This window comes from Panthera onca, chromosome A3, assembly GCF_046562875.1.
Source record: "Panthera onca isolate mPanOnc1 chromosome A3, mPanOnc1 haplotype 2, whole genome shotgun sequence".
Taxonomy (NCBI): Eukaryota; Metazoa; Chordata; class Mammalia; order Carnivora; family Felidae; genus Panthera; species Panthera onca.
The window spans coordinates 20468996-20721838 of record NC_138341.1 but is presented as its reverse complement, the minus strand read 5'-3'; the positions used below and the strand labels follow the sequence as shown (position 1 = coordinate 20721838).

At 41.6% G+C, this 252843-nt stretch overlaps 3 protein-coding genes, 1 long non-coding RNA gene, 1 other non-coding gene and 1 pseudogene across 9 annotated transcripts; 3 read left to right on the top strand and 3 right to left on the bottom strand.

Annotated features, from left to right (window-relative positions):
• Positions 1 to 6430: 6430 nt before the first annotated feature.
• On the bottom strand, positions 6431 to 19159 carry LOC132687172 (uncharacterized). The gene is made up of 3 exons (XR_009613978.3): positions 18941 to 19159; positions 18676 to 18787; positions 6431 to 6566 (listed from the first exon to the last, which is right to left on the bottom strand). It is a non-coding gene; the product is annotated as an uncharacterized LOC132687172 (long non-coding RNA).
• A 15151-nt stretch (positions 19160 to 34310) lies between these two features.
• On the top strand, positions 34311 to 59312 carry KIF3C (kinesin family member 3C). Its single transcript, XM_060644973.3, has 5 exons — positions 34311 to 36693; positions 56029 to 56130; positions 56775 to 56897; positions 58037 to 58155; positions 58649 to 59312. Exons 1-5 carry the CDS (start codon positions 35152 to 35154, stop codon positions 58767 to 58769), a joined length of 2007 nt encoding a protein of 668 aa, XP_060500956.2. The 5' UTR covers positions 34311 to 35151; the 3' UTR covers positions 58770 to 59312.
• Positions 50753 to 50826, bottom strand: TRNAR-CCU (transfer RNA arginine (anticodon CCU)). Its single transcript has one exon. It is a non-coding gene; the product is annotated as a tRNA-Arg (tRNA).
• Positions 59313 to 67141: 7829 nt separating the features above from the next.
• LOC132687144 (kinesin-like protein KIF3C) lies at positions 67142 to 69849 on the top strand. Its single transcript, XM_060645043.3, has 3 exons — positions 67142 to 67939; positions 68117 to 68289; positions 68547 to 69849. The coding sequence occupies exons 1-3, from the start codon at positions 67844 to 67846 to the stop codon at positions 68638 to 68640; spliced, it is 363 nt and encodes a 120-aa protein (XP_060501026.1). The 5' UTR covers positions 67142 to 67843; the 3' UTR covers positions 68641 to 69849.
• Positions 69850 to 114665: 44816 nt separating this feature from the next.
• Positions 114666 to 251891, top strand: ASXL2 (ASXL transcriptional regulator 2). 5 transcript variants are annotated; one of them, XM_060644943.3, is made up of 13 exons: positions 114667 to 115113; positions 115475 to 115702; positions 167226 to 167308; positions 194048 to 194156; positions 197903 to 198053; positions 214672 to 214787; positions 219802 to 219931; positions 220719 to 220862; positions 227702 to 227865; positions 232895 to 232991; positions 235553 to 235658; positions 237551 to 238268; positions 241061 to 251891. In XM_060644943.3, exons 3-13 carry the CDS (start codon positions 167253 to 167255, stop codon positions 243533 to 243535), a joined length of 4266 nt encoding a protein of 1421 aa, XP_060500926.3. In that variant the 5' UTR covers positions 114667 to 115113; positions 115475 to 115702; positions 167226 to 167252; the 3' UTR covers positions 243536 to 251891. The 5 variants fall into 5 exon arrangements, with proteins under 5 accessions (XP_060500921.3, XP_060500926.3, XP_060500925.3 ...); XM_060644938.3 differs by lacking the exon at positions 115475 to 115702 and having other exon boundaries at positions 114666 to 115113; XM_060644942.3 differs by lacking the exon at positions 114667 to 115113 and having other exon boundaries at positions 115120 to 115702.
• LOC132674413 (U6 spliceosomal RNA) lies at positions 137650 to 137737 on the bottom strand (annotated as a pseudogene).
• Positions 251892 to 252843: the final 952 nt, after the last annotated feature.

The following is a 252843-nucleotide window of genomic DNA, read 5'->3' as shown; positions in this document are numbered from 1 at the left end:
ATTTCAGCTCAGGACATGAGCCCAGAGCGTGGGATTCAGCCCCGCATCGGACTCCATGCTGAGCGTGGAGCCTGCTTGAGACTCTCTCTTCTTCTGCTCCTCTCCCTCCTCAAGCTCTCTCTCCCTTTTCCTAAAATAAAAAAATAAAAGAGTTTGGGGGAGCCTGGCCGGCCGAGTCAGAAGACCATGCGACTCTTGATCTTGGGATTGGGAATTTAAGCCCCAGGTTGGGTGTAGAGGTTAGTTACATGAATAAAGCGTTAAAAGTTTTTGTTTTAAGTTTGAAGAAGTTGAGAGGGATGGAATGGATGATGCCTGGGATCTCCTGCAAACTAACTAGAGGGGTGGGAGATGAATCAAGATTGACCACAGGCTGGTAATTGCTCAAGCTGCATAATAGATATGCGGAAATTCATTGTACTGTTATGTCTAATACGGATACATTTGAAATTTCCCACAATTAAAATTATGTTTTACTTTCTTTTAAGCTAAGAAACTTGAATAAAGCTATACAGATAATAAGTGATAAGGTTGGGTTTTGATTCCAGATCCGACAGACCTCAACACCTGCTCTCTTAACCTCTATCCTGGATTCTTGACAAGGAACCTGAAAAGATCTAAGAGGAAAATCTTAATGATCTTCAGAGGATTCAAAAGGAATCCACAAGAGTCTGGGTGGCTCAGTTGGTTGAGCATCTGACTCTTGATTTTTGGCTTAGGTCATGAGCCCGGGGTCATGGGATTGAACCCCAAGTCGGGCTCTGTGCTGAGCGTGGCACCTGCTTAAGGTTCTCTCTCTCTCTCTCTCTCTCTCTCTCTCTCTCTCTCTCTCCCCCCCCCCCCCTTTGCCCCTTTCCTCCACTGGTTCTCTCTGTCTCTCAAACAAACAAAACAAAACAAAACAACAAAACAAACAAACAAAAAAGGGGGGGGGCATTAAGAGACCTCTTGGCTAATTTCGGCTCCTGTTTTCCAGGTATAATTTTGGCAAGGATCAACAGAGTATAGCCAGATATTAATTCTCCATGCCTAGAGCTTATTATGAAGAAGATGCCCTCATTTTCTCTGCCTCTTTCTGAGGAGGTACAGAAGCAGCCCAAGAGAGAGTCTTTGGCAGCCAAAGTTTTCTAAAAACACCCAGGCAACAGCTGTCCTTGGGCTGTCACCTGACTTGCCAGGCCCTGAGTCAGCGCCACTCCCCCGGCCCAGCCCCCACTGCTGAGCCAGATATGACTTGTCCTTTCCTGGCTGGTCTAAACCGGTTGGGCCAGCCCAGCCCAGCCCTGCCCCATCCCAGCTTCCTCCTCAGTGGATGGCTTCTTGTTCCCTCACTCTTACCTGGGGTTCCCACCTTGGCACCTCCCTTGTCATCCAAAGCAGCAACCTCCTGCCTGAAACTTGAACCCTGAAGGGAGTCAAAAGACCACCTCCCAGCTGTTGGAGACGTGGACAGGACCCTGGACTCTTCCCGGGACAGAAAAAAAATGAGCTGGACACCAGCATCTCCTACTATCTGCAAAGGAAGTCTTCCTTCTCTAGGAGATTCTAGGATTTACTTCCGGTGAAAAGCAGAAAAAATATAAAGACGCTGCTCCTCTCCTGGAGAGGAGGATTCCATCCCTAGGCTCAAGCCCAGAAGAGCCCGCGTCTGGGGAAATATGGAGACCAATTTGGTCTCCAATGGAAATATGGAGACTTAGGGATATGTGACCTTGGGCTAGTCACTAATGTCTCTGAGCCTGAGTTTTGTCATCAGTAAAATAGAAATCGAAATCCCTACCTTGCAGGTTTGTTGTGAAGGCCCAACAAAGTAGTGCATGTAAAGCACTTAGTAAGTGCACAGCACACATCGGTTTCCTTCCCCTAGCCTTGACATTGCCTTCACCTTGCCTTTCCTGCTCACATTGGGCTGATAGCAAAGGTTTCAGGCCTGCGACCAAGCCCTGCTCTTGTGTCTTGATTCTGGACATTCGCACCTAGTTGCTACTGATCATTGAAATCAAAACTCCAAGCATTATTTTTTTTAATTAGGAGTTTTGATCCATCTGTCCATGTGGATTAATGTTGGTTCCAAGTACCCATGTTTCTTTTCCAAAACACCCAAAGGTCATTTATTTTAAGTGACCTAATTTTGAAATGTATAGCATCAAACTATAACTCACTATAGTTTGTCCCCTACCATAAAGCTGGGCCAGTCACACTCCAAGGGCACCCACATGACCCAGGCCATGACAGTCAAAATCTAATCCCGAGTTGTTGTTGAAAGGCAAAGCTTGCTAACTTGGAAGGTTGTAATCCTGTAGACATCGGTGGCCATCTTGCCACCACTTGTAAGGAGTCTGCCTGAGAAAGAAACCAACATAGAAGATAGAGAGCAGAGCTGAGAGATGGAAAGAAAGGATTCTTGGATGACATCATTGGAGCCACTAAACCTAGCTTTGCCTAAAGCCAACAAACAACCCCTGTAATTTTTGGCTACATGAGCCAATACATTGTATTCTTTTTATAAACCAGTTGAAGCTGGATTTCTGTCACTTGCAAAAGCACTGACTAATACAGTGTGTTTTGGGTTGAGCAATGGAATGCATAATCTAAAATGTTGTGTTTCACGTAGAATTTTTGTATAATCATACTGTGTATGCTGCACTATTTTTATAACAACATTATTATTTTCTAATGTTTATTTACTTTGAGTGGCGCAGGGGCAGAGAGAGAGAGAGAGAGAGAGAGAGAATCTCAAGCAGGCTTCACACTCAGCATGGAGCCCAGCTCGGGACTCGGTCCCACTACCATGAAATCATGATCTGAGCTGAAATCAAGAGTCAGACACAACCGACTGAGTCACCGAGGCACCCTATAAAACTTTATTGAGATCTAATCTACATACCATAATGTATATTAAAGTATACAATCCAATGATTTTGGGTATAGTCACAGAGTTGTGCAACTGTTACTACAATCATATTTTAGAACATTTCATCACCCCCAAAAGGAACTGTATCTATTAGCAGTGACTCCCCAACACCCACCTCCCAAACTTCCTTTAACCCCTACCAACCACTAATCTACTTTCTGTCTTTATTAATTTGCCTATTCTGGACATTTGGTATAAATGAAATCATACAGGGGCGCCTGGGTGGCTCAGTCAGTTGAGTGTCTGACTTCGGCTCAGGTCATGATCTCACAGTTGACAAGTTCGAGCACCACGTCGGGCTTTGTGCTGACAGCTGAGAGCCTGGAGTCTGCTTCAGATTCTGTGTCTCCTCCTCTCTCTGCCCCTCCCACGTTCATGCTCTGTCTCTCAATAATAAATAAACATTAAAAATTTTTTTAAATGAAATCATACAATATATGGCTTTTTATGACTTACTTCTTTCACTTAGCATAATGTTTTCAAGGCTCACGCATGTTGTAGCATGAATCGGTATTTCATTCTCTCTTTTTTTTAAGTTTATGTATTTATTTTGAGAGAGAGAGCACAAGCAAGGAAGATACAGAGGGGGAGGGAGAGAGAATCCCAGGTAAGCTCCACACTGTCAGTGCACAGCCCAATGTGGGGCTCGAACTCACGAACCATGATATCATGACCTGAGCTAAAATCAAGAGTCAGACACTTAACCGACTGGGCCACCCAGCTGCCCCAGTACTTTATTCTTTTATGGGTAAATAATATTTCATTTTATGGATACATCACATTTTGTGTGTACATTTGTCATTGATGTATATTTGCATTGTTTCTACTTTTCGGTTATTATGGATTATGCTGCTATGAACATTTATGTACTTATGTTTTTGTGTGAATATATGTTTCAGTTCTCTTGGGTACATACTTAGGAATGGAATTGCTGAGCCATGTGATAGCTTCATGTTTAACTTTTTGAGGAATCGCCAAACTATTTTTTCAAAGTAGCTGAATGAACAATATTAAATTCCTACTAGCAATGTCTAAGGCTTCTAGTTTCTCTACATCCTCAGCAGCACATGTTATTGTCTGTCTTTTTAATTTTAGCTATCCCAGTAGGAGGTGAAATGGTATCTCATTGTAGTTTTGATTTGCATTTCCCTAATGATTAATGATGTTGAGCATTTTTCCATGTTCTTATTGCCCATTTGTATAGCTTCTCTGGCAAAATGTATATTCAAATTCTTTGCCCAGTTTTCAACTGGGTTGTCTTCTTTATTTTATTTTATTTTATTTTATTTTATTTTATTTTATGTAAGCTCTACACCTAACATAGGGCTTGAACTCACAACCTTGAGATCAATCAAGAGTCACATGCTCTACTGCCTCAGCCTATCAGATGCCCCTGAGTTGTCTTTTTAATTTGTAGAAGTTACTTATATGTTCTGGATACAAATCTCTTATCAAATATATGATCTGTAAATATTTTCTCCCATTCTGTGGAGTTTCTGTTCATTTTCTTGATGGTGTGTGCACTAAAGCCCAAAAGTTTAAAATTTTGACAGTCTAATTTATCTTTCATTTTTTTCTCTCACTCCTGCTTTTGGTATCATGTCTTAAAAACCATTGCCTCAGACAAGGTCAAGAAGATTTACTTGTGTATTGCTTTTTAAGAATTTTATAGTTTTACCTCCTACATTTAGGTCTATGATCCATTTTGAGTTTTTTTTTTTTTTCTCTCTTTTCTTTTAATATGATGTGAGGTAGGGGAGCCTGGATGGCCCATATATATATGGTGTGAGGTAGGGGCCCAATTTCATTTTTTTGCATATGGATATCCTGTTGTCCCAGCACCATTTGTTGTATTCTTTTTCCCATTGATATATTATTTTTATAAGCATGTTTCACTCAGAATAATATTGATGTGAATTTACGTTCTCTGAACACACCCCATTTGCTTCTGTCAGCAATATTGCATGCTAAGGACTGGGAGAAGAGTGATCATGTGTGGGCAATTAAACATTGACCACAGAATGTGATAAGTATTTGTACAATGATGCCCAAAGTTTGGTGTGCATCATAATCATTTAGGGAAATTTTTTTAATGGGAATCTCCAAGCCTCACCCTAACCCACTGCATCATAACTTTCTGGAGGCAGGGTGGGGAGATAGGTGAAATAGATGAAGGGGATTAAGAGGTACATACTTCCTGAGGTACCTGGCTGGCTCAATCAGAGAGCATGCAACTCTTGAACTCAGGGTCCTCTATTCAAGCCCCACATTGGGCATAGAGCTTACATTTAAAAAAAGGGGGGGGGGGAATGCACTTCCAGTTATAAAATAAATAAGTCATGGGGATAGAGAGTACAGGATAGGGAAGATAGTCAATAATATTGTAATAACTTTGTGCGGTGACAGGTGGTAACTACACTTAGCATGGTAAGCACGTCCTAATGTATATAATTGTCAAATCACTATATTTACACCCGAAACTATACGTTTATATGTCAACTATACTATAATTACATTTTTTAATCTATAAAAAGAAGTTAACAAAAAAGATAGGTAATAAAGCCTAAAAAGATTCTACAGTTCAGAAACAAACAAAAAAAGGAATTTCCTGGTAACATCCTGTTTATACCATATATAGAATCACACAATATTAGAACTGTAAGACCCCATAAGACTACACAATTTACCTCTTCATTTTTTAATTATATAACCAGAAGATGATTGGCTTTTACTTGTACTGCCTGTACACACCATATACATCAAGGCCAGACTGGGCACTTGTTTGTCTCCTCCTAATACATTCAAATTCAAGAGTATTTATGACTGGGGGCGCCTGGGTGGCTCAGTCAGTTAAGTGGCCAACTCTTGATTTTGGCTCAGGTCATGATCTCACAGTTTGTGAGTTTGAATTCTGAGTCAGGCCGTGCACTGACAGCATGGAGCCTGCTGGGGATTCTCTCCCCCCCCCCCCTCTCAAAAATAAACTTTAAAAAAACTATTTATGACTAATGACATTATACTGAAGGTTTCATGGGAAGATGGAGAAGAGGATTGCATCGCATAGCAAAGCTTAACTAGATCCCTTCTTTTGTCTTGCTAGACCTGTTCTTTTTCAAAGTTTTCTCCATTGCGGAGTCTCTTCTCTCCATCCCTCCTACTACCCAACTTCTGAAATTCCCTTCTTTTTTCAAACCATTCAGCTGTGTTATCAAGTTTTTTCTTTTTTTAATTTTATTTATTTATTTTTTTTAGTAATCTCTACACCCAATGTGGGGCTCAAACTCACAACCCTGAGATCACGAGTTGCATGCTCTAACAACTGAGCCAGCCAGGTGCCCCTGGTCTCAAGTTTATATAACACAGTCAACAGAGTAAAAGCCCACTAGTTACTTAAAAAAGCAACCGACTATCTTTCCTCAGGCTGCTTGGGAAAGTAGGGAGGTGTCTCAGGTCACTCTATGGCGATAGAACCATATGAGGATTTCCCACTTATTAAGAACAAGACAATGGGCTAAGTATCAGATAAAATGACTTATTTAATGTCCGGTAGCTCATCAGTGGCAAATCAGGTACGGAACTTTAATTAAAAGGATCGAAGCACAACTTCTGAGCCACCCATATTTATCGTCTTCAATTTCTTTTGCTTAATAGCCTGGAAACACATGGAAAAGGTGTTATTTCATTTTCTAAAGATAAATTGAGATAGAGTGACAACGAGTAACTTTTGCAACCAGAATAGTAGAAGGTTTCAGTCTGGGATCCAGAATTGTTCATCTTTAGCAAGATATGTGAATTATAGCCAAAAATCTCACTGGGAAGCCACAGTGGAAAATGTAACCAGCAAGGGACACTCTGTAATCCTGGGCACAGTAATGTGAAGGAAAGCCTTAAAAAAAAAAAAGAAAAGAAAAGAAACATTAGGACTGATAAGGCTTGCTGAGAAAGGGGAATGGGGCAGACTGTGTTTCTCCCACAGTGACAGGAAAAGATGGCAGCATTGGGCAAGGCAGGATCCTGTTTGGCAAGGAACGTCTGTCCTCATGTAGGAAAGCATGACTCATCAGGGTGCCCCAGCTCAATGACACAGTCTCTTAAGATCTTCCAAGTCCCCTTAGTCCAACTCTGTATTTACCAAGCAACTCTCAGATCCACTTTTGGCTTCCGCAGCACGCCTTCCCACAGAGTAAAGAATGTGCTGACTGGGGTTTCTTCAGATCTATTGTCAATTATATTTTACAGGATGAATGAATAAAGCTGCATCTGAGCTCTTTCTCGTGGGCTTGGTGGAGAGCGAGTTTGTTCATTCAACATTAATTCAACAAATATTTATTGAGTGTCATCTATGTGCCAGGCATTGGTCCGAGCCCTGGTGATACAAGTCAGATAAGGTCCTATCCTCATAGAGTGCTCTCATTAACAAGAGGTGACATGTAACAAAACAAACAAATCAATAGATAATTTCAAATTGTGATACTCCCCACCTAGGGTTACTGAACTCCTTCCAACAGGCTCAGCTGTACTCCGGGTTCTGCAACCCTCCCCCTCTCATCTTTCCCAGGTCAAGAAAGCTTTAGCCCAAGGCCAGAGGCCTCAGCATGAAATTTCCTCCTTGATCTGTCCTGGACCCTGAGAATTGAGTTTCAATAACTAAAGACCCACAGCCTCCTTTACCACCACAGCGCTCTAGACCATGGACCTCCATCTTGTTTCCTACCCACAACTTGATAACCTCATCCATTTGTTCATCCAACAGACACTTTCTGAGTTCTTACTGAACACGAAGCATTTTGTTTGGAGCCGGGGATTCAGAAATGACTAAGACATGGTCCCCGCCCTCCAGTTCGCAGTCCAAGGAAGAAGATCCACATGTATGGTTCCCCTGCTGCTTCTATGGGCTAGGAGTGACAAAAATGCAGGGTGACTGTGTGGATAGAAGAGGATCCCTAAGTCATACTGGAGAGAGGTATGATCAGGGAAAATTTCCCTCAGGAGAGGATCTTTAAATTGAGGTTTTAGGGGCGCCTGGGTGGCGCAGTCGGTTAAGCCTCCGACTTCAGCCAGGTCACGATCTCGCGGTCCGTGAGTTCGAGCCCCGCGTCAGGCTCTGGGCTGATGGCTCGGAGCCTGAAGCCTGTTTCCGATTCTGTGTCTCCCTCTCTCTCTGCCCCTCCCCCGTTCATGCTCTGTCTCTCTCTGTCCCAAAAAAAATAAAAATAAATAAATAAATAAATAAATTGAGGTTTTAGAGAGTTTTTTTCCTACGTAACTTCGATTGTATTTTCTTTCCAAAAATAACAAATGTTGCAACTTTAGAAAATACAGAAAACGAAGGGCATTGAAAGCCACCATTGATAACAATTTGGTGGTATGTACCTTCCAATCTCTTCACTATTTGAGCTTGGTTTTGAAGTGAAAAACTTTGAAGGCAGGGAGGAGAAAGTATTTGGTAGAGGCAATTGTCCTTAGGTTGCCTTTAAAATCCAGATGTAGGGGGGGTGCCTGGGTGGCTCAGTCGGTTGAGGTTCAACTTCGGCTCAGGTCATGATCTCGCGGTCTGTGAGTTCCGGCCCCGCGTTGGGCTCTGGGCTGACGGCTAGGAGCCTGGAGCCTGCTTCATATTCTGGGTCTCCCTCTCTCTCTCTCTCTGCCCTCTCCCTCTCATGCTGTCTCTCCTGTCTCTCAAAAATAAATAAACACTAAAAAAAAAAAAAAAAGAAAAGAAAAAAAAAAAGAAAATCCAGATGTAGGGCACCTGGGTGGCTCAGTCGGTTAAGTGTCCAACTTGGGCTCAGGTCATGATCTCACGGTTGTGAGTTCGGGCCCCACGTCGGGCTTTGTGCTGACAGCTGGGAGCCTACAGCCTGCTTTGGATTCTGCGTCTCCCTCTCTCTCTCTGCCCCTCCCCCACTCATGCTCTGTCTCTCTCTGTCTCAAAAATAAATAAGCATTGGGGCGCCTGGGTGGCTCAGTAGGTTGAGCCTCCGACTGTGGCTCAGGTCATGATCTCACGGTCCGTGAGTTCGAGCCCCGCATCGGGCTCTGTGCTGACCGCTCAGAGCCTGGAGCCTGTTTCAGATTCTGTGTCTCCCTCTCTCTCTGACCCTCCCCCATTCATGCTCTGTCCCTCTCTGTCTCAAAAATAAATAAACGTTAAATAAATAAATAAATAAGCATTAAAAAATAATAATAAAATAAAAAATAAAATCCAGATGTCATTTTAAAAATAAAATAAAATAAATAAATAAAAATAAAAACAAGACTTAATAGGTAAAAACACAAATATATATCTAGGTTTTGTTCACTGAAATCCTGTTGGCACCTGGCCACAACATGAAAGATAGTAGTTACTCAACATGTACTGGTGAGTTAAAAAAAAAAACAAAAAAAGGAATAAGATGTAAATGGAAAGATGAACCTTTGAAAATTAAAGCATAAGAATGTGATTCCTTCTCTGAGGCCCAACATCTGCAAAATTGAAAAGAGAGGATCCTGGAAAAGGGCCATGCCGGGCTGAGGTCTCTTGTCATTTGTTAGCAAATTTTTATTTTATAATTTGTGATTTTGTTATCACGCTCTTTGCCTAAGCAAATGTCACAAAATGTTCCCGTTATATGTTCTAGAAGATTAACAGTTTTAGGTCTGTGATCCATTTTGAGTTTAGCATGAGGTATGTGTCAAGGTTCATTTCTTTCCATACAGATATCCTTTCGCTAGAGTACTGTATGTTTAAAATACTATGCTTCCAGGGGCACCTGGGTGGCTCAGTTAAGCGTCCAACTTCAACTCAGGTCACGATCTCATGGTCCGTGAGTTCCAGTTCCGCATCGGGCTCTGTGCTGGCAGCTCAGAGCCTGGAGCCTGCTTCAGATTCTGTGTCTCCCTCTCTCTCTGCCCCTCCCGCACTTGTGCTCTGTCTCTCTCTGTCTCTCAAAAACAAATAAATGTTAAAAAAAAAAAAATACTATCCTTTCAATGCAATTGGATTACCCTGGAACTTTTGTAAAGAATTCAGCTGATCTGATGAGTGAGAGTTTATTTCTGGACTCTGTTATGTTCCTCTGATCTATATCAGGGGTCAACAAATCCTGCCTACTCTGGCTTTTTACATAAAGTGTTATTATAATACAGCCACACTCATCCATTTCTGTATTCTGCCTGGCTGCTTTCAAGCTACAGTATAGTTGAGTAGTTGTTACAGAGACCATGTGAACTGCAAACCTAAAATATTTACTATCTGGCCCTTTAAAGAAAAAGTTTGCTGACCCCTGGTCTATATTTACCCTTATGGGGAAACCACACTCTCTTGACCACTGAAGCTTTACAGTAATTTTTTTTTTTTTTTTTTGGTGAGCTCTACACCTAATATGGGGCTTGAACTCATGACTCCAAGATCAAGAGTTGCATGCTCTACCAACTGAGCCAGCCAAGCACCCTCTTCTAGTAAGTCTTTATTTTTTTTAATTTTTTTTTAACTTTTATTTATTTTTGAGACAGAGAGAGACAGAGCATGAACAGGGGAGGGGCAGAGAGAGAGGGAGACACAGAATCTGAAACAGGCTGCAGGTTCTGAGCGGTGAGCACAGAGCCCGACGCGGGGCTCAAACTCATGGACCGTGAGATCATGACCTGAGCCGAAGTCGGACGCCCAACCAACCAAGCCACCCAGGCGCCCCTCTTCTAGTAAGTCTTGATCAGACAGTGTAAGTCCTCCGGCTTTGGTTTTCTTTTTCAAAATATTTTAGCTATTCTAAGTCCTTCAACTTTCCATATAAATTTTACAATAGCCTGTCAGGGCACCTGTGTGGCTCAGTCAGCTAAGCGTCCGACTCTTGATTTCAGGCCAGGTTACGATCTCATGATTCATGGGATTGAGCCCCACATCGGGCTCTGTGCTGACAGTGCAGAGCCTGCTTGGGATTCTCGGTCTCTCTCTCTCTCTCTCTCTCTCTCTCTCAAAATAAATAAATAAACTTGAAAAATAAACACATAAATAAAAATGGTTTGTCAATTCCTCAAAAGAGACTGTTCAGATTTTGACTGGGACCACATAAATCTAAAGAACAAACCGGGAGGATTGCCGTCTTAACAATATTGAGCCTTCCAAACTATAACACTATCTTCTCTATTTAGTTCTTCAACTTCCCTTTGCAATATTTTATTGTTTCCAGTCTATAAGTCTTTCTCCAAATGTATTCCTATGTGAGCTTTTTTAATGTTATTATGAATGGAGTTGACTTTTAAATTTTTATTTTCTAGTTACTTGTTGCTGGTATATAGAAATACCATCGATTTTTATATATTGACTATGTACTATGTCCAACTGGCAAGTTTTATTTACTGTAGTAAGTTCTTTTTGGTAGATTCTTAAGGGTTTGTTTTTTTTTTCATTCACAAACAGTGCCATCTACAAATAAAGACAGTTTCACCAAATACAGAATTACTCAAGCTTTCAATTTCTTTAATTTAGTTATTTTATTAGTTGCCAGAAAGGGAGAGTTTAAACTTCCAACTCTGGTTATGGAATTGTACGTTTCTCCCTTTAATTCTGTCAATTTGCTTCAATTTTGATTTTTCTCTTGAGAATATGTTTTATTTTCTTGGTCTTTTATTTGCAAGCAATTTTGGATTGCTATTTATATGAATGTTATGAATGTGAATTTGTGGAGACACTCAGACTGTTATTGTGATGGTCACTTTTGTGTGCATGCTTGACTGGGTCACTGGGCTTAGATATTTGCCTAAACATAATTCTGGATGTTTCTGTGAAGGTGTTTTTTGGATGAGATTAACATTTAAATGGATGGACTTTAAGCAGATTATCCTCCATAATGTGGGTGGGCCTTATGCAATCAGTTGAAGGTCTTAATAGAACAAAGACTGACTTCCCCTGATGTAAAAGGAATTTTGCCAGCAGAGCTACTTCTCTATAATCAATCAATTTCTCTCTCTCACTCCCTCCTCCTCTCTCCCTCTCTTTCACCCCCCGTCCACACACAGACACACATACACATACATACTTTGTTCTGTTTCCCTGGAGAACCCTGACTAATTAATACAGATGTTTTTCACCAATGAGTATTATTTCCTTTGTTTTAGCAGGTGATTTTCTTGGCTAGGCTGGAATGGCAAATCCCACATCTTGTGCAGTATCTTCATTCTTGTTTCATGCAAAGTGTGGTTCAAGCATCACTCAGAGATACGACCGTTTGGAGAGCTCTCTGGTTCTGTTCTTTTTTCTTTCTTTTTTTTTCAGTTTATTCACTTGTTTGTTTGTTTGTTTGTTTGTTTAGTAATCTCTATACCCAATGTGGGGCTCGAACTCACCACCCGAGATCAAGAGTCATATGCTTTTCCGAATGAGCCAGCCAGGAGCCCTTGGGTCTTTTTTTCCCCGGGGTTCCACTCCGGTCAGTTTTCGCTATTTTCCTGGCTTCTTCTTTTCTGGTTTCTCACATCATAAAACCTGTTTTTTCTTGTGAACCTGGCTGCCTTCTGTGTACAACATAGGATGCGTTTCACCCTGGGCTAAACGTCTCGAAGGTGAGAGCTTCTTTGTACACCTGCACCTGTCTCCTTCTGCTCTCCCGCCACCACCTGCAAGATGCCAGCTTCAGCCTCTGTCCAGTGTGCCTTTGGGTGGGCTGCGTGCGTGAGTCAGTGAGGTGGGTCAGAGAGGCGGGGGGTGGGGGGGTCCATCTGATTCTGTTCTCGCTCCGCTATTTTCACGTAGTTCCTTTTTGTATTAAGCTCAGGGTTGATCACTGTTTTCTGCAGTGAAGAGTCACATGGTAAAATCTTTATCACACTTGGAAGTAGAGTCTCCGCCTTGGTATTTCTGAAAAAGTTTATCTCACCTTCATTACTGAAAGATATTTTTGGGGGCGCCTGGGTGGCTCGGCCGGTTAAGGGTCTGACTCGATTTCGGCTCAGGTCAGGATCTCACCGGTGGTTCGTGAGATGTAGCCCTGCTTTAGGCGATGGGCTGACAGCACAGAGCCTGCTTGGGATTCTCTCTCTCTCTCTCTCTCTCTCTCTCTCTCCCCCTACCCCATGAGCACGTGCTGTCTCTCAAAAAAATTCTTTTTAATATTTAATGTTTATTTATTTTTGAGAGAGAGAGAGAGAGAGAGAGCTAGCATGTGCGCGGGCATGTGGAGGAGGGGCACAGAGAGACAGGGGACAGAGGGGCCAAAGCGGACTCTGCACTGACAACAGCAAGTCCAATGCAAGGCTTGAACTCGCGAAGCACGAGATCATGGCCTGAGCTGAAGTCGGGCGCTCAACCGACCGAGCTCCTCACGCACCCTAACATGGTTTAAAAAATAATTTTAAAAGGGGGAAAAAAAGAAAGATATTTTTGTTCTTGGTTGGCAGTTTTTCTTTCAGTGGCTTGGAGGTGTCTCTCTATTATCCTCTGGTTTGCATGTGGCCAAGAAGATGTCTGCTACAGTCCTTATCTTTGTTCCTCAGCACAGAGTGTATTTTCCCCTCTGGCTGCTTCTAGCATTTTCTCTTTATCATTGTGTTTTAGCGATTTGACTACAATGCGCCTTGATGTGGTTTTTCTTCATTTTTTTCTCTGAGTGGGGTTGTTGAGTTTCTCTGATTTTTGGTGGGTTTATAGTTCTTGCCAAATTTAAGTAATTTTCAGCCATTATGTCTTCAAACACGTTTTCTGTCCTCTTCTCACCTCATCCCCTCTTTCCGGGACTCCAGGTACACGCACGTGAGGCCCTGAATGCTGCCGCCACTCACTGATGTTCTGCTTATTTTTTTATTTTTTATTTTATTTATTTATTTTTTTAATTTTTTTTTAACGTTTATTTATTTTTGAGACAAAGAGAGACAGAGCATGAACGGGGGAGGGGCAGAGAGAGAGGGAGACACAGAATCGGAAGCAGGCTCCAGGCTCTGAGCTGTCAGCCCAGAGCCCGACGCGGGGCTCGAACTCACGGACCGCGAGATCGTGACCTGAGCTGAAGTCGGTCGCTCAACCGACTGAGCCACCAAGGCGCCCCTTTATTTTTTATTTTAGAGAGAAAGAGGGAGTGAGAGCAGGGGAGAAGGGCAGAGAGAGAGAGGGAGAAAGAATCTTAAGCAGGTTCCACACTCAGCACAGAGCCTGACACAGGGCTCAATGCCACAACCCTGGGATCATGACCTGAGCCAAAATCAAGAGTCAGACACTCAACTGACTGAGCCACCAAGGCGCCCCAATATTCTCATTTTATTTTTAAAAACATTTTTTAATGTTTATTTATTTTTGAGAGAGAGAGAGAGAGAAGCAGAACATGAGTGAGGAAGGGGCAGAGAGAGAGGGAGACACAGATGCAAAGCAGGCTCCAGGCTCCGAAGTGTCAGCACAGAGCCTGACATGGGGCTCGAACCTACACACTGTGAGATCATGACCTGAACTGAAGTCAGATGCTCGACTGACTGAGCCACCCAGGGGCCCCAATATTCTTATTTTAGAGATGAATCTTTTTTCCTATCTGTGTTGTATTTTGGATTTTTCTGTTGCTATGTTTTCATAGCCAAGAATGCTTTCTTATTTAATGTCTGATCTGCTATGCTATTAATTCCATTCACTATACTTTTCATCTCTAGAATTTTGATTTGGGCGTCTTGTAGATTTTCTATTTCACTCTTCCTGATGCTCATGCTGTCCTGTACCTTCTGGAATATATGGGATATATTTATAGTAGCTGTTTCAATGCCCTTGTCTCCTATTAGCTGTATCATTTCTGTTTCTGTTTCTACTGATTGATTTTTTTTCCTGCTTATTTGAGTGACAGGTAATTTTTTATTAGACACCAAATATTTTTGGGGGGTTTTTCCAGTTTTATTGCTGTAATTGACGTGCAATATTGTGTACGTTTAAGGTGTGAGACATAATGGTTTAATACACATGTATATTGTGAAATGATCACCACAAGAAGTTTAGGTAACATCCAAGAAACACTGCTTTTTTAACAGGCTAGTGATTGGACAAGTGTAGGTTATGCTGTGGTCCCCGCAAGCAGCTGCCATCTGTCACCACACAGCCCTATTACAATCCCACCGACTATATTCCCCATGCTGTACCTTTTATCCCTGTAACCTATTCCTTCCATACCTGAAAGCCTGTATCTCCCATGCCCCCTTTTCCAGTTTGCCCACTCCCCCCCCCCTTCCCCTATGGCAACCACCAGTGTATTCTCTGTATTTATGGGGCTGTTTCTGGGTTTGGCTTTGTTTGTTCATTTGTTTTGTTATTTTATATTCCATATAAGTGAAACCATATGAGATACCAGATATTTTGAAGTTTATATTGTTGGGTACCAGAATTCTTTTATTTGAGAGAGAGAGAGAGAGAGAAAGAGCACGGGAACAGGGGACAGGGGCAGAGAGGGAGAGAGAGAATCCTAAGCAGGCTCCACACTGTTAGTGCATGTTAGCTCCACATGGGGCTTGATCCCATGAACTGTGAAATCATGACCTGAGCCAAGATCAAGAGTCAGACACTTGGAGGGGCATCTGGGTGGCTTCGTTGGTTAAGTGTGCGACTTCGGCTCAGGTCATGAGCTCTCAGTTCGTGAGTTTGAGCCTCGGGTTGGGCTCTGAGCTGACCGCTCAGTCTGGAGCCTGTTTCAGATTCTGTGTCTCCCTCTTTCTCTGTCCCTTCCCTGCTCATGCTCTGTCTCTTTCTCTCTCAAAAATAAAAAAAAAAAACCAGGGGTGCCTGGGTGGCTCAGTCGGTCAAGCGTCTGACTTTGGCTCAGGTCATGATCTCGCAGTTCGTGAGTTTGAGCCCCAAGTCAGGCTCTATGCGGAAAGCTCGGAGCCTGAAGCCTGCTTCACGTTCTGTGTCTTTCTCTCTCCCTCCCCCTCCCCCACTCACACTCTGTCCCTCTCTCTTGGCTCAGGTCATGATCTCACAGTTTGTGGGTTTGAGCCCCACGTCGGGCTCTGTGCTGACAGCTCAGAGCCTGGAGCCTGCTTCAGAATTTGTGCCTCCCTCTCTCTCTCTCTGCCCCTCCCTTGCTCGTGCTCTGTCTCTCAAAAATAAATAAACGTTAAAATAATTTTTAACAAAAGATCCAGACACTTAACTGAGCCTCCCAGGCATCGTGGTACCAGATTTTTTTTTTTTTAATTCTTTTAAATATCTGGTGGCTTCAGTATAGGCTGCGGTTAAATTACTTGGAAATCATCTGACCTTCACAAGGCTTGCTTTCCAGCTTTGTTAGGTGAGTCCAGAACAACTCCCGGACTGGGACTCATTTGGCATGACCCCTGAGGCCATCCTCCTCTGAGGGCTCCAAGCCCCGTGTGTGGGGAGCGCTTTCTGCTCTGGCTGGTGGGCACACCCACTCTTCCCAGCCTCGCACACGCTCTGGGGGCTCGTCCATCTCCTCGCCTCTACGGGGCTTCTTTTCCCAGTGCTGGGCATGTCCACAATCACACGTACCGATCGGTGCCCAGGCAAAACTTTCGAGGACATTCCTCTGCACATCTCCAAGAGTTCTGCCTCTCTCTCTGTGCGGTAGCCTGGAAGCTCTCTCTCCAGGCAGTGAGCCGGGACCCCCAGAAGACTCATCTCATCTGCTTCCCGTCTCTCGGGGATCCCTGTCCGGAGACACCTGCCATCCAATGTCTTCAAACCATTGCTTCCTATATTTTGTTCCGTTTTATAACTGATGAAGGCAGAGGATAAATCTAGATTCTGCTACTACATCATTGCCCAAAGTCGGCGTTGCTTTTATTCTTTTAAGCAATCTTTTTTTTTTATCGAGGCGTAGCATACACACATAAACATGTACGAATCTAAGTGTGCAGCTCGATAAACTTTCACAAAATAAACACACATCTGTGTGACTATCCCCCATGTTAATACATAGAACATTGCCAGCACCGCAGAAGCTTCGTGTTCTTTTCCAGTCGCTACCTGCCCTCCCACGGTAACCATCATTCTCATTTCTGGCACCACAGTGCTCGTTTTACATAAATGGAGTCACGCAATGTATGTATTCTTTTAGGTCTGGGTTTCTTTCACGTGACGTTATATTTGTCAGGTTCATTCACGTTGTTATGCAAAAGCAATGATTAATTCACTTTCATTGCCATGTAATATTCTATTTGATGAATATACCACATCTTTCCTCGAGTGTCTTGTTTGTGGACATCGAAGTTATTTCTAGTTTGGGCCTATTACGAATCGTGCCTTTATGATCATGTTTGCACGTGTTTTGTGTGTGTACATATGCATTTCTGCCAGAACCGCTAAATCGTAGGCTAGGAATCTCTTCCACTTTAGAAGATACCACCAAGTAGTTTTCCAAAGCAGTTATCCCAATTTACACTCTTACTAGCATTGTATGAGCATTCTAGTTGCCCCATATCCTCACCAACACTCGTTATTATATCTTTTTAATTTGACTCATTCTGATGGATTTTAGTTACATTGCCTTTCAGAACACCCCATGGGCATAATCAAACTACCAGGCAGATTGAGCTAACAGTGTGCCAGCTTGAGACTCCTAAATTTTTTTTATGTTTTTCTTTATTTTTGAGACAGAGAGAGACAGAGCATGAGCAGACGAGGGGCAGAGAGAGAGGGAGACACAGAATCTGAAACAGGCTCTAGGCTCTGAGCTATCAGCACAGAACCCGACGCGGGGCCTGAACCCAAGAACTGTGAGATCATGACCTGAGCCCAAGTTGGATACTTAACCGACTGAGCCACCCAGGTGCCCAGAGACTCCTATATATACGGTGTTTCTTCCCAATGTCTGTGTGAGCATTTCCCAATGCATTCAGTTGTTACATTTGTGTTCATCAACGTCATTTGAGCCGAGTTTGAAAGCTAAGTGTAAGATGATTTACCAGGTGACTATATGGTGAGAGGACAAGCAAACAAGGGCATTCTTGGTGGAGGAAGAAATATATGGGAAAGAAGTCATAAAAGGACTGTCTCAGGGCTGCCCGGTAAAATTTTGCATGATTTTTTCCTTTGTGTATGGAAATGGCACCTCTAAGAATTGTTCAGGGCACAACCCACGAAGCTGTACACAGCAGCCATGCTTGTCATGGTCAGGAATGATAAGAAATTTGTTATGAGCGGAGGGCAGAGTGGGTAGGTTAGAGAAGCAAGAGAAGTCAGATCCAGAGTTGGGGCCCCATAACCCACTGGGATCTTGCCAGAGGTTTACTTTAAAAGTTCACCCCTGGGGCGCCTGGGTGGCTCAGTCAGTTGAGCGGCCGACTTCGGCTCAGGTCATGATCTCGCGGTCCGTGAGTTCGAGCCCCACGTCGGGCTCTGTGCTGACAGCTCGGAGCCTAGAGCCTGTTTCAGATTCTGTGTCTCCTTCTCTCTCTGACCCTCCCCCATTCATGCTCTGTCTCTCTCTGTCCCAAAAATAAATAAAACTTAAAAAAAAAAAAAAAAAGTAAAAAAAAAAAAGTTCACCCCACCCCCACCCCCACCCCACTACATGAAGGATTGTACAAGCTTCTTCCTCTTGGATCCTTCAGCCCTCTGAGCCAACAGGGCTGCCACTGAACTGGGGCTAAGGTGAAACCCAAGTCAGGAAGGAGAAATGCTGAGCACACTCAAGTTTGTCTTGCTACACAACTCTGGTCTCAACAAGTTGAGGAACCAACACCCTGTCCTTCCTCTCTTTGGGGCTTCCTCTCTTGCTTACAGCCTCAGCGCACTCCTCTGTCTGGTAAAACTGGGTAAACCTGGATGGGAAGCTGTGCCCCACCTACCTGGCCCTTACCTTCATGTTTCTGAGTCACCAGGGGGTGGTTTCTGAGAGCACAAGAAAGTGAAAGGAAAATCCCAGGGTCCCCACGTATCTTCCCGACAGCCTGCCAGCATGAAGAATACCCCTGCAAAAGAAAAAGATTTCTTTGAGTTGACATTCTTTGTCCCTAAGCCCTCATGGCGCTTTATATGTCTGTCTTGTATGCTTGTTCGGGGCATTAAATGATTGAAGTAGGCCCTCCTGTTGGGCTGGAAGGAAGGGATTATCCACTGTGTACCAGAGAAGGCAGGGTCCCTTCTGGAAAGTGAAGTTCACGCTCAGGCTCTGCCTTCCTTCCAGTTACTTGGACAAAGTATGTTCCTTAAAGTAGAAACTGGGACTGATGGAGGCGTTCCAAGAAGTGTGGGAAGGAGCATCTCTGTTGGCTCTGGCTACAAAGGGAGTAGTTCTGGAGAAGTAAGTGGTAAGAAGGTAACTCCCTAAGGAGGAGGGAGGTTCCAGAACATGGAACCCAGGAAAGGGGCCCACAGTTACACCAGGATTCTGAGACTAGAGTAAATATCACGGGGCCATATGTCAGTGGGAGATTTGCAGGCCCCAGGGACTACGTGAACCAGGCTATGAGTAGAAACCCTTCCAACCGAGCTTTTTTGGCTTGTTTTTCTGCTTCTTTAACAAGATTGACTTTGAAATCACCCAACAGGGATATCAACCAGCACATATAAAATATGTTCACCAGCGCTTGGTCTTATGAGAGGTAGAGAACAGGAGACACCGTTCCTGGCCTGGAGGAGGCTACTAAGGAACTAGAGAGAGAACAAGGCCCGTGAAGCCCCTAAGGAACAGCTCAACTGATAGGATTCTTTGTTTCCATTTTCGGCCAAAATTAAAATTATCATGAACTCCCCGAGCAGACACCAGCTGGGCAACAGTAGGAGTGTTAAACATCCCAGGAGAGGGGGAGGTATCCTGAGACCCAAAATTGTTCCCAGTTCATCTGTAAGTGTTGATGAGCTACGTGTGAACTTAACGGTAATATTCCTCAAAAACAAATAAACAAGACAGTAAAAGACCATAGCTGATTCAATACTAAACTATGCAGGTTGAGGGGGTCCACGGGCACCCAAGAGGCTCTAGGTGCTGAAAAAGTTCCACTGTCACTGGACTGGGGGCTGAAGGGAGGACAGGCCTTGGACAAACAGGGGACCAGTATGGGGGAAGAGCCAAAGAAATCATCACCTTCAAAAATCACTCCCAGGGGCACCTGGGTGGCTCAGTTGGTTAGGCATCTGACTTCGGCTCAGGTCAATGATCTCACGGTCCGTGAGTTCAAGCCCCGCGTCGGGCTCTGTGCTGACAGCTTAGAGCCTGGAGCCTGCTTCTGATTCTGTGTCTCCCTCTCTCTGACCCTCCCCCGTTCATGCTCTGTCTCTCTCTGTCTCAAAAATAAATAAACATTAAAAACAACAACAAAAATCACTCCCATTTCTCTTGAATTTTAAAGTTTTCATAGAGGAGCGCCTGAGCGGCTCAGTCGGTCGAGCGTCCGACTCTTGATTTCGGCTCAGGTCCCTGCCTCGGCCTCTGCACTGAGCACGGAGTCTGCTTGAGATTCTCTCTCTCTCTCAAATTAAACACACACATACACACACGAGAAAAGAGAGACCGCTGCTATGGATGCGGGTGCAAGAGGGCCTGTGGCCGGTGACATTCTCAACAGGACTCTTGCTTTCTGTTCAAACAGTCTTTCCCATCCCCACGCCACCCCCACCCCTCCTGTGCCCTGCGGCCTCCTCCAGACCCCTTACAGGCTTCCCACACTGCCTTGCTGACTCCTTTACCATCACCACCAGCCTGCCCTGCTGGGACTCCTTAGAAACGTGCTAGCGAGGTCTCCAAGGCCTCTCTGGTTGCTATATCCAGGCCACGATCCTCACCAGTTCATTCATTGTTCATTCATTCATTTATTCAGAGAATATTTGTTAGGTGCCAACCATTTGCGTGGTGCTGGCGATATGATACTGAGCAAGATGAATGAGGCAGAGGTTCTCTGTAGAGACAGCGTGAACCCCTTCCTCCCGAGATGTCACACACTCGTCACGCATGCACACGCATGCATGCACACGTGCATGGGCAGATGTGCTTGCCTTTTCTGTTTAGATCCTCCCCAAACTCTCTGACTGGGGACCCAGCTGCTGGGCATGTGATCTATGTAGGAGACACCAACTGGAGAGGAAGTTAGGCCTGTAATCTAAGGGAACTGGGGAGGAAGACGTCCTGGGGCGGGGGGCACCCCAGGTTACACATCGGCCACTTGGCCATTTGCTAGTGGCCTGGGGAGTGTGAACTCTTGAGTGGCAGACACCCAGTGGAGAAGAGCACACGGCCAGGATCTCAGGTTCTGGGCTATTTCAGGCAGTCCTTGAGGCAAGGCTCTTTCCAGAAGGCCAGGGAGGACCAGGGGCCTGGTTCCAGCCGTACATGCCTGCTACATCCTACTCCTTCGCTGAATCCTGGCGTTGCTCCTGGAGCATGAAGCTTCTAGAACGCCCCCCCCTTCCCCCGCCCCAGAGAGCGGAGTCTCTGGGCGGGACCCTGGTGTCCTATAAATGCAAGGAGCCAGCCAGTTAGGACTTCAGCTTGATGAACATGCAAGGGTTTTGGTGATGGAAAGTCCCAGAATTTTCCTTTCTTTCTCTTTGTGGGGAATTATACAAAGTAAATGAAGAACAAAGAGGAGGAGGAAGAAGAGGGAAGAAGGAAAAAAAAGGAGCAGATAAGGAAGAGGTGGAGAAGGAAAGCATTTTTTAACAAAACGCAGATCTGATCACAGTATTTTCCTGCTTTTAGTAACTTCCCATTGCTAATGAGATAACCGCAGCCTTCTTTACTCTCTCCCCACCCTCCCCACCCCTTCCAGTCACAGGGGGGGCTCTGGGGCCTGCTAGGATGTGCTCACACGTCTTGTGGGAAATTGCCCCATGGGGTTGCAGTAACTGAAACAGAGAACACCATAATGGGCCCACCATAAGGAGCATAGAGAGCTATCACAAGGGGGTTTTGGTCCTGGCTCTGTGACGGTAGGACCATGGGAAAATGGCCCTCCTTTTCTTTACCTGCTCAGTGGTCAGGGAAAATAATCCCTGCCCTGCCTTGCTAGGTTGTTGTGAGGCTCAGGTGAGATAAAGAACCCAGAAACCCTTTGTGAATTATCAAGCACTGAACAAATAAAGGATTGTTCCTACTACTGAGTAAAGTGCCTTGAGAAATCAGCGGCCTACCCCTTTCATCTGTCCGCGCTTTTCTGTCTAATGACCCTCATGTCAGTACAACGCTCTATTGCGAAGTAATTTTATACACATTGTGTCACTTGTTCTGACTCCATCCCTGTGCAGTGGCTGTGCAGGACTGCCCCTTGCTGGGCATATCAGGGCACAGGCTCAGAGGGGTGAAGTCACCAGGAGGCCGGGGCACACTGTGGCCGAGCCAGGCCCGAGCTCAGGTTTCCTGACTCGGGCTCAGAGCGTGCTCCCAGCCCTGGGGCCACTCTGCTCCCAGCTCAGAACAGCTGTCGTTCCCTTTAGCTTCTAAACCCGCAGAGGGTACAGGCAGGATCTTCCGAGGGGATTGACGTCCCCACGGCAGTTAGCACGGCCTGTGGGTGGAGCTATTGCCGAGAACGCTTGAGCCTTTGCCGGGAGCGTCGGACTTGGGTTTTGAAAGTCTGCTTGCCGTGGCCTGTGAGAGTTTGTCCCAGCTCCTTTTTTGTCACTCCTCTGTGACCGCGCTCAGCCAGCAGGGAGGCCAGAGGTGCGCATTTTGGACCACTTTGGAATCCTTCCTCCAAACACCGTCTGGTGGCTCACCCTCACAGCTGGTGAGTATCGTTCCTTGTCCAGCCACGGGGTTGGGGAGGGGCCGAGAAGTGTACGCATGCTTGCTCCCTGACCTGCGGGTGCTCACAGCTGGAGAGACAGCATCGCGTGAGAAACAGCTAGAAGGATGGTGTGAGTGCCCTCTCAAGGCGGGGGAGGGCGGGGCCCATGACCCTCCACTATGAGAGACACAACCAGCTCAGAGAGGCAGAGATCCCTGGGGACGGGGAGGCTCTTAGGAAGCTTCCTGGCTGAGGACACCCGCATCCCCCTCCCCTTAGTTTGTCTCTGTGTCCGGCTGAAACATTGTTGCAGTTTGTGAATCACATTCCGGGATGTGAAAGCCAGGACCTTGGCCTCGCTGCTGATTGGTGGTGGTGGACCAGGGGAAAGGGCACCAGGCAGGCAGTCTGGTGATGCAGGATTCTGTGCCCTGACCTACACACACCGGTCGGATGAGGCAGAGTCGGGTGCTTTTCCAGTCAAGGTCAATGCCAAAGCGGCCAGAGTCAGGTCTCCTGACTTTCCACCGCAGGTACCTCCCGCGTTTGGTGACGATGGTGAGCTTGGCTGACGGGCGTTGGGAGAAATATCTAGAATTCAGGAGAGAGAGTAAGGCTAGACTGTTAGTGGGCAATACCTCCCACCACTTCCTTTCCCCAAGTGCCAGAGGGCTTGGAGGAGGCTGTTCCCACAACGTTTAAAATAGTGTTTGGGGGTGCCTGGGTAGCTCAGTTGGTTAAATGTCTGACTCTTGATTTTGGCTCAGGACATGATCCCAGGGTTCTGGTACTGAGCCCCACATCAGCCTCTGCACTGAGTGTGGAGCCCGCTTGGGATTCTCTCTCTCTTTGCCTTTGCTCCTCTTCCCCATTCGCGCTCTCTCTCTCTCTAAAATAAAAATAAATAAATAAATAAAATAAAAATTTAAAAGAGGTATTTGCAAAAAGAAAAACAAAAAGGTCACCCTAAATGTGCAACAATAGAGAGAATGATCTGAAATGAATTATGATCTGAAAACAGTTATAAAGTTAAGTCATCATTTAAAACAAGGCTTTTAGGGGTTCCTGGCTGGCTCAGTCAGTAGAGCACGCTTGATCTCAGGATTGTGAGCTCAAGTCCCACGTTGGGCATGGACACTACTTTAGAAAGAAAGAAATAGGGGCGCCTGGGTGGCTCAGTCGGTTGAGCGTCCAACTTCAGCTCAGGTCATGATCTCGCAGTCCGTGAGTTTGAGTCCTGTGTCAAGCTTTGTGCTGACAGCTCAGAGCCTGGAACCTACATCAAATTCTGTGTCTCCCTCTTCTGCTCACGCTCTCTCTCTCTCTCTCTCAAAAATAAATAAACATTAAAAAGTTTTTTATTTTATTTTATTTTATTTTACCTTTATTTATTTTTGAGAGACAGAGACAGACAGAGCATGAGCGGGGGAGGGGCAGAGAGAGAGGGAGGCACAAATTCTGAAGCAGGCTCCAGGCTCTGAGCTGTCAGCACAGAGCCCAATGCAGGGCTCAAACCCATGAACTGTGAGATCATGACCTGAGCCCAAGTCGGATGCCTAACCGAATGAACCACTCAGGGACCCCCTAAAAAAAATTTTTTTTAAATAAATAAATAAATAAAACAGTAACGCTTTGAGAGTGTAGGTGACGGTTGAGATTTCACTGTCAAGCTGGGAACCGGAGAGATGCCCCAGTCTGACCCCAAGACGGTGCAGGATCTCACCCAGGTGGTACCGACCCTCCTGCAGCAAAGTGACGACATGGGTAGTCCCAGTGACGATCTGGAGAAAACATTGCAGACCTCGAGGCACAGCCTGGGGTGGAAGAACCGGAAGGTGAAAACCACATCTCAGCCACACCGAAGAGTCGAAGGTCGCTAATTTACACTGAAATATGGAACACCATTTTTACAAGCCAAGAGAAGACCAAATGGCTTTTTGAAAAAAATGTTTTAATGTTTATTTACTTTTGAGAGAGAGACACACAGCATGAGCTGGGAAGGGGCAGAGAGAGAGGGAGACACAGAATCGGAAGCAGGCTCCAGGCTCCGAGCTGTCAGCACAGAGTCCGACGCGGGGCTCGAACTCACAAACCGTGAGATCATGACCTGAGCCGGAGCTGGATGCCTAACCGACTGAGCCACCCAGGTGTCCCCCAACTACTATGAAGCAACTACTATGTGTAGACAGGTTTTCTATGATAAAGTGAGTATTCTTCTTATCACATACTGTATAGTGAGTTGATAGAGTGATTCTCCCCAGTTTCTTGAACATGATAACTTTATATCTTGGATTCAGTCTATTGTGCTGTTAAATATTAAACTTTAGTGGTTCTTGCATAAAATTGTCAAACATTTTAGTGTAAAAAAATTTCTTTAAGTAACACTTTTAGAAAATAATATAGGAGAATATCTTTGTGACCTTGGGTAGGGGAAGAGTTTTAAAGCAGAACACAAAAAATGCTTATCTGAGAAAGAAAACTGGAGACGTGTGTGTGCATTAAATTTCAGAAATACTGGCTATAAAAAGGTGCCATGTAAAGAATGAAATGTCAAGCTACAGAGAAAATGCTTGCAACACATATAAGCCACAGAAGGTTCAAAGCCAAAATATAAAAGAAATCTTATAAAGCAACAAGAACGAGACAGGCAACTCAGTAGAAAAATGAACAAGAGATAGAAAGAGCAATTCACAAAAGAAGATATGAAATGTCAGCCAGCCTATGAAAAGATGTTTAGCTTTATTTGTCATCGGGGAAATCCAAATTAAAACCATAACGAGTTGCCAAGTATCTAAAACTAAGAACGCCAATATTAAGTGTTGCTTCTGACGTGAGGCAGCCGGAACTCTCACAGGCTGCTTGTAAGTGCAACCTGTTACACCCAGTTTGGCAAACAGTTTGACATCATCAACTGAAGTTGAAGACTGCATTCTCTATCATTCAGCACAGGATCATAGAAAATATATGCAACGCTCCTAGGAATATACGCAACAGAAATGGGTCCGGGGTACATGGGTGGCTCAGTCGCTTAGGTATCTGGCTCTTGATTTCGGCTGTCACGATCTCATGATTCATGAGATTGAACCCTGTGTCGGGCTCCCCACTGGCAGCGTGGAACCTGGTTGGGATTCTCTCTCTCCTTCTCTCTCTCTCTCTGTCTCTCTCTCTCTCTCCCTCCCTCTCTGCCCCTCCCCTGCTCATGCATGCACTCTCACCCTCTCTCATTCTCCCTCAAAATAAATAAAGTTTAAAAAAAAGAAATGGGTTCAAGGTGCACGAGAAACATAAACAAGAATGCTCATAGCAGCATAATGTGTAATAACCTCAAACTGGAAACAACTCAGATGTCCATCAAGAGCAGATGCGAGGTGGTACAGCCATACAGTGAAACGGTATATGGTAATAACCCTCCACACAACAGACCAACAGCATGGATGAGTCTATCAAATAAACGAAAAAAGAAAAAAGCCGGATACAAAAGAATACATACTGCACGAGTTCCATAAAACCCCAACATGGGCAAAACTGGGGCGCCTGGCTGGCTCAGTCAGTAGAGGACATGACTCTTGGTCTCGGGGTCATGTGTTCAAGCCCCATATTGGGCATAGAGTTTACTTTAAAAAATGGGCAAAACAAACCTGTTTTCTTTGGTTTTTTTTTTTTTAATTCACTTATTTATTTTGACAGAGAGAGCATGCATGATGGGGAGGAGCAGAGAGAGAGAGAAGGTTCATGCTACTCTGTCACAGGAACTGTGAGATCATGACCTGAGCCGAAATCAAGAGTTGGACGCCCAACCAACCGAGCCACCCAGGCGCCCCAAAACCATACTCTTTAGATGGTAAAAGGACAAAGAGAAACAAGTAAGTGACTATCATAAAAATCAGGAGTGGTTACCTTAGAGAGGAGGGAGAGAAATGTGGTTGCAAATGGTCCTGCAGGGGACTTCTGGGATGCCGGCAATGTCCTGGGTTTAGCCTGGATGTTTGGTACAGGGATGTTGGTTTATAATAATTCTTCAAGTGGTGTATTCATGTAATGCAACTTTCTCAGTGTGTTTTATTCGACTAAACTATGTGAAATTGCCAATATCAACCATTTTTAATCTACAAAACGGCAGTTTCATAGGGTTCAACCTAATATTTCACAGTAAAGACCAGTTTACATTAAGCTAAGCAGCCGTTCAAAATGATGATTTTAAGGCTATTAATAACTGCGTTCACTCATTTATTTATTAAGCAAATGTTTCCCAGGGGCTTTGATGAACCAGGCATACTTGTAGGCACAGGGATGGGGAATCAAAATCTGTCGGGGTCAGGGGGGCTGGGTGGCTCAGTCAGTCGAGCTTCCAACTTCAGCTCAGGTCATGAGCTCATGGCTCCTGAGTTCAAGCCTTGCGTCGGGCTCTGTGCTGATGGCTCAGAGCCTGGAGCCTGCTTCGGATTCTGTGTCTCCCTCTCTCTGCCCCTCCCCTGCTCATACTCTGTCTCTGCCTCTCTGTCTCTCTCTCAACTAAATAAACATTAAAAAAAAATTTAAAACAGACAAATTCTGTCACAGTGCTCACATTCCCATGAAGTGGAGGAGAGAGGCTGTGCGCAGCCATGGGAGCACCAGTCCGCAGGCCGTGAAAAGAACAAGTGCACAGGCCCTAAGTCTGGAATGTGCTTGGCGGGACTGCAGAACAAGGAGGCCAGCGTTATCCAGTCAGAGTGCAACAAGGGGAGAGGATGAGCACACGAGACGAGAGGTAACCAAGGACCGACCACGGAAGTCCCACATGCCCAGGCGAGGGACTTTGGATTTTATTCCGAGAGTGACAAGAGGCCACTGGAAGCCTGAGAGCAGGAAGTGCTATGATTCGATTTATAGTTTGGAAGGAAGAGACCGACTGTTCTATGGAGAAGGGAAGTAGGGAAGCCGAAGCAGGGATTCCTGTTACTGTGGTGTCTGGGCACAAGATAAAGGTGGCATGGACCAGGGCGGGGGTGACGGGGGCATGCAGGGTGTCAGAGTCAGAGCTGGTAGATTTTATAGGGAGAACCCAGACCGGATTTGTGGATGGATTTGTGGATGGACTGCATGGAGAGTAAGCAGAAAAGGTCAATAATGTGTATGATATATATTTTTTTAATTAGGATACACAATTCTATAGACGGTATGGTCAAAACTCTTCAAAATGTGTTCTTGGGGCACCTGGCTGGCTCCGTTGGTGGGGCATGCGACACTTGATCTCTGGGTTGTGAATTCTGGCCCCATGTTGGGTGTAGAGAGTCCTTAAAAATAAAATCTTTAGGGGCGCCTGAGTGGTTCAGCCGGCCAAGTGTCCGACTCTAGGTTTTAGCTCAGGTGATGATCTCACGGTTTGTGGGTTTGAGCCCTGCCTTGGGCTCTGTGCTGATGGCACAGAGCGTGCTTGGGATTCTGTCCCTCCATCTCTGCCTCTCCCCTGCTCATGCGCACTCTCATTCTCAAAATAAATAAATAAACATTAAAAAAATTAAAATAAAATAAGATCTTAAAAAAAACCATATGTGTTCTTAAAAGTATTTCTGTAATGAGAAATTCAAATATAGAGAAGTAGAAGAAATCCAGTTGGGGAGACAGAATATTTCCATTGATGGATGGGGGACACCATTTAAAAAGTTGATGCTAATTGCACATAGTGCAAATGGCCACAGGAGATAAGAAAAGAAAGAGACACCGAGGCCTGGAGAAGGCAGGAAAGTGTTTCCTGGGGAGGCAGGAGTTGACATGGGAGTTGAAAGAGGGGGCATGTTAAGAGCTGAGACTCCAGGCCCAGGACGGGTTGATAGAGTTGGGGACATTTGACATAAGTCCCAGGACTGCCAGGTACCACCTGGATTAATGTGAAAGTTAGATAAAACGTCTGTAATCCACCTATCAGGTGCTCAATAAACAGTAGCTACTAAGGACAGTGCTTTTTCAATATTCAGATTTTTTTTTAATGTTTGTTTATTTTTGAGAGACAGACAGAGTTTGAGTGGGGGAGGGGCAGAGAGAGAGAGGGAGACACAGAATCTGACACAGGATCCAGGCTCTGAGCTGTCAGCACGGATCCCCTTGCGGGGCTGCAACTCGGGAACCACGAGATCATGACCCGAGCCAAAGTCCGACGCTTAACCGACTAAGCCACCCAGGCGCCCCTCGATGTTAGGATTTTTAATATTTCAGATTTTTCTGTATTTTGGGGGGAAGGGGTGGAGAGTGGACTCAACTCCCATCTACCAGAAAATACAGCAGAGAAAGGAGAAAATAAACTATTGGGAAAAGAAGAGCTGCGAGTAAGCTGGACATGGACACAGCATCGGCCGGGCGGGGGGGGGGGGGGAGGGGGGGGGTTGGAGGGGTGGGACTCTTGAGTTAGATAATCTCACAGTGATGGAGAGCCCAGAGGTTTGGAGCTCAGCCAGTGATTCTGTCACATGGTCATGTCTCCCTCTGCTGGCAGAATTTGGTTTTGCAGGGTAATCCCAAGTCTTGAAGAACAAGGGAAAATGTGTAGGCCTCAGGATTGCTAAAGACCTAACTCTATCTTCTTGATATAACCTCACCCTGACTGTTACTGGGACCACATTAGAAGAAGATGCCTGTATGGGCATCCCCTGGGAAAGAAGAACTGTCACTGTCACAGAAAATGCAGTGAGGGGAATTTCTTCCTCCCACCAAGCCAACGATGAATCTGGACGTCTATGGAACTGTCATTCAAACCAGGACTGAGAAACAACCATTCTGCCATATCCACAACAAGCTCTTCTTGTGGCATAGGAGAAAGACCACCAGAGTTGAAGGTTTGGAGTCTGAAAACTGACTGTGCCACTTGATGGTAGGATGTCCTTCCCTGGTCAATTAGCCTGAAACATGGGAGTCCTTTTTTTTTTTTTTTTTTCTTTTTTTGAGTCTATTTATTTATTTTGAGAGACACAGAGAGAGAGAGAGGAAGAGACAGTGCAGAGCCTGATGCAGGGCTTAATCTCACAAACTGTGAGATCATGACCTGAGCCGAAATCAAGAGTTGGACACCTAGCAGACTAAACCACCAGGCGCCCTGGAGTCCTCCTTTTTATGGGGATATTAATATCTGCCCCTTTTCTGGGGTTGATGTGACGATTAAGTGAGAAATGCATGTGATAATGCCTTATTAACCGTAAATCATTCTACAAATATAAAATTTTTTTTTACCACCGCTTCTTGGTCTTGCCTCCCCATTTCCTTGCCCTGAAGGTCTCGGAACATTCTTCATTCATTTGCTTAACAACCGATTTTGATTACCTAACGTGTATACAGTATCATGCTAGGTATGGGGAAAGGAGACACAGAAGCAAAGAGCATAGCTCCTGTCCTCAGGGGGCACACATTATGGGGAGGGAGACAGACTCAGTTAACCATAACCCATACAAGGGAACCAGTGATGAGTTCTCTAAGGCTAGTTAAACAATGAGCTATGGAATTATGAGGAAAGGAGCGATTAATTAGAATAGATAGAATTAGGAGAGTCAAAGAAGTCTTCCCAGAAAAGGTGATGTTCATACGGGACTTTCACTTTTTCTGTTTATTTATAAAAATATTTATTGAAGCACCTGGGTGGCTCAGGCAGTTAAGCATCCGACTCTTGATTTCAGCTCAGTTCATGATCTCATGGTTCGTGGGTTCCACCCGCACACGGGGCTCTGTGCTGACAGTGCAGAGCCTGCTTGGGATTCTCTCTCTCCCTCTCTGCTCCTCCCCACTTGTTCTTTCTCTCTCTATCTCAAAATTAATAAATTAACCTTAAATTTTTTTTTTAAATATTTATTGAGCACATGCTATGTGCCAGGAATTGGACTAGTCATTGTGGATACAAGAGTGAACAAAACAGGCACCTGGCTGACTCAGTCAGTAGAACAAGCAACTCTCAATCTTGGGGGCGTGAGTTCAAACCCCACATTAGGTGTAGAGTTGACTTTTTAAAAAATGGGCCAAACAGAGATGTTATATCTTCACAGAACAACAAAGGAGGGCAAATATTTATTTAATTACAATTATGCTAAGTTTTATGAAAAAAAAATACAGGGAACAGTGAGAACATATTACAAAGGGGTATAAACTAGGTGGGAAAGTCAAGAAATACACCCATTGGAATCGACATTCAAGCTGAGAGCTGAAAAATGAAGAGCAGGTATCTAGGTAAAAATGATTAGGATAAATGTTTTAGGTTGCAGAAACAGGCCCTATGCAAAGGCCCTGTGGTCTTTACAGGAAGCAAGGTGAAGAGTGGCATGAGATGTGACAGGAGATATGGCAGGTAGCAGACTGCATAGGTCTTTGGAGGCTACATTCATGATTTGGACTTCAATTCAAGAGCAATGAAGAACATCGAAACATTTTAAGCATGGGGAGACATGATCGGACATGTCTTTTTAATTACTTGTAGGATTACTTGTACAGAATGGACGGGTAGAGGCAAGAGAAGACCTAAGGAGACCAGACTGGAGGCAACTGTGGGGCACCAGGCCAGAGAAGATGGTGGCTTGGGTCATGAGATTGACTGTAGAAGGGGAGAAGAAGTCCGTAGATCTGACAAATGTTAAGGAAGTTGAGTTGACAGGATTTAGTGTTTGGAAGGATACATTGTGGGTGGGGGAAGAGCCATTTACAGAGCTAGAGACCATTCTTGGAGGACAAAGTTTGGAAGGGAGAATGATGAGTTCAGTGTGAACAAGTAGAATTTCAGGCACATGGGAGCCATCCAAGTGGCTATGTCCATTAGAGAATTGGATACATGGATTTGGAGCTCAGAGAAGGCAGAACTGGAATACCAATTTAGGAATCACTTAGACATGAACTGAAGCAAGGAACTACGGTGATCATTATAGGGTGACATTGAAAGTAAAAGGGGGCTTAGGATCAAACCTTAGTGAACACCATTTAATGTTGGAGTTGAATGAGGTCAACCAGTCAGGGAGACTGAACTGAGCCACCAAAAACTCATGAGAGCTGTAGGAGGAAAACCAGAAAAGTGTAGGGTCATGAAAACCACAGGAAGTGAGTGAGAGTTTGCTAAAGGAGGATGAGGTGGGTTATGCCAAATTTTCCTATTGAAAGGGGTCCACTAGAATTGGCACCTTGGGGCTCCTGATATCCTTGGTAAGAGAAATCTCTATGGAACAGTGGTAGTAGAAGCCATATTGAGTTGCGGAACGAATAGAAAGTGAGGTGGTGTAGACAGGGACAGTTAGGAGAACATTTCAGGCAGAGATGCAGCATGAGCAAAGTCCTGGGGGCCTGAAAATTTACAGTGTGTTTGGAAAACTTCAAGAAAACCCAAATGACTAGAGACTTGAGTGTGGAACAGGGAGAGGGAAGGAAGAACGGCTGGAGAAGATGCTGAAAAGGGAAACACAGGATGTGAACAATGTTGCCTACAAAGGACAAAAGGAAGGAAAACTACTATTTTTTTTTTTTAATGCCTTCTACATCCAGGGAGTTTTCACATCATCTCTCTCAAAACTCATGTAAACCCTGTGAGTAATGGAAACATTCTTATCTTCACTTTTCCCGCTTGGAAAATAGCTGTTCGGAGAAGCTGAATGATTTACTCAGGATCACACATCTTGTAGGCGTTGGGATTCCAGGCCCCCTCCCATACCCGAGGATCTGAGCAAGTGCCTGGCCAGGTGGCAAGTGTCACATGGGAAGAACAGGGCCAGAATCCCTCTTATCCAGCAGAGATGTAGTGTCAGGTGAGTTAGCCAAAGCAGAGAAAGAGTAGTCCAAAAACCAAAGCCAAGTGCAACAAGAAAGAGTAATCCAAAAACCAAAGCCAAGAGCAAATGGTTGCTCCATCCAGAAGTCAGGTTGCCAGAGCCAAGAGAGGTTAGTCTACAAAGCCAAAACCCCACCCAGTAATTGGTCCAAAAGCCAAGTTAATCATAAGCAGTAGAGCTTGATCAAAGAGAGGGTCGAGGAAAGCCAGGAGACTTCACAAGTAGGTGATCTAACAGCTAAGCCTCAAGCTTCCCGTTGAGCTGACATCAAGGTCCCGGGGATTTGAAGATGGGGAGGAGGTGAAGAACTAAATAATTAGGTCCTCCCGAGAATAGCATCATTGGAAATGTTTTGTGCAAAGATTCTGCTGGTGCCTCTGTGAAGAAGGGCCATGAAGGTCCAGATAACACTACCTCCTCAATCTGGATCTCAGAGAGAAAGGACAACTTGGGCTCAGTCCACAGATTCAACTGCCACTAGCTTGGTCCTTGGACTTGAGAAATTATACTGATTTGTATCCTAGAGGAAAAATACGAAGACCCCTAAAGAGGAACACTAAACACAGACCTAGTCTATCCAGGGTACTCAAGACAGCAAGAGCTGTAGGGCAACCAAGCTAGGCCACAAGCATCTATTAAGGGCTTGCCTAAAAGTAAGTCTTCTCAGGGACATGTGGCTGGCTCAGTGGGCGGAGCATGACTCTTGATCTCAGGATTGTGAGTTCAAGCCCCATGCTGGGTGTAAGGATTACTTAAAAATAAACTCTTAAAAAAAAAAAAAGTCTTCTCACTGGCACAATAGTTTTTCACTGTTTCATTTGAGCCTTGCAACTACTCCATAGAGTATTATTCACCCCTGCCCCTGGCTCGCCACTCCAATTGTTTAAACAGATGAGGAAGCTGAAGCTAGAGCAAGGTAAGTGACTGCCCAAAGTCACACAGTTGGATGGAGACCAGAAGTGCAAGTTGAGGGGTTCCTGGGGGGGCTCAGTCAGTTGAGGTCCAGTTCTTGATTTCGGCTCAGGTCATGATCTCCTGGTTTGTGGGACTGAGCCCTGCATCAGGCTCTGTGCTGACAGCATGGAGCCTGCTTGGGATTCTCTCTCTCCCTCTCTCTCTGCCCCTCCCCTGCTTGCTCTCTCTCTCTTTCAAAGCAAAGAAATAAACTTAAAAAAAAAAGGTGCAATTTGAGTTCAAGCTTTGTTTTATGCAAATTCTGTCTCTTTCTGCTTCGGAAAAGAAACTGATCAAGGAAGCCTTCCCAGAGGAGGAGGTGCCTGAACTGCCCAAATGGCAGTCCCAAATGTGAAAGGGTGACAGCACCCTCTGGGCAAAGGCACAAAGATGCAACACAGCACATCCAGTTAAGAACACAAAACGTGGTTCTTAGAATGTGAGCTCCTTGAGGACAAGAAGGTGCAGCTCCTAGAATGGGGCCTGGGGCTCAGCAGGCAGTGTTTGAAGGAATGAATGTCTGGAACACAGTGTACCTGGAGGGAGGCTCGGAAGGTGGACCTGTATCAGAAGATGGTGGGGCTTGTAGACAATAGGGAAGGCTAGTGGAAGAGGCGAGAAGGGGACCTGGGCGCATGTGCAGAGAACACGTGAGGAGAGAATCGGCTGCAAGGTGGTTCCAGGAGACAAGAGGAAGGCCAGAAGTAAATCAGGCTAGGGTAAAGGAACGACAGAGTCAGGAAACGTTTAGGAGTCAGGGTGCCTGGCACCACTCTGAAGGGGAGGGGTGATCTATACGCGTCTGCAGGCAGAAAGGCAGGAGCAGTGGAATGATGGAGGATGGTACCTGTGGAGGGAACAAGTGTGGGTGGTGGATACCCCCCGCCCCGTCCCCGCCAGGTAGGCTGCAACCTCAGCAGTCACTCCGTAGGTTGCAAGCCAGAGAGGGAGGGGCCTCCCGGACGCGAGAAGGCATCAGCAACCTGCCAGAACCCGGTTAACAAAGGCAGGACTACAATTCCCAGCATGCTCGGGCCCAGTGGGGTGACGGCGGGCGGTGCCTGCGCCGCACCCGCCTGGTGGGCGCGGGACCTGGGTCGGCACCCGAGCCTGTCATTCCGGAGGGGTCCGCGGGGGTGCGGGCGGGCGATGCACCCCTGTCCCCCGCGCTCCGGCCGCGCCGGGCTCGCGCCTCCCGCCCCGCGGCCCCGCCCCTTGCCCCACCCCAGCCGGGCGGCTTAGCTGGGGCCGCAGCGCGGCGGCAACATCACTCTCGCCGCGGCTGCTCCGCCCCATCCCCTTCTGTTTTTCTCTCTCATTCTCCGGTGGCAGCGGCGGGGAAGGTGGAGGCAGGGGCAGCGGCAGCCGCGCTGGCTGCAATGAATGATCCCCCAGCGCGGGGGGAGGACCCCAGGTGAGCCTCTGCCCTCGGGAGGGCCGGGACCCCCGGCCGCCCAGGACCAGCAGCCCCCGCCATGGATCCCTAGAAGAGGAGGAGGAGGAGAAGACAGCTTCGCCGCCCACCCCCATCCCATTTTCCTCTTCCTTTATCTCATTGTTGCCGTAGCTGTTTACGGCAGCGCTCCCTCTGCCCCAGCATGGGGCGGGTTCCGGGCACTGCCATTCGGCCGGTGCGGCTCCCGCGGCTGCCCGAGGATTCTGCCTAATTCTCCCTGCCCGGCCGGTGCAGCGAGGACCGGAGAGCGGTGGAGGCCCGGACTGCAGCAGCGGCGGGGCCACCTCCCAGCATCCCCACCCTAGGAGGCTGCATGCGGATTGAAGAGCGGCGCCTGGGGGCTGGGCCGGCCCCGCTGATCCGGACCTAGAGAGGACAGCAGGACCGCCCAGGCTGCGGAGGGGCCCTGGGGGCAGGAAGGACAGAGCGGCAAGATGGCCAGTAAAACCAAGGCCAGCGAGGCCCTAAAGGTGGTGGCCCGGTGCCGCCCCCTCAGCCGGAAGGAGGAGGCTGCTGGTCACGAGCAGATCCTGACCATGGACGTGAAACTGGGCCAGGTGACCCTGCGGAACCCCCGCGCTGCCCCAGGGGAGCTGCCCAAGTCCTTCACCTTTGATGCCGTGTACGATGCCAGCTCCAAGCAGGCGGACTTGTATGATGAAACCGTGAGGCCCCTGGTAGACTCGGTGCTTCAGGGTTTCAATGGCACGGTGTTTGCCTACGGCCAGACGGGCACTGGCAAGACCTACACCATGCAGGGGACCTGGGTGGAGCCCGAGCTGCGCGGGGTCATCCCCAATGCCTTTGAGCATATCTTCACCCACATCTCTCGCTCCCAGAACCAGCAGTACCTGGTCCGGGCCTCCTACCTGGAGATCTACCAGGAGGAGATTCGAGACCTGCTCTCCAAGGAGCCTGGCAAGAGGCTAGAACTGAAGGAGAACCCGGAGACCGGCGTCTACATCAAGGACCTCTCCTCCTTCGTCACCAAGAATGTCAAGGAGATTGAGCACGTGATGAACCTGGGGAACCAGACCCGGGCAGTGGGCAGCACTCACATGAATGAGGTCAGCTCCCGCTCCCATGCCATCTTCGTCATCACGGTGGAGTGCAGTGAGCGTGGCTCAGATGGTCAGGACCACATCCGTGTGGGCAAGCTCAACCTGGTGGACCTGGCTGGCAGTGAGAGGCAGAACAAGGCAGGCCCCAACACAGCCGGAGGGATGGTCACGCAGTCCACGGGGAGTGGCGGTGGCGGTGGTGGTGGTGGTGGTGGTGGTGGAGAGAGGCCTAAGGAAGCCTCCAAAATCAACCTCTCACTGTCTGCCCTGGGCAACGTGATCGCTGCTCTGGCGGGGAACAGGAGCACTCACATCCCTTACCGGGACTCCAAGCTGACCCGGCTGCTCCAGGACTCTCTGGGGGGGAACGCCAAGACCATCATGGTGGCCACCCTGGGGCCAGCTTCGCACAGCTACGACGAGAGCCTCTCCACCCTGCGCTTTGCCAACAGGGCCAAGAACATCAAGAACAAGCCCCGGGTGAACGAGGACCCCAAGGACACTCTGCTGCGGGAATTTCAGGAGGAGATCGCCCGCCTGAAGGCCCAGCTGGAGAAGAAGGGGATGCTGGGAAAGCGGCTCCGGAGGAAGAGCAGCCGCAGGAAGAAGGCTGTGTCAGCCCCAGCCGGGTACCCTGAGGGGCCAGTGATAGAGGCCTGGGTGGCCGAAGAGGAGGATGGCAACAACAACAACCACTGCCCGCCCCAGCCTACCCTGGAGTCAGCCTTGGATAAGAACATGGAGAATTACCTGCAGGAACAGAAGGAGCGTCTGGAGGAAGAGAAGGCGGCCATCCAGGATGACCGCAGCCTCGTGAGCGAGGAGAAGCAGAAGCTGCTGGAGGAAAAGGAGAAGATGCTGGAAGACCTAAGGCGGGAGCAGCAGGCCACAGAGCTGCTCGCAGCCAAGTACAAGGTAAGGGCCCCAGAGAGCAGGGGTACTCCAGAGGTCCCCAGAGGGATCTGGGTGACAGGCTTTTCTTTGAGGGTCTGTGCCCTGACCTGAGTGAAGCAAGGTGTCCTCCCTCAGCGCCACATACTGCCCTCTTGCCAGATGCTCCCCTGGAGCAGCCAGGCAAATTCCTGCGATTCCGGGCTGCCAGGCAGAACCTTCCAGGAGCGCCTAGGAGGACAGACAAACTCACACGCATACACACACGAAGCAAAGCAGGCAGGTGATCTTTCAAGCCAGTGAACCTGAGCTGGTCTCACCTACTGCCTGTCCATCTCTGCTGGTGCCGTCTGTGTCAGTCGGGTCCACGGGACGACCAGGTCAGCCTCGTTTGGGTGTGGATTGTCTTGCACAGCCTCCTCCCCTGGGACCTCCTCCCTCTGCAGCACCTTCACACCTCACACCATTTTAACCATATCTGACATTCGGACAGCACTTCCCGGTTGACCAAATGCCCCACAAACGCGGTCTCATTTGAGCCTTACAGGAGCCATCCAGGGTCCTGGTTCTTAAGTCCCCACCGTACAGGCAAGGAACTAAGTAAGTGTCAGAGAGGTGACGTGACCAAGGTTCCATCCTACAAAATGGCAGAGCTGAGCTGGAATGCCTAGACCTCGGGCTCTTTCGGTACTTGGATGGCAAGGTAGGACTAGGGATGGATCCAGCTTCCCATGAAAGCAGTCCACGGGAGCCATGCAGTGCAGAGCCTGGTCCTTGGTAGCGTCAGGAGGGAGATTCAGGGATCACAGAGAGGGGAGGAGAGAGCACTGGGCTCTACCCTGGAGCCCTGCAGTCTAGGCCTAGCTATTCTATAGCTCATTAAGTGACCTTGTATAAGTTGCTTCCTCCTTTTCTCAAACTTCAGTTTCCCTTTTTGTAAAACCGAGGTGGTCTCAGTGGTCTCTGAAGCTCTTCCAACCTGAGAAGCAAACCGGCCCCCACACCCAGGCCTTGTCCTGGTCCCAGTAAGAGCTAGTTCCCCATTGCCCTGAGAGCTATCTGGGCCTTCCTGAGCCGTCCCCTTCCCGATGGGGGCCTCCAGGCCCTAGGTGGGGCTAAGCTACAGAGGTCCCTGCCAGGCCAGCCACAGACCTGTTAAATTTCACTGCTGCTGATGCCACAACTCAATGTTCCAGGTATTTCCGGGTCCCTGGATTCCTCAGCACTAGGGGTTGGAGGAAGGACACAGGGAACCATGCACTTGCTGGTTCACTTGCTCGAGAGAAAAAAAACATTGCTATTTTTTATGCCCTCTCAAGAGTGTGGGCTGGGGATCAGGGAACCCAGCCCGCGGAAGGAGAGCGGCAGCTGCTGCAAGACGGGCAGATGAGCTGTATGCCATTGTCTGTGTTTATGGGAATGTGTTGCTGCACCCGCGGCTCTGGCCTTGCATATTTAATATTTAATTCACCTCCGTGAGCTCAGCAAGGGTTATGCTGAGGTGCTTCCTCAAAGAAGGGATCAGGGGCCCGGCACCTTTGGGGCCATCCTGGGAGAAGCAAGATGTTAACGGCAGAATAGTTACACTCAGCTCTCCCTAGGAGGAAGGGAATCCAGGCAGTCTGGTACTTTCCACTGGGGAAGCTTACACGGGCAGGAGTCTGTCATTGGTTTCATTACCAAGAGTGCCCCCTTATCCCTTACTTTCCCTTCTCCATCCTCATGTCCCTTAAGGCTGGGAGGCTGTGGAGGCTGAGACGGTGCAAAAGCACACATCGGCCCTGACGAAATGGGTAGAGGGGTTGGAATGAAGGATCCAGTGGATTCTTCCCTCTGGGAACAATGGGATCTCCCATTGTTGGCAACTGACTGGCTCCCTCAGTAAGATTCTTGGATCTCAGGCAGTGTGGGCACAGATAATAGGATGGTCAGGAGATCAGGGCAGCCAGCGCCAGAATTCTTGCTCTAAAGGCATGGTCCACAGAACCCTCCTTCTTAATGCTGGCAGGGGCTTTGGGAAACTGAGGCCTGGACTTGCCCAGGGCCACACAGGTAAGTTAAGGAAATCCTAGACTCTTTATGCTTGATCTGGCCTCTCCATGACAGCAGCATCCTGATGTTACCTGTGCTACTTGATAATCAGAAAAATTCATTTTTCTGTAACTCTTTGACATCTTCACCTCAGGCAACCCCAAGAGATGGGAACTACTTGTTCCCATTTGACAGTTAGGAAAACCAAGGCTGGGGAAGTTGAGTGACTCTCTCTGTGCCCTCAGCTGATAAGCAGTGGAGCCAGGACTGGGACCCAGGTCTCCTAATGCCCCCAGACCTGTGCTCTTCTCAAGTCATCACGGTCCCTCCATGTTTGCTCACTGTGTGATTCAGGGCAAAGACCTTTGCCTCTCTAGGCCTTAGGTTTCCGTTCGCCTAATGAGAAGTCCCGCATATCTGACACATCTCCCTGGGGACTGGGAGAAACGGTCATTATGTGCCAGGCTTTCAGACATTAGTGGAGGGGGAGGGGTGGCTGGGAAATTCCAGGAGGGGAATGAGTCCATGTCCTGTGACTTCTTATCACACCCAGCCCAGGACAAACAGCAACAAGCAACTCAAAGTGGAGCCTGGACAGAGGACCCCAAGCTCCTCGTACCTCTAAGGCGCTGGCTGGTTCAATGTTGGATGTTTCTGGGATGGAGGAAACCATTTGAGGACTCTTGAGGGGTCACCGGGGCAAAGAGGGGAGGAGCGAGGTAGAGATAATCCCGGGCCTGCCTATTCCACGGGCTTGTGCCAAAGATTAAATGAGATCATTAGTGGGTGGGCATTTGAAATGCGTTGAAAGAGCCAAATAAATGGAGGGGCATTAGCAGCCACAGGGTGGCTTCTGTCTACCAAGCAGGGGTCCAGTGATCTCCGGGATTGACATCTTTGTTGTTAGCTTGACTCTTTCCTTGCCGAGCCGTCCCCCGAGGCCTTGCCATAACCCTGCAGCTCCGGAAGCAGAGCCGGGCAAGAAAGACGTGGGAGAGCTCAGAAGGATGGGAGCTCAGGTCCCTCCTGGAAATTAACTGAGCTTCTGCTCCCCATCAGCCACACTCTCCTCTGGTTCCCACTTCTGGGTTATGGCATCAACTCCCCTTCTCGCCTCCCCCCATCCCCTTCTTCCCCGCTCACACCACCCTCTGGGGGCAACTAAGCGGTAGCTGATGCGACCTAGTGCCCTCGTTCACTCTCTGACTCATCTTACAGTCTGTCTCGCCCGCTTTCTCTTCCACCTCCAGGCTCCCTGCTTCCTTTGTTCTGTCCTGTGTACAAACACAGTGCCTGTCTCCTTGGAGTCTCCTTTCATCTCTCCTTCTGTGTTCACCGTGGGCCTCAGGGGGTGTTAGGTGTGCAAATGTGTGCTTGCTTGTGATTGCGATTGTGACCAGCGCCTGCTTTCTCATGAATCATTAGCAACCCTTATATAGTACCTCCAGGGGGCTTGATGGCTTCCAGGGCCTATGGGGAAGGGGGCGCAGGGCAAGTCACAGACCCACAACTGAGGCTGTGGCTTTGCCGACATGTGTCTGGGCACAGTGCACGGACTGCGGCGAGCACTGGTGAAAGCATATGGATTGGTTGGGAGAAGGCCCACTTTATTCACGTTTAATTGTGCAAGGCGTTTTTGTTTTTTTTTTTTAATTTTTTTTTTAATGTTTATTTCTGAGACAGAGACAGAGCATGAGTGGGGGAGGGAAGAGAGAGGGAGACACAGGATCAGAAGCAGGCTCCAGGCTCTGAGCTGTCAGCACAGAGCCCGGCGCGGGGCTCGAACTCACAAACCGTGAGATCATGACCTCCACCAAAGTTGGTCACTCAACCAACTGAGCCACTCAGGCGCGCCCCGCAAGACGTTTTTTAAATGACTACTTTAATTTCGCACTGAGTTGTTTGAGGGATTGGACCAGGTAATCTCTAAAACTTCGATCCTGGATACTTAAGAGAGAAAACAGAAGTGTGTCTCGGGGAGGTCAGGGCTGCAGATGACACAAAATGAGGGTTCCAGTTAAAGAGAGGAGGGGAAGAGGCATGCCTGTTGGTCCCCACATAACTAGGTCTGGAGGGAGAAGAGCAGGCAGGTCTTGGCCGGAGCCCAGCTCTGTCTGTGGTGGGTGTAGAAAAGAGACCCTGCAGCAGCCGCTCCCAAAGCCAAAGGGATGAGGTCATTGCAGAGAATACAAACTGCATTGAATTTTTATTGTCCACTTTGTAGGTCCCTCTTCTCCCCCCCCCCCCCCAACTCATGAGCACTGGGATAACCACGAGAAGCTATGCAAAAAGGGAGTTTCAAGCTCCAGAAATAGCAGTGATCACAGTAATAATGCCGTTTACTTAACACTTGCTATGTGCCAAGCACTATACTACATATTGTATTATAAATTATGCAACTTAATCCACACAAGCACCTTCCAAGAAAGGTGGTGTCACTCTTCCCATTTTATAGCTGTTAAACCGAGGCCCGTGGAGGTTAAGTAACTTGCCCAAGGCCTCATATTTTGCATGTGGCAAATCCAGTCGAGCCCGGGTTGGTTTAACACAAAATTTGATCCTCTTTTATGCTTAAAGAATTAGGAAGATCAGCAACCTGGTTGCTAGGAAGGTGGTGGAAAATGGCAGGAGGTTGTGTGGCTGCATTGAACTTGAGGTGACAAAATCCAATGGGCAGCTAGAGATGGATCGGTGGAGTTTAAGAGGAGGCACAAGACCAGAAATGGAGATTGGGGGCCCGTCTTTAGAAGAGATCTTAAATGGGACCCTCACCCTCTGTTCTTGACACTCTCTCCCTCTATGTAAATGACTCCCAGACTGGGGTCTCCCGTCCTGGTCTCTCTGCTGACCTTGTTCTGTAGCGTGCTGTATTCAGAACAGGTGCATCAGACACAGACCTGAGTTTAGTGACTTACTAGCTCTGAGACCTCAGTTACCTCATCTATAAAGTGAAACAATAACAGTACCAATAATTAACAGGATTAAATGAGATAATCAGTGTTAAAGCACTTTGCACAGTTCCTGGCACGTAAGTGTTCGGTAAATAACAACTTTATTACTGCCTCATGGACAGTGTCTCTTGGCTTCACCTTCCTGATAAGTCAGACACACCACGTTTTAGTCTGGCATTCAGGGCCTGCCAGTGGCTGGCTGCCATATATCTCCTCAATCTTGCCCACCCAAGCCAGCTACTCCAGTGGGAGAACCTCACAGCCAGCTGGGCTACCCCCATCTTTTGAACCCAATAGGCACCTCACTTTCTGATGATTGCACCGTTTTTTATTTTTTTTTAATGTTTATTTATTTTTAAGTCAGAGAGAGCCAGTATGTGCAGGGGAGGGGCAGAGAGAGAGGAGACCCAGAATCCACAGCAGGCTCCAGGCTCTGAGCTGTCAGCACAGAGCCCAATGTGGGGCTCGAACTCACAAACCGTGTGATCGTGACCTGAGCCGAAGTCGGACGCTTAACTGACTGAGCCACCAGGCGCCCTGATTGTCCTGTTTTTATATCCTAGATTGTCCTGGTAGCCAGAGGATGGGAATTACAGAAGCAGATTAAAGTCAATATAAAAAACTTCCTAACACTTAGAAATGGGCTGCTTCTAGAGGTAGTGGGCTTCAATCCCTGGGAGGGCTCAAGGAGAAACTGAATGTCAGAGGCGCTCAAAAGGGATTTATGTATCAGCAAAGCCATTGAACTCGATGGTCTTTAAAGCCCCTCCTCCTCCTAAAAGTCCTTAATTGTTGGAAATACTATTTTTTAGAGCAAAATATAAAATACTCAGTTCATCTTTTTGAAAATTCAGATTAGGGGTGTCTGGCTGGCTCAGTCAGAAGAGCATACAATTCTTGACCATGAGTTTGAACCCCATGTTGGGGGTAGAGGTGACTTAAATAAATAAAACTTTATATTATTATTACTATTTTTTCTAAGTAGGCTCCATGCCCAACGTGGAGCCCAATATGGAGCCCAACGTGGAGCTTGAACTCACAACCCTGAGATCAAGACCTGAGCTGAGATCAAGAGTCAGATGCTTAACTGACTGAGCCATCCAGGTGCCCCAATAAATAAAACCTAAAAAAGAAAAAATTAAGACCAGAGGGTTTAAGTTTTAATGTATGCATTCAATCAATAATAAAAAATAATTTTCAGTTCTCTATCGTGGCCAGTTAGAAAAAGACAATGAAATGAAGAAAAGAGAGAAGAGAACGGGGAGAAAGACAGGAAAGAAATAGAAGGGGACGGTGAAGAGGGGAAAGAGAAGTGGGGTCATAAAGGCAGGGAGAAAGAAGGAGAAAGTGGGTAAAGGGGCGAATAGCAGGACTTCTGGGGAGAAGGAGCCCCAGGAGGAGAAAAAGTGCTGTGGAGGGGGGAGTTAAATACCCAGTATCGTTCCGCTCTCTGGTCTTCATGTTGGTCTCTGAATAGGGCGGTTACCAGTCTCTGGAGAGACTCCCCAGTAATCTAGGAAGTGTCTACTTCCCCAAAGCTGGTCTGGTTCCTTCCACGTCCCCCAGGACACCAGTCCCATGCCAGACACTCGGATTTACGGGGCTGGGTCATCAGGGACTACACAACACACCCCCATCTCAGCTAAGTCCTCCACCATCCTTGACAGAAGCCTCCTGATAAAAAGTGATGGGTGCCCCGAGCTGCGTCTGACATCTAGGTCAGAGTCCATGGCCTCTTGGCATTGATGGGATCCGTGTCTTCTCTTCCTTCCCATCCCTGGCAGCAGTGTGATCATTTAACAGAACTACCATGAGCTGGGGCGTTTTATAATATAAAGATTTGCCTGGCAAGAAGCATTTAAGACTCATACATTTCCATCAGATGTTTTGGGCTTCAAGTTATGTCGAGGCTCAGCAGTCCTTTTGGTCCAGTGTTGGGTTTCTCCCTATGTGTGTTGACTAGAGGACTGTATTATTGCCCTTAGTCATTTCCAGCCCCCAGATAGCACAAGATTGGATCAAGTGGCTATGATAATGTTCTCATTGTGCTCTGAGGACTAGAGGCAAGGCCTGGAATGCAGCTAGAGAAGGGCACCCTTCTCCTGCCGTGCCCTGCCAGCCTGTTGCACCTGGCCAGTCTAGGGCGCTTCTGGAGCCTTCTTGGCCTGAGAGCTGTTGAACCAGGTAGCCTGAGGAGATAAGACAATCGTCCCTCTTCCCACAAAGCTAGCCATTCTGCCATGCAGCTGTGCAAGGCAGATCCCTGTTCCCAGAGTTCAGAGGGCACCTGTTCTTGTGGTTTGGTATATCTAGAATTTGTAATATGCTGAGAAATTCCTGGGCAGTAACTCCTGGTCATATTAGAGTTATTTCTCAGTTGTCTCCCTTTCCTGCCAGATGTACTTGACAGAGGAGTACCAGGTCCTGGGCTGATCTGTTTCTATAGCACTAGGTGATGGACCTGCAGGCTTTCTCCTTTCTTGAGGTGAGCCAGCAGAATAATAATGACAATAGTAATGATGATGATAGCTACCGTTTCTTTAGTGCAGGTTTCGTACAGCCAAACACGCTGCCTGTGTTCTTTATGTGCATTGTTTTTCTTTAATCCGCACATTAGCCCCATGAAGTAGAGTACTGTTTTAATCTCCATGTGACCGTAGGCTACCGAGACTCCTTAAGGAACAACCCAGGGTCACGTGCCTAGGAAGCGTTAGGGCCAGAACAGGAGCCTCTGTCTGCCTGTCTCCAGAGCCCACGATCTTTACCTCCACACTGTAACACCAACTCAGATACGAAAGATTCATGCCAGATCCCGGGCTAATAGGCCCCAGTGGGAGCTCTTATCTGGCGAGATGCTTAACTCAACCCATCTCTGGCCTTCCGTATGATGCAAACCCCCAGCCCCTAACTCACCTGGCTCCTTTCATTCATATCATCAACAAATCTTTTTGAGTACCCATGACCAGGAGCATGTATCAGTAGGTATAGTTGAGTAAGTCTTTAAATTATTTAAATTTCTGGAAGGAATGATGAGAATTCACTAATAGTGGTTATTTCTAAGAATTTTAATGGGGAGGGAGGCTTTCATTTTTCAATTTATACTTTTTTTACCTTTATCTTTTTATTTTTACTGCAAGCATATAGTACTTTGTTAAATAAAAACTAATCTAAAAATTTTAAGGGAGGAAAAATATATAAAAGAAATGTGTTAACACCTGGTTGGAAGATTGGCTTAAAAACAATGAATAATTGGGGCGCCTGGGTGGCTCAGTCGGTTAAGCGTCCGACTTCGGCTCAGGTCATGAGCTCACTGTTCGTGAGTTCAAGCCCCGCTTCGGGCTCTGTGCTGACAGCTCGGAGCCTGGAGCCTGTTTCAGATTCTGTGTCTCCCTCCCTCTCTCTCTCTCTCTGGCCCTCCCCCGTTCATGCTCTGTCTCTCTCTGTCTCAAAAATAAGCGTTAAAAAAAATTATTAAAAAAAAATGAATAATTGAGGGAGATCCAGGGTTGATAATCATTCTCAGTGATATTCAGTTATTGGAAATCCTGTGACCGTGGACAAGTCACTTCCCCTCCCAGGGACTGCAAGACATGATCAGTAGATGATTCCTTGCTTTCTGTACTATTTGCTGATTCACCTCAGAAGCAGCAGGTCAGGAGCCCAGGGTTAGAGGTCAGCCTGAATTATGGGCAGTGGGGACTGGAGAGGAATGACCAAGCATTGCCTGGGGGCTGGAGGCTGTATGACCCCAGTGACCCACCTAAGCCCTTGGCCCTGTGCCCAGGCTGTCAAATGCTGAGTCTGCCCTTTATGCCTCCTTAGGTCTCATCCAGTTCTGACATTATAGCGTTCTGTTGTTCACTTGCATCCCTGGTGCTGGAGAGACACCCTCTAGAACACTACATCTAAACAAGGGAAGTAGGGGAGAAGGAGGAAGGTAGGGATCAGACGTGAGGTGTTTGTGGTTTTCTGACTGAAGTGAACGGGCTGTTTTTTTTCTTTCCGCTTTTCTCCGAGGGTCATCCATCCCCTGTCCAATACAAAGCTGGGAGCGGAGTCCAGCTCAGTTCACTCCCCAGCCAATACACTTCCCGATCGCTAATTTTTTTCTTCTTGATGGGAGAATTCCTAGCATTTGAGAGACCAATCCTTTCTGTTGTGTTTTGAGCCATCCAAGGAGACTCAAGGCAGGAAACAGACTGAGTCTCCTGATTTCTGTCCCCCGGGGCAGAAAATCACTGCAAATAGCACGGTTCTTCCCTTTACTGTTGTCTCTTTGGTTTCTTTTTCTTTTTTCTTTCTTTCTTTCTTTTTTTTTTTTTCTCTTACTGCTGTCTTCTCAAGATCTGTAACGAGGGAGCCACAGAAGGAGAAATAGGCCTGTGACAGTAGGAGTGGTGGTAACAAGAGATTTGAGCAACGACTGTTCCACTGATTGTTTTGTGTTGCTCTTTGTGATGAGTAGACACTGATTGACAAGGAACTGCTGACATTTGATTGTACTTTATCACTTACCAAGTACTTTCACATGTTATCCAACTCACCATTCTTACCCAAAGCCTGCAAGGTTGGTGGTATTCTCTTCTGTTTTACGGATAAGGAAACTGAAGTCCAGGGTCTGATGCCCTAGATTTCATAGCAAATAGATTGTAATAGATTACATAGCAAATGTACCAGCATTCAGGCTCTCTGACATGCCCAGTGCTGTTTATATCATTCCTCTGTGGGACTCGGGAGGTGGCCTTTCCCATGAACATTCCAGGGGTTAGCATCTCTCCGGGATGCTAGTGATACTGACAGCCTCCCCCCAGGCATGTGGTTAAGACTCTAACCCACTCATCTCAGAGGCCCCCAGAAGATGCCTCAGGCAAAAGCATCTTCAGCAGAGATCTGCCGGTTTCGGCTCAGAGAGAAAGAAATGGCGCCCTGAGCTTTCCTGATGGTTCCCGAATTGGCAAAGGTGCAAATACCAAATGCTGCTTCTCTCCTAGGCTCCTTCCTTCCTGAACCCGGGAGAAAGCTGTGGAATGGGGAAAAGGACGCCAGTGGAGTTAGGAAGCTGCTGTTCAAATATCACCTCTGCCATTTACTGGCTCCATGACCTTGAGCGAGTCTGTTTACCAGTCTGAATCTCAGTTTCCTTTTATGTCAAATGGCAATCATTCTTGTTATCTCAAATGGGATGATTAATCTTAAAAGGACCTAGCCTGGCCACAGGCACATGGCAAGTTGCATCTGTGATTACTGTTGCCCTCAGAATGTCATAGATTAGCTGGCGCTGGCAGGGCAGAGCCTGTCTGGCTTCTGTGAAATCATACCTGATGGTATCTTCTCAGAAGAGTGGCTCTCTGGGCCTGGCTGTCTCCTGTCTTTCCAGATCGGCGCTTAATGAGTACTGAGGCCTCCTTCCTCTTCCTTCTGGTCTTGCACTGGACCCTGCACAGGAAGGGGTGAACCTCTGCATATCCCAAGCTGGGCCTGAAGGCTGACATGGTCCCTGTGATGAAATGGGCCATCAGTTGTCACAGCAGCCGCCTCTAATGCCTGGAATCAAGACCCTGGTCAAATTGGGAAATTATCTGGAAAGAACATAGTCAATGTAGGAGCAGATTACACTTCTTTATTTTATTTATTTTTTAATGTTCATTTCTGAGACAGAGAGAGACAGAGCACGAGTGGGGGAGGGGCAGAGAGAGAGGGAGACACAGAATCCAAAGCAGCGTCCAGGCTCTGAGCTGTCAGCACAGAGCCCGACAACGGGGCTTAAACTCACAAACCGTGAGATCATGACCTGAGCCGAAGCCGGTCGCTCAACCAACTGAGCCACCCAGGCACCCCCAGATTACACTTAAAATTTCCTGAATTATGAGTCTCCAGGCTTAGACTACTCCATCTCTGTTGACACATTTTAGTGTCCCATCTGTAAAGCAAAGGGGGTGGGGTCCATGATTTGCTGAGGCTGCCTTACTTATGCCGTGATTTGTATCAGTCTCTCAAGAGTCAGACCATGGCCCTGGAGCGCCCAGCCCTGCCTCTTCCACCCCCGCAGCCTCTGCTGGCCTTTTAGTTACACTGGACTTATTTAGAACCAGTAGGACCAAACCCAGTCCTGTCCACAGGCCCCACCCACCTGTCTTTTGCCTTGAGAGATCACAAAGGCAGCATTAACTAGGGCAGCTAAGAGCTCCAGGGAACTGTTCCTGGGGACTAGGAACCCTGTATTCCCAGCCCCTCTGTTTAGTAAATCCCAGCCTGAAGTGGGCCTACAGATTTGAGGCATCCCTGTCCCTCCCTGTCCTCCATAGGTGATAGTGAGGACAGAGATCTAAAGAAAAGGAGGAGATGGCAACCGGTATCCTCAGAAAAATGGGGGGGGGGGACATAAAAGCAAAAGCAAAAGCAAAAAAAAAAAAAAAAAAAAATCCCACCCATGTTTCCAAGCAAAGAATTGAAGTCATGCATGACATATTTCAGAGCGTGGGGGCAAAGCAGACAGCATGGGTTGAGAATGGGGAGAAGGTGGGGGCTGAGACCTTGCACCTGCCCACAGATGTTGTGCCAGGACCAGCCCCCCACCCCCACCCCCCCCCCTTCTAGCATAAGACAGGCTCTGTCAGCCAGGCTTGGCTGACAGCGTGGGCTGGACAAGTGGGCAAGACTTGGTGAGTCACCAGAAAGGCAAATTCAGTTGTCATTCAGACCACGTCTGTGCTGGGTTTCGGCGGGGCTGGCGGAGAAGCACAGGGGCTGTGGACAAATGGGAGTGGGGTGATAACAGACAGTCAGACATCATCCAGAATTCTCTTCATAGAGCCCAGGGCCCAGCCAGAAGGAGAGATCCTGAAGCAGAGTTCTAGATCCAAGGAGGAGATCTAACATGAAGGCCAATTAGCAAGAACTGACAGAGAAATCAGTCCTGAGAGTCCTATTGTACAGGTAGGGGAGGCTCAGAACCTGGGGGCCCTGGTAATCTTGGCTGGTACAGCAGATTCCAGGCCTGATCGGCAGCTCAAAGTCTGCCTGACTGTCTAAATGGGTATCTTGAATCCATTTGGACATTGTCAGGCAGAATTTTTTTTTTTAATGTTTATTCATTTTTGAGAGAGAGAGGGAGAGAGAGGGAGGGGCAGAGAGAGAGGGGGACAGAGGATCTGAAGCGGGCTCTGCTCTGACAGAGAGTCCTATGTGGGGCTTGAAGTCACAAACTGCGAGATCATGACCTGAGCCAAAGTCGGACACTTAACCAGCCGAGCCACCCAGGCACCCCTGTCAGGCTAAATTTTGAATGAAGAGAGCAAAGGACTAGGTGTGGGTAGCTGGAGAAAGTGGAGGCTGAACAAAGAATTGTTTTGAATCAGAGGTCTGTCTCCTTACTTAAAGATCACCAAGAAAAAAAAATAACTTGAAAAAAGCGTAAAAGGATATGTTGTGAAAGGAGAGCTCAGACCTCCACAAGTCCACCTGAAAGGTATAGAGAATATAAAATAAATGGGAAGGCTCAATTTTATATCTACTATTAGAACAATTTTTAAAAATAATGATAATACTTCGTGCCTATGACATTGTAATAAAAGCAGCTCCATTATTTATTGCTGGCAGTAAAGTGGTATAAACTGTTAGAACTTGGCAGTATGTTCTAAGATAGACAAAATGTTTATAATCTTTTGTCCACTCCTGAAATTTCCTTCTAAGAAAGTCATCTAAAAAAACCAAAAAATTATATGTACAAGGATGTTTGTCATAAACATTGTACACAACCAAAATATCTTTTTTTTTTAATTTTTTTAAATGTTTATTTTTATTTTTGAGACCGAGAGAGACAGAGCATGAACGGGGGAGGGTCAGAGAGAGGGAGACACAAAATCTGAAACAGGCTCCAGGCTCTGAGCTGTCAGCGCAGAGCCCGACGCGGGGCTCGAACTCACGGACCGTGAGATCATGACCCGAGCCGAATCGGACGCTTAACCGACTGAGCCACCCAGGTGCCCCAACACAACCAAAATATCTTCTAATGCAGGTTAATGAAATATATTTAAATTAGCTGCTGTATTATGCAATCATCAAATTTATAGTCATAAACCGTAGTGAAGTAACAGGAAATTCTGGAGAGATTTGATAAAATGGAAATAGCAGGACATGAGTGTATATTTATACCTTGCCTGTTGATGTGAAAAAATGATGTGTGCATATGGAGAAATCTGGAAAAACAGGGAAAATAAAAGAAGCTGAGTATGTGAGGAATATGTATTTTCCTAATTTTGTTTTATTTCTGTGGTTATTCGGATATTAGTGCATTTTTTTTCCCTGAAGGGAGAGAAAGACAATAAAAGGTTAAATATGTGTCCTCAGGAGGGCACCTGGGGGAGTAGAGCAACTCTTGATCTCGGGGTCCTGCGTTCAAGCCCCACATTGGGCATAGAGCTTACTTTAAAAAAAATGTGTCTTTAGAATCCCTTAATAAACTGTTAGATATTTAATATAGTCCTCCTGAGATAACCAGTTCCATAAATTTATCACCTTTTGTGAACAGAACTTCCCTTTATTTGTCAAAAAAACCCAAAGTATAAGCTCTTCCTCTATGTGCCAGGACTGATTGGAAAAGCCTGGATCTTTCCTTTTCACACCTATTTTAATTTAATTTTATCTTTTAAAGGGAACATTTTTTTTAATGTTTATTCATTTGAGAGAGAGAGAGAGAGAGTATGAGCAGGGGAGGGGCAGAGAGAGAGGGAGACAGAATCCAAAGCGGTCTCCGTCACACTGTCAGCACAGGGCTCCCTCCACCTGATGAACCACGAGATCACGACCTGAGCCGAGGTCAGATGCTTAACTGACTGAGCCACCCAGGTGCCCCTATTTTATTATTTTTTTTAATGTTTATCATTTTAAGAGAACGTGTGCCTGAGCGGGAGAGGGGCAGAAAGAAAGATAGAGAATCCCAAGCAGGCTCTGCACGTAGCACAGAGCCTGATGCAGGGCTCAATCTCATGACCAAGAGATCATAACCTGAGCCAAAATCATGAGTCAGACACTTAACCGACTGAGCCACTAAGGTGCCCCATATTTTATTTTATTTTATTTTTTTAATTAAGCAAGCTCTATGCCCCAGCCTGGGGCTCGAACTCACGACCCTGAGATCAGGAGTCGCATGCTCTACCGACTGAGCCAGCCAGGCACCCCCACACCTATTTTGATCGTATAGTTTCCAGGTCTATCCTCGTAACCTTTCTTTGTCTTTGCAGACTAAAGAGTCCTAATTTTTAATAGCCCTTGGATGGTTTTAGCCGCCCTTCTCTAGATCACTCTCCTCCGTGTCCCCAGAGACGCAGTGAGGGAACTACACACAGTGCTCCAGATTGAGCTGCGTCACCATTTTATATTAGGGTAGAATGATTTTTGTTTTGTTTCCAAAAAAGCCTTCATGATGGTGCCTGGCCAGATGCTAGTGGCTTTTTTAGCTGTGGAAGCATATTAAGCCAATGTCTTCTGGGAACAATAGAGAATTACTCCCCCCTCCCCCACTTTTTTTTTTTTTTTAACTCATAACTGATTGCTCACAGCTATCATTTAATGAGTAGAGCTAGGATTACTTTTTCCCAGAATGTAAAACTGTAATTGAAGCTCATCTGACATTTTTTTTGTCAGCTCACGCGGCCTAGAAATTCTCTTGGACGTTACCACTTACGAAGATCTGGGGGCATCTGTGGAGCTGGGTATCTGGCCAGTGCTCTCTTTCTTGTGTGATTTCTAGTGGAGATCAGTCCTGTCTTTTAACATCTGAACAGTTTTCCACCCAGAGAGATGCCTGTTTCTGTTTCATTTTCCTAATCCACCCCCCTATTACGAGAATATACTTCCCTTCTCTGTCTCCTTACCGCACCCCCCCCCCCCACCGGCCCCAGCCCCCCCCCCCCCCCCCCCCGTCTAACTTAACCAAGGCAGGGGTATTTTAACCTCTAACGTTCTGGCCACTGGCTTCCCCATGTACCGGAATAACCATGGGGATGAGTCAGACACGATTTTCTCCTGATGGAAACGTATTGCTCTTCTCTTAGCAGGTTCTGCTTCCTAAAACATTGAACAGAATGTCTGGAGTAGAAAGAGCATGGGCTTTGGAGCCAGGCCGACCTGGGCCTGGATTTTCCATTTAAATTTAATGGCCGTGATGTGACTGACGGTGGATGGATTACTTAACCTGTTGGAGCTTTCGTAAGGAAAATGATGGTGCTAACAGCATGCCCCTTAAAGCATGTCACACGGGCCACCTGGGGATCTCCTTACAAAGCAGATTCTGATTCACTAGGTCTGTGTAGGGCCTAAGATCCTGCATTTGTAACAAGTCCCCCAGTAATATTGATTCTGGGGGGAATCTCAAAAAGCAGTGATTCTGGGGCACCTGGGTGACTCAGTCAGCTAAGTGTCCTAATCTTGATTCTGGCTCGGGTCATGATTTCACGGTTCCTGAGTTCAAGCCCTGCATCTGGCTCTGCACTGACAGTGTGGAGCCCACTTGGGATTCTCTCTCTCTCCATCTCTCTCTGTCCCTCCCCTGCTTGTGCTCTCTCTCTCTCTCTCAAAATAAATTTAGGGGCCCCTGGGTGGCTCAGTCGGTTAAGCATCCAACTTCGGCTCAGGTAATGATCTCACATTTCATGGGTTCTAGTCCCGCATCGGGCTCTGTGCTGACAGCTCAGAGCCTGGAGCCTGCTTGGGATTCTGTGTCTCCCCCTCTCTCTCTGCCCCTCCCCCACTTGTGCTCTGTCTCTTTCTCTCAAAGATAAATAAACATTAAAAAAAATAAAAATTAATTAATTAAAAAAAAAAAAAAGCAGTGATTCTTAAATATGAACCTTTAAAAAACACCAATGCCCAGACCTCATCACTGGCTCTCCTGCCCCTTTCCAATTTGATTGACAGTGGGGTGTAGCCTGGGCCTAGTAAAAGCTCCCCAGGTGACTCTAATAGACATCAAAGTTTAAGACCCAATTCTTAAAGGTTTAGTAGGAGAAGTAAATATGGAACAGCTGACCAGCAAGAAAATAATGGTTTTCTTCCTCCTGGTTCCCTGTCCTGTTCTCTCTCAACCCGGGTCCCCGTCCTTAACTCCATCAGGAAAACCGGGGCATCAGCAGTTGCCCCGAGCCTTCCTTACCAGACTCTTCCACGGAGCACCTGGCTTGGGAGTTCTCACGGCCCGTCATGAGCCGAAGGGCCCAAGATTATAATGCGATGTGGCCCCGCAGTGGGAATTTGAAAGGCTCCCCAGTGACTCTAATATAGCAACCAAGTTTGAGAAGTCGTGTCTTTATGAGGTGGCAAAGAGTGAAGAACACTAGAGTCACGTAGAGTACCACGGGAAGTGCAAGGACTCAGGGCTGGAGTGTTCCAGAACGGGAAGCCAGGCCACACACCAAGTCCCCCAACATCTCATTACCCAATATTTGGAGGGATCAGTTATCCATGGCCCCGGCAGGAGGGGGTTTCCTCCGCATATGACAGAACTGCTGCCTTGTCTCCTTCCTGCCTCTTCACACCCGTCCCATCCCTCCTGCCAGGCTTCCCAGATTCTCAGACCCCACTGCTCTGCCCTTTCACCCTGCACCAGTGAGTGTGGGCCAGTCAGTTGAAGGAGGAGAAGGTGCCAGAAAGGGCCGCCGGTTCTATTCTGGATGAGCGGGCCCAGGAAAAGGACCTAGAACCCCCCTCTGGGACCACCTCAGGGATTCCTTTCAGTTCAGCACACATTTATTGAGCACTTACTATGTGCCGAGCACTAAGACACGATTCCTACCCTGAAGGAGCTCACAGGGGAGACAGGATATCAGCAGTAATGGTCCATTCTGGGAAAATGGTAGGGACGTGTCCTAGTTAGGCCCAAAGGAAGAAATGTGCAGATTTGAGGGAATCAGAGAAAACATCCCAAGGTGCTCAAGGTGGGTCTTGCAGGATAAGGAGCGATTTTCCAGGTGGACGTGGAGTGGGAAGAGGAGCCCAGTGTCGTGGAAAGGCACAGCACATTCCAGGAGCTGGAATTCTTCCTTTTTTTTTTTTAATCAAAAATAAATTTATTCTTTTTTTTCCAGGAATAAATTTAGTGATTCATCGCTTACATATAACACCCAGTGCTCATCCTAACCGGTGTCCTCCTCGATGCCCCTCACCCCTTCGGCCCTTCCCCCCACCCAACACGCCGCCAGCAGCCCTCAGTTTGTTCTCTGTATTTAAGAACCTCTTGTGGTTTGTCTCCCTCTCTGTTTTTATATTATTTTTGCTTCCCTTCCCTTATGGTCATCGGTTTTGTATCTTAAATGCCACATCTGAGTGAAATCATATGATATTTGTCTTTGACTTAGTTCCCTGCAGGAGCTGGGATTCTTTGGGTGGAACTGGAGCACAGGGCATACCTGGGGAGTAGGCAGCCAGGGAGGCTGGGGGGTTGGGCCAGCCCGCGGGGCAGGGAGCTGCTGCCGACCTTGGGTTTTATCCTGTGAGGAATGGAGGCCTGTTAAATACTTCTCAGCAGAGGAGGGGCAGGCTCACACTTGTGTTTTTGGTGACTGCCCCTGGGTGTCATGCGGGGGATGGATGGAAGGGGAAACTGAGGCAGCAGGGAGTCCATGGCAACAACCCAGGTTAGTCATGGAGACCGCAGTGAAGTCAGCAGGTGTCGGTCGTGAGGATGAAAAGGTGGGAATGGCGCGAACCCTAACAAGCCAGACTTGAAGGGGTCTGATGACTGGCCTGGTGTAGGGGAGGTGGGGGGTTGCACGCAGGGCAGGGCCTGGGGTGAGGAAGCTAAGGTGCCTGGGGCACAAGATTTAAGGAGTCACTCACTGAAAGGATAGCCCCCTTGGGTGAGAAGGAAGAATCTAGGCTGAGTTTGTGCTTGTGGTGGGGGGCGGGGGGGCTGGGTGGTGAGATAATAACTCACAGCAAGGCCTGGAGGGGAGGGGCAGTAGCCCAGCAGGTGGCGGTGGTGTGGCCGTGAGGACAGGCAGCTATCGGGGCCCCTTGCTCTGCGGCAGCCCTGCCCTTGGCTTCGGAGGCTGTGTGGGGCCGCTCTGACTGGCCCGGTTTTGCTCAGCGTCCAATGGCGTCCTCACACAGCTCAACCTCTGACCCCCAAAAGCAACCCTTAACCCCTGTCCCGCTTTCTCCACGGTGATGGGGCTCTACAGGTGGCAAAGGGTCTCCTTTCTCCCACATTGTGACAGCACCGTCTGCTTTGAGAGCCCTCAAGCAGGTCAGCCGGTTCCACTGGGAAAATTTCCAGTGGGGAGGCAGCCAATATCTTCTGGTGGCTCAAGGTGATTTCAACCTTCCGGGAAGCCTGGGATGAAATCAGAGGACAGCTGGAGTGCCCTGGGGCAGCACCCTCTGATTAGCAAGAATGAAAGTGCATTTTATGTAGTCACAGGTTACCCAGTTTATACAAATCCATGATCAGTTAAGCTTCAGAGTCAACCAGCACCCCTGGCAGGCGTGTGCCTAGCACTGGGCTGGGGGCTTTCACCCAGCACAGGGGCTCACGGACTGAGGGTGGCGGGTTCAAATCTTCCCTCTTTGTTAACTAGCTGCATGACCTCAGGCTGGTTACTCTCCGTTTCTTCATTTGCTCAGTGGGGAAAGCAATAGCACCTTTCTCTTAGGGTGAGGATGGAGATCAGAGATGGTGTTTGTTAGGGGCTTAGTTCAGCCCCTCGCACATAGTACCCAGCAAATATTTGTCGGCCTCCCTGGAACAGAGCAGTTCCCATGTTACGGATGTGAGAGCCGAAGGGGGTAACTTGGCCAGGGCCTTGCATTTGGTGGGCAGAACCCGAGTCTTTCTGGAGCTCTCCAGGGCTCATGCCGCTTCTGGAACCTCATATTGCCCCTTAGTGCTGCAGAGTCTTCCTTTTCTTTTGCTTTCCGTGTCAGCTGAAGATTACACCTGTGTTGAGTGAGAGCCCTCTTCCTGAGTCAGGAGCCAGTTAGCTAAGGAGCTGGGCTGCCTGTTGACTGGAGCCTCTGCTCCCCACTCTTGAACACCGGCTCCAGCCGAAAGCCAGGATTAGGATGCCTTCTGCACGCCCCTCCTAGGCATGGTGAACCAACCTTCCATCTGTATCCAAAGCAAACAGATCAGGTGTCTATATTCCCCGAGGGATGCCCTCTCTTTGCCTCACCTGACAGTCTTCTTGACAATGGGAGCCTTGGGCTGGAGCCCAGGAGGCTGGAGGGGAAACTCTGTTCTCAGTGAGGACCACAGGCCCTGTCTGGGATACATCTTTTGTCCACCCCTGGAAGGACCACGGAGCAGGGAAGCCAAACCTCTCAAGCTGGTGATGCCGTGACCATTTGAAAAGCCCCTCACCTAATCCCTCTGTGTCCCCAGGCCATGGAGAGCAAGCTGCTCATCGGGGGCAGGAACATCATGGATCACACCAATGAGCAGCAGAAGATGTTGGAGCTGAAGAGGCAGGAGATTGCGGAGCAGGTAGGGCTGGGGGCTTCAGGTCTCATGGGGGTGCATGGCCTTGAGGTCTTGTCTGGAGGGCATGGGGCAGTGAGCCATCATGGACTCAAGATCCCTGGAATACAGTGCTAAGAAGCTAAGACCCGATGCCCTGGATCCCATGGGTCCACCAGCCCAGGAGCCTGCCTGTGTCCAGGGCACTGCCCGCCGACGGCTGAGAGGAAGTGGCGGTTCTCCATGACATCAGCCTCTACGGGGCATCTGGTGTTAATTCCTGCCACAAGGGCGAATGTTCTTTTCCATCTGTATGACCACATCTGAAGTCTTCAAGAACCACAATTTGTTGGTCCTACCAGTCATCGGTGACACCGCAAGGGGAGAGGGTGAGGAAGCTGGGAAGCCAGTATGGTGGGAATCTATAGCTGCTGGACACCCCTAGAATGTGCCAGCTATATGAGCCAAGAAGAAGGTTCAAAGAGGCTCCACTGAGGTTGGGGTAGAAGCAGGGGCCACGGGCCATGGGCCACTGTCTTCTCCCCCCTGGCATCTGTGGTCACCATGGAGGCAGACCCCATGCAAGGCAGGATGCACCTGTCCCCTGAACTCCCTTGGCCCTCCCCGGTACACGCTGTCCCACTGAGCCCCTGTTCCCTGCCTTGGCCTAGAAACGCCGTGAACGGGAAATGCAGCAGGAGATGATGCTCCGAGATGAAGAGACCATGGAGCTCCGGGGCACCTACACGTCCCTGCAGCAGGAGGTGGAGGTCAAAACCAAGAAACTCAAGAAGGTGAGATGCCACAGGCGAAGGGGTCAAAGTGTGTGAGGGCCCGGCAGCCTCTCCCCAAGACGGTCACTCTCCCGAGGGGTATGTGTCGTAGGGCCCCTTCCCCACTTGGCTTGAACTGCTGAAGCCCCGAGTTACTTTGCCGGGGCTGCCGGGGTGAGGGGTGAGGAAGGCAGGGGTCTGGGGCTGGAGTGGAACAGAGCCTTTGCTCCTGGGCCAGGCGGGGCCTGACAGGCTCGGAAGGCCTTCACTTCCAGTCTCCAGTTGCCATCCTCATGGCGGTGGGTAACTTTCCTCTGTACAGTGTCATCAGTGAGTCACAATTTGGGTAGCCAGGCCTGGGACAGGGCCCTGAGTGTCGAGGAGACCTGAGGAGACACAGCCTGGGGGAGCTCAGGAAGGGAGCCAGAGGCGCCTGTGGACACGGGAAGGGCTGAGACTGTCTGCTCTCCGGGACTCTGCCAAGTCCTTGGCCAGGGAAGGGCATGTATAGGGACAGCAAACTCCGGCCCCGATTCTGGGAAGAGCCTGGAGAACCCTGAGGGTTGTCGACGTGGCTGCCCCAGTGCCGGCCAGGCTGCCCAGCCACAGTGGCAGTTTCCCGGGACATACCTGCCTCTTGGTGGGTTAGGAGTGGGACAGCAGGCTCTGTGCTGCCCTCCACACCCCCATTCGTGAGAGCCCCTGGAGAGGCAGAAGTGGGATGGGTCACCTTGCAAACTGGCTTAGTCCCCCTTCCCCTCCCTGGACCCTGCACCAGCTGTTGTGTACTTGGGTCCCGATTCTGACTCTTCTCTTAACTAGTTGTGTTGCCTTGAGCGTCTCTGTGCCTGAGTTACCTCTTCTATAAAAAAGAGGGTGTTGGATTAAAAGGTCTGGCGGGTCCCTTTCAGTTTGAACATTCCACAATGCTGCCAGCAGCTGAGAGGGAGCAGGTAATGGGCCTTAGTGTTGGGAGGGACAGGACAGCCCTTTGAATAACTTGCCCTGATTTGTGACGGGGCAAGAGGGAGATTCAGACTCGGACCTCACCCCGAACTCAGCTGGTAGACCCTGAGCCTGCGTCGGTGGGGCCCAGGCTGGGTCACAGGGGCCTCGCTGCCACACTGCACGGCCTCTGAGCTGCGCCTGTCTCCACGCAGCTCTACGCCAAGCTGCAGGCGGTGAAGGCAGAGATCCAGGACCAGCATGATGAATACATCCGCGTGCGGCAGGACCTGGAGGAGGCGCAGAATGAGCAGACCCGGGAGCTCAAGCTCAAGTAGGGCCCCCTCCCCTTCCCGGCCCTGGTCCTCACGGCCGTGCCTCACTCCCTGGCCTCTCCCTGATGGGCTTAATTCCTTCCTGAAGGCCTCATTCCAGCCGTCTGCTCACCCAGGAGTCCACGTCCCTTAGGAAGAGAATGTGTCGAGGGATGGGGACGAGGCCTAAGTTCTAGAGTTGCTTATCAACCTCCTCTCCTTGTTTCCTTCTCTTTCCTCTGCTCTGCCTGTATACGATCAGTCCCCCAAAGTGCATGCTGGGTGCTGGCCACGGGTCACCCCTCAGGCCCTGAGCTTACAGTCCTTGCATTGGAAGCAGTGATTTCAAGCTCTGTGACTTCTGTAGGGACCCTCTTCCTCCAATTCTCTGCTTTCTCCTCTGTTCCCTCTGCCTCTTTGCTTCTCGCTTCTAATCCTTCAACCTTCACATGCGCTGTGTGGTCTCTTACCACCCCCCCCAGTTCCCCATCTCTACCTCATTCCTGCTCCCAGGTACCTAATCATCGAGAACTTCATCCCCCCTGAGGAGAAGAACAAGATCATGAATCGGCTTTTCCTGGACTGCGAGGAGGAGCAGTGGAAGTTCCAGCCCCTCGTGCCAGCTGGAGTGTGAGTCTGTCTCCCCCTGGTCTGGGCCTAGGCACTTGCCGGCCCACCCCAGGTTGGGGGTGGCCAGGAGTCTGCGGGAGACAGAGGCTTCTGTGCGTTTGGAGAAGGGTGGGGGAAGTTCCGATGGAGTATGGATTTCTCGAGACCTAACACAGAGGTCTTCACGAAGGAAGGGTGTTTTGCCAAAAACAAAGTGTTTTTCTCGGGTGCCCCATGAGGGACCTACGGAGAGGAAGAGCGTCTCAGCCTTTTGGCACTCCCAGTGAATGATAACATTCTGTCAGTTTGGTGAATGTTCGTTTTTCGGGTGCCAAAAACAGCGACGATAGTTAATATTTGCCTTACTGTATTTTAGACTCTCCAGACAGAAGGTAAATCCGACACAGAGCTCACAGTCCAGTCTGTATTTTCTGAATGCAGAGAAGTAATCAGATCAGGAAATGATAGAGGCGTGATCCAATCTTTATAGTTTCACTCAGCTCAGCGTGGTGATTCAGCATTTCCACCTGTTTCCTTGTAGTCCAGCTCTTGGGTACAGTTTGCGTCCCCTGGCTGTGTGTGTGTGTGTGTGTGTGTGTGTGTGTGTGGCTCCCTCTGCTGGTGGCCGTGAAGATGATCTTCAAACCCGGCAGAGGGACTGCCTCACTCACCTGGACCACTGTCCCTTGATTGAAAATCTGTAGACAGCGGTGTTTAGGAGGCTGGATACCAAAGCACTTCCCTGGAGGTTCTTTGCTCTCTTTATCTTAGGAATATTAATGCCAAGATAGGGCAGCATTCTCCCCAAAGCTCAGTGGGAAGCTAGCCATAGAGGTCTGTGGCTTCTCACTGGGGCATCTGATGCCCACTTAATCTACTTCCTAAAAGGCCGATCCTACCCAAGCTGACACTGTGCAACTTTGTAAGAGGCAAGTTCGTGAGTAGAGGTCTTTTTTTTTTTTTTACTACTTTTTTTTTAAGGTTTATTTACTTATTTTGAGAGAGAGAGAGAGAGAGAGAGAAGGAGGAGCAGAGAGAGAGGGAGAGAGAGAATCCCCAGAAGGCCCCACACTGTCAGCTTAGAGCCTGACATGGAGCCTGAACTCTTGAACCATGAGATCATGACCTAAGCCAAAGCTGTTGCTTAACTGACTGAGCCACCCAGGCGCCCCTTATGGGTAGAGGACTTTTCAGTGGTGTCACTTTGGACTTAAAATGCACCTTTCCACTCTAGGTAGGGATCCATAGTAGTACATCATCTAGCACAGAGGTTCTCACCTGTGATTTGGGTTCCAGAGAGTCTGATTTAAAAGGTCTTGGGTGATAGATAGATAGATAGATAGATAGATAGTCTGTCTTGGGTGGATCCCAAGGACTTAAAATTTTTTTCGAAGCTTCCAGGTGATTCTGCAAGGAAGCCCCACTTGAAAGCCACGACTCCAGTGCCCTCTGCTGGAGGCAGATGCTGGTGAGGCTTCTGGTCTGTAGGGTGACTGATTTTGTGCTTGGACAGGTTCCTGAATTGAAAGTTTGCAGGCGGGGGAATTTCTTTACATTAAATAGAGATGGGATGAGAGGCTCTGAGAAGTCGTGTGTTTATTACCTTTTTATTTTGAAAAATAAGCATTGCAAGAACGGTGCAAAGAATTCCCTTAATACCTTTCATCGAAATTACCAAATGTTAATATTTTGCCACCTCTTGCTTTATTCCCCATCCCCTAACCATTTGAGATTAAGTTGCAGACATCTTGACCCCTTAGCTGTATTCTCTAAGAACGAGCACATTCTTACATAACCACAATACAGTGATCAAATCCAGGAAATCTTATACTGACACGATACTATTATGTAGGCAATATTCAGTCTTAGCCACTTATCCCAATAGTGTCCTTGAGAGCAATTTTCTGCCTCCCTACCTGAGCTGGGACATGGCATTTAAAGGCAGTGCCTCATTGGTCTCCTTTAATTTAGACCTGAGAAAGGATCTGGATTGGAATTTTGTAGTTTCATGCTTCAGAGGAGTTTATTCATTTCTCAGAATAGTTTGTATACACTGAAAAATCATTCATAGATTTTTTTTTAATTAAAACAGCTATCTTAAGGGGCACCCGGGTGGCTTAGTTGGTTAAGCCTTCAGCTCTTGACTTCAGCTCAGGTCATGATCTCACAGTTCACGAGGTCAAGCCCCACATTGGGTTCTGCACTGAGAGCATAGAGCCTGCTTGGGATTCTCTCCCTCTCTCTCTGCTCCTCCCCACTTGCACTCTCTCTCTCTCAAAATAAATTAAAAAAAAATTTTTTTAAGTGCTTTAAATACTTTGTTTTTCTTTAAATACTTTTTAAAAATAGATGCTAGTAATAACTATTAAAAAGAAAGGTGGCTCAGTTGGTAAGCATCTGACTTCAACTCAGGTCATGATCTCACAGTTTGTGGGTTCGAGCCCCGTGTCGGGCTTTGTGCTGACAGCTCATAGCCTGGAACCTGCTTCGGATTCTGTGTCTCCCTCTCTCTCTGCCCCTCCCCCACTTGTGCTCTGTCTCTCTCTGTCTCAAAAATAAATAAACATTAAAAAAAAAGAAATACATTCACAAGCTTTTTCAAAATAATGGTTAAGTATGTTCACACCTTAACCATGTTATTTTATACAGAATGTGTATAACCTGCTCAGAATACATACAAAGTATGTATTTTATATAAAAATACTAAAATATATCTGGGTAAGGATAAAAGGTATTAAGGCAATAATAACATCTTAATAATCTCTACTGTACTTAAAATACAAAGGATATAAACAATTATAGATTTGGCACCTGGGTGGCTCAGTTGGTTAAGCATCTGACTCTTGATTTTGGTCATGATCTCATGGTTCGTGAATTCAAGCCCGGCATCAGGCTCCACACTGTCAGTGCAGTCTGCTTAGGATTCTGTCTCTCTCTCTCTCCCGCTCTCTCTGCCCCTCCGGCTGCTTGTTCTCTCTCTCTTGCAAAATAAATAAACTTAAAAAAATAAACAATTATAGATTTCTCTAAGAAAAAACTCCAATAAATAAATTACTTCAAAAAATTTTATTAGGGGAACTGGGGTGGTTCAGTCAGTTAAGCATCCGGCTCCTGATCTTAGGGTCCTGAGTTCAAGCCCTGCATTGAGTTCCACGCTGGGCATTGAGCCTACTTCAAAAAAAAAAAAAATTGTTAATAAATACCGGGGGGGAACCTGGGTGGCTCAGTCGGTTGAGCGTCAAGCGTCCGGCTTTGGCTCAGGTCATGATCTCACGGTTTGTGAGTTTGAGCCCCGCGTCAGGCTCTGTGCTGACGGCTCAGAGCCTGGAGCCTGTTTCGGATTCTGGGTCTCCCTCTCTCTCTGCTCCTCCCCTGCTCGTGCTCTGTCTCTCTCTCTCTCTCTCTCAAATAAATAAACATTAAAAAAAAATTTTTTTTTTTTTTTTAACGTTTATTTATTTTTGAGACAGAAAGAGACAGAGCATGAACGGGGGAGGGGCAGAGAGAGAGGGAGACACAGAATCAGAAGCAGGCTCCAGGCTCTGAGCCATCAGCCCAGAGCCCGACGCGGGGCTCGAACTCACGGACCGCGAGATCGTGACCTGAGCCGAAGTCGGACGCTTAACCGACTGAGCCACCCAGGCGCCCCCCAAAAAATTTTTTTTTTAAAGAGAAAAGAAGGCTTTGGTTGGAAAAATGGTTTTCCTCCTCCTCCTCCAGCTACAAGCATTTGACCCTACATACCCTTCCCAGTGCCTTTAAAAGGTGTTAGCTCCAGGCAACTCTTGAAACGCGCCCATATCAAGTTCTTTTGGGAAAACTCCCCCTTTTTCTTTTTTCTTCACTATCTTTGTGCCACCACTAGCTGCTACACAGGTGAGGTGCCTTCCACTATCACAATTTTGTATGAAAGTTACTTTGAAAACCCATTTTTGCAACCAGCTCCAGCAGTAACTATTCTACATGTGGGACCTTTTATTTTTAGTTTCTCATAATGGACTTTATTTTTAATTGTATGGATACAAAATTGTCCTCTAAGGGTCTATATTTGACAATGTCTATAACCATTGGTTTATAGTCACACAATTCTATTTGTAACTTTAGTTCTTGGGCCTTTGCAACCCCAGCCACCAGAGAGTCTTTTCATTTCTTTTTTTTTAAACATTTATTCATTTTTGAGAAACAGTGAGACAAAGTGTGAGCCGGGGAGAGAAGGAGACACAGAATCTGAAGCAGGCTCTAGGCTCTGAGCAGGTGGTCAGCACAGAGCCTGATGCGGGGCTCAAACCCACAAACTGTGAGATCATGACCTGAGCCGAAGTCGGACGGTCAAATGACTGAGCCACCCAGGTGCCCCACCAGAGAGTCTTTTGAAAGGCGCCATGGTGCAGCAGAAAGAGACTAGATTTTGGGTTTAGAACATACTGAATTCTAGTCCCTGCTTTGCCACTTGTGGCCTGGAAAAGGTTTTTTTAACCTCTCTGAACTCAAATTTCTTCACCTGTAAAGTCAAGATAGTAAATTGCCCTGCAGGATTGTTGAGGTTGAAATGAGGTAATATGGGGGGAGGGGCTCCAAGCCCCAGAGGAGATGATCAATAAATATGTAATCAATAATCATATATCAATAAGCCAATATTATAATTACAGGGACTCCAGAAAAGCCAGTTTGCCTTCATCCCTTAGAAGGGCCGCAGGAGGGCAGTTTGGTTTGCTGTTTTTGTTTTAAATTTTTTTTTTTTAACATTTATTTATTTTTGAGAGACAGAGCGTGAGTGGGGGAGGGGCAGAGAGCGAGGGAGATACAGAATCTGAAGCAGGCTCCGGGCTGTGAGCTGTCAGCACAGGGCTTGAACTCACGGACAGCGAGATCATGACCTGAGCCAAAGTCAGACGCTCAACTGACTGAGCTACCCACGTGCCCCTTGCTGTTTTTGTTTTAGAATTTGATTTTATATTCGGGCGCTCTCCAAGTTTAGAGAGAGAGCACTCCTTGCTCTAAATAGAATCCGGATAGTTAAACAGGTTTCATTACAGAGGCAAAGTTTACCTCAGTAAGAACATTCTCGGCTCTGGGTTGAGTCCCTAGATTTATTCACAGGTCTGTGACATCGGAGTTGAATCTGAAACAGGGAGAAGTTCCAGCCTCCCCAGGCAGGCTAGGCAGAGTGGAGAGCTGGCCTGTGGGGACAGAGGGACCAGATTGCGGAGACAAGTCTGGTTTGCTGTGGCAGGTGATTGGGAAAGACCCAGAAGGAAAACTCACCCTATGATGTTGGATGCCAGTTTTCAGAACAGAACAGGAAAAGGCGGGTGTGTGTGTGTGTGTGTGTGTGTGTGTGTGTGTATGCTGAGACAGCTGATAAGGAGATTGGGGTCAGTCCCTAAGACAGAGCTGAGCGATGAGATTTTAATATTAAGGGGAAAATACTGTGATGGCAGCCATTGAGAGGGAGGGTCATATGAGAACTCTTAGGATCTGTCCGGCATAGAGTGATTGTGGGTCTCTGTCAGGAGGGGCGGATACATACAGAGCCAGGCCTCCGCTCTGGGCTGTCAGCCACAACCTGCTTACTAGAGAGGGATCAATCATGGAAAGTAGGCCTGGGGCAGAAGAGGGCGTAGATGGGAAGTTTGGTGTCCCAATTACAGACTCCCCTCCCCCAACCCCCTCTTCCCGCATGTCACCCAGAATAGCGCTGGCATCTTTATTGGGTCAGGCTGCCAGCTCACACGATGCACTGCTCCGCTCGCCCAGCCCTGTCCCCCTGTCCCATTCCCAGAGCCTGCAGCCTTCAGGGCGCACTCCGCTCCAGCGTGCTCCGGGTGTTCTCCTAGAAACAGTACAGCATCCTAAAAAGAGAATTTGGCAAGGTCCATTTCGGAGTCTCTTCCTAATTGACCTTAGGCACAAAAGGCATTTTGCTTGTCTTAGCCTCAGGCTCCTTGTCTGCCCTGTCTACACCTCGGGAGATGACTACAGAGTTCAAATGGGATGTGTAGATGCACCTTATAAATGCTAAATGGTTATGTTACTAATTTCCCGCCCTCCCCTTGAGTTGTGGGCGCGGCTGCCCACACGCACGGGCACAGCCTCCCTGCTCCCAGGGTTTATGCAGCAGCTCAGCGAGCTGGGGTTTCCGTGGTTTCATCCTTCCCTGCTTTCCTCCTTAAAGTGGGGTCCCGCACTCCTTTATAGGCTTGCTAAAATGAACCACAGGAATGCCATATCCCCTCACCCTCTGCTGCAGAAGGGCGGGCCTGGTGCTGTCAGCTCCAAGGACAGGATGTCCTATCTGTGAGTTACTCGGCCTGTTTCTTCTCCTCCTCTGTCTTCTGTCTGCCTTTTGGCTTTTTTTTCATGGCTCGTTTGTATCCCTGCTTGAAATTAGCAAGTAGAATTGAGAATAAATCATCATCACAGCTGCCATGAGTTGAGCCCTTGCTGTGAGCTATGCTAAATCCTTATCGCGCTTAATCTCAGCAGTTCTGGGGGACAGGCAAGAGCTGGCTGAGCCGGGGCGCCTGGTGGCTCAGTCGGTTAAGCGTCCGACTTTGGCTCAGGTCCGATATCACAGTTCGCGAGTTTGAGCCCCACATCGGGCTCTGTGCTACCAGCTCAGAGCCTGGAGCCTGCTTCAGACTCTGTGTCTCCCTCTCTCTCTGCCCCTCCCCCACTCCCTCTCTCTCTTCCTCTCAAAAATAAATAAACATTAAAAATTTTTAAAGAAAAAACGAGATAGCTGAGCCTCAGAGGTATTAAGCTACTTCCCAAGGTAACGCAGCTTTAAGGGGCAGAGCCAACATTCAAACTCAGATATGTCTTACTCCAAAATCTGTGTTATTTCATTTTAATGGAAATACTTTTCTTGATTTCTTTCCTATCTTCGTTTCTTTGTTTTGAATAATAAAAGTAATACACCACACTCATCAAACTGCTGAAAGTAAGAAGGCTGACATGCTGTGATTTGGCTAGGATATAGAGCAATGGAAGCTTTCATGTATAACCACTTTGGAAAGCAATACGGCAATATCTAGTAAAGTTGAAAATGCACATACCCTACAACGGAACCATTCCATTCCTTGGTATACCCCAGGGAAGTTTCTGAATATGTACTCGAAGATACCTGTACAGAAATGTTCACAACGGCACTGTGTATAGTAGATTAAAAAAAATCAACCTAGATGTCCATCAAAAGAATATATATTTTATACATAAACACACACACACATATATGATGACATATTGCAACCTTAAAATCGTCAAATAAGTAAACTTTAATAATCTAATCTAGAGGTGCATGGATGAATCTTAAAAAGTTGAGTACACAAAAATGTGGTATGTTCACCACACAGTTCAAATTTTAGAAATAGGCATACAAATACCCATTTAATTGTTTATGAATAGCCACATATAAAAATAACAATAAAAACAGGAATGGCATTGGTGAGCACCAAATTCAAGAGAGTGACTAACTCAAGGGAGAGAGAAATAGGAGTCTTAAAAACTGTCTACATTTTCTTGCCTTTTTTAAGCTTATTTATTTATTTTGAGAGAGAGAGAATCCCAAGCAGACTCTGCACTGACATGGGGCTTGATCTCACAAATCTGGAGATCATGACCTGAGCTGAAATCAAGAGTTGGATGCTTAACTGACTGAACCACCTGGGTGCCCCTGCATTTTATTTCTTAAAAAAAAAGATTTAGTTTAAGTATAACAAAATGTTAAATGATTTGACAAAGCTGGATGGTAAGCATACATATATATTATTTTCTACGCTTTTCTGAATGTCTGAGATATTTAGATATAAAGTTATACATTTTCATTGTAAAGTTCAGATTTTTCAGAAAGGCATAAAGATAATAAAAGTCATCTATGATGACACCATCCCAAGATAGTAACTAGTAGCATTTTGTTGAATACCCAGACTTTTTTCTAAGCATGCAAACACGTTTCTTTAAAAACAAAACAGGGGCGCCTGGGTGGTTAAGCATCAGTCGGTTAAGCATCAGACTTCAGCTCAGGTCATGATCTTGCAGCTCAGTGCTGACAGCTCAGAGCCTGGAACCTGCTTCGGATTCTGTGTCTCCCTCTCTCTCTGCCCACCCCCCCCCCCCCCCCGAGCTCTAGCTCTTTCCCTCTCGCTCTCTCAAAGATAAGTAAACATTAAAAAACAAAAACTTGGGGGTGCGTGGGTGGTTCAGTTGGTACCCTTATAGAAAATCAATTGATTGCAAATATAAGGATTTGTCTCTAGATTCTCAATTCTTTTCCATTGGTCTATATGTCTGTCCTTATGCTAGTACCACACAGCCTTGATTACTGTAGCTTTGTAATAAGTTCTTTTTTTTTTTTTTTTTTTTTTTTGACAGAGAGAGAGAGAAGGTGCAAATGAGCAAGGGACAGAGAAAGAGAATCCCAGGAGGGGCAGAGGGAAGGAGGGAGAGAGAGTGAAGTGAGACTCACCCAAAGCGGGGTTCATGTTTTACCCGAAGCAGGGCTCGAACTCATCCAAAGTGGGCCTTGAACTCATGAACTGGGAGATCATGCCCTGAGCCGAAGTCAGATGCTTAGCAGAGCCATCCCGTAATAGGCACCCTGTAATAAGTTCTAAAACTGGGACGTGTAAGTCTTCCAACTTTGTTCTTTTCCAGGATTGTTTAGGCTATTTTGGGACCCTTGCATTTCAAGCCTGATTTTTTTAATCATTTTTTTGTACAAACTCCTAAGAAGAAAAATGAAAACCAGAACAACTAATCATCAACAGTTTTGCATAATGTGTGAAATCAGCATATGAAGCTGAGAGCTGAAAGAAGACTGGATTTCCTTTCTTCATTCTAGCCCTTAATCAAACCTTCTTTACTGTGGGGGGAAAAAAGAACTGAAAAACACAAGAGTAAAGAAATCCATGCTTTCCTGTGTTTTGATAGTGTTTAGTTGTCCAGCTGTATTAGAACAATGAGAAGAAAATTCCTGTGAACCACGGTCTGCGGAGTTTCCTGCCTACTTGAATGATACTTAATTCTTCATGATGTCATTTTCCCCATGTTCAAAAGAAATCCATTCTAATATAGCCTCTTCCCCACAGCAACAGCCAAATGAAGAAACGGCCAACGTCAGCCGTGGGCTACAAGAGGCCTATCAGCCAGTATGCTCGGGTTGCTATGGCAATGGGGTCCCACCCCAGGTACAGGGTAAGAAGCTGGGAAATAGAAGGGGTGGGAGGAGAGAGCGTCCAAGGGAGGGATGCTCATAACCTCGGCGTGCTCTATCTACCTCATCACCTTCGCTACACCCAATATTTACTGAGTGCCCGAGGGATCCGATCATCAGGGCCGCTGCTCACGTCTGGTCTGATGTTCCCACCACAGGCTGAAAACATAATGTTTCTGGAGCTGGATGTGTCCCCTCCAGCTGTCTTTGAGATGGACTTCTCTCATGACCAAGAACAAGACCCCCGTGCACTACACATGGAGAGGCTTATGCGGTTGGACAGCTTTCTGGAAAGACCTTCCACATCTAAAGTTCGGAAGTCCAGGTCCTGGTCAGTACCGCTATGGTCAGAGTGGGCAGTGGACTTAGGAGGCATGGAAACCACGTGGGCTGGTTGAGGCTGAAGAGGGTTTGGGTTGTACCTGAAGGGCATTAAGGGAGGGTGATAACTGGAGCCGTGGGGGGGTGGGGGGGGGGTGGGGGGAGAGTTCCTACAGCAACAGGATGAGGAAAAGGCAAGTCCTCACTTTTCTGTTTCCTGCCCTTCCCCAACCTCCCCATTCACCTACCTACCCCTACCTTCTGCAGGTGCCAGAGTCCTCAGCGGCCTCCACCCTCTACCACACACGCCTCACTGGCCTCCGCTGCTCTGCACCCCACAACAGTGCTAGACCATGAGTGACAACCTTCAGTCAGGCTGCCCATCCGAGAGCCTCCTGGGCTGGGGAGCCAAGCCTGGATCATCTCACCTGACGCTCAGTGTGCGTGCGTGTGTGTGCATGTGCGTGTGCGTGTGCGTGAGGGGGTGAGCATCTGGCAGACCGCGTCTCTGCCTGCTCATCTTAGCCTCCTTTATTTAATTAATGTTATTTATTTGTGGAGCTCAGCTGTGGGGGGAGATGCCTTCACCTGAGCCTGCCGTGGCCACTGCATAGCCTCCTTTCCTTCTGACTTTAGACCCCCGCCATGTCAGACCTCAAGCTCCTCCCTGTCAGCTGCTCCCAGAAGGGAAGGTAGCCAGTGCCTGAGAAGAGAGTACATTTTCTACCTGTCTCTCTCCATAATCTCCATCTCCTCCTATGCCGACGGTGAGCAGTTCTTAAGCACTTTCTGGGACTAGAAAAATGCTAGATGTCCACAAAGGGCAAGACACGTCCTGACAGTGTCGGGCCGATGCTCCCAGGGAAAAGAGCCCTGCACTCAAGCGTCTGGACCTCAGACAACCTCTGTTGGCCTCTTGGGCTCCTTTTCAAGGACTTATGTGACCTCACCGACACAGCCATGCTCTTTGGCTTTGGCAAGAACTCATGGCTTACCAAACTCTGCTTCCTGGCCACCTTCCCAACCCTTGGATGGGAATTGTGAACCAACCAGTTGCTGCCTGCTCAGGACCTGCAGGAAATGAAACAGTAATGGGACAACATGGACAGTCATCAGAGGAAGTCCCTTCTCTGAGTCCCTTTGTTTCTGTTCCCTCTGAGAAGTAACTGGGGTCAACGAGTGATCAAGCCAACACCCCGTTTTTGAGACGCTGCTCCTTCCTGCTTTGGTCACTTTCCTCCGCAGCTGCCTGGATCCCAGTTCATAGTGGGAGCGATCAATGTCATTCTCCCCCTGGCTAAACAAAGGTATTGGAATCTGTTGCTTCCCCCTTCATTTATCACAGGAGACAGGGACCCAGGCACAATTTATCAACCTTGCCTATTACTCCTGTTTCTGCATCACATTTGTTGAGCACTATTTTGTTGAAAACTGATCCTTTTTCTTTGGCATTGTATAAATTGGTCCCTGGGGAAATACTCCTCGCCTCCCTTTGTGACATACCAAGATGTCTCCAGGTTATCTCAAATAATAAGTAAATTTCTACCAAAAAACAAAAACAAAAAAACAAGAGAGAGAGAGAGAGATTAATTTTCATTGATTTACTTTTTAACTGTGTATTTTGGTGGAGGAGTGAAGAGGCAATCATGAAAGAAACAAGTGGTTTAAGATTTCAAAATGCCCTAATAGGGGGAGTCTCTAGTTCCCAGAATTTGAGGATTTTAGTCATCGGGAGAACAGCATGAAACTGACCGAGCTGCTTGAAATTGGGTGAGGGGAAGGTGGCGGGGGGTGGGGGCTGATTACCTGGTTCTTCTCTTTCCATCAGGAAGTGAACCCTTCTTATACAGTTCGAGTTCTGCTGTAAGGACCAAGCTATGGTTTGGTTTAATTCAATGATGCTGTCATTTCTGCTGTAATTACCGGACTAGCTGGTTTGGCAACTCAATTGCCATTTGCTCCTGTCCTTCAAGGAAATGCCATTTTTCATCAGAGCCCAAGAGATTATTTGAGACTCAGGATTCAGATCAGAGGTTTGGCTGTGTCTGGGATGGGAATTGCGTGTAGAAATGCCCCAGGTGGCCTGGGCACAGGGGGACCTCCATGCCTACATTGAGTAGCCTCTCCCACTGACCTCTTTCTTGTTTGTAGATGAAACAGCACGTGTCACCCCCATTCATCACTTGGACACATCGACTTCGCATTGTCTGGTCACTTGACCCTCACAGTCTTATAGCACAAAATACCCAGTCTCACCAACCCCAGTCTGAGGGCTGGGCCCTAGGTGTGTCGGACAAGGAGCTCCTGCCCGCAGTTTTGTGTACGTGTGTGTGTTTGTGTGTGTGTGTGTGTTTACCTCCACAGGGGACACTCGACACTCAGTGTAAGACATGCTGGGAACAGGGCCACCGGGGTGGTTGGATCTCAGTCTCTCTGTCTCTCTCCTTCCCTTTTGATGTATCAAACATTTGATTGACAAAGTAAGGGCCTTGACTGGGACCAAATTTCCATGTCTGTTGCTATGGTCTTTATTTAGGACAACAGTTAACGCAGTGGCTCATTCTTGTCACTATACATATGGCTATACAGGACATATGTAATATATAAATATATATATAAAACATTACCGTCTGTCTCCTTGGCTTCAGATGAGGCCTGTTGAGCTGAAATGCACCTGCAGCCCAGCCCTGTTCAAATTAACACAGTCGATAATAAAGGAATGAGTATCGTCACCGAGCTGGTTGCCTGCCTTCTCTTTTCTTTGTTCCTACTTTTACTCTCGTTTTCTGCCTTCTCTCTCTTCCTTGTTTTTCCAAGAGCGGTTCAAGGGTATTTGGAGCCCAGCTGCAGTTCCCAGCACCTTGGGGAAGAACCAGCTGCTTAGAAGGGACTGCCCAGTGGGGCTGAGGGGCAGGTCCCAGGCTCTAGTCTGAAGTCCGTGCCAGAACCATGGCAGCAACTGTTTGTGTCCTAGGCGAACGGTCCCCACCCAGTTAATTCTGAGCTATTAGCAGATGTCAGCGCGGCCTAGATTCCAGATTAGCTGTCAATATCATTTGACAGCTCTGCTCCTCCATTGATCAGCCAGGAGAAATGAAAGCGGGCAGTAACGTGTGTAAATCGCACAGAGATGCCTGGCCCGCGGCGGGCGCTGAATTAAAAGAGTTTCAAAGACGAACATCCCGTTAGGCTCTCTTCTCAGGGCTTCTTTCCCTCCCTCTGAGATCGGACTATTGCTTCCCCGTAGCATGGCGGTCTTGCGGGAAAGGAAAAGTAGTTACCTCCAACAAACACAAGGCCCCTGACTCCCAGGGGAGCGCCGTGGTTGGCCTGGTTCACGAAACGCAGCAGTGAGCCAGCTGGTTTGGCACAGGTGCTTCTCCCGGAGGGGCTCCCTGCCTGTGCACCGTGCTCCAGCCCTGAGCGCCGGGGCTGGAGTGGCTCTGCTCTTTGGGACTTGCTGGGTGTTGGGTTGGGTACTTTACACGTGCACACTCATTTAGTCCTCCCACGTGGGAGTTATTGTCACTGGGTTACAGACGAGATTGAAGAAAATTAACTGACTTGGGGCACCTGGGTGGCTCAGTTGGTTGAGCGTCTGGCTTGGGCTCGGGTCATGATCTTGGGGTTCGTGAGTTTGAGCCCCGCATCAGGCTCCCTGCTGTCAGCCTGTCAGCACAGAGCCCGCTTCGCTTCAAATCCTCTGTCCCCCTCTCTCTGCCCCTCCCCAAAATAAATAAATATTAAAAAAGAAAAAGAAAAAATTAACTAACTTAGCCAAAGACATGTGGTCAGTGATGAAGCTGGATTTCCAGACTCTAAAGCCCCTGTTTTTTTTCCTTTCTCTGCCTCCTCTCTAGCCCATCCACACCTCAGGAAAACTGATAGGCACACTGTATGTTTTATAAGTAGTGCAAGCCAGGGACAGAAGGGCAGACCCTTCAGACCCTGAACTTAGAGGTCCTATTTTAAAATCACTCGTTTCTGGGGCGCCTGGGTGGCTCAGTTGGTTGAGCGTCCGACCTCGGCTCAGGTCATGATCTCACAGTTGGTGAGTTCGAGCCCTATGTCGGGCTCTGTGCTGACAGCTCGGAGCCTGGAGCCTGCTTCCGATTCTGTCTCCCTCTCTCTCTGCTCCTTCCCTGCTCGCACGCTGTCTCTCTCTCAAAAATAAATAAAGATTAAACAAAAATTTTTAAATCACTCATTTTTCCTGTTAGTAGTGGGGTCACTTGTGTGGTTGATGTAAGTGGTTTTCTAGAGCTTTACAAAACAGCCGAGGGTAGGAATTCTCCCTTGACCCTGACCCTGGTCTTCTGTCAACCGTTTGTTGATAAAGAGGCTGCTGTGTTTCACTTCCTCCTCCAAAGCTGGGCACCTGATCTCCAGAGGGTGGGGTGTGTGTTAGAACTCTTGGCTGCTACTAAAGATTCATTTAAGCTGGTCTGAGTGAAATAAGGACACAGAGAAGCGTGCTGATTTCCACAGACATGGAAATAAAGACCCCAAGGGAAAGGACAGAACGAGTCCTCAGGTACAGCTTAGGACTGGAGGCTCAAAACACCACAAAGACCCTCCCCATTTCACCAAACTCCTTTCTGTGTGGGGTTCATGCTCTTTCCTCAGCTGGTCCAGTTTGTGATGTAGAAAATACGTCTGCCAGCCGCTCTCTAGTTACACAATCCAGTCATCCGGAGACACTCAGAATCTCAGTCCTGGTGCCAAATTCGTGGGAATGTGATGCCAACTCAGTGGTTTGGGTCACGTGAGTGGAAACGTGGTAGATGGACAAGGCCTCCACAATTTCTGCTACTGTAACCATGTGTATGGGGGAGGGGTGGAAGTAAAGATTTTCTCGAGAAAGAGAGGGGGGGTGGAGTGTGCTCTGTACAGCCAACATAACAGAGGTCCATGACCAGTGCATCCATCACCCATGAGGCCTTAAGAAAGTTTGCTCTGGGGGCACCTGGGTGGCTCAGTCAGTTAAGCGTCTGACTTCAGCTCAGGTCACATCTCACAGTTCCTGGGTTCGAGCCCCACGTTGGGCTCTGGGCTGACAGCTCAGAGCCTGGAGCCCGCTTTGGATTCTGTGTCCCCCACCTCCCCCTCTCTGCCCCTCCCCTGCTTGCGCTGTCTCTCAAAAATGAATAAACATTAAAAAAAATTTTTTTAAACTTTGCTCTGGGGGTGCCTGGGTGGCTCAGTTGGTTAAGGTCTTGGTTGGTGAGTTCGAGCCCCTCGCCGGACTCTGCTGTCAGCATAGAGCCTACTCCATTTCTTCTGCCCCCTCTCTCTGCACCTGCTAGAGCTCGTGCTCTCTCTCTCAAAAATAAATAAATGAACATTAAGAAAAAAAACAACTTTGCTCTGGTATCCCAACTCTTAATTTCGGCTCAGGTCATGATCCCAGGGTTGTAGGATCAAGCCCCAAGTCAGGCTCCACACTCAGTGTGGAGCCTGCTTGGGATTCTCTTTCTTCTTCTGCCCTTCTCCGCAATTCATGCTTGCTTGCTCTCAAAAAAAAAAAAAAAAAATTTGGGTCGCCTGGGTGGCTCAGTCGGTTAAGCGTCCGACTTCGGCTCAGGTCATGATCTCGCCGTCCATGAGTTCGAGCCCCGCGTCGGGCTCTGTGCTGACATCTCAGAGCCTGGAGCCTGTTTCAGATTCTGTGTCTCCCTCTCTGACCCTCCCCTGTTCATGCTCTGTCTCTCCCTGTCTCATAAATAAACATTAAAAAAAAAAATTAAAAAAAAAATGTGTTTTGGGTTCATCTTATTATTCTCTTTATTTTTCTTACAACATGGTCCAAGGCTCACCTGCATCGAAATCAACACCCTCAGAGATTCTATTAGGTCAAGGACACATCAATGTGGTAGACACTATAGGTTGCCTTTCCAATATCCACTCTTCTAATTTAAAAAAAGAAATTTAATGTTTATTTTTGATAAAGAGAGAGAGAGAATGCAAGTGGGAAAGGGGCAGAGAGAGAGAGAGAGAGAAAGCCACAGAATCTGAAGCAGGCTCTAGGCTCCTAGCTGTCAACACAGAGCCCAATGCTGGGCTCGAACTCACAGTCCATGAGATCATGACCTGAGCCTAAGTGAGACGCTCAACAGACTGAGCCACCCAGGTGCCCCTCTTCCCTTCTATTTTACTTACAAAATAAATTTGTTCAAGGAGGGCAGTGTGCCCAACTAAAAATACTCATATTCCCAGACTCTCTTGCAGCAACAGGTGGCCATGGTTTTGGCTAAGGAGATGTAAATTGAAGTGGCTTAGGAATTTCTGGAAATGTTTTTTGCTTTCTGGTTATAGAAATCACCTGTTTTACCTCTCACCCTTTCTTCTTCTTTCCTAGAACTCAGGTGTACCTCCTGGAAGTGCATTCCTTCATTGAGCAACTCTTTATTGAGCACCTGTTGCCCATATATTCATTCCAGGCATGGTTCTAAGTGTTGGGAATACAACAGTGAATAGAATAAACAGAAGTGGTGCTTACGTTCGGTTAAGCCTCTGACTTCAGCTCAGGTCATGATCTCATGGTTCATGGATTCAAGCCCGGTGTTGGGCTCTGTGCCGACCGCTCAGAGCCTGGAGCCTGCTTTGGATTCTGCGTTTCCCTCTCTCTCTCTCTGCCCTCCCCTGCTCGTGCTCTCTCTCTCTCTCAAAAATAAATGAACATTTTTTTAATTATATAAAAAAAGATGGGGTGCCTGGGTGGCTCAGTCGGTTAAGCGTCCGACTTCAGCCCGGGTCACGATCTCGCGGTCCGTGAGTTCGAGCCCCGCGTCAGGCTCTGGGCTGACGGCTCAGAGCCTGGAGCCTGCTTCCGATTCTGTGTCTCCCTCTCTCTCTGTCCCTCCCCCGTTCATGCTCTGTCTCTCTCTGTCTCAAAAATAAATAAACGTTAAAAAAAAAATTTTTTTTTAAAGAAAAAAAAAAGAAAAACACATTGCATGTCATGTCGTGATAAGTGGGGCTGAGAAAAATAAAGCAGAGAAGGGAGATGGGGCGTTCCAGGTACTGGTTGGGGTGGGGTAGGAGGAGTTGCAGTTGTAAAGCCTTTACTAATTCTGAGCAAATTCCTGGTGGTAAGGAAGTGGACTCCAGGAGAGGAAAAGCAAATGCAGACTTCGTAGGTGGGAATGTGTCAGGCTTATTCAAGGAGCAGTGGCCATATTGTAACCCTGAGGCAACAGGCACAGCATGTAAAGGCCAAGGGAGTGGGGAGACGTGGAGAACCAAGGTCCTGATGGAGTTTGGGCTGCTGCACCAGCCTGGATCTGTCCACTTCTGGACTTATAATGGTAGGAGACAGGGGCGTCTGGCTGGCTTAGTCGGTGGAACATGTGATTCTTGATCCTGGGGTTGTAAGTTTGAGCCCCATGTTGAATGTAGAGATTACTTAAAAATAAAATCTTTATAATTTTTTTATTGTTTATTTAATTTTGAGAAAGAGAAAGAGACAGAGCACGAGCGGGGGAGGGACAGAGAGGAGGGAGACACAGAATCTGAAGCAGGCTCCAGGCTCCGAGCTGTCAGCACAGAGCCTGACATGGAGTTTGAACTCACAAACTGTGAGATTGTGACCTGAGCTGAAGTCCAAGGCCTAACTGATTGAGCCACCCAGGCACCCCTAAAAATAAAATCTTAAAAAAAAAAAAAAAAAAGAAGAAGAATGGTGGCAGACAAATCCCTACAGGTTTAAACCAGTATTAGGGGGATTTGCCAGAAATCTCCATTTAAAATGAGCACCTCCAGGTGGTTACAGGGAACATTCACTAAAGTGTGAAAATCTCCCTTTCAGCTATTTGCAATTCCAAGTCCTGGTCACCATGGGGCCTGCCCTTCAACATGTACCAGCACTGGGGCCGTTGCCTGTGTAGACGCCAGGACCACACTCAAGGATGATAGAGGCAGAGGGAGGGCACAAAGCCACTAAGCCACTCCAGGGCCCCTTGGAGCCCCTGGAGACCCTGTACTCAGTCACAAGTGCTACATTCTTTGGACTAGAAAACCAGAGTGATTATTTGTTCACATTCAAAGCTCCCACTTGACAATAAAGAAAAGTAGACCCAGAAAAGGAAAGTGATTTCCCAAAGTCACACAAATGGTTAGCAGGTGACATGGGCCTAGAAGGCATAAGGATTTCGTAGTCTGACACACTGTTTCTGTTTCTGTTGTGTGTTGATTTTATTTTTTTTTTATGTTTATTTATTTTTAAATATTTATTTATTTTTGAGAGAGAGACAGAGACAGAGTGCAAGCAGGACAGGGGGAGAGAGAGAGGGAAACACAGGATCTGAAGCAGACTCCAGGCTCCAAGTTGTCAGCACAGAGCCCGTCATGGGGCTCGAACTCACAGACCTCGAGAACATGACCCAGACGCTTAACTGACTGAGCCATCCAGACACCCAGGCACGATTTTATTTTTATTTTTTAAATTATTTTATACTCACGGAACCGTTGTAAGAATTGTACCAAGAAACCCATCTACTCTTTTTTTTTTTTCTTTTTAAGATTTTATTTTTAAATAATCTCTATACCCAATGTGGGACTTGAACTCACAACTCTGAGATCATGAGTCTCAATGACTGAGCCAGCCGGATGCCCCAAGAACACCCATATACTCCTCATCTAGGCACTGTGTTCAACTTTTGCCAACTGTCCCAAGAATTACTTTTATAGCAACAGAATTCTAACCCAGGACCACGTGTTTCACTTAGTTATCATGTCTCTTTGGTCTACTATCTAGAAGAATTTCTTAGTCTGGTTTTTTAATTAAGCTTTTTTTTTTTTTCTTTTTCTTTTTCTTTTTCTTTTTCTTTTAAGTAACTCTACACCTAACATGGGGCTTGAACTCACGACCCCGAGATCAAGGGGTGCATGCCCCACTGAATGAATCAGCTGGGTGCCACCCTTAGCCTATTCTTGACCTTTGCCCCTTTCACATTCTTCGGTATTACAGGCCCGTTAATTTGTGGACTGTCCCTCTATTAAGGTTTAGTTTCGTCATGATTAGATTCAGGTGATGCACAGAAGTGAGGCGGTGGCCTTCTTACCGTATCCCATCAGGTGGCACTTGATGACAGTGTTTGTTTCGATTACTGGTGACATTAACTTTGATCATTCATTAAGGCAGTGTCTGTCAGGCTTGTAGCTTCTCCTTGTCCCTTTGTAATTAATAAGCATTTGGGGAGGAGATACTGTGAACTATGTAAATATCCCACTTTTCTACGTTTCACCGCTAGTTTTAACGTCCGTTGATGTTTCCTGCTTGAATTAATTACTATCTGGTTGCCAAATGGTGGCATTATTTCTTCTGCAGTTGTTAGTCGACATTAACGTGAGAAACCGTTTTCTCTTCTTATTTGTTTGCTTGTTTATATCAATGTGGACTCTTGGATTCCTGTTTTATTTCATGGGTTATAATCCATTATTGTCATTTTTTTTTTTAAATTTAAATTCAAGTTAGTTAACATATAGTGTAGTATAGGTTTCAGGAGAATTCAGTGACTCATCCCTTACATGTAACACCCAGTGCTCATCCCAACAAGGGTCCTTCACCCATTTAGCCTACCTCCCCGCCCACCTCCCCTCCTGCAACCCTCAGTTTGCTCTCTGTATTTAAGAGTCTCTTATGATTTGCCTCCCTCTGTTTTTATCTTATTTTATTTTTCCTTCCCTTCCCCTATGTTCATCCATTTTGTTTCTTAAATTCCACGAGTGAAATCATGATATTTGTCTTTCTCTGACTTATTTGGCTTAGCATAAGTTCTAGTTCCATCCATGTTGGTGCAAATGGCAAGATATCGTTCTTTTTGATCACAGGGTAACATTCCACTGTATATTTATACTACATCTTTTTTTTAATGTTTATTTAGTTTTGAGAGAGAGAGAGCGTGCAAGCAGGGGCGGCATGGAGAGAGAGAGAGAGACAGAGGATCCAAAGCGGGGCTCTGCGATGAGAGCAGCAAGCCCGACGTGGGGCCCGAACTCATGAACCAGGAGATCATGACCTGAGTCAAAGTTGGTCGCTCAACCAACTGAGCCACGCAGGCGACCTCTGCATCTTCTTTATACATTCATCAGTCAGTGGACACTTGGGCTCTTTCCATAATTTGGCTCTTGTCGATAGCGCTATCAACATTGGGGTGCATGTGCCCTTTCGGATCAGCATTTTTGTATCCTTCTGATAAATACCCAGTGGTGCAGTTGCTGGGTCTTAGTGTAGTTCTACTTTTAATTTTTTGAGGAACTGAATACTGTTTTCCAGAGTGGCTGCACCAGTTTGCGTTGTCACCATAGTTCAAATATTCCCCTTTCTCGAATTCTTGCCAACATCTGTTGTTTCCAGAGTTGTTAGTGTTAGCCATTCTGACAGGTGTGAGGTGGTATCTCATTGTGGTTCTGATTTGTATTTCCCTGATGATGACTGATGTTGAACATCTTTTCATGTGTCGGTTGGCCATGTGGATGTCTTCTTTGGAGAAGTGTCTATTCGTGTCTTCTGCCCATTCTTCGCTGCATTATTTGGCTTTTGGGTGTTGAGTTTGATAAATTCTTTATAGATTTTGGATACTAACGCTTTGGATACGTCATTTGCAAATATATTCTCCCATTCCATCGGTTGCCTTTTAGTTTTGCTGATTGTTTCCCTCACTGATGTAGAAGTTTTTATCTTGATGAGGTCCCAATAGTTCATTTTTGCTTTTGTTTCCCTTGCCTCTGGAGACATGTCTAGTAAGAAGTTGCTGCAGGCAGGGGCACCTGGGTGGTTCAGTTGGTTAAATGCCCGACTTTGGGCATTGGTGGTTCATGGTTGAGGCCACACTTTGGGCTTGGGGCTCTCATTGCAGAACCCCCTTTGGATCCTCTGAATCTCACAGGTTCATGGGTTCAAGGCCTGCATCCACACTGACAGTGTGGAGCCTGCTTAGGATTCTCTCTCTTTCCCTATCTATGCCCCTCCCTCACTTGCACTTTCTCTCTTCCTCAAAAAGAAATAAACTTAAAAAAAGAAAAGGAAGTTGCTGCAGTCTGCAGTCGAAGTCAAAGAGGTTGCTGCCTGTGTTCTCTAGGATTTTGATGGTTTCCTTTGTTGTTGTTGTTGTTGTTTTATAGCAAGCTCTATGCCCCCCACGGGACTCGAACTCACACCCCCAGGATCAAGAGTTGCATGCTCTACCAACTGAGCCAGTCGGGCGCCCCTGTCATTATTTGTTTTGATGCTCAAATTATCCCAGATTTGGTCAGTGGTAGTGCCTTCAAGCTGGCTTCTGTGTTCTTTTGAAATCTTTCCTTTCTTCTATAAGCACTTCCTTACTTTACGGCACAAAAAAATGTTCCAGACTCATCCAAGAAGGCCCAATTCATTTTAGTGACAAATAGTGCCCTCATTGCTAATGGTAGTCTATACTCCCAGGCTCTCTCAGTGGACAGAGCTTGGAAATATACATGTTGTATTCACACACTCGTTCATTCACATACGTTTTACAACTGTATTTACATCTACCTATCTAACCACGAGTGCTCTGAGTGCTCTACTGAATCTTCCAATTTTGACCCAACATCTAAGGGTTTGTTTTGGGGTTCCCATTTTTCATATTTATAACTCCTTTCCCTGACAGTTGAGACCCCTGGCTCCCATTAAACTCAATGTATTTATCTGTTGCCCAATTTCCTTGTATGTGGCCAATTTCTTGACCCCCCACAGGACTGCCACCATTTGTTAGTTGTCAGTTCCCCTCCTCATGTGGGTGCCAGCCTTTGCCAGTCCCTGCTCTGCACAGCCATGCCTGAAGGCTTTTTGACTGAATTTCTTTTTAAAAACTTTCTTTCGTGTTTATTTTATTTTGTTTATTTTTTTTTTAATTTTTTTTTTCAACGTTTTTTTATTTATTTTTGGGACAGAGAGAGACAGAGCATGAAGGGGGGAGGGGCAGAGAGAGAGGGAGACACAGAATCAGAAACAGGCTCCAGGCTCCGAGCCATCAGCCCAGAGCCTGACGCGGGGCTCGAACTCACGGACCGCGAGATCGTGACCTGGCTGAAGTCGGACGCTTAACCGACTGCGCCACCCAGACGCCCCTATTTTATTTTTTGAAAGAGACAGAGCACAAGCAGGGGAGGGACAGAGAGAGAGGGAGACTGAGGCCGACTCCAGCCTCTGAGCTGTCAGCACAGAGCCCTACGCGGGGCTCAAACTCTCGAACTGAAAGATCATGACCTGAGCTGCAGTCAGACTCTTAACTGAGTGAGTCCCCCAGGTGCCCCAGCTTTTTGACTGAGTTTCTAAAGGAAAGGAGGGGGAAAAGATTGAAGAGGGCAGAGACACATTGTATTTGAAGCAGGAATCCTCTATCTTACATCGCTTTCCATGTGCTGCAGCAAATTTAGAAAAGTAGGAGATGAGAAGAGAAGGGATGTGAACTGTCCCTACTCCAGGGGTTTATAGATAGAATAGTCCAGAAGAAATTCTTTGTGAATGTTAAGAGCAAAAAGCCAGCATGCTCATCACCCGTGCTACTCACACATCTGGCTTCCAGCTGCTATCTGTCCCTGTTGGTGAGGTAGCTATATCAGGGACCCTTCCCTGTGTGCTCCCAGGCAAGTCAGTCCACATCCTGGGCCTCAGGCTCCTCGTAGAAAAGGTCAAAGTGATGACCTTTCCTCTCTCACCAGCAGCTACTGATCATAAGAGACACTAGAGAAGTTTATGAAGAATAGAGAACCCTATAAATGTAAAGTGTTATTATGGTTGTATTAGTTACAATATAAGATCAGCTGCCTAATGGCAATCCAAAATAATTGGGGCTTAAACAAATAGAAACTCTCTACGTAGTAATATGGGTATGAATGGACCAGAGCTGGCTCGGGACTGTTCCGTGGGATTAGAGACCTATGCTCCTTGCACATTGTTGTTTCAACCAAGACACTCACGACCACATTTGTATTCCAGTCATCGGAAAGGGAGAAAAGAAGTAGAGGACACTTCCTGTTCCTTTATGGGAACCTGGAAGTTGCATACCCCTGTTGGCCAGAACTTTATCACACCTCCCTTCAAGGTGGAAATCCGTGTCTTTATTCTGAGTGGGTAATTATCAGGGATTTTATTATGGTACTATTTTATGTATTGGTCCTGTTCCTGTTCACAGGATATGTCAGGATTCTTTTTTTTTTTTTTTAAGATTTTATTTTTAAGGGGCGCCTGGGTGGCTCGGTCGGTTAAGCGTCTGACTTCGGCTCAGGTGAGTTCGCGGTCCGTGAGTTTGAGCCCCGCATCGGGCTCTGTGCTGACCGCTCAGAGCCTGGAGCCCATTTCGGATTCTGTGTCTCCCTCTCTCTCTGCCCCTCCCCCGTTCATGCTCTGTCTCTCTCAAAAATAAATAAATGTTAAAAAAAAATTTTTTTTTTTAAATAAAAAAAAAAAGATTTTATTTTTAAGAAATCTCTACACCCAACGTGGAACTTGAACTCAATCCCAAGATCATGGGTCGCACGTTCCACCAACTGAGCCAGCCAGGCATTCCTGCCCTATATTCTTTGGGCTTTTCATGATGGCCTCTGCAAAGTCTAGGTGGGTCCTTGCTGGGAACAGCAGAGTCAAGGTCTGCAGGTATTAGACCTTATACAATCTGGGGGAGGGGGAGAAGAGTCCTTATTAAGAAAAAGAATGAATATTATGAAACAAAATTAGATATCCAAGTCAATATTTGAAGGGCACCTGGTGGCTCATTTGGTTGAGCTTCAGACTCTTGATTTCAGCTCAAGTCATGATCCCAGGGTCATGGGATCAGGTTCATGCTGAGCTCAGAGCTCTCTCTCTCTCCCTCTGTCCCTCTCCCCTGGCTTGCGCTCTGTCTCTCCAAAAAAAAAAAAAAAAAAAAAGTTAATATTTGTTTGGAATGAGAAAATAAATCACAACATAGGACACAATTTAAAAGCTGACAAATACCATATCGTAAAATTCAGAAAAATTATACAATATTTTTATTATTTAAACACCTGACAGACCTCTCTAAAACTTTTTACCCTGTATTTTTTTTTTCTGCTGTGCATTTTTTGAATGCCTCTGCCTTTGACAGCAATTTTGTAATTGTTTTCTAGCCAAAAAACACAAAAATAATTCTGCCTTTCTCTTATTGAGAGTTTAGAACAGTTTCTTTCTGCTTGAACTCATTATCGGTAATGTCATCTGAATTCTTAGAATTATGGTTAAATTTGGGAAAACCTCTATCAAGTTTTTTCCTACGAGAGCTATAAGATTTCAGGGCATTCCAAGTTGTATGTGTGTGCACAGTAACTAACCTCAAATACGGTTTGAAATAATAATGCTTATTAACCAGTTTGTTGACAGTGTTCTAATTGTGATGGCTGAGTACGAATTTTTTGTATACCTTTATATGTCAGTATCTGTAGAGATGTAGAACACGTGCAAAGTATACACAGATGTACTAGCTCTTTTCTTGTGGCTACAAGATTGTAAACACAAGAATCCCGATAATTCTCTTGTGTGCAATTTCCATCAAAAAGGGGAAAGATAAGAAGAGTGCCTGGATGGCTCGGTTCCTTAAGCGTCTGACTCTCTTGAATTTGGCTCAGGTCTTGGGATCCAGCCCCCTGCTGGGTTCCGTGCTGAGCATGGAGCCTCCTTAAGATTCTCTCTCTCTCTCCCGCTCTCTCATTCTCTGCCCCTGCAGCCCCAACCGGCTCGTGTACTGTCTCTCTCTCTCTAAACAAACATGGGGGAATTAATGAATTTTATGCACCTGATTATATAGGCTGTATCATGTACATTCCTGACGGGGGGAGATTCCAATTTGACCAGGCACTGATGAGAACCCAATAGTCCACTTACACTGTTTTACACATCTGATAGAAGAAGTTTCGGCCGACTAGCTTTGGGTTCTGTAAATTTCAGACCTTGTCTCTCCTTCATTCCCACCCACGTCTGGTGCCAGGCACTGCAGAACTCTTCATTACCAACTTGTAATGTCTGGCCTGGCACCCTCACATTTTGCTACCGGGTGTATTGGAACAGTGGATGATAGGCATGTTCCTGGCAGCCATTCTTGCACTCGGTGAGCTAGCAACGATTTATCCATGCACGCAAGTGACTGTGAACCACGTAACTATATCCTACTAAAGCAAACTCAAGGTCTCCAACTCAGTGTCTCCTTAGTTGGATCTCAATGCCTGTAGCCATGCCATGAGACACGGTGTTGTGTTTGTTTTTTTTTTAAACGTGTCAACATTTTCTTCATTTTCTTTTTCCTTTTCAAATTTGTATTTACATTGCGGTTAGTGAACATAGAGTGCAATATTGGTTTCAGGAGTAGAATTCAGTGATTCATCCCTTAACATATAACACCCAGGGCTCATCATCAAGTGCCCTCCTTAATGCCCATCACACATGTAGCCCCGCCCCCCCATCAGTCCTTAGTTTGTTCTCTATCTTTAAAAGAGACAGGGTGCCTTGGAGGTGGCTCCGTAAGTTAAGCGTCTGACTCTTGATTTGGGCTCAGGTCATGATCTCATGATTCTTGAGATGGGGCTCCACGCTGACAGCTCAGAGCCTGCTTCGGATTCTCTCTCTCTTTCCCTTGCTCTCTGCTCCCCCATCGCTCTCTCTCAAAAATAAATAGACTTAAAAAAAAAAGAGAGAGAGAAGAGACAGTGGTCTTAAGTGACTGCAGTTAAAATATCTTTTAGAATTTACATTGTTAGGGCTCCTCACTGGGCCGTGCAAGCAGGAGGGTCCTAGGGTTTAAGCTTCAGTAGCCCCAGAGTAAATTTACATCAGTCCCTGCAGCCATAGCACAGAGCTTTAATGGCAAAGTGATTCACGTTAGGAAGCAACCTTGCATTCCCCTTTGGTACCTTAGCCCTGGTGTTTCTGCCTCCATAGCACTTCACTCCCCAACCTCCATCCCAAAGACTGCTCTCTTCCTGATAAAGAAAATGTAAATAGGCAAGTAAGTATCACCATGGAATTTTTTCTTAATGTGAACTATTTTTTTAAGTTTTTTTTTGAGTTCTATGCATTGTGGGGCTCGAACTCACCACCCCAAGGACAAGAGTCATGTGAACTTCCAATTGAGCCAACCAAATGCCCCAGAAACTATTTTTTTTTAAATTATAAGATCAATACACACCAAGTCAGAAAATTTGAAATAAATAAACATACACATACACATGCACACAGGAAATTAAACAATACCTAGATAAATAATTTTAACATTTTAATCTATGTATTTGGGGGACTTTTTTTAAGTTTTATTTATTGAGAGAGAGAGAGAGAGAGAGAGAGAAGGAGGAACAGAGAGAGAGGGAGAGAGAATCCCAAGCAGTCTCTGCACTGTCAGTACAGAGCCCTATGTGAGACAGGAACTCACAAACTGTGAGATCATGACCTGAGCTGAAATCAAGACCCCGAAGCTTAACTGACTGAACCACCCAGTCGCTCCTGTATTGGAAGGACTGTTGAGGATGGGTGCTAAGAGCTTCCTCTCCCACTTTGGGACTGTGCCCAGTTCATAGGCAGCTTTCACCGAGGCTAAGCTCCAGAGCATTGCTCCTGAGCATGTGGCCGGGGTGGGAGGGTGAGTGTGCACCTGCACTCATGTGCACACACACTCGTGTGCACACACACAGGTACGGGCACACAGCCGTGTGTTTGGTCTCTCTCTCTCCAAAGGAGAGGAGGAACAATTTCTAGAGCCACATATTCACACACATGTTCACTTTTGATGCCCAGTCTGGGTGACCTCCCTTTCCTCAACTAGCGCCAACCCTGGAATGTAGCTGATTAAAGAACATCTTTGTTTAAAAATAGGCATAAAGTCTGATGACACAATTAAACGGCTCCCACAGAAGGAATCTAAATGTATAGAGCTTCCTCCCTCCCTCCCTCCCTCCCTCCTTCCCTCCCTCCCTCCCTCCCTCCCTCCTTTCATTCCGGCCTCCTGCCCTTCCTTCCTTCCCTCCTTCCTCCCTCCTTCCCCACCTATCTGTCTCTCTCCTTCTCTCTCTCTTTTGGGAGCCAGGGGTCCCCAAGGGATAAAATCGTGATTTAAAAACAAAACAGGGAGGGGCACCTGGGTGGCTCAGTCAGTTGAGCTTCCAGCTCTTGGTTTCGGCTCAGGTCATGATCCCAGAGTCATAGGATCAAGCCCTTGTCAGGCTCTGTGCTGAGCACTGAGTGTGGAGCCTGCTTAAGGATTCTCTCTCTCTCCCTCTGCCCCTCTCCCCCATTTGTGCTCATTCTCTCTCTCGCTCTCAAATAAAATTTTTAAAAAATTTAAAAAACTAAAACCAAAACAAAACACATTTAAAAATAAAACTAAAACAGATTTTTTTATTATCTTTGAGAAAGGCTGCTAATATATTTTACTTATCTACATTTTTCATGAGCAACAAAGAACACAGAATGAATAGTTAAATATGTTTTTAAAAAGCCAAAGTTCTGCAATTTGGCTGCTTTTGTATGTGGCTGGTTAAGAGACATTATTAGCCAGACAGAAATGGGTTTGCAGGAAAGGGAAAAAGAAAGGTGTGAGAGAGCCATCTAGAAAGCCCAGTATCCCGGAAGGACCGTGCCCGTCAGCAAGGCCACCCTGGGAGACGAGAGCGCGCTCACCGGGAAGCACTCTGCTCAGCTCCACACTGGCCCTCCAGCGTCCTGCCAGCTTAGAGCTGACCTTTGAATCCTTTTGACTGGTGCAACAGTTTCAATGTCACCTCTGCAAAGAAAAATAGGCTTTCTGCTGTTATTATTTAACTTTTGAAATGTATCACTAAAACAATAGATGCTAAAACAATGGAATCGTTTAAGCAGGGAATTCTAAATTTTTTTTTTTAACGTTTATTTATTTTTGAGACACGGAGAGACAGAGCATGAACAGGGGAGGGTCAGAGAGAGGGAGACACAGAATATGAAGCAGGCTCCAGGCTCTGAGCTGTCAGCACAGAGCCCGGCGCTGGGCTCGAACTCACGGACCGCGAGATCATGACCTGAGCCGAAGTCGGCCGCCTAACCGACTGAGCCACCCAGGCGCCCCTAAGCAGGGAATTCTAAAAGTTGGGCCAGCATTTGAAGGAGTGACTTGTGTTTCAGATACTTCCCTGCGCCCCCCACCCCCCATACCTAAGCTTCCTCTTTGGAGCCCTATGACAGCTCGCTTCAATCTGCAAAAGCCGCTTGACTCATCTTTGTTCTTGCAGAGATCAGGGCTGTCGTTTGCCACAGTACTGACAATTTACAGTTGTTCGTGGCCCTTTCCCCTTGTCAAATTAAATCCATATTTTGATTGCATTTTGTTCTAGCAGGATGAGATGCCGTGGAAACGGTAATAAAAACAGCCGAGTGAAAGTGACTTAGAGGAGTAAATTGATTTTGCCCTGGGTGCAGCAGGGAAGAGTCGTTCGTCACTCCCAGCCTCTCCCGGCAACGGGAGTCCCTGGAGACCGAGCAATGCCTCACACCTCCCAGGGGAATTGCAGAGCTCCCAGGCCGCCCCCACTCAATTTGCTTTACAAAAGGAAAATGATTCCTAGCGAGCTGTTGGATTGCCTCCTACTGGGAAGAAGGGGGGGTGGGGGGAGGGCAACAGTGACATATTTGAAAAGAGAGCTAGAGAGCGAAGGGGCATATGATAACCAAAAAGATTCAACTAGCACTCACACCCACACCCGCATGCACCTCTACAAAACCCCTGTTACCAACTAGGAAATGGAATCTGGTTTGGGGACTGATGATTTACAGAAGTCTTCCTTTCATCAGGGAAGGATTATAGCCGTGTCATTTCAGAAGGGAAGGGAGCTTCCTTCCTTCACCCATTCCTTCAACGACTACCGGCCGATGCCTACCAGGAACAGAGCACTATGAGGTGTTCCTCCTCACCACTCTGTAGCTCACCATTTCCCCTGCTACCCCCACCCCCACCCAGCAAGAGCCTCCTCCGCGGTCCGTCCGCTCTACCATTGCTTTGACCTTCCCTCCCGCCCCTCCCCCACGGGCCTTCTCCACACAAAAGCTAAAGAGGCATTTCATAGCAAACGAGTTCTATTTAAAATGCAAAGTGAGGGGGCGCCTGGGTGGCTCCGTCGGTTAAGGGTCTGACTTGTGCTCAAGTGATGGTCGCACGGTTCGTAGGTTCGAGCCCCGTGACGGGCTCTGTGCTGACCGCTCAGAGCCCGAGCCTGCTTCAGATTCTGTGTCTCCCTCTCTCTCTCTGCCCCTCCCCTGCTCATGCTCTGTCCTCTCGCTCTCAAAAATGGGTAAACATTTAAAAAAAAATTGAAATGCAAAATGAGGTCATACTAGTCCTCTGCTTAAAAGTCTCCAATGGCTTTATGTCGCACTTCAAAAACTGGACTATTTTCAATGGCCTACAAAGTCCTACCTGATCCAATTCCTGTCTGCTTTTATGACAATCTTGTATCCCTCTACCTCCTTGAAAGTACTCTGCAGCTACATTGGCATTTTCAAGGTCCTATTTTGTACTTTAAATATGCTACGTTTGTTCCCGGCTCAGGGCCTTTGCGCTTGCTTTGTCTTTTTCTTAGAATTGCCCTCCCTCCAGATTTTTAGGTGGCTAGCTCCTTTCCATCATCCAGGCCTCAATCAAGTATCCCCTCAGAGAGGCGTTCCCGCCCACCCCGGCTAAAGTGACCACCCATCCAGATCATGTTCTACTCCACTCTCCTTTGCTGCTTTCTTTTTTTTTTTTTCTTTCTTTTTTTTGGTAATGTTTTATTTTTGAGGATTAAATAAATCCGAGCTGTCAGCACAGAGCCCGTCGCGGGGCTCAAACCCACAGACCGTGATGAGATCATGACCTGAGCTGAGGTGGGACGCTTAACCGACTAAGCCGCCCAGGGGCCCCTCTCCTTTGTTATTTTCTTTCTTTCTTCTTATTTTTTTTTTTTTTTATTTTTTTAAACGTTTATTTATTTTTGAGGCAGAGAGAGACAAAGCATGAATGGGGGAGGGGCAGAGAGAGAGAGGGAGACACAGAATCGGAAGCAGCTTCCAGGCTCCGAGCTGTCAGCCCAGAGCCCGCGCGCGGGGGGTGGGCTTGAACTCACGGACCGCGAGATCGTGACCTGAGCTGAAGTCGGATGCTTAACCGACTGAGCCACCCAGGCGCCCCATCCTTTATTTTCTAAAAGCTGAAGATATTTTAGCATTTGATTTTTGACATCGGTTCTCAGAATGTGCCCCACCCCCAACCAGCAGTTTTAGCATCAGCTGGAAACTTGTCAGAACTGCATATTCTAAGGCCCTACTCCGGACCTATGGCATCAGACCTTCTGGGGGTCGGGCCCAGAGATCTGTATTTTAACAAACCCTCAAAAAAAAAAAAAAAAAAAAAAAAACCCTCCAGGGGACTCGGATGAAAAACAAAGTTTGAGAACCACTAGCTTACAGTGATTATTGTTGCTCTCCCTCGTCCCCCCACAGAATGTAGACTCCGAGAAAAGGGGTGTCCAGCACCAAACACGTAGCAGGCACTCAATAAAATAAATTGTTGAATGGTGAGAGACTGGATGAATGACTGATCTGGTGCCTCGAGTTCTGTCTCAGGGGCCCTGTGGGAGAGGCTTAGCAGAAAGTCCAACAGAACCGAGCCTCGGGGATCTGCTGGCCACTTTTCCACGAGAGCTTTTAACTGAATGGCATATTGATCTCACAGGCTAGAAAAACCTGAAGAAGCGGTTCTGAGATTAAAGAAACACTTGAAAACTATGATTCAAAATGTTATGAATTACAGTTTGGAAACTCCAAGTGTGTGCCAAGGTCCTTCTCAGAGAATCAGAAGGTCTGTAGATTTGTAGATGGTATTCAACTAGAGGGCAAGGATAATATCTTTTTTCTTTTCAATTCCGTAGAGCTCTTAGTGCATTATTCCCAGAGCAGGCTGCTGATTGACAAAGTGGCTTTCTCTTCGCTCGGTCTTTCTGCTTTATATCAATCTTGAAATCTTAAAAAAAAAAAAAAGAGGGAGAGGGAGAGGGGAGCTCTAAACCAATTAATCCTGTCTCCAGTGCTTTCTAAAAGCTTTCAGACTGAAAACACCAGGTCAATCCTCCAGTCCAGATCATGGAGGAAAAACACTATCTTTGCAAAAGACATTGAACTTTAGAAAAGGTTAGATCAACACCAAGAACAATGGAAAGGCCCTGGGAGCCTCTCCTTAGAAATAATACACTGGCTTGAAGCAAATACTTTGGGCCAGGCACCATGCTAGATACCGGGTTTACAAAGACCCAGAGAATAAAGTTCATGCCTTCAAGGAGCTCATAGTCTGGAAGAGAGACAGGCATGTAACCAGACGGAGCAGAGCGTCATTGCTGTAGGAGTGACCAACTGCTTAGTTTGGCCAGGGAAAGGTTGCTAGAGGAGATGATATTTGAACAGATTTGGAAGGCTGGGTCTCACTCTGGAGGTGCGAAAGAAGTGCAGTCTAAGCAGAGGAGACAACAAATGTAAAAGCAGAGATGAGAAGGAGCAGGCAGGGTCCAAACAAGGTTAACAGAAATGACTGACTTGGTTAAAATATATATCCACACGTTTGCGGACATTTGAATAGTGATTGGTCAGTTAATGAGATTATGGCATTATCGTTAATTTTTAGGGTATGTAAATGCTGTATCAAAACCTTATCTCTGGCTGAAATGTGATATCTGGAATTTGCTTCAAAATAATATTGGAAAGGGTGGGAGAAGGTAGGAATAAAGATGAAATAAGGTTGCTCTTGAATCTCAGGGTCAAGCCCAAGAGTTCAAGCCCCACGTTGGGCACAGAGCTTACTTTACAAAATAATAATAAAATAGGGGCGACTGGGTGGCTCAGTTGGTTAGGCATTCAGCTCTTGATTTCAGCTCAGGTCATGGCCTCACTGTTCATTGGTCTGGGCCCCTTCTCAGGCTCTGTGCTGGTAGTGGCAGAGCTTGCTTGAGTTCTCTCTCTCTCCCTCTCTCCACCTCTCCCCTGCTCATGTGCTCTGTCTCTCCAATCAGCCAGTTGTCCAAAAACAACTTCCTTAAAACACCACAGAGATGAGAAATATCACTATTGGAAAGTATTTCTTTGATACTAAAATTCACAGGAGAGGACATACACGGTGCACTTCTCAGACTCTTATTTTTTTTAATGTTTATTTATTTTCGAGAGGGGGGAGGGGCAGAGAGAGAAGGGGACAAAGGATCTGAAGCAGGCTGTGTGCTGACATCAGAGAGCCCAGATGCGGGGCTCAAACTCATGAACCACGAGATCATGACTTGAGCTGAAATCAGACGCTTAACCGACTGAGCCACCCAGACACCCCTCAGAATATTATTATTAATAATTTTATTGTAGGGACACTTGGCAGCCTCAGTCAATAGAGCGTGCAACTCTTGATCTTGGGATCATGAGTTTGAGCCCCACACTGGGTGCAGAGATTACTTAAATAAATAATAATAAACATTTATTTTATGCTAGAAGTGTCTTAAATTCACGTAGTATTGTGAAGTTTACAAGACATTTTTATAGTTTTTTTTTTTTTTGTAAGTAATCGCTATACCCAACATGGGGCTAGAATTTATAACCCCAGTATCAAGAGTCAAATGGTCTTCCAACCGATCCAGCCAAGTACCACAAGATATTTTGATTTACTTTATCTCATCCAGTCTTCACGAGGGGCCTCTACATTAACAGGTAGTATTCTTTTCACTTTCTTCCAGATCTTGTAACTACTGGGGCTTGAGTTCAAACTTTTTAACTCCCAGAATAAAGCTCCTTCCTACAGGTTTCAGTTAACTCTCCCTGCGTAACAAACTGCCCCAACACTTGATCAATGCTCATACTTCTGTGGGTTGCCGGAGGACATCTAGTCTTGCGTGGAGTCACTCACGACAGCACCCAGCCAGTGGCTAGGCTGGGGTTGCCTGCTGGGGTACCTTGCTTCCCCCTGGCCTCTCCCTGTGGCCAGTGCAGACTTCCTCACAGTTGCTTTAGGGTTAGCTGGACTTCTTACATAGCAGCAAGATGCCAACAATGAAAGCAGAAGCAATAAGGTCTCTTAAGACCAGATTCGAAGACCAGATTTAAAGAACCTTTCTTTACATTTAATTTTATTCATGTTTATTTATTCATTTTATTGAAGTATAGTGGACACATAATAAAATAAACCCTCTTTAAAAAAATTATTTATTTATTTATTTTATTTTTAATTTATACCCAAGTTCGCATACGGTGCAATAATGTTTTCAGGAGTAGATTCCAGTGACTCATCCCCTATGTATAACACCCAGTGCTCATCCCAACAAGTGTCTTCCTTAATGCCCCTTACCCATTTAGCCCACCCCACTCCCACAGCCCCTCCAGCAACCCCCAGTTTGTTCTCTGTGTTTAAGAGTCTCTTATGTTTTGTTCCCCTCCCTGTTTTTATATTCTTTTTGCTTCCTTTCCCTTATGCTCATCTGTTTTGTATCTTACATTCCTCATATGAGTGAAGGCATATGATATTTGTCTTTCTCTGACTGACTTATTTAGATCCATCCACGTTGTTCCAAAAAAATAAACTCTCTTTTGATGGGAGGAGAGGAAGGCATATTATAGAGGGGTATTGACGGGGGAGGCATCGTTCCTTAGGAAGCATTTTTCTTTCTTGTTTAGAATAACCTTTAGTTTTAGAACAGTTTTAGATTTGTAAAACAATCGTGACGACAGCTCAGAGTTCCCATATAGTCTATACTCAGTTACCTTACTATTGGCACCTTACATTAGTATGATACATTTGTTGTAATTAATGAATGAATATTGTTACATTATTATTGGCTAAAGTCCATATTTTATTCAAATTTCCTTAGAGATTACCTAATGTCCTTCTCTTTCAGGATCCCATCCAGAATACCACATCACATTTAGTTGGCATATCTTCCTAGGCTCCTTTAGGCTGTGACAGTTTCTCTGACTTTCCTTATGCTCTTTTGTTTTGTTTTGTTTGTTTGTTTTTGTTTTTAAGTAAGTTCTATGTGTATCAAGGAGCTTGAACTCATGACCACAAGATCAAGAGTCATATGCTCTACCAACTGAGCCAAACAGATACCTTATAGACTTTTTTTTTTTTTTTTTAATTTTTTTTTTCAACGTTTTTTATTTATTTTGGGACAGAGAGAGACAGAGCATGAACGGGGGAGGGTCAGAGAGAGAGGGAGACACAGAATCGGAAACAGGCTCCAGGCTCCGAGCCATCAGCCCAGAGCCTGACGCGGGGCTCGAACTCACGGACCGCGAGATCGTGACCTGGCTGAAGTCGGACGCTTAACCGACTGCGCCACCCAGGCGCCCCTAGACTTTTTTTTTTTTAATTTATCTATTTATTTAAGTAATCTCTGCCTCCACCGTGGGGCTTGAACTCACGGCTCCGAGATCAAGAGTTGCACACTCCACCAACTGCGCCAGCCAGACACCCCAACTTTCTTTGTTTTTGATGAGCTTGACAGTTGTGAGGAGTACTGGACAGGTATTTCTTAGAATGGTTCTTCTGCGGGGCTTTTCTGATGTTTCCCTCATGATTAGATTATGGGTTTGGGAGGCTGGGGTGACAGGTTTTGAGGAAGAAAACCACAGAGGTAAGGTATCCTTATCATTACGTCATTATCAAGGGTACATTCCATTAACATGACTTACCACTGTTGACCTGACCTTGATTACTTGGCTGATGTAGTGTTTGTCAGGTTTCTCCACGTAAAATCGTTCTTTTTTACCCTCTTTCCATACTGTGCTCCTTGGAGGGAGGTCACTATGAGCATCCCATACTTACTTGGTTGAGGGTTATGCTATCCCTTCCCTGAGGATGGAGTATCATCTTTGGAAATTATTTGGAATTCTTTTTTTAATTTTTCTTTTATTTTTTTACATTTTTAATGTTAAAAATTTTTTTTAACATTTTAATTTATTTTTGAGATAGGGAGAGACAGAGCATGAACAGGGGAGGATCAGAGAGAGGGAGACACAGAATCTGAAACAGGTCCAGGCTCTAAGCTGTCAGCACAGAGCCCGACGTGGGGCTCGAACTCATGGACCGCGAGATCCTGACCTGAGCCAAAGTCGGCTACTTAACTGACTGAGCCACCCAGGTGCCCCTACATTTTTAATGTTTATTTACTTTTGAGAGAGAGAGAAAGAGAGACAGAGTGTGAGTGGGGGAGGGGAAGAGAGAGAGGGAGACACAGAATCTGAAGCAGGCTCCAGGCTCTGAGTTGTCAGCTCAGAGCCCCACGTGGGGCTCAAATTTATGAGCCATGAGATCATGACCTGAGTTGAAGTCGGATGCTCAACCGACTGAGCCACCCAGGTGCCCCCCAATTTTTCTATTTTTTAAATTAAACAAAAAAAACTTTTATTTATTAAGTAATCTCTACCTCCAACATGGGGCTGGAATTTAAAACAAACCCAAGGTCAAGAGTCATATTCTCTACCAACTGAGCCAGCCACATGCACCTGGAATTCTGCATAGGAAATTTGTCTCCTCCCCATTTGTTTATTTTTCAACCATTTATTTATATCACTTTGGACTCATGAAATTTACTTTGTACTTTGGGTTATTTATTGCTCAAATTATGGGAAGCCATTTTTAATCATCTGTCATTACACTGAAGCTGCCAAGCAGAGGGTTGCAGGATGTTTTTAAACTTAAAAAATATATATATTTGGGGCACCTGGGTGGCTCTGTAGGTTAAGCGACCGACTTTGACTCAGGTCATGATCTCGTGGTCTGTGAGTCCGAGCCCTGTATTGGACTCTGTGCTGGCCTGGAGTCTGCTTCGGATTCTGTGTCTCCCTCTCTCTCCGCCCCCTCCCCTGCTGGTGCTCGGTCTCTCTGTCTCTCTCAAAACTAAATAAACGTTAGAAAAAAAAATTTTAAAGTATATATTTAAGGGGCACCTGGGGTGGTTCAGTCAGTTGAGCGTCCGACTTCGGCTCAGGTCATGATTTCATGGTTTATGAGTTCGAGCCCCACATTGGGCTTGCTGCTGTTAGCCCGGAGCCTGCTTTGGATCCTCTGTCCAACCCCCTCCCCCTGGCCCTCCCCACTTACACTCTCTCAAAAAGTAAGCATTAAAAATTAAAAAATATATATACATATATTTAATATATAAACAAAATTGTACAACCTTAAGCCTACTGCCTAATGAATTTTCAGAGACACCCACGTAATCAGCATCTAAATAAAGAAACAAATGATTCTAGGGGCGCCTGGGTGGCTCAGTCGGTTAAGCGTCCAACTTCGGCTCAGGTCACGATCTCGCGGTCCGTGAGTTCGAGCCCCGCGTCGGGCTCTGGGCTGATGGCTTGGAGCCTGGAGCCTGCTTCCGATTCTGTGTCTCCCTCTCTCTCTGACCCTCCCCCGTTCATGCTCTGTCTCTCTCTGTCTCAAAAATAAATAAACTTAAAAAAAAAAAAAACACACAAATGATTCTAGCTGCCCCCAAACCCCCTCATCCAGCCTTCTAGTATTACCCTCCAAAAGTAACTGCTATCTTGACTTCCAATAGCATATGTTCATCCTGCCTGTTGTCGCACTTTATATAAATGGAATAATACAGCATGTACTCTTCTGTGTCTGGCTTCTTTCACTAAACGTTATGTTTGTGTTATGCTTTGTTGTAGATGATGCATTCTCGCTATGTAAATTGCCCACCTTGGCTTCCTCACCCCAAGGTTCTGAAATGTGCCATGTTTCTCAAATTTATTTGGTTGCCTGCCATCTTAGGTTGGGGTCCTCAAAAACAGACTCTGAGACAAGAACATAGTGCAATTCGTCTACTGGGAGTTGATCTCAGGAAGCACCGGTAAGGGAGTGAGGAAGGAAACAGAAGAGAGGAACCCAGGCAGAGGAGTTAATGAGAAATCAGAGCTCAGTCTTGGGGGAGATCCAGGCAACTGTGCAGAATGTGTCTCAGAGCTGTCCCCCAGAAAAGCAAAGAAGCTGGGGTATTTATACACCAGCACCTTTCAGTTATTGGTTGAGAGCTGCCTCTGAGTACATTAACACTCTGGCCACTGCAGTCTGTTCCAAGTCTGGGCCAAATAGGCATCTATAGCCAGAGAAAACTGCCAAGCAGAGGGTTGCAAATACTGGCAGGAAAAAGCCATCAGAGTGAGGAGAGGTGTATGCCAAGGGAATATATGTAGGGCGCCAAGACACCTTCTTCTACTCTGATCTGCTCATATCCCACGTTAAGTTCATTCTGTCACTGACTCTTCAAGGTGGTAGCCAACAATATATAAAATAAAAATTAATTGAGATGAGTTAATAGAATAACCTCAGTCCATGTTATTGCACTGATCCTGCAGCTGTCCTGATATTTATTATCTCCCTCCCCTACCAATCATCCTTGGTCTCCATTCTTGAGGAATCTGAATCTTTGGTTATGGAGCTCTTGCTTGAGAACCAAGTGCTCTAATCCAGTACTTTCCCCAATTGGGAACCACACTGATGTTTTGAGTTACCTGGTGTCAGTGTCAACTCAGAGCTCTTGAATCGTCTGGATATTCTCTTTCTCCATTGTTCAGTTATTCTAGTAAGTGGCCATAAATCCCCCTGTGGAAGGATTAATGGCATCACTGCCGTCTATACTTGTTGCAGCATTGTAGGGTCCTTCTTCAAGGGGACTTGGCATCCCCTTCAGTTCATGGGCTCTAGATCGAGAAACTGGGTGAGGGATTTTCCACCATAATGGCTGACCTCAACTTTCTACCCATTTGTATTAGTTTTATATTGCTGCATAACAAATTACCACAAACTTAGAAGCTTAGACCACACTCTATTTTATTCGCAGTTTCCATGGGTCAGCAATCTAGGCGTGGTTTAGCTAGGTCCACCACCTGAGGTCTCACAAGGCTGTAATCAAAATGTCAGATGGACTATGTTCCTTTCTGGACAGAGCTCCCTTCTGGAGTTTCTAGCATTCTTCCAAGATGAAATCGTTGTTGGAATTCAGGTTTTTGCAATTGTAACATAAAGGGGGTACTCTTAATACATGGCCTTCTCTCTTCCAGGCAAGTTCACCTTTTACAACTTCCTTCTTCAAGGCCAGCAGGAAGATTTCTCAGTGCAGTTGGCCAAGATGGTGCCTTTCATAACATAACCTAATTAAGGAAGTGACTATCCCAATCACCTTTACCATACTCTTTTGGCTAGAAGTGAGGTATAGGTTCTTGAGAAGAAGGAATTATATGAGAATGTGACTAAGGGGGATAAGGGACTCACCCTAGGCAAAATGTGTCTCTTTCACATTCGTGCACGATCTTTTTTCTGTTATACAAGTTAAGCAATACCCCTATTGTCTGCCCATCTTTCTTATTTCTAGGTGCACCATAGTCTATTAGCCATTGTCCCTTAAATCCAGGATGATTTGTGACTTGCTTTGACCAATAAAAATGGCAAAAGTGATAGAGTACCCATGACAGAGCCTAGACCTTGAGGTGCCTGGCAGCTTTTGCCTCTGCCCTCTTGAATGCTGAGACCTCCATGTAAGGAAGCTGGGCCAGTAAAGAAGAAGGGCCATGTGGAGGAATACCAAAGTGTTCCAAGCAAACGGCCAGTGCCAGTTGTGAGACATGTACCTGATGCCAGCTTGGATCTTTCAATTACAGTTGAACACAGCTATGTGAGTGAGCCCAGGCAGAAGCAGAAGAGGAATCGCTTGGCCCACCCACAGAATCATGAGAAATAACAAATTGTTGTGTCAAGCCACTGGTTTTGGAGTGCTTTGTTAAACAGCAATAGGTAAGTGAAATATGTATTTCTTTTTTAAAAAATTTTTTTAATGTTCATTTATTTTTGAGACAGAGACAGAGCGTGAGCAGGGGAGGGGCAGAGAGAGAGGGGGCTGGAACCCACGAACTGTGAGATCATGACCTGAGCCGAGGTCGGACACTTAGCTGACTGAGCCACCCAGGTGCCCCTGAAATATGTATTTCTATATCAGCTCCGTCAATCATTGTTTGATGGTTGCTCTGGGGACATTAAAACCCTGGCTTTTCTGGTCAAGCATGCTCCAGTGATTAGGGAAAACTCTCAGGCAGGAAGTCCTAGATGTTTGCCGGAAGGATCTGTCAGCATACACAGGAACTGACTGTTGGCCGGTTATGACAGAGACCAGTGCATTTGCTATGACATCAGAACCTTTTTGTCTCCAACTTGTAAATATTATGTGGAGTAGGGGTGGGAGGTGGAGGGGAGGAGGTTTCTTCGAGGAACCTTGGACATTGGAGTGGATGATGCCCCCTAGGGGAAAAGTTTCCAGAACATAGAGGTAGGGGCTGTGAAAAACTAAGATCGAGGACCTGACTTGTTCTTTTCAACTTCTCTAAGAGCCAGAGTTCTCACAGCCCGCTCTTAGACTGAATGCCTAGAATCCCAGATTTTGCTAGCTCCTATATTCCTCTCCATTGCACTCTTCCTCCTATTGGGAAGCCCACTTTCTATCCCTGGCTGGACTCATCACTAGCCTCCTACCAACCTGTGGTCATTCTCACCTCTCAGCCACCCCCCAATCTCCCAGCCTCTGTCCTTGAAGTCCCCACCAATTCCATGTCCTGTCCTGTTCAAATCAAGTTCATTCAGGGGTGCCTGGCTGACTCCATTGGTAGAGCATACGACTCTCTGTCTTGGGGATATGAGTTCAAGCCCCACGTTGGGCATAGAGCCTCCGTTTTTTTTTTTAAAGGGATTTGTCAGAAAAGATCTCATTGGTGAGATGAAATTATAGAAAATCTCAGGTGTGATGTTCTCCATTTCTGCCATTGCAGAGGAGATTATATTTAAAGTTGCAATAGATGTGGCATGCCACACTACAGAGTTATTCCCAGGCCTCAAATGTTGTGAATTAATATTTCAAAACACCTTGGAAAGTCACCAGAAGAGATCTTTCTTTTGTCTGAACATGCAGAAAGAGAAAGAGAAGCAAATTTTGTGCATATACTAAAATGAGCTGTGTTCCTGTATTTGGAATATGAGGAAGTGATCCCACAAGAGACTGACAGGAGAAATTTACTTCCAGTTTATTAAGACCACAAGAGCAAAAAATCGCGGCATTTTGTGCTGGGTGTGCAAAAACGTTCAGGTTTAAAACATCCAGATGCTAAAAAACTCCCTTTTCGTGGAAAACTTAGTCTTTTTTTTTTTTTTTTTTTTTTTTTTTCAACGTTTTTTATTTATTTTTGGGACAGAGAGAGACAGAGCATGAACGGGGAGGGGCAGAGAGAGAGGGAGACACAGAATCGGAAACAGGCTCCAGGCTCCGAGCCATCAGCCCAGAGCCTGACGCGGGGCTCGAACTCACAGACCGCGAGATCGTGACCTGGCTGAAGTCGGACGCTTAACCGACTGCGCCACCCAGGCGCCCCTCGTGGAAAACTTAGTCTTAAACCAAAGCTCAGAATACATAGCATATCGTTTACCTCTCTGATAAATTACAGATGGTGGCAAAAATAGATGAGTTGGTTTAGTTTTCTTCATCTTAAGATTTTTCTCCCTTATAATAGCTAGTGAACATTTCTGAGCATCTACCATGTGTCAAAAACTTCCATTCACTTCATCTAATTCTCAGCGCAACATCCACTATGCCAACTAGTTCTAGTTGAAATTCATGACCACGCATCTCAAAAGGAGTCTCAATGCTGCCAAGCAACCCTACTACACTTCTCCAGTATGTTCTCTCCCCCATTCTCCCAAACAAGTATTTCACACATTCCCCGGCTCTTCTCAAAGCTCTTACATCCTCCTCCACTTCCTCAGTCCTGCCTACCTCTCCCACCTCTCCCCAGCCCCTCTCCACCTCACTCCATTGTGTATCTTCTTTATATTCCAAGGACACACCAAGCGCTTTCTTCCGCCTCAGGGCCTTTGAAATTCTCTTTCCCTCTCATTGGAATGCTCCACACCCGAATCTTCACGAGGCGAGTTTCTTCTTGTCTTTTTGTCTTCAGTCTCGGCTCCAATGTCAAATTCTTCCTCCTCCAAAGATGCTGCAACTCCATCACTTCTTGCACATCAACTTGGTGGATTGTCTCCCGAGTATTTATCAACATCCGATACTGTCTTGTCTATTTATTTCTCTTCCGTCTTCACTTGAATGAAGCTACCCTGTGTGGTTTTCTTCTGTATTCCCAACATCCAAATCTGAGCGTGTCACATAATAGGGACTCAAACGTGAATATTTATTGAGTAAATTATCTCGATTTTGGGGCAGATGAGGAAGCTGAAGATTAGAGAATCCTAGTCAATTGCTTAAGTTCACTTAGGTAGTAAATTACAATGATGAGACTTGAACCTAAATCTATTTAGGTCCAGGCTGTATCCCCATCTATGTAAAAAAAAATCTCTTGCTAGGATGAACATTTAAAAATGAATTTGGCCTCTGAGGAGTATTTGTGAATGTGGACAGCATTTAAGATAACTTCAGAATGAATAGTCAGATTCCTCAGGCAGAAAACCAAGGAGATGCTAGGACATCTGGCTGGACAAAGCCCATGGTAACTAAGGAGCAGTGCAGTCTGGCTATTCCCAGCTTGTTCCTGGCTGGCCTCCAGTTCCTCTGCCTTCCTTCCTGCTTCCTGCGTCTCTTTGCCTTTGACCACCTGCAGTACAGCACAGTTTAAGTCAGGCTCTGGTTTTCCCTTCATATGCTTGAAGTGAGCTAGTTCATGCCTGTCAATAGCACTGAGATCGGTGCTTTAGACAACCTGGAATAAGATATCTTCCTCGGGGACCTGTCAACTCTAAATCTATGTTTGTATATCAGCCTTAATTCTTAGGAAGTTGCCTTTTTAGTTCTTTGCAGAAAACAGGAACCTTGTGTTGACACTGCACTGATCCTCAAAATGACTAATAAAAAGTGAAGGAGAGAAAATGAGGACTCTTTTGGTTGTTATTTTAACTAGCATTCAGGGAAATCTTCATAAGCAGTTTACAGTCTCAAGGAATGCTGGATTTAAGGGATCATTCATTGGATTTTCTTCAGAAATCAAGATGATTTGATATTGATATTTATTGAATATTTATCATACACCTGGCATTATTTTAAATTTTCTATGTGTACTTCTTTTATTTCTACAACACCTTATATTTAAAAAAAAATTGTTTTTAATGTTTATTTATTTTTGAGAGAGAGAGAGAGAGAGAGAGAGCAAGCAGGGGAGGGGCAGAGGGAGGGAGACACAGAATCCGAAGCAGGCTCCAGGCTCTGAGCCTGGCTCTGAGGTATCAGCACAGAGCCAAGTGTGGGCCTCGAACTCACGAGCTGTGAGATCATGACCTGAGTGGAAGTCAGATGCTTAGCCGACCGAGCCACCAAGACACCCCCCACTTTATAAAATAGAAAACTATCAGTATTACACACATTTTTCACATGAGGAAACTGAGGCCCAAAAAGATTTTGAAAATTTGCCCAAAGTCACACACTGTTATGGAGTACCTGCGTGGCTCAGTCTGTTAAGCCTCCGACTTGCTTTTTGGCTCAGGTTATGATCTCATGGTTTGTGAGTTTGAGCCCTGCACCAGGCTCTGCCCTGACAGTGCAGAGACTGCTTAGGATTCTCTCTTTCTCTGCCCCTTCCCTGCTTGTGCTCTCCCTCTCTCTCTTTCTGTCTCAAAATAAATAAATAAACTTTAAAAAAATGTAAAAAACTAAAAATAAAAAATAAAGTCACACAGTGTTGTGTGACAGAATCCCAATTCCTATTTTTGTGTTCATTTGTTTTTACTATGGATTTCTTTGGCAGTTTGTGGAAGCCTATAGACCCCTTCTCAGAATCTCTTTGATTTATTTATATTAAAATTTTTCCCATGCTTCTTTATTCATTTTTGAGACACAGAGACACACACAGAGCACGAGTAGGGGAAGGGCAGAGAGAGAGGGAGACACAGAATCTGAAGCAGGCTGCAGGCACCGAGCTGTCAGCACAGAGCTGGCCATGGGACTCAAACTCATGGACAGTCAGATCATGACCTGAGCCAAAGTCAGACGCTTAACCCACTGAACCACCCAGGCACCCCTCAGAATCTCTTTGAATGTGTGAATAAAATCCATGGGATCACAGAGAAAAACATTTCTATTGAAATATAGTGATTAGCTTATTAGAAAAACAAACTTGTGTTATAGCGATACATGTGCTTCATTATTAATGCACCAAATAACAAGATCCGGTGCCAGGTCTAATAATATTGAAGTTGTGAAATTGTGATAAATGTAAAAATATTTCTAGATGTCTTAAGTGTAATGTAACCTGAAAATATCTGTGATTTCCGTTGGCGACCAAAGTCATAACTTTAAGGTTAGTGAAAATAAACGTAATTTTGTCTAAGCTAATGGACTCCTCCCCTGGACTGCAGGTTAGGAAATAATGTCCTGGAAGTGCTGCAAAACCCTCCCAACTGGTCTCCTTGCTTCTCATTTACTCACTCTGCCCTGTCCACTCTTCACTGGTTGCCATTCCTTCTTGGAGCCTTGCTGGATACCCTCCCTTGTGCTAATATCCATAGGGTTCCTATTCCTCTATGCCATTTTAGGATCTTGTATATATGTTTATGATTGCATGTATAACAATGTATGGTATTTGTTCATAGGTCTTTCTTATTTTCAGATGAGCTATTTTGGAGTAAGGACTATGTCTTCTTTATTTATTCATTCATCTACTTATTTAAAAAAAAATTTTTTTTTAGTGTTTTGTTTATTTTTGAGACAGAGAGAGACAGAGCATAAGCAGGGGAGGGGCAGAGAGAGAGCAAGACATAGAATCTGAAGCAGGCTCCAGGCTCCGAGCTGTCAGCACGGAGCCCGACGCGGAGCTCGAACTCACAAACTGTGAGATCATGACCTGAGCCGAAGTCCGACGCCTAACTGACTGAGCCACCCAGGCGCCCCCATTCATCTACTTATTGATTCAACAAAAATGTATGGAGAACTTTCTATCACAAGGTGCTATTCTGGGCACTGCAAATATAATAAACATGACAGGCTCAGTTCCTGTTCTCACTGTTTTGCAGTCTTACACTCATTTCTGGCCCTCAGTATTTGGCTCATGGCTGAAATATACTAAATTGACCTGTTTAATGGAATTGGATTGAGTATTTCAAGATCATATTACTAATTGGCAGAAATTGTCCCTGAAAGAAAAAAGGAAGGGGTGCCTGGGCTCAGTTGGTTAAGCTTCTGGCTCTTGATTTTAGCTAAGGTAATGATCTCATGGTTAGTGAGTTTGAGCCCTGCGTCAGGCTCCATGCTGACAGTGTGGAGCCTGCTTGGGATTCTCTCTCCCTCCCTCTGTCTCTTTTCCCCTCCCCTGGTCTCTCTTTCTCTTTCTCTCAGAATAAATAAACTTGAAGAAGAGGAAGAAGAAGAAGAAGAAGAAGAAGAAGAAGAAGAAGAAGAAGAAGAAAGAAAGAAAGAAAGGAAGAAAGAAAGAAAAGAAAAGAAAAAGAATTGTCCCTAAAAAAATGTTTCTTGACAAGAAACATTTGTATCCTCATATAAATTGCCAGGCATTTAGCAGACATTCAGTAGATTCCTTTCTTCTAGGCTCTTGCTGGCCCTGTCACCAAGTAAACTAAATCTTGCTGCATAATAGAGAAATGGGAACAGCTAGTTATTTTTTAAGTTTTGCAGGGGGGAAGAAGAGTTGAAAAGGTCACTTTTGCCCTTGTGAGAAGTAGGCTCACTGACCCAATCAAAGGAGGGATGCACAGACTCAGAGCACAGGGAAGAGAGGCTTTAATCAACGTTCTTGCAAGAGTGGGTGATGGACAGGCACACTCGGGGCAGTTAACAGCAGACAATTTATCTTCTAGCATGCAAGTCCCTCCCCTGGTTCCTCATTGGCTGAGTGCTACAGAGGTTACAGCCTTACCCAGACACTACCTATGCCCATGTAAGGCAAAAATAGTCTGATTGGAACAAATGCAAATTCCCTGAGGTATGGCAGAGATTTTTCAGTCCCTCCTCCCTTTGTTCTTTGGCGCATGCTCATTGCAAAGCCCTTGAAAATAAGCCCATGAAAATAAGTCCTTGAATCGGACAGGGGGAGAAGAACCAGGAAGTGAAGTGTCTAAAGGTTTGGGACTCCATTTTGTTGGGCGGGGATGGGGGGGTGGGGGGGTGGGGGTCGTTCATATATATTTCCAATAAGTTGTAAACCTGCTGTTAACTAGACAACACAGACTTTATTTGGTAGTTTTGAGAATGAATCATCTCCCTTACTTCTCACAGCCCTCTTTTCTGTCCATATAATATAGTATATATACTATATGCTACTATATATGTATATGTATATACTATATATTACTATATACGTATACTATATACATATAGTATATACACAGAAGTATATAAAATATATATACAGAGTATATATATACAGAAGTATATATACTATAGTATATATACAGAAGTATATATACTATAGTATATATACAGAAGTATATATACTTGTGGTATAATATAGAAGATACAATAGTTAGCATTTATGGATAGTGTCTAATGTACCAGGTACTATTCTAGGTTCTTTACACAGTATCTCCTCATTCAAACCTCACAATAATCCCTGTAGAGGGAACTGAGACTTAAAGAGTTCAAGAGGCTTGCCCAGCTCCTGATAGGTAGAGTGTCCTCACGTGGGGAATTCCAGACCAGGGAGTGTGAGCCCAGCACCTCTTCCCCTGTGCAGCCACTGACTGATGTAGGGTCAGACGTGAGGACTTCCAATGGGCTCCACCTACAGCCTCCCTGCTGCTCATGACCTAACTTAAGGCAAGAATGCTTGAGATGGCAAACTGGTTAAGGCTGAAGTCTGTAGCAAAGGCAGAGCTAATGAGAGCAGAGCTAACAGCACGTGCATTCTTTGGCACATTCATACTATGCTGTTGATTTAATACTGCATTTTTATTACAATTGCTCAATCTTTTCCCCCCGAAACTAATGTTGGTTCTACTATCTGCGAAGTTACAGGAAGAAGTCTCTTATAAAGGAAATCCTCTTTGGACTGCCATTAGACAGAATTGGTTAAATTCTACCAAACTGGGGTACTTAAGTTAATTGTAATGCATTGTGACATAACGATATAAATAATGTATGTGCATTATTTACCTAATTTACCAAACTGAAACACAAAGCAGAAATACAATGAGTACCTGAGTATCTTTTTAACATATGGATAGAAGTAACTTTAAAAAGATTTTTTCCTTCTCCAGTCAAAAGATAGTGGAGTGGCGAAATGGATAAAAAAGCAAAACCCATTATATGCTGCCTAGGAAAGATTCATTTTGGCTTTAGGGCACAAACAGATGGAAAGTGAAGGGATGGAAAGAGACATTGTGTGCAAATGGAAACCAAAAGAAAGCAGAGGTAAGCTATACTTATATTATCCAAAATAGACTTTAAACCAAAGTCGGTAACAAGAGACAAAGAGGGTCATTATATAATGGTAAAGTGATCAATTCATCAAGAGGCTGTAACGTTTGTAAATAGTTGCGTACTCAACATAGAAGGACCTAAATATATAAAGCAAATATTAACAGATCTGAATGGAGAAATAGACAGCAATACAATAGTAGGGAATTTCAATATCCCACTTTCAACAATGGATAGATCATCCAGGCAGAAAATCAATTAAGAAACATTGGACTTAAATGACCTGGTAGACCAGATGGACTTAACAGACATTTACAGAACATTTTACCCAACAGCAGCAGAACACACATTCTTCTCAAGAGCACATGGAACATTCTCCAGGATAGATCATATGTTAGGTCACAAAATGAGTCTTAATAAATTTAAGAAGCTTGAAATCTTATCATCTTTTCTGACCACAATGGTATGAAACTAGAAATCAATTACAAGAAGAAAATTAGAAACTTCACAAGTATGCAGAAATTAAACAGCATGCTCCTGAACAATCAATGGGTTAAAGAAATTAAAAGAGAAACAAAAAAATCTGTGAAACAAATGAAAATGGAAATATAATATATCAAGATTTATAGAATGCAGCAAGAACAGTTCTAGGAGGGAAGTTTATTTTTTTATTAAAAAATTTTAATGTTTATTTTTGGGGGGGGAGGTACAGAGAGAGGGGGACAGAAGATATAAGCAGGCTCTGCACTGACCGCGGAGACCCTGATGGGGAGCTCAAACTCAGGAACTGTGAGATCATGACTTGAGCCAACGGTCAGGATTAACCAACTGAGCCACCCGGGCACCCCAAGAGGGAAGTTTATAGGAATAAACTCCTGTATTAAGAACAAAGGAAAGCTCTCAAACAGAGAACCTAACTTTATACCCCAATTAACTAGGAAAAAAAGAACAAATGAAGCCCAAAGCTAGTAGAAAGAAGGAAATAACAAAGATCAGAGAAGGAATAAATGAAACAAAGACCAAAAAGACAATAGAAAAGATTAATGAAACTAAGAGATGGTTTTTAAGATAAAATAGGGGGTGGGACAGAAAAAAAAAGGATAAACAAATTAGACAAACCTTTAGTAGACTAACCAAGAAAAAGAGACAGGACTCGAATAAATTAAATTACAAATGAAAGACGAGGCATTACCAAAGAAATTCAATACCAGAGAAATTAAAAGGTTCACAGGAGATTATTATGGACAAGTGTATGCCAACAAGTTGGAAAAACTAGAAGAAATGGATAAATTTATAAAAACATACAAACTTCCAAGATTGAATCATGAGGAAATAAAAATCTGAACAGACTGATTACTATCAAGGAGATTGAACCATTAAAAAAAACACCCAACAAAGAAAAGTCCAGGACTAGGTGGTTTCACTGGTGAAGTCTACCAAACATTTAAGAAAGAATTATTATTAATCTTCTCAAGCTTTCAAATAGAAAGGGAGGAAACACTTCCAAACTCATTTTATGAGGCCAATATGACCCTGATACTAAAGCAGACAAAGACACTACAAGAAAAGAAAATTATAGCCAATGTCCCTGGATGCAAAAATCCTCAACAAAAAAATGAGCTAACCATAGAACAGATCAATGAAACCAGGAACTGCTTCTTTGAAAAGATCAACAAAATTGATAACCCTCTAGCCAGACTGATTAAGAGAGAGAGAGGCAGAGAGACAGGGACAGAGAGAGACAGAGAGAGAGAAAAACAGAGGGAGAGAGAGAGAGAGAGAGAGAGGACTCAAAAAATGAGCGAACAGGGGTGCCTATGTGGCTCAGTTGGTTGAGTGTCCGACTTCAGCTCAGGTCATGATCTCATGGTTCCTAAACATTAAATCTTTTTTTCTAAAAATTAACAAACCAAATTCCACAGTACATTAAAAGGGTCATACACCATGGTTAATTGAGATTTATTCCAGGGGTGTTCAATATCTGCAAATTAATGTGATATGCCATATTAAAATGAAAAATAAAAATCATAAGATCATCTCAATAGATGCAGAAAAAGCATTTGACAAAATTCAACATTTTTTCATGATAAAAATTGTCAACAAACTGTGTACAGAGAACATACCTCAACATAATAAAGACTGTATTTGACAAGCCCACAGCTAACATCATAGTCAATGGTGACAAGCCGAAATATTTTCCTCTAAGATCAGGAACAAGTCAAGGCTGCCCAGTATTTAAAAAAAAAAAAAACAACTTAGGGTGCCTGGGTCTCTCAATTGGTTAAGCATCCAACTTCGGCTCAGGTCACGATCTTGTGGATGAACCATTCGAGCCCCATGTCCTGACAGCTCAGAGCCTGGAGCCTGCCTCAGATTCTGTGTCTCCCTCTCTCTCTGCCGCTTCCCACCTTGTGCTCTGTCTCTCTCTCCCTTAAAAATGAGTAACATTAGGGGCGCCTGGGTGGCGCAGTCGGTTAAGCGTCCGACTTCAGCCAGGTCACGATCTCGCGGTCTGTGAGTTCGAGCCCCGCGTCAGGCTCTGGGCTGATGGCTCGGAGCCTGGAGCCTGTTTCCGATTCTGTGTCTCCCTCTCTCTCTGCCCCTCCTCCGTTCATGCTCTGTCTCTCTCTGTCCCAAAAATAAATAAAAAACGTTGAAAAAAAAAAATTAAAAAAAAAAAATGAGTAGCATTATAAAAATTTTAATTTAATTAAATTAATTAATTAATTTTTTTGAGAGAGAGAAAGGGCTCAAGTGAGGGGCAGAGAAAGAGAGGGAGAGAGAGAAAGAAACCCAGAAGGGGCAGAGAGGGCAAGAGAGGGAGGGAGAGAGAGAGAGAAAGAGAGAGAATTGGCACTCATCCGGGGCTGGTGTTTTTACCTGAAGCAGGGCTGGAACTTACCCAAAGTGGGGCTTGTGCTCACCAACTGTGAGGTCATCACCCAAACCGAAGTCAGATGCTTAACAACTGAGCCACCCGGGTACCCCAATTTAATTTACTTTTTAAGTTTTTTTTTTTTTTTTTTTTTTTTAAACGTTTATTTATTTTTGAGACAGAGAGAGACAGAGCATGAACGGGGAGGGTCAGAGAGAGGGAGACACAGAATCTGAAACAGGCTCCAGGCTCTGAGCTGTCAGCACAGAGCCCGACACAGGGCTCGAACTCACGGACCGTGAGATCATGACTTGAGCCGAAGTCGGCCGCTTAACCGACTGAGCCACCCAGGCGCCCCGTAATTTACTTCTTAAAAGTAATCTTTACATCCAACATGGGGCTCAAACTCAAGACCCTGAGATTAAGAATTACATGCTCTACCATCTGAGCCCGCCAGGTACTCCAAGGATGCCCATGCTTCCCGCTTTTACTCAACATAGTACCGGAAGCTCTAGTCAGAGCAATTAGAAAGAAAAAGAAATAACAGGTAACCAAACTGGAAAGGAAGAGGTAAAATTGTCTCTATCTGCAGATGGTATGATATTATATGTGGAAAACCCTAAAGATCCCACCCCAAAACTGTTAGAACTAATAAACAAGTCAGTAAAGTTGTAGGATAGGATAGAAAATCAATATGCAAAAATCAGTTGTATTTCTATACACTATAATGATCTATCAGAAAGAGAAATTAAGAAAACAATAGCATTTATAATAGCATCAAAAAGAATCAAATACTTAGGAATAAATCTAACCAAGGAGGTGAAAGATCTGAACACTGAAAATTACAAGACATTGATGAATGAAATTGAAGAAGCCACAAATAAATGAAGATATTCTGTTCTCATGGATTGGAAAGATTAATATTGTTAAAACCTCCAGACTACCCAAAGCTATCTACAGACTGAATACAATCTCTATCAAAATTCCAATGGCGCTTTTCACAGAAATATGAAAAACAATTCTAAAATTTGTATGAAACCACAAAAGGCCCTAAATGGCCAAAGCAATCTTGACAAAGAAGAATAAAACTGGAGGCATCACACTTCCTGATTTCAAGCTATATTACAAAGCCATAGTAATCAAAACAGTATGGCATTGGCATGAGAAACATAGATCAATGGAACCTCATAGAGAGCCCAGAAAAATACCCACATGTATATGGTCAACTAATTTATGACAAAGGAGCTCAGAATATATGCTGGGGAAAGGATAATTTCTTCAATAAATGGTGCTGGAATAACTGGATAGAAAGTGATCCTGGCATCAGACAGACTTAGCCCTACAATGAACCTGCTACCTGATGAGGAAGTTAAAGATTATGTAAACTATACTGCGTTCAGTGTCTAGGATTCTGCCCAATATATAATAGCATCATTGTCTACCTTGAAGTGACAATCAGATATCCAAGTTGTGTGAGTAGAGAGGTTGGGATAGTAGGATCCATAGGTACAATTGTGAAAACCTGAGGAACTGGTCATGGGAATTGCCAGTCTTGACTTTGTGCTTTAATGGACAATCCTGTGAACAAGGAGGTGAAAACAGAAAGACTCCTCCGTCATCCCATCCTGCTGAATGCCAAAAACTCTAATTTCTTGGCCAATAATGATTTCCTACAGATGTACAGAAACTGGTGGCATCGGGATGCCTGGGTGGCTCCGTTGGTTAAGATTCTGACTTTGGCTCAGGTCATGATCTTGTGGCTCATAGGTATGAGTCCTGTGTTGGGCTCTGTGCTGACAGCTCAGAGCCTGGAGCCTGCTTTGGATTCTGTGTCTCCCTCTCTCTCTCTGCCCCTCCCCCACTCACACTCTGTCTCTCTCAAAAATAAATAAACATTAAAAAATATTAAAAACAACAACAACAACAACAACAAACAACTAGTGCCATCTTTCTTAATAATAAGATTTCCAGGGCACCTGGGTGGCTCATTTGGTTAAGCGTCTGACTCTTGGTTTTGCCTTGGGTCATGATCACGGGTTCATTAGTTCAAGCCTCAAGTCAGACTCCATGCTGTCAGCCCTCTCTCTCTGCCTTGCTCATATGCATCCTCTCTCTCTCTCTCAAAATAAATAAATAAACTTAGAAAAAAAGATTTCCAATAACAACTTCATGAAAAATAATTCTTTACAAAACTGCTTTAGTGATATTTTTGCCAGTGCCTGCCTCATAAAAGATGTTGAAGATATCACTGCTACCCGAAAAGCCTGGCATGTGGCCCATGGCCATCATGATAGAAGCTGTGTTCCAACATGGGTGTCTTGGCAGATTCTGCACATTTAGACTCTAGCATGATCAACAAGGAAATGTACCTACTTATTTTATCTATGTGTCTATTATCTATATCTACTATTTCTTTTTTCTTTCTTTTTTTAGAGAGAGAGAAAGAGCATGAGCAAGGGAGAGAGGTAGAAGGAGAGAGAATATTTTTTTAATGAGAGAGAGTGAGCGCAATTAGGGGATGGGCAGAGAGAGAGAGAGAGAGAGAGAGAATCCCAAGCAGACTCTGTGCCATCAGTGGGGCTTGAGCCCACAAACCATGAGATCATGACCTGAGGTGAAATCAAGAGCCAGACACTCAGCCAACTGAGCCACCCAGGTGCCCTTAGAGATAGAGAATCTTAAGCAGGTCCCGTGCTCAGCACAGAGCCTGATGTGGGGCTCAATCCCAGTCACTTCCTCACTGATGATGTCACTTTTATCATATACTAAGTTCTGTTTATACTAAGGGCTGTTTCTAAATTAACTAATATGTCAGTTTTGGAATCAGTTTCCAAAGTTTTGGTTATTCTTTTTATTCATTCTAAAAGTTTTAATACCTGGTGGGGTAAATCTCCCTCATATTACTCTTAAAAAAAAACAAAAACTGTATTGGGGCATCTGGGTGGCTCAGTCAGTTGAGCGTGGACTCTTGATTTCCTCTTAGGTCATGATCCCAGGGCCATGGAGTCGAGCCCCATGTCCAACTCCATGCTCAATGTGGAGCCGGCTTCTCTCTCTCTCTCCTTCTGCTCTTCCCCCTTCTCCCCCACCAAAAAAAACCTGTTTGTTTTTTTTTTATAAAGAAGATATCCAATTTATTTTTTTAATGTTTATTTTTGAGAGAGAGAGAGAGAGAAAGAGAGAGAGAGCGCACGTGAATGAGGAAGGGCCAGAGAGAGAGGGAGACCTGGGATTAAAAGCACTTAGAATAGTAAGACTTTTTAAGAACGTGGTTTGTATATTTATTTGTTTAGAGTCTTAGTTTTCTCAGAAATTAGCTGTTTACATTATATAGATTATGAACAGTGCAGACATTTCCCCTGGACTTTAGTTCTAATTTTAGGCTTGAGCGTATCAATATATGTGTCTATGTACACACACATATATGTATAAACTTTTGTGTAGCTAATGAGAATAGAACTTTTAAAACTTTCTTATCAGTTTTTTACTGGTATATAAAACACTGGTTAATTTTTTTAAAGGATTTTATTTTTAAGTAATCTCCATATCCAACGTAGGGCTTGAATTTACAATCCTAAAATTAAGAGTTGAATTCTCTACTAACTGAGCCAGCTAGGTGCCCCAACACTGGTTAATTTTTTAAAATAATTGTTTAATTGTGGTAAAATATACATGAAATTTATCATTAAACTTTTTAAGTTTATTTATTTTTGACAGAGAGAGACACACACACACACAGAGCATGAGTGGGGGAGGGGCAGAGAGAGAGGGAGACACAGAATCCGAAGCAGGCTCCAGGCTCCAAGCTGTCAGCATAGAGCCCGATGCAGGGCTCAAACCCATGAACTGCGAGATCATGACCTGAGCCAAAGTCGGACACTTAACTGACTGAGCCACCCAGGAGCCCCTGAAATTTATCATTTTAATCATTTTTTTCATTTTAATCATTTTAAGAGTACAATTCAGTGACATTAAGTACATTAATATTGTTATACAACCATCACCACCAACCATCTCCAGAATTTATTCATTATCCCAAACTGAAACTCTGTAACCCATTAAGCCTGTTAATTTTTATATAAGTATGTTTAATCAGGATTCCTGGGGCACCTGGGTGGTTCAGTCGGTTTGGTGTCTGACTTCAGCTCAGATCATGATCTCACAGCTTGTGAGTTTGAGCCCCACATCAGGAGGCTCTGTGCTGACAGCTCAGAGCCTGGAGCCTGCTTCAGATTTTGTGTCTGCCCCCCACCCCCATTCTCTCTCTCTCTCTCTCTCAAGAATAAATAAACATTAAAAAAATCAGGATTCTTAAATGAACTTTTTTATTGTAATCATAATTTGGATTTCACTGATACTCATGAAGTACATATTGTTTTTTTTTTTAATTTTTAACTTTTTTTAAAATTCATTTTTGAGAGACAGAGAGAGACACAGCATGAGTGGAGAAGGGGCAGAGAGAGGGAGACACAGAATCTGAAGTAGGCTCCAGGCTCTGAACTGTCAGCACAGAGCCAGATGTGGGGCCTGAACTCATGAACTGAGTGATCATGACCTGAGCCAAAGTCGGACACTCAACTGACTGAGCCACCCAGGTGCCCCTGAATATTGTTTTTATACATATATTGCTTAACTGAATTTCCTCTTTTGTGAATTGTCTGCTTATATGTATCTGCTTAACTGTACTTGTCTCCTGCTTCTATCTGAACACAGATTCTTCTCATCCTCAGTTGGTGCCTCTGCTGGTCCAGGTGGTTTACCTGGTGATATGACCCAGAGCCTTATGCCCGAAGGGTCATTAGCCCCTGATACCAATGCCCTTTATAGGCCATGGCTGATGTACTTTTCCATTTACAAAATGGGGTAAGAAAGCACCAAGGGATACTCAAGTGAATTACCTGGGTGCCGAACATCGTCCTTCCATCTTCCATTGTGTAACAGAATTCCAACTTCCTCTTGATGATTGGGATCAATCACCCCTGCCAACATGGTGACTTGTCTGGAGTGCCTGGCTGGCTCAGTTGGTGGAGCATGTGTCTCTTGATCTTGGCGTTATATGTTCTAGCAGCACGTTGGGTGCAGAGATTACTTAAAAATAAAACAAAATTAAAAAAAAGATGGTGCCTTCTTGTCATGTCTGCTGGTCCCTTGATACAAGGCATCTGAAATGCTCAGGCAGCAATTATAGCTTGAAGTTCAATGGGACTCCTGCTGTATCTATTGGTGGAAGCAGTCCCCTTTGGAAACCATGATTTCTGATTGAGTTGATAGGATGCACCAAGCAGGGTCATTCCTACCTTCACCCCTTCATTTCCAGACCCATATATTCTACCTACTGGGCACAAAGCATCATATATTGCTAACTGATTTAGAGTGTATGAATGTGGTCTTCAGGATGGTGCCTTATCCTCACAAGATATTGTTTCAGAGCTGGTGTTTCAGTGTTCCTTCAATGAGCTGTTGCATTGCTTAACATCTAGGGATGGAGACTTCTTGAATGGACTACAAACCTAGGCTTTTTTTTTTTTTTTTTTTTTTTTTTTAAGACTTTAAGTAATCTCTACATTCAACATGGGGCTGGAACACACAACCCGGAGATCAAGAGTCACACACTCTATTGACTGAGCCAGCCAGGTGCCCCTAGACCTAGACTTTAGAGGAAGATGGTACATACCTTGAGTGCTATGGAGAGTGCTGTGAGTTACTAAAAGGATTTGTGAAAATATGCCCAAATCAATTATGCTGTTATGGAGCTGTTTGATCAATGTCTGAAGTTGAAATATAAGGAAGTATCTAGACGGCCTCTCAAACTCCCTATTAAGACTTTTTTTGGGGTGGCATTTGGGCTTCTCAGTCGGTTAAGCGTTTGACTTCGGTTCAGGTCATGATCTTACCGGTTCGTTGGTTTGGGCCCTGCATCAGGCTCTGTGCTGACAGCTCAGAGCCTGGACCCTTTTTCAGATTCTGTGTCTTCCTCTCTCTCTCTGCCCCCTCCCCACTCACACTGTCTTTCAAAAATAAAATAAACACTGAAAAAAAAAAAAACCCCAAACTTTTTTTTTTTTTTTTGGTATAACAGCCCCTTTTGAAAAATTGAGAAAGTCATGAGTTCTTTTCTCAAACATGCACAATTACATTAAAATGCTGTTCATAATTTTAGGGGGTCCATGGGGTTTTGAAGCCTAACCATGGACTCCAAGTTAAGTATTGCTCTCACCTGTCTTTCCTCCCAAGAGGCAGCCCAACTCTCAGTCCTATTTTAGAATATAGTATAGGGCTAAGTTTACTAAACTAGATACAACTTCTGAAAGCAGATGGATTTGAGAGAACAGTAGGCGTTACTGCATATTCTTTTTACCTTGCAAAGTATAAAAACATGCGATGGAAGATGCCACATTCTGGATTTTCCAGGAGGCTGTTTGGACCCTACAGACAATTTTTGACTACAGACAGCTGACTCATTCAGCAAATATTTACTGGGTGCCTGATATTTATAGGCACTGTGCAAGTGACTAAGGTCCCCAAGAAAGAAAAGACACCATTTGGGTCTTTGATGAGACTATTCACTTGAAAAAGTGTGAACGCAGTTACTTGTGGCCTTTAAGAAAGGGCTGAGGGGATCATCTTAAGTTTTAAAGGAATCCTTGGAGATGGAAAAACGGCTCTTGAGCTGGCGCCTTGATTCTTGGTTTCCCCACAGCCTAGAATGGTGAGCTTGGCAGGTCGAACTCAACTTGCCTCATCTATCCAAACGGGTTAAATGAGCAGACAAAAATTGTTGCAAATCGTCACAAAGATAACCTTTGTAAACCTGAACATGCACTAATGAAAAAACACAAGCACGAGGCTTATTGAAAGCGATAGCTAAGAAAGTCGCCGATTGGGGGAAAAGCACGTCTCTTCCAAGCCTCTACAGCCACCAAGGCGCCCGGCACGCGGTCAGAATCCGTTCAATAAGCCTTCCGGGACGGATCAAGTTCCGCTTCCGCAGGCAGATTTTCGCTGTAGGCGTGAGCACTGGACGCTCGACGCACTTTAGCGTCGGACCTCCCTCCCGCGCATGCTCCAAAGGATAGGCAGAGAGCGGAAGGGCGGGGGAGTGACGGGACGCAGCGGACCGTCGGCTCGTTCGTCTTGCAGCCCCGCGCAGGAGGCGGGGGCGCGCGCGCACGTTCGCGCGTCCGGCTGCGTACAGTAGTGACGGCCGCGCGGGAGCGGTCACGTGACCGCAGCGGCTGCCTGTACAGTAAGGACCCAATATGGCAGCGGCGGTAGCAGTGGCAACGGCAGCAGGAGGACCGGCCGCCCCATAGACCCCCGCCCCCCCTCCGCGCACCACCCCCGCCGCTTCCTCTGCTTGGGTGCTCCTCGGACCTGACTTCCCCTTTCTCCCACTTTTCCCGGCACCGCGGGAAAAGCATCGCAGGGCAGAGCAGGCAGGGAGGGCGGCCGGAGCCCGGACACGGGAGCCTCCCAGTCAGTTCAAGACCCGACATGAGGGAAAAGGGCCGTAGGAAGAAGGGCAGGACCTGGGCGGAGGCCGCCAAGACGGTAAGGGGGAGGGAGCGAAGGGGAAGCCCGGGAGAATTTTGTTCCCTCGCCGCCTGCCGGTCGCAGGGGAAGGGAGGTCATTGGCCCAGCGACCCGGCTGAAGGGGGCACAAAACCGCGCGGAGAGGGCGGCGGTTAGTGTCGGGGTTGTGATCCCTGTGGGAATGGAGGCGCCCAGCGGAAGAGGGTCGCCGCGGGGCTGTGGCTTCTCCCTGCGTCTGCGACGAGTCCCCTTAGTGTTTTGAAGCTGCCTCTCGGGGTCACGTCGCTCTCACCTCCACACTGAGGTAGCCCCCGCCCCGGCATGGGGAAGTCTGTTGTGCTTGCACAGTAACCGGTTCTTCTCCCTTGTGCGGCTGAAGAGCCCCCATTGGATGCAGATAGGAGAAGGCTTGTGCGTGCACCCAGCCCCGGAAAGAAGAGAGGAGCGCTGGATCTTGGTAGAATTTACCCGCTATAGCAGACATGCCGCCTGACCCCGGGTCCCCTGCTCGTCTGGGCTCCCGGGTCCAACGTGAGGTCACGAGGCTCTTGTTTTTGTTTGCTGTTGAAGCTGAAAGTGCAGGAGGTGTTTAGAAACGAAGTAACAGGTGGGACTTGTAGAATTTTTTTTTTTTTTTTCTGTTTCCGTAGAGACCTACTCTGAACAAGGCAGCAATGCATGGTGGGACGTGTAGTTTACCCGGCCTTGACTTTTCCGTAGCTAAAGTGATGGTGGCCTCACGAAGTTGTGATTAGTGGGTAAAATTGTCATTTCCCCCCACTTCCCCCCCCCCCCATTTTGTTATAACGAAATTTAGAGGTAGGTTTTAAAAAATGGACAATTTAGGAATGGTGAGACTTTTATTACGTTGTATGAAAAAAACGAAAAGCGTGCATGTATGTAGAAATAAAACGTTGGGAGTTGCAGCAGAAAAGTTAGAGACGTAAAACAGCATTTTAGTGTTGGAAAGTGAGAAAGTGGAGGCATTATCTTTAATGGTGAATCATGTCAATAATACTTGTATAATATGAAGACCCCTTCTAAATGAACCTTTATGTGATGTATGGTTTATTTTTTAAATGAATTTTTTTTTTCTGATTACGAAAGTAATAAATGTTCACTGTGGGAAAATTTGGAAAATTATAGAAACGTATAAAGAAGAAAATAAATCACATATCTCACCCCTCAGTTATATGTTAATGTTTTGTTACATTACCACCCATTCTTTTTTATTTCCCCAAATTTGGATTCTGTTGTTTATTCAATCTTGTGCATTGTTGTAAACCGTGTGTATTTGTTTTGTAAATTTTATGTGATAGGGGATTGATGAGTCTTAAGCTTGTATTTCTGTTTTAGTTGGAAATGTGAAAAAGTTAGTGAATAAATAAAGGCACATTTTATTTATTGAGTGTTTTCACTTAACAGTCTATCTTCATAATTGTGACTGTGCTGATAGTTTCCTTTAAAAGATAAAACTCTAGAAATAATTTTTTTGGTGGTGGGGAAATTGCTTCTTCACAGAAGACTGTTAGACTTTCTTCTACTTGATGAATACCTCAAGACTTTTTCGTTTTATTAAAAGAAGGCTGGCAAATTGTAATTATAGGTAAGCAGACCACAACCCTAATATATTAATTTATTTCAAGTCGCTAGAATCTTAAGAGTATTTTTTGCATTATGATCTCTTTGGATAAAATAGTCTAATCGTTGGGAGATTGTGACAAATAGGAAAAGTTTGCATCTGCTGTTTAGAGTTTCCTATAATAGGTTAATATATTTGCTCATTTATTTTTATTTTTATTTTTTCAATTTTTAATTTAAATTCTAGTTAGTTATATTTGCTCATTTATAATAAACATTTCATGCCGTAGTTAGCTATGTTTAAAAGATGGAAAGGCTAGTTTAATAAGTAGAGTACTGAGTGAGTTCTTGAAGGGATCAGAATATTAGTGGTTTGGTATTTTTATTTGATTCTGACAAATGTAAAGCCTCAATCTAAGTTAAAATTAGAATGAGAGTGGTGACACTAAAACTTTTTTTTTACTAGCAGGCAAAATCTAAAAAGCACCCTGCTCTTTGGTTCATTTTATCATCTGTAAAGTGAGGAATTAAACTAAACCTCTGCATTCAGAAGATTTCCATTTGTAAGAAGGACTAGGTAGAAGTAAATGTAGGGGGAATAGACAAAAGTCAATCTTTAATATTTCAGAATAATGAGATCAGAAAATTAGTGTTTTGACAAACGGAAGTAACTTTGACCTAGATTAAGAAATGTTGCATATATTTGTAAGATCAAAACGACTAGGAGAAGTAAGTCTTAAGAAACTTATTTAAAAAAAAAGAAACATTTCATAGGCATTAGGGTCAAATGTTCTAGGAACAGTTTCAGCAAGGAAAGAATAAAATTACGAAAACGAGCACTATCTGCTTCTTTTTTCATTGTGTTCTTGGTACCTGCATTGTAGGGCTGTCCTGTTTTAGGGAGCACTGTTAAAATGAGGTTGTATTTCTGACCAATAGTATAGCAACAAATAAATAAAATTAATTATATGTGTATGTACATGTTTGATGTGAGGGTATGCATGGAGGTGAGAGCTACATGGATTGATGTAAGGTTGTTACAAACCTGAAAAAGCAAGATAATATTCATAATTACTGTATAATAGTAAAATTATATCAAAAGGCTGATTAAATGTAGAACATACAGACTAGTTCCAATAACTAGGGACAGCGGAGAGAGGGATGATGGAGTTGAGATTCTGTAGAACTTGAATGCTCATTCACTGTACTGGACTGTCTCCCTACTGATTTTCTATTTGCCCTATATAAATACACTAGTTATTAAAAAGCTTTACTTGAGTATTTAAAAAAAAATTTTTTTAAGTTTATTTATTTTGAGAGAGAGAGTGCATGTGCAGAAGGGGGGAGAGAGAGAGAAAGAACTCCAAGCAGGCTCTGTACTGTCAGTGAAAGGAGCTGGATGTGGGGTTCGAACCCATGAATCCATGAGATCATGACCTGAACCGAAATCAAGACTCGGACACTTAACCCACTGAGCGACTTAGGCCCCCCCCATTGTTACTCAAGTATTTTGTTAACAGTCTTGGATGTTTTTAATTTTAAGGGTAGCAGTGATGGTGATGAAATGATTGGGAATTAGATCTATAGTGTTTGGTTCGACTTGAATACAAAGATTTGTAGTAAGCCAGAGATCTTGAGAACCATTGCACTGACTTTAGAACTGTGCTCAAAGTTAAGCTCATGCTTTAAAAAAAAAAAAAAACACACACACCAAAATGAACATTGTATCATCTAAATATTTAATGACATCCCTGAAGAATTTAGCTGTTTTTGCAACAGCAGAGCTTTGGAAATACTACAATCTTGTTGATCCTGTTTTCTCTTTTGACTTTTCCCTTGTTACTCACCACAACCAGGGAAGCGTTAAAAGGGGAAAATGTCCTAAAAGGACAAGGTAGTTGTGATTGTAGGTGGAAAGGACAGGGAGGCAACCTAAGAGATTCTATACTAGAGGTACCTTTGGATATCTTGGGAGCAAAGAGGTCAGGGTACGTGAAGTGAAGTATGGGTGTTAGAGGTGAGCACAGACTGTCTTGTATAGGTCTTTAGCATGTGATTTGTGGGCAGAAGATTTCCCTTAGTGATTAATGTTATTTTGAATGTACATAGGTTTTTATTTTTGACATTTGCCTAAAGTCATTTAACTTTAGGGAATAAGATGGAAGGTAGAAAAAAAAAATCTTTTCTTAATTAATTAATTTTTTTGAGAGAGAGGGAGAGAGTGAGAATCCCAGGCAGGCTCTGTACTATCAGCGTGGAGCCTGATTTGGAGCTCAAATTCATGAATCGTGAGATCATGACCTGAGCAGAAACCTAGAGTTGGACACTTAACTGACTGAGCCACCCAGGCGTCCCTAGGACATTTGTAAAAAAGAAGTAATGCTCAGAGGCTAAAAACTTTTGTGGAGGAAGTATAGAAAATGGAAAATAATTTAAAATATGATAAAAGTATATAATGAATAGAAAGATGTTTTCTAGAAAGATGTTTAGGAAAACTTCTTAACAAAATGTACTTTAGTAAAAATAGAAGTCTTAGAAATTTTCTGTACCCTTAATCTTTACCATGAGTAGTTTTTTTCTTAAAAATTATGAATACAAGTACAGACTTAAAAGCCAAGCCTGGTTATATCCCCTTGGATATATATTGACCAGGCCAGAGTCCTTTTTAGTCTGTATTTGTATTGTATTTGTAGTAGTATTAAAATCTCCAGGAAAGAGTGTGCATCTTGGAAAAAGATATTACATGTATTGTTTATAGACTGTTGGAGGTAAAACTGGGCAAAATCTTGGAATATATAGAAAATAGAATGAGAGAGCATTGTAAGGGGCATGGATTAAAAATTGACAAACTGCTGTGATCCATAATTTTCAAAATACCAAGTGCACATTTATATTTATTATTTCAGCTTTATTGAGTTACAATTGACATAAAATTGTAAGATATTTGATACGTGTATGAAATTGCTATCTGCAAGTCTGTTTGTGCTGGGTGATTTGATGTAACACTCTTGACTGATGTTCCTTCTTGCCATAATATTAAAGTTCCCCTGTGTTTTGCTTCTTGAATTCTGTGTTATTTTCAGTTTGTTTTTCCTTCTGTCTTGTTTTTATGTGCCTGTCTTAAAAGCCCACAAACCTCCTAACAACTGAAAAAAAAAAAACCAAAAAACAACAGACCTCTTTTGAGCACATAAATTAAACATTTCTATGAAAGGTGCTGCTGCTACTGCATCTCCTAGAATTCTGACAGGAGCTGAGAAAATAGCATCACATTTGTAGAATGCCTTGCTATTTCCTCATCTGCAGACTCTTTTTTTCTTAAAAGGCTGTGCAGTTTCGCTGTCGGTGAAAGGGCATTTATGTTTTTACTATAAAAGCTGTTTGGAAGGAGGCCAGTGTGTGGAAGATACAACTGCAGGGAACTCATCAGTAGGGTTCAATACCTGCTATCTTTGTCCTTTTTACCAAAGACCTCTGAATGCCTCTCTAGTACTGTAGTCTTTCTTTCTATATTGCATAGAGACCAGCCTCATAGTTTATAGTAGTGTGCAATTTAGTAATTTTATTTTCATTTATTTTATTTATTTTTCTTTTTAAAGATTTTGTTTTTCAGTAACTTCTACACCACCGTGGGGCTTGAACTCACAACTCTGACATCAAGAATTCCATGTTCCATCCACTGAGCCAGCCAGGCGCCCCTTTAGTATTTTTAATACAGTTTGATTTATCCATCATGTTTTTAATGTTGTTTTAAAAGGTTATTGAATATACTAAATTTTATTATTTTTATTAAAAAAATTTTTTTAAAGGTTATTTATTTTGAGAGAGAAAAAACATGAGTTGGGGAGGGGCAGAGAGAGGGAGAGACAGAATCCCAAGCAGGCTCCAAGCCATCAGTTGAGGGCTCGATGTGGGACTGGAACTCATGAACAATGAGATCGTGACCTGAGCCTGAGCTGAGATCAAGAGTCAGACGCTTAACTGACTGATGACTGAGCCACCCAGGTACCCCTTTAGTATTTTTAGTACAGTTTGATTTGTCATGTTTTTAATGTTGTTTTAAAAGGTTATTGAATACACTAAATTTTAGAATTTATATATGACTTAAAAATACTGGTTTGAGTTACTTTGAGTTTCTATTAAAGCTATATAGGCTCATTTATTTTTTTTAAATGTTTATTTTTGAGAGAGAGTGGAGGGGAGGAGCAGAGAGAGAGGGGGACAGAGGATCTGAAGCAGGCTCTGCTGACAGCAGACAGCCTGATGTGGGGCTCGGGGCTCATGAACCATGAGATCATGACCTAAGCCGAAGTCTGATGCTTACTGACTGAGCTACTGCCTAGGTGCCCCTAGGCTCATTCTTAAAAAAAAAAAAAGAGGAACAGAAAAGTGTAAAGAGTTAATCTTGGATGAGTCATTCTAATAAAAACAAGATTAAATGAAAGTCTGCATCCTGAAATGTTGACGATATTTAGTTACCATACTGAAATTACAGTTGATAGTTCAAATATAGCTTTCTGGACTTCTAACTCTGTATGTAGAGATAATACATAAATATGTATACCTACTTATATTTTATATACAGTTTTGCAACTTGTTTAGTTGTGAATATCATGGATACCTTTAATGTCTGCCTCATTTTAATATCTGCCTCATTCCCTTAAATGTTTTAATATTCCACTGTTTTTATTTATTAAACATTTTTTTATTTTTATTTTTTAGTATTTATTTATTTTTGAGAGAGAGAGAGCAGGGGAGGGCAGAGAGGAGGGAACGGAGTATCTGAAGTGGGCTCCATACTGACAGCACAGAGCCTGATGGGAAGCTCGAATTATGAACTGTGAGATCATAACCTGAGCTGAAGTCAGCCCCTTAACTGAGCCACCCAGGCACCTTGATATTCCATTGTTTTTAAATGTACCATCATTAAAAAAAAAAAAAAAAAAAAAAAAAAAAAAAAAAAAGTTATTTATTTTTTGACTTATAGGCCATTTATTTATTTTATTTTGTTTTTTAAATAGGTTCCATACCCAATGTAAGACTTAAATTCATGATCCTGAGATCAAGAGTCTCATGCCCCACCGACTGAGCCAGCCAGGCGTCCCGATGTATAGGCCATTTATAGCGTTGTTTTTTTTTTTTTTCTGTAACAACTAGTTCAATATATACATGTGGGCATATGCATGTACATTGTTTGTGTGTCTGGATGCATGTGCTTTTGTGTGAATAGAATAGTTAAGAGTTTGTAAACTTGAGTTTGTGCCAATTTATATTCCTCTCGAAAATTTTGAAGGTTACTGCCTTTTTCCTACTTTAATCCAAGGAATATATCAATCTTTATTCTTTGCCACTTTGATATATTAAAAAAACATTTCTTTTGTTAAGTGGAACTTGATGGAAATGTTCTATATCTGTACTGTCCCAACACAGTAGCCACTTGTCATATGTGGCCATTTAGCACTTGAAATGTGGCTAGTGTGACTAAGGAACTGAATTTTGAATTTTATTTAATTTTAAGTTTAAATAGCCTTATTTTTGGGGGTGTCTGGTTGGCCCAGTCAGTAGAGCCTGTGACTCTTGATCTCAGGGTCCTGAGTTGGAGTCTCATGTTAGGTGTGGAGCCTATGTAGAAAACAAAACAAAACAAACCTCAGTAAATAGTCTCATTTGTTTAATGGCTACCATTATTGGACAGTGCAGGTATAAAGTAACTTCCTATACTTATTGACTATCTGTATGTTTTTCAGTAAACTTGGCTGTTTAGATCTTTTGCCTTTTTTTTTTTTCCTGGTCCCTTTTATACTAATTTTTTTTTAAGTTTTATTTATTAAAGTAATCTGTACACCCAGCATGGGGCTCGACCTCATGACCCCGAGAGGAAGAGCCAGCCAGGTGCCCCTGTACTAATTTCTAAGGTTGTTTTGTAGATTAAGGAAATAGTTTTTTGTCATTCATGTTGCAGATCTCTTTCTCATTTTTGTCTTTTGATTTGACTGATTTATCCTTTTTTTTTTTTTTTTTTTTTGCTGCCTGGACATTTTTTATTTTAATGTAAACAGTTTTATCAATCTCTACCTTTTATGCCTTTCTAGGTTTTGAGTCCTGTTAAAGAAGATTATTAAAGATTGTAAATAGAGTATAAATTTTAAAAGATGTTCAGCTTTGGGGCACCTGGGTGGCTCAGTTGATTAAGCGCCTGATGTCGGCTCAGGTCATGATCTCATGACTCATGAGATTGACCCCTGCATCGGGCTCTGTGCTGACTGTTCAGTCTGGAGCCTGCTTCGGATTCTGTGTCTCCCTCTCTGTCTCTGCCCCTTCCCTGCTCACACTCTGTCTCTATCTCCTTCAAAAGGATATAAAAACTTAAAAAAAAAATGTTCAGCTTCAAAGACATATTTTTCCTAAATGTATGTTTCATTGTGGACAAATAAGGGGAAATTCAGTTTATATATCAGTAAGATTGTGCCCCTTGAAGGCAGAAACTTTTATTTTGTTTTTAAAGTTTTTTTTTTTTAAGTTTTTTTATTTTGAGAGAGAGAGAGAGAGGCAGAGGGAGAGAGAGAATCCCAAGCAGGCTCTGCGCTGTCAGTACAGAGCTTGATGTGGGGCTTGAATCCACAAACCATGAGATCATGACCTGAGTCGAAATCAAGAGTAAGCCACTACTGAGCCACCCAGGTGCCTTGAAGGGCAGAGACTTTTAAATGTTTCTGTCTGCAGAGCTTAACTCACTTTTTTGCACATGAGTGCTGAATCTTTTTTTTTTCTTTACCTTTTTTTAAATTGGAGATAAAAATGAAGACACTGTTCTCTTGAGTGAGTGCAATTTATTTTTTAAATTTTTAATTAATGTTTATTTTGAGAGAGAGAGTAGGGAAAGGGCAGAGAGAGAGAGGAAGAGAGAATCCCAAGCAGGCTCTGTGAACTCAGCTTGGATCCCAATCCGAGGCTTGAACTCACGAGCTCTGAGATCATGATCTGAGCAGAGATCAAGGCCCTGACGTTTAACCAACTGAGCCACCCAGGCACCCCATTTTGCTTTATGTTTTTGAATGAGAAAACTATTGTGAAGATGTTCTTTCTTAGCAAATAAGCACAGAGATTTGAGACTATTGTAATGAAAAGCCCTTTAACCTCAGGGACCCCATTTGCCAGTTGTTTCCCAAGGTGAATGTGGAATCACACAAAGACTTCAACTAGCTGTGAACAACTTTAAGAACTCACTGAAAATCCTTTTCCTGCTCCAGGAGATTCTGCACAAAATTCCACTCTTAGACGTTAGGATCTGCCTATATAGAGGGCCATGAGGCAAAGAGTGGCAGAGAGCCTCTAGGAGCTGAGTGACTCCTGGCCAAAAGTCAGCAAGGGAACTAACTGAAAGGGACTTGAAACCTGCCAACAAATAAGCTTGGTAGTAGGCTTGGAAAAGAATCTCAAGCCTCAAATGAGTTCAGTGTCAGTCCCAGCTGACACTTTGATTTCAGCCTAATGAGACCCTGAGCAGAAGGCTCCGTTAATCCATGCTCAGATTCCTGACAACGTAGAAGCTGAGATAAAATTATGTTGTTTTAACCTAAGTTTCATAATTAAACATAATCACAAAATAAATTTGTGTTGTAGAGGCTGTTTAATAGCAAACAAGACTAATACTAAAATTTGGTGGAGAGGGAACATGGCAGGGTTGGTCTCAGAATATTTGGCCTGGGTATTGAGGGATGATTGATAAAACGTTAGGTGAATTCACATAGGTGAATATGGGTAAGGGCATTTTAAGCAGACAGAAGAGCTGAAAAGATGGAACACTGAAAAATGCAGGGGATGTTTGATGCATGGCTAATTCACCTTTGAGTACTGAATGGTGAAAGATCAGGCCAGAAGAGGTAGGTTGGGGCCAAAATGTGGATAGTTTAGAAGTTGGGCTGACAACTATTTTGATTTTAGGAACCGTATGGAGTTTTTATGCAGGAGATAGCATCACACCTGTGTTTGAGCAGTTTTGGTCATTTGAGGGATTTATTGTAAAGAGGTTATGAGGGTTACAGTACGGCTGTCTTGAATTAAAAGGGTGGGAGGGGGTATAAATTTTTTTCCATATCATTCAAATTTTTCTCATTTTATATCTATTCTACCTACATCGATCCCACTTAACAGCTCTCCAGCAGAAGCCTTTAGACCTGCTGGTCTTCTGAAGTTTTCACACATACAGGAGGTTATTGAATGCTGTTTAACACAACAAAACCTTACCATTCTTGAAATGAAAAAAGAAAGCAAAACTCTTTCCCCAGTTATATACTAGCTCATGTTGATTTTTCTTCTCTCTCTGAGTTCCTGTATGACTGTTCTTTCCATACCATTGTCCTCTGCACCACTGGTCTTCAGGTTTGTGCCAGTGGTAGAATCAATCAGGGCCATGTGTTGCACAACTCCAGAAGGAGCCAGTCATACTGTATTAAATGTGACTACTGCTCCTGGGAGTCGAACATCATAGTAGCTCTGGGTTGCTTGTTGCTTCTTGTGAAAACACATTTAATGTTATTTCTCATTAAAAATTAGACACATTTTTGGGACACCTGGGTGGCTCAGTCATTTAGGCGTCCGACTTCAGCTCAGGTCATGATCTCACGGTTCATTGCTTTGAGTCCCCCGTCAGGTTCTGTGCTGTCAGCTTAGAGCCTGGAGCCTGCTTTGGATTCTGTGTCTCCCTCTCTCTCTCTTCCTCCGCCACTCATGCTCTGTCTCCCTCTGACTCTCAAATAAATGTTAAAAAAGCCAAAAAAAATTAGAGACATTTTTGCCAGGGGAAAACCTATTACAAGTTTGTGATACAAAAGTCACACTTTGAGGGCAGATGTTGGAGGGGATAGAAGGACAACTTGCCTATTTTTTTTCATTTAGTCCTGGATTTGCTTCATATTTATTTCCCAAGTTTGTTTTCTAGCTGACAAGAGGTAGCAAATGGTAGAGATTTAATGGAAATGATTGTTAAACTAACTTTCTGTAGACCTCCCACCAGGAATTTGTATATTAATTCAAGGGGTTATAAAAGTTGTCTGTGAAGATATTTATGTTTTATGCTTTTAATCTTAAAAGTTGTGTGAGCATGTTTGTGATTTAAATTGTGCCTTAAAACGCTATAATTTTTAAATGGCTTTAGTCTACTTTGTATCATTTTTAGATACTTTCTCAATCTGTATTTGGTCAACATTTTTGTCTTTTTTCTCATTAATGGTCTAGATGAGGGTTGACATTTTATAAATTTACTTCGATTTATTGTTTGTGAATCTTGGTTCTGAGTTAGGATTACTGTCTTACTTTTCACTTTATTGGGCTTAATTTATTATTGAAGAGTAATTGACATATAATACTGTATTAGTTTCAGTTATACAACACAGTGATTCAGTGTTTACATACATTATGAAATATATATAATTTGTCACCATACAAAGTTTTTATAATATCATTGACTATATCCCCTATAATGTACATTATGTACCTGTGTCTTCTTTACCACTGGAAGATTGTACCTCTTAATCCCCTTCACCTATTTGGTCTATCACCCAGTTCCCTCTCCTCTGGCAACCATCAGTTTGTTGTCTGTATCTATGGGTTTGTTTCTGTTTTGTTGGTTCATTTGTTTTGTTTTTTAGGTTCTACATATCAGGGAAATCATATGGTAATTGTCTTTGTCTATCTGACTTATCTCACTTAGCATAATATTGTCTAGGTCCATCCATGTTGAAATTTAAAATAAATATATTTTAGTTATAGTAATATGTAACATAGGTTTCTTTCATTTTGTAAAAGTTTCATGAATTAGAAAAAAAGATCACTTATTCTGTCTGACACAATATAAACATTTTGGGATATTTCCTTTTAGTCTTTGATACATTTTTTTCTTTTTGGTTGTAATTAGTCTCTCAGTTTCTAATCTGCTTTTTCTTTTTTCTTCACATTTATTTATTTTGAGAGAGCATGAACGGAGTGGGGGTGGTGCAGCGAGAGGTGGGGGGGACAGAGAATCTGAAGCAGGCTCCAGGTTCTGAGCTCTCAGCACACCTGTCACGGGGCTCGAACTCATGGACCTGAGCTGAAGTCGGATACTTAACTGACTGAGCCACCCAGGCCCCCCTCTAATCTGCTTGTTCATGTTCAAAAATACTTTCATTTGTCATTTTCTGGGTTTGCTAATAATAACCCTTTTTTTTATGGCTGAAGGGTATTTCGTGAAGTGGTTATGTCTTAAATGCTCAATACTATTATGAAAATTGGAAACCTAAAATGACCACTTTAATGCTGTAGTGACTGTCTTTTTATTTTCTACTTACACATACACTTGTTAGCTCATCTCAGTATTTTGATTTAGAAGTTTTTATTTAAAAAATTACCATGCAGTAAAAATTGACCTTTTTGTTACACAATTGTGTGAATTTAACACATATAACTACCACCACTGTAGTCAGGTACAAGCCTGAATATCTTATATAGTTACCCTCTACTTGTCCCTGACCCTTGGCAACCACTGACATGTTCTTCATCACTAGTTTTGTCTTTCTGAGAATGTCATATAAATGGTGTCATATGGTGTATAACCTTTTGAGACTGGTTTCTTAAATTCACTTTAATGCCTTTGAGATTCATCTGTGTTGTTTTGTGTATTAATAGTTAAATCCTTTTTATTGCTGAGTGGTATTTCATTGTACTAATGTATAATGGTTTATCCATTCACTGTTGAGGGATGTGTAGGTTGTTTTTATTTTTTTGGCAAATAAGAATGGAGCTGCAGTAAAAATTTGTGGGCAGAATGTTGTTTTCATTTCCCCAGGGCAAATACCCAGAAGTGGGATTGCTGTGTAATGAATAAGTGTATGTTTACCTTTACAAGAAACTGGGAAACTTTTTCAGAGTGGCTGTATCCTTTTGTATTCCCACCAGCAATGTATTTGAAATAGAGTTGCTCTTCATCCTTGCTTGCTTTTAGTACTGTCAGCACTTTTTATTTTAGCCATTCTAATATGTGTGCAGTGGTAGATCATTGTGATTTTGATTTTCCTAATGGCTTATGTTGTTGAGCATCTTTTTTTTTTTTTTTTTTAAATGCTCATTCATTTTTGAGAGCAAGAGAGTATGTTCGTGCACAAGCAGGGGAGGGGCAGAGAGGGGGGACAGAGGATCTGAAGGGGACTTTGCGCTGACAGCAGAGAGCTGGATGTGGGGCTCGAACTCACCAGTCGTGTAAACAACTGAGCCACTCAAGTGCCCCTGAATTAAGTGTCTTTATTGGGGAAAGCCAGTATTACAATGGACTTCAGAGTTGGCACTGGAGCCTTTTTCTTGCCAAAGGTGGGCACAGCATTGACAAAGCACTGGTTATATTGCATCTGCTGCTTGGCTTGGCCTGTCGTGGTCTTCTTTTTCTCCTGTTTGGCCACCTTGGGAGTCTGCTCTCTTATTTTTCTAGCACAGGCCGGGGAACCGTGGACTTTACCTTTAAGCATGGGGCGGGCTACTTCCAGGGTGGTCAGAGCCTTTACTGCACTGACCTAGGGTAGCTTCATTCTCTAAGGGTGTGCCTGCCAGGAGCACTACTTGATCTTCTGGAGTGATGCCCTCCAGCGAGGCTACATGAGTCTTGATCCGGGTCTGCTGTCTCCTGACTGGTCACTTGGAGGGTGTGTAGCTCCTGGGCACCGACAGAGCTGCATGTCAGTGACTGAACTGTGGCCACTGCAGCTGCTACTGAGATGATGGAGTCAAAAAAGAGGAAGGAGTAAGGTCATGGGTGTCCTCACCGCCTGTTGTGTGCCATGTCACCGTGTTGAGCATCTTTTTACATGCTTCCTTTCCAAGCGTATATCCTCTTTGGTGAAGTGTCTGTTCAGGTCTTTTGCCCACTGTGTAACTGGGTTGTTTGTTGTTCTGCTGTTGAGAGTTGAGAATTCTCTATCCATCCTGGGTGTAAGCCCTTTGCTGGATATGTGATTTGCAGATACTTTTTTTCTGATTACAGGAGAAAGTATTTAGTCTTTTATCGTTAAGTGTGTTAGCTGTAGGTTTTTTATAAGTACTTGTCAGGTTGACCAAGCTCCCTTTTATTTATAGTTTACTGAGAGTTTTTGTCACGAATGTATGTTGAATTTAGTTCGATGCTTTTTCTGAGTGAATTCCTGGGGTCATTTGCTTTTAAATTTTAGACTGTTAATATGGTGGATGACATTGATTTTCAAATATTGAATTGACTTTGCATTCCTATGGGGGAAAAAATCTCACTTGGTTGTGGTGTATTATGCTTTTTAAACTTTTTTAGGGGGAGCCGCCTGGGGGGTGGCTCTGTTGGTTGAGCATCCGACTTGGGCTTGGGTCGTGGTCACGGTTTGTGGGTTTGAGCCCCACATCAGGCTTGCTGCAGGTGGCACGGAGCCCGCTTTGGATCCTCCGTCCTCTTTCTCTATGCCTCTCCCTGCTTGTGCTCTGTCTCTCTCAAAAATAAATAAAACATCAAAAAAAAAATAAAAAAAACTTTTTAGGCAGGCTCCACCCTCAATGTGAGGCTTGAGCTCATGACCTTGAAATCAAGAATCAGATGTCCCACTTACTGAGCCACCCAGGTGCCCCTGTGGGGGGTGTGTGTGTGTGTGTGTGTGTGTGTGTGTGTGTGTGTTTTAAGTTTATTTACTGAGGCGCCTGGGTGACTCAGTCACTTAAGCATCCGACTCTTGATTTAAGCTCAGGTCATGATCTCATGGTTTGTGAGATCCTGCCCCACTGTGGGGCTCTGTGCTGATGGCATGGAGCCTGCTTAGGATTCTCTTTCTCTCTCTCTTTTTCCCTTCCCAGCTTGCTCTCTCTCAAAATAAATAAATAAACATTAAAAATATTTTAAAGTTTATTAATTTATTTTGAGAGAGAGGGTGAGCATGCACACATGCATGTGGAGGAGGGGCAGAGAGAGAGAGAGAGAGAGAGAGAGAGAGAGAGAGAGAAAATCCCAAGCAGGCTCAATTGCTGAAGTGTGGAGTCCAATGTGGGGCTCAATCTCACAAACTGAGATCATGATCTGAGCTGAAATCAAGAGTTGCTTGCTTAACCAACTGAGCCACCCAGGCACCCTATGCTTTTTATATATAGCTGGATTTGCTATTATTTTGTTGAGGACATTTACAGTTATGTTCATGAGAGACATTAATCTTTAGTTGTCTTGTATCATCTGTCTCTGGGTTTTGGTATCAGGATAATGCTGGCCTTATAAAAATCAGTTGGAAAGTCTTCCTTCCTTATAGGTTCTGTTGTTGTTGTTGTTGTGGTTCTTCTTCTTCTCCTTCCTCCTCTTCCTCCTTCTTCCTTGTTTATTTGAGAGAGAGAGAGAGAGAGAGAGAGAGAGAGAGAGAGAGAGAGAATCTCTAGCAGGCTCAGCACTGTCAGCACAGAGCCTGACGTGGGGCTTGATCTCTTGAACCATGAGATCACAGCCTGAGCCGAAATCAAGATTTGGATGCTTAATTGACTCAGCCACCCAGGCACATCCCCCCTGCCCCATTCTGTTTCTTAAAGTTTTAAAAAAAAATTTATTTATTATTTTGAGAGAGAATGCGTGTATGTGCAAGCTGGGGAGGGAGAGAGAGAGAGAGGGAGAGAGAGAATCCTGAGTATGCTCTGTGCTCAGTCCCACGAGCAAAACTGTGTTATCATGACCTGAGCTGAACAAGAGTCCAGTGCTTAACTGAGTCCCCCCAGGTGCCCCTAAAGATTTTATTTTTAAGTGATCTCTACACCAAATGTGGGGCTCAAACTCACAATCGGGAGTTCAAGAGTTGCATGGTCCACCAACTGAGCCAGCCAGATGCCCCTCCCTGTTCTTTCATTTTCTTGATTTGTCCTTTGGCATACAAAAATTTAGAGTAAATGGTTTTTATTCAATCACTAGATTATTTGTTTTTCTGTTTTCATGTTTGCTTCCTCTTATTGATTTATTTGATGAGGTGGATAAGGTGGGATTTTTTTTTTTTGTTTGGTTTATTTTTCAGTTCTAAAATTTCCATTTAGTTCTTTTTGTATTAAATTTTTTTTTAATGTTTAGTTTTGAGAGAGACAGAGACAGAGTGCAATTGGGAGAGGGGCAGAGAGAGAGCGAGAGAGGGAGACACAGAATCCAAAGCAGGCTCCAGGCTCTGAGTCAGCACAGAGCCCAACGTGGGGCTCTAACTCACAGACTACGAGATCGTGACCTGAGCCGAAATCTGAGCAGATGTTGGGATGTTGGACGCTTAACCAACTGAGCCACCCAGGCGCCCCTCCATTTGGTTCTTTATATTCTACTTTATATCTTTCTCTTCCTTCAAGACTGTTTACCTTTACGGGTGCCTGGATGTCTGACTTCAGCTCAGGTCATGATCTTGCAGTCCATGAGTTTGAGCCCCTCGTTGGGCCCTGTGCTGCCAGCTCAGAGCCTGGAGCCTGGAGCCTGCTTCAGATTCTGTGTCTCCCTCTCTCTCTGCCCCTCCCCCACTGACGCTCTGTCTCTCTCTCTCAAAAATGAATAAATGTTAAAAAAAAAAATGTTTACCTTTACTTGGAGCATTTTTATAATAGTTGTTTTTAAGTCTTTACGAAATATTTCCCATACCAGTGTTATCTTGTTGTTTCTGTGTTTTGATTTTCTTTCCCAAGCAAACTGAGGTTTTCCTGGGTTTTGGTATACCATGTAAATTTAAATTGTAATTGACACTCTGTGTCTTGTTTAAATTACATGGAGAATGTTAATAGTTTTATTTTAGCAAACAGTTAGCTGAATTGTGTTTAGGCTTCAGGTTTTGACCAGCCTTCTGTGGGTTGTTGTTTCAATGTCAGTTAGGACTTCAAAGCCTTTTTAGTGCTATTTGGACTTTTCCTTTGTGTGAACCATCATACTATGTGGGATTTGGGGGGTGGTCTTCCCTTTGGGTTATGAAACTCTGGCCTGTGGGCCAGATCTAGTTCACTGCCTATTTTTATAAGTAAGATTTTATTGGAACCCAGCCATGCCCATTTGTGTATATTTTTTGTGGCTGCTTTCATACTTTGGTGGTCACAGTTGAGCAGTTGCAACAGAGACTGGCCCACAAAACGTAAAATATTTACTGTTTGGTTCTTTATAGATAAGTTTGGCTGACCCCGATTTATCCCACAGTTCAATTCTCAAAGTCTGTCTATACTGTTTTAGTGTCCAGTCATGTATGCATAGCTCAGGTGTTAGCTGAGGAGTTCATACACAATTTTAAGGGTCGCTTTCCTGAGTTCTTTTGTTGGCAGTCTTCCCAGTACTTTCTGATTTGGGGGGATTCCCATTTTTCATCTTTGGCCAGAAATGTCTTTATTTTACTCTGCATTTCCTACGACTGTATCTCCCTTGGGCTGAGCAGCCGGAGACGAGAGGGGAAAGAGCAATGGGGTTTTGCTTCATTCTTTTGGGACCGTAAACTCCTCTGATATGGAGGGGAAGGTTTTCCTCCTTTCAGAGTTTTAAGAAATAAAATGGAGAAATTCCTTCTTTGTTGCTGAGTATTAGGAGACTCCTACTCTAATGGAACTCTGTGTACACTAATGCCCATATCCAGGTTTTGGGCTCTGTTGAATTCAGATTGAGAGGTACTGGAGGGGGAAATTTGCTAAACTCTGCCATTTGGTGGTATTTTGAATTCTGATCTTCCCCAATCTGTGTGCTACCATTCACTTTGTTGGATTTGATTTGCTAATGTTTCGTTGAGGATTTTTGCACTTATGTTAATGAAAGATATTGATCTGTACTGTTTTGTTTTCTGTTTTTGTTTTTGTTTTCTTTTGGTGTCTTTGTCTGGTTTTGATATTAGGGTATTGCAAGCCTCAGAATGAGGAAGTATTTCTTCTGCTCCTGTCTTCTGGAAAAGATTGTACAGAATTGGTATAGTTTCTGCATTCAGTGTTCAGTAGAATTTGCCAGTGAACCTACGTTGGTCTGGTGCTTCCTGCTTTGGAAGGTTATTAGTTATGTATTCTATTTCTTTAAAAGATATAGGCCTAGGGGCACCTGGTGGCTCAGTCAGTTGAGCGTCAGACTCTTGGTGTGGGCTCAGGTCATAATCTCACTATTCATGGAATTGAGCACAGCATCGGGCTCTGCGCTGACAGCATGGAGCCTGCTTGGAATTTCTCTCTCTCTCTCTCTCTCTCTCTCTCTCTCTCTCTCTCTCTCTCTCTCTGCCTGCCTCCTGCTTGTGTGCTCACTCTCTCAAAAATAAATAAGTAAACATTAAAAAAAAATATACAGGCCTATTCAGATTGTCTGTTTCTTCTTGTTGAGTTTTGACAGATTGTATCTTTCAAGGAATTGATACGTTTCATCTAGGTTATCAAATTTATGGACATAGAGTTATTCATAATGTTTGTTTATTTTTAAGATTTTATCTTATTTATTTTTTAAATTTGAGGGTTTTTTTTTTTTTAAGTTTATTTTGAGAGAGACAGAGAGTGAGTAGGGGAGGGGCAGAGACAGAGACAGAATCCCAAGCAGGCTCTGTGCCTTCAGCACGGAGTCGGATGTGGGACTCTAACTCACAAACTGAGATCATGATCTGAGCAGAGAACAAGAGTCAGACTCTTAACCATCTGAGCCACCCAGGTACCCCAAGGGTTTATTTTATTTTATTTTTATTTTTTTAATATTTATTTTTGAGAGAGAGAGAGAGAGAGAGAGAGAGAGAGAGAGAGAGAGAGAGAACAATGGGGGAGGGGCAGAGAGAGAGGGAGACAACAGAATCTGAAGCAGGCCCCAGGCTCTGAGCTGCCAGTACAGAGCCTGACACAGGGCTTGAACCCACGAACCACGAGATCGTGACCTGAGCTGAAGTCAGATGCTCAACTGACTGAGCCACCCAGGCGCCCCTCCCAAGATTTTATTTTTAAGTAATCTCTACACCCATCATGGAGCTCGAACAACCCCAAGAGCAAGAGTTGCAGGCCCTCACCAACTGAGCCAGCCAGGTGCCCCCATAATACTCTTTTATTCTTTTATTGTCCATGGGATATGTAGTGATGCTCTCTCTTTCACTTATGATACTAGAAATTTGTGTCTTTTTTCTTAGTCTTAGGTTTATTCATTTATTGATTTTTCAGAGAACCACCTTTTAGTTGTATTGATTTTTCTCTATGATTTCCAGTTTTCAGTTTCACAGATTATTGCTCTCATTTTTATTATCTCTTCTGTTTAGTTTGAATTTAATTTGCTCTTTTTCTAGTTTCCTAAGGTAGAATCTTGGATTATTAATTTTATATTTTTTTCCTAATGTATGCATGTATGTGTTCAGTGCCATGAATTTCTAAGCACTGCTTTTCCTGCATCATGAAATTTTGTTAACTTGTATTTTCATTTTCATTTAGTTCATAATATATTAAAATTTCTTTTGAGATTTTTTTTCTTTAGCCAATGTATTATTTCATTTTAAAATGTTTATTTATTTGGTAGGGGTGAAGGGCAGGGAGAGTGGGAGAATACCAAGCAGGCTCTGTGCTGACAGCACAGAGCCTGACGTTGGGCTGGAACTCATGAACCATGAGATCATGAACTGAGGTCAATAGCTGGATGCTTAACTGACTGAGCCACCCGGGTGCCCCATAGTCTGTGTATTATTTAAAAGTGTGTTGTTTAATGTCCATGTATTTTGAGACTTTCTAGCTGTCTGTCTGTCTTTCTTTCTTTCTTTCTTTCTTTCTTTCTTTCCTTCCTTCCATAGTAAACAAAATACAATGAAAACTATGAAGTATTTAGAAATAAGTTGGATAAGAAATGTGCAGGATCTAGGTGAAGAAAACTGTAAAATCCCTGAAAAGGATGAGGGAAACACTTGAAAAATGGAAGAGAGCCAATTTGTTTTATGTGGATGGGAAGAATCAATATGATAAAATTTCAGTTCTTGTCAAGTACAGTTCTACTTTGGAAAACAAATCAAAAGTTCAACTGGGTTAGACTAACAGTATTTTAAAAAATGTTTTATTTATTATGAGAGAGAGACAGAGGGAGAGAATCCCAAGCAGGCTCCATGCTGTTAGTTCAGAGCCAGATGGAAGGCTTGATCTCATGAAGCATGAGATCATGACCTGAGCTAAATCAGGAGTTGGACACTTAACCAACTGAGCCACCCAGGCATCCCTAAGAATATTTTTAAAAAGAGAAATGTAACCTTAAAAAAGAGGCATAACATAACTTTTTTTTAATTTTTAAAAATTTATTTGTTATTTAAAAAAATTTTTTTTTGGTTTAGTTTTGAGAGAGAGAGACAGAGACAGAGAGACAGAGTGCCATCAGGGAAAGGGCAGAGAGAGAGGGAGACACAGAATCCGAAGCAGGCTCCAGGCTCTGAGCTGTCATCATAGAGCTTCACACAGGGCTCGAACTCCTGAACTGTGAGATCATGACCTGAGACAAAATCAGATGCTTAACTCACTGAGCCATCCAGGTGCCGATAGGCATAGCATATTTCTAGATGTTAAAATGTATTGCAGAGATACAGTGATTAATGCAACATGGCACTGATTTGGGACTAGACAAGATTGGTAAATAGTACAGATGTGAAAATCCAGAGACAGTGACATATATTTAAGAATTCAGTATACAGGTAGTGTTGAGAAACCTAATAATCTTGGGAAAAAAAATATATGTATCTCTGCTTCATATCACATACCAAAACAAATTATAGAAGGGTTGACATTTTTAATGTAAAAAGTGAAGCCATGAAACTAGATGTTAGAGAATTAATATTTGCTTTATAATGGGGAGGATGATGGGTATAGGCCTGGATAAATGTATATGTTTACAATACAAATAATAGATGCTCATGACAAAAATCCCAAATCTTTAAGGGTATAATAGACTTTTACATCTCCAACTCTTTTTCCAGAGGTAAACAGTGATAATGGCTTCTAAGGTGTAAGGCCAGAAAATTTCTTTCCATATATGTAATCCTGCCCCATTCCCACCCCTTTAAAGGGTAAGAAGTTAAACTATACTATATACAGTTCTGCAAGTGTCTGTACATCTGCTCATAGAGTGCTGCATTGTTCTTTTTCCCCCATAATATTTTATTATGAATAATTATAAATACAGCAAAGTTGAAAGTTTTACAGAAAATAACCACATATCTACCACCTAGAATCTGTCATTAACATTTCCTATCTTTCCATCTATCCACATTGCTCTTTTTAAAAAGTGGTGGTAAAATAATGTATAACACAAGGTTTACTTAGAATATGCAGTTCAATAGTGTTAAATATATGCACATTGTTATGTGACGTATTTCTAAAACTTTCTCATCTTAGAAAACTGATATTCTGTACTCAGTAAACAATTCCCCATTTTTCCTCCCCACACAGTACCTGGCAGCTACCATTCTGTTTTACATTTCTATGAGTTTGACTATTCTAGATACCTTGTATAAGTGAAATCATACAATGTTTGTCATTTCATGATTTGCTTTTTTTAACTTGGTATATTGTACTCAAGCTTCCATCATCTTGTAGCATGTGCCAGAGTTTCCTTTTTAAGGCCAAATGGTATTCCATTGTATGTGTACATCATATTTTGTTTACTCATCTGTCAGTGGGCACTTCTGCCTTTTGGCTATTTGATAATACCGCTATGAACATGGTGTACACGTATCTCTTTGAGAGACCTTGGTTTTGATTCTTTTGGATATGTAACCAGGAGTGATATTGCTGCATTCATATTATGATTCTATTTGTAATTTTTTGAGGAACCGCTATACTATTTTTTGTCAACAGTGTACAGGTTCCATTTTTTCTACGTCCTTATCAACACTTGTCATTTTCTGTTTTTCTTGTTTGTTTTGTTTTGAAAGCAGCCATCCTAGTGGATATGATTGATATTGCATTGTAGTTTTGGTTTGCATTTTCCTAATGATTAGTGCTATTGAACATCTTTTCATATGCTTTTTTGGCCATTTGTATATCTCCTTTGGAGAAATTTCTGTTCAGTCCTCTGCCCGTTTTTGAGTTTTTTTTTGTTTTTGTTTTTTTGTTTTTTGTTTTTGTTCTTGAGTTGTAGTTCTGTATATATTCTGAATATTAATGCGTGTGTGTGTGTGTGTGTACATACTTTCAAGTTTTTATTTAAATTACAGCTAGTTAACATAAGCTGTGTTAATTTCAGGGGTAGAATTTAGTGACTTATAACTTACATGTAACACCCAGTGCTCCTCACAAGTGCCCTCCTTAATGCCCATCACCCATTCAACCCATCCCTCTGTCCACCTCCTCTCCAGCAACCCTCAGTTTGTTCTCTATAGTAAAGAGTGTTTTTTATGCTTTGCCTCTCTTTTTTTCCCCCTTTCCCATATGTTCATCTGTTTTTCTTAAATTCCACCTGAGTGAAATCATACAGTGTTTGTCTTTCTCTGACTGACTTATTTCCCTTAGCATGGCTTAGCATGATACACTGTAGCTCCATCCATCTTGTTGCAAATGGCAACATTTCATTCTTTTTTATGGCTGAGTAATATTCCATTGTATGTATATACCAAAGCTTCTTTATGCATTCATCAGTCGATGGACACTTAAGGCTATTTCCATAATTTGTCTATTGTTGATAATTGTTGATAATGCTGCTATAAACATGTATCCCTTCAAATTAGTATTTTCGTATCCTTTGTATAAATACCTAAATAGGGCAGTTGCTGGATCCTAGAGTAGTTCTATATTTAGCTTTTTGAGGAACCTCCATACTGTTTTCCAGAGTGGGTGTACCAGTTTACATTCCCATCAACAGTGTAAGAGGGTTCCCCTTTCTCCATCCTTGCCAACATCTATTTTTTCTTGTGTTGTTAATTTTAGCCATTCTGACAGATGTGAGGTGGTATCTCATTGTGATTTTGATTTGTATTTACCTGATGATGAGTGATGTTGAATATATTTTCATGTGTCTGTTAGCCATCTGGATGTCTTTGATTTAAAAAAAAAAAATGCTTCACAAATATGTATGTCGTAGGGGCCATGCTAATTTTCACTGTATTGTTCCAATTTTATTTTTTTAATTTTACTTTATTTTTTTTTACATAAAAAGTTCATTTTTTTTGAGAGAGAGAGCATGAGTGGGGGAAGGAGAGAGAGAAAGGGAGAAAGAATCCCAAGCAGGCTCTGTGTCATCAGTGCAGAGCCTGATGTGGAGGTAGAACTCCTGAACCATAAGATCGTGATCTGAGCCGAACTCAAGATGCTTAACTGACTGAGCCACCCAGATGCCCCTTGCTTGTATCATTCCAATTTTAGTACAGGTGCTGCTGAAGCAAACACTATTCTGAATATTAACTCTTTAACATATATGATTTGCAAATATTTTCTCCAGTTCTGTAGGTCAGCTTTGCACTGTTGTGACTGTGTCCCTTGATGCATAGATTTTAAATTTTAATGTAGTTCATTTTGTCTCTTTTTACTTTTGTTGTCTCTTATTTTAGTGTCCACATTGCTCTCTTTGATGGCGTATTCTTCTATTATTTGGTTGATTAGAAATCTATTTTCCTAATAACTACTGGAATTTAGGCCATTCCAGTTTTACCATGATGTTATAAACATAGTTTAAGTAAATGTTGTACATATTATTTGTGTTCTTGTAAGAATATAGCAGTACAATTAATTTTTATATTATAATTGGTGGGTCAGAGATGTACCCAATCAGGGCTGGAGAGTACCAAATTGTGCTTCAAAAGGGTTGTGCCATTTTACGGTAATGGATGACAATACCTGTTTCTCATACGCTGACAAATAATGGGCTTTTCATACCTTTTCATTTTTGCAAACTCAGTAGATGAAAAAAATCTGGTTTGATTTCAATTTCTGTATTTATGGTTGCATGACTGTGGTTGAACATCTTCTGATGTTTACTGACCACTTGTATTTGTTTCTCTAAACTACCTTTTTATATCCTTTGCCAGTTTTCTCTTTCTCTTTCTTTCTTTCTTTCGATTGTTGGTTTTTTTTCTCATTTATTTAAAAAAATTTAAGTTTATTTTGAGAGAGAGAGAGAGTGTGCACAAGCTGGGTAGGGGCAGAGAGAAGGAGAGACAGAATCCCAAACAGGCTCCGCACCATCAGTGCAGAGCCCGATATGGGGCTTGAACTCACGAACCATTAGAACGTGACCTGAGCTGGAGGCTTAACCTACTGCACCACCCAGGTACCCCTTTCTCATTTATTTATAACAACTTTTTCTGTGTGTGATATATTTTCCTGGTTTTTATTTAGACTTTGTTTATGGGTTTGTGTGTGTACATGTGCATACACACGGTACCAAGTTTTTCATTTTTATGTAGTCACATTTGGTAATATTTCTCCTCCTGTTTCTCTGGTTTTGTGTCATTCTATGGAAAGCATACTTAACAAAAGCAGAATCCATAAAGGCGAAGATTTGACTGCATAATAATGAAAAAAAACCCAAACCCTTTTGTGGGTAAAAATAATACTTGCACATGATAGAAAGTGTGGGGAGGGTTAAAAGGAAAAAAATCACCCACTGTCCTCACTACCCAGTGGCAACCACCATTAGTATTTCAGCCTAATTGATTTGCACTTTTCCCCCCCTCCTAACTTAGTCTTCTTTTGATTTGTGGAGAATCATTGGTATGTAACATGGTCACTGACCTTGAGGTAACACTGGACTTATTGTGGAGGAATGATGACTCTTATTTCTTTCATGAACTCTAGTGGTTCACTAGACCTCCTGTCAGCTCCTAAGGGGTTAGAAGGGTGGAAGCAAGAGCAGGGAGTGTATTAGAAGGTCATCATGGTGAGATTCAAAAATCTGCTCATGTGAAAGTGACTGCAAATTGTGTTGTCTTTTCCTTCCTTACGTTGTGCAACTTTTCCCTTAATATTTAATAAAGCTCTCTTTTTACAGTGCCTCCAGTTGCTTTTTTTTTCTTTTTTAAACTTTGCAAAGGCAGAAAAAAAGGTATTTTGACTCACTTTTTTCATGGAGCTTTAAATAGAAATTGTACCTCTGGGGGTGCCTGGGGGTGGCTTAATTGTTAGGCTTTGAGCTCTTGATTTATGCTCAGGTCATGATTTCACGGTTCACGGGAATGAGCTCCACGAGCTCCGTGTGCTGACAGCACAGAGCCCACCCACTTTGAATTCTCTCTCTCCCTCTCTGCCCCTCCCCCATGCTTGTACATCTCTCAAAATAAATAATAAAATAAAACTAAAAAAAAAAAATAAAGGAAATTGCACTTCTGTGGGGCTGTTGTGGTGGTGGTGATATTAATCACAGAGGAAAACTCTTGAGTTTCCTTCTGAAAGAAAGGTGAAATTCAGTAAATCTAAGTTGGAATTTCTTGCTCATCTGTCCTGTTTAGATTTTTTTCTAGTTCTCTTTTGATTAAAACCTTGACTATTTTGTCTCAGTGAATAAGTGCATTTCACTGTGTGGAGACAAGAGTTAGAGACTAAAATAAGCAGGAATGATAAAAATATGTATACAATTAAATGGCAAAATTGTCCATTTTGAGTACCTAAAGTTGAGAAGGAAGGGTGTCATTGAGGATGTGAGTGACTTCATGAGTGAGGTGAGACTTTAACTTGGTTCTTTTGAACAAGGATATGGAAGTCCGGGTTGTGTTTGACATCTATAAAATTCTTCAGTCTTAAGACAATTGCCTTGTCTTTTTTTTTTTTTTTTTTTTTAATTTTATTTTATTTTTTTTTTTAATATATGAAATTTACTGTCAAATTGGTTTCCATACAACACCCAGTGCTCATCCCAAAAGGTGCCCTCCTCAATACCCATCACCCACCCTGCCCTCCCTCCCACCCTGCCCTCCCTCCCACCCCCCATCAACCCTCAGTTTGTTCTCAGTTTTTAACAGTCTCTAATGCTTTGGCTCTCTCCCACTCTAACCTCTTTTTTTTTTTTTTTTTTTTTTTTTTTTTTTTTTTTCCTTCCCCTCCCCCATGGGTTTCTGTTACGTTTCTCAGGATCCACATAAGAGTGAAACCATATGGTATCTGTCTTTCTCTGTATGGCTTATTTCACTTAGCATCACACTCTCCAGTTCCATCCATGTTGCTACAAAAGGCCATATTTCATTTTTTCTCATTGCCACGTAGTATTCCATTGTGTATATAAACCACAATTTCTTTTTTTTTTTTTTTTTTTTTTTTCCAACGTTTTTTATTTATTTTGGGACAGAGAGAGACAGAGCATGAACGGGGGAGGGTCAGAGAGAGAGGGAGACACAGAATCGGAAACAGGCTCCAGGCTCCGAGCCATCAGCCCAGATCCTGACGCGGGGCTCGAACTCACGGACCGCGAGATCGTGACCTGGCTGAAGTCGGACGCTTAACCGACTGCGCCACCCAGGCGCCCCAAACCACAATTTCTTTATCCATTCATCAGTTGATGGACATTTAGGCTCTTTCCATAATTTGGCTATTGTTGAGAGTGCCGCTATAAACATTGGGGTACAGGTGCCCCTATGCATCAGTACTCCTGTATCCCTTGGATAAATTCCTAGCAGTGCTATTGCTGGGTCATAGGGTAGGTCTATTTTTAATTTTCTGAGGAACCTCCACACTGCTTTCCAGAGCGGCTGCACCAATTTGCATTCCCACCAACAGTGCAAGAGGGTTCCCGTTTCTCCACATCCTCTCCAGCATCTATAGTCTCCTGATTTCTTCATTTTGGCCACTCTGACTGGCGTGAGGTGGTATCTTAGTGTGGTTTTGATTTGTATTTCCCTGATAAGGAGCGACGTTGAACATCTTTTCATGTGCCTGTTGGCCATCCGGATGTCTTCTTTAGAGAAGTGTCTATTCATGTTTTCTGCCCATTTCTTCACTGGGTTATTTGTTTTTCGGGTGTGGAGTTTGATGAGCTCTTTATAGATTTTGGATACTAGCCCTTTGTCCGATGTGTCATTTGCAAATATCTTTTCCCATTCCGTTGGTTGCCTTTTAGTTTTGTTGGTTGTTTCCTTTGCTGTGCAGAAGCTTTTTATCTTCATAAGGTCCCAGTAATTCACTTTTGCTTTTAATTCCCTTGCCTTTGGGGATGTGCCGAGTAAGAGATTGCTACGGCTGAGGTCAGAGAGGTCTTTTCCTGCTTTCTCCTCTAAGGTTTTGATGGTTTCCTGTCTCACATTCAGGTCCTTTATCCATTTTGAGTTTATTTTTGTGAATGGTGTGAGAAAGTGGTCTAGTTTCAACCTTCTGCATGTTGCTGTCCAGTTCTCCCAGCACCATTTGTTAAAGAGACTGTCTTTTTTCCATTGGATGTTCTTTCCTGCTTTGTCAAAGATGAGTTGGCCATACGTTTGTGGGTCTAGTTCTGGGGTTTCTATTCTATTCCATTGGTCTATGTGTCTGTTTTTATGCCAATACCATGCTGTCTTGATGATGACAGCTTTGTAGTAGAGGCTAAAGTCTGGGATTGTGATGCCTCCTGCTTTGGTCTTCTTCTTCAAAATTACTTTGGCTATTCGGGGCCTTTTGTGGTTCCATATGAATTTTAGGATTGCTTGTTCTAGTTTCGAGAAGAATGCTGGTGCAATTTTGATTGGGATTGCATTGAATGTGTAGATAGCTTTGGGTAGTATTGACATTTTGACAATATTTATTCTTCCAATCCATGAGCAGGGAATGTCTTTCCATTTCTTTATATCTTCTTCAATTACCTGCATAAGCTTTCTATAGTTTTCAGCATACAGATCTATTACATCTTTGGTTAGATTTATTCCTAGGTATTTTATGCTTCTTGGTGCAATTGTGAATGGGATCAGTTTCTTCATTTGTCTTTCTGTTGCTTCATTGTTAGTGTATAAGAATGCAAATGATTTCTGCACATTGATTTTGTATCCTGCAACTTTGCTGAATTCATGTATCAGTTCTAGCAGACTTTTGGTGGAGTCTATCGGATTTTCCATGTATAATATCATGTCATCTGCAAAAAGCGAAAGCTTGACTTCATCTTTGCCAATTTTGATGCCTTTGATTTCCTTTTGTTGTCTGATTGCTGATGCTAGAACTTCCAGCACTATATTAAACAGCAGCGGTGACAGTGGGCATCCCTGTCGTGTTCCTGGTCTCAGGGAAAAAGCTCTCAGTTTTTCCCCGTTGAGGATGATGTTAGCTGTGGGCTTTTCATAAATGGCCTTTATGATCTTTAAGTATGTTCCTTCTATCCCAACTTTCTCAAGGGTTTTTATTAAGAAAGGGTGCTGGAGGGGCGCCTGGGTGGCGCAGTCGGTTAAGCGTCCGACTTCAGCCAGGTCACGATCTCGCGGTCCGTGAGTTCGAGCCCCGCGTCAGGCTCTGGGCTGATGGCTCGGAGCCTGGAGCCTGTTTCCGATTCTGTGTCTCCCTCTCTCTCAGCCCCTCCCCCGTTCATGCTCTGTCTCTCTCTGTCCCAAAAATAAATAAAAAAATGTTGAAAAAAAAAAAAAAAAAAAAAAAGAAAGGGTGCTGGATTTTGTCAAAGGCCTTTTCTGCATCGATTGACAGGATCATATGGTTCTTCTCTTTTTTTTTGTTAATGTGATGTATCACGTTGATCGATTTGCGAATGTTGAACCAGCCCTGCATCCCAGGAATGAATCCCACTTGATCATGGTGAATAATTCTTTTTATATGCTGTTGAATTCGATTTGCTAGTATCTTATTAAGAATTTTTGCATCCATATTCATCAGGGATATTGGCCTGTAGTTCTCTTTTTTTACTGGGTCTCTGTCTGGTTTAGGAATCAAAGTAATACTGGCTTCATAGAATGAGTCTGGAAGTTTTCCTTCCCTTTCTATTTCTTAGAATAGCTTGAGAAGGATAGGTATTATCTCTGCTTTAAATGTCTGGTAGAACTCCCCTGGGAAGCCATCTGGTCCTGGACTCTTATTTGTTGGGAGATTTTTGATAACCGATTCAATTTCTTCGCTGGTTATGGGTCTGTTCAAGCTTTCTATTTCCTCCTGATTGAGTTTTGGAAGAGTGTGGGTGTTTAGAAATTTGTCCATTTCTTCCAGGTTGTCCAATTTGCTGGCATATAATTTTTCATAGTATTCCCTGATAATTGTTTGTATCTCTGAGGGATTGGTTGTAATCATTCCATTTTCATTCATGATTTTATCTATTTGGGTCATCTCCCTTTTCTTTTTGAGAAGCCTGGCTAGAGGTTTGTCAATTTTGTTTATTTTTTCAAAAAACCAACTCTTGGTTTCGTTGATCTGCTCTACAGTTTTTTTAGATTCTATATTGTTTATTTCTGCTCTGATCTTTATTATTTCTCTTCTTCTGCTGGGTTTAGGCTGCCTTTGCTGTTCTGCTTCTATTTCCTTTAGGTGTGCTGTTAGATTTTGTATTTGGGATTTTTCTTGTTTCTTGAGATAGGCCTGGATTGCAATGTATTTTCCTCTCAGGACTGCCTTCGCTGCATCCCAGAGCGTTTGGATTGTTGTATTTTCATTTTCGTTTGTTTCCATATATGTTTTAATTTCTTCTCTAATTGCCTGGTTGACCCACTCATTCGTTAGTAGGGTGTTCTTTAACCTCCATGCTTTTGGAGGTTTTCCAGACTTTTTCCTGTGGTTGATTTCAAGCTTCATAGCATTGTGGTCTGAAAGTATGCATGGTATAATTTCAATTCTTGTAAACTTATGAAGGGCTGTTTTGTGACCCAGTATATGATCTATCTTGGAGAATGTTCCATGTGCACTCGAGAAGAAAGTATATTCTGTTGCTTTGGGATGCAGAGTTCTAAATATATCTGTCAAGTCCATCTGATCCAATGTATCATTCAGGGCCCTTGTTTCTTTATTGACTGTGTGTCTAGATGATCTATCCATTTCTGTAAGTGGGGTGTTAAAGTCCCCTGCAATGACCACATTCTTATCAATGAGGTTGCTTATGTTTATGAGTAATTGTTTTATATATCTGGGGGCTCGGGTATTTGGCGCATAGACATTTATAATAGTTAGCTCTTCCTGGTGGATAGACCCTGTGATTATTATATAATGCCCTTCTTCATCTCTTGTTACAGCCTTTAATTTAAAGTCTAGTTTGTCTGATATAAGTATGGCTACTCCAGCTTTCTTTTGGCTTCCAGGAGCATGATAAATAGTTCTCCATCCCCTCACTCTCAATCTAAAGGTGTCCTCAGATCTAAAATGAGTCTCTTGTAGACAATTGCCTTGTCTTAAGGCGTTTGCTTTCACTGACTTTGGGAATATTTCATCATATAGTTCAGTAACTTACAGAACTTTAAAAATATATAATTTTTTTTCTCCTATACTAGGTTAAAAGCTTTTTGTGACTAGTAGGCTCTAATTATTGCCAGTGTATTTGCCATAATTAGCTTTACTGTTATGAACCCATGTGTATGGATTCAGAATAGATTTACCTATTTTAGGAGTTCTTAATCTTGATCTAGGGATGGGCTCTATGTCAGGATTGTTTTTGAAAATGGTAGAGGGCATTAAGGAAGACACTTGTTGGGATGAGCACTGGATGTTGTATGTGAGCAATGAACCACGGGCATCTACCCCCAAAACCAAGAGCACACTTTACACACTATATGTTAGCCAATTTGACAATAAATTATATTTTTAAAAAAGGGGGGGGCATTGTGAAGATATTCTTTCTCTCTCTCTCTCTCTTTCCCTCCCTTCCTTCCTCCCTCCCTTCCTCACTACCTCCCTATCTCTTTTGTTGGTCTTTTGGATGTTTGAAAGCTGTTAGCTTCAGTGTCCCATCATTCAAGTTTAAGTCAGTAGTTCCTGTTATTCTGCTCCTGCAGCCTTAGTTTGAGTCTTCTGTCCATTTCTAAGTGAATTACTATGGCCAAGAGGTTGGAAAGTGCTTTTTTTCTTGCTTTATTGCTAGTGTTGGTTCCCACCATATGGATTGAGAATGGAGGAAGGAGGTGGGTCTCCAAAGGTGAATCAGGGCCTTTTAACCAGAGAAATGTTGAATGGTACATAAATGGTTAAAATCACAAATGTACCTTAAACTTCATGGGATCTGGTGACCGACAGAAACTAACCATAAACTTTTTTTTTTCCTCCTTAGAAGAGTTTTCATAGCTATCATCAGACTTTCAAAGGGATATGAACCCCTAAAGAAAGTTAAATTTTCATATGGGTCTGGGAAGAAAAGGCCATTTTAAATGAGGAAAGATTCATTACCAAAGGTGTACGTGAGAATGATTTTTGAGACAGTGGAATTAGATTAACTTAATCCAGTGAAGATAGTATATTGAGGATGGTAGAGTATAAATTTGGATATTTTAGATGCCTTGTTATGTGATCGAACTATAGTTGACTCTTGAATAACATGGGTTAGGGGTGCTGATTCCCCGTGCAGTTGAAAATCTGAGTATTACTTTGGACTCCCCCAAAACTTAACTACTTAATAGCCTACTACTGATGGAAGCCTTACCAATAAACCAACAGTTGATTAACACATATTTTGTATGTTACATGCATTACATACTGTGTTCTTATAATAATGTAAGCCAGAGAAAAGAAAACGTTAAGATCATGAGAGAAAATACATCTACAGTACTCTGCCGTATGTATCCAAAAAAAGTCTGTGTGTAAGTGGAGTTGTGTAGTTCGAACCCATGTTGTTCAAGCGTATGCTGTATAGAAGGTGCTTAGATATTGTTGAAATCAATATGGTAAAAAAAAAAAAAAAATTCAAGTAGTTTAAGAGAATAAGAGAAGTACTTTTAAAAATAATAAATTGCTTCCTTCTTTTCCATAATTATACCTTTCACTTACTTCTTTTCTCTAGATATTATAGTTGTGATTTCCCTGTTGGTCCAAGACTTTTTTTGGGTTGAGATAAAAAACAGTTTTAAGGACTTATTTTTTATAATTTATGATTTTATTGCATTATAATCACAACAAAAAGAACATTTTATGGTTTTTGTAATTATTGAAGCTTCCTAATAGGCAATTTTTCTAACCATTTTACTAGTGATTGGGAGATAAAGTAGAAGTTTTTGGAGTTTGAAATTTGGTATATCTTTGAAATCAACCTTACTCATTTTATTATTCATATACTCTTATCTCTGTCTTGCAGTCATACATGAGAATTGTAGAGGAAAGATTGAGAGAGAGGGGCACCTTAACTCTAATTAGGATAGTGGTTGCTATACTAGCTTCATTTTTTTTTTAGTGTATGGCTTAGCTCACTTCATTTTTTTAAACTTATTTTTTCTCCCTTTTTTATTTGAGAGAGAGAGAGAGAGTACAATCAGGGGAGAGGAGCAGAGGGAGAGAGAGAGAAAATCCTAAGCAGGCTTCACCCTCAGTGTGGAGCCTGATGTGGGGCTCGATCCCACAACCCTGGGATCACGATCAGAGCTGAAGTCAAGAGTTGGACATTCAACTGACCGAGCCACCCAGGAACACCTAGCTTACTTCATTTTGTTGGAAATTTTTATCAGGGATGGTGACAACCCTGATAGAATTTAGAACCTACTTTTTATCTTAGACATAGAATCCTTTTACATAAATTCTTTTTTGATAGTAACACATTTGTACAGTGGTACTACCAGCATCCTATTCTGTTCCTTTTCCTTTGTTAGCTGGCTCATCTCTTTGAGGGACTCAGAGTAGGACTTTGTTGATGACAAGTTTTGGACACTTAGCAGGAACAGTAGTTAAGGTTTATCAGTTTTCATGAGAGGAAGCCTCTATGCTGTTGGGCTTATAAATAACCTTCATCCCTGCCACTATGACTTCCTCATTTGTGGGTCTGTTGCATATGTATGGAGTGGTTTAAGACAGTCTGGAGCATTTGTTCACCCTGGCAGTTGGTTTAGGATTTCTGGTAAGGTTGCTAACTTCCCTGGACTTGTGAGCTGCCTTGCTGCTATTTGGGCTTTCGTGGCTTTGGAGAAAGCCCTGAGGCAGAAAAGTGGAGAGACTCATGGACCCTTGGGATAGGCTACTCTCAGCATGAGGTGGGACACTGTCATTGTAAGTGGAAACTGTCCACAGCATATGTGGCTGAATTCCCCTTGGGCTGAGGGGATGTGATACAGGGCACCACCTGTTTCTGCTGTATACTATGCAAAAGATGGGAAACAGTTCCCAAATCTATCATTAGGAGATGGTTAAGTAAATAGTAGTATAATTATACAATGGAATATTATGCAACTATAAAAAGGAATAGTTGCTTTCTATATACACATAGGGTTCTTCAAGATACACTAACTAAGAAGGTCATGTATTGAGTATTGTGTGTGACTTACTGCCTTTTGTGTGTAAAAGTGAAAGAAGATAAATATATTTGTGTTTGTTCATGATTGCTTTAATGTTAGGAGGCTACATAAGAAACTGAGTGTCTGAGTAAGAGATGGGGGGGTACATGAAGGGGTTGAAGGTGAGGCGGGGAAAGGAATGAAACTTTTCGCTGTATATTTTTTGTTTTCTTTAAATGTGGTATCTGTTCTTTTTTTTTCTTTTTTAAGTAAAACCACCCTGATGAAATATTGAGTTTGAATATTATTTTGAGAGACAGAGAGATCATGCATGGGAGGGGCAGAGAGAGAGGGAGCATCCCAAGCAGGCTCCACACCATCAGTACAGAGCCTAACATGGGGCTCAAACCCATGAAACTTGAGATCATGACCTGAGCTGAAATCAAGAGTCAGACGCATAACCGACTGAGCCACCCATGCACTCCTGAATTTTATTTTCCATGTGGCTAAATAAACTAAAACTTATCATGGCTTTTCATGGCTCTTGTTTTGCCCTCAAATATTCCCATGCCTGGCAACTTGTCACTCAGTTCTCAGCTTAAATGTTGGGTTGTTGGGTAGTCACTGAGGCCTGATTACTCAGTGGATTTCTCTCTTTTCCCATTCACTGTCAACCTTATTATCCTGTTTTATTTTGTGTATTGCACTTACCACTATGTGAAGAAAAAAATTTTTTTCTTACATATTTGTTGTCTGTTTCTACCATTAGAATGCTAACTTGCCTAACAGCCAGGGCCTGTTATGTATTGTCTACCATCTCTTGGCATTCTTTTTTTATTTTTGTTTGATGGCTACAGTTGATGCAGTATCTTTTTTCCTCCTAAGGATAATCCTCCCCCCCCCAGCTAAACAGAGAACTTTATCCTTTCTGTTTCTCACCCCTCTTTCCCTAACTTTTTCTGTTGGATATCCTTTCACTGCTTCTGTTATTTTGGTCATTTCAGGTGTTAAGACAGTATCTCAGATGTGAATAAGTGCAGTTTAATACAAACCGTAATTTCCACCCTAACCCATTTTCAAATTTGTTTTTTTCCTTAATTTGTGCTTACTCTTGAATTTCAGGGAGTGTGGCATATTTTTCCAGTATTCCTTCATTTTGGCTTAATTCCTTTAAAAATCAATTTATTGAGGTATATGCCAGCTTTTTTGAGGTGTAATATTTATGTACTACAATGCATACATCTTAAAAGTATAGCTGAATTCATTTTGACAAATGTATGCAACCATGTGACCACCACCCTAGTCAAAGTATAGAACATTTCTATCTTTTCAAAAAGCTCCTTTGGGGTGCCTGGGTGGTTCAATCAGTTGAGTGTCTGACTCTTGATTTTGGCTCAAGTCATGAACCTAGGGTCGTGGGATTGAGCCCCATGTTGGGCTCCTTGCTGAGCCCGGAGCCTGCTTGAGATTCTCTCTCTGCTCCCCCCCCCACTCTTGTGCACATACATGCTCTCGCTTTAAAAAAAAAAAAAAGTTCCTTCATTTTCCTTTGCAGATTTGACAAAGTTTCCTAGTCAGTGCATAAGTGTTCTTTTATTTTGTAGTTTCCTCTGTATTTGAAATACTGCATAATTTTTATAGGAAGAATTAAATGTTCTTTACTTTTGCTTCCATATGTATTTTTTTATGATGTTTATTTATTTTTGAGAGCGAGAAAGAGAGAGAGAGAGAGGGAGTGCAAGTGGGGTAGGAACAGAGAGAGAGGGAGACACAGAATCTGGAGCAGGCTCCAGGCTCTGAGCTGTCAGCACAGAGCCCGACGCTGGCCTTGAACTCAGACTGTGAGATCATGACCTGAGCCGAAGTTGGAAACTTAATCAACTGAGCCACCCAGGTGCCCCTCTGTAGTCCTTTATATCCTTTTAGTATTTCTTCTCTCATAGTTGTCTGTCTCTCCTTTCTGCCATTCTTTCTCTACCCTAGTTGTGAACTGGGCTTGCTTGTTTTTTTGTTTTTTTGTTTTTTTTGAGAGAGAGAGAGAGAGAGAGCAAGAGAGCGAGTGTGATCTGGGGAGAGGGGCAGAGGGTGAGAGAAAGAATTTTAAGCAGGCTCCATGCTCATTGCAGAGCTGGACTCTGGGCTCAGTCCCACAACCCTGGGATCATGACCTGAGCTGCAATCAAGAGTCAGACGGACGCTCAACCCACTGAGGCATTCAGGGGTCCCAGGGCTTGTTTCTTATTCATCTTTGCAGTCCCAGGTTTTGGCACTTAGACAGTTAGTGATTGTGTGTTACAGTGAGAATTAAATTTAGAAGTGGTATGGATGTGTCACTGATTGAGGAAGGCAGTATAGCATAATGCTTAGGAGCAAAGAGTCTTGTCCTCCATCACTTGCTGGCTGATGTGACCTTGGGTAAATTACTTATTTTTCCTGTGCCAAAGTTTTCACATCTGAAAAAAATGCCATATTAGCATCTACCTCGTAGGTTTATTGTAAAGATTAAATGAGCTAATGTATGTAAAGCACTTAAAACGGTACCTGGCACTTACATTCTAGATAAGTATTAAATCTTCAGAATTTTGAGAGAATGAGCTTTTGGGAACTTTCTTTCTTTCTTTCTTTCTTTCTTTCTTTCTTTCTTTCTTTCTTTCTTTCTTTCTTTCTTTCTTTTTGGCTGAACTAGGGAGTGTACATAACATACAGACTTCTTGGATAATCAGATAAAAATAACCTAATGTAGAGCAGAATGACTTGATAGAGCTGTTCAGAATTGAGGGACTTTTAGGTAAAACTGTACTTGTGAGCTTGAGAAACCAGCCCATATAGCTATCTGTAGCTATCTGGGCCCCTATCTGTAGCTATATGGGCCCATATATGTAGCTATATGTAGCCCATATAGCTATCTGGCTATCTGCAGCTGCCTCTTTGTATTAAAAAAATTTTTTTTATTAATGTTTATTTATTTTTGAGAGAGAGAGGGTGAGACAGAGCACAAGTGGGAGAGGGGAAGACAGAGAGGGAAGGGAGACAGAGAATCCAAAGCAGGCTCCAGGCTCCGAGCTGTCAGCACAGAGCCTGACGTGGGGCTCAGACCCACGAACTGTGAGATCATGACCTGAGCCGAAGTCAGATGCCCAACAGACTGAGCCACCCATCAGCGGCTTCTTACATTTAAGTTTCTGTCCCTGAATCTACAAACTTATTTGCATTTGCATTCACCTTTCATCCTTTCTTGTTTAAAAAAAAAATTAATTTTTATGGAGCCAGTCTTACCGTCTGTGTTCCTGAATCCGCCAGTCAGCCCTCACGTTTTACACTTAGTATATGATAGGCACTAAGGGTACTATATGAACAAAACAGAAGGTCTCAGCCCTTATGGAACTTATGTACCAGTGGGTAAGACAGATGATGTAAAATGCAGTTATAATAAATACAGTATGATAAGAACTATGGGGGGTGTATATAGAATGCTGCTGTAGGAGCGTATTGATTTTTGAAACCGTGAGAGGATGGAAATGTGCAAAGAGGTTAGAAATTAAGAGAATTCTGAAGGAGATCATTATTAAAATACTGTGGAGAATAAAAAGTCACTGGTGGAGAGGGTAGGAGGGAAACAAGGAGAGTCTGGTGTAACAGAGCTGAGCTGAGTGCATCTCAGGACAGAGTTAGTGATCAACAGATACTGCTAAGCAGCCAGGTAAGGTCCTTTTCTGTCTTTCCTTTTCAGATATTTGGCTCTATTAGTTATTCCTTCTAAGTTGCATGTATTGTTACTTTTTGTTTAGCTTCTAAACTCACGTAGTGTTTGCATAGTTAGTTAGGTGGGGGATACTGCATCCTCTTGACTCATCTTGTTTCTAAGTAGCACAAGTTTGGGTAATGAAGGATTTGTCAAACTTGATCTGAATAATCTATTTGTCTATTTGAGGTGGGGAGAATTGGATAGCTAGGGATGCTTCTCTTTCCTTTTTTCCTGGTTCCGTGAAACTTGTTCAAGTCCATTTGACTATACAATTTTTCCTTGACTCCACATTTCCTTCACTGTTTTAGGAAGAGTTGTTTTAATTCCCTGTCACCACTTCTGGACCTCCCATTCAGTGCTAGGCCCTGTCAAGTTTGATTTCTTCTCTCTTGGTTAAGTGGAATCTGAACCTGTAAAACTAATTAAAGAGCTCTTTGTTGGGGCACCTGTGTGGCTCAGTCAGTTAACTGTCTGACTTTGGCTCAGGTCATGACCTCATGTTTCATGAGTACGAGCCCTGCGTTGGGGTTTGTGCTGATAGCTCGGAGCCTGGAGACTGCTCTGGATTCTGTGTCTCCCTCTTTCTCCGCCCCTCCCCTGCTTGTGCACGCACGTGCTCTCTCTCTCTCTCTTTTTGTCTCTCTCAAAAATAAACATTAAAAAAAGGGTTACTTGTTGCTAAATATAGGGGATTTTGAAGTTGTCTCAGTTTGTAGGCAGTTTTTGACATGATTGACCACTTCATCGTTCTTAGAATGTTTTGTCTTTTCTGAGGCACCATGTTCTTCTGATTTTCTTCTTAGTCCTCTAGCCACTCCTTACTTACTGGCTGGTTTTTCTTCTCTGACTCTTACACAGTGGTATATTGGTTTTGTAGTATAGGCTTACATCATTCTGCATATTTCCTGGGTGACCTTATTCATTACTATGACTTTAGTTACACTAATTGAAACTAATTAGTTAACACTAATTGAAGCTTAGTAAGTAAGCCATATAACACTGATTTAAATCTATAAAGATTATCATATTTTTATCTGCACATTTTAAATGCAAGATAAAATCACCTAGATTATACAAAATTCAGGTTCTGCATATATGCATATCTGGAAGGAACTCATGAGTGCATCAATAATTGAAATGCTGTTGTTTATGCTAGAGTTAAACTTGAATCTTAGGGGCCGTCTAGATTTTTCTTGGTACTTAGAAAGTGTAATTTTAATATCTTACTTATTAGCTGGATGTGAGAATCTGCAAATAAAGAAATAGATACTTTTTTATAAAATAGGTGTTTTAATTTTTTAAAGTAGGCTCCATGCCCACCATGGAGCCCAACATGGGGTTTGAACTCACAACCCTGAGGTTAAACATGATCTGAGACTTAAGAGTTGGGCACTTAACCGACTGAGCCACCCAGGCACCCAAGAAATAGATGTTTCAGGCACACTTTAAAATTTTTATTTTATCATGCTTTAATTCAGTGTGATGTTAATTTTAATTCTTCTGAGCAGAGGTGCCTGGCTGACTCAGTTGTAGAGCATGCAACTCTTGATCTTGGGGTCATGAGTTCAAGCCCCACATTAGGTGTAGAGCTTACAGTAAAATAAAAAATTCTTCTGAGAAGCTATTCTGATTGTCATAAAGTAGTTTCTTCAAATTGTGTTTGTAGTAGTTCCATGAACAATGCCAAAGGAATGCTATTTTTGTTTGATAAACACTGCCCTCCTGTGGTTAACGTAAGCTAAATGTTTTGTAAAACTACTATGGTCTTTCTGGTAAAATAATGTAATAGTAATACAATGTAGTAATAGTATTGTAATAGTAATGTATCTAGTGTATCTGCACATTTTTCTCTCTCTGTCTATGCATAATGCATATTTTCTTATTAAAAATTAAGTGAATTAAAAGTTAAATGTAAATGAAAAGTTGGAAAAATATTAAGCTATCTAAGGGAGGGAAGATATAAAATGTAGAAGTGCTAAAGAAAATCAAAAGAGGGGTGCTTAGGTGGTTCAGTTGGTTGAGTGTCCAACTCTTGATTTCGACTCAGGTCATGATCTCACAGTTCGTATGTTTGAGCCCTGCATAAGGCTCCATGCTGATGGTGCACAGCATGCTTGGGATTGTTCCCCGCCCCCCCCCCCCCCACTTCTCTCTGTGCCCCTCCCGATGCATGTGGTCTCTGTTCCTCTAAATAAATGAATAAACATTGAAAACAAAAAGCTACCAGAAAAAAAAAAAAGGAAATAAAAAGAGAAGACCAGTTATAATACATGGAGTTAATAAAAACCTCCATGTAAAAATAGCAGTAATGAAAAGATAAAGGATAAACTGGAAAAAATATTTGCGATAAATGTGACAGCAGAAGTTTTAGTATTCATTTTAAAGTTTTAATATATTGAATGTGAAAATAGAACTCATACAAATGGTATATATACTAAGTAGACAGTGGTCATGAATAACCAGTTTACAAGTGAGGAAACACAGTTATTAAATCACAGAAATATATTAATTTGTAATGATATTTCATAAAAGGATATTCATAATATTCCTAATGATGCTTCAAACAAACAACCCAACTTCACTGGTTCCCTTTGGAGCATACTAGGAAAGTTGGGTAATTACTCTGAAAATTATTAAATAGGACACAATCAAACACTTACCCTTGTCTGTATGAATTCTCTGCCTTTCAGGTAACCAAAAAGTAGATGGAGGAAAACATTTCTTTTTGGAAGGATTTTAGCTAATGAATGAAGAAGGAATGATAGACTTATCACCATTTTTGGACACCTAAATAAAATAACGAGTCTAGGTAGTGATCATTATGGGTACTAAAACAATTAGGTAGGAATGCTTATGGGAAACTTTTTAATACTTTATAGTATAAAATAGCTTGTAGTTTATAATATGAAACTCTATAGAAGTCATTTCAAAAAAAGAGACCACAGATGTTTTGTGTTCTGACGTGGTGTGATAGGAAGTCTCCAACACTGCCTATGAAGTGTTTTTGCTAAAATAAAATACAAATCTGAGCCAGTCTCTAGGTGTTAATTCTAATATTCAGGAAATATGAGGGACAGAGTACTATACAATTAACAAAATATGGAAATGTGGGAAACTATAGCACAATCTACCTGGTTTCTTCAGTAAATAAATTGGAAGAAAAATGGAAGAAATCTATAGATTAGAAGAGAGTTTAAGACGTATGTTAACCAAATGTGATATGTTTGGGTCTTTGAATACTGATTTGAGCAATCTAACTGTTTAAAAAAGTTTGTTTTTTTCATGAAAATTGGGGATGTCTAAATAATTTGGTATTAAAGAATTGTAGTTATTTTTTGAGGCTTAAAATTTGTTTTTAATGTTTATTTTTGAGAGAGAGAGAGACAGGAGTGCAAGTGGGGGAGGGGCAGAAAGAAAGAAAGACACAGAATCTGAAGCAGGCTCCAGGCGCTGAGCTTGTCAGCACAGAGTCCAACGTGGGGCTCGAACCCATGAACCATGACATCATGACCTGAGCCGAAGTCGGATGATTAATGACTGAGCCTCCCAGGCGCCCCTAGGGGCAGAGAATCTTTCACAGGTTCTATGCTCAGTGCAAAGCTCTATGCCGGGCTTGGTCCTGAGACCCTGGGAGCAGGACCTAAGCTGAAGAGACGGACGCTCTACCAACTGAGCCACCCAGGCACCTCAAGAAAAACATTCGTTTCTTCTCCAAACTAAGTGATTTATGGCTCTAAGTATTGAGAAATCTAGCACAAATAATTTTCTAAATTTAAAATTAATTTTGAGTTCCTAATATTTAAAGGAACTAGTGATAAACTTTTTTTTTTTTAAAGGAAAGTAAATATCCCTTATGCAGTTGTAACTAACTGGTTTCTTCTATTTTATTTCATTAAAGACTAGTATATCTAGAAAATCTGGGAAGTCCTCACTAGAAAGGCGTATAAAAATTTTTAGGTCTTTTTTTTTTTTTTTAATAATTTTTAAAAATTTATTTTAGAGAGAGAGAAAGACAGAGCACAGATAGGGGAGGGACAGAGACAGAGAGGGAGGCACAGAATCCGAAGAAGGCTCCAGGCTATAAGCTGTCAGTACAGCACTCCAGGTCTTTGATTTAAAAAAAAAAAAAAAAAAAAAAAAAAAAAAAAATTTAATTAATTAATTAATTTTGAGAGAAAGAGAGTGAGTTGGGGAGGGACAGAGGGGGAGGGGAGAGAGAGAATCCCAAGCAGGCTCCATGCCCTCAGTGCAGAGCTAGACGCGGGGCCCGAACCCACAAACTGGGGAAATCATGACCTGAGCCGAAACCAAGGGTTGGATGCTTAATGGATGAACCACCCAGGCACCCCAACAGAATGAACTTTAATTGCCAGGGGGATGATTGTATCAGTTTCCTTAGAAATTCCTTCTAGTTTTTTTTTTTTTTTAATTTTTTTTTTTAACGTTTATTTATTTTTGAGACAGAGAGAGACAGAGCATGAGTGGGGATGGGGCAGAGAGAGAGGGAGACACAGAATCTGAAACAGGCTCCAGGCTCTGAGTGGTCAGCACAGAACCCGACACGGGGCTTGAACTCACAGACTGTGAGATCATGACCTGAGTCGAAGTTGAACGCTTAACCGACCAAGCCACCCAGGCGCCCCGAAACTCCTTCTAGTTTTTGACGAGGGCAAGCAATTGTACAAACTGTTTTTCTTTTATCAACTCCAGTGCTTTTCAGAATGGTTTACAAAAACCTCTACATTTTCCCACTTTTCCCAAGCAGAACTTGTAGCAACAGAGTTCCTCAGAGATTTCAGTGGCAGTATGTTTTCTTCAGGCAACCAAATGGATTATTTGAGGGGAAGTTCTGTGTTGGAACTGAATCTGCCTGGAATAACAACTAAATATGGAATATCATTTATACCCTTAACAATGCTTTTAATGTAGTTTTCTGCTTTGGGTTAATCAGTTGTGTATTTTTACTCTTTTTAACTTGTTGATGGAAATATATTTTGTTTAGGTAGACTTGGCAAAATCATTTAATGTTCTCCTTTCTTTTATGGAATAAAAGCAGTGTATTTGTAGTGTTCAACCAGATCTCTTTTTGTGATGTAGTTGTTAAGTTGTGTGTGTGTGTGTGTGTGTGTGTGTGTGTGTGTGTAAGTAGGCTCTATGCTTAACATAGGACTCGAACTCACAACTCTAAGACCCAAGACTGGGCCAGCTGAGTGCCCCTGTAGTTGTTAAATTTTATAATTTATTTTTTATTTTTATATTTTTAAGTTTATATTTGAGAGAGAGCATGAGCTGGGGAAAGGGGCAGAAAGGGAGAAAGAGAATCCCAAGCAAATTCCGTGCTGTCAGTGCAAAGCCTGACATGAGGCTCGATCCCACATGAGATCACAACCTGAGCCAAAGTCAAGAGTTGGATGTTAACTGATTGAACCACCCAGGCAACCCTAAAATTTTAGTTTTTAATTTGATTTTTATTATTTAAATCAAGTAACTTGTTGCCTTATGTCAGGGTCACCCAACAAAGGAAATATAAATGTTTAATGACATGACCAATCCAACCTCATTAGTAACTAAAATTTTAAAATTGTAGCATATGTATATTTAAAATAGTTACCAAAGAGTTTTAAAATGATATAAATGCCGGTTAATGGTGTAGTGAAACTCCCGTACATCTGGCGGATCGCAATTTGACTATATTAAAATAACTTTATGCAGGAATTCCACTTGTTAGATTTTAAAAATAATCAGAAACACTTGGCATTTGTTATAATAAAAAATAAAAAAACACAATAACACATTATTGAGAATTGCTATATCCCCAAGTTCTATTTTTTTTTTTCATGTTTGTTTATTTTTGAGATAGAGAGAGGGAGACAGGATCTGAAGCAGGCTCCACACTGTTAAGTACAGAGCCTGTTGCACGGCTCAAACTCATGAAATGTGAGATCATGACCTGAGGCAAAGTCAAATGCTTAACTGACTGAGTCACCCCACTATCCCCAAGTTCTAAACAAAACTGCTCAAAATAAAATATTCTCTTTGACGCACATGGTCTTTCATAAGTTATAGATATTGTTCTTATTTTCATTTTACTGATGAATTTGAGGCTCAGAGATTGACTTTACAAAGTCACAGAGCTCTAAATGATAGAATCAGGGATAAAATTAGGGTCTGTCTCATTCTTGGCATTTGTTGGTCCAGTGTGTAAGGATAATAATAATAGTGCTTCTTTAAGTGATTTAAAAATTTTTTTAATTTGTTTATTTTGAGAGAGACCGTGTGTGTACTGGCAGGGGAGGGGCAGAGAGAGGGAGAGAGAATTCCAAGTTGACTTTGCAGAGCCCATTGTGGGGCTCCGTCCCACAACCTGTGAGATCATGACCTGAGTCGAAACCAAGAGTCAGATGCTCTGAACCATCTGGGCACCCCTTTAAGTGATTCTAATATGCAACAATAGGAAATGGATTAAGTGATTTAGTGTTTATGTGTGTATAATATTCACTGGAGTATTATGCTGCTATGAAATATATCAATAAATGTCTCAAGATTTGCAAAAAAGGGCTTCTAATAATATTAAAATAGTACAAACTGATATGTGCAGAAGAAATCTCAACTATGTAAAATGTTACTGAAAAACTCCTGGAAGGGGATATGCCAACATGTTAAGTCCTGTTCTGTCATGGCAGAAGCCCTCTGTACATACAGTTAAATAAAACCTGTTTTTTTTTGTTGTTGTTGTTATTCCGAATTTTCTAGAATGGGGATACCCCGCTGGCTCAGTCAGAAGAGCATGTGACTCTTGATCTTGGGGTTGTAATTTTGAGCCCCGCATTGGGTGTAGAGATTACTAAAATAAATAAATGAATAAGTATTCTAGAATGAATATGCATTATCATTGGGGAAACCCTGTTACTTTACATATGGTATATCTGACTGTGTATAGATTTAACTCAGCACCTGGAATTAATTTCTTTGTGGAGTACCATGAATTTCACTGGAAGTTAGTGAAACACTCTTATTTTGCCTGATTAATACTAGAATTTGAGAAACACAGTTTTTAAAATATTAGGATCTCCCCAGGCCCCACCAGGATCTTGTTTTTCAGTTTTATGTACTTGCTCATTGCTAAAAACAAAGCCAGGGACCCACTTCTTAAGATATCAACTTACAGACATACGTAGAGGCTGACATTTTCATTAAGCTAATTTTGTCATGTTTCAAAACAGACGTGTGAGAAAAAGGTCTCTATTGGATCTTTACAGTTGAACATTCTATTCCTGTCTTAATCAAAAGAGTAAGTGACATTTCTGTAATCCTGTTAGTTTTTTTGTTTTTGCCTCAAGAGGTAAGAACCTACCCACTATTCAGCAGAGGCAGTTTGTATCATTCCAGCATATTTTAGTTAACAAAATAAGTATTTCTTTTATCATTGAACTCTTTGTTTTGTTTTGTTTTTGAGAGAGAGAGAGAGAGAGAGAGAGAGAGAATGTGCACGAGCCGTAGAAGGGCAGAGGGAGAGAGAATCTTACGCAGGCTCTATGCCCAGCTTGGAACCCTGTGTGGGTCTCAATCCCACGACCTTGGGATCGTGATCTGAGCTGAAATCAAGAGCCAGACGCTCAACCGACTGAGCCACCTAGGCACCTCTGAACTCTTCACTTTGTATAAAGTGTTAATATTATCCTCTAGTTTGGGGAATTAAGAGTTTTGCCATCTAAGTTCAGGCTGTGCTTTGTAACTTCTGAGTCTTAACTTCCTGGTAAAATAGACATAACTAAACCTGTTTTCCTTCTTGGATTATTGTGAGGATCGAATGAAATAGAATGGCTATGTGATGTTTATAAACCATAAGGCAGTTATAAATATGTGTGAATTAAGGGAGAAATGTAAAAAAAATTTATGTATTATCTTGGCAGCACCATCTGAAGATAATCTTCATAGGAAGTTTTTTTTTTGTGTGAATTCAGGTTTTAATGTTTTAATAGGTATATCAGTCTTTCGTGTTTTTATTTGACCATATTTTATGTGTATATCTCTATATAAAAACTCTTTTTGTGCCACATCAGTTGGTACAGACACTATGGTAAACAGTATGGATGTTCCTTAAAAAATAGAACTACCAGGGGCGCCTGGGTGGCTCAGTCGGTTGAGCATCCGACTTCAGCTCAGGTCATGATCTCGCAGTTTGTGAGTTCGAGCCCCGCGTCGGGTTCTGTGCTGATAGCTCAGAGCCTGGAGCCTGTTTCAGATTCTGTGTCCCCATCTCTCTCTGCCCCTCCCCTGCTCATGCTCTGTCTCTCTCTGTCAAAAATAAATAAACATAAAAAAAAAAAAAAATAGAACTACCAGCAATCCCACTTCTGGGTATATACCCAAAGGAAATGAAATACTGTCTTAGAGAGGTATTTGCACCCCTGTGTTCATTGCAGCATTATTCACAGTAGCTGAGACATGGAAACAACTTAGGTGTCATACAGAAGATCTGAAAAAAAAAAAAAAAAAAAAAATTACTGTGTGCAATGGAATACTATCCAGCCATAAAAAGAAGGAAATCTGCCGTATATGACAAGGATGAACCTTGTGAGCTTTATGCTAAGTGAAACAGTCAGGTAGAGAAAGACAAATACTGCATGGTCCCATATGTGGAATCTAAAAAAAGTTGTTATCAGAGCACCTGGGTGGCTCAGTCAGTTAAGAATCTGACTCTTGGTTTTGGCAGGTCATGAGTTTGAGCCCTGTGTCAGTCTCTATGCTGACCGTTTGGAGGCTGCTTGGGATTCTCTGCCTCCCTCTCTCTGTCCCAACCCTGCTTGTTCTCTCTGTCTGTCTCTCAAAAATGGACGGATAGATGGATAGATAGATTAAAAAAATTGATCTCAGAAACAGTAAGTTGTTGGTTTCTAGGCTTTGGGGGTGGGTAGGGGAAATGGAGAGATGTTGGTCAAAGGATACAAACTAGCAATTAGAAGAATAAATTCTGGTGATCTAATTAATGTACAGCATGGTGATTGTAGTAAACAATATTGTGTATTTTTTTGCTAAGGATATGGGACTCCTGCGTGGCTTAGTTGGTTGGACATCCAACTCTTGATTTTGGCTTAGGTCATGATCTCACGGTTGTGAGATTGAGCCCTGCCATGGGCCCAGCACTGGGTATGGAGCTTCCTTAAGATTCTGTCTCTCTTTTTCCCTCTGCCCCTCCCGGGTGCTTGTCCATGCACGCATTTTCTCTTTAAAAAAAAAAAAAAAAAAAAAGAAAAGAAAAAGAAAAACCGTGAAATTTGCTACAAGTAGATCTTTTAATTGTTACCATGTGCACAAATAACTATGTGATAGTTAACAAAGCTTAATGTAATCATTTAACTATATATAAGAATATCACATGACCATATTGTATACTTTAAATGTACACAAGGTTATTTGTCAATTATGTCTCACTAAAGCTGGGGGAAAATCAGACCAAGGGAATAAAGTGTGTCTGCATGTGCGGGTGTGTGTGTGTGTGTGTGTGTGTGTGTGTGTGTGTGTGTAGGTGGTGGCGTTGCTTGTGAGTGTCTGAGTGTATTTTAGAGTGGTCAGGATCTCTCTGAAGAAGTGAAGGGAGAGAGTTAAAGGGGAAAGCATTGCAGGAGGTGGGACAGATGCAAATGGCCCTGAGTTAGGAATGAATTTGTTATATTTGAAGAAGGGCAAGAAGGTAATGTAAGAAGAGTAAGATACAGGATTTCATGTAGAATTTTTTAAGCTCTATCAAGGAATTCAGATTTCAATTTTAGCTAATTAAAAGAAGTGTTAAAATCAGAGGAATAATGTAATTTAAGTTTTAAGGTCACTTGCTGTCCCGTGTCCTGTGGATAGATTGGTCAGTCATATTAGTTAGGCACAGACTTGGCTGTGTATAACAGTTCCTTAAATGGATTGGATGTGTATTTCTCTTTCATGCAGCGGTCTGGAGGTGTAGTCAGTAGTCTGCCATTCTTAGGGAATGGCCTTACCTGTATGGGTCAGGATGCCTTGTCACCTCCATTGTCAAAGCCTCGGGGTAGAGAAAGGGCCAAAGTGGGACGTGCTCTGGCTTTTTGAAAATCTGGTTGTTGCTGTTATCACGTTCTGGTGTCTAGAACTTGAGTTCCATATCTAGTTTTGAGGGAGGCTTAGAGAGGAGGCCTCCATATCCAAGTCATGTTCCCTTTTCATTTATGGCTGTATAATATTCAGTGGTATAGATAATGCCAGATTCCTTGGTGTCCTGTTATTGGATAAGTAGCCTTTAAATTTTTTAGTGAGTAACATAATGAATATTTTCTTCTATCTCAGTAGTACTGGATTATGTGTACATACTCATTTCATGGTGTTTACTTATTGCCATGTTTTTGCTGTCTACATTAGCGGGGGAAAAACATTAGAGAATATGAGTTTTATATTTGATTGTTGGTAAAGTCAAACGTTCTGGTTCTTTTATTTTTCATAAATTTTATTATGGGATATTGAATGTGTACACAAAAGTTGACAATAATATAATGAATATCTTTGTACCCATTGTGTAGCTCTTATAATTACCAACTTATAGCCAATCTTGCTATATTTAAGCCTCTGTCCTAATTTCCTCTGTATAATTTTGAATCAAATTCAAGACATCATATAATTTCATCTGTAAATATTTCAGTATGTAAATGCTTTTTCATATGATTGCTATCCTATTGTATTAGCTCTTTTATGAATTATTTGTCCATGTCCATGGTGTATTTTTTTTTTTCATTTTCAGTAATTGTATACATTTTAATATATAGACAATAAATAAAGGCTCAGTTTTCTATATGGGCCTTAATTTGGACAAGGATAATAAGTGAAATTTTGGACATGCTAAGTTTGAGATGTTTCTGAAGCATCTAAGGTTGATGTTTAAAAGGTAGTTATGGGGGCGCCTGAGTGGCTCAGTCGGTTGAGTGACCGACTTCGGCTCAGGTCATGATCTCACTGTTTGTGAATTCGAGCCCCGCATCGGGTTCTGTGCTGACAGTCCAGAGCCTGGAGCCTGCTTCTGATTCTGTGTCTCCCTCTCTCTCTGCCCCTCCCCCACTCATGCTCTGTCTTTCTCTGTCTCAGAAATAAATAAACATTAAAAAAAGATTAAAAAAAATAAAAGGTAGTTATGTACAGACTGTGCTGCTTTTTCTTTTATCAAAATATGGGTGCTTGGTGAAGACTTAGGGATGGATGATGTTACTCAGGGAGAGTTGGTGGAATGAGCAGCAAAAGCTGCAGATTGATGCTTATAAATTATTTAAGGGTGGGCATAGAAAAAGACATCTGTGAAGAAGACTAAGAAGAAGGGTTTTAGAAAAAAAGTCTAGAGAGAGCAATGTCTAAGAAAAGAACGGTTATTAACACTGTCAGATGTAGCAGAGAGATCAAGGAAGATGATAAATGGAGGTGTGTTTGTTGGATTTTATGATTAAGCAAATGAGAAAATGGATGTAGACACAGGACACAGTGTGCTGTAGTGATGCAAGATAGACTTGAGTTTCAATTCTGGCTACCACTTACCCTTGCTGTCTTGTGTTTGGAAATCTACTTATTGAACCTTAGTTATCCCACTTTTTTTTTTTTTTTTAATTTTTTTTTTTAACGTTTATTTATTTTTGAGACAGAGAGAGAGACAGAGCACGAATGGGGGAGGGGCAGAGAGAGAGGGAGACACAGAATTGGAAGCAGGCTCCAGGCTCCGAGCCATCAGCCCAGAGCCCGACGCGGGGCTCGAACTCACAGACCGCGAGATCGTGACCTGAGCTGAAAGTCGGACGCTTAACCGACTGAGCCACCCAGGCGCCCCTAGTTATCCCACTTTTTGAATGGGGATATTAATGTTTTCCTTTTAAAGTTGCTGTGAAATTTAACTGAGAGAATGTATAGCACTTATTTGTATTTTCTTCATAGGTGGTAGTAGGTGATACCACATTGTGATACCTTAATGGCTGATCTAGGGTATCTGACTTTAATGATTTCTATTATACAAGTCCTGTATCTGTTATTATTGACTTGCTGTACTAAATAATATTCTTTTGGTAGTATAGTATAGAGAACTGGTTCATTTTAGCTTTCATTGGCATCTTTTAATTGCCAAGAGTTCTTTATTTTTTTTTAATTTTATTAAAAAAAATTTTAAACATTTATTCATTTTTGAGAGACAGAGTGTCAGCAGGGGAGGGGTGGAGAGAGAGGGAGACATAGAATCTGAAGTAGGCTCCAGGCTCTGAGCTGTCAGCACAGAACCTGATGCAGGGCTCAAACCCATGAACTGTGAGATCATGACCTGAGTTGAAGTCAGATACTTAACCTACTGAGCCACCCACGTGCCCCTAGTTCTTTATTTCTTTAACAGTGAGAATGGAAAATGATTTAGGTATAAGAGTTCTGCTTAAACTTTGGATCTAAAAAAAGAGGAAACCAGAATTGACTTAAAGGGAGTCATTTTATTTATTTATTTAAAAATTTTTAATTTATTTTTTAAAATAAATCATTTTAAGCCTAGTGAGGTAGTGGCAGACACTTAGTTTTCCTTCATCTGGGAATGTTTAGATTTCCCCTTCATTCTTTTTTTTTTTTTTCATTTTCAGCATTTATATTCATTTTTGAGAGACCGAGTGTGAGTGGGGAAGGGTCAGAGAGAGAGAGAGAGAGAGAGAGAGAAAGAGAGGCATGGAATCCAAAGTCGGCTCCAGGCTCTGAGCTGTTAGCACAGAACCCAATATGGGACTTGAACTCACAGACTATGAGATCATGACCTGAGGTGAAGTTGGATGCTTAACTGACTGAGCCACCCAGGTACCCCCTTTGTTCCCATTTTTTAAAAAAGTCATGTCTATACTAATATGGGGCTTGAACTCATGACCCCGAGATCAAAAGTCAGATGCTCTACCCACTGAGCCAACCAGGTGCCCCCTTTCCCTTTTATTCTTAAGGGGCATTTTTGCTGGATAGGAATTTTGAATTGAGAGCCCTTTTCTTACAGTACTTTACAATGTTTTTTTCACTATTTCTACTTTCCATGGTTTCTGATGAGAAATGTACAGTCACTGGAATTGTTCTCCTAAATAAATGGTTGTTTTACCTGGGTTGCTTTCAAATTTATTTTGTTGTTTTAGCGTTTGGTATGGGTTTCTTTGAATTTGTGTTGTTTGAGATTCATTGACCTTGCTGAAATTGTAAGTGTATATCTTTAACCAAATTTGGGGAGTTTTCTGCTGCTGTTTCTTCAGATACGGTTTTTGCACTCTTTCTCATCTCTTTTTGGGATTCTGATAACATGAATGTTACACTTTGTGATTCTTTCCCATTAGCCCTGTTCATTTATTTTTTCTACCATTTTTCTGTCTATTCATCAGATTGGATAATTTCTATTGCTTTAGCTTCAAGTTCACTGACTCTTTTCTTCATTATCTCCATTCTGCAGTTGAGTGCCTCCAGGGAATTTTGGGTTTTATTTTGGTTATTGTATTTTTTAGTCCTAAAATTTTATTTTGTTTCACACAGTCATACACACACACACACACACACACACACACACACACACACCTTATTTCTCTGCTGACACTGTTTCTTTCAAGAATATTCTTGTCTGTTTCTTTCAAGAATATTCTTGTTGACTTTTTTTTTTTTTTTTTAAGATTTTATTTTTGAGTAGTCTCTACACCCTGTGGATAGAGCTCCAGCTCACAACCCTGAGATCAAGAGTTGCATGCTCCACCGACTAAGCCAGCTAGGTGGCCCCTTCCTGACTTTTTTTTTTTTTTTTTTTTTTTTTTTTTAATGTTTATTTGTTTTCGAGACAGTGTGTGAGCAGGGTAGGGGCAGAGAGAGAGGGAGACAGAATCCAAAGCAGGCTCCAGACTCCAGGCTCCGAACTGTCAGCACAGGGCTGATGTGGGGCTCGAACCCAAGAACTGCAAGATCATGACCTGAGCCAAAGTTGGATGCTTAACCAACTGAGCCACCCAGGCACCCCCCTCTTCCTGACTTGAAGCATGGTTATAATAATTGCTTTAAAGTCTTTGATAATTCCAATGTCTTTGTTATCTTGGATTTATTGTGTGTAGGTTGTCTTTTCCCTTGTGAGTTCTTGAGAGTTTCCTAGTTGTTCAGTTGTCAAGTGATGTTGGATTGTATATAGACATTTTAATGTTATGTTATCATATTGTATGTCTTATTTAAATCCAATGGAGAATAATTTTGCGGGGGGGGGGGATGAGTTTTAAAGTAGGTATTTATTTGACTTTGTTAGGTTCATTCAGATCACAAGTTTCCACCTACCTTTTGTGCACTACAATTCCAATATTTAGTTTTCAAAGCCTTTGCAGAGTTGTTCTGATCTGTTCTGCATGTGTACCACTTACTGGGTAATTTGGGAACCTGATACTATGATTAGGGTCAGACACACACATGCATAGCTCTGGAGTGACCCCAGGAGTGTTTATGGAACTTTGTGGTATCATTTTCTTGGCTCCTTTGTCTTTGCAATAACTTTCTCCCTGATAACTTTCTGGCTCCTACAGACCCTTCTTCCTTGTCCTATGGCTGGACAGCTGAGGCTTTCATTTCTCTGTTTTGCTGTATATTCCACAACTGCATCTGCCTTTGATGGCAAACAATAGGATGACAGAGAAAGAATATAAGCCATGTGGATTCCCTTCACACCTAGGGGATTAGAAGGGTTCTGTTTTGTTGGAGTTTTCAGTCCCTGTTCAACCATTGCTGGTATCACCACTGCCAAGGATGCTGTCTTGGCTTGTCTGGGGGCATAGGTCAAGAGAAAGGGGGGAAACCTCAGAAAACCGCCTCTCCCTAGGGGACTGCTTTACTGATCCTCAGATCAAAAAAGAGAAGAATTCTCTTGAGAGCCATTTCTGCCTGCTGTTAGTGGACAGTTCTGAATTTGTACTGCCTTTGAGTTTAGACTGAGTGGTCCCAGAGCAAATAAAATCAGGAAACTCACTTAGGGGTTAGTAAAACTTCTAGTTGTGGTTTTGTACTCCAACCCGATTGCTACCTCAGATAGCTGCTCCATGCATTCCGTCCAGGTTTTTAGTCATATTCAGCAGGAGATAAACTATGCTTACTCCTTTTTTACCAGAACCAGGAAATTTTGTTACAACTGTAGTGTTCATTTGTTTTGTTAAGAATTTATTGAGCATTCATGCCATACTCAGCTTTGCTGGGAATGTAAAGATGATAATCTCAAACTACCTATAGTAGATCCACAGTTAGGCATGTGACATGGGGGTGGAGGCAGAAAGTACATAATTTTATACTAAACACTACTAATAAATAATTTAGTTATTAATCTTAATCTTTTTTGATCCATTTCTGTTTCAGGACTTGACATATTGTTTGTGACTAAGAGAGAAGAACCTGTTTATATTCCATTAATTTTCCATTTTTCTTATTGTCCCAAAATTAAAGGGATGAAAAGTCCCTGGATATGTATGTGCTGGATGAAATTAATACATAGTTATAAGAATAAGAACTATAATTATACACATAATTATAATAAGAACTTAAAATAAGAAATAATTTATTATTATATACTTGTTTCTCAGGTCTTAGAAAAATACCCCAATACACCCATGAGTCATAAAGAAATTCTTCAAGTTATCCAGAGAGAAGGACTAAAAGAAATCAGGTGAGTTACTTAAATATCATTAGTAATAATTACAATACTTGATTAGAGTGTTTTGTGGTATATAGCAGTGTACTTTAGCCCTGAAGATTGATGATTTAGTAATAACTGCTTTGCTAATTTCTGATTTATTCAGTTGTCAGATCTCTGGAGTTTTCAGTCATAGCACAGTTATAAAACCACAAGTATGTTTAAAAAAAAATTCTTAGAATGTATCTGTTTCCATCCCATGCACTTTAATTCTTAGGAAGTCCTGGAGCCATCTTCAAACCTTCACCTATGAGTTCAGTCTTTTAATTTAATAAGCTTGGTCAGTAGCATGTAACAAGTATTCTCTAGTGCAGGGAGAGTGCTAGAAATAGACAATCTAGGAAGAAATAACCTTGGCCAAAAAGAATAAAATGGAAAAGGTACATATAGAGCAGTATGTATTTCAAGTAATAGTTATATGTACAAATAAAACAGCTTGGGGTCAATTAATACAGGACCAAAGATAAAACATACTTTAATTTCTAAGAGCCTTCTATTACAATGGCACGTAATAGTCACTTCATAAACAAGACCTTCTGTCATCAAGAAATGTTAAAATTGGGGCAACTGGGTGGCTCAGTCAGTTAAGTGTCCGACGTCGGCTCAAGTCATGATCTCGCTGTTCACAAGCTCGAGCCCCACGTAGGGCTCTGTGCTGACAGCTCAGAGCCTGGAGCCTGCTTCTGATTCTGTGTCTCCCCTTCTCTGCCCCTCCCCCACTTGTCCTCTCTCTCTCTCTCTCTCTCTCTCTCTCTCAAAAATAAGTTAAAATATTAAAAAAATAAAAAAGAAATGTTAAAGTTCTGTTCAACATACTTTGTATTGTTAACGTTGAAATCTGGGAGTCTACATGAGAGATATTTTCATTAAGATGGGAAAGGTTGGAGTGCTTTAAAATTGCTACTAGTTTTCTCAAGTGGGGGTGGTATTGTGTAAACACCCTTAGGGAAAGTGTTCAGAATTTATGGGGCTGTGTTTGATTGTCAAAGTGACTAGAAAGTACAGGAGCACGGTGGCATTTAACAGGTAACAGGATGCTAAATGTCTCACATTGTGCTGGATGGTCCTTTACACTGGAGAATTGTTCAGCTCAGATGCCAGAGTAGTAATGAGCTATGGTAAAATATTTGTAAACGGACAGTAATACATTTTTTGATAAATAGCTGTTGTGTGTTCTAGATTGTAATTCTCATCTTCTTGAATATAAAATTCAGTTTTTTGCCCTTGTTTGCTAACAGAGCTCAAGAAATTTTGTTTGATTTGTGGCCAAACGTCAATAGGCTGGGAATAAAATAGGTTTGTGTTATGACTTTGAAGGAATGAAGTAAAATTAGTGTATTTCACTTTATGTAACATAAGTCTCTCAGAAATTGTGTGAACATTTAAACATTTTTGTAAATTAAAAAATTAGTCACTTAATTTATCAGTGATATAATTCTAAATTTTTATTTGAATTAGATAAGACTTATTAGATTAAAGCATAATGTCCATGTAATAACAGATCAATTTGTACAAAGCTACAGGAGCAAAAGGTAGTGATTTTTGTGGTTCTGTGGAACAAATTCTGCTAAGGTGTTCTAATATTTTTTTATAACAGTATGGGGTTTTTATAGAATATGAATGGGCAAGAGATTTCATTTTTTTCCTCCTTAAAGTTAGACTTTTGATGCACACCGGGGACATAGACCAGGATATCTGGTGTGTAGAGAGTAAACTACCCTCAGTCCCTTAGGTCTCAGTGACAGGTGCAGGGTCATCTGGCTCCAATATACTAAAGCTCTGTGACTTTACACTTATCGTTATCATTTCTAGGAAGCAGGCAAGAATAGTAAATATGTGAAGAATAGTAAATAAATAAAAGAAGGGGAAAAAAAGAGATTTAGAAAAAAATAGCAAAATGGTAGAGTCAGCAAAAATAGCTTCTGGCTTCACTTCGTGATAACAATTTATAAGTAGCTGCTCTTGGTTAAACTACATTGTTGTGATGCAATTGTGTAACAACAAAGCAGTTCTTTCTAAGTCACCATTGACTTCCATTTTGTTAACTCCATGGGACTTCTAGTTACTCTTACTACTTAGCATTATTTCACACAGTTGACTACGCCTTCCTTTTTGAAACTCTGTTACCTGAAGCGATTACAAACATTTCTTCTCTCCTCCTCCTTCCTTCTCAGTTTTTTTTTTCCTTTGCTCATTACCTTCTAACTTAAGTGCGATTCTGTCCAATTCCATAGCTTTAAATATTATATGTTATCAATTCTCAAATATGTAGGGAAGCTCTTTCTTCAGCCTTTGTATATGCTGACTTTTTTTAAAAATTTTTTTTTTAACGTTTATTTATTTTTGGGACAGAGAGAGACAGAGCATGAACGGGGGAGGGGCAGAGAGAGAGGGAGACACAGAATGGGAAGCAGGCTCCAGGCTCTGAGCCATCAGCCAAGAGCCCGACGCGGGGCTCGAACTCACGGGCCACGAGATCGTGACCTGAGCTGAAGTCGGACGCTTAACCGACTGAGCCACCCAGGCGCCCCATATGCTGACTTTTTAACAAGGAATGTGCTTTTACCTCAGTTACCTCTTATTTTTTACGTGTCAGTTTGAATATGTCTTTTTCAGAGCACTTTGGCTGACTTTACGAGTTAGAGCATATTTCCTTTTTTAGTGTATTATAGTGTTCTGTTTATTTCTTCATACCACCTAAAGTTTGAAGTCACATATTTTTGTGATCTTAAAAAAGTCATCAAGCTTCTCTATTGCTTACATTAAGGTAGCTCCATGAGGAGTGAAATTTGCTCTTTGTCCCCCTTCTCTTTTGTGTTTGGCATATGTCAGACATTGAAAACCTACTTGTTATATATGTGAAGTATTAGTAGTTGGGAGATCACATTCAGATGCAGTTACAGCTTATTCTCTTGCTGCAGTGATGTGTTAAATGATTGTCTTATAATCATTAAAGTTTTTAGATTACTGAATGAAATAGATAATATCTTTATTAAAGATGTGCTGCTTTTTACAGTTTAATTTTCATTCCTCAATCCATAGTACGTGGCTTTCAGTTCTTTTTTCCCTTTGTAGTTTTCCCCATCTTCCCCATTTTGAAGAAGCTCACTTAAGTTTGATTATTCCACATTCTATTGTTTTATTTTAAAATACATTAAAGTGGACACAGCCTAAATGTCCATTAAAAGATGAGTGGATAAATAAAACGTAGTATATAATTTCAGTGGAATATTATCAGCCTTAAGAAAGAATGAAATTCAGATACATACTACATGGATAAACCTTAAAAACATGCTAAGTGAAATAAGACACAAAAGGACAAGTAGTGATTGACGACAGGAAAAAAAAAGGACAGATATTGTACAGTTCCATTTGTATGAGATACTTAGAACAGGCAGACTGATACAGAGACAGAAAGTAGAATAGAGGTTACCGGGGACTGAGAGTAGGGAAAAATAAAGAGTTATTGTTTAATTAGTATAAAGTTTCTTTCTGGGATGATGAAAAAGTCATGGAAATGGACAGTGGTAATGGTTGCCCAGCATTGTGAATGTACTCCATGCTACTGGAATCTACACTTAAAAATTGTTCAAATGGGGACACCTGGGTGGTTCAGTTGGTATAGTGTCCGACTTTTGATTTTGGCTCAGTTGTGATCTCACGGTTTGTGAGTTTGAACCCCGCGTCGGGCTCCACTCTGGCAGTGTGGAGCCTGCTTAGGATTCTCTCTCTCCCTCTTTCTCTGCCCCCCTCCCCCCCAAAATAAATAAATAAACTTTAAAAAAAGGTTCAAATGGTAACTTGTATGTTACATATATTTTGTCACAAAAATAGTATTAAAAGGTAAGTGATTGGCTCCTGGCTGAGAAGGACAGAGGTACTGGTTCCTTTAAGAACTTAAGAGTTTTTAAGAGGTTTTCTGCAGTCTTTGAGCTGTACAGTTTTATAAGTCTCAGGGTCTGGTCAACAGACAGAAGCTACATGGTAATTTGAACAGGGAAGTTACTAAGTTAACTAGTTATTAATTTGTTAACCAGAAATTAACTATTAAAAGGGAGCAGCCAGTACCTGCAGGGCTGAGGCAGTGTGACCTAAGGAGACCCCTCCATGTTCCTAAGCTGTTATTCAGATCTTAATGGACAAGGTAGGGCTCTGGTCCCGTGGATGACAAAGTTCACTAGTGCTGTAGCCTGGGCTAGCACTTAGGAAACTCCCTACTGAGTATTAGAAGAACTTGTTGGAAAACCTCCTGCTGGGCACCTGTCCCACATTCACTGGGAGCCAGCTGAGGCTCCAGCAGAATTTTCTGGGAAGCCACCCACAGGCATTCTGCTGAACCTTGCTGAAGGTGGAGGGCCGTCAAAGTGTCCTTCATGTTGCTGGGTGCTGCCTGTCCTAAGAGCAGGCAGGCAACAGTACAGTAAAACCAGAAAGAAAAGCGCCCTTTCATGCTGTAGTGTTCCTCCGGTGCACTATTGACAAACTTAACGTTGAGCCAACTGGCAGAGGAGAAGTGTTTATAGGGTCCAGCTCCACTACTACAGAGAGGACAAAGGAAGCTGGATTTGGAGCTAAAAGTCAATAAATTGATAACTAGCACAACAGCCTTCAGTAGTTTTTCAGTAGAATAACTAAAATCATTGTCTGACCCCTTATACCATTTTGTTTTACTTGATTTGTTTCCATCTTCACTCCAGCTAAACTGTATAGACAGCACATAGTATTTTTTAAAGAAATATTCTATCTGATAATCATTGGCATGATTAGATTTACTCTACCATTTCACTATTTTCTGTTTTTCCTTATATTTTATTTTACTGTCCCCTCTCTGCTGCCTTCTTTTGCCAGTGTTATCTGGCTGGCTCAAGTCTCTCAAAAGGCCTAGTGGATATTTCTTAATCCAAGGGCAAAAACCAGACCTCTCTTTGGGTAAAGGTAAATTCTTTACTACATACTCCCATACAAATCAAATTAGACTTCCCAAATGTGCCAGCTTTCTTAATTTTTAATGTTTAAGGTAGTTGCTTTTTAAAAATTGACATATAATGAACATACCATAAAAGCATTTTAAAGCATATGGTTCAGTGGTTTAATATTTAATGTATTTGTACAGAACATTTCCATTATCCCCAAAAGAAACCCTTCAGTATTAGTTGTCATTCCTTTTCCTTGCCCCACCCTCAGTGCCCCAGCCTTAGGCAACCTCTAATATGCTTTCTCTGACCATGGATTTGCCAATTTTGGATATTTCATAAAATGGAATCACACAATATGTGGTCTTTTTTGACTGGCTCCTTTCATATAGTATAAAGATTTGAAGGTTCATTCATATTGTATTATTTATCAGTACTTTATTCCTTTATTGCTGAATAATATTCCATTGCATGCATATGCCACATTTTACTTATCCATTCATCAGTTGATGGGCATTGGGGTTATTTTCACTTTTTGGCTATTATGAATAATACTACTGTGAACATCCATGTACAAATTTTTGTGTGGGAAGTTGCTTTCTGTATTTTTACAAGTTTTAGTTGCAACCAGCCAGAAAGAGAGAGAGGCTATTGTGGGTCTGCTCTCACCAAGTCTCACTCAATTTTAAATCATGAAATTGGATTGAGCTTTAAATTTGTGGAGTTCATGGAAACATGAATTAATCCACAAATTTCAGTTCAAAATCATTGTGTTTTTCTTTGGCTTAGAATAGAATTCCAGATTTTGGTGTAGCCTTTGTTTTTCAGTCATTTTAAAACTATAGGAAGGGGGTTTATCACAGATAGTCTAGTATAGGCTACTTAACACAAATATTTTATGACTAGTGTTTGAAACCTCCATGTTGAGTAGTTCTGTAATTGGAGCCAGTTTTTTGTACCAAATGAGTAAGTGGATGTGAATAGAACACAGTAAACCAGTATGAATTTAACCAGTGGTTAAATGTTTAAGCATCACTCTGTCCAAACGTGTAGTCAGTTCTCAAAAGGAAATAATACACCTGCCTCAAACATTTGCATCTGATAATTACAAGATGATATGTAGTCTGAATTATGATTTAGATAAATATATATGTTTAGATGAATGTAATTTATGAAGAATGGCCTGCAGCAGTAGGAGTTGAAAGGGTTAAGGCGACTAATAAAGGGGCTGCTTTACTGGAGCAGGCAAACTATGGTGGTGTTTTGTTTGGATTTGGTAAGTAGTGCTGGGGAGAATAGATGGATTTAAGATACATATTTCAGGACTTGCTAATGGATTGGATGTGGAAGGTAAAAGGAAAGAGGAAATAAAAAATGATTTCTAGGCTTCCTGATTATATAGCTGCTATTTACTATAGAAAAGAACTGAAGAATGAACTGGACAAGTGAGGAGTTGTTAAAGGATTCACTGAGCATGTATTTGTGGATTCAAAAAAAGTTGTGAACCTTACAAGGGGTGAGGAGGTATTCAGGTGCAGGGCGTGGTTATAGTATAAATTTCAAGGTCGCAGCTAAAAGGTAACAGTGATCTGGAGCTATAGAGTAGGTGTCTATTTTCAGAGATTAATACCTAATACCTGTTTGGCACATCATTGAGTAAAGAGTTCTGGTGTGTTATAGAATCCAAAAATGCATCCTTTCCTTTCATGATAATGTACTTTCACTTATGTTACCAGTCTCGGTTAATAAGATACCGAAGACAGTTACCTAAATATAAATTTTTTTTTTAATTTTTTTTTTTAACGTTTATTTATTTTTGAGACAGAGAGACAGAGCATGAACAGGGGAGGGACAGAGAGAGAGGGAGACACAGAATCTGAAACAGGCTCCAGGCTCTGAGCTGTCAGCACAGAGCCTGACGTGGCGCTTGAACTCACGGACCATGAGATCATGACCTGAGCCGAAGTCGGATGCTTAACCGACCGAGCCATCCAGGCGCCTCAATAAATTTTTACTTTTAGAAAATTGCAAATGGAAAGAAAAGCATACATTCTCCAGCTAAATTATAAATTGTCCTCTCACCCTGGACTGTTTTGAAGTCAATCTTAGGCATTTTATTACTTCAGCAATGCAGTATATATCCAACAGAGACGAACTCAAGAGACTGTGCAAATTGAATATTTTGGCTTATCAGAAAAGCAAACAACTAAACATAGACATTAAGTATGCAATACTGTTGGTGAAACATACACAGAATACTCCATAAGTCAAATGTTTGTGTATGTTTTATACAATTCCCATGAATCCTTTACTGTTAATCACTCTTCACTACTTCTTTCCTTAGTCTTGTACAACAGGTTTCTCCCCTTCATCAGCTGTGGCAGCCATTAATGTTTAAGTATAGGACTTCAAGCCTTCCTTCTAAATTAGCCATTGCTTTTAGTGCCTGCGCCCACCCCCCCCACCCCCCCCCCCAGGTTTTCTTAACCTGCTTTGTTCATCCTTTAGCTGTATTACCTTGACTCTTCTTATATCTGCTATTAGAGAAAGAGAGTTTTTAGCAAAGAAGAGAAAAATAACTATTTTCTGAAACCCTTTTCTCTTACTACTATTTCTTTCCATTCATAAGTAGAAGAGGAAAGAGAAATTAGGAAGATTCTTGGTATTATGAATTTATCATCCTCAGATTATTTTCTGAATTAGACCATTTATGAGTGGTCCCAAGGGTTCATGATATACAATAATTAATAATTTTGGTGAGTCATGAATTTGAATCTTGTACACCATAAAACTGATGTGGGAGAATAAGTTATGTAGCTAATAAAAGAGTGTAGCCAACTACCTAGCTTTTAAATTATAATTTAAAAAACTGGATTTTTTTGCAAATGAAGTTTCTTTAGCTGTTTACAGCATGATGGCCCTGATTAACAGTACCCCCAGAAAGGTAATCCCTGTTGTATTCCTCACCCTTGCCTCCCTTCCCCAACCCCTTTTCCAAATCAGTCACATTATTTCAGTCACAGAATGTTATAGCTGGAATAGTTAATTGGGATATTACCGTTACATGTCAATTTATTATTGAAGAATTTAGGCCCATGGAGATTGGTCAGGGTTAGACAACTGGTTCTGTGAAGCTAGAAACCCAGGCTTACTGTTTCTGGTTTTGTTCTTATTAATATATCATACTGTCTGTATATCCCTAGTTCTTCCTACTCTTTTGATTAGTATATTTGCTCGATTTTTCAAATCAGTCTTGTATTATGTGCTGGTACATAATAACATTAAGATAGTTGCTATCTAACTGTAAATTTCTTTCTGGAAGAATTTGGAACAAAAACCTCAGCCATTATAATAACTTGACTTCTGAAAGGGCCACTACATTTTTAAAGAATTTACAGTAATGGAACATTTAAATCTTTATTGTTGTTTTGTAGAACTCCAATTTGTTCCCTAACAAGGAGTTGATTTTTTGTTTTTTTAATGTCTCAGTCTTGTATCCCAAGCAAGCTCCTTTAGAGTTGGAATTGTAAAGAACCTGGGAACCATCTAACAAAGATCATGCTCAATAAACAATTGCTAGATTGAAATTTTACCTCTTTGGAGGAGTCCCAGTTGCATCTAATTAGTATTAATACATTTACTTATGAACAAGATAATCTCTTTCACATGGTATTAAAATAATGTTTTAGCTTACCTCATACCAAAAACTAATCTGAGCACCTAATTTTTTCCCCATCTCTTCTTTTGTAAAATATGTAGCAAGGGTAATAAAGTCAACATTCTCTACTAGTTTTCAGCAGAAATCATTATCTCTGCAGAATAGATCATTGGACTGCTTGCCAAGCTGAATTGCCTTAAGGTGATATACTGGAAAGAACTCAGTTTAAGAATGAAGAATATTATTGATTAAATTGATACCATATTTATCTAAAGTTAGCTGATACCTTTGAATTCAGCCTGTGTTTTCTTTATCTGCCTGTTGCAGTCTGGTTTCAAGCACACAAACCTTGTAGGGATGTCAAAAAGGCTTAATAATGAAGAAACAAAAATCCCCAAATGCTTGTATATTAACAGAAAAGAGTATTCTTGCCCATTGTTACTCAGCTTCACAGTAGTGGATTCATTATGGAAACTAATAAACCTTAGGGTCCATAGCTGATGGCTTTATGATGGCTCCTTGAAACTGAAATGCATGGGAAGAATATTAAAGAATACTCATTGTATCCACATTTGACTCAAAACTGCTTTAATAGTTTTAGTTTGTCACATAATTAAGGTATGCAGTTGTTATCTGAAATGGTTTAGACTATTTATCTGAGTTTAACTGTGCATGTCTAGACAACGTGATATTTTGGGCTAACTTGTAAATTCTAAAGAAGAAATGAATGTTCTATATAGCAAAGTGGGGGGAGGGTGCTAATTTGAAGAATTGTGGATATTGCTGGGAGGGGAAGGGAGAGTTTATTTTTTTGTTTTATTGTTAAAATTAAAAGCTTTTTTTTTTTTTCTTTCTTTCATTTTCTTGGGGTGCATTCCAACTCCAGAAGGTAAGAAGTATTACTTTATTCTAAGGAAGTACCTATAATGATAAAGTATACTTTTACAAGTTTAATTGAACTCATCTTTGGATGTGTGATTTTTACTTATAAAACTAAACAATTAGTCCAGAAACTAAATAAGAGTAGAAGTACTATGTAAATATTTATTATATGTGACTTTTTTTTGTCCTTTTAGTCTGTAATCATTATTTGGTCATAATTTTAGAAACCAGTCTACATTTGGCTTTATTAAAATTATCATTTGACATATTAGCATTGGAATACCTAGTGTTCATGCTGACTAATAATAAAAATATTTCAGATTGGAATTGTGTGAGCTAACATTTGCTTTATGACCATAATATTGAAAATATATGTTTATGCTCTGACTGATATAGAGGGAATATTGGTAAGTCTTCTAAGAGAATGATACTTATTTAAAACCAGGCTAGAACAGGTTAAAATTCGTAGTTTGGATCCTTTATTGAATTGGCTTTTTTTCTGTGTTGACATAGCATTAAACACACCTCTTCTAAAACAGTTTTTATGTTATAATTACTTATTATCTGTCTTAGCTATGAGACTTTAGAATAGGAACCACATCATTGTATTTTCATGTTACTTGGACTTCGTATGGCTTTTAGTTACAGCTAAATCTTTTTAACTGCAGCCAAATTTGCATTCTATTAAGTTCGTTTATAAGAATCTATTCATTTTTTTAGTATCCGTTTATGGAGAAAACCTTAATTCGGTTTGTGCGAACAGTTAAAATTATTTAAAAAATTTAAAACTAGGTAAGGTGTTTTTGTTTTTTGTGGGGTGGGTGTGTGTGTGTGTGTGTGTGTGTGTGTGTGTGTTTTCAGGGGGCCTTATATTGATTAGGTTCTTTAGGTGCAAATAACAGGAACCAAATGTGAAGAACTTAAGCAAAATGGGATATATTTGAAGAATGTGGGGTAGCTCATAACTTCAAAGGAAAGAAACAAACCCTGAAATTGAGAGAACTAAGTTAACTTCAGAGATCAGGTAGCTAGAACTAATGGATGGGCTCATTAGGACTCTGTAGCTGGGATGAATTAGTCTGTGTCTCTTCTGTTCAGGGTTAACATACAAGGAAGAGTGAACCTGGCTGGTTCAGTGTCCAGGCATGGTGAGATCTTGATGGCCAGTCCTACAAGAGTGTTTCCAGTAGGGTAGGTCATAGTTCCCCAAAGCAAAGTGTACATTCTTTCCAGAAGAAGAGAGAATGTATTTGGCCAGGCAGAACCAACAGATGTCTACACATTGCTCACTGTAGAAAATTAGAGTAACAACAGAAAAATATAAGGTACAAGCAGTTGCAAGAAATCATCCTTTATACAGATTCTCCCAATGGTAACAGTGTGCAGTACCGTAGTACAGTATCAGCAACCAGAATATTGCTTTTCATACAGTCTACTTGATTTACTTGTACTCCTGTGTGTGTGTGTGTGTGTGTGTGTGTGTGTGTGTGCGCGCGCGCACATGTGGATGTGTATTTGACTCTGTGCGGTCTTACCACGTGTATAGATACATGTATCTACCACCACAGTCAAAATACAAAACAGGTTTATCAACAAGAGGATCCCTTGTGTTGCCGATTTCATAGCCACACCTACCTCCCTAGTACCACCTCCATCCACCCCCCTCAGGCCAGCCACCACTAATGTGTTCTCCATTTCTGTAATTTTGTCATTTCAATAATTTGTATTAATGGAATTGTATGAAATATATAATATTTGGGATTGACTTTCTCAGTGTAATTCCCTGTGGATTCATCCAGGTTGTTGTCTGTGTCAGTATTTCGTTTTCTTTTTTTATTGCTGAGTAGTATTCAGTGACATGGCTGTACAGTTTATTTAACTAGTCACTCATCGAAGGACATCTAAATTGTCTCCAGTTTTTCACTGTTACAAATAAAGCTTCTATGAAAAGTATACATGTTTTTGTGTGAACATAAATTTTCCTTTCTCTGGTGTAAATGCCCACAAGTGCAGTTGCTGATGTTGTATGGTAAGTGCATATTTAGTTTTTTGTTGTTGCTGGTTAAAAAAATTTTTTAAATTCATTTTTGAGAGACAGAGTGAGTGGGGGAGGGGCAGAGAGAGAGGGAGACACAGAATCTGAAGCAGGCTCCAGGCTCTGAGCTGTCAGCACAGAGCCTGATGTTCGAACTCACGGACTGCAAGATCATGACCTGAGCTGAAGTTGACACTTAACCAACGGAGCCACCCAGGTGCCCCTAGTTTTTTGTTTTTTTTTTTATGTTTATTTTTGAGAGAGAGCGAGCGTGAGAGTGTGCTAGCGGGGGAGGGTGGGCAGAGAGAGAGGAAGACAGAGGATCTGAAGCAGGCTCTGTGCTGACAGCAGACAGCACGATGTGAGGCTCAAACTCACAAACTGTGAGATCGTGACCTGAGCTGAAGTCAAGACACTTAACCGACCGAGTCACCCAGGTGTCCCATGCACGTTTAGTTTAAAGACACTTTCACATTGTTTCCCACAGTGATTGTACCATTTTACATTCCCACTAGCAACATTTGAGAGATCCAGTGTCTTTGAATTTGAAATGGATTTCTTATAAATAGCATATAGTTGGATTGTGGGGTTTTTAAGCCTTCTCTGCTAATCTTTGCCTTTTAATTTGTATATATACGTTATTTATGTTTAGGTTAATTATTAATAGAGTTTATGCCTGCCATTTTATTATTTGTTTTCTGTTTGTTCTGTTTTTGTTCTTCTATTTTTCTTTTCTTACCTTCCCATGGATTATTTTAGGGTTCCATATTGGCTTATTTATAGTGTATTTCTTTGTATATCTGCCTAATTTTCTTAGGGTTTGCTCTGGGTATTAGAGTGTACAATATGTGATTTATCATTCTGATGATATGAACATTTTACCACTTTGAAGTGTGGAAGCTATTCCATTTAGGTTCTTATCACATGATGTTTTAATTTTTGTTTCAATCATCAAGTATTAGCTAAAACCTCATGAGAAGGTTAGTCTATTGTATGTATGCTTACTTCTATTCTTCCTTCTTTCCTGGTGCTCTAGTATCCTTTCTTTTATTTTTCTGTTTAAAGAACTTCCTTTAGCCATTCTTGGAGAGTGGGTCTGCTAGCAATACATTTCTTTAGTTTTATTGTTTCTAGGACTGTCTTTATTTCTCCTTTGCTTATGAAGGACAGTTCTTTAGATCTAGAATTCTTAAGGAATTTTTATAAAATCAACGGTTCATTTTGTTCAGCGTTTGTAAGATGTGGTACTACGTCTTTCTGGTCTCTATGGTGTCAGATGAGAACTCTACTGTTGATTGAATTAGTATTTCCCTACGGGTAATGTGTTGTTCCTCTCCGACAGCTTTCAGGACTTTTTTTTTGGATTTAGTATTCAGAAATTTAATTATGTGTCTTCATGTGCAGACTTCTTCAAGTTTATTTTATTTAGATTCATTGAGTTTCTTGAGTATTTATGTTTATTTTTCACCAAATAAGAGAAGTTTTTAGCCAGTAGTCCTTTGAATACTCTTTGTCTTTCTTTTCTTTCTGGGCTCATGGTATGAACTTTTTTATAACTTTAGTTTCTTTCCTATTTGTTGTATTTTCATTTTTTTCAGTAAAGTTTCTTTTATATTTTTTTTAAAGTTTATCTACTTTTGAGACAGAAAGAGAGAGAGAGACAGACAGACAGACAGAGCGTGGGGTTGGGGGGGAGGGCAGGGACAAAGAGAGAGGGAGATGCAGAATCTGAAGCATCTGACTTGTTAGCTCCAGCCTCTGACTTGTCAGCACAGAGCCCGATGTGGGGCTCAAACTCACAGACCGTGAGATCATGACCCAAGCCAGAGTCAATGCTCAACTGACTGAGCCACCCACCTACCCCTGTTTCAAGAAAAATTTTAAGTGCATATAGAAGCATCCTTGTCTTATAATTTCAACATCTGTCTTAGTGTTGGTGTCAGTTGATTGTCTTTTCTCATTTAGGTTGTGATTTTCTTGGTTTTTGGTATGATAAGTGATTATTGTATTTGGATCCTGGATATTTTTTTATTTTTATTTTTATTTTTCGGATCCTGGATGTTTTAGTTTTTATGTTAGGAGTTGTTGGGTCCTATTAAATTCAAATCTTTTATTTAAGCGGGGATTCACACTGCTTGGGTTTACCATGTGAGTTCTAGACTCCCTTGGTGGACTGTGATTCAATAACAATTTAATTTTCACAGCCTTTGCTTTGCTATTTGGGTCTTGTTGTTTTATTTGATGACAGAGGCTCCCAGTGATCTCTGCTGTTTTCTTCTGAGGGGGTAGAAGGAGTTTCCATAGGCCAGGCTGCCTGATGCCTCTAAATGTGGGATAAAGGAAGTCTCCAGCCTGTGGAGGCAGAGAGGCTTTCCAGGCCATGTGCTTTCTCTTGCTTGCGCCACTGGTCTGCTGAGCCTGTCAGGGGAGAGAGCTAGTAGCCTTTGGCTGACCAGGACAAAGAGGCTTCCTGAACTGGGCTGCTGCTTCTGGTCTGATCACATTTGCAGATGCCGCCTTGCCTTGCCTTGCCTTGCCTTGCCTTTTTTAGTCTTTATTTTAAGTTTGAGGGAAGCTCATTTGCAGTTAAAACCATTTAATTGTATAAGATTTACCATAACTCTTAAGTTACTTCTGTGAGTTGGAAAACGCTAGAAATTAGTAAGATTAATGAATCAACTGACTACTTTAAAATTCTGAATCTTGGGGTGCCTGCCTGGTTTAGTCAATAGATCATGTGACTCTGGGTCTTGGGGTCATGAGTTCAAGCCCCATGTTGAGGCTACTTAAAAAAAAAAAAAAAAAATTCTGAATCTTGACGTAAGTGGCTATGCCAAGACTGAGAGTTCCGTTCAAAAGCAGAAAATAATTGTAATAAATAGCTTTGGCTGTTTAGATATATAAACTATATTGCTAAATGAACAAAAAATACCAAATATTGCAAAGATGCAAAATCACAACAGATTGTTTTTTGATACTTAAATCTGTTGAATTTTAATCTCTCTCCAGCTTATTTCTTTCAGAACTATGTCCATAGCTTATAATGACAAGTATTCTATTCTTAGTTTCTGTTTTCTTCGCTAATACTTGTTTTACTCCAAATAGTATGTCCTCATATGCAGCCCTTCACACCTCTTTAGTTCAGAGACATGCTCTTTAGGAACTTGGCCCAGCCAGTTAAGACATGTCAGCATCCTGATCAGCTGAAATAAAAGCATTTGGTATTTTTTTATATGCAATAGTTACAGAGTGACCTTTCTTAGAAAGATTGTGTTTCTCTTAAAGTCTTTATTTTCTTTTTATTATGTTATTTCTCGTAAGATTGAAAAGCAAGATGCTTTAGTTAATCAGTAGTGGAAATGGCCACCGGCTAAGATAGGAGTCAGGTACTTTATGCATATGATCTTTTAAATCTTTTTTTTTTTTTTTAAGTTTATTTATTTTCAGAGAGAGTGAACGAATGAGCAAGGGTGAGCCGGGGGAGGGGCAGAGAAAAAGAGAGACTCCCAAGTGGGCTTTACACCATCAACGCGGAGCCCGATGCGGGCTCATGAACTGTGAGATCATGACCTGAGCCAAAAATCAAGAGTTGGCCGCTTACCTGACTGAGCCATCCAGGTGCCCCTGATCTATTTAATTTTAAACCCTCTGAAGTCTTTATTTCATAGATAAAGACATTGAAGCAGTAAGAAATTACATAGCTAGTTAGTGATAAAACTTGAATCCACATCTGTCTGACTCCAAAATGTAAGTGCTGCTTCTGCTGCCTCATTTTTTCTTTTGAGTAGGATCAGGAGATGGAGTAAGGCTCTTAAAGGAGTCTTTTTTTTTTTTTTTTTTTTAATGTTTATTTATTTTGAGAGAGAGCGAGTATGAGAGGGGTGAGGCAGAGAGAGTGAATCCCACGCAGGCTTCTCACTGTCAGCACAGAGCCAGATGTGGGGCTCAAACTCACTTACGGCGAGTTCATGACCTAAGCCAAAGTCGGACGCTCAACCAACTGAGCTCAACCAGCTGAGCCACCCAGGAGCCCCTACTTTAAATTTTGCTTTAACATTTATTCATTTTTTGAGAGACAGAGTGTGAGCGTGGGAGGGGCATAGAGCAAGGGAGACACAGAATCCGAAGCAGACTCCAGGCTCTGAGCTGTCAGCACAGAGCCCGACACGGGGCTCCAACTCACAGGCTGCGAGATCATGACCTGAGCTGAAGCTTAACTGACTGAGCCACCCACATGCCCCTTTATTTACTTTAAAATAAAACAGAATCATTGGCTCTTTTTTTTGTTTTCTTTTTTTTCCTCTGGTGAAATGGTTTTGCTTATATCTTACTGGTACTGGACAAACCATGCTTTTGAGAAAACAGTAGTAGGGGAAAAAGTCAAAAATGGAAAGATAAAGATGAGAGTGTAAACAGTATACCAAACACATTTTTCAGAGTCTGTGTTTATTTCTGTGACCTCCACCTCCATGCTAGTCCTAGATTACTCTCTTATTTGTTTTATGCCCTTTGGCTACTCTGCTAATCCAGACCTTTCATTTTGGGATCCCAAAAGGGCTTCTCCAAATAAAAATTTCCCTCAATACCTTTTCAGCTGTCCAGTGATCCTTTCCCATTTGTTTCATGGTGTGTTTGGGGAGGAAAATAGTTTGAAGAAACTAATTCATTAAAGTATGGATGAGTCACATGCTACTTTGAAAAACTTTACATTTATGTTATTTCCTTTTTATTTATATTTTATTTTATTAAAAATATTTTTTAATGTTTATGTATTTTTGAGACAGAGAAAGACAGAGCATGAACGGGGGAGGGGCAGAGAGAGAGGGAGACACAGAATCCGAAGCAGCTCCAGGCTCTGAGCTGTCAGCACAGAGCCCGATGCGGGGCTCGAACTCACAGACTGTGAGATCATGACCTGAGGTGAAGTTGGAAGCTCAACTGACTGAGTCACCCGGGCGCCCCAATATTATTTCCTTTTTAAAAGTTAGATTCGTTGTTACCCAAATGAATTTCTTGTTGGAAGAATTGCTGATAACATGACCAGGGGAGAGCAAACAAAAGACTTTAATGAAAGGGTTTCTAAGAATACAAAAATTTCCAGTGACTTAAAAACCTACCAAGGTTATTTATTAATTTAGTGATTTCTAAACTCCCTGTTTTTCAACATAAGGGTTCTGCTGAGTTCTGTTTTGTTCTATGTGCTCTGTCAGGTAAGCATGCCATAAAAATCAGTTCATCCTTAGTTTTCAAGTTACTTAGGTTAAATTTTCAGTTTGAATGTGGATAATGATTACTGTGCATGTGCATCTGTGTCTGTATAGATATGTGCATAAGTGTATCAGTTGAGTGAAAGATTCTTATGTTTATTATCTTTTTATATTTAAAATTAAGCTGAAATAGGGCATTCAAGTATCTGGGGAACTAGATGACTCTACATATCTTTTAACCTTGGAAGTCTGAGTCTGTTATTTAATCCTATTGAAATTCAAGGGATTGAGCTTTGAAGGATAAATATAGAGTGTGTAATAGTTCCGTCAGAGATAAGGAAGCTGATTAATTGAGGCCTAGTTTTGACAAGCCTATTCTGTAGGAGGGAGTACAGAAAAATGAACAAGAGATTGAGATTAGAAATTAGGCTGGGTAAATTATTACAAGGGGAAATATCAGTAGGAATAAATAAATTAGACTGTTGAAGTCTGTTTTTTCTTTTTTTTTAAAAATGTTTATATATTTTTGAGAGAGAGCCAGTGAGTGAGCAAGCGCAAGTAGGGGAGGGGCAGAGAGAGAGAGAGGGACAGAGGATCCAAAGCTGGCCCTTGTTGACAGCAGAGAGCCTGATGCAAGGCTCCAACTCAGGAACTGCCAGATCATGACCTGAGCGAAAATCAAGAGTCGATGCTTAACTGACTGAGCCACCTAGGCGCCCCTACACTGGTGAAGTCTCTTAAAGCTCTTTATCAAAGGCTTGAAATGAGCATAATAAATACTGGAGGATATTGGAGAATTTTGAGGATGAACAGTAAAAGTTTATTCAATTTCTTTAAATTGGTTGCAGGAGGGGATGCCAGTGAGGAGAGAACCACAAATATGGGAAGGTATAGACTTTAGGATTTTATGAAGAGTCTTAAAGTACTGGAAGGACTGTCCTATGGAATAATGAAGAAATAATGGTAAACTTCTTCCCTCCACTACAAAGATAAATTATTTCAAGGTCATTTTGGAAAATTCACAGTACAGAAAAAAACAAAGAGGAAAGAAAAGATTGTCCCAGATTTTTTCCACTGTGATAGCCACTGATTTCCAGCATAAAATCAAGACTAAAAATGAAGTTATGGGAAGACACACTTGGCTAAGCTTGAGGAAGAATATAAATGATCGGAAATGCTTGAGGACATAGTTAGCCTCCACCACCTCAAATGCTTGTGCAAAAGATTGGACAATTACCTATTGATGTTTTCAGAGGAGCTCTAAGCATCTGTAGTAAATGGGCTAGATGACCTGTGAAGCTCCTTGTCAATCTGTGGATTTACCTGATTCTTTTTTTTTTTTTTTAATTTTTTAAAATGTTTTATTTATACTTGAGAGAGAGAGAGAGAGAGAGAGAGACAGAGCATGAGCGAGGGAGGGGCAGAGTGAGAGAGGGACACAAAATCCAAAGCAGGCTTTAGGCTCTGAGCTGTCAGCACAGAGCCTGACATGGGGCTTAAACTCACAAGCTGTGAAATCATGACCTGAGCTGAAGTTGGACACTTTACCGAATGAGCCACTCAGGCCCCCCATTTTTTAAAAAATATTCGTTTATTTTTAAGGGAGAGAGACAGAATGTGAGTGGTGGAGGGGCATAGAGAGAGGAAGACACAGAATCCAAAGCAGGCTCCAGGCTCTAAGCTATCAGCCCAGAGCCTGATGCAGGTCTCAAACTCACGGACCACGAGACCATGACCTGAGCCAAAGTCGCATGCTTAACTGACTCAGCCACACAGGTGCCCCTGGATTTACCTGATTTTTATCTGTGGGTGTTACATAAACTGAAAATAAGGTAAAGAATGAGTAAGAGTTGAGGATTTTATTTGACCTAGCAAGTCCACTTCTGGGTATACACATAAAAGAATTGAGGCAGAGACTTGAATACATATTTTTGTAGCAATACTCATAATAGCAATAGTCACAATAGGCAAAAGATAGAAACAGCCCAGATGTCCATTAATGAATGAATGGATGAACAAAATGTGGCATATACATTCAGTGGACTGGTATTCAGCCTTAAAAAAGAAGGAAATTCTGGAGCACCTGGGTGACTCAGGTAAGCATCCCACTCTTGATTTCGGCTCTGGCTATGATCTAATAGTTCGTGGGATCAAGCCTGAGTCAGGCTCTGTGCTGACAGCATGGAGCCTGCTTGGGATTCTCTCACTATCTTTCTCTCTGCCCCTCTTCCACTCTGCTGCGCATGCTCTCTTGCTCTCTCTCAAAATAAACAAGTAAATAAATAAACATTAAAATAAAAAAAGGACATTCTGACATATGCTACAACATGGATGAAATTTGAAGACACTGTACGAAGTGAAATAAACCAGACAGAGGAGGAGAAATACTGTGTGATTCCACTTACTGTTTATAGAGGCAAAAAATAGGGTGGTTGCCAGGGGTTGGATGTAGGGGAGAAATGGAGAGGTGTTTAATGGGCATAGGGTTTGAGTTTTGCAAGATAAGAGTTCTAGAGGTTGGTTGTGTAAGTGGTATGAATTTATTTAAGTGTAAGTGAAGTGCACACACACAGAAATGGTTGAGTTGGTAAATTTTATATATAGCTGTTTCTGATTGTGTTCAGTTCTTTTTTTTCATGTAAATTTATTTATTTTGGGAGAGAGCATGCATGCATGCCAGCGGGGGAGGGGCAGAGAGAATCCCAAGCAGGCACAAAGCCTGTCAGCACAGAGCCTGACACAGGGCTCCATCTCCGTGAGACCATGACCTGGGCCAAAATCAAGAGTCAGACGCTTACCTGACTGAGTCACCCAGGTGCCCCTGATTGTGTTCAGTTCTTGTGCTGATAGCAAAATTGCAAATATGGTACATTATTTTACATTACTAAACATTTAAAATTTGCACCAACTTGCCTCGTCTCTCTGGTGGGAGGGAAATATCAGTTAATCATAAATTAAATGATCCTATAGTGTGCACGCACTAGGAAATGAAGACCTCATATTATCTGGCTCTGCTCAGTGCCAGTTCTGTTATTTATTTATTTATTTATTTATTTATTTAATGAAAATGTAAGAATGTGTACTTATGGAAACTTCTTCCTTTTTTATGTCACCAGCACTTACTACCTTGTGGTTACAGAATAGCTGCTTTGTAAATGTTGAATGAATGAGAAACCAGATTAAAACAACTTTACTGAAGGCACCTAGGTGGCTCAGTTGGTTAAGCATCTGACTCTTGTCATGAGTTCAAGCCCTGCACTGGGCTCGTGCTGGGTGGGAAGCCTACTTAAAAGCAAAAACAAAACAACTTTATTGAGGTATGGTGTATGTAACATAAACTTCATCCATTTTAAGTGTACAGCTCAATGATTTTTAGTAAATTTACTGGGTTCGGCAACCATCAGCATAATGCAGTTTTAGAACATTTCCATCTCCCCGGCAAGATCCCTCATACACGTATACAGTTAATAGAAGTTCTCATTGCCAGGCATTAATCTACTTTTTGTCTGTAGATCATGTCTAGATATTTCATATAAATGGAATCGTATGTGGTTTTTGAGATTAATCATATTGTAGCTTTTATAAGTACTTGATACTTTTGTATTGGTCCATATTGTTTCCATAGCTTTTCTCATACACAGTGCATGTTTTTAGCTTTTTATTTATTTGACACATTAATTTCAGACTTTAAGAAAATTTGCAAAAGTGGTAGGAAGAATTTTAACTTTTACCAAAATTTCCCAAATGCTAACATTTTATACTTTATCATTATATCTATCTAATTTGTATTTCTGAAATGTCAGATTAAATTGTAGACTTAATGCCCTATTCACATTTAAACACTTCAGGGTGTGTTTTCTAAAGGAAAGTACATTCCTTTACATAACCACAATGTAACTCTCAAAATCAGGACACTAACTTTGATATAATATTACAAGCTAACGAACGCAATGTATTCGGATTTGGTAATTCTTCCACTGATACCCTAATTCAGGATATCACACATTTGCATTTTTTTCATGTATCTTTATAGTCCTTTAACTGTGGAGCTGTTCTTTAATTTTTGTCTTTCACGACGTTGGCATTTTTAAAGAACTCAGGCCACCTGTTTTGTAGTCTGTCCCTCAGTTTGGTTATGTCTAATGTTTTCTCACAATTAGATTTGTGTTGTGCTTGAGTAGGCTGGAGCAGAGGGTGTGGGAAAATGATCATGGCCAGATTGTATTAATAATTCTGGACTTGGGAGACACCTGGGTGGGTCAGTCTGTTGCGCATCCGACTTTGGCTCAGGTCATGATCTCGCAGTTTGTGAGTTCAGGTCCCACGTTGGGCCTGCTGCGGTCAGCCAGTCAGTGCAGTGCCTGTTTGGGATCCTCTGTCCCCCTCTTTCTGCCCCTCTCCCACTTGCATTCTTTCAAAAAAGATATATTAACAAAAATAATTCTGGACTTGACTCTAAGACATTGTGATATCGTGGATGAATTTTAAAGCTAGGCGAGGTGGCATGATCATATTTGTTTTTAAAACTTTTACCCTGGCTTCAGAGTGGAGAATTGATGGGGGTGAAGGTAAATTTACTGTCTCTTGAGATAGGGAACACTGGAATACTATGAGACTGGAGTGGGGGAGCAAGCCGTTAGGGTCATTACCACAGTTAGTGAATCTCTTCTCTGACATACACTTTATATATATTACCTATAATCTGTGCAGTCAAATTACAGAGTAGGTGGTATTACCCCCATTTTACAGAGGAGACAATGAAGATTAAGGGCATTTAAAGTGACTTGCCTGTGGCCACTCTCAGATCTGTATTCAGATGAGTGTGAATATATGTCTGGCTTTTTTTTGCCACATGGTGATGCCTCCTTTCATTAGTTTCTATATGTAATGTTTCACCTGAGCAGTGTAATTACAAACCTCAGGTCTTTTCAGCCCTACTCAATACTGCTGAGTTACAACTCTTCCTGCAAAGAGAACTAAATAAGGCCGTTGGCAGTATAACTGAAGTTACTTCTATTTTGGGGACTTGTGTATGAAACATCTTACTGTATTCCTTTACATGAGGTAGATTCAGCACAAAATTATAGCACGTGTTCCTTTCCCTCCTCCCCAACTCTACTTTCTTGAGCATGGGTAAGAAAAATTAGAAGCTGCATTGTCTCATGAATTATGTAATCTCTTGAGGCGTTCTTGCTTCAGGTGTCAGGACTTACCTCATACTGTACTTAAACTTCACTTTACGTTGGTATTGATCTTCTGAGTACCAGGGTTTTATCGCCCATTCACATGGAACCTATTTCTTTGAATTATTCAGTTCTTTTATTTAATTATATAATTCTGGAGTTATTTTCCTTGAAGATCTGTTACTACCATCATGGGAAGTGTAGCCTTTTATACTTCTCTGCCATTGCTTCATTATTCTTAAAAATAAACTCTGCCAGGATTTTCTGACTTTTTGTATTTTCCTGAAACCAAATCTAAGTTTTTGTTTTAATTAGTATAGTATTCTGTATATCTTATGGGTTATTCAGAACTTCCCTATTTCCTTTAAAGGAAAATTATACCCAGATTTGCAAGGAAAATATTATGATGGTGTTTTTAAGACTTTTACCACATCTTTTCACCAGATGTGTATCATTTACTTTCATTTCTTGGGTTTTCCTTTAAGGAGTTTTTTTGGTTTGGGTTGTTTTGTTTCTGTTTTTGTGTTTTGGATTCTAGGTACTAGATCCTAGATCACATTATTTGTTTCTTTCTCTGACTTAAAGTACTTTATTTTTTTTTAAGATTTTATTTTTTTAAAGTGATCTCTACACCCAACATGGGACTCAAACTCACAGTCTAGAGATCAAGAACGCAATTTCTACTGACTGAGCCAACCAGACACCCTATTAATGTAGTTGTTACTGATTGATGTCTTGTTGGTTACTGTACTAATACATGGCCAACCATTTCCTTATTAATGAACTTTAAGCCATTTTCAGTGCTTTGACACTTTTAACAATGCTGGATATAATCCTCCTATATATGGCCGTAAGTCCTTGTGGCCTTATTTTTATAGGATGGATACAAGTGGGATTATTGGATCAGTGGGCCCTAATTTTTTTTTCATTTCAATGGAAATTTCCATGTTACTTCCCTAAGATAGAACTGAGAAGGGATGGGAAAGGTGGTAATTTTTAGCTCTGCCAACAGTCTTTTAAGAGTACTCATTTGCCCATAACCTTATCAGCAATGGATTTTATCAATTCATTTGATTTTTTGTTTTTTATTTTAAAGTAATTATAGACTCCCAGGAAACTGGGAAAGTAATCCCATGTATACCTCACCCAGCTTCCTCCAGTGGTAACATAGTGCAACATCAAAACCAGGAAATTGATGTTAGCACAGTACTGTTAACTAAGATGTGGATTCATTTGATTTCCAGTCTAATTAACGGTATCTTGATTTAATTTTTTCCCCTTTGATCACTAAGAAGTTTGGGCTTCCTTTTAAGTGTTCTATAGGCCATTTACATACATGTTTTATGATCACTTATTCATATCCTTTATCCACTTAAAAAAATTTTTTTTAAGTTATTTATTTATTTTGAGAGAGAAAGAGAGAGCACAAGCTGGGGAGGGGCAGAGAGAAAGAGAGAATCCCAAGCAGGCTCTGCACCATCAGCGCAGAGCCCAATGTGGGGCTCGAACCTACAAACTGTGAGATCACAACCTGAGCCGAGATCGAGAGTTGGATGCTTAACCGATGGCACCACCCAGGCTCCCTCTTTATCCACTTTTTTAAATTGGTTGTTTGTGTTTTCCTAAAAGCAGCTCTTGTAGGACTGTTCATTATTTTGTCTGCCATTTGTTTCACAGTTACTCCTTTCAGCTTCATATACTGTCTACAGTTCGGTTGATCTTATTTTTTTTCCTACATAGAGATGTTTATTTTTATTTAATCATTGTTTCTCTTTTGTGGTTTTTAGGTTTTTCTCTCTTATTTAGAAAGGTTTATCTATCTTGCAGTGATACACTATTTTCCTTTTAATAATCTCCTATTTTTTTACAGTTTGGCCTTTAATCCGTTTGGAATGTTGTGCATATGCTGTGAAAATTAGTGTCCCCAGATGAATAACATGCTATGCCAGCACTACTTAACATAAACTATTTTATTTACACTTCTTTTGGTTGCTTTTGACTTAAAATCTCAGCAGTTCCAAAGGTAGGATCGGCTTAAGGCAAGGCTTGATAGAACTGCAAAAGTAACATTGCTAAAATTATTGCTGTTTTCCTTTTTTTTCTTTCGTCAATTCAGTGCCTTTTTGGGTGTTGTATTTTTCCCTATAATCCTTATCCAACCCTTCCTTTGTCTGTCCTATGTGTTGTTTACCCCAAATCCAGATACTTTCCTCATGGTCACATGATTGAAAGGTTTAGGCATTACTTCATCTTACTGCTAAGGGGAAGAGAGGGAGTTTCTTTTCTTAAATGCCCAAGTAAATAGCTCCTAGGATTGTTGCCCCTGATTAAGTCATGTGTCTGTTCCTGAATCTGTTACTGTGGGGGTGGGGAATGGGGGTGCTTTTTCAACTGATTGGCTTTTTCAACCAGGAATCATGGTTTAACAGTTTGAATTTACACCTGTGATGCACAGGGGGTTGAATCTGTCTCAACCACATGTGTGAGAGTGGGAGAGGAATAATGTTTCATGGGAAATTTTAGGTATTGTCTTCAGAAGAGGGAATAGATAGATGCTAGGTAGTCAAACCACAGGTGACCATGTCATGAGCCTGTCTCCTTCCTACTACACAGATCATAGAGATAGGTACAGAATTGTACAGTTAACAAAAATCTCACTTTTTACATTTATTAGCTGTTTCTGTATTTTGTTTTGTTTTAACAACAGTCTAGAGTGTTCATTTGCCTATTTATTTTGTCTTAGAAACATATTACTTCAATAATAATAGCATATAGTACATTTTAATATCTTTTTAAGTCTCCCATCATTTTTTGCCCAGAGATTTTTTTTAAGTTTATTTATTTTTTTGAGAGAGAGAGTGAGAGAGAGCACGAGCACAAGTAGGGGAGGGTTAGAAAGAGAGCGAGAGAGAGAATTCCAAGCAGATTCTAGGCTGTCAATAGAGCTCGACTTGGGGCCTAAGATCATGAGATCATGACCTAAGCCAAAATCATGGTCGCCTGACTGACCGAGCCACCCGCCCAGGTGCCCCGCCCAGAAATTTCTTATATATTTATGTGATATAAACTTTGGAATTCTGACTAGAATTGAATTTTGTGTGTGTGTGTGTGTGTGTGTGTGTGTGTGTGTGTGTGTGTGTGTGTTTTAAGTAGGCTCCAACGTGGAACTTTGTACTCACGACTCTGAGATAAGAGTTGTATATTTAACCAACTGAGTCACCCAGTTGCCCTGCAGTATATGTGTTTTTAAGATGGAAGTTCCAAATTATGTAAATATAACTATGAAAATCAACCTGGAGAGTCTCAACACTTTCTTCAGGAAAAAAAAATTTTTTTTTTTAAATTTTCTTGGTTGCCCTCCATCTTCTTAACAGTTTTTGACCCTCAACACTTTCATAACTACCAGAAGACAGTGGACCCATGGTCCTGCTCTCCCCCATAGACAACTCTTTAGGTATTTCCAAGATACCTAGCAGCCTCTTCTATTAGGCTTATTTGGGTTTTTGAGTGGTACCAACAGAGAATTAAGAGAGAGAACAGCTGGAAATGTACAAATAAGCTCAGGTATTAGGAGGAAAAAAACCTTTTTAAATTAAGGATGTCACACATCTATTATATTGCTATTTGTTAGGTAAGTACAAAAAGATAGGAAAATGAAATGTGGTAACAGAAAGGAAAGTATTATATTTATATTTTTTACAGATAATCTATTATATACCTAAAGCTCTAGAGGTTTGGTGAATGTATACTGAAATTAGTAAACATTTAACTAAGGTGCTACAAAGAAGATAAATGTTCTAAAGCCTACTTTACCTCTTTAAGTGATCTTGTAATAGATCTAAGTACAAGAGACTATTGCATTTTATATATATATGTATATATATATGTATGTATATATATATATACATATATATATATGGCATCACTGTGTCATACACTTGAAAGTAATATGAGTAATATATGTCGATTATATCAATAAAAATGTAAAAAATAAATATGAGACCATATAAATGTGTTCTTTCACACCTCAGATTCAGTCTGTTGCATCAGTGTGCATGGAGATAGATATATATATGGTTTTTTATTAATATTGTTTGTTTGAATCTATATTTGTGTTCTTTCTCCCCCCACCCCCGTTTTACTTCTGGACATGTAAAGCTTGTGAAAACTTCTGCTAAATGAAGGAGAACCTTTTTTTTTTTTTCCTTTTTTAATTTTTATTTATTTTTTTAAAATTTTTATTTATTCTTGAGAGAGAGAGACAGACAGACAGAGTGTGAGCGGGGAGGGGGCAGAGAGAGAAGGAGACACAGAATCCGAAGCAGGCTCCAGGCTCTGAATTGTCAACACAGAGCCTGACGCAGGGCTCGAACTCACGAACCGTGAGATCATGATCTGAGCCAAAGTTGGACCTTAACCAACTGAGCCACCCAGGTGCTCCCTTCTTTCTTTCTTTCTTTCTTTCTTTCTTTCTTTCTTTTTTAATTTTAGCTTTATGGAGGTATAAATTGACAAAATTGTAAGTGAATTACAGTATTTGTAAAATATATTTGTAATAACTCCTGTGAGGTACATGTTCTCTTGCATGTTAGCTACTGCATCAGGATGAAGAAAATTAAAGAATTAATTTTTCTTTAGATATATGGGGATAAATTTTACATCCATTTCTCCATGGCATCCTTTCTGTAGGTTGATATTATAGTTTATAAAATATGTTTATGTGAAATGATGTTGATCAGTTAGTTTTATCTTAAGTCATTGTCATGTAGGATACTAAGAGACAGAAACTAATCATTGTGTTCCTCTTGTTCTTTTTTTTATTTTTCCTTTGCAGTGGGACTTCCCCTCTTGCATGCCTGAATGCAATGTTGCACACAAACTCCCGAGGTGAAGAGGGCATCTTCTATAAGGTTCCAGGTAGAATGGGCGTATATACTTTGAAGGTAAATATTTTTGTTAGGACGTCACTTAAAAACTAAAATTGGGAAGAGGTAATATGTTCAACTCTGTATCCTGCACAGTTTTTTTACTAATCTGTAACCATCTGTAGGTAGACCAGAAAAGTAATTTTATTTTTTATTCTTTATTATAATGCTATCTTGAAAGGATGAACTGAAAATGACTTCCAGTGACTTTTTAAGGGACCTCACAACATTTGAATAATGAGTGTTACCTTGGAGCTACCACCTTGATGCTTTATATTACTTTGTGATTTTATTCTTGTAGCCTGGATGCTTTATATTACTTTGTGACTTTATTCTCCATTAAATTCAGAGCTGTAGTTCTCCTTTTGTAATGGAGAAAAAGCCAAAGTTCTTGCTTAGTGTTGGCCAGGTAGGATAAACACCGGAATATGGACCCAGATCTGACTGGATTCCTGACTGAGTCTTTGTTCTTTTTTATCCTAATAGTCTTGCTGATTTCTGATTCTGGCACTGAGGTCCCTTCAGTGACAAACAGGAAAACCAATTTAAAGGAGTTTGATTAAAACAGAGAGTTTACTATAGAACTATAAATTCTGAGGAAACTCAGCCTGGATCCAGGAGCTCAAATGATGTCATCGGGGATTGGTCTCTGTCCTTCTTTTGGCTTCATTCTCAGGCAGGCTCTCTCCTATTGTACATGACTTCACTGTCCACCCCAAATCTGCAGGCTGTAAGTCTGGAGAGAAAAGAGCCTTGAGTCTGAAGTGGGAGCCCTCCAGTTAGTTTTGATTTGGTTTAATTGGTTTGGTTTGGCCCATGTGTCTATACTTGAATAATGAATGCACTGAGGCTTCTGATTGGCTGTACACAAGTTCATGATCACTCTCTCTGTTTTTTTTTTTTAATGTTTACTTATTTTTGAGAAAGTATGAGCAAAGGAGGAGCAGAGAGAGAGGGGGACAGAGGATTTAGAGTAAACTCCGGGCTGATGCCCCAGATTACTTTTGATGTGAGTTTGAGGGTAAGCCCTCTGCCAGACGAATTCAGGAAAGGGGTTGTATGCCAGAAGAAATTATCAGCAGGAGGAGAATTAATGCTTGGCATGCACTGACTGTTATCCATGTGTACGTGGGACTCTGTCCCCTCTTTTTAGCTTTGAGCTGTAGTCATCACTATGTTCAGTGGTTTTGTGTAGCCCACTAACATTAGAAAGTTCTAATTTACCTATAAAACCTCCTTTTTATACACTTTGTTAAAACTTCTGTGATTAGGGACTCTACTCCCACAGGGAGCTTTTTGTGTTTCTTTTAAGTCTTAGTTGTTCTAGACCTTCCATATTGTTAATAACATTAATTAAATGCCTACTCTATGCTGAGCACTGTGGAGGTCATAAAGAAGAAACTGGACGCTGATCTCTCGACTCTCACATAGTTATTAAAGCAATTGCATACTGACAAAATGTACTGTGATATAAAGTACTATACTATAAGGCCTCATGATCATGTAGAGAAATAAAGATTAATTTTGAAAAGAAGGATCTAGAAAGCTTTTTTTTTTAACTTGTAAGATTTGGGATAAACTTTTACAAATAAGTAATGGGAGGGGGGCCTTCCAAGGATAAGGAAATAGCTTAAGTAAGGCACAGATAGAAAGATTCAGAATGGATTTGAAAATAGAGTAAATTAGACTGGTTACCATAATCTGTGTGTGGGCTAGTGTGGTAATGAGTTGGGGGTGGGGTTAACATGAGGTAAAGATCCAACTTTGGAGGCTTTTGAAGACCTGACTTAGCAGTTTGAGAGAGAAAAAAAGAGAGATAGCTGAGGAGATGGCAGAGGTTTTTCAGGAAAATAGCATGATCAAATCTGTTAGGAAGATAATTCAAGTAGGATCGATTTAAGGATAAAGCAGGGATTGTTTGCAAGAGATAATTGACCTGAACCATGAGAGTGGTAGAAGAGATAGAGGCGAGGGACATTACAGAAATAAAATGTATACTATATGGAGTTGGTAATGATGAGGTGAAATGATTCTGAGATTTGGGGCGTGCACAGTTGACCAGTTGATCCTGAAAGGGTCACAAGTTTAAGTTTAAGAAGCATTATGTTTGTACTTAAAATACTTGTTGAACCTATGGGTCAGGAGGTCTGGCTGGCAACTAACTGTAAAAGTCCTGCATTTTGAAGGAAAGAATACAAAAATATAGGGTGTGTATTTTAAGAAAGTATATAACATAAGAAATGACTTAGAAATGGCACTAGGATATAAACATAAGTGGGAAGTATCAGTTCCTTACTAGATCAGAGGTTATTATCTTGGCTGTAATGTTCTGAGTGCCAGTTGTAGGTAGGAGGGTTACATGTCGGAATTATTTTTTATCTGATTATAAAAATTAATTATGTGGGAAAATAAAAAAAATACATTGAGAGGAAAAAAGAACCATCCATAGTTTCATACCTTAGAAATAACATTAATATGTATATTTATGTGTGTATATTTTTATATACTATATACATATATAGTAGTTAATATTTATTAAGCTCTTATTATATGCCAGGCACTATTCTAAGCATTTTACATTTAACTCATTTAATTTCTGAATAATCTTTTAAGGTAGGTACTATTATCCCCATGGTATAGACAGGTAAACTGAAGCATATGAGGTTAAGACTTTGGCCAAAGCTGCATAATTAGAAGATAAAGCCAGAATTCAAACCCAGAAAGTTTTTATTTCCAAGTTCTTGATCTTGCAGCATATACTGTTATATTTCTCATATACTGTGCTGACACAGGTTATCCTTTCTGATTAGCAATCTCACTATCCAACGTAGAAACCAAAGATTCTTATGAGTTTTTTTTTTTTAATTTTTTTTTTAATGTTTATTTATTTTTGACAGAGACAGAGACAGAATGTGAGTGGGTTAGGGGCAGAGAGAGAGGGAGACACAGAAGCAGAAGCAGGCTCCAGGCTCTGAGCTGTCAGCACAGAACCCGATGCGGGGCTTGAACTCACGAGCTGTGAGATCATGACCTGAGCCAAAGTCAGACGCTCAACCGACTGAGCCACCCAGGCACCCAAGTGTTTAAAAAAATTATTCCTTTTGCGGTGCCTGGCTGGCTCAGTTGGTAGGGCATTCTGGTAGAGCACGTGATTCTTGATCTTGGGGTTGTAAGTTCGAGCCCCATGTTTTAAGATTACTTAAAAATACAAAAAAAATTTTTAATTTCTTTTATATTTGACTCTTGCTACTTATTAACCAATATGTAGGAATCAGATTCAAATAATACAGTATCTGTTCCTAACCAGACTCAACTGAATTCATAATACATAATGGTACATACATGCAAATAATGTGTGTGTGTGTGTGTGTGTGTGTGTGTGTGTGTGTGTGTGTGTATATGGATGATGAATATATCTACCTTTTACAAAATTTTTATTATATACTTGTTTTATTCTGAACATTTCCTCATTTACTTGGACTTAATATATTTCCAGTTTTTGTCTAATTTGAGCCTCTGTATTGTGCTTGCATATGATTGTCATGTATAATTTTTATCTTTGGATGTAGATGGAAACATTAGCTAAATTGACCCAAAGAAGAGAGATGACAGGAATTCAGAAAATATTGCTGGTTCTGCTACTGAATCCTATAATACTAAAAATTAATCAGCACAGTTAAGTTGCAAACAATGCATATCAGAAATTTAATTCCTATTTGCTGAAATGGTAATGATTAATCCTAATTGGATGCCTACATTTTCAGAAAGATGTGCCGGATGGGGTGAAAGAGCTATCAGAAGGTTCAGAAGAAAGCAGTGATGGTCAGTCAGATTCCCAGAGTTCTGAGAACAGCAGCAGCAGCAGTGATGGTGGCAGCAACAAGGAGGGAAAAAAGAGCAGGTGGAAAAGGAAAGGTAAATCCACCTGATCTCTCAATAAAGTACTGAATGCTATAGGACAAATGCCCTTGTTAGCTCCTCTTTTTTCAGACCCTAGGACAGTCCGTCGCTTTCCCTTTCCCTTTAGATCGGTACCGTCCAGTTGAATTTCTTGCAGTGATGGAAATGCCCTGTGTCTATGGAGGTCCAACCCAACATAGCCAGTAGCTACACATGTCTATTGAGCCCTTCAAATATGGCAGTTTGGGAACTGAATTTTTATTCTTTTTTAACTTAAATAGCCACATGTGGCTAGTGGCTGTCGGTTGGACAACATAGCTCTAGGTTTTTTTATTTATTTATTTTTATTTTTATTTTTTTCAGTATATGAAATTTATTGTCAAATTGGTTTCCATATATAGCTCTAGGTTTTATCTGGATTTATTTTCAGTTCTTGGTCAGCCATAGCCTTTTTTTTTTTTTTTTTTAAAGACTGTTCTAATTTTTTTTCTTGTCTCTTTAACCTTCTCTTCTAAAATTTGAGCATTTTTTGCTCTAACAGCTATATGCTTACTAGGAAAAGAATGCTTTTCATTTCTGCTAGCAAAGCCTAAATTTAGTCTGATGGTCTTTGCTCTTTCCTGCTTGGTGTCTGCTTCATAGCTTATCCAAAAAACTTTTTTTAGGGAATAGTGTCTTTGTTGCTACAACTTACCTGAGATGGATTTTCCACTTAAGGATGCATTTTATTATCTATTCTTGCCGATTATCTGTAGCTTCTTGTCAGAGTCTTCTTAAAGAGGGCAAATTGTTTTCACCTCAGTATTCATAAATTCAGCTGTACATGCAGGGCAGATTTTAAGCCAGATCATGGTGGTTTCTTTACAAGGACTCATATTCCAGAACAAAATAGACATCCGAGAGTGTCCCTAGCTTGGATATCCTCTTAGGTTTGTGTTATAGGTCAACTCTCTTTGGATCTAGAAACGAGAGTTATATATGTAGGAATCCTGGATTCATTAATTTTAGGTGCCTTTGGAACTATTGATGTGGAACTGTATGAGAAAAGCAGTCTGATTCATTACCATCACTGCATTCATGCAGGTGCTACTCCTGGAGAGAACTGAGATGATTGGTGGCATCATTTGTGTCCTCTGGTAAAGCTACCACACATGCAATTTGGGCACATTTTGTAATCAGGATTTTAGCTTTAAGATCACAACCACTTAAGAGAGCAACCTAGACCTCACATACTAGGAACAAATGGTATAAAGTCAAATAAAGCTAGTACCTGTGGTAATTATTCTTGTGTGTGTGTGTGTGTATACACACACCCTGTCAGTAGTGAAAGGAGGTGTGGTCCAGGGCTTTACATTCCTTAGATTCCACTAAGGATCTTTTTTTGGGAGGGTGTAGCCAAAAGTGGTAAGGGGTCTATATCTCCTGCTTGTCCCCAGTTTAAACTTTTAAGTTTGGAAATTGTTGTTCTAAGATTAGGAACCAAGCCAAGTCATTAAGCAAGAGAAGCAGTTAGCAAGATTCATAATTTCTAGATGTGGCTGGAAACAGAAATCAATAACAAAGTTGGTCAGACTAGTGAATTTGGGAACAAAATCATGGTCTTGGAGGTCTCTCCTTTTCAATAGCCACATATGCAGCAGTAGCTGTTGTGAGTAGGGGCTGTTACATGTTTGGTAAAGCCTGTCTCTAAGAAATTAAGAGGAGGGGCGCCTGGGTGGCTCAGTCGGTTGAGCGAACGACTTCGGCTCAGGTCACGATTTCGCGGTCTGTGAGTTCGAGCCCCGCGTCGGGCTCTGTGCTGACAGCTCAGAGCCTGGGGCCTGTTTCAGATTCTATGTCTCCCTCTCTCTGACCCTCCCCCGTTCATGCTCTGTCTCTCTCTGTCTCAAAAATAAATAAACGTTAAAGAAATAGCGATAGAATCCCGTTGTTAATAGGTTAATAGATCTAAAATAGCATAACCTTGTGCTATACTTGGCATAATAATAGAAGATATTTAACAGGGAAGTAGTAGCAAATTCAGAATTGTGATCTAAATAAATTGTTATTGAACTGCCTTTGTATTCATTGCTTTTCTAGAAATTATCACATTATTGAGTATTTATCCTCAGTTTACGTTAAGATGACATGTTCTGTAAAGCTCTTTTCTCATTATAGGAAGTTCAGTAAACTAAGAGGAGAATGGGCTAAATGGTGTTTGGAAGATAAAGATAAGAGGGGCGCATGATGTCATGTGGAATTCATGTTTACTCTTTGCTGAGCTACCAGTAATGAAGAATGATTTCATTTCTCATAGAAAGTGCTTCTCTCGTTCATGGGTCGTACATATGGCGTATGGCTTAGATAGGTAAATTTTTAGGTGTATATTATGTAATCTGGGAATGTTTTTGTAGTCCAGTGCAAATGAAAGTGGAAAACTTGTAGTTAGCAGTGCTAGTAGCAACATGTAGCAGAGCAGTTTTAAATCAGTTACAGTTATTAATAAAGGGAAAGCAAAGTAATTGTGCCTATTCCGTTTTCTTATTTAGGGCTGTTACTCTCAATCTGACATCATTTTATTTCAAATGCATTGTAAGACAGGAAGAACATTGAGATAGTATCAAAACCCACTTCCTTTTATGTACAAAAATAAAGAGCTCTGACAGCAGAACTGGTACTTCTAGTTGAAAATCGATAGAACCTTTCTTGATAATAGGTATACCTTTCAGCCAAATAGGCAGAGAACAGAACTTTGAAATTCAGTCCAATATTAAAACTAGTTTATTGATTTCCATGTAAAGTGGAAGAACTTAGAAGTTCATAGCTTTGGTTCCTAATTGTCAGACAGGAAACCATGTTCAGAGAAGAGCTTTATGGGATTCCATGCCAAGGTAAGGCGGAGTAAATCTAGAAAAAAATGATTAGAGTCAACTTTTTTTGTTGCTTTTTTTTTTTTTATAGGATCATAGCTAAGTGAAGTCTCTGTCTTTTCCCCCAAATAAAATACAAATATTGCAGCATGAAGCAAAGATAGAAGTATTATTTTTATCTTCTGATAGAAAAAAGTTTTGTTAAATTTTGGCCTGCTTTTAAAATGTCTTAAAAGAAAAATTAATTATGTAAGATATACCTTTTGACTTACAAGGAATTACAGATTCTTTCCAGGGGCATGATCTAATGTTAATTTTATCGCTTATGCAGAGGTATTTTAAATCAGAAATTTGACAAATACTATGTTTGGAGTTATTTAAAATACCAAAGACATGCCTGCCCTATAACATCATTTATACATGTAAGTTTACTAAATGAGGATGATTATTTATAGAAATGTCTCCTTTAAAAATTAGTACACTGTGGAGAAAAACTCCTTTGGGCAAAGTTAACTTATGTGGAGAGAGAGAGCTTTGAGAGAGATGTTCTCTTTCTTCTCTGGTGTGGTTGGTGGCTGAGTCAGAGGTTTTAGCTCTGTCATATATTAAGGATGGCTCCACTGTTAGGACTTGGATAGGTAGGGTACCCAGGTATCCTCTCCATCTTTGATTAGGGGATTGTTCGAATATTAATCGTAGCCACACCCTGCCAAGTTTGAAGGAGACTGCACTTGGAGTAGGAAGAGGGTACATAAAAAACTAAAAGTCTGTTAACTTCTAGAAATGAAACTACTCAAAAGAAAACTATTGTGAAAAAAGAACTCTCCCTTAAGAGAAGGATTACTGTTGATGAAAATTAAAACAGTTTGGATACTTCAGTTGTTATCAGTCTTTCAGCTGTTAATCCTTCAATTGTAGGAAGCTAAGCTTCAATTGTAATGTTATTGCTTCATTATTTCTGATAGTATTTCTTAAAAAAAAATTTTTTTTTTGCCATTTATTTATTTTGGAGAGACAGAGACAGAGCATAAGTGGGGCAGGGGCAGAGAGAGAAGGAAACGCAGAATCCGAAGCAGGCTCCAGGCTCTGAGCTGTCAGCACGGAGCCTGACACGGGGCTCGAACCCATGAACCATGAGATCATGACCTGAGCTGAAGTCGGATGATTAATGACTGAGCCACCCAGGCACCTCTCTGATAGTATTTCTGATACTTCAGAGGGACCCATCAAATATCTTCAGGAAAAAAGAAAATAGGGTCTATTTGCTAAGGCCTCTAATTCAGAGGCATCTAGCATGGATAGTCTGTATCCTTTTGATCTTGTTCAGTATAATCATCCATTGAAATGGAAAATTCTCAATGATGTAATATATCTGAAAAGTAGTACTTTCTGAACACGTACTCAGTGGGTAGTACCAGTTATCCAACAATCTGAAACTACTTGAGTAAACTATATAAAACTGGCTTTAATGAGCCTCAAGTTCTGAAATTTATTTTAAATATTTTTCTGAAAACAATCTTAAGCTGAAAAACTCATTTCTCTACTAGTTTGCTGGGTTTTAAAAATCAAATAGTAAGTAACTGCTGATCTTTTTATCAGAATTTGTTAATATTGTATCTATGTGTTTATAAGAAAGCAAACATTTTTGTTTCTAATCAGATACTGAATATGTTCTCTAAATACGAGTGCTTTTAAGCTGTTGAGCAGTCCACATTGGAGTAGTACCAATAGGTCAGGATATACTTGGGAAGTATTCTTTAGGCCATTAGTTGATTTATAAAACGAAAGAATTATCTCTATTTAAAATGCTTGCCACACTCATTCATTCTCCAGTACATATGTATTATTTGCCAGGTATTTGGGAAACCAATTTGAATAAGGTGTGGGCCCTATCCATAGCTAGAAGGATAGAAAAAGAAGCAATTAGCAAATGAGTTTAATAAGTAACAAGTGTTTATATATGTCATGGCAGCATTAGAGAAGGGAATAGTTAACTTTACCTGGGTTACTACGGCTTGTGTAAGCTATAGGATAATTTTTTTAATGTCTATTTTGAGACAGAGAGAGAGAGAGCACGAGCAGGAGAGGGTCAGAGAGAGAGAGAGGAAGAGAGAGAATCCCAAGCAGGCTCTGCAGCTGTAAGTGCAGATTCCAACCAGGGGCTCAGAGTCACAAATCATGAGATCATGACTTAAGCTGAAACCAAGAGTCGGATGCTTAACCTGCCGAGCCACCCAGGCACCCCTAGAATAATATTTTAATATACTTCCTTCCATTGGGGGTATAACCTCTGAGGAATACAGGATATATTATGAAAAAAAAAAAAACATATATAAAGGCAAGAAAGTAGCAGCATGTGTACAGTGTTTTCAGGAAGCCATATGATGAAGTAAAGTTTGGGTGGAAAAGGGGATTTGTGGAAAGAAAGTACGGGAAAGAAGTAGGGATCAGACTTAATATTTAGTGCTAGTCTCCATTATTTATAAGGTATTGGTGTGCATAAAGTAATGTTTTTTTTTAATTTTTTTTTAACGTTTTTATTTATTTTTGAGACAGGCAGAGACAGAGCATGAACAGGGAGGGTCAGAGAGAGGGAGACACAGAATCTGAAACAGGCTCCAGGCTCTGAGCTGTCAGCACAGAGCCCAACGCGGGGCTCGAGCTCACGGACCGCGAGATCATGACCTGAGCTGAAGTCGGCCGCCTAACCGACTGAGCCACCCAGGTGCCCCTAAAGTAATGTTTTTTAATGTTACTTTTGAGAGAGAGTACAAGCAGGGAGGGGCAGAGAGAGGGGGACAGAGGATCAGAAGAGGGTTCTGTGCTGACAACAGAGAGCCTGATGCAGTGTTCCAACCTGCGAAACAAGATCATGACCTGAGCCGAAGCCCGACGCTGAACTGATTGAGCAACCAGTGCGCCCCATAAAGTAATTTACTAGGAGGATTAAGAAATGTGGTATTCTGGATCAGAGAATAGCAACCCTGCTGACTCTTTCAAATGTTTGTAGCCACATACCAAGAGGAACGAAATTTTTGTTTATAGTCCATTTGCTGTTGGTCTCATCCTTTTGTCCATGTAAGATCTGAGTTAATATACTAGCTTTTAAAAAATTTTTTTTATTTCTCTTTTTAATAAAGTTTGTTTTTGAACGAGAGAAAGAGAGTGCGTGCACGTGCATGAACATGCATGTGAGCAAGAGAGAGGGGCAGAGAGCGAGAGGGGAGAGAGAATCCCAAGCTCCTTGCTGACAGTGCCAGAGCCCAGTTGTGGGTCAATCCCACGAACCGTGAGACTTGATCTGAAGTCAAGAGTTGGACACTTAACCAACTGAGCCACCCAGGTGCCACTTAGTTTTTCTGTTTTATTATTTTTTTCTTTCAAGTTTTTATTTAAATTGCAGTTAGTTAAATATACTAGCTTTGATTTGTTTTTTCTACTTACTAGTGTTTATTGTGATGTCTCTTCCTATTGGATGGGGTCTTCCAAATGTGGGGCAATAGGCATTGAAAGAATTCACCTGAGGCAGAACCTAGGCGATAGGAGTTTATTGAACACACTGCAAGGGAGCAGCAGGCAGGACCCTAGAGGAGAGGCTGTCTGACTTGAGGCAGTGGTTGGGGGCTGTTTTTAAAGGGGGGAAGGTGAGGTATGGGGATGTATGGAATTTTCCCTTTTTTGGTAACTGTGCCTGGTTGTAAGTACCCCTTGGTCAGTTACTGCCTGTGGATGTTTGGAGATGGGTTGCCTGATGTCTGTATTCAGCCAAGGGGTTGCCTTGCTCTGCATTCATTGCTCAAGTCCGTTTCCTAAAAGCGGCCTTTACATTTACGTTAGTTCAATTCATTTCTGTTCACTGGTATATAGGTTAAAAGAATTTATTTCCATTTTACTGTTGAAAATCATTTGTTTTGAGTAGATTTCCTTAATTCAGGATGAGATTAATTGGTGACATTAGTTGGTTTTATTTGAAGTTAAAAGTATAACTGGTAGTACAGAAGTGTGAGGGATTATTTTTCTCTAAATGCCACTTTGTAAGATTAGGATTATAAACATGTCTCAGGCCTTGTGGGACCTTTGGGCCAACACGCTGGTGTCCCAGTGCTAATCAGTACGGATCTATGAAACCCGGAAAACGCTGGAATGGAGAGAAGGCAAAAAACATAACAGAGGTTTGCTTTCCCACTGCTTGGTGTTGGTTTCAGAACTCAAGAAATATGTGTCTTTCACATGAATTTGTGCACTGAAAAATCGTATGTGCAAGCACACATACTATCTACCAAGAAATAAATGTAATTCATTTTTTTAAAAAGATTATAAGCAGGGGCTTGATGAAGTTAAAACGCAGCCTTAATGTTTATTTTTCAAACAGTGTCTTATTCTTAATATGTTCATCTTGTAGGATATAGCCCTAGGAAATCTTGGTTCCTTATTTTGTGACTGTGGCCACTATTCCCAAGCCCTTCCTGTACACCCCCTACCCTGCATCCTCCCCTCCTCAGCTAGCTGGTTTATTCTCAAACTTTTCATCACAAACGACCATTCTCTCCCCCCTCCTCTATCCTTTGTGCACTGATAATTACGTAAAATATATAAAAAATGGCCCACCAGTGTCAGATTTCTATGAAAGTGTCTAAATGCGTATTCTCACTGTTGTTATTTCTCTTGTAGCAGACCTGTATTTGAACAGCAATGGTTTAGCTGGACCACATTTAAACAGCAGTGGTTTAAATGATTCGTCAACCTTAGAAACTGTTGGGGATGCTGTATTTCTTTAACAAGCCCTTGTTTTGAAATGAGAGTGGAAAATAACTGCACCTCCATAAGTAAATAATTAACTATAATGATCCTTCACTACCACTGCAGAGGCATTATGACATCTCTAGCCACTGCGCAAAAACTTCTGCCCCTTGTGTCAGTATAGATTAGTTTTACCTGTTTTAAAATTTTTGATTATATATATCTAAAAAAGTGCAGATATCGTAAGTATACAGCTTGTTGAATTTTCACAAATGGGACAGCACCATGAACCAGTATTCAGATCAAAGAACAAAATAGCGTCAGCACCCCAGTGGCCCTCTCTGTGCTCTTGTAAGATTTCATCCAAATTCTTGTGTATCTTATTCATACTCCTTTAAAAAATTTTTTTTATTTTTAAATATTTTCATTAAAATTTTTTTCTCTTTCATGTTTATTTATTTTGGGGGAGAGCAGGGACAGAGAGAGAGAGGGAGAGAGAGAATCCCAAGCAGGCTCCTTGCTATCAGCACAGAGCCCAACATGGAGCTCGATCTCATGAACTGTGAGATCATGACCTGAGCCGATATCGAGTCAGACGCTTAACCGACTTAGCCACCCAGGTGCCCCTATTCATCAGATTCTTAAAACTGAAGAGTATTCTATTTTATAAATATTTCCCAGTACCTCAATTTATTTATCGATTCTACCATTGATGAACATCAGGTTATTTCTAGTTTTTGCCTATTTTATTAACTTTATTGTGAATGCTTTTGTGTATGTCCCCCCCCCCCCCCCCCCCATTTCTTTTGGTATATACTTGGGAGCAGAATTAAGTGTAGTGTGTATTACCAGACAGTTTTCCAAAGTGCTTGTACCAGTTTTATAGCCATACCAGTAATGTATGAGAGTTCAACTAATATTTCACATGCTCACCAACGGTCAGTCTTTTACATTTTAGACTTTGGTTACTGTGTAATAGTGTCCCTTATGGTTTTAAATTGTATTTTCATCATGGCCAACAGAATTGGACTCCTTTTCATTAGTAATCATTTGGATGGCCTCCTTTGTGCAATGCCTTTTCCAGTGTTTTCAATTTTTCATGGGTCATCTTTTCCTTAGTTCTTCATATATTACCTAATTGAAGGTATATCTTGTAAGTAACTTCTCCTTTGTGGCCTTTTTTATTTTCTGAAAACTTTATTTTGATGAATACAGTTTCTTAATTTTAATATCATCCAGTACATCCCTAAGAAGATTGACTCTCCCACTGACACGAAAATAGTTTTTTCTGGTCCATAAAACACGTCTTAACAGATGTAAAGGAATGGGAATGATATAATGTCTGCTCTCAGACCACAGTGAAATTAAACTAAGAGTCAGTAATAGAGGGACACCTGGCTGGCCCAGTTGGAGGAGCATGCAACTCTTGATTCTCAGGGTTATGAGTTTGAGCCCCAGTGGGATATAGAGATTACTTAAATAAATACAAAAACTTTTAAGAAAAAAGAAAAAGAAACAACACACTTTTGAATAACACATGGGTCAAAGAAGAAAAGAAATTTTTTAATATTTTGAACTGAATGAGAATGAAAACACAATGTATCAAAAGTCATGGTATGCAGTGAAGAAAGCAGGGGTTAGAGGGAAATTTAGTTTAGAAAAGAAGAAAGATCTCAAATTAGTAATCTGTGCCTCTACTTTAAGAGTTTAGAAAAAGAAGAGGAAATAAAATCTAAATTAAATCTAAGCAGAAGAAAAGAAATACTAAGAATTAGAGCAGAAATCAATGAAATTGAAAGCAGAATATTAGTAGAAAAGAATCAGTGAAACCAAGAGCTGATTCTTTGAAAAGATCAATGAAGCTAAGAAAGCTAATTATGAATATCAGACATGAGAGGCCATCATTAAAGATCCCATGGACTTAAAAGGATAATAAAGGGATACTATGAACAGTTTTTCTTGTTTTTACTCTGAACAGTTTTGTGCCCACAGATTTAATAACCTAGATGAGATCGATCAGTTCCTTGAAAGACACAATCTGTCAAAACTCCCACAAGAAGAAATAGACTGTCTGAACAGGCCTGTGCCTGTTAAAGAAATTGAGTCAGTAATTAGTTACCTTCCAGAACAAAAAAAACCAGGCTCACTTTGATTCCCTAATGAATTCTACCAAACATTTAAGGAAGAAATTATACCAATTCTGTATGATCTCTTGCAGAGGATAGAGGCAGGGGGAATACTTCCTAACTCATTCTGTGAGTCCAGCATTACACTAATACCAAAACTAGACATGAGAAGAAAACTACAGACCAATGTCTCTAATGAACAGGGATGCAAAAATCGTCAACAGAATATTTAGCAAATTGAATCCAATGACTTATAAAAGGAATTATACATCACCACCAGATAGGATTTATCCTAAGTGTACAAGGCTGGTTTAACATTCAGAAATCAGTTAATGTAGGGCCATCTGGGTGAGTTACAGCCAAAGTAGTTACCAGGAAACAAATCAGGGCATTGAATACCTCTTATCAATAAATAAAAATAATATACATACAACCAAGAAAGCTAGAAAAAAGAACAAAGTAAAGCAATAAAAAGCTGAGCAAAAGAATTAAAATGGAAATTACTGAATTTGAGAGGGGGACAATGATAGAAACAGTTTCAAAATAAATGAATAAAAGAGACCAGCTTCACTGACCTTTAAAAAGAGAAAAGATACACATATACAAATTCAGATTGAAGTAAATACCAAAACAAAAGTTTTAAACCACAAGACTTTTTCACAAGCTTTAAGAACTCAGATGAAGTGAGATGATTTTGTAGGAAAACAGGATGCATAAAAATTGAACCCAGTAGAGATAGAAAATCTAAACAATAAAGTTTCATGCAAAAAGGGATATAGAAGAGCTCCCCTTCAAAAGAACACATACTTAAACAGAAATTCATTGTTCACAGACTATATTTAAAGATCAAACAATCCCAATGTTTTTAAAACTATTCCAGTGCAGGAAAAAAGGTCATCCAGATTCTTTTTCGAAGTAAAATTTTAAAACTTTCCACAAAGTACAAAGCTGTCTTGTGAACATTGAGGGAAGATGTTAAAGGTTAACATACAGAATCCAGCCATATGTTAAAAAAATTATATATCCTGGGGCGCCAGCGTGGCTCAGTCAGTTGAGCGTTGACTCTTGGTTTTGGCTCGGGTTGTGGTCTCATGATCTGTGGGTTCAAATCCTGCACACACACGCTGGCTGTGTGCGCATGCTGCCTCTCTCAAAGTAAATAAGTAAACTTAAAAAAAAGTATATATCCTTAAAAAATGGGGTTTTAGGTTGTAAGTATGATTCATTACTGGGAAATCCATTATACTTTATCATATTGATACAACTAATATGGAAAATCTTACCTCTGTACTTGCTGAAAAGGCCTTTGTGTAAATTCAGTACTCAATAAAATTGAGAATTGGTGGATACTATTTTAACATAATAACTTAGTCAAAAAAACCCAGCATCTTAATGGGGAAACACCAGTGGCTTGCCCTTAGGTTAGAACAAGTCAAGAACAAGGTGCCCAGTGTCTCAGTTCTTCTATTCCAACACAAGTAAGCAAGAGAAAGCCGTTGGAACAGTGAGCAACAAAAAAAGGGGAAAGCTGCTTCTGTGTGTAGATGCCACATGCAATTATGAATCTGACAAAAGAATCCGTGGAGATAAAGTCTGATAGAGAAGGGAATTTAGAGCTGTATTTTCCAAAACGACGAAAATGGATTCATTTTTCACACCATACTCCATGATAAATTTCAAACAAACGAGAGATACAATGTAAAACATGAAACTGAGTACTAAAAGGAGAAAACATGGGTGAGCTCCTTTTAAAACCTGAGAATAATAAAACTTTTTAAAGTGTTGTTTCTGGAAGCATGTATTTTTATCCGTTGACTTAGCAAACCCACCTCTAAGAATCAATCCTCAGACACTGTCGACAATACAAAATAGCATAGCTTAAGACTAATGCTTCTCAATCACATAGATTTTATTATGACACAGATTCCTGGGCCCCACCTTCCAAGTTTCTGATTCAGTAGATCTAGACTGGGATCTAGTAATTTGCATTCCCAACAGATTTTTTGGTACTGATGGTGTTTTTCTTGGTACAATACCTTAAAGAACCACTGATGAAGACATTGTAGTAATAAGAGCAAAAGACAAGAAAGAATGGACATACTCACCAAAGTCTGGTTGAAGAAATTATGGTACATCTGTACAGTGGAATTCGGTGTAGCTATTACAAAAGGAATGTGGAAGATCTCTGTATTCTCTTCTAGAATGTTCCACAGGATATATTAGTTAAGTTAAAAAAAAAAATCAAGATTTTGAACAGCTTACAGTGTAGATTTTTTTTTGCTTAAAAAAAAAGTAAAAGTATTAAAATATATACACTATGGTTTCGCCAAAACAAAAATACAAGCAAACAAAAATGGAAGGATAGTTAATACAATTTCCTAAAAGGGAAGAGAAGTAATAAAGTAGTGTAGATAGGGGAGGGAGCTAGGCTTATATGGAAGTAACTTGTTTTATTGCTTTACATAATTAAACCAAGTTTTTAAAGTGTACTTTCTAGAAATATGAAACAAAGCAAACTGAAGTATATGTCAAATTTTTGGCATAATGACATACATAAGTTGTTTGGGATCTATCTTAGGTGTAGGAGTCCAGACACAAAGACATCTTAAACTATATTTGAGTAGTCTTGTTTTCAGTAATTATATTGGTACAGTTTCTTTGCAACTAGATGTATATTAGGAAAACATTAATAATTACAGTAATGTTATTAGGAACCAGGGTTATCAGGGAAGAAGGGAAGTGATAGAAGTATAAAATCAGAAAAGTTAAGTGACAGTCCTGTAACATAAAATTAAAATTTGTTATCTGTGCATGAATTTTTCTCCTTCTAAAAAAAAGACTTTCGGGGCGTTTGGGTGGCTCAGTTGGTTAAGTGCCCAACTTCGGCTCAGGTCATGATCTCATGGCTCCTGAGTTTAAGCCCTATGGGCTTTGTGCTGCCAGCTCAGAGCCTGGAGCCTGCTTCAGATTCTGTCTCCCTCTCTCTCTGCCCCTCCCCCACTTATACTCTGTCTCTCTCTCTCTCAAAAATAAACAACCATTAAAAAATTAAAAATAAATAAAAATTAAAAAAAAAAAAAGACCTTTCTTGTTCTAACCATTAAAGTCCTAGAACCAGTGGTAACCCTGTAGCAAGTGATTACCCCCTTCGGTGCAGCACATGGTCTTTTAATACCATTTCCTATTTGAAAGATACCAGTGGTCCTTGGAAAAGTGGCTGATCCAAGTTGGGGGAGAAAAAGATGCAAGGTTGCCTCGGACTCTTTCTTGTTAGATAGCAAGGAGAAGCAGTTGGTTACTGCTGAGGCCATGTCCTAAAGATGGTTTACAACTTACAGGCTCTCACACTAACTCAAAAGGGGACAATCTGAGTGCCAAATTTGCAATGATTGTTTTTGATTTAAACATCTCAAATATATAAACATCTATGGATTGACAATGACACTTTAAAATCAATTTACATACTGTTACTTTTCTGAGATTGCTATAACAAATTAGCACAAACTAGGTGCCTTGAAACAAACTTATTTTCTCACAGTTCTGGAGAACGGAAGTCTGAAATCAGGTATCAGCAGGGCCATACTCCCTACAGAGGCTCTAGGGGAGAACTCTGTTTTTTGTATTTTTTTTTAGCTTCTACTGGTTGCTGACTTACTTGCCTTGTGGCCACATCACTCCAATCTCTGCCTGTCTTCACATCGCCTTCTTTTCTGTCTGTCCTCTGTGTCATTGGATTTAGGACACTGAGATAATCCAGGATGATCTCATCTCAAGATCCTTAACTTAATTCCATCTGCCAAGACTCTTTTTCCAAATAATGTGACATTCACAGATTCTGGGGATTAGGACATAGCTTTTTGGTGGCCACGATTCAGCTCACAACAAATACCCACTCATTCTGAAAACAATACTAGTTTGCAGGGCGCCTAGGTGGCTCAGTCTGTGAAGCGTCCCTTGGTTTCAGCTCATGTAATGGTCTCACAGTTTGTGGGTTCGAGCCCCACACTGGACTCTGTGCTGACACAATGGGATTCTCTCTCTCTGCCCCTCCCTGGCTTGTGCACACACACACTTTCTTCTCTCTCTCAAAATAAAAATAAAAATAAAAAAATGAAACTATACTCAGTTTGGATCTTAGCTATGCCCCTTACTGTCTGAGTCCTTTGGCAAACTCATTACATTTCCTGATATGTAAAATTTAGATAATCTCACAATATACAGAAGAATGTGTATATTTAAATTTTTGCATAAATATATGTCCTTAAAAATCTTTTCATATTTTTTCTTTTTGTAGAAAAAGGTCAGCAAGGATGCCAACCCAAATACACTACTTAGTTATCTCTGAGGGGAGAATTGGAGGAGTTTGGGTGGGAATAGAAAGCGGACTTGGACCCACCTTAAAGGGTAGTTCAGTGAAATCCTGTTCACATGAACCTAGCACACTATTAGATACACACAAGATACTTACTTTTGGTTCTTATTAATAAACTTGTGTGTGAAGACAGGTAGCCACTAAAACGCAATCTGAGAGGGAAGTTTTTCACCATGTGTTTAAATCTTGTTTGTTGTTTGTAGTTCTGAGCCTTAAACATATGAAAGTTAGGACAAAGTTCCATATACGTTATGAGACCAGTACTTGGCATAAGTCAAATCTGGGAGATACTCCTTACTTGGTGGGTCCTGAAGTTTTCGTGATTTATTTTGGCTGGCTTTGAGTTTGGCTGGCTTTGAGACGTGTTTATGGTTTCATTTGTTAGAAAGGGCTTTTGCCTTTTGGGGGAACAGTTCACAAACAGTTTGCCGTGGTAATACGGATAGCTTTTATTGTTCCTTTTTCAGGCTGCAAAATGGAATTCTTATATTCTCTAAGGGAATTATTTTGTTTTCTGTTTATTTTTAGGCAGTATTTGAGGTAGGTAAGGAAATGCATATTTTCAGATTTCTGAAAACCATTGACGAGAAAGTGAGCACAGTCAAATATTAATAGTGTTTAACTTTATTTTCATTATGTCCCTTTAAAAACATCGGTTCAAATGAAAAAGATAGGCAATAACAGGTGTTGACAAGCATTAGAACCCTCGTACATTCCTGTGGAATTATAAAAATGGTATAGCCGTTTTGGAAAACATTTTGACAGTTCCTCAAAAGTTAACCATAGACTTGCTGTAAGACCCAGCAACTCCACTTTAATATATGAACCCAGGAGAATTGAAAACATCTGTCCAACATGAAATTGTGCTGATGAGTGTTCTTCACATCATCGTTCAGAATGGCCAAAGACGTAAATGACCCAAGTGATCATCAGCTAATGAATAAACAAAATGCAGTGTGTGCATACAATGGCATATTATTTGGTGATAAAAGGGAAGTATTGATCCATGCTCTGACATGGATGAAACTTGAAAACGTGCTAAGTGGAAAAAACAGTCATGAAAGAGCACATATTGTTTGATTCCATTTGTATGGAATGTCTAGAATAGGCAAGTGCATAGGGACAGAAAGTAGATTACTGACCTCCTGGGATTAGAGGCATAGTTAGGGGAAACAGGGGTGACAGCTAACCAGTATGGGGCTTTATCTCAGTAAAGCTGTTATTTTTTAAAATTGGTCCACATAAGTAGACTGAGGATGTGGTTTCTTTTTGCTGCTCAGTTATCTCAAGAACTACCCAATTTTATTCTTGTATGATAGATTACAGTGAGCTTTTTTAAGCATCACACTTACTGTATGTCAGTTCTTTCCCATATATAAACCCTGTCATAAGGGTGGAATGCAAAGCCAATACCAAGTCTGACAAGTCAACCTTCTTAGTATTATCTGCTCTTGTCCTCTTGAAATGTTATCTATTGTGTATTCCTTTGTTAGGACATCTGAGAACCCATGGAAATGCTATTTTCCAAACCTGTGTATTCCAATGAGTCATGCATGCTTCTGCACTTTTATATCAGGTAGCTACCTACCAACATACTTTATATGGTATCTTAAAGCTCTTTAGCCATAGCTAAATGGGATGCCATTTTGCTATCCAGGCCTTTATAGTCCAGCTGCCATGGAAAGGAGAAGGTGTCAGTAAGCACGCACTCTGTCAACACTATTCCAGAGTCATCACCAGCGGCAGCAATTATTCTTTTATTATAAAAGGGTCTGAATCAGCAGTTTCGTTATCTCTCGCCGTGAGCTGCATGCACTGCTGAACTTTACGGAACCTAAAACTAATTGCTATTTATTAGAAGAGGACAGGCTCTTGAAGGGGAAACCCTCATTCACATAAGACTGATGTTTGGCTCAGCTCTGATGGGGTATAAAACAAGTAGTGATGAGTAGAGAGGGGTTATACCCTGTGCAAACGTCCATTGCTACCATTAGAGGTATCCTACAACCCTCTCACACTGACTGGTGGGCCTGAAACTATTGATTTAAGAGATGAAGGAATAAAAGAATTAAAGCTGTTCTAGAGTTTTTGAGGTGGAATGGCCTTATCGCCTTCATTTTAAAATAGGGAAAACTGGACCCTTTCTGTCAGCCCAGGGCCCTTGCACTGTATCATGTTGTCATCAGATTTACCTTAAGACACACATACTGTACAACAGGCTCTAGAATCTTTTCTCAGTTTTATCTAATTTGATGACTCATGGTTTATATTCTTCCTGCTTCAATCAATCTATTGAAAAATAAAAAAATGAAAAGTAGTGAATATTAACACCCATCCCTTCCCCGTCCTATCATCCTTCACTAGAGCTTTCTGAGGAAATAAACTGAAAAGGGAGGCTGTTGCAGTAGAACTCCAAAAAGAAGATCCTTCCCAAAAGTGTTTGGTCACAGTTCTTAATACAGGTAGCAGCATATGATTGGGGAAGGAATGGTGCTTGATACCAACTCTGATAACCACCTTTTTTATTGTCATTTCCCCCCAACTAGTATCGTCTAGACTGTCACAACCATCCTCTCCCCAGTCAGGCTGCCCATCACCTACCATTCCAGCAGGTAAAGTCATTTCTCCATCACAGAAGCACAGCAAGAAGGCACTAAAACAGGTAATCATGCTAGTCTGTGTTTAACAGAAGTATTATGTTCTTGATTAAAAATGCATGATTCTGGAAGTCATTGACAATTTCTTGAAAGGACATTAGGTCCTTTTAAGGAAAAATTTCATGTAGTTTCCCAATCTGGATTTAGTAATATATGTACCTCTGTGTTGTAGGTTTATGGTAGATAGTCTTTTTATCACGTTTTAAAAGCTCTTCATTTGTGGGGCACTGGCAGGCTCAGTGGTTGAGTGTCTGACTCTTGATTTTGGCTCAGGTCATAATCTCACAGTTTGTGAGATTGACTCCCTCATTGGGCTCTGTGCTGACGGTGCAGAGCCTACTTGGGATTCTCTCCCTCTCCTTCTCTCTTCCTGCCCCTCCCTGGATCTCTCTCAAATAAATAAATAAACATTTAAATTAAAAAAAAAAAAGCTCTTCATATGTTCCTAACTTCCTGAGAAGCTTTTGTTTGTGTGCATGTTTGTTTGTTTTAATGTTAATTTTTGAGAGAGACAGTGTGAGTGGGGAAGAGACAGAGAGAGAAGGAGACACAGAATCCGAAGCAGGCTCTAGGCTCTGAGCTGTCAGCACAGAGCCCAACGAAGGTGAGATCATGACCTGAGACACTCAAGTGATTGAGTCACCCAGGAGCCCCTGTTTGTTTTAAATTATGAATAGGTGTTGAACTTTTTAGGTTCGTTTTCTTCATCATTTATTAAGATGATCAGGTAGCTTTTCTCTTTAAATCTATTAAAACACAGAATTCCATGGCTAGATTTTCTAATGTTAACATATACTTAGCTTTCTGGAGTAAACTCTACATGTCGTTACCTATTTTTGAATACGTTATAGAATTTTCTTTTTTAAGATTTTTGTTGTTTTCTTGTACAGTTTTGGACTCAGGATGGTTCTAATATAATAAAATAAGTTGGGTAGCTCTCTATATTTTTCTAGATTTTTGGAAAACAATTGTAGAAATTATCTTTTTCTTGAAAATTTTTTAAATCTCACTTTTTAAAATTGTGCTAGCATTTCAGTTTCATCTATTTTTAGTGGTCTCATTTGATTCCTGCTTTTTGAACTAATTTTAGAAAAAGGGTTTTTTTGGAAATTTCTCTTAAAACATGGTCCATTTGATATTATTGATATTTTTGATATTATTTTTATTTTTCATTATTTTTTAAGTTTGCTTAATTTGAGAGCAAGAAAGAGCATGTGGGTGCCTGCGTTTGAGCAGGGGAAGGGGCGGAGAGAAAGAATCCCTGTGAGATCATGACCTGAGCCAAAATCGAAAGTCAGAGGCTCAAGCAGTCCACTGAGCTAGCCAGGGTCCCCTCACTTGATTTTTAAAAATACGTATTTATCTGTGGGGCAGTTGGCTGGCTCAGTCAGTAGAGCATGCGACTCTTGATCTTGGGATTGTAAATTTGAGCCCCATGTTGGGTATAGATAAAATCTTTAAAGAAAATTGTTTAAAGTTGTGTGTAGCGTTCTTTTATGTGTCCTTTTTGTTCCTCAGTGTTGTTCGTTTATCATGTATCTTTTTTCCCAGTGCTACTTAGCCATCCATCTATTTTGTTGGGCTGTTCAAAGACCTAGCTTTCAATTTTTTAAATGCAAAATGATCTATAAATACAAACTCACTAGTAATTAATGGAACCTTAACAGACTACTTTTATCCTCAGTTGGTATACACAAGAACTTAATTTGTAATATCAGGCGTTGGCAGGTATGTAGAAAAATGTCTAATGGCAGTTTGACGGAATATAAATTACTGTAGAAAGAAATTTTGTGATGTCTGTTAAAATTTTATTTTATTTTTAAAGTTTATTTCTTTATTTTGAGAAAGAGAAACATAGAGTATGAGCAGGGGAGTGGCAGAGAGAGAAGGAGAGAGAGAATCCCAAGCAGGCTCCTCACTGACAGTGCAGCCATGAGATCATGACCTGAGCCACAGTAGAGTTGGATGCTTAACTGACTGAGCCATCCAGGCGCCCCTGTCTATTAAAATTTTAAGAGCACATATCCCATGACTAAGCATTTGAACATTTTGGAACTTAGGTTAGAAAAATACAAATAAATACACATATCAATTACACACACACACACACACACACACACACACACACACACACAATATTTGTGTTAAAGTTTGTAATAGCAAAAACTTGCAAGTAGCCTAATATATATCAGTTAGGGAATCCCTTATGTAAATGATGGCATATCTATATGCTGGACAATTATGCAAGATTAAATGTTGGTAATATGGTTGTTTTATATATATAGACATGGAAGCATCACCACACTATAATGTTGAATCACTGAAGTTATATTACAACATGTAGAGCATGATGCCATTGATAAAAAATAAATACATATCTGCAAAACAATATTATATTTTTAGTAGAAATACACTCATAATGTCAATGTAAAAAAAAAGCTCAATATGGAAAAATAAATTGATGTTTGTAGTTATCTCTGAAGATTAGGGACAAGACTGAGTGATGGTCAAGGGAGTTTAGCTTTATGTGTGATAAATGGTAAAGATCGTAATCATGTATTATTCTATATAATTGAAATTTTAAAAATTATGTAGATCTTAAAGTATTTAAAGCAAAAGTGCTTTTTTATTAAGAGTTTCAGAAATTCAATAACATTAATTGCTGTCTGCCTGGATAATAAATACAATATTTTATTTTGTATAAAAATACAAAATAGCACTTGTAGTTTTATAAATACTTTGGAGGATTTTAAGAAGTATAAGATGCTTTTTTCCACAGGAAAAGGCAAGTATTTTCCTAAACCTTGTTAGATAATCCACAACATGTTTACTACTCCTGTATTATTACACTCCTGTAATCCCAAGGGTCAAATGTATTGGAAGAATTCCAGTATGGGAAATTATGTAAATAAGGTTGGTGGGATGTAAAGTAAGGCCTTGCCTTCAGTGTATGTTTGGTATGGTATTAGATGAGGAAAAAATTAGTTCAACATAAGTTATCCTTTATGACAATGAAGGGTTGTTTTTGCTGTTTGGTTTTTAATTTTTTTTTATGTTTATTTATTTTTGAGAGAGAGAGAGAGAGACAGACAGAGCACGAGTGGGGACAAAGGCAGAGAGAGAGGGAGACATAAAATCTGAAGCAGGCTCCAGGCTGTGAGCTGTTGGCACACAGCCTGACTCGGGGCTCAAACCGTGAGATCATGACCTGAGCCAAAGTCGGACAGTTAACCGACTGAGCCACTCAGGCACCCCCCGTTTTTTAATTTTAAAATAGAATTAGGAACACTGTAAACTACTGAGGGAGAAAAAGAACTGAGTACGCTTCCTAAATAGAGAGGCTATAAGTTACTCTGTTTCCATCATGTGTCTGAATTTATATGATGACAGTAGGAATAGATGAGATCAAATGGTTCTATTAAATTTTGCACTAACCTAGAATGATCTAGATATTGCGAATGACCAGAACAGACTCTAGTGGCTGCCACCCAGGAAGTGTATAAACATTTTCTGTTCTGATTGCAGAGAATGAGAGATAAGCTAATCAGAAAATGCCAACTTTTTTTTTTAAGTTTATTTATTTGTTTTGAGAGAGACAGAAACAGCATGAGTGGGGGGAGGGGCAGAGAGAGAGAGGGACACAGAGAATCCAAAGCAGGCTCTGGGCTGCCAGCCTGGATGGAGCTCATGTGGGGCTTGAACCCACGAAACCATGAGATCATGAACTGAGCCAATGTTTTTTATACATTATGCGCCTGCTTGCCTGCTGTAATGTTGTAGGTGAATGTGAGCCAGATACCTGACTCACTCAGTTACTGTTTTCCCTTGACAGCTTAGTCATGATCAGTTGTTGTATAGCAGGGATGAGTGTAAATGTGGAACTGGAAGGAGAAAACTATATTGTGCGGAGGGAATGGGAACCAACTGGCCAGTTATTCCACACTTTTCTGCATGATGCTCTGAAGGTTGAAGCTTAAACTGGCAGTTTAGTAAGGTCATAGATTTCCAGCCTTTTCTTGAAATGTATCTCTACTTTCTTAGTTTCTCTTTTTTAACCTTGAGTTAAAAAGTTGCCTTCATATATTTTCATGACTAAAATCTGAGAAGTTAACTGTCTTTTTATTCATTATTTAACTAGTTGAGTGTAGTGTATTCTAGAAACAAGCTAGAAACGTTATAGAAATAAAAATAATTCTGAAATAGCCAGGAGGAACCACAGTATTCTTAGAACCAGTATTTTCTAGGGTCGCCTGGGTGTCTCAGTGGGTTAAGCCTCTGACTTCGCCTCAGGTTGTGATCTCACAGTTTGTGGGTTCAAGCCCCGTGTCCGGCTCTGTGCTGACAGCTCGGAGCCTGGAGCCTGCTTCGGATTCTGTGTCTCCGTCTCTCTGTCCCTACTTTGCTCACACTCTGTCTTTCTCTCTCTCAAAAATAAACCAACATTTAAAAAAATTAAAAAAACAAAACTTTTCTAACCTTTATTCCCTTCTATATATTGCATTGCTGTAAATTGCAGAGGATTTGGTCATTGGGCCAAATCTTACTGCTCTTACAGTCGATCAGAATAAGTAGTTATTTACAACCTTTTGTCCAAATGTATCACCTCCGAAATATACATAAGCTAAATATTTACGTTTGTACGTAGAATTAATGCAATTGGGAATCTTTTTGGTGGAGGGTTTAGAATTTGTTTCCAGAAATGATTGAAAACCTCTAATTTGCTGCTGCAAATATGGAAAGTCCATGGCTTACTGGTGATTTTTAGGTTCTAAAAATGTTCATGACTAATTCTCACATTTATCTAAAGGAGTAATACTGCCAAAAAAATACTCAGACTCTTAAAGTATCATTCAGGCCTTGTGTTCAACTGGTTTAATTTAGGTTTTGTTTACTTTGATAGCTTTCAAAGAAATTGAATGATCAGCATGCTCCTCACCACTTAAAAAGCAGTCGTTTACTTTTTGCGATTACTAAAAACTGATTTGTTTTTGTTGCTCATAGCCAGTTTTCTTTTTATAGGCTCTAAAACAGCAACAGCAGAAGAAGCAGCAGCAACAGCAATGCAGGCCAAGCATGTCCATCTCCTGCAACCAGCCTCTCTCCCTGAAGACTGTCAAAGCAGCCAGTGACTCTGTATCTGCCAGGCCTGGTAGGCAGATTTGGGCATCTTTTCAGTGGAAGTTCTTTTTCCCGTATTTTTGTGTTGTTTTTCCACGTTTGGATACCATATCATTTATTTTTAAATTGCTGTATTTATGTACGTAGTCTGTTACTGCCAAATCACCAATATAAATCCTTTCAGGGTAAATGGGAAAATTTATACAAAATCATTGTGCAGTTACGAAAAAATACATCAATGAGATTTGCATGTTAGAATGAGATCAGTGACTGCCTTCCAAGATGTCTAACCTAATAATATTAGGAAGCTTCTAATCTGTGATCTTAAAAAGCTGATATTGCCAAGACACTCAGACCAAACTTCACCCATTTTCTCCTTTAATGATAAAATGTCTTCCTAAGAATATAGGCTACCTTTGAATTTCCATTGGATATAAAAAACAGGTCTTTGGATTTTTGTTGTTGTTTGGTTTTGTTTTTCCTCTAAACTGGGTTAGATACAGACTTTGTATTTTATTACACAATTCATTTTGATGCTAGCTGATTATATGGGCCTGCCAAATTTAAACTGTGTCTTGCAGAGCTTTGTATTTTAGTTAGGAAGGAAATTTACCACCAGAAGCAAATAATGTGCTTCCTTCCAGAAGGGAGTTTATTTTATTTTTTAACTCTGAATTTGCAGACTCAAAACGCATGTGCAAGGTCACACTGCCTCATGTTTGAGGCAGTTTTAGTTAGTGTTGAATGATTTAATTGTTTGATTGATTTCTGTCTGTAACCTCAGTGTCACCAGTCTTTGATATATTTTTTTCTCTTAGCAATGTGGGAAGGAAAGCCATCTGATGGCCAGTCAAGCAGCCCTCAGAACTCAAATTCTAGCTTTTCTTGTTCAGTTCAAGTGGAAAATCCCTTGCTAGGCTTGGGGAAGAAGTCATTCCAGAGGTCTGACAGGCTCCACACAAGTAAGTTGATTTACAAAGACGGTTCTGCATCTTAATTTGTCAACTGTGTGTTTGAAATTCAGCAGCTGTTTTGTGGTTTAGTTCTTTTTCTGACAATAGGTTGCTTTGTCCAGCATTATTAGTGTCTTATTTCTGTGTACAGAAAGACAGAAGGACTTATAATTAAACACAGAAAACTGACCCTTTTTTCCTGCTCCCTTTGAAATCCCACTAAGATGAGAATAAGGAAATGCAAAAGATTAAATCCATAAGGGTAACGAAAACAAGGAGACAACAGATGGGCAGGCAGTGTCAACAAATTTTGAAAGATGAAAACTGGATGGAGTTTTTCACAGAGCTGAGCAACAGATGCCAATAATAAGCAAGCCAGTTAAGTCTGCAGAACACCAGACAGATTCCAGAATAGGAGATAACCATGTGTCATAATGGAGAAGGGTGAATGAAGCCTAGGGTTGAAAAGAAGACCTTTTGTGAAAGTTAGTAAGAAGCAGAGTGATGCTTCACCCAAGCAGGAGACAGGAGATTTGTTTTGAGGTGAAATGAAACCATACAGACTTCAAATTCAAAGATACCACTCATGGCTAAGGGCAGATAACGAGGCAGTGTACTGAAATCAGGGGAATAAAGAAAAATACAAATACCAATAGTGATCCTTCTGCTTGGCTTCCAGAATGCTAGTAGGAAAGCATATTTCTGCCACCACTATTTCCTTCCTTCCAGCCCCACCTGTGTTTCAGCAGGAAATGGATGGGTTGATACCTAAAGAAATTGAATAGCCTTAGAAGAAAATCTGCAGCCAAATTTATAGATTGCAGTCTAAAAAGAAACCATCTTGTTCACACTTCTGTGGAGCTCATCAGTCTATAAGACCTACCTACCTATGTACCCAAAATTTCCAGTTGACCTTTTTTTAAAATTAAAAAAAAAAAAAAGTTTTAATGTTTGTGTGTGTGTGTGTGTGTGAGAGAGAGAGAGAGACAGAGAGAGACAGAGAGCGAGAGAACACAAGCAGGGGAGGGACAGAGGGAGAGGGAGACACAGAATCTGAAGCAGGCACCAGGCTCCGAGCTGTCAGCACAGAGCCTGATGCAGGGCTTGAACTCAGGAACCGTGAAATCATGACCTGAGCCAAAGTAAGATCCTCAACCAATTGAGCCACCCACGTGCCCCAGGCCTTTAAAAAAAAAAAAAAAAAAAAAAAAAAAAAAAAGGTTTGTTTACTTGTGAGAGAGAGACAGAGAGAGAATGTGTGCACCCAAGTTGGGGAGGAACAAAGAGAGAGAAAGACAGAATGGAAGCAGACTATGGGCTCCAAGCTATCATTGCAGAATCCAACCTGGGGCTCGAACTCATGAACCCATGAGATCATGGCTTGAGCCAAAGTCAGATATTTAACTAACTGATTGAGCCACCCAGGAGCCCCTCCAGTCAGGCTTTTTTTTTTTTTCCCCCCCCAATTGTGATTGTTCACAATCACCTTTGAAGACCTCCATCATGAGACACAGAATCTGAAATACAGATACAGAAGAAACAGACAATTCAGGAAAATTTAAAACAAGCAACTTTAAAAACTATAATATCCACAGAAAGAAATAAAAGATGATATTGCATCCATGAAAGAATAGACTACTATTTTAAAAATCAGAAAATAAAGAGTTCTCAGTATTAAGTAATAATGTAGCTTAAATAAAAAATTATGATGGAAATACTAAAAGGTAAAGACATTTCTCAAACATAGGGCAAAAGAGAGATTCAAAAGGAGAGAGAAGGTAAGAAAATTGGAATACCAATCTAGAATGTCTAATGTCTAAAATAGTACGACCATCAGAGGAGCACTTGGGTGGTTCAGTCTGTTAAACGTTGGATTCTTGATTTCGTCTTAGGTCATGATCTCACAGTCATGAGATCAAACCCTACATCAGCTCTGCACTGGGTGTGGAGCCTGCTTAAGATTCTCTCTTTCCCTCTGCCCCTCTCCCTTCCTCTTTGTCTCTCTCTCAAAAAGAAAAAAATAAAACATTTTTAGGTTTGCCTGGGTGGCTCATTCAGTTAAACATCTAGGTCTTCAGCTGGGTCATGATCTTGTGGTTTGTGGGTTCAGAGCTTGGAGCCTACTTCAGATTCTGTGTGTGTGTTTGTCTCTCTCTCTTTCTTCTGCTCGCATGTTCATGCTCTGTCTCTCTCTCCTTCAAAAATAAACATTAAAAAAAATTTAATAAAATAGTAGGACCATCAGAAATAACAACAATTGAACGGGGAGTAAGATAAAAGAAAAATAATATAAGAAAATTCCAGAAACAAAAAAAAAAAGGAAAAAATTCCAGAAAATTTGAAGTCAGAGATTCCAGAGTAAAAGTACACAATTGGTGTCAAGAAACATGAATAAAAAGAAACCCATTCCAAGGCACATTCTTTTGAAATTTCAAAGCATCCAGGATAATGAGAAGATTCCAAAAAAGCTTCCAGAGAGAAAGAAAACACTTCGTGTACAAAGATGTAGGAATTGGGATGGTGAACATCTCAGAAGCAGAATAGAAGCTAAAAGATAGTGTGGCAATGGTGATAAAATTGGAAGAAGTCATTGTATACCCACTTCTATGTTCCAGACCCTTCCACACTATTAAGTGTGAGAACAGAATTAATAATATTTCAGACAGCTTCTTTGGGTTTTTGTTGTTGTTTGATTTTACAGATTATTTATCAAAATAAGTAAGAATTCCTGAATTCCAGAGGTACCTGGCTGGCTCAGTCGGTAGAGTACTCGACTCTTAATCTCGGGTTTGTGAGTTCAAGCCCCACATTGGGTGTAGAGATTATTTAAAAATAATAAAATCTTTAAAAAGAGAAAAGGGAGAAGAAAGAATTCTTGAAATCCAATACTTGCCTTCCTGGGATTGGTTTAAATTTTAATTATGGTGTTTTTGGAAAATTGTGCTACAATATGGATACCTAGAGACATTTCCAGTCCCATAGGAGCTGTGGCTCAGGTGTCCAGGCACCTGCAGAGAGCAGAACCAATCTAATTTGTTTTTGCTCCCCAAGAAGACGCTTAGAAGTGAGGTGTAAGGCAGGCAGGGGAAATAATTTGAAGATTACCAGGCACAGTATAAGCGATGAAATTAAGAGCCGAGTCAATAAGTTGCTGGAGGTGCCAGCTTCTTTGCCTTCCAGCAACCAGACAACTTCTTTTTTTTTTTTTTTTTTTTTTAAATGTTTTTTTTATTTTTGAGACAGAGAGAGACAAAGCATGAACGGGGGAGGGTCAGAGAGAGGGAGACACAGAATCCGAAACAGGCTCCAGGCTCTGAGCTGTCAGCACAGAGTCCGACGCAGGGCTCGAACTCACGGACCGCGAGATCATGACCTGAGCTGAAGTCGGCCGCTTAACCGACTGAGCCACCCAGGCGCCCCCAGACAACTTCTTTGTAAAAATCAGGTTTGATTCTGGGTGGATTGTAAAATGGTGCATTTTTCTTTAGAAGCAGTATCTGCCGTGAACTGAGCATACCCTTTGATCATCAATTCCACTGCCAAGGATTAAAAATATTCATTAATTAAATAACTACTTATAGAAGGTATACTAATATGCCAAACACAAGTTCCTAGTGATGTGGTGATGAACAAAGTTCCTTCCTTATGGAGACTACATTCTACTTAAATGCAGTCAAAGTCACAATTTTAGTATCTTCATTCAACTGCAGTAGAAATGTAAATGTAAAAAATTGAGAAATTATGGACTGCAAATTTGTGGCTTGCATACTAACAAACTAGGAAAAATTAACCGTAAAAAAAAGAAAGCATGGTGTATCTAACTTTCACCTCATGGCCAAGAAGTAAATGCAGGTTCATCTCCTCTCATGCAAATAAGCATTAATGGAAATAACATGTAGGATGTTGCTCTCAGTCCCTGGGGTCATTGCAACATTGTTTATGCAGACCAAAAAATGATCACCTCTGTGCTCCTCAGTGGGTGCCTAATTAAGTTAGTCATAGTATGTATGTTGGAATATGGTGCAGCTTTTTAAAGAGTTTTGTAGGTGATAGTTTGGAAAGATGTTTAAGATATTCTGTGAAAGAAAATACTAAATATAATTTGTATGTATATTGTGATTTCATTTCAAATTAAAAATGTCATTTTTGGGGTGCCTGGGTGGCTCAGTCCGTTAAGCATCCTACTCCTGATTTCGGCGCAAGTCATGGTCTAACGGTTCATGGAATTGAGCCCCTCGTTGGGCTCTGCACTGACAGCACAGAGCCTAATTGGGATTCTCTCTCTCTCCTTCCTTATCTGCTCCTCCCCTATATGTGTGCTTGTGTGCACACTCGCTCACTTGCTCTCTCTCTCGCTCTCAAAATAAATAAACTTAAAAAAATATAAAAATATAAATAAAATGTCCCTTTTGGTAGAAAGCTGGGAATGTAGAAGCCTTTACTTTTCATTTATATATTTTGGTACTATTTTAATTTGGGGGATATTTACCTTTGTCTCTCAAATTCTGTTTTTAATATCATCCAATTTGAAGTTTTAAAATTTTTTACTGTGATTTCTTCTCTGTCCCAGGAATTATCTTGAAGTTTTAAAATTTTTCTTAAGGGTGCCTGGGTGATTCAGTTGGCTAAGTGTCAGCTCGGATCATGATCTCACAGTGCATGAGATCAAACCCCACTTCAGGCTCTGTGCTGACAGCATGGAATCTGCTTGGGATTCTCCCTCTCTCTCCTTCTGCCCCTCTCCCCTGCTCATGCGCGTGCTCTCTCTCTCTCTCTCTCTCTAAGTAAATAAACATACTTAAAAATTTTTTATTTTCTTAAAATACATAGGGATTTGCAGGCACCTGGCTGACTCAGCGAGTAGAGCATGTGAATCTTGATCTCAGGGTCGTGGGTTCAAGCCCCACACTGGGCATAGAGATTACTTAAAAATGAAGTCTTTAAAATACAAATATATAGGGATTTTTATGTTCCTGTTATGAACTTTTAACTTAAATACCTAGTAATCAGAGATCATGCACTGTATGATACCTGTGCCTCTACACTATACTGATAAATAACAGACTCTGGAGCCATGATGCCTAGGTTCAAATTCCTTCACTCTAATTAGTGGTACAATTTTGGGCAACTTACTTGCCATTTTGGACCTCACTTTCTTCTTCTGTGAAATGTATAATAATAGTTTCCTACTTCATAGGGTTACATGAAAAATAAATGAGCTAACACATGTCTATGTTTAGAGTAGTGCCTGGCACTTACGAAGCCTTACAGAAGTGTTTACAGCTGCCATTATTGGTCCTTGTAGTTATGATTACTACTAATATTATTTGAAATTCACTGAGACCTGATTGTGCTCATTCCTGATGATTTTATCCCCATCTCTACAATCACATTCTTTATTTTTTAAATCCTTTTATATAGCGCTATTTTGTATTCTATCTGTGACAGTTGCAGTAATAGCAGTACTTTTAGGTCTAAACCTTTTATTTTTGGTTTCTGTTGATTCTCTGTCATAGTGGAATGTCTGTTGGTTTGTCAGGGTAGTCTGTGTGAGATAATAAGAGAGATTACTTCTGGGGGCACCTGGGTCACTCAGTCGATTGAGTGTCTGACTTTGACTCTGGGCATGATCTCGCGACTTGTGTGTTCAAGCCCCGCGTCGGACTCTGTGCTGGCAGCACACAGCCTGGAGCCTGCTTCTAGATTCTGTGTCTCCCTCTCTCTCTGCCCCTCCCCTGCTCTCTCCCTCTCGCTCTCTCTCTCTCTCTCAAAAATAAAAACATTAAAAAAACATTAAAAAAAATAGATTACTTTTGTTTCTGCTTCATCCAGGAGCAGACGTTATGCACATTCAGGGTTGTGTAGCTTTGTGCATATGTTTCTAAATGTAGAATTTCTGAGTCTTATATTCCTGTGCACATTAAAATTTTGCTATATATTATCAAATTTTCTTCTAATAAAACTGTACTCATTTGGGCCCCATCAGCAGTATTTGAAGGTGGTCTTAGCTTTTTCTTTGTGTAATCTCATCACTGTATTGCAGTATTTGCCATTTTGATAGACAAAAACTGTTCATTGGTTTTACTGGAATTTTAAAAATATTAATATCGTAGCGTCTGTTTATGGTTAGTCACCTGTGAATTGCCTGTAATCCCCTGTGCTCATTTTTCTCAAGGTGATTATCTTTTTCATTTTGATTTGTAGATGCATTAAAAATTTTTTTTAATATCTAGCAACCTATTTATTTAAAGTAAGCTCTAGGCTCAGTGTGGGGCTTGAACTCATGACCCTCAGATCAAAAGTTGCACACTGTGCAGACCAAGTCAGCCAGGTACCCCATATCGATTCACTTTTAATATGGAGAATCCCAAAAGTTTTGTCATGGCTTGCAAATATTTTTGTCAAGTTAGTCTTTTGTTTATGATATTTTTTGCCATTTACATTTGAAACTTTTTTTTGTACTGAAATCTGTCAGTCTTTTGAAAGAATATAACCTTCTGATTGTGACCAAGTTTCTTGAAACCACTAAGCTATTCAGTCGTAACATTTTTAGGTAATGAAAATTGATGAAAGAATTCCCATGGAAAGGGAAGAAGGATCCCAATATGATTTATTATATAGATTTGAATTTTTCTGGATTTTTTTTGATCATTTTGCGTATGTGCCACACCTTGCTTTTTGTTAGTCTTGGAAGAAAATTTCTAAATACCGTAAGTGTTCCCTTCTTCACAGCGTTATATTTAAAGTAGTTACAACTGTCATTTTTTTGCACTGCAGAGCAAACTGTACTCTAGATAGAAACAGGAACGTAAAGGAGGCCTAAATGATTCTTTCCCCTATTTTTATAGGGCAAATGAAAAGGACTAAATGTGCTGAAATTGATGTTGAGACACCAGACTCCATTCTGGTTAACACAAATCTACGAGCACTGATCAACAAACACACCTTTTCAGTCCTTCCTGGAGATTGCCAGCAGCGACTGCTTTTACTCCTTCCAGAGGTGGATCGTCAGGTGCGTTATTTTCAAGCATAAGCAGTTTTCAAAAACCCTTCTGAGGCTTTCTTCACTCATCCCCTTTAGAACTCCTTAAGACTTTTTAAATAGCTTTTTATGTATGCTCGTAAAGAAGTGGTGTCAAAGCTACTGAATAAGAAATAAGAATATTTTTATGGAAGTGTTCTTAAGAATTTTGCCCTGTAAGTCTTACAAAGGAAAAAAATCTCATCAGAATGTCAAAATTGTGGAATAAAATTTGTGTAGCTATCATACTCGGTAGGCATTCATTGAATACAGTTCAGGAAGAAGAGTTGTCTTATTTCTGACATTAAATAGGGGTTCTTGAATGGATTTTTTGAAAGGGGTAAGAGTGTTAATTATTTTCATTATTTTGTTAGATTTTTAAAAAACAAACATTTATTGTTTTCATAATAAAGAACTTTAAGGGGCACCTGGATGGCTCCGTGAGTTAAGCATCCGACTTGGTTTCGGCTCAGGTCACGATCTCACGGTTTGTGGGTTTGAGCCCCTCGTTGGGCTCCGTGCTGGCAGTGCAGAGCCTGCTTTGGATTCTCTCTCTCTCCCTCTCTGTCTCTGACTCTCCCGCACTGTTTCTCTCTGAAAAAATAAGTAAACTTAAAATATTATATATATATGAAGAATTTTAAAAGCCCAGTAATTACGTTATAGTCTTAAAAGAGATAGCTAGAAGAAATACCAAATTTGAGAAGAGTCTAGGAAGGGACCAGGGAGATTTAGGTCAGGAATTAGGTAACGATCAGAGACTTAGGCTTTCATCAGAGAAAGAGTTACTTGCAAGTCAACCCCCTCCCCCCCCCCCATGTCTAATTATCTGTTTCCTCCTCTATAATAGGACCGTTTTGATTTTCTAAGATTTACTCAATTCTGAGGGTTTTTAAATTCTGAGTTTTTTTTTTTTTTTAATTCATTATTTCCAAGCACATACTTTGTTCTAAGTAATCTGATAGGCCCTCTCCCATTTTTCCTAATCATTATAAAAACAAGATGAGAAAGAAGGGTTTTCCCTAGTTCACAATAAAAAAACTAAATCTATCCCTCTAGTTTATAGTAAGATTAAAGGAGAGTAGGTAAGCTACACACATTATCCTAGCTAATTGACTATAATGTCAAAGCAAAATATTTCTATTTTTGAAAATTCTGAAAATCATCTTTCTATTCAACTGCATTGATATCACTTTCAGTCACCTTGTGCTATGAGTCAGCACATGTGTAAGCAGGTCAGATTCTATTTTCAAGGATACCAAGTAAGTCAGGTGCTGGTAGTAACCTGCAATAGGGACAAAGAAGTAAGTAAGCTGATTGTCCCCAGCTCCTGCCTTCCCCACCTTAACACTTCTTAGAGAAAGTACAGTGTTTGGGATGTCTAGTTTTTGGTTCGAACAAGTTAGGAGGCCAACATTTCGGCAAAGTTTTTAGAGAATTTCTCAATAAGGATTGTTCTCATCTTTATTTTACAGACTTAAGTTACTAGGTTGGGAATAATAAGATGGGACATAACTGAGGGCCCATCTCTAGAACTCTAGTGCAGGTTCCTTAGAATGGTATTTTGACTAATGGTCCTTATCCTGTCTCAGAAGGAGGACTGCCACATACAGTTTTAGAATTAAAAGGTATCTTGAACGTTATCTATTCATCTTCCTATAGAGTGCAATCCTGTGGGGAATTCTTTTTTTTTTTTTTTTTTTTTAATGTTTATTATTTTTTTTTTTTTTTGAGAGAGAGAGACAGCATAAGCAGGGAAGGGACAGAGGACCTGAGGCAGGCTCCATGATGACAGTAGCGAGCCCGATGTGGGGCTTGACCTCACAAACCGTGAGATCATGACCTCAGCCAAAGTTAGATGCTCAACCAATTGAGCCACCCAGGTGCCCTTGTGGGGAATTCTTATTGGGGCATTAGTTGGACTTAATTTGATTATGGTGGGAACACACAGTAATTTGAGAAATAATGTCCTTATCTATAGAAGTATGGAACTCAAATTAACTTCACTGTCAGATGCAGTTTGGAGTGTTTATAGAATTCTGGGTATTAGTAGGATGAAACATTGAAAACAACATTTCTGTATATGGAATGCCCAGCCACAAAGTAGAAAAACATTATTTAAACCAGAGAAAAGAATATAGGAGGGGACTGGAGCACTCTTTAGGTATATTTGAAGGTTTGTCAAATGAAAGAGGTAAACTTTTTTGTGTTTCCAGAAAGCAAATGTGGAGTTAAAATAACATTTTTCTTTTAACAGTTGGAGCTGTTAAAATGGAGTGACCTGTGATGGAGTAACTTGCTCATCACTGAGCTATTCAAGCAGAGGTTGGCTGACCTCTTAGACTTCTTATAAGAGTTCTTATAGGGAAGACTATAAGTTCTTATAGTTCTTATAGGGAAGACTGTTAACCCCCTGCCAGCTCCCTAGAGTACAGATCAGCAGTCAGCAAACTGTAGCCCATTGGCCAATTTCAGCCCACAACCTGCTTTTGTAAATAAAGTTTTATCGGCACATAGCCACTTAACATTAGTTTACGTATTGTTTGTAGCTGCGATATGCGTCAAGGCAGAGTTACGTACTTGCAACAGAGGCCCTATGGCGTTGCAAAGCCTAAAATATTTGCGGTCTCTCCTTTAACAGAAAAAAGTTCACCAATTTCTGCTCTAGAGCTAGGGGAACATAATATGGGCCCAGGTAGGTGTAGAAAGTGAGTTTCTCAATCTGTAGGGTGTCCAAATAGTTATAAATTTTCTTCAGAAAATTGTTTTTGACCACATTTAAACTTTTAATCTATCTAGAATTTTTTTTGTATTGCTTGGAAATTGGGATTCACCTTTATTTTCCACTGAATAACAGCCGTTTGTTCCTCCACCACGTATTTAATGGAACGATTTTTTTGTCACGGATTGAGACACCATCTTTGTTATATATTTTATTCAGTTATATGCAATATGTGTTTACATGCACACCTTCCTCTTCCACTCATTTCTTTATTCCTTTTAACGCTAGTAATAATAGTTTTGATTATAGTGGCTTTGTGTGTGGTATGTTTAATAATTGGAAAGGCGATTTTTCTCTTATTTTTTTCCATATGTACTTTAAAATCATTTTGTTAATGCAAAATCTGCAAGGAATTCTGATTGAAATATAGATATTAACTTTGGGGAGAATGGCAATTTTATTAAGTTTTTCTGTCCAGATTTTTCATATCTTGTGTTTTATGTCCTTAAATAAGATTTTATGGTTCTAAACCAAGATAGGAAATCCAAAATCTTTAATATAAAGAACCTTAAAACCTTTTGGGAAGACATCACAAATCAAGCCAGTAGATTGATTGAGGGAAATATTTTTTTTTTTTTTTTTTTTTTTTTTTAATGTTTATTTAACTTTGAAGGAGAGACAGAGAGAGAGAGTGAGCAGAGGAGGGGTAGAGAGAGAGGGAGACACAGAATCTGAAGCAGGCTCCAGGCTCTGAGCTGTCAACACAGAGCCTGACGCGGGGCTCGAACCCACCGAGCTGTGAGATCATGACCTGAGCTGAAGTCGGACGCTCAACCGACTGAGCCACCCAGGCGCCCCGAGGGAAATATTTTTAATATATGTTCTAGTTTTACTAAGAGTACTATGTAAAAGATTCTCACAAGTTAATAATAAAAATAAGCACCCTCATAGAAAAATGAGCAAATGATAAGAATTTCACAAGATGGCAAATCTAAATATTTTTTTTTAATTTTCTTTAAAAAAAAATTTTAATGTTTATTTTTGAAGGGGAGACAGAGGGAGAGAGAGTGAGAGTGGGGAAGGGACAGGGAGAGAGGGACACATAGAATCCAAAGCAGGCTCTAGGCTTCAAGCTGTCAGCAGAGACCGATGTGGGGCATGAAATCATGAACTGCAAGATCATGACCTGAGCCGAAGTTGGACACTTAACCGACTGAGCCACCCAGGTGCCCCGCAAATCTAAATATTAATAAACTTGCAAAAAGGTGAATAAAATTCCAGTAGTCAAGGTAAAGGAAATTATCATTTCAAACCCATTAGAGTGGCCAAAAAGAAAATAGTCTGGTTAACATCTGTTGTTCATAGGATAAGCATATATTTCTGATAGAAATATGAATTGTAGCCTTTTTGAAAAATAGTCTTAACAATACCTGCTTACACACACAATATTGCTTTGCTTTTAGAACTTACTCCACAGAAATAGAAGCACTGGTATGTTCATTTTTACCCGAATGCTAATTGCAGTTTGGTTCATTATGGGAAAACATAGGAAACAAGGTGTATGTTTATGATTAAGAAACTGGTAAATGGGGGACATCTGGGTGGCTCAGTTGGTTAAGCATCCAGCTCCTTGATTTCAACTCAGGTCATGATCTCTCAGTTCATAAGTTCAAGCCCTGTATAGGGCTCTGCGCTGACAGTGCAGAACCTGCTCGGAATTCTGTCTCCCCTCTCTCTCTGCCTCTCCCAGGCGCTCACTCTCTCTCTGCTCTCTGTCTCTCTCTTAAAAGCAAAGCTAAAAAAAAGAAACTGGGTAAATGAAATGAGGTGCATACATACAATGAAAAAATATGCAGCTATTATAAAGGCTAACATTGTGCCTGTTGACTTGGAGAGACTTCTATAGTGTATTACGTGAGAAAAATTAGATTCAGAGGAGTGTGTGTAGATTGGTCACAGTTTTACAAAACAAATAATAAACCTCTCAAGAAAAGAACTTCTTAGATATATATGTATTTGTTTGCAGATGATTCTTTGAGTAGAATAAATGGGAAATGGAATTGAGAGTAGAGGAAGAAGGGAGGAGAGGTAATCAGGAAAGAAATTTATTAGAAAAAAGTGATACATTATAAAACAGGAGTATCCATAATAGGCAGTATGGTATGATCTAGTCATGTTTCTATAAAATTAAATATATATGTATAAATGTGTATACATTCTTCTCTAAAATAAAGTCAAATTCCACAAGATACATTTGGCTTTCATTGTTAGCTTTTCTTGGCTTGTTCTTTGACCCAGGTTGGTCCAGATGGTCTGATGAAGTTAAATGGCTCAGCCCTTAACAATGAGTTCTTCACTTCAGCAGCCCAAGGCTGGAAGGAACGACTCTCAGAAGGTAAGTGTTCTACCCTGCATGCTTCCTAGGTTGTATATGCACTTGGAGCCGCTGTGAGGGCATATTGGCACCTCTGCGCCTCAATGAGTTTTTGAGCAATTTTGGTAGGCAAAGGACAGGATGTTTCCATGGGGTAGAGGTAGCTATCCTGTGTGAAACACTACACTGACCTTTATCCGGAGCCTGTGTAACCAGGTTTTAGCTCCAGATGGAGTCTAGCAATGTTTCTTCAAGAAATCACAGTCACCTGGGAAACTAAAAAAAAAAAAAACAACAAAAAAACAAAAAAACCCAGATTTTTAGGCCCTAGTCCTAAAGATTCTGACTTAGTGATTCTAGGTTAATGTCTAGGAAGTGAGATTTTACTAAGCTCCTTAATAAGTGGAGTGTAAAATTAGTTACAGTGCTGTATTATGTTTGTTTTTCAGTTACACATGGAATACAAACCAGCACTTGAAAAGTCATAATGAATTTATGCCAAGGCATAGCTTAAAACAAGTGTGAGAAACTTTAAAATAAATAAATTTATGGGGCACCTGGGTGGCTCAGTCAGTTAAGCCTCCAACTTTGGCTCAGGTCACGATCTCACAGTTCATGGGTTTGAGCCCCACGTCAGGCTCCATGCTGATGGCTCAGAGCCTGGAGCCTGTTTCAGATTCTGTGTCTCCCTCTCTCTCTCTGTCCCTCCCCCGCTCTCACTCTGTCTCTCTCTCAAAAATAAAATAAACGTAAAAAAAAAAAAAAAAGATTAAAAGTAAATACATTTGTAACGAGAGCAATTAGGAATGCTGTTCATCTGACTTTTTGTCAGATCTCTAGCATTTAGGGTTAATTGACAAGCTCATATCTACATTCACTGCAGTTGTTGACATTTTCCCTCCTCTTGTTTTTGTTCTTTTCGGAGGCAAATTCTGTCCTTTTTTTTTTTAAATGGTTAATTTTTTGTGTGTGTTTATTTATTTCTGAGAGAGAGAGTGCAAACAGGAGAGGTGCAGGGGTTGGGGGGCCAGAGGACTGAAGTGGGTTCTGTGCTGACAGCAGACAGTCCAATGAGGGGCTCGGGCTCCCAAAGCGTGAGATAAATTATGACCTGAGCCAAAGTTGGACGCTCAACTGAGCCATCCCATTGCCCCTAGGGGGCAAATTCTGTGTAGAAAGGCTCTCACACTGATTACTTTTTTTCTGAAAGAGCTAAAATTACAAAAGCACTATAAAACATATACATTATCATTACCTTTAAGAATAATGTGGTAGGGGCACCTGGGTGGCTCAATGGGTTAAGCTTCCAACTCTTGAACTCAGTTCAGGCCTTGATCTCAGGGTCGTGAGTTCATGCCGGGCATGAAGCCTACTTTAAAAAAAAAAAAAAAAAAAAAAGAAGAATTTGGTAAAGGGTTTATACCCTGCTCAACCGCTAGTTTTTTGAAGTAGATGTTAACGATAGTGATACCTTGATTAGTATCGGTGTTAACTATTATTAGCAGTGTTAACTGCATAGGAGCAGTCACTGCTATACCTAGAGACATGTGAGCAGCAAACACTTTGAACACTGTACACGTGTGAACAGAATGCAGTACTTTCTGTTCCTCATTCTGTCATGCACAGTGGACTCGACAAAAAAGTAGTTCTCCGTTGGATTCCGGCAGACAGATTCCTCTTTTCCTACTTACATGACCAGGACTGTGTCCTCAGACACTTTCCCTTTCCGTTTTCTTACCCCCAAGAGACCTTCAACTTCACGTCTACCATTGCTACCTCTTATTCCTTGGTGTCCTGGGTGGTAGAATATAACAGAGAGCAATGTTTCCAAGCCTCGGCTTGAAGGTGGCCTACCCAGCACATTGGACGGTTCTCTGCTGATGGAGTGGGAGGACTGAAGGCGGCTGGTAGTATGTGCACGTAACTGTCATGTTCCGAGCAGCTGGGTGTTTGACATGTTGAATGCCTCCTCGCCAAGGCGCTAGAGTGGCACAATTTCTGGGACAGTTAGAAAACTAGCAACTCCTAAATAGCTCCCTCTCTTTTTACTGGTGCCTTAAATGCCTCTGAGCGGGGCCACAGCTGTTCATTATGCAGTAGGAGATAAAGGGCATAAAATACAAGTCGCCTCAGAGAAACAGAGCTTTAAAATAATAAAATACTCAGTGGCATTATTTACTGAAAACATATGATGAGAGTCATATCAAATTTCCAGTGGAAATTAAACATTCAAGGTTAGTGATAAAAGAAATCTGTAGAGAAATGATGTTTGGTGTTAGAGGGAGGTGCTACAAGGAAAGCCCAGAGAAAAGGCACAAGTGGCCCAGCTGAGACCGAAAACTGCATGGAGTGGTGCACAAGTATTTTTATTTCACCTGATGGCATTTATCTGCTCCCTTCCAGTGAGGAATTTTGAGAAATTTCTGTTAGAATTCTGGGAAATTTCTATTATTTTCACATGATGGTATTTTGACTCCTGCACGAGTCTTTTGTAATCTGCAAAGTTAAAAAATGGAAACACCATATTTCTATTGAGTATCCTTTTTAAAAATTTTATCTTATTTTATTTTGGTACATTATAGGTGAGTTTACACCTGAGATGCAGGTGAGAATTCGACAAGAGATTGAGAAGGAGAAAAAAGTAGAGCCATGGAAAGAACAATTCTTTGAAAGCTACTATGGTCAGAGGTAATATCAAGACAGGTTCTGTAAACCAAATGTTCATTCCTACATATATGTCACACAGTGTTTCATCTTACTACCTTTCTAGAAAATCTGGTCCTCAATTTCCTTCACCAATTCTATTTTAGGAAGAATTATTTTCTTTTTATGAGTCATGGGTGCCCAGAATTGGATTACTTGACTCTTAACACATTACTATTGTGGGTGGGATGGTTTTATGAAAGGGAAAAAAAAAAAAAAAAAAAAAAAAAAAAGTGTTATCTTGAATTAGAGTCCCTTTCTTTGAATAGGGTGAATAGTTCTTCCAGTGACTTTATAAGTTAAGAGAATACTGAAATTCTGTACATCTTTTCTAGTAGTTAATTATCATCCCACAAGATGATAATTTATCCAGAATCACTGAGGAATCCCATAATATGGATCATTATGCCCAGTGCATCATTAAACAGCTTCTTCTCTGTATAAGACCCTCTGGGAGATATTCATAGCTGAATCAAGATACAAACCCCGTTCTCAAGGATATGTTGTCTAAATTTTTTTTTTTTTCCTAACAAAAAGTCCAAATAAAATTTTAAAGGGGACATTTAAATAGATGGCAGTGGAGCTGTATTGTTCGAAGTAGAATTGAACATCCAGATTCTGTTGGTTTGGCTCCCTTCTTTCCTTCTGCATACCTAATGGCAGTCCTTAAGAACACTCATACCCACAGTTTGAGAACTAATGGCTCTTGTCCTTGTCTCCAAGTAGTTCATTGATCCCCTTTATGGTCACTTAGGAAGTAATTCCTACTGAGATTCAGAGTCTCACTTATTGGGGCACCTGGCTGGTTCAGGTATTAGGGCGTGCAACTCGTGATCTTGGGGTTGTGAGTTCAAGCGCCACGTTGGGTATAGAGATTACTTAAAATCTTTAAAAAAAAAAAGAAAAGAAAAAGAGTTTCACGTATTGATATTTCTCCACTCTTAGTATGAGCTCTGAGCCCTCCCTCCTTAGGCAGATAGAGCATTGTAGCAATTCTTGGGTTTTTCTGTTTTTAGCTCTTATTTTTTGCCAGCTTTTATAGAAGAACTGTTTTTTGGTATTGTATAGTTTTGTTGTTAGCCATTGTGCAGTCCTGATTGAAGTCACCAAAGAGGGTACCTTGCTTTTGCCTGTTTAAACAATATCCTAAAACATTAGGAGGAGTCTCTAGTGACTCCTACTGAGTAGCTTAGCTCTAGGCCACACTATGGAAGTCCCATCAGTTCACTCCTGGGATAGCTCAGAGGCATTGGTCTCGGAATTATAGAACTATACTAAATGAAGTTTAAACAGGCTTTCCAGAAACTCCCAAGTTCTAATTTTCAATGCTTGGAGAGTGTTGACAGCCAACTCCTGTCTCCTCAGGGGCCCTTAGATTTCTTGGGCCAGCCTTTCTCAGGTGCTGCAGAGCAGAGGTGATCAGGGTGCATGGGTCTTGGTCTTTTTTCACTTCCCTTGTGAGTAGTCTGTGATGCTTGCTTCTAGACAAGGTAGCCCCTCTTATATGCAAAAGTAATGATAATTAACATTATTGAGCTTTAATATGTGCTAGGTACTGTTCTAAGTACTTTACATGCATTAACTTAATAACACCAATAGTATCAAGTGATGAATTTCAGTATATAACTGAAGAAAGTGAGGTACAGAAGACTAGTGACTTACTCAATGTCACATGGATCTTACCAGAGCCAGGATTTGCATCCAGGCAGTCGAACTCCAGAGCTTCACTAATGATGATAATAGTGAAGATAACATGTGAGGAATACCTCCGATGTATCAGGGTTCCTTCTAGGCATTGCCATATACTATTATCTCATAATGCTTTCAATAACACGAGCCATTTCTCAACTAGAATATTTTTTTCTTCCACCTTTTAGTTCTGGCCTGAGCCTTGAGGATTCAAAGAAATTAACAGCCTCGCCCAGTGATCTCAAAGTAAAGAAAACCCCAGTAGAGCAACCAAAATCCATGCTTCCTTCAGAGGCCTCACCTGCCAGTACAGTCCCAGTGATTCCCCAGTTAGACTCTAAAGAAGAAGTGGCACAAGCACCATCCCCAGTAAGGAAGGAAGAGCATGAAAGCCAAGATCTGGTGCCGCCGAACTCGAAGCCCACAGAGCCCCTACTGTCCTCAGCAAGCAATACCCAAGAGCTTGGCGGCACTGTTCCCATCAAGTGCCCTAAGGATGATGAGCTCTTGGAGCAGAAGCCAGTTGCCTCTGTTGAACAGGAGTCTGAGAAAGAGAATCATCTCACTACAGTTTCTAATTACAACAAAGATGAAAGCCAAGGAGCTTTAGTTACGTCCCCAAACAAACCCAAGAGTCCTGGGGTGGATAAGCCAGGAATGAAGCCCATAGTGGAAACAGGTCCACAGGAGACCAGTATGAAAGAACTTCCATCAGCTCTGACCGACCACAGCCCAGAGAGCCTTAAGAGGAAATCTTGTCTCCTCCAAGAAGAGGCCCCTGTGAGCTGGGAGAAAAGGCCACGTGTCACTGAGAATCGCCAGCACCAGCAGCCATTTCACGTCTCGCCACAGCCCTTTCTCAGTAGAGCAGACAGGATCCAGGTGCGAAAAGTACCGCCTCTCAAGGTAAGTGAGTGGGAAGAATTGAGTTTCTGGTCCTACTTACTAAATTTCAAGTCATTTGTGTTATTTCTTAATGCAGAAGCAGTTGTATATATTTGATAAGCATGTAACTGTGGTCTTACACGAATAAAATTATTAATAAACAGGCATTTAGAACTCCATTCCTACAGATCTTTTAGTTTTTGAGTAAGTAAGGTACCTGGATATCTAATGTAGACTACATCCGTCCACCCACCCACCCCTGCTGGCTACTCTTATATCTTAAAATAGTTACCGATATTATTCTGTCTCATGTGGCAGAATAAGAAATATGATAAAAGAAGGAAGTCATTGATGTGATTAAAAGATCTGTCTTTGGGGCACCTGGGTCGCTCAGTTGGCTAAGCATCTGACTCTTGGTTTTGGCTCAGGTCATGATCTCATGGTTCATGGGTCTGAGCCCCGTGTCTGGCTCTGCACTGATAGCGTGAAGCCTGCTTGACATTCTCTTTCTCTCCCTCTCTCTCTCTCTCTGCTCCTCCCTTGCCCTCTCTCCCTCTCTCTCTCTCTCTCTCTCTCTCCAAATAAATAAATAAACTTAAAAAAAAAAAAGATCTTTGTAGCGAGAGCAATGATATTTAAGTGTACCTTGGCCCTTTTCTTACTGCCATAACTAATTTGATGTTCTGTGGCTCTAGAACTACCTTTTTTTTTTAAGTTTATTTACTTATTTTGAGAAAGACAGAGATAGTGTGAGTGGGGGAAAGGCAGATAGAGGGGGAGACAGAATCCCAAGCAGGCTTCACACTGTCAGCACAGAGCCCGACATGGGGCTTGAACTCAAGGAACCTTGAGATCATGACCTGAGCCAAAGTTGGACGCTCAACAAACTGAGCCACCCAGGTGCCCCATCTTTTTAAAGGAAACGTTTGTGGCTGCCTTGAGTCACTGCTGGTTTCTTGAGAGAAGGTTTCTTCTTGGTAAGGTGGAATAGCCTTGCTAAGCTCTGCTGCTTAGGATACGTCATTAACTTCCATGTTAGTGTTATATTGCTGCGTACCAAATATTTCACATTCGGAAAGCAGTATCGCTAAGATACTATATAAAGACTGCGTTTAACCAATAGTGAGCCCTTTAAAGCCCAAACACATTTTTACTTCTGATATAAAGGTTTAGTAATACTTGGCCTTGTGCTTAATATCAGTTTGTAATCCATTTATTCATTTGATAAATAGTACATTTTTATTAATGGTATTTATTAATACTATTGTGTCTACTATGAACCCAGGCACTGGGTATTATTCATTCATATTAGGATATAAAGAGAAAATAATCCACATAGAAATACTCCCCCCCCCCCCCCCTTTTAATTTAACTTAGTTGAACCAAAGTTGTTCTTTCAGGAAATATCCCTTAGAAACTTTCATTTCCTAGTGCTTGACCCATTTCATTTACTACGTGATTTCCCTCTCATTTTGCCTATTACTAATTGTATGACATTCTTCATGACTTCTTAAAAAACATTTTTAACATTTATTTATTTTTGAGAGACAGAGCATGAGCTTGGGAGGGGCAGAGAGAGGAGGAGACACAGAATCTGAAGCAGGCTCCAGGCTCTGAGCTGTCAGCCCAGAGCCCTACGCAGGGCTCGAACTCACAAACTGTAAGATCATGACCTGAGCTGAAGTCGGATGCTTAACCAACTGAGCCACCCAAGCGCCCCTCTTCATGACTTTATAATTTTAAGATTTATACACTTACAAATCTCACCCTGTTAAAAAATTTTTTGAGACTTTTCTACAATGCATGCTTTGCCAGAGAGTGTGATTTTTATGAAAATCACTTTTACTATTCTTACGGTACCGTGGCTTGATTCTTTTTTTTTTTTTTTTAATTAAATGCCCTAGAACATCTGTAATAGTTATTTGTTCCTTTAAACTAGCAGCTACTAGGAGGGGCCAGACTTTGATGCATTCTAATGAACTCTGATAGCTTCTGAAGTATAGTTTCAAATATGAGTCAGATTCCTTTCAGATACAATATTTCATGATATGAAAATCAGTGGTTTCAAACCTGATAAAAGCATTTTTCCCTAGGATTCTAATTTGTAAATTTTAGGATAAGACTCAGAGCGCATATAGTTTTAAAAAGCTCCCCAAGTAAGTTTAAAAAGCTCCCCAAGTAAGTATTAAGCCAGCCAGGGAGGAGAATGACTATAGCAAACATATATATTATGTGCATCCTTCCTCATGGGATGGGCAGAGTGGGGTGCGTCTGTGGATTACACACTGTCTCTGTCTTCCAGTGCTATCTAGAAGCCTCTGTCATTGAGATAATTCAGCCTGTATTCTTAAGTGTGCATGGGTGTATGTGTGTAGAGCAGAAGAGAGCAAGAATTTTTCCTTGGACCTTGGAAGGAGAGCTAGGAAGACAAAGACAGTGGTATGCTTCTCACACACACACTTTTGAAAGCGCAAATACCGTAGAGAGGTCTGTATCGTAAATAATAAGCACTTGTGAGTAGTGATGCCATTAGGAGGGAGTTGTGTTGGGAAAAGAGGTATGGGGATTTGGGGTGGACAGGATGTCGGGGGAGGAGAGACTTTGGCACCACTCTAAGAGGTGGAAGGATCCTGGAGACGAAATCGTGTTGCTGTCTCCGCAGTCTGGTCTCTTGGCCATGGACCTGCCACCATTGCCACTGGTGTTGTGCAGTGTTTACCCTACTGGGAAAATTCAAGTGTTGATGAAGTTCTGTTACTCTTGTAAGTGAAAACTAAGCTCTGGCGTTTTCTTTTTCTCCCTCCTTCTTTCAGATCCCTGTCTCCAGAATCTCCCCCATGCCTTTTCCTACATCGCAGGTCTCTCCCAGGGCTCGTTTTCCAGTCTCCATCACTAGTCCTAACAGAACAGGAGCCAGAACTCTTGCAGACATCAAAGCAAAAGCCCAGCTGGTCAAAGCACAGAGGGCAGCAGCTGCCGCCGCCGCCGCCGCTGCCGCTGCCGCCTCGGTTGGAGGGACCATTCCAGGACCTGGCCCGGGGGGTGGACAAGGTCCAGGAGAGGGTGGTGAAAGGAAGCCTGCTAGAGGAGGGAGTCCAGACTCAGACAGAGCCCGTGAACCCGGAAAGGGCCCCGCACTGGAATTGGCAGGAACTGGAAGCAGGGGAGGTACGAGAGAGCTTTTACCCTGTGTTCCAGAGACTCAGCCCCAGTCTGAGACCAAGACCCCAGACCAGGCTCAGCCTCATAGTGTCTCTGGAGCACAACTACAGCAAACCCCCTCAGTGCCTCCAACACCTGCCATCAGTGGAGCACGCACAAGTGTCCCATCACCAGCCCACACTCACGCACCCCCACCAGCTGTAGGGAAACTGAGTAATGAAAAACTGAATCCCACCAGGGCAACAGCCACAGTGGCCTCTCATACCCACCCACAAGGGCCCAACGATTGCAGACAGGAGAAAGCGCCTTCTGCTCCGACAGATTCTGCTCTCCTCTCTGGTGCCTCGCCTGTTCGTTTTGCAGCTGACGGCACAGTTGAGCCCAGAGTAGGTTCTAGTAAGAATATACCAGACCCTTCAGCCTCAGCAGAGACAACTGCTAGTACGTCAGTGGATATGACTCCCTCTCCTTTAACATCTTTATTAACAGCAGCCACTTTAGAAAAGCTTCCTGTACCCCAGGTCAGTGTGACTGTAGCACCTACCGGATCAGCTCCGTCCTCGAGCACTTTGCCAGTAGCTTCTAGCCTTAAAACTCCAGGAACTTCTTCAAATATGAATGGACCCATTTCAAGGCCAAGCTCTAGTATCCCTGCGAATAATCCTTTGGTCACTCAGCTGCTTCAGGGCAAAGATGTTCCCATGGAGCAAATTCTGCCCAAACCTCTCACCAAAGTTGAAATGAAAACTGTTCCACTGACCACAAGAGAGGAGCCGGGGGTGGGAGCCCTCACAGGCACCAACGCAACAGAGATCAGCAGAGAGGAAGTTAGTGAGAGGCAGTCTCGCCCAGCTCTACAGCCGCTGGGTAAAACCTTGCAAAATAAGCAGCTCCCCCAGGTTCCAAGATCCCTCCAGCTCTTGACAGGTAAGGATCTGAGGGACTCTAGCATTGACACACACCAATACCAGGAAGGACTAAGTAAAGCCACTCAAGATCAGATCCTTCAGACTCTCATCCAGAGGGTTCGGAGGCAGAATGTTCTCCCGTTTGTGCAGCCCTCCCAGTTCAGCTTCACTCACTCAGGTTTCCAGTTAGAGGATATCTCTACAAGCCAGAGGTTCATGTTGGGTTTTGCTGGCAGAAGGACATCAAAGCCTGCAATGGCAGGTCACTACTTACTTAACATTTCCACCTATGGCCGGGGTTCAGAGAGCTTTAGGAGGACCCATTCTGTAAACCCTGAAGACCGTTTTTGTCTAAGTAGCCCCACTGAGGCCTTGAAAGTGGGATATACAGACTGTAAAAATGCAACAGGAGATAGTAGCAGCGGCAAAGAAGAAGATACTGATGAGGAAAGTACTGGTGATGAGCAAGAACCCATCATGGTGAAGGAGGAGCCCCAGGCTTCCCAGGGTTCTGGCAAGTGTGAAGCAAGTTCAGGACCCCACAGTAGAGAGACCCCATCCACCAATGATTGTTTAGCAAAAAAGAATGTGAAGGCGGAGACACCAGTGCATGAGCAAACCACTTTAAGCAAGGAGAATTACCTGTTCCCTAGAGGCCAAACATTTGATGAAAAAACCCTAGCCCGAGATTTTATTCAGGCAGCACAGAAACAAATAGCTCATGCAGTGAGAGGGAAGACGATGCGTAGCAGCCCTGAGCTTTTCAGTTCTTCTGCTCTCCCTCTGACTGCAGACAGTCCCACCCATCAGCCTCTCCTCCTTCCACCACTGCAAACCCCAAAGCTATATGGAAGCCCCACACAGATTGGGCCAAGCTACAGAGGCATGATCAATGTCTCCACCTCGTCTGACATGGACCCTAACTCTGCTGTACCGGGGATGCCTGACTGTAGCCAAGTATCTAGCAACGTAGGTGATGTCATGTCCTTTTCAGTGACTGTCACCACTATCCCTGCTAGCCAAGCTATGAATCCCAGCAGCCATGGCCAGACCATTCCTGTTCAGGCCTTTCCTGAAGAGAACAGCATAGAGGACACACCTTCGAAATGTTACTGCCGATTGAAAGCCATGATCATGTGCAAGGGGTGTGGAGCGTTCTGCCACGATGATTGCATCGGCCCCTCTAAACTTTGTGTCTCCTGCCTTGTCGTTCGGTAACGAGACTAGAAAGAGAACATGCTGTAAAGGAGGCAGGAAGGGAAGGGTTGACGAGATGTGTTTTTTGCATCCTTTGGGAATCACAGAAATAAATAAGGAGGTTTCAGTTGTCTTGAAAGACAAATGTTACTTAATCAGGAATACAGAGTGCAGATCTTACATTTTAGAGGAAGAGCACCTTGTATAGTAAGTCTAGGTCAAGCAAGACTTTGTGAATTTGTGACAAGTTTGCACTTACAAAATCATGTAAATATGTCACATTTTGTTTTAACGTTTTTCCAGCTGTTTAGGTAATGATGTATTACTTTAAATTCAGATTTATGTTCTGCTTCATGTGACTCTGAGAAAACTTTAATGCCATGCATGGTTACAGGAAGCTGTCTCTCTTCTGTCCTTTCCTAAGTGGCCAGGAAAAGGAAGGAGTTGAAGGGATGGTCTGGAGAAATGACCATTCAAGCTGATTATGCCATGACAGTCTGACTGCAGGCTTTACATGGATTATTCAGCCTTTGCAGAATCTGGAGTCAGGGTTTGCTCAGTCCCTTTCTCTTAGACAGGAAGAACCTTCTTAAGTTCAAATTTTTGATAAGATGTTAATTTCACAGGTAGTATCTCAGACTCCAAAAGCTCTTGACCTGGTTCTTGGCTTCCACAAACCCGTGCTGTTGCCAAGCTCTCTGCTTGCAGTTTGTGGATCCCTGCCCTCAAGTCCCACTACCCTGCCCTGAGACTGTGAATGTGGCCCATAAAGGAGATGCCTCTCCGGGCCCCTGCTGTTACTGTCGCCTGTGCAGGGCAGCAGTTCCGGCAATAACATCCAAGTACTTTGTCAGTCGTGGAGCTTACAAACAGGTAGGAAATACTAGGACAAAAGTAACAAATAATATTAATGATGGGGTGATTTGAACTATGTGTTTTGTTGGGCAAAGGAGTAAAAGTGCAGAAATTGTTAAACTGAACATACAGAACTTTGGAAAACGGTTTTAACACTAGAAACAAGGTAGTCTTTCTTTTCCTCTTCTTGCCCAACCCGTTCCCTGATGTTCTGTAGTCCTGCTGTCGCTGCAGGAAGAAAAGCCCTTGGCTGTCACATTTGCCCGTTCTGTTAAGCCTGTTTGGACCTCCCAGGCATCTGAGGAGTATGGAAGAACCTTGTTCTATATGACTCTGAACACAGTGTGCACGCATACAGTAAAAGTTAGACACTTTTCCTGTTTGAGAAAACCTGTCCTCTATTTTGGATTACTGGTATCTATGCACTAGAGATTTCTAATGTAAAGGGGCCTCAGTAAATGGCTAAGGGAACATCTAGAAAGAAATTAGCTTCACAGTTTTGTTATTTGTTTTTGTTGACTTTTTTTGTTTCCTTTTTTATTCTTTTAAATCTTGTCTCTAATGACTGAAGAGTTTTTGAGTACCTATATTTAGGTCATGGTTAAAGAACATTAGAATAAATCTACAGTTTATCAGAATTTGGTATCGAAGAATTGGATGTTGTCAATGTGCATCTTTTGCATATTGATTTTAAGTTTCCTAATTTCAAGTGTATAAAGTAAAAATATTATTGCAACCTAGTACACTTGTGGTTGTACTTAGTATTCAGGATGTGATATTTACCATACGCAGAACAGTGTAAACTTATTAAGTCACATTCCAGATTAGGAGAAAGTAGACAGTAACACTCTTCCCCATTCTGTTACCCATTCCCCTCCTTGCCCCATAATATACATGCTTGTAATACTTTTGAACCCCATAAGAAACTTACTGCTACACTATTCTTCAGTTTTTGTTTTTGTTAATTTTTTGCGACCCAAGGCAAATATAAGATTAATATCTGTGTTCCAGTTTCAGCTGAGACAATAGGATGCCCTCCTAACTTCCCGTTTTCTTCATGGCTTAAAAATATGAAGGCTGCAAGGATACAGGGGTAAGGATTAAGTTCTCCAGCCAAGATCCAGTAGGAAACAGAAACCATGCTTCTGTTCCCCAGACTGTCAGTACCCTGGACAGTCCAAGGGAGGGAGTTCAAAGCACCTATTGCTGGGTTAGACTCCCCATACTTAGCTTCTTCACTCCCCGTGTCCGTGCCAGGACCGAAGGCGGTCTGTGCGCTGGAAGTGCCTGAGTGATTCAGAACGGACCCCATGCTGAACGTTAATTACCAGTTTGGATTGATCAACGTGAGTTTTCTTCTTTGCGCCTTTGCTGTCATAGAAAGTCTCTCTTCCATGGTTCTCCTAATCTGAGGTTGGACAGACTAACCAGGAAAGGAGGAAAAGTATCAGGGATTTTCAAGTCCACTTGGAGAGCAGACCGTATTGTGCCTCTTCATCTTGACCAGGCTCTTGCAGATAGGCCCTAAGCATTATGATTCCCCAGATTCTCCTAACAAATTATACTCAGCTAATGAAATATTTGCATTTACAAATGTCCCTAAAACAGAATTTGTCGTCTACGTACACTGTCTCAATCTTGACAGAATGAGAGAATAGATTCTCTTGGGTTGGTAGTAAATTAAATACAATCCATTTGTCAGTTCGTTTCAAAACAGTGGTTTCAGGTAGAAAGTCATTTTAAGAGCTGAACAGAAAAGCAAGAGCAACAATCTAACCGTATTACAATCTGACTCTTTTGAAAATGAAGCAGGAGGAACAAGAAAGATCTGTGTGTTGTTAAGAGCATGGGACTCCAGTACCTTTAAAGCAGTTTTTATCTTAGGTTTTCAGAGTTGCTTTACCGTTCAGTTCAATCTGAAAGGTTGTGGATAAGTGCTAAGCTTATTTTTGTGGTATGTAGTTGCACTATTTCCAGTGACTAGTCAGGCATTGTGCCTGATGCTTATATCTCCAGGGTATGCTTCTCAGCCTTCAGATACCTTCCTTTGTGGGTCACCTTGGGGAGAGAGCATTAACAATAATCATCTCAGTCTTACTTAATGAATGTTCTGAGTTGTCTATTAGAGAAGGCTCCCTGAATCTTAAAAAAAAATTTCCATGAAAAATCTCCAGCCTATTAAACAAAATAAAGCCAAATAACCTGGAGTGTTTGCCCTACTATTCCTTAAACCCTGTGCTCAAGATACTGAAACTATATGTGATGTCCCATGTAACATTTCTAAGAATAAGATCTGGCAAATGGGACGTTTTTCTTGGGGTAGGGGAAGCATACTAGCATGGGCTGGGAAGGCACCCAGATGTATGTGTTTTAGGAATTCTCTCAGATTTAAATAAATAGCCAAAGGAAGACCTCGTTGCCTTCTGGGTGAAGGTGTAAATTCACATGTATTAATGACTTGACAGTGACCATCCTAATTGCTTATTAATTGCCTTTCTCTACCTTAGAGTCCTTAAAGAACTGTTCGGTGAAATGATTTGTTATAATGAGGGGGTCTTCTCTGGTCAATACACCACTATTTATTTCTAGAACTCACTGTCCGTGAGCAGCGCCAGGGTTTTCTCTGTGACCTAGAGGTTTCACTTTCACAGCAAGGAGGGAAAAGTTCCCATTGCATTACAACAACGTGCTAAGTAAAAAAACTTGGCCAGTGGTAGCTTTCAGCTCAATTTGTAGAATAGTCCAAAGAGACTCTGAGAAACATGATGATAGGCAGGGATCTTTCCTGCCATGTTTCAGTACCTACATACCTATTGAAAGGGAACAATAGGTGAAACATTTCCTAAAGTTGAAGTAAGAGCTTCATAGATTCTTGGTTACTTTATTTTTTTTAATGCTTTACATTTGATACAACTATTAAAGATCAATTTTAAAAATAGCTTTCCAGTAATATATTTTAAGTAATATATATTTTAATATCTATGTAAAAAGTGACAGTGGAAGACTTTGAATTTCTCATATATGGTATGTTTAATGTAGGACCTCACTGTTAAGGCACAAATTATTACAAAGGAAGTTACTCTAAAGACACTCAGATTATTTCCGAGAAATGCAATAAGGGGAATAGTTTTGAAGTTTATTTTTTATTTTAAAAGAAAATCAACTTATTTACCACAAGCTATTTTTTTTCCTTCTGGCTTATAAGGTTTGTACAGACTGGTTTGGTAAATGCTAAACTTTTGTGTCTTTTGCCTTTTTAAAGGAATTGTTAACATTGGAATTGAGGGTATGTACAGAGAAGTTGGTGTCAACACCATTTAAAAAGTCATATTTTTTCACAAATATAGAAAAATCATTTTACATAAGAATTTTAAGTATTTGCAATAAATATATGTATATAGATTGTATGTATTCATATATTCTTATTTTTCATTTTATTATTAAGTAAAAGATAATTAAAGTGAAAATAAAAACCTTGGAGTTTTTGGTGAATCTTGAGGTCTGACATCCATCTGAGAGCGGTGTGGGTAAGGGCCCTCAGCTGTTGCCTTATATTATCATTGGAAGATTACCACAGATTGTATAGAGGAGTGAAATGAGGAATTTGGTGATAAACATATCAGGGTAGCATATTTCTCTCAGAATTCTAGTAAAAATGTTAAATTCACCTTATCTGTCTGTCTCTGTTTTCACCCTTGAACTGTTCTGTCTCTTAACCACCTGGTGTTCCTGGGAACGTTCAAAACAGACAAACACAAAAACATGTGTGCCCACTGTTTGCTTCTATAACAAAGAACGGTAAGAAAATATCTCAGGGGGAAAATAGGTTTTTCTTTCTCAACAGTGGTTAATGATTCATTAGCAAACATTTGCTGCCATCACCTTACAAGCAGTAGGACTACGTGAAGAAATAATCTCGTGAAGGTAATTGAAAACTTTTTTTCTGTTTCCCAGTTCTTCTCTAAGAAGTGAATTTCCTAAGCAGTTCTGTATCCTTCCTGATTTATCTGGAGAGGGAGTTTCCTAACCAGTTTTAGGTCCTTGCTGGTTGATCTTGAGAGCTAGAAGAGCTAGGAGAACTTGGGTTTTGAATTGCCCAGTGTCGGGAAGGGCAATTATGGAAATACGGAATGAGCCAAATATTAGAGCTTAACTGCCCATGGTGCCATACCTACAGATAGTCTGCAATCCTGTTCAAGAGAATTTTGTGGTTGCAAATACTTGGTTTTAGGATACGATTGAAGGAGCAAAATGATACCTAGATAGTCTTTGGAAATAAAGGAATCTAGCCCATTCTTTAAAAATGAATAATTTATAGATTTATATTTTGGAAATTAATAAGGATATGTAGAATGCTTTTTAAAAGACAGCCTTATTATTTTTCAAAAATTGACATTTCAAACATTGGTGTTGCCCAAAGACATTGAATATCGTTTACCCATCCAAGGGAACAGCACTGTAAATCTTTGCTGAAAATGCGCTTTTTTCTAAAGGAAATTTCTGAAGTCTCAGGGAATATCTGCATCCTCATAATTCCCATATAATAAATAGGAGTGAAGGTGAGATATTAAATGTGTTTACACCAGCCCATTATGGCCTTTTACAAAGCCATCCCCCCATTTCCAGTAGATATAATTATTTAAATGGGCCTCCTACCTCACCGAAAGTAACATTCATATTCAGGTAATGACATAGGAGCCTAAATGTATAGTTGATCTGCAGTTGAGTGAGAAAGCAATATACCAGAACACAACTTCAGCTTGAATCCCCAACTGTCCTTTATTTACATCACAACCTTAGAAACCTGTGTTCATTGCTTTTGACACTACTTGACCGTAAAGCGGTCTTAAATAAGATTTTGCATACTGTTTCTAGCTGTTTTTGTGTACAGATCATGTTACTCATTCACATATTTCTTGGGGCTCCTACTATGTGCTAAGCACTACTGAAGTTCAGGTTATACAAGGGTAAACAAAAGCAGCCATGTAAAATTGCAAAAGGTCTTCCTAAAGTAGTAGTAGCCATACAGCGTGTGTCTAGTTAAGGGCTCAAGGAGTAAATATGTGCTACATATTTCCCAAGACATAATGGAAATTTAAGTGTAAATGAATTACAGAGGTGAAGCGTTTGAGGCACTGAGCAAAACACAGTGGCGAGACATGAAGAAAGAGAAGAAAGGCATTGTCCCTAGGTGAAATAACAGTGTGGAAGTGAAGAGCCATGTTAATAAAATTTACATTTTCTGAAAACAATCATTGGAAGATGTAGAATTCTTAACAGAAACATCAAGAAATTTCTTAGTAACATCTTAGTTGAAGAGAGAATCCCTTTCAATTAATTCTGGTCAGTGCATCAGGAAAGATGCTATCTGTTATTCTCAGCTAACCCTTTCTAATAACAATTAGGTAAATAATGCAGCCTTCCTGTCACTGATGTTAAAACACAAAGGAAGCTAAAGGGAATTAAAACTAAATCTTGATTTTCGTCTTGTAGTCTGGTGAGAAGGAAATGTATCCCTTTATTTTATATTGTTAAAAATATAAACATAAGTTGTATCCATGCTTTTTCTCCAAAGTGGATAAAATTAGTGTTTTAAAGTTTTTTATTATAATATTGTAGAACTGGCTTTCCCCTCCCCACCCCCATCTCTAAGTCACAGAACTTGAGTTATAAGAAACTTCAGCAGGATTCTAGACCTAAAATTTTTAGCGGCCCAAATTCCCAATTCTTCCTTTGAGACTGTCTGGTGTTTAAAAAAAAAATTTTTTTTTAAAGGATAAATCATTGTGTTTTGTTAGTGCTTATTCTTGAAATTTCCTTACCATTTATCTTTAACCTGAATTGTTGGATTTGCAACTCAAATTCTGTATGCCAAAATAATCCAGATTCACCTTTCGGTCAAGAAGGTATTTGGTGTATTCCACTGTGAAATGTCTCAGCTTTGTCCAAGAAGCAGGAGGGTGGGTATCCTATATTTTCACAGTATTTGGTGACCTTAAACAAAAGATTTGGTTTCTTTTATAGAGACTTTATAAACTAAAGAATTTCTATACCTCCATGGAGCTTTCAGTCTTAACCTATAAAGGGCATCCTTGGAAAGACTTCCTTAAACTGGGAGGAGGGACTGAGCCTTGAATGGAGAGCCAGAGACGATCAGCTGGGCAGATGGGCTGTGGCCACATAGTGGACTCTCCTGAAGAATAACTTCCAACTCAATGCCCCTGGTTCTCCAAACTCAAAGAGGCTAAAGGGAAATAAAAAACCTGATTTCCATCGTGACCGCAAAACCCAGAGAATGCCTAGGGGAGAAGAAAGATAAACCCAAGATTGGGTTTAAAATAGGTTTAAGTAAACTTGGGGTTATTCTTAACTTTTTTACAAAATAATTTTTTTTGTTTTTGTTTTTAAGGTTTTGGCTTCACATAACGTTACATTGCCATGATTGGAACATGGCATTTGATTCGAGACATTTTGTAGGCTAAGTAATGGTTTTCTATTGAATCATCTAGTGGCAACTTTTGCTACTGATCAGGATTTAGGTCTGTACACCTGTCAGATGACACAGATGTTGCTCATAAACACTATTAAGCCAACTTGAGTCAACATTGAATTTCACTAACTTTAATCATGGATCCTCTTTTTAAGTAGTTAAAATTCAGATTAGTCCAATAAGAAAGCAATGCATTAAATGATATCAAAATATTTGAAGATACTTTAGAACTATTTTGCACACAGCCTATTTCCTTTCTATGGAAAGTGTGGTACAAAAAAATGTTACTTTCTTGGGTCAGTTCTTTCTAAGAGTCAGTGTCTGATGTTTTCAGATACCTAGAGCTTGGACATGATGGAGTTGGACTTTGAACCCCAAGTAAGCAATTCTCATTTTAGGATTTCAGGCAATAGCAATTTGAAGACTCTGGTGACCCCAGCTGAACCTATATGTAATCACTTACCGCAAACTTTAAATTAATGAAACTCTTCCAGAGTCTCATACTTTGGTTTCCTCTTTGTTGCATAAGGAGATAGATACTGGGCTGGGAAAGACCTGACAATTTGCTCTTTGATAATAAACTACTGATTGAAGGCCAAGTTCTTACTGAATTCACAAAATATGTAGAATCCATGAGTACATGACAAATGAAACTCTAGAAATTAAAAACTTTTAGCCGTAAGTGCTATGACCTACTTTTTTAAAAAACCCATCTTAGTTCTGTGATTGCATCACACCTTTAGACTTTCACCAGCACCAAGAGAAATCCGAATGGAAGAAATGACCTTCTGTTGGTCTTGTTCACTTTAAAACTTTGTGCACATAGGCCTTAGCACTTTGACAGATAAAACTCTGCCTTTTAGCTCCCTCTCACTATCGTCTTTATTCCTCTCACTTTTAGACTGTTCCTTTTGTTGGTTGTATAAAACTACCTTCTTCAGAATTGAATGTATAATGTTTCTGCACATGGGCAAATTGTATTTTATCTTAACGACTCATTTAAGTTGAATAAAGGCATACAGTTTTACTTTAGCGACTGTGCCTTTTCTTTTCCAAAAAACCCCAATACCATGTTGAATGACTCACCTGTTGCTCCTTTTCCTGCACCTGATTGCGCAATTTTCCCTGGATGCTGGCTAATTTGGGGAACTACAGAAAGTGCCAGTCTCCAGGCAACACTTGAAGGGTGTTAAAGAACTGAACATGAGCCAGAAAGAATGTGTGGTGCATTTCAAAAATAAAAAGGAAACCTGTACTACAAAGCCACAGTAATCAAATAGTGTGGAAATACCTTGAAGACAGACATACAGACCAATGAAGTAGAATAGAGAGCCCAGAAATAAACCGTTACATATATGATGGAGTGATTTTTGACAAGACCAGTTAATGAAAAAAAGGGCAGTCTTCTCTATAAATATTTTTGGGAAACTTGATACCTACATGCAAGAGAATAAAATTGGACCCTTACCCTAAGTCTTATACAAAAATTAACTCAACATCAATATAAGACCTAAAAGCTAAAAACATAAAACCCTCAGAAGAAGAGAAAGCTTTATAATCCGATTTGACATTGATTTCTGGGATATGGAAAAAGCATAGGCAACGAAAGATAAATTGGATTTCATTAAAAATGAAAAACTTGTGCATCAAAGGACATTATTCACAGTGAAAAGGCAATCCACAGAATGGGAGAAAACATTTGTAAATCATATATCTAATAAAAAACCAATATTCAGAATATGTAAGGAACTCCTACAACTGGCCAATTAAATGAGTAAAGGACTGGAATAGACACTTATATAGAGAAGATATACACAGATGACCAATAAGCACATGAAAGATGATCAACATCACTAATCACCAGAAAAATGCAAACCAAACCATGATAAGATTTCATATCCATTAGGATAACTATTATAAAAAACAAAAAGAGTGCTTGGCTGGTTCAGTTGGTAGTGTGTGCAACTCTTGATATCAGGGTCAT

Bases quoted from the DNA above. Each gene is read 5' to 3' on its own strand.
- KIF3C (XM_060644973.3), top strand. From the start codon at position 35,152: ATGGCCAGTAAAACCAAGGCCAGCGAGGCCCTAAAGGTGGTGGCCCGG. The intron at 56,898-58,036 runs GTGAGATGCCAC...GTCTCCACGCAG, and splicing joins AAACCAAGAAACTCAAGAAG to CTCTACGCCAAGCTGCAGGC. The intron at 58,156-58,648 runs GTAGGGCCCCCT...TCCTGCTCCCAG, and splicing joins ACCCGGGAGCTCAAGCTCAA to GTACCTAATCATCGAGAACT.
- LOC132687144 (XM_060645043.3), top strand. From the start codon at position 67,844: ATGAAGAAACGGCCAACGTCAGCCGTGGGCTACAAGAGGCCTATCAGC. The intron at 67,940-68,116 runs GTAAGAAGCTGG...TTCCCACCACAG, and splicing joins GGTCCCACCCCAGGTACAGG to GCTGAAAACATAATGTTTCT. The intron at 68,290-68,546 runs GTCAGTACCGCT...TACCTTCTGCAG, and splicing joins GTTCGGAAGTCCAGGTCCTG to GTGCCAGAGTCCTCAGCGGC.
- ASXL2 (XM_060644938.3), top strand. From the start codon at position 115,057: ATGAGGGAAAAGGGCCGTAGGAAGAAGGGCAGGACCTGGGCGGAGGCC. The intron at 227,866-232,894 runs GTGCGTTATTTT...TCTTTGACCCAG, and splicing joins TTCCAGAGGTGGATCGTCAG to GTTGGTCCAGATGGTCTGAT. The intron at 238,269-241,060 runs GTAAGTGAGTGG...TCCTTCTTTCAG, and splicing joins GAAAAGTACCGCCTCTCAAG to ATCCCTGTCTCCAGAATCTC.